The sequence below is a fragment of the Leptosomus discolor genome, chromosome 3 (genome assembly GCF_034619465.1).
Source record: "Leptosomus discolor isolate bLepDis1 chromosome 3, bLepDis1.hap2, whole genome shotgun sequence".
Taxonomy (NCBI): Eukaryota; Metazoa; Chordata; class Aves; order Leptosomiformes; family Leptosomidae; genus Leptosomus; species Leptosomus discolor.
The window spans coordinates 63,719,742-64,008,099 of NC_141393.1; the positions used below are offsets into that span (position 1 = coordinate 63,719,742).

General features: G+C 38.0%; 1 protein-coding gene across 2 annotated transcripts; it reads left to right on the forward strand.

Moving 5' to 3' along the window:
• The first annotated feature begins 2,645 nt into the window (after nt 1-2,645).
• Nucleotides 2,646-212,901, forward strand: BRINP3 (BMP/retinoic acid inducible neural specific 3). Of its 2 annotated transcripts, XM_086462715.1 has the most exons (7): nt 2,646-2,881; nt 116,333-116,523; nt 125,853-126,043; nt 145,574-145,679; nt 148,577-148,813; nt 175,916-176,138; nt 211,785-212,901. In XM_086462715.1, exons 1-7 carry the CDS (start codon nt 2,646-2,648, stop codon nt 212,899-212,901), a joined length of 2,301 nt encoding a protein of 766 aa, XP_086318841.1. The 2 variants fall into 2 exon arrangements, with proteins under 2 accessions (XP_086318841.1, XP_086318842.1); XM_086462716.1 differs by lacking the exon at nt 116,333-116,523 and having other exon boundaries at nt 2,761-2,881.
• Nucleotides 212,902-288,358: the final 75,457 nt, after the last annotated feature.

Sequence of the window (288,358 nt, forward strand, 5' to 3'; positions counted from 1 at the left end):
TATTTTCTTCTGTAACTACACAAGTTCTCGAAAGGTGTTTTGTGAGTGGGTAATTTATGACATGCCGTGAGGCGTAGCCTTAAGGCAAGCATAGAGCAGATCTTTTCACTATTCCTTTTCAAGTACTCATTTGATCTAGTTTTAGAAAGATGCTACATATAAAAAATAATTCATTTTCCAATCCTAATATTGCCATTTTGAATTCAAAAGGGACTCAATTAATCATTACATTTTAATGGCATGAAACTCTTTAGTGTTAGTAAATACCCAGAAAAGTAAACTCCTGCCTCTTGTAATTTAAAACATTACATGATTTTTTCAATAGAAAAGATAATTTAGGAAAAATAGAACCTTATGTCTTAGCTAGCAATTTCATAATAGGTATGAAAATTAAAATTCTCATTATGCTTTCTGTAGCTTCATGTAATGTCAAGAAGTTATGCCGAGGGTCTTCCTATTCTATGAAAAGGATGATGGAGAGGAATGAGTACACTGTACAATATTTTTCCCCCTGATTGGTAAGAAGAAGAGAGACAGAAGTATATGTGGATTTTCACTCTACTGTGATGCAAAAGCTGGTCTGGCCTGTCTGAAAATGACTGACATATCTTCTTCATTTACACTAAGACAATTTTAAAACAAAAATGGCAATCAAAAAATCATCATGGCTTTTATGGGCCAGGAGAGCAATCTATTGCTTTTCAGTTTTGCTTCAGGTCTGTGCATGCTTTTTCGAGGATGTGATGAAGGTTAGACAATAGTCTAACCTCGAATACATGAACTTCAACCTGTGAAGGAAAGAAAGCACCAATCCATGGAGAAAATACTGAAACTTTATACAGTATATACAGATCTACAGACTTTTTGCATGTAAGTGATTGCTTGGTAGTATAAATAGAAGTTACAGAGCTCTTTGTTGTAAATTCCTGGAATCTCATTTCAAAAGGATTTATAAAATTAATGCAACCTGTGTCTTACGGTCATAAACTATTGCACAGTTGTAACCTTTTACGGTTACAGCTCAGTGTTTTGGCATATGTTCAGCATGAAATATATGAATAGGGCCTTTTTTTCCAGTGAGGTAAACATGTAAATACTTATATATTTATTGTTTGCAGGATCAGGTCCAAATCATGGCACAAATAATTAAATTTGTGCCTAAGAAGACAATAAACCTTGACTATTTCTCTGGTTGTATAGATAGATTATTATATTCCTAGACTGTAAATTCCTGTTGGTTCATATGAACTTCGTGCTCTTCTGGAGGCAGTTAACTTCCTGCAGCTGATATGTTTACAATCTATACAAAAGCCTCTTCAGAATATTAATGTCTCGAATATATGCACAGAGCATATTTATTCAGCTACACCATTTCCATTATAATGGATAAGTAGTATTGAGTGTGCAGTTGCAGAACTGTTCTACTGCAAGTATCCTTCATTCAGGGTACACTTACAAATTAAATTACTGATGGCAAAGAAAAATTTCCCACCAAGTAAAAAAAATCACAGCAAGGGGCACTGTAAAAATGTCATAATTAGTGCTGTTTTGAGTGAATGTGAATTTGAAAATGTTCCTCCCCTGTAAATTCATCAGCTAGAAAAATGGAAGCTCTCACATTAATATATTTTAATTAATTCTGTGCTGTTTCACCTTACACTGAAAGCTACAACTGATTGTTTCCATATATTTAGGAATCTACACGACCTTGTCATTTCAGTATTTCTGTGAACTTCATGTCCTTGCATAGAAGTTTTCACAAAGACTGAGCAGGATATAGAATCATTATCCCATTTCACAGGTAGGGGACTGAGGTAGAGAGAAAAACTATGGCTTGTCTTCACTGAATTCCTACATGTGGCTAAGTTTAATACTTGATTAGTTTAACAATTGTTTAGACTCCATTTAAATGATGGTTTTTGGCTGATCCATTGGGTTGGAGTGAACGGGACTGAAAGTCAAGTACTACTGTTAGGGATACTCAAAATTTCACTGTCTGGAGCTTGAATAACTCATTGAACTCATGAGTGTGGGTAGCTATGATGCTACTGAGTAATGCAGTCACTCTTTGTCCAGCTACACCAGTTTGGACAGAATGACACGAGTCTGTCAACTACATTTGTAGTGAAGACAAGCCATTGAGTGACTTTTCTAAGTACATAAAAAAAGAAAGCAATCTGGGTCTTTTGAATCTATCTGTTTTCTGTCCGATATCTGAACTGCAAACTTATGCACATTGCTGAATGATTTTGTACTGATGTACTGATGTTAACAGGCAATAATTTGTGTTGCATATTTTTCATTAATGACTAGCATTATTGGAAAAAAACCCCAACAATCCCTCCCCTGACAATTTGTGAAGGTTTCCCTTCAACAGTAAATATTATCACTGATGATGTTAATGAAGACATTAGTTTCACAGCATTTGAAGTACTGAAACACTCAACTGTTAACTAGCCTAGTGGGGTTTATGCTAATGTAAAATGTAATAAAGTAGAGGCCACTATCTCTTTAAGCTGAAAGAAAGGAATCTTGTTTCTACTTCCAAGGGATGCCTAGTGTGTGCTTATCTAATTGACTGTGTATTTTGTCTAGGTGTTGAGGGAAAGCTAAGAGAATGAAGGCTCTAAGTCCCCAGTGGAAGCATGATATGGCGATGCAGTGCTGGTGCTGAATTGTTCTCTCTGATGGCTCTATGGGAGTGGATAGCACTGAGTCTTCATTGCTGGGTTTTAGCAGTTGCTGCTGTTTCGGATCAGCATGCCACAAGCCCCTTCGACTGGCTCCTCTCTGATAAGGGACCCTTCCATCGCTCACAGGAATACACAGATTTTGTGGACAGAAGTCGACAGGGATTTAGCACAAGATACAAGATTTACAGGTATGAAGCAAAGGGAAAGCAATCACAGAGATATCATACTTAGAAGCTGTAAATTATCAACAAGGGTTTCCTTAAGGGAAAGATTCAGATGTGGGAACAAATCCATAGTTGCAAAATTCATTGCTGAAATATGTGCAAGGCCATATATGCACTGTGTACTATGGAAATGCCTGTTTGTGTTGTTTCTATTTTGTTTAAAGAACTTTCGATAATTGGTTATATTGCTTTGGAAAACATTGTTGTTTATTGCCTACTTTTACTCTGCCTTAGTGACATACTCAAAAATGTCCTACGGTATTCAAACACCAGCTTTGATTTCAGAGGGCTAACATGGAACACCTTTGATCATGCAGCAAGATCCAGTTCAACTGTTTTCAGTGTGGCTCATCAAGACATGAGCTGAGGCTTTAAGAATGAAATTGTGGCTTCACAGATACTGCTGGCAATTTCAATGTACAAATCAGGGCATTTCAAAAGTGACTCAAAAAGTTTAATATTAGTTTATACCAGTGTTTTGAGAAGAAGTTTTCTCACCCCTGAGGGACTGAGCGATAAAAGCCATTGTGAATTTTAACAGAAGTTGCGGGTGTTTGGCTCATCACAAAATTCAGCTTTAGGCTGACCCAATTCAGACTGAGAAAAGAAAAAACAGGGGAAGACTTCAAAAGTATAGGTCTGCTTGAGAATTTGTGACTTGCTGTAGAATTGTTTTCATGACACATTTGTAATCTGTTTCTAGTCTTTTGAGGTAGCACTGATGAATCATCTTCTTAATCATTTGCAAGAGGTATAACTCAGTAGCATCGAATAGGTTTGTCAAGGACATGGGAATGAAAAGGAGAGTTCAGTTTAATAATAGTGACCTAATAGCAAATAGACAGAAGGGAAGAAGTGAGGGAGCACGAGAGATTAAGGACTGAGAAAACAAATCTATAAGCAGAGAGACTTTTTCACTTCGTATTGTTATATATCCCTCCTCGCAGCAAAGAGAAAGGGGTGGCAACAGGGCAATACAGGACAGATTTTTAGCACTAATAACTCTCCAACCTATAAACACAGACTGTTTTGGTATGGAAAGACACACACTGATTTAATTTAAAACCATGAAACAGTTTGTACGAATTTCACACCTATTTTAAACTATTATTCCCTAGTGGTATCCAGCTCTTTAGAAGAAGGTAGGAGTGATGCATGCCTACATGTATATTATATTTAGTTCAATGTCCAGTGGCCTGTGACAAAACTTTTGGACTCTGCAAAGATTTAATTTTCAAGGAACTTGCTGTGTTTTCCTTTCCTAAATACAATCAGTAGAGGGCACTCTGCTGCAGGTCAATTTTGCAGAGGGCTCCTTTGCCATATATAGAGAAATTAAACACTTTTTAAAGTGAAAGTAAGGTGGGATTTTGAAATATGCTTGATGAAGTGGCTTGTCTTAACAGAACAGCGTTGCCTAATATTTACTGCATTTTAAAAGCCAGCTGTCAGGACTGATAATGTAAAGCCAATAATGCAGACACTGAGGCAGCATATTTTATTTCTATTATTCTGTATTAGACAACACTAAACCAAAATTATCCTGCTAAAAACATGACAGGTGGAATTGTATTTAATTTCAGCTCTTTCAACGAGGTCTTTGAGAATTTTTCTCCTCTCAGCCATCATTACAGAAACATTGTTAAGTTTTATAGACCTATAATCATATCACGATTTTTTTGTTCGGGTTTGTGCATAGGTTTCAATTGACTTTAATTTGCACAATCCCACAGGAAGTGTTTCTTGTGTTTATTTCTATCCTCTACATATTGCCATCAAGAAATGAGCTGGGAAGTCAAAAGAGCACAAGCTACCTTAATCAAAAGAAAAGCTGCATTTTTTAATTTAGTCCTCCAAATACAAACCTTACTGCAAAGTTTCCTTGTAGAATATGGTCCCATTAGCAAGTAGCACAGAACATGGTGACCTTGTTATGAACACACACTGTAAATTTAATCACTGTTGCTTTTCTATGAACTTTCCCAGGCTCAAGGATCCGGACTCTAATTGGTCTGTTCATTCTCTCGCCTCTATTTTATCTAGTGAAAACCATCCCTCAGGGACACAGTCCTGATTTGAATGGAGAGGTAAGGAAGGGGAAAACACAGGCCTGCATTGACTCAGTGGACTCATGCTAACAAGAAAGAAAGGTGCCATTCCAAACAATGCTAACAGGAAGGCCTTCTTTCCCTTTGCTCTTTACTTCAGCCCTTAAAGCCTACATCTGAGACAAGACATTTTAAGAGTGAAGGAGAAAGAAAGTAATCTCCTTTCATTTTAGCATCTGTGCCAGCTCAAAATCCATGGGGCTGAAGAAGAGTGAAATGTATGGGGTGAGAAACTCCAGCAGAGTCTGTCCCTTTTTGAATCCTTTCTGGTAGGATGTTGGTAGCACAGTGAGGTCAGACAGAAAAAGACTGAAGAATTATTATTATTATTATTATTTTTTTTTTAATATCACAAATGTGGCAAGTAGCTGCAGACTGCCTAAAGGGGTGCCTCTCTTTTGGGGAAGGAGTTGGCTCCTAAAGAACTGATGAGACTGTCACAAGTACCAGCTTGCTTTCCATGTCTCTAGACAAATGGCATCCGAACCATACAAAGAAAATGACCCATTGTATCTCTCTGTCAAAACCTAACAAGTACTGCTGCGCATGTGAGCTAACCTAGGATGACCAGCCTAACAGTGGGATTAGTTGTTTACAATTAACAGCAATTAAATAGCCTCAATAAAACCAGCATAAAACCAGCAGCGAGTTAGTTGTACATACTGCATGTAGTATTTTAAAATGTATTGGAGGAGATTTCAGCAGGAGGCTGCTGTATGATTTTTGTTTTCCAACAGTGGAACAATTACACAGTGACTAGAATGATATTTTGATTCCCATTAATTTTTTCCCCTCCTTTGGCAGTGTCAGTAGAGGAGTAATGATGTAGAAAAAAATAAAATCTCAATTAAATCACTAGCTTCCATTTTTTTTTTTAAATTTCAAAATAGCATTCCCTATTATAATCAAGATCATAATAAAAAGCAGAGAATACATGTTATTCTGCTTTTGGTTATATCAGGTAATGCATATTTCTGTAAATACTGAAGTGCCAGAGATGAGGCCTTTATCCTGTATAATTGTTTGATGCTGATTTGAATAGGATCAAGGTCACGTAGTGCAGGGCTGTGAAAGATACAGAATGATTAAAATCAAGATGATAGGACAGAGAACTGGAAAAGCACATATTAAAGAGAACAATGAAGAATATTAAAATGAAGATGACTTGAAAGTTGATGGAAACACTGTCATTATTTCTCAGCTATTGAGTAAAACAATGTTGTGCTACTTGTTTCATTCCTGTCATTTGCATGGCAGGAGACAGACTGATTTTAAAGTTTAGTTTCACCTATACATACATGGCAATTGCTGTCCTTAATATCCAGTAGCCTTTTTTTTTTTCAGTTCTTAAATTACATAACTTGTTTGTATTTAAAATAGACGGAGTCCAACTTTTAGACTAAAGCAGTAAAATTTTATCAGTGTATGGGTTCTGTGCTAGCATCTCTATTTTCCCTCTAACTGTATGCCAATGAGGCAAAAAGCAACTGCTTTTTATCCACACCCCCTGGATTCTATAAAAAAGCATTCATCTTGCATGAATCTGTTACAAATTGTAGAGATGAAGCCAAAGATTGGAACTGAGGAGGACATTTATTAACCTAGCCAAATTTCTTATGAGCAGTCTTAAGCATAATACGTTTTTTAAAGATAAAAGGTACAATTTACCTTATCTCCGTATCTAGCCTTCAAAGCATAAAATAACTAAGTGATAAAAACAACTGATGCATAAATTATGGTAAGGTAGCAGTAGAAAAATCTACTGTCACCCATATTTTAGTCTATTAACATTAAAGATCAGTTATGTCCATAGGCAAACAAGCTGATTCAGTAGTGTGCTTACTTCCCCAAGCAGAGGACCTTTCAGGAGCATACAGGACAGAGCTTAAAGAGACAAATATATATGTAGCAATGTTTCAGTCGGGTGTTACAGAACACTAAATAATTGCAACTGATGTTACCAACACTGTTCCAAGTCAGGAATGTTGGGCTGGTTATGTTGATTATGTGGCAGTGTGGTATTCCCTATAATTCTTTGAAGGAAATATCCTGCAGGAAATATAATAATTGTCACAGTTTTTGGTGGAATTTATTGCCACTGATCTATGAAAAGAAATGCCAGGAAAGCACCTGGATGGCTGTTGAAAACCTCTAAATTAGTGGGAATGCTGTGTCAATATTTTATGGAAGGTGGCTCCTGTAGTTAATATCAGTAAATATGTTGGCAAGGAAAGGCAAGTTTATAATCTGTTATTGAATGCACAATGGAAGTACTGTGTCTCTTATGTGAATCAGCTACCAGACAAAGGAATTTAAATCCAAACAGAATGAAATGAGACGTTACCAGGATGGAAAGAGTGATTGTGAAATTATGCAAAGAACCTACATTGTATAGAGGTAATTTCTACAGAGACAGGGAAGTATTCATGCTATCAAATAAGGTCGTGAGGAAATCTCAGGGATACTGTGTAGTTTTGTTCAAGTAAAATAATTTTAAATCTGAAACAGATGGGTAAAATCAGGGGAAAGAATAGCCTAGCTTCTTGTAAGGTGGGAATGTTTGGTGTGTTTAGGGGAAAAATAAAAAGAGGATACAATTCCCGTCAATATACATATCACAAAGTGAAACGAACTATTTAAACCAAAAGTCATCACTGTCATAAAACTAGATTGGTATAAACTGGCTATGAATAAATTTAGGCAGGCTATTTGAAAAACGTTTCTGATCATTAGAGTATAATAGTTCTGGGACATATTAAGTTGCAAAATCTTACCAGTCCTATGAACAGGGGGAAAGGGTTATGAGATGTGGTGCTTATGGCAGTGGACTAGGTTTTAGTAATCACTGAAATCCCTTTGAGGCACGTATCCCTAACAAATGTAGAATACTAGTCTGCAAAAGAAAAAAAGACTCTCCTAAAGAACTGGGTAGCTCTGTGCAGCACAGAAGTGTGGGTTAAGAAGTGTTCCTTTAGAGGTTGTTTTAAAAGGGATTGTGGCTGTTCATGAACAACTAAAAAAATAAAAGTATTAGAAAATAATGCGAATTAAAGATTATTTCTCATCAGAACATATTGGGCTCCTCTCATATGTTCTGAATCTTCTGATAACTGAACCTATTGAGTAAAGTGAGCACGACTGAAGACTCTAGAACACTCACTAATGTGCTTTAACACTTGTGTGTGAAGTTAAGTAGAGCTAACATTAAAGTCGGTTGTGTTTTTTATTCTGTATCAACATATTATAGCCTACAGGTATCACTAGACTTCTTGATACGTGTATATTCCTGATAGATGGTGTTAATAAAAAAACTAGGAGGTTCAATTGTCGAGGTACACATCATCACTCTCCAATTTGCAGTTTTCACCCCACTGTACAGTCTGGAACAACATTTCCTTGTGTTCTTCCCAAGGGTGCTTTGAATTGATAATTTGGGAGTTTTAAGGCATTGAGAAGAACTAATAAAATATCCTCAATAATTTCTTCCAATGCAAATATTTAGTAAAATGGAGGGCTGAAAAGAGGTGTCTGTCATCATACCTTTCAAAAATCTAAGGAAACAGTGGCATGGCATTTTTAGATGGTGCTATTTCTTCCTAGACATTTGATCACACTCTAGAAACTATCATCACTGACAACCTTTTTGAAGGGCTCATTTGGTACTGGAAGCATCAGATCTGTTGTGTTTTTGAAATAAGACTGCTTCTTTGGAAACTAAGGCAGGATCTCATTTGTCGGACATGGACCTCAGTTTCCTTAACACAAACATCACATACATCACAAAACATAACAAAAGGTGAGGGGGCTAGTAACAGAGGAGTGGAACAGGATATATCAAAGAAAGGAATGAGACAAACTCTTCGATTAGAACGTATGGTACAGGAGAAGTTGAGGAAAGAAATGGGCTGTAGTCATCAAACTGTAACTCTAATGGGTGGTGATGAGGTAGCTTTCAACACGTAGCTTAGCAAACTGGTCAGTCATTGTCTTCAACTCTTCAGAGCTTTTGCTTCCTTGGGCATTGAATTACATGCAGAATGTCACTTCTGGGCAACTGAGAACTGGGATTATAAATGCACTGAAGAGCAAACAAGTTTATCTTCCACAATTGCCATATGAATAGGGAATAAATAGCAGGAACAGTTCTGTCTGCCTTTTCCAGAAATTCTCTGTATCAGTAAATTGTTTCTGGCCTGCATTGCAATTGGTCAACTTGCTTTAGGGAATTTTCCATTCAACCTCTTGAATAAAAGGTAGAGTAATTGGATGGATCATCATTCCCAGAATGTTTGCAAAAGGTTGGACTACTGAATGCACAAAGTCCTCATTTTAAATCCAGTGGCTCATAGGCTGGAAACAGAGAAGAGTAGCTCAGAGAGAGTTTCTGGGATTGTGAGTTGGTAGATTTCCACTGGAAAAATAATATTTGTAAACGAGTACAGTGGCTTCATTATTACAGTCAGTATAGGTACACAGAATAAAGAGATACTGACTTTGGTCCTGAGGAATCAAACAGCAGTCATTTCCTACAGTGGAAGAATAGTTTAATTACAGTAAAAAAACACCAAACAAGTAGGACATTTTTTAAGAATGTCTGGATCTAAAAAATATCAATGATTTTCATTTCTGATTGTGATATACTTAACAGCCTCTCTTAGTCTAGTTAGCCGGGCCTAACAAAGGTACGATGCAAGTTAAATAACTGGCTTTGGTGAAATTGCTTTCATAAGTACATACCTGAGCAAAATAAAAGCTTTAAATGACCATATTTCCAGGTCTAGCAATACTTGGACAATGTTCTCCAAAATCATCTAATTTCCAGCTCTCTGTTTCAAATGCAAATCTCCTTTGTAGGAAAGCATTTTTGTTTTGTGTTTAGGGCCTAAACACATATCAGATAGGGAGGCTTTACAATTAGCAATTCATATTATCAAAATTTTATTAGATTCTTGATCTATTTATCCAGGGGATTCTCTGGAAGATACATGCTTGAGAAATGATGGAAATAAAGGAACAGTTAATTTAAACTTAGAAGCTACTTACATATAACAGAACACTTAAAAAAAATGTTTTCAGATTAATTATAACCAGAGCCTAATTTAGTTTACCAGTAATCTCAAGCAATTGACAAGTGCATAGAATGGATGTTCACAAAAGCAAAAGAGTCTTTCACTGATGTTCCTGTGGCTACTTATGTACAGGCTACCTCCAACGGCACTGGAATACTAAGGGACCAGAGGTGCAAGAGATAAGGATTCAACATCTACTTAGGTTTGTTCCCACAATCCCAGTTATGCGAGAGGTCTGCCAGAGGTAGGCATACCTCCACAGGCAATGATAAAAGAGTCTGAGCTCTTGTGGATACTTGTGGCCCAGGAAGAAGTGCAGACAGACATGAGTGGCTCAGAGGCGGGCAGGAAGGACCAAAGAGAGTTAGGGAGTTCTGAATTCCAAAATGTCTCTCTCTTTCCAGCTCTGTTACTTACGTGAGGCAGCACAGCAGAGAAGTTATCTGCCCTAAGTAAAGGGTTAGCACTTATCATCAAGATCACAGGAGAAATCAAGCTCAGTTCTGACACTGATCTACAACATCAACCCTCAGTCCACATTTGAAGGTCTTGCGAAAAGCATGATCAGACCTTGATGAAACACTGTATTTTTAAAAGATGCTGGCTTCCTACAGAATCTTGCAGAAATCTCAGTGAACAACATGTTTATTAGTGAGACTAATCCTCCGGAATTCAAAAGCCTCTGAGTTGTCTTACCACTGACCAGGGTCAGACCTACGCCATATCCCCTCACTCCATTTTATTGGCTCAGCATTAAACTACTGGGTTTCAAAACAAGGGTAGGGTTTCTCTTGGTGAGATAAACAAGTGCTAGGGCTGGGAAGGATACTAGGGAACAGTGCTGACTAGGCCAGCAGGATTAGAAGTGTTCTCAGGAGTCAGTTTGACAAGAACACAAGCATGTTTCAGCTTGGCAACAAAGGAGAATATTGATGCCAAGATTGCCATCTGTATTTTTTTTTTGATAATATACTGCAGGACTCTGTGTATTGACAATTTCTCTTTGTGTTTCTTCTTATTTATTTGCTGTATTTAATCAAACATCCTGAGGAAACTTACATGGCAAGGAGGGGAATGAATCTCTTTTTTTTTGGTAAACATTACTATAATCTGTTTCCAGAATATATGCACTTTCCAAATCCAGTATTTTAAGGATAATTATTAGACCAAACCTCCTATTGATTAGTTTCCCTAAAACAAAAAACAGTTATTTAGAGAATATGGTGTGTCATCATTTCAGTTAGTAAATCATTTAAGTTGCCCTAAAAAAATTAGAATAATAGATGCTGTAACTTAATGGTTTCATGCAATTACTGAAGTAGTAGAAAAGCTGTTTAACACTAATAATAGATTCATTTTTCAGTCAGCAGGATAGTCTGCCAGGATCTTGGGCATGGAATAAGGTAATTTTCATTAATCCTTTGAAGATTTTTTGTTGGTTGGGTCTTTGTTCTTTCATTTGCCCTTGCTTTTCATTTTTATTTAAATATCCCTGCTAGTACTTACAACTGATATTCAAGATGTAAAAGATTTCAAATGGTGATGACTTTCACAAAGAGGAAAACAATTACCAAGATTCTTTTGGCTACTGAAAAAAAAAAAAAAGGTTTTCTATTACTTGTATCCAGGTCTCTGTGCTTTCGTTTTAACCCCTATGTTGTTATTCTTCCTTACTGCTGCTAGGTTAGTAGTCCTCTCCAAACAGAAAGGCTTTCAGGTTTTTCTTTTTGTCCATACGCTAAGTCTATATGGGTGGCATGCTATACCTTACATAGAGAAAAGAACTGAATAGTGCAGAAAGTTTTTCTGTATAGAAAGACAGTAGCATTGATTGGAATATATGATTCTTTGTACAGAAGGGTATTTGTGCCTTTTCTATACGGAAAAAAAACAACTGACACCAAATGTGCTCACTCAAGAATTTTTGTCATTTTCTTCTTTAAGGTCGTGGACAATACCTCAGAATTCAAATCTTAGCTGTTTTCTAGCTCTAATTGATTGATTTTACAGGTTTTCCTAGTCATTAAGCTGGTTGTGAATTTTTATTGTGTAGCTACAGACACATTCCAAGAGAGACCCTTGTGAAGAAAAGCAATACTTGAAAATAATGTCTTGTTGCTTGATTCTCCCTAGAATCTCAATATGATTGTTATGGATAATAGTGTTCTTGAGGTCATTAATGGCTCCATATCTCAATTCATCTTCTGATACTCTCAATTTCTACTTCATTTATGCAGCGTGAGAAGAGAATATATTTTTACTGACCAGAAAATTTGATGTCTATAGAGCTCTGAAAATGGCACACACAAAGCCCATTAGCAATTTAGAAGTTGTGTATGCAGGTCTCACACACATAGAAGAGGTAGCATCTGGCTTTAAGTAATGAATGTTAATTTCTCAAAAGAAAAACATATATGAAGGTTTTGACTTATATGAGTGACACAATGTAAAATCAAAAGCATGTCATATTCTACCAAATAGTCTAAAAGATCAGCAGACCTGAGGAAATATAATTGATTAATTTAAAATAAATATTTGTATTTTAACTAAATCTAAACTATATTCTTACATTTCTTGAAATTTAACAAACAGGGATTTTTATACCCTGACTGCTAGTAGTAGAATTGGATGTTTTACTAGGAACTCAAATACAGTATCAGCTTTGCCTACTGAAAAATATGCTTTATTAATAGAAAGTAAACAGAAACAGCACATTTTTACCAAGTTACATTTAAATGTATTTTATTTAAAACATGTCTTTAGTCATTTATATAAAATACTGGCTATAAGTTACAATAATAAAACTAAATTCTAAACATTACACAGCATAAGCAGTTCAACTGATTTAAAATTAAGGACCTGTGGTGAGATGTCTTGTTACAAAGAATTGTTTGTTGTAATTTTTCTTTTGTAAAATATGTAATGATGATTTTGGTAGTAAACCACAAGACTGAAAAAATTAGAATAAGTGTAAAACATGTAGTCTCTGGTGCTTGTTCATTTACTGATTTCTAGAACGCAAATATTTGTGATTACTGTCAGAGTGAATTGGTGTGAATATGAATGCGTGTGTGTTTGTATACATTTATATGTGTATGTATGTACACATGTATATGTGTGTATGTGTACACATACAGAGAGATGGATGAGTGAAAATAAATGAATTTGTTTTTTCATATTTTTGCAGTCAGAAGAATACCATTTATTAGAAAGAAAAACTTATATCTTCTACAGTCAGGTGTCTGAATACGACCCTTTGACCAATACACTGGTGAAGTTTACTCTGGACACTTCCTGATGAATCAGATGTCCAGAAATTCTCTGTAACACCGGAGATGCCGAAACATCTTTCCTCATTAGATTCTTGTATTAAAATGCCTCTGTCAGAAGCATTGTGTCAGATCTTGATGAATTTTCCCATGCTTTTGGTCAACTCTATATTATCCCACTTATATTAAAATTTAGCTGTTACTACAATAAAAGACATCTGAGAATCTGTAACTGAAACAGATTAACATGAACATTCTGTTTCATACAGGGGCTATTATGACTTTGCTCCAGTTTTTTTCTCTATCTTTTTGTGTGATTCTGGATATAGTTAATGAAATTAGCTTTGACAGGATATATTTTTTCTATGTGTGTACAGAAAAAATACGTATGCATGTATGTGGCTACAGAAGCTCAATATTTAACTCCCAGTTTTCCACAGATTCCTTGTGCGATAATGCCATGTGAAGTCCATATGTCATAGATTTTTCCACGTGTATCTTCACATCTTCACTTGTGGATCTAATATGTGCTCATGCTTGGACAGTGAACTCTCTGATAAGACCTGTCAATATATCTGTTTGAAAAACATTACAAGTTGTGTGTAACTCCTAACTTTCAAGGAATCTGAAAGAATTTTGTGCTGAGTTCAATGCCCAAACTGTGTCTCCAAGTTATGACTAAGCATGTGAGTGCAACACAAAAACTGGACCCTGATCACTTCTTTCATATGCCTCTTAAAAGGCTCACTAGCTTCTGTTCCACTGCTAATTTCCTCAAGGACTGCTTTCCTGCTTAGACACCTTTGTCTTTTCACTTTTTTTGGTTCAAGGTATTGAATAGTATCTAAAAGATATTTTTATTTGAGTGGCTTCTGAAATTTGCCTTTCGTTTTAGTAAAACTGTTTCTCATATGGTTGACTTTGAAGGTCCGTCTGTTTACTTAGAATTTTGCCTAAAGAAGAAATGCTTGCATCTATTTTTACTGCTGTCTTCTTGGCCTGGATGGGCACAAATAACTATGTGCTTGTTTCCTGGTTCTGACATTGAAGTTCTGTGTGACTTGGATATGCACACCTTTGGTACAAAAAGCATCAAGGAGTGTTAGATATCAGTACAATATGTTAAAACCCCCGACACTCAACCTTTCTGTTATGAGAGACAAAACAAACAAACAAACAATATAAACAGTCCAAAGAAAATTTTGAGTGTGATGGTCGTTTTCCCAGACAACGAGATTGAGAGAATATGAATAATTTAAAAAGGAATTTTAACTGTAATAACTTATTGGAATTTAAAGACAAATAAAATTAATGTTTAAACATAAAAGGTTTGTGAACTAGGATATTAAACTGAAACAAAAATAAGTGTACTTCTACTTTTAAAAAATTTGTCCGTGTACCTATTATATACTTATTGGGAGACAAAATTTTATATACAACACACATTTCATTCTATTTCTCTTTTCTTCACAGTTAAAACATGAGAATTCCAAACCATGAGTGCGTTTGGAAGACTATATCATTGCTGACAGCAATAAAAAGATGCATTCTAAGCTGAGTAAAAAAACTGTCTGGACGGCCGAGCAAAGAGAGTTGTGGTGAATGGAGTGAAAGCCAGCTAGCAGCTGGTCACAAGTGGTGTTCCCCAAGGCTCAATATTTGGGCCAGTCTTGTTTAATACCTTTTTCAGTGATCTGGATGAGGGGATCGAGTGCTCCCTCGATAAGTTTGCAGATGACACTAAATTGGGTGGGAGTGTTGATCTGCTCGAGGGTAGGAATGCTCTGCAGAGGGATCTGGACAGGCTGGATCAATGGGCTGAGGCCAGTGCTATGAGGTTCAACAAGGCCAAGTGCTGAGTTATGCTCTTCAGTCACAACAACCCCACGCAATGCCACAGGCTTGGGGATTAGTGGCTTGAAAGCTGTCCAGCAGAAAAGGATCTGCAGTGCTGTCGACAGCTGGCTGAACATGAGCTGGCAGTGTGCCCAATGGTCAAGAAGGCCAACAGCATCCTGGCCTGCATCAGAAATAGTGTGGCCAGCAGGAGTAGGGAGGTGAGCGTGCCCTGGTTCTCGGCACTGGTGAGGCCACATCTCAAATGCTGTGTGCAGTTTTGGGCTTCTCTCTGCAAGAAAGACATTGAGGTGCTAAAGCATGTCCAGAGAAGGGCAACAAAGCTGGTGAAGAGCCTGGAGAACAGATCTTATAAGGAGCAGCTGAGGGAACAGGGATTGTTTAGTCAGGAGAAGAGCAGGATGAGGGGAGACCTTATCACTCTCTACAGCTACCTGAAAGGAAGTTGTAGTGAGGTGGGTGTCATTCTCTTCTCCCAAGTAACTAGTGATAGGACAAGAGCAAATGGCCTCAGGTTGTGCCAGGGGAGGTTTAGATTGGACATTAGGAAAAATTTTTTCATTGAAAGGTTTGTCAAACACTGGAACAGGCTGCCCAGGGAAGTGGTGGAGTCATCATCCCTGGAGGTGTTCAAAAACTGTGTTGATGTAGTGCTTCTGGACATGGTTTAGTGTGGTATTAGGTTGATGGTTGGACTTGATGATCTTAGAGGTCTATTCCAGCCTAATGATTCTATGGTTCTATGATTCTATTAAAAAAGTCTACATTTGGTATTTATTTTATTGTATTAACAAAGTGAGATTTGGCAAGTTTCTACACGACAAAAATTGAGGTCACATGACTCCAGTTTCTAAATCAGTTTGTGTCTTTGGAAATTCCAATGTATGGTTAATATGCATCAGTCAATGTTCATATCTCCCTGAGAAGTACTGATTCTGCAACAGTAATTGGAATAAAACTGTAGGAAAAAGTCAATTTTAGTTAAATAATCTTGGTAGGTATATCTCAGAATTTAGTCACTGAACAGAAATTTTGAGAGAGAGGGTGGAGTGGACCGGAGAGAGGTCCAATTACATATTATTGAATAGATTTGTGGATGATAGCTGTGTCTGAAGACAGTGTGTACCTGATATGAGGTGGTTTTATCCTTGTGAAATCTGCATTTCCGATTTGTGGTGAAAAAAAGCTTGTGCTTTTCTTCTCTGTTTCCATGTGAGATCATCCTGAAATACGCTAACAAAACAGTAATCTCAGAAGGTGCTAGTCTGGCAAATAACATCTCTCAAAGCCAGAAAACAGGAAAATGATGGTAACAATCTCATGTGTGGAAAGACCACTGGAGTGATTGCCTGCTAGCACTCTGCTGAGTGCAGGGCAAGAGGAAAGCAGCTTGAGCTTAATACCCACAGGGTAAGTGCAGGGAACCAGCTGTTCTTTGAGTGCCATAATGAATACAGATTTTTTTCTTAGAGCTTGGTGTCTTCTGGTTGATGGATAGGTCTGACTGGAGCTTATCTTTCAGTCAAGACATTTATAAGAAGGTCGCTCTTTTGCCCTTGCATTCACCTCTCTGTGATCAGCTTCAGTCGTGCCTTTGCGGTCACATTATTTTGTGCATTATGACTTAAAACTAAAAAGTTTTGAAGTGATTTAGGGTTTAACATGTCTAGAAATTGGTGAAATTTATTTGAAGTTGGACAGTAAGTTCAAAAATTATTTGGAAGAGATATAGCCACATGCCTGTAACACCCACCTATATCTACTACCACAGTGCAGCTGCATAGCCTCTGGCTTCAAAAAAACCAGGCTAAATCAAATCTAGAATCAGCCTAAATGAGAAAGGTTGCATTCTTGACTGATAAGGATCACTAATGTCACTGACTTGAAAATTCACTAGTTTACTGAGGCGAGATTTTGAGCTAGGAGGACAGGAGCTTAGGGCTCAACTGACACCTAGAAGGTGATGCAGTCTGGTTCTTCATGTCCAGGTTTGTAACAGGAAACTCAGGACCGTGTCCGATGTCCAGAGTCCCATTGTACTCCCTACTCTTCTGAAGGACACCTAGATAACAGGGCCGAGAGCAGGGCACACTGTAAAGTATATTTGCTCCACAGGCTATATGTGGCCTTGTTCTGTAGTAGGGAAGGATTAACTCCATGGCAGGTGGTAAGTGTCTAATTTTTCAGGAGCTAGGGCATTTGTTTTCTTGACAAGTAATGTCTTAGCAACATAGTCTGAACTGAATTTTTTTTGAAAACACAGTTCCAAATTTTCCCCCACCCCCAGATACATTCGTTTCTGGTTAGAGAAACGGAACATGTATTTAATGCTTGCTCATTATTTTTGCTCTAGGGAATGTCTAATGACCTATGGTGCATGGAGATTTCTAACAGCACTATAAACAGTTCATAGAAGTAAACCACAAAGTACACAGAAAGTAGATGATTGAGACCATATAACAAGAAGAGCTTTATGTTTGGTAAAATAATTTTTTTTTTAAGTTTTAGGCATTGGATATTACATCCAAAAGCTGTATTATATTTTATTATTTTCTTACAGAAGGATGTCACTATTACACCTAGTGTTGCTGCTGGGACACATTACATTAATTCAATTATTTGTTCTTACCAGATCAAAGCAACAAGGTGATTCTCCCCCTCTACTCTGCTCTTGTAAGACCCCATGCAGCTCTGGAGCCCTCAGCACAAGAAAGACATGGACCTGATAGAGCTGGTCCAGAGAAGGGCCATGAAAATATTCAGAGGGCTGGAACACCTCTCCTAGGCAGAAAGGCTGAGAAAGTTGGGGTTGTTCAGTCTGGAGAAGAAAAGGCTCCAGGGAGACCCTATTGTGGCTTTTCAGTATATTAAAGGGGGTTTATAAGAAAGATGGCGAGAGACTTTTTACCAAGGCCTGCAGTGACAGGAGAAGGATCAATGGTTTTAAAGTAAAAGAGGGTAGATTTATGTTAGATATAAGAACTTTTTTATGATGAGGGTGGTGAGACACTGGAACAGATTGCCCAGAGAAGTTGTGAATGCCCCCTCCCTGAAAGTATTCAAGGTCAGGTTGGAAGGGGCTTTGGGCAATCTGCTCTAGCAGAAGACGTTCCTGCCCATGGCAGGTGGTTTGGAACTAGATGATTTTTCAGGTCCTTTACAATCCAAACTATTCCGTGATTCTACAATTCTAAGAATGAATGTGAGAAGTTGTGTGGCTTTCACAATTCAGGCAATCAGACAGCATGAACAGTTTTCCTCTGCACCTTAATGCTATTAATCAATGTAGTTCTCATCAGTTTATAATTTCATGAGATATGTCACTGAATGTCTCACCTGTTGGGTCTTAGAAAATGTTCAGTGGAAGGCGATTCACAGTATATAACTCAGAATCAAATACATTTGCTATTTTCTCTGTTTCGCTGGAAAAAAAAAAAATCATTATTCTCCTGCCACAAGGCTAGGTAATACCTTTTAACGAATGTTGAAATGCAATAATGGAGTAAAATGAAAGACTTCACATTACAGATACCTTGGGCAAAGCCCCTCCAGTTGTTTACCCTTTGGCTGTTATCAGGTCCTGAAAATCACAGACCACACTATTTCTGTAACAACAATGTTATGCAAAAATGACATGGAGTTACCTGTAAATTAGTCTTCTGGGATAGTAAACTCACTATCTCAGATGAAGTAATGCAGTTGTAGTTAACACAAAGGATCTGAACTGAAAGACTACAGAAATTTCTGGGTTTAGACTAGCATGAAATGGTATGTTGATCTTCATTGTAAACAGACAGGCATACACAGAACATATATAAAAGTATAAATGTGTCCACTGTGGACTTGATGCTGAGACTAATCCGGCAAAAGGATTAGGATTTTGAATTTAACTCCTTTCAGACATAAAGAAAGATGTTTTTATCACTGATGACAAATGGAATTTAGAACAGTAGTATGGAGATTTAATTCTCAGGTTGTGAAACGAGAAATGGTCACACTCCTATAGGCAGAAGCAGAAGGTGGCCTTCACAATTGACGTGTTCTAGGACTACACATTTACTTTTTATGACATCTTCATCTACTAATGAATGCAGTACATAAATGTGATTGCTATCCCATTAGTTACTGAGCCATCAATAATTTTCCACCAAAAACTTTCTTAATGGCAGGCCAATGGCCAATTAAATGAAAATTTCATGGTTTTAAGGATTCTTTGAAAACTGAAACTCAAACTTGAAAGCAAATAAGAATTTATTTCTACATCCAAGATATCAACAACTGTTAAGAATTTGCTTCTCACACCCAACTACCACCCCAAATGCCTCTGACATCTGATTTTCTTAGATTATTTTTTCCTAGGAACAATTCTAAACACCAATAACTAGGAGTCCTAAAGTCACTCCCGAATTAAACCTGAATATAGAGGAAAAAACTACCCAATGCTGTTTAATTTTTGTTGCCTTTCTTATACTGTTTTTCTGTGGACTATCCGTAGCGTGCTGGAAACTGAAATATTCTGAATAGGAAACTGAAACGTTGGAAGGTGAAATGCATATCAGAGGGCAAGTTTAGTCTCAGTTATGTTGGTCCAAACATAGTGTAAAATAATAACAATATGTTAAGGAGCAGATACAAATGATAATGCATAATGCAGCACTCTTTAATACCTACCACTGAATAGTTAAATTCTTCTGGATTGTTATATTTCTCTAAGGTCTTTCCAGGTTGTTTGAACATATTTTTCATATCAAATAATATTTTAAACCATCAGATTCACTGCAGTCAATGATGTAATGACTTTTACTCAAAAGAAATAAAACTTTGAGAATATGTGTGAATACATATGTGCAGTTTTTGGAATGCATTTTGAGGCAGATAGGATGTTAGACATACACAATGTAATTCCTCTGAAGTAGTTTGTAGTGATTTCAGTTTTCAACCATTTTATTAATGTCGAAAAGCTTAAATTTACAAATTCAGGAAAGAACAGAGCTATTACAAACACCCCTATTTCTTGGTCTTCTGTAACGTCGTCATGTAATTTCCACTGTGTAAATCTTGTCAAGTTGGTGGTATTTATTCTGTATCTCTCTCCACTCTATTGCCAGGGGTATTAGATTTTTTTACAAGATTTTTTAACTCAAAATCTGGCAAAGCATAGAGTAACACAGTCCTCCTTGCTATCCAATAATACCCTGAAAAGCAAATGGAGTTCACCTTTACCATTTTACTGCAATGCTTGTTTCTATTTGTTTCTTTTTTTTTTTTTTCTTCCCTGAGATGAGACAACCCATAGCTGCAGCACACAATGGACTGCAGAAGTAGGTTCCCTCCACCAGCTATAACTAGCATTGCCTTCTCTGTTCAAAGATACACAGTCTTGATGCCATGCTAACTATAGCTGCAACACTTTCAGTTGATGACGGGGCTTTTTTTCATGCATTGGTTCGTTGGGAAAAATGATTGAATGTTACGTGATGGTAACTATCCTACTCTGGTTTTACTAAACTGGAAAAGTTAGCCAGACATGTCAGATGTATAGCAGATAAAATTGTAAGCATAAATTCTAATTTTCCAGTTGTGTATTTAACCGATTTTGTAAGATAGGTGCTACTCAAGTATGAAATATTCTTGTGTCTCACTCTTTAAGCATAAGGTGTTTCGCATTTTCACATCTTTTGCTCTGCTTTGATTTCATGACTAGACACTAATAAAGGTAGGGGAACAAAGCTGACTTGTAAGTTTCACATTAATCACTAATAAAAAGTGGACCATGTAAATTCTTTTAAATACTAAGCCATCTCCAGCTGTCAATATAGACACAATTCACTGATCAGTAGCAATTAGAGGCTAAAAGCGTACTTTTGTTATACATAATTCAAGTAAGCATCTCCAAAGTATAGAAAGCACAATTAAAATCTATAATTCAACTATCTGGGTCCACTGGTAGAAATATTAGCCACATTTTAAATGAGCTTTAACAGTTTAACAGCTCTTTCCTTCAAAGAAAAGTAGATTAATACAAACAGCCTGCAGAGAAAGATAAAGGTTCAGATCTCAACAATCTGAAAAACTTTCCGTTTCTATGGAATCCAATTTCAGGCTACACAAATAAAGTTAAGAGGATGAATAAACTTGCTGCACAGAATATTTTGTCATCCTAACTATTGTTGCTCATTGAATTAAATTTGATCATTCTGCTGAAGTTCCAATTTTGCTCCATCCCTTATGATACAGATATGTTCTGTCTTTGATGTTCTCTAAATACCATTGAAGCTAATGCTGTATCAATTAAATATGCTGTTTAAGTACTATTTTTTTCTCAGTAGTCAATTGTTGTTGAAATTTTCTGTACAGCTTAGCATTAGCATTCAGAACCAGATTCTCAAAAAAGCCTCGTATTTTCGAAATACTTTAGTCCTTGGTGTGACATTTGCTTATTTAGGTACCTAAGAAGGGTAAGGGCTGTACTGAAGAAAATAGCTCACTGGTTTTCAAATTAATAACTAGGATGGTTCCACTGTCATTAGTGGTCTAATGTTTACCTTAAATTCATGTAAACAGATTATGTTTAACAAGATTATGTCCGGTAGTTTGGATTAGTTGGTTCAGATCCTGATTGCAAAATCTTTGGGATAGAGAATGATAGAAGAATAAAATAAATAATGATGTGAGGCTACAAAAATTAAAGAATAATGTTCAGTCTATCAGGAGAAAACTTTGATGGTTTTGTGAGGTAGAGGAGTTTTATACATGGATATGAATTACTTACTTAGGAGATGACCCAGTACTATGGATTTGAAGATCCATGAAAGCAGCATGAAAGGCATTTGCAGAACAGCAGCAAATATATAGAATAATGAAATTAAGAAGCTTTCAGACAGAACTGGGGTAAAATTTACAGGTAACATGTAAAGCTCAAAACTCCCATGGAACTAAAAATCATTTTTACTGTATATTTTTGCATAATATGAAGTGTATTGGTGCATCATCATTTTATATAGTTTATTTCATCCTGCCTTGAGTAATTTTGCCACCTATTGTGGCAGAGAATAACATTATATTGTTAAGCTAAACCAAAAAAATTTTCTTTTATAAATTTCTAACTTGTTACATTGTGTTGCCATTAAACACCTTTTGTTAAGGAATTAGGAAATAACATTTCCCTTCACATTTTCTAGGCCTCTGAAACATTGGCGTTGGCTTCTGACAATGGCACTGACAGTGACCTACTTGGTTTACTTTCAAAGAGGTGTCTTGACCCAATGTCAGATGTGGATTTAAAAAGGAGGTTCCTAATGGCATACCTCATGTTTGAACAGCTAGAATTATAAATTAATTGCTCTTGAAAGATGGGAACTCATACTTTATGATGGTGTACCTGAGTAACTAGGAAACAAATTTTGATAACATAACAGGAGTAAAAAAAGAAGCTTGGTGCTGTAAAGTATTTATACACGCCAGCTGACACCACTGCATTAGCCAAGATGTTATGTGGCTGTGAGGATGGTATTTTCATTGCCTGTTTATTTTTCCTGTTGACCTTTCTTGCAGAAGTTAATGCTATTGTGAATCCATGAGTGAGCAGGTCTCTGTCGGTAAAGCAATCTGTTGAAAACTTTTCTCCAAGACAAAGGAAAAATTGCTAAATGCTTGTAAACAGTTCAGTCAACTTATCTGTTTTGTTTATTATGATTTTCCCTTATTTTATTTTTAAAAAAAAGATAAAACACTGAACAAGCTGTGTGATGACGTTTGTTTGCTTACTTTCTTTTCCTACTAGTTTATTTCTCAAGTGTTCTGAACATATCAAGAAGTATTTCTGAGAAGACAGAAACATTTTGGCTGAAATTTACTGTTATCTACTTACTAAATCTGTGTGCTCTTTATTTCCATGTTATATATATTAGAGGTAGTGATCTTGTAATGCACCCTGTATCAAAGGTGATAGGGAGAATTCTGCATTAACAGTGCAGGAGCACAGAACCAGGAAAAAGTCATGCCTATCTTGTTCTGTTCCCTAGAAGAAATTGCCACATGGGAAACAAGGATTAAAAAACCAAGAATAATCACAGTTAAAAGACAGTGTAACAATTTTTTCTTTATATGTTGGCGAATATGTGTTCAGATGGGGATTGTTTAAGCTTTTAGTTTCTGGCAAATAGCGACCAGAGCTGGATTCAGCTGAGTTAGTAATAGATGGGACTATGGATGGTGATGTCTCTCTTCCTCCTTGATTGGAGGTCCCACAGTAAAATGTCCTCGTATGGTACATTTTTCTTCTGCTGAAACCACTGATTAGCTGTAATTGTCATTAAAAAGTGTATCTCCATTCCTTTACTAAGTGAAAGTGAATTTGGACATTCCTTGCATAGATATTAATTTGTAAATTAGATTAGAGCTGAATCCATAACATACCTAAATAACTGAATTCGTTAATGGCAATTTTTTTGATTGCCTGGCACTGGAGCATAAGCAGATACAAAGAAACTTGTACTCCTCTGCACAGGACATGTCTCATAAGTCCAATGTGGGTAATGAAAAAAGTGGTTTGTCAATCTGCTACACCTCATTAACTGAGACAAATCAATAGAGAAGCCTTAGTTGGCAGGGAGTGAGTGACACTGACCCTGTGCTGTTTGTACACACCAACCCATTCTTATTCTGCTCTATCCACGAATGTAACAGTGGGTGGCCTGAACTGCTGTAGGTCGGGAAAATGGCCTGTGACAAGAGATGGGTGGGTGCAGATAACCTCAGCCCTGGAGAAAGGCAGGAACCCCAGCACCAATACAAGTCACAGTATGAGGGATGAGGGAAAAGCAGTGGATGATTTCTGCCTCGACTTCAGCAAGGCTTTTGACACTGTCTCCCATCACAACCTTGTAGGTAAGCTTAGGAAGTGTGGGATAGATGAGGGGACAGTGAGGTGGATTGAGAACTGGTTGAAGACAGAGCTCAGAGAGTTGTGATCAGGGGTGCTAAGTCTAGTTGGAGGCCTGTAACTAGCAGTGTTCCCCAGGGGTCAGTACTAGGTCCAGTCTTATTCAATATATTCATGAATGACCTGGATGAAGGAACAGAGTGTACCCTCAGCAAGTTTGCTGACGATACTAAAATGGGAGGAGTGGCTGATACACTAGAAGGTTGTGCTGCCATTCACCAAGATGTGGACAGGCTAGAAAGTTGGTCAGAGAGGAAATTAGTGAAGTTCAATAAGGGCAAGTGTAGGGTCCTGCACCTGGGGAGGAATAACCCCATGCACCAATACAGGTTAGGGGTCGTCCTGCTGGAGAGCAGCACTGTGGAGAAGGACCTGGGAGTTCTGGTTGACAACAAGTTGAGCATGAGCCAGCAACATGCCCTTGTGGCCAAGAAGGCAAATGGTATCTTGGGATGCATTAAGAAGAGTACAGCTTGCAGGTGGAGGGAGGTCATCCTCCCTCTCTACTCTGTCCTGGTGAGTCCACATCTGGAGTACTGTGCCCAGTTCCGGGTCCCCAGTTCAAGAGGGACAGGGTACTACTGGAGAGAGTCCAGTGGAGGGCTATGAAGATGATTAGGGGACTGGAGCATCTGTCCTACGAGGAAAGGCTGAGAGACCTTGCTCTGTTTAGCCTGGAGAAGAGAAGACTGAGAGGGGACCTTATCAATGCTTATAAATATCTAAAGGGTGGGCGTCAAGAGGATGGGGCCAGGCTCTTTTCAGTGATGCCCAGTGACAGGACAAGGAGCAATGGGCATAAACTGGAGCACACAAAGTTCTACCTGAACATGAGGAAAAACTTCTTTACTCTGAGGGTGACAGAACACTGGAATAGGCTGCCCAGGCAGATTGTGGAGTCTCCTTCTCTGAGATATTCAAAACCCGCCTGGATGCAGGTCCCTACGCATCTGTGATTCTGTAATTCTGTTTGCACCTTCAGCTCTCTTAAAACACCAAGATAAGGGAAGAACAACTAATGTAATCTACCTGGACTTGTGCAAAGCATTCAACACTGTCCTGCATGACATCCTTGTCTCTAAATTGGAGAGATATGGATTTGGTGGATGGACCAGCCAGTGGATAAGGAATTGGCTGGATAGTCACAGTAAAAGAGTTATGGTCAAGGGCTCGATGTCTGAGTGGAGACCAGTGACGAGTGGCATTCCTCAGGGTTGGTATTGGGACCAGTCCTGTTTAACACCTTCGTCAGCAACATGGACATTGGGATTGAGTGCACCTTCAGCAAGTTAGCCAATGACACCAAGCTGTGTGGTGTGGTTGACATACTGAAGGGAAGGGATGCCATCCAGAGGGACCTTGACAGGCTTAAGAGGCGGGCCTGTGCAAACCTCATGAAGTTCAACGAGTTCAAGTGCGAGGTCCTACACCTGGGTCAGAGCAATCCCAAGCACAGAAACAGGCTGGGCAATGAGTGGATCAAGAAAGACGTGGTGGTGTTGGTAGATGAAAGACTGAATATGAGCAGGCAGTATATGCTCGCAGCCCAGAAAGCTGATTATATCCTGGGCTGCATCAGAAGAAGTGTGGCCAGCAGGTTGAGAGAGGTGATTCTCCCCCTCTATTGGGCTCTTATGAGAGCCCACCTGGAGTACTGCATTCACCTCTGAGGCCCCCAACTTAAGAAGAACATGGACGTGCTTGAGGGAGTGCAGAGGAGGGCTACAAAGATGATCACGGGGCTGGAGCACCTCCCCTAAGAAGACAAGCTGAGAGAGTTAGGGTTATTCAGCCTGGAGAGGAGAAGGCTCCAGGGAGACATAGCATCCTTCCAGTACTTCAATGTGGCCTACAGGAAAGATGGGGAAGGACTCTCCATCTGGACACTCTCCATCTGGGTAATGGTTTCAAACTGAAAGAGGTTAGATTTAGATTAGATCTTAGGAAGAAATTCTTCACTGTGAGGGTGGTGAGACAGTGGAACAAGTTGCCCAGAGAAATTGTGGATGCCCCCTCCTTGCAAGTGTCCAAGGATGGGGGTTTGAGCTATCTGATCTAGGGGAAGGTGTCCCTGGCCATGGCAGAGGGGTTGGAACTAGATAATCTTTAAGGTCCTTTCCAACCCAAGCCATTCTATGATTCTATGATAATCAGCTTCCTGACCACAATCTCTGTTGTGACAGAACAGACTCTAATGCTAGAAATGATCTAATTCAGAATGTCAAATATTCAATGCGGATAATTCCAACAGTTATAGATCTTTCCCCTAGTGTCTTTCTGCCATTTAAAAGTAAAGTTATACTGACTAAATGCTGAAATAATTGTATTAACATTTCTCTTCATTTCATCAGGTTAATTTCAAATAAGTAGTTGAGATTGATAATATGTAGGCAGAAATAGTTACAGAAAATCCCAAAGAAACCAAGTTTATTAAAAATTTGTTTCTGCTACGATAGTCAAGATTATGTATGTCAAACACTGCATTATGCAATATTTTTACTTCTACCTGAAAGGAAGATGTCCAGCAGAAAAGGACTTGGGGGTACTGATTGACAAGTGTCTGAATATGAGTCAGCAGTGTGTCCAGGTGGCCAAAAAAGCCAATGGCATCCTGGCTTGTATTAGGAATAGCATGGCCAGCACGAGTAGGGAGATGATTGTCCCCCGTACTCGGCATTGATGATGCCACACCTCGAGTATGTGCTCAGTTTGGGCACCTCAATACAAGAAAAACATTGAGGTGCTGGAGAGACGTGAAAGAGAAAGATCAAAGCTGGTGAAGGGCCTAGAGAGTAAGTCTTAAGAAAAGGAGGCTGTGGAGAGACCTTACTGCTCTCTACAACTACCTGAGAGAACATTGTAGGGAGGTAGGTGCTGGTCTTTTCTCCCAGGTAATTAATGATAGAACAAGAGGGAACGGACTCAAGCTGCACCAGGGTAGGTATAGGCTTAACATTAGGAAAACCTTTTTCACTGAAAGTGTTGTCAGACATTGGAATAGGCTGCCCAGGGAGGTGATTGAGTTACCATGCCTTAACGTGTTTAAAGGTCGTTTAGATGGGATGCTTGGAGATATAGTTTCGGGGTGTACTTGGTAGAGTAGGGTTGATGGTTGGACTCGATGATCTCAAAGGTCTTTTCCAACCTGAATGATTCTATGATTCTATGAAAGGGAATAGCCATCAGATAACCCCAAATTCAGAAGTGACGCTGCTGCGACCTGTTTTCCTCCCCAAAATCACTATATATAGATTCTTCTCTGTAACCATCTGGATTCAGCTTCCTGGAGTCTTTATAAAACATACTTTCACCTAACAGTTCAATTTAAATATAGCATCTCTGTTGCAGACTTGTAGGATAAGTGGCATTTCACTGTAACAGTTAGCATACGGTACTTGGTGTTGGGAAAAAGAAAATTGAGGTTGAAGCCAAGTTGTCAGGAAGCTACTAGCACATCCATAAGATAAACTGCAGAATTCCTTCAGTGCTTTGGGGTGCCTTTCTCACTTACTAGTATTCTGGTATTTATATCTATATTTGACAGTTTTGGAGCTGTCACAGGCTATCCTTGGAAGGGAAAGAAAAAAATGTTCAAAACTTCTAGTGTTTTGGTGTATATAATTAAGAAGTTGTTGAGACTATTACTCCAATTATTGCATGTCTCTTTCAAACTGAAAACCTTGGATGCAAATAGAGTGTGTTGAGCAGAAGGATCCCTTTGGATATGATTCATAGATTTTCTTGCCCATCTGGCCTTTCCCAGTCACACATGCTACAGATCTCACAAACCTCTTCACAACAACAGGTGAAAGGTTAGACCCTAGACAGCCTTTGGTTTTCCATCTATCTTCTCTGCTAGAACAAATCTTCTTTTTCTGTCTGCTTATTATCACTTTAGTTTCCTTACCAAAACTGGCTTTTAGCAGAGAGAGCTAAATCAACACTCTTTTTCAGAACAGAAACTGCTCTTGTGAGGACTTTGCCTAGCATTACTAAACCATTACATTATTCAACATCTGTTTTGCTGGGTGAAAAAAAGAAAATAACCACATTCAGATGCAGCCACTCACCTTCCTGTCGTGCATGATAAAGTTCACTGAAAGCCTCTTGCAGTTTTAAAACCTGCTTTGAGTGAGGAAAGCTGCACTCATAGATGAGATTTAAACATCTCCTACAGTGTGCCTCTTAGGATCTCATCGGACAAAACATGCTGCTTCCTAACTCCACAACTTGTCCTATCTGCAGCTACATAATATTTACTTGTGCTTTTAATTTCAATATGTTTATGTCCCCTGAATGTTAGATTAGTGCTTGTAGAATGTGTCAGATGAACAGCCTGTAGAAATGCTGGTTTTTGAAATTTTTTGTATATTCTTCAAAACAGTTATAGCTCTGGCAATGGCAATCAATTTTATCTGGTCTTATGCCATGTCAAAAAGCAGCAGTTCTGATTCAGCGCTAACCACAAACAAAGGTTATAAACTGTGGTTTTTAAGTACTTTTATTAATGATGTAGATTCTGCAGCTGAATAATTGTTTACCATCTGAAACCTAGAAACTCAGTATCATTTAATGTTCACAAAATTTAACTTTGAAAGCACTTTAAAATTATCTCAAAATTACTTTTGGCATTTGAATTTCATTTAGGCACCCATTCAAGTCAGTGACAGGTCAAGGACTAATTCTGCTTGATCTAAACATAAACCTCTCCTAAATATTTTTTCCACAGCTCTTAACTGTAGTTTCTGGAATTATGTACTTCATCATAAAAATGTCAAAATGTGTGAACTTAATATGGTGTAATGACTTGTGAAAGTGAATAGGTATACAAAAGATGTTTACTGATTCTGTAGAGATTTAGATTGTGGGAAGTAGGCACAATTCTGACCAAAAAGTGATTAAAATCCTAATTTCAGCTACCCTCTGGAGAGAAAGATAATCCACCTGTTTGTTTTACTTCAGATTTTAATTTTGTACAGTTTGATTTATTTAAGAATAAAAAAATCACATCAACCAAATAACCCCTTATATTTATATCTACATAGAAAGGGAAAAAATAACATTCAAACTCTTCCCTTTTCTTTCTAAAGTTCTATATCAATGAAATATGAAAGTGATCTGCGTTCTTAAATGCTGAAATTTTCCTTCATTTTAAGAAAGCACTTTGCAATTAATTAACAGTAGTAGTTAACTGAAGAGCACAGGTCTTTTATCACATTATTGTTAAAAATAAAGCAAACAAAAACCATTAAAAAAACCCTGTAAAACCCACAAAACCTCTCAAACACAAAAATGAAAATCCCCGAACAGGTGAAGCAGTATATATATATATATATATATATATATATATATATATATAAACAAAACCAAAGTTCTTGCAGACAGCAAAAAAGATGTTGCTGTTTTTAAGATTTCTTGTCTCTTCAAGAATGCAAAGTATAGAGGCCATCCACTAAAATGAACACCATTACAGATGAACGCTTTATTGCAGCTATTTCAATTTCAAACATTTACCTCTCAGTAAAGGTAAAAAATAAAGTCATAATAAATAAAGCCACAAATTGGCAATGTTTGTGCCCGGAAGTCACTGTTTGTGAAATGATTCTTAACTAGTGCAATTTCTTAAGGTCATAGAAAAGTTTCTTCAACTTGGGTAAACTTGGCAACTTGGGTTGCGAAATTATTTTCTTTTGTGTACATGTTCTTAGGGTAGCAGTCTTGCGGACACTACTGTTAAATTATCCTGTGTAACACCTGCTATAAAATACATTTTTACTTTATTATAGCACTACATTTTAGATGTGTCTGCAGTCAAATGAATCTTAAAGAAACCGTGGCATTTCCTAAAATAAGATTTCATGCTATCGCTTTGGCTAACACATGCAATCAAAGACTTGGCAGAAACATACATATTTCTAATTATTTTGTCTCCTATTGAAACCTGAGTATTACGTTGAACAACCTGGAAAAGGAATAAGTTAATCTTTGTATCAGGGAGGTCTTTGTTTTTTTTTTCTCCTTAGAAGAAGTCAAGAGCGCAGAGATGTTGCAAAGGTACCAAATTATGACTAAGGAATACTTCTGGTCAGAGCACTCTTTCGATACTCCCATCGATTAGCAAAGGATCCAAAATAATGCTTGTGTATGTGGGCTCCTCTATGGGATAACTACTGCTATTGAGAATGGAGCATTTTGTTACGTGTTATTTTTCCATAACATGCTACTATGACTTCCATAATTTATTTGTCCTCAGTCCTTATGTCTATAGTACATCATATCGTTATTTCAACGTTCCTAGCATCTCCCTCCATGGGCACTGAGGCACCTATCTGCCGATCTGACTTGCTACCTAGAGAGTTTTGCTACTGGCTTGGGTCTCAGATATGAATGTTGTGGAGAGACTGCTGAGGCCTGTCTGGCCGTTGGACTATTGATTCCTGCTGCTCATGCACATAGGCACCAATGTTACTGCCAGAGGAGACTTTTGTTGTACCAGCAGTGAGTGAAGGTCTCTGGGGGCTCAAGGGCATAGAGGCCTAGATGGTGTTTTCCTCAGTTCTCCCAATGAAGGGGAAAGGCTGGTGAATGATTGTGGGATCCTGCAGGTCAACACCTGTACTGACAACAGAGGTTTGTTGTTGACTATGGGACCTTCTTTGTGGATCAAGGAGTGCTAGAGAGAGATGGGATCCACTTGACAAAGTAGGATGAGAAAATGTTTTTCAACAGACTGAACAAAGCAGTGAGGAGTTTAAAACTGTGAAATTCAGGGGAGGGATATAATGAATGAAAATCAAATGAGGAAGTGAAGGACTGGGTTGGAAAAAGAAGAGTACAATATGGTAGGCACAAGCACAAAGAGGAACTTGCCTCAAGGCTGTGTACACAAAAACATGTGGCCTGGCAAATGAATAGGATAAACTGGACCTCAAAGAGAAGTCACAGAGCTACATCATTATTGGAATAAAGGAGACAGGGTGGGATAGCTCATACTACTGCAGTGCTGTGATGGATAGATTCAACCTATGGTGGGTTAACCTTGACTAAGGACCAGATGTCCAGACAGCTGTTCTCTCTCTCTCCCACCTTAAAAAGACAGAGGGAGAAAAGAGGATGAAATAAGCCTGTGGTTGAGATAAAGACAGGGAGATCACTTACCAGTTACTGCCATGGGCAAAACAGACTTAACTGGGGGAAAATGAATTTAATTTATTACCAATTAAAGTACATTTGGGTACTGAGAAACAAAACCCCAAAATTTAAATCAATACCTTTCCCTACAACACGCCCCCCCGCCCTTCCCCTCCTTTTCGCAGGCTCACATTCACTCCTTCATTCCCAACTTTTCTACCTCCTTCCCCCCAAGCAGTGCAGGGGGATGGAGAATGGGTGGTTGTGGTCAGAACAGTTCCTCTCTGCCACTCCTTCATTCTCATAATTTTTCCCTTCTCCAGCATGGGATCTCTATAGACTATAGCTTCCTTCAGGGCACATCCTGCTCCAGCATAGGGTCCTCCAAGGTCTGCAGTGTGGATACCTGCTCCAGCATGGTCCTCCATGTGCTGCAGTGGAGCCAACTTCATTGTCATAGTCTTCACCACAGGCTGCAGGGGAATCTCTGGTCTGTCACCTGGAGCCCATCCTCCTTCTTCCTCTCCTTCTCTGACCTTGGTGTTCACAGTCTTTTTTCTCCCATTTTCCCCTTACTTCCATAGCTGTCCAGGTTTTTTTCCCTTTTTCTTACATATATTTTCACCCGCTTGGTTGATGGGCTTAACTGTGTCCTTTAGTGGGTTTGTTGGAGGCAGATAGAACTAGCTGGAACCAGCTGTGTTTGGTATGGGTCAGTCCCAGACTCCTCCCACAGAGGCCACCCTGCAGTTCCCCAGTGTCAACACCTTGCCGCCACACCCCACAGAAGCTTGTCAGGAAAGATAGGCAAGGGAAAACAAGGTCATTTGCCTCTATGTTAAGGAGTAGCTCTGATATTGGAGCTTTGCTATGGGTTGGACAACAGCTGGGTAACAACTTGTGGGTCAGGATCAGAGGAGAGGTGAGCAAGTGTGACATTGCAGTGGCAGTACATTGCAGACCTTCTGGTCAGGGTGAGTAAGTGGGTGAAGCCTTCCTTAAACAACTCTAGGATGTCTCTAGATCACAGACTCTGGTTCTCATGGTCTACTTTAAAATTCCTGACATCCACCAACACTGTGGGACACAAGGAGTCAAGGAGGTTTTCGGAGGTTGTCAGGGATAACTTTTTGATACAGGTACTGGATGGATCAATGGATGTTAACTAATAAGAAAGTGCTGTATGGCAATGTGATGTAGTGATGATGAAATAGTGATATTCAGGATCTGGAGGGGAGTGAGGACAGAGAATAACAGAGTACAGACCTTGTGCTTTAGGAGAACAGACTTTGGGTTATTCAGGGAACGGAAAGATCTTTTGAAGGCAAAAGAGCTCTGGAAAGTTGGCAACGCTGCAAGGAGAGCATCCTCTAAGCATCTTCCAAGCATATTCAGGAAAGTAAGTTGATGTATCAGGGGAGCAGCTTGGCTAATCAGGGAACTCATGACAGCTTCAAAGCAAACAGGAATTACACAGGAGGTGGGGACAGGGACAGGTTACCAGGAAGAAACTTTCTTGAACATGCAGTGATGGTGTTAGGAAAACTAAAGCTTAAGTAGAATTGAGACTTGCAAGGGACAACATGGGCAACAAAAAGAGCTCGTACAATTACGTAAGCAACAAAATGCTGAACAAGGAAAATTTGGGCCCGTTACTGAATGGGACAGGTGATTTAGAGACAGAGGCACAGTAAGGCAGAGATGATCAATGTTTTCTTTGCCTTTGTTGTTATCAGCAAGGTTTCCTGTGCCCCTAAACTGAGTGAAGAATTTCAAGCAAGAGAAGAGCTACCAGCAGAGAATGAGGCTTGAGTCGGGGATTACATGAGAGAACTTGACCCGTACAAGCCCATGGGACATAACACACATCCAGGGGTGCTGAGAGAACTAGATGATATGCTTGTAAGGCCCCCTTCTGCTCTTCTTGAAAGATTATGGAGTCTGGGGAAGGTCCATGATGACCAGGGAAGCAAATGTTGCACTTCAAAAAAGGCCAAAAGAATCAACTGAGAAAATGATCAGCTTTATTATGATCCATAGGAAAATTATGGAATGACACCTCTAGAAGCACATTTCTGGGGACAAGAAGGAGAAGAAAGCGGCTGGGAGCAGCATGGATTGGCCAAGAATAAATCATGTCTGACCCACCTGGTTACCTTGTAGGGAACTGACTGGATTAGTGAATGAGGGGAGAGCACTGGATGTAATTTACGTCAGTAAATTACTTCTAGTAAAGCTTTTCTCATAATCTCTCATAATATGCTTGAATAAAACTTTTAATAACACCGTCTAGCTGGGAGTACAATCAGATGGATGACAAATATAGGATGAATGATTGGTCTCAGAATATCATGGGTAATGAGTCCTACTCCACCTGGAGCCCGTTGACAAGCAGACTGTGACAGGGGTCTACCATGGGATCTGCCCTGTTTAACATCCTTATCAATGACAAGGAGAATGAGACATAGACAGTCTTGTCAGATTTGCAGATGACACCAAACTGGGAGGAAGTGGAACCATTTGACACTTTGAAGGCAGGGCTGCCATCCAGAGGGACCTGGACAGCCTGGAGGAGCAGGCATAGAGGAACTCAATGAAGTTCAACAGGAACAAATGCAGAATAGGAGTGAAAAAGACAATAGACATAAATTGAAATAAGGGTGGTGCAAGTTGAATGTAAGGAGAAGCTTTTTCTCCATGAGGAGTTAAGAACTGGAGTATACACAGAGAGATTGTGCAGTCTCCATCCTTGCCTGACTTCAGTGTTGACCCTGCTTTGAGCAGGAGGTTGGACTAGACACCTTCTGAGATTCCTTACAGCCCTTGAGCCTATGATTCTATGACCCTTATAATATTGGTGAAGTATTGAGGATGTACTTAATACCATTAGAAGTGTTCAGAGAGTATTTCTGTGCAAATGTCAACCTTTCAGTAAGAATGAAACAAAACAAAAGCAACAAGAGAACAAAATGGTGTTTTGGGATGGCAATAGGTATGGTGTCTTTTCCCCCTTTTCCCTCTTTGGATCGAGTTTGCTTATTGGCTGTGCTGCCCATAAAATGTTGCAGAGACATATTTGATGATTAGTTCAGTACGGTCCTATGACTGCAGCTGCATCATGGGAGAGGTAATGTATTAATCCCCAGAGTAAACAGAGTATGAGGTGAGTGGACTGAATTCTTCATGAAGTTCCCTGATACCGTTTTCAATTGAGAGCACTTTTAAGTTTTGGCTGGACATGCACGAACTTCTCCCCACCTCCACTCCTCCTAAAACCCAACAAACACCACTCCTCCCTTTTTGAAGACACAGATTTTCATGAAAAAAGGAAAAATTAAACTTTGTGAGGAAGTCACGTACTCTGTCTATACTTCTAGTTGATCAAAAGCATCTTCCATTGAGAAGTGTTCAAATGCAGAAAAATAGTTACCCAGCTTCATCATTTGTTTCTTGCAGAGAAATGATATTTCACTGTTTTTCCTTACTTATGGCTCAAATATATTTGCTTTATGGGCTGAAAAAAACAGATAGTGGTATGTGCACACATTCTGAGAGATTTAACTGGGTTTAAAAGAGTAAGATCTGGTCTTTCCTCATTAAGATCTAGAAAATTGCTGATTTATACATCTCGTTAAGGGACTCAGAACTGACCTCTACCTGAGAAAACATGGATGACTAATCTTACATGTTTTTGTTGAAATAGATTAAGAGCCTAGTGCTTAGAATGCTTTTTGCAACTTAAAACTTATGCCCAAATCCCTTTTTCCTTATGGATTCACTGTGTGACCGTGCACAAATCCTTTAGTCCCCTTTTCCAACAGATAAAACCAATTTCTTGCCTCAACAGGAATCTGTCAGAAGGAATACCTTTAAACATGTTCAGGTACTATGGCAAGGGTAGCGGGCCTGGAGATTAAATGAATAACACTTTTGCTGATTCTGAACTTGCTTGACCTTTTCCATTTAGACCACAACATGTCATTCTAAGCTGAGCTCTCTGGGTAATAATATATAATTGTAACCAAAATAATTCTTATTATTAATTATCTGTATAATGATAATGTCCATAATATTTTCTCAAATATTAAGCACATGTTCATTAAGCTAAAAAGGGGCAAGCCATCTTATTTAATCTTTATATAGGTGTAAGCGTTTTTTTTCCTTTATGTGTTTATGTGTATCCCCACAGCTGAATCCTCTAGAAATGAAAGACATAGTAGGAGGCAGTAATAGTGACTATAAATTGAGTTTATGATTATCAAGTTTCAGTTCTTTTAGCACAGAGGGAGGAATTTAACTTTTTCAATCATAACAACTTGTTGCATGGTTTAGTTATTGGTAATACAACACTATTCCGATCGTCAATGTACTGTAGGTATGTTATAAAGTGTATTACAGGTTCAATTTCTACTTCAAGGTGTTGTTTGCTCTTTATAGAAGGAAAAACAAAGTGTTGGGTGGAAGATTTTGGAGCAATTTTTTCAATCCTTTTATCCATGAAGAAGTAGGATCTGGCTTCCATGTGATGATTTTATGAAGGAGTGACGGTGAGATGTGGGCTCAGATGACTTGTGGTTCAAACACAGCTCCATGCAGATCTCTTGATAAATTTCTTGCAGCTGGAGATGATAAAGTACAGGGTCACAGAGGAAACACAAATATCAGAAAAGGCTGATTAGAGTTTTCCCTGGAAATAGGGAGAAGAAGGGAGGTTTATCCCAGAAGTTGAAAACTGAAAGGATTACTGTGGATTATCCAATAAGCATTAGTTTCCAATATATAACCTGGTCACATAATATATTTAAGAATTTGTAGGCATTTGCAGGACTTTGCCACTGACTTCCATAGCTGTTACCACTGCAAGTAAGAATTAGAATCAAGGTGCTTAATTCATGTTTGGATGTACTTAAGAGAGAGACTGCTGATCAGCCACAGTTCCTGGGTTAATATAATTCACTTATACAGGAAGGAGGAATCTTTCTCTCTGCTGGACGAATTATGAGGCACAATTCACTGCCCTACACTGTAGTAGGTCAGATCATATGAACACAACAATCCCTTCCGGCCTTAAAACACATGAATATATGAATCTCTGAAATAAAGATGCGTCTTGCCCATAGCTCATCACCTGTCACTAGAAATGAGGGGACAGTCCACACAAGGAGAGCATCTGCTGCACTTTCCATCTCTTTTTATACAGTACATTGGACTTACACTGCATTTGTCACTAGAAGTACTTGAGCACCATGTAAGGATTGTCTGCTCACTTTATCCCTCTGCATCATTGGAGACATTTTGAAACAACTGGGACCCGTTGTCATGTGTTTTTATTTTGGTGCGTTAAAATATGGGAATAAAAAAATATGTATAAAGCACTATAGCCAAAACAAATTTTAACAATTCACATCCAATGCTTTCACTGTGTTCACCTTTCGAGTATCTGTTTGTATACCCAGCCAAGGTGATGACAACAGTACTAAAGTCATTCTAGGATTCAGATACTTTTCTTTGCAAATGCTGGAATCTCAAGCTAAACTTTGTAGTGTGTTCAGAGGTTTAAAAGAGATCACAAAAGAACAGGTGCAAAACCAATATTGATTTTGTACATTATTCACCAGACAGAGATGCACCAAGCATAGCTTTGGGGTATTACCAAAGTTTTATTACCAAAGTATTACCAATGAGAGCATTGATTTACCTGGAAAACAAGGATCAAGATTTTGCAGCATAGGGACTTAACAACTTTGGAGACAGGAAGTGAATCACAGAATCACAGAATCACAGAATGTCAGGGGCTGGAAGGGACCTCCAAAGATCATCTAGTCCAACCCCCTTGCCAGAGCAGGACCACATAGAGTATATCATACAGGAACGCAACCAGGCAGGTTTTGAATGTCTCCAGAGAAGGAGAATCCACAACCTCCCTGGGCAGCCTGTTCCAGTGCTCTGTCACCCCCATAGTGAAAAACTTTTTCCTATGTTAGTGTGGAACCTCCTATGCTCCAGCTTGCACCCGTTGCCCCTTGTCCTATCATTGAACATCACCAAGAAGAGCCTGACTCCATCCTGCTGACACTCGCCCTTTACGTATTTATAAACATTAATGAGGTCACCCCTCAGTCTCCTCCAAGCTAAAGAGACCCAGCTCCCTCAGCCTTTTATCATAAGGGAGATGTTGCACCCCTTTCATCATCTTTGTGGCTCTGCGCTGGACTCTTTCCAGCAGTTCCCTGTCCTTGAACTGAGGGGGCCAGAACTGCACACAATATTACAGATGCAGTCTCACCAGGGCAGAAGAGAGGGGGAGGAGAACCTCTCTTGACCTACTAATCACACCCCTTCTGATACACCTCAGGATGCCATTGGCCCTCTCTTGCAAGGTTTAACTCCAAGGACGCCTTAGCTTTCCTAGTTGCCTCCCTACACCCTCTGACAACTGTCTTATATGCATCCCAAGTGGCCATCCCCTCCTTCCAAGATCTATAGACTCTCTTCTTCCACTTGAGTTTGCCCATCAATTCCCTGTTTAACCATACGGGTCTCCTGTCTCCCTTTCTTCATTTTCTACCCACTAGGATGCTCTGATCTTGAGCTTGGAAAAAGTGGTCTTTGAATACACACCAACTATCTTAGGACCTTTTACCCTCTAGTACCCTGTCCCATGGGATTTCCCCTAGTAATTACTTGAAAAGGACAAAGTTGGACCTGCTGATGTCCAGGGTTGTGATCCTGCTTGGTATTCTGTTCCTACCACACAAGATCCTACACTCCGCCATCTCATGGTTGCTGCAGCCAAGGCTGCCCTCAACCTTCACCGCTTCAACCAGACCCTGCTTGTTAGTGAGTATAAGGTCCAGCAGTGTTCCTCTCCTAGTTGGCTCATTCACTATTTGCATCAAGCAGTTATCACTGATGCACTGGGGAACCTCCTGGACTGTGAATGGCTAGCTGTGTAGGCCTTCCAGCAAATATCTTGGTAGTTAAAACCAGTGCCTGTGATTGCCTGGCTGCTGTCAGCTGCCTGTAGAAGGCCTCATCAACTTCCTCATCCAGATCAGGTGGCCTGCAATAGACACATACAACAGTATCTCCCATGCTAGCCTACCCCTTAATTCTCACCCGCAAACTCTCAACCTGCTCCTCATCCACCCCTGGACAGAACTCAACACATTCTAGTTGCTTTCTCACGTAAAGAGCAACTCCACCTCCTCGTCTTGTTGGCCTGTCTTTCCTGAAAAGGGCATAGCCATCCATGGTCACATTCCAGTCACGTGAGCTGTCCCACCATGTCTTTTGTAATTACCACCAGATCATAACTCCTTGACCACACACAGATTTCTAATGTCTGTTTATTCCCCATGCTGTGTGCATTGGTGTACAGGCATTTCAGGGAGTGACCTGAGCAAGCTGACTTCACCCTAGGGGAATGGGAGGCCTTCTGGTCTTCGTTAATACTAGAACACTGCCCCACCAGTGCAAACCCAGCTACAACCCCATCCCCCTTCGAATTTAGTTTAAAGCTGCCTGTATGAGCTCTTCTAATTGTTGCCCTAGAACCCTTTTCCCTCTATAAGATAAGCCATTCCCATGTGGGAAAAAGCCATTCCTACAAAATGGAAAAAATCCTTTGTTTATTTGTTTCATTGATTCAGATTACTTGCAATATAGATTTGAGAGAAGGTGTTGCTTTTTTGAAAAAAGAATTGCAAGCGTGAAGAGTTACTGTGACTCTGATTTAGGATGTGCATGAGATGTAAGATAGTAAAGTAGTACCTTAGGAAGGTGGAAAGGACTGGCAAGTGAGTTTTGTATTTACATTCATATTTTCTTCAGCAAACCTAGTAGACCTGCAGAAACGGAGCTGGGTAAGAAAATATTCTCCCATGTTAAAAATAGGTTTCAAATACTGAACTGAATAGTTTAAATATAAAAAAAGTGTTTATGAAACAACAATCTAAAAAAAAATTATTCAGTTCAGCTGAAGACCATTATTATGTTTTTTAAATGTTGAATTTTGACTTTTTCACCTCATTACTAACTGCATTTTTCAGATGGCTTAAGAATATACTGAACAAGACAGATTAATGGGGGGCACAATGATAATCTTCTCCCTTGTGCAGAACCCATCTTTTTTTCCCTATTTTTGTTTCCTGTCTTTTAGCAAGTTGTTAATCCACTGGAGGATCTTCTTTCTTGTCCCATTGCACCATGGCTTCTTTATGAGATTTTGGCTACGAAACATCTCTAATGCCTTTGGAAAGCTGAATGCTCTAAGATTAAAGTGAAACTGCTCTTGTTTGGATGGGGGAAAGAACACTCTCCCTCTAGTAATCCCCTCCAGAAACCTCTTGTAATGGGACCACGCACATCTAGTGTAATTACTACTGCAAAATCATCAAAGCCTGCCCATTTTTATTTCCATACTGCAGTGGTGCCCTGGGACAAATCCTGCCACAAACATAGCAAATATTTGTGCCTCACCAGAGACATTCTACCTTGTATCCACATAATTCTCCCTGCTGCTGTTGATCAGACCCTATTCTTATTTTTCCCAGCACCTTACATCATGGCTCACATTCTAAGCAGTAACAAACTTTTATCAGTTGAACCAGCACTATTCAAATTCCTGTATTTAGATCCTGAACCAAATCAAGGAGTCAGTGCTGAGTAAACACGTGTCTTCGCAGCCCCCTGTGATCACATCCTTCTGATGTAATTTGTAGCTGTACAAGATTTAAGTTGTAAATGAAGAGCAAAAATTGAATTTCTAGTCTTTCCTTGGTAGGCAAGCCAGATTGTCTGTGGGCTTAGTAGCAGATATATAGTAAAGCAGGTCTCGATACCTTTCCAGTCTCATTTATTGTGCTGAGAAATCCACTTGACTCTTGCAATACCACCAACAGTGGTACCAACAGCGAATAGAGAAAGAAATCAAAAACCTTACATAGAAGGTATATCTTTCTTCAGGAATTTTCCTGCAAATAATCTTATATAATATGAAAAAACTACACTGAACAATTACAAGAAGGTATAGTTAAAAACACTAGTATATTTTAATGTGCCCTTTGATTCTAGTTAAAACCTAGTATATGGGATTCACACAACAATGTGAAAAAACTGCACTGTGACAGTTTATACAGATCGTTTATAAAGATTGAATTATTCCCATATTCCTTGCCATAGAGTTTGAAACCTTCTTTTAAAAATGAGTCAACTAAACCTCAATTTTGATGCCAAATTTATCTTTGGAAAATCATGTGTTTTCTCCAAAGCAAACCACTTGCTTGAGTTGTTATAGAAATGTCAGTTGGTTACTATTTTGCATGTTGGCATCAGTCAGATTATTATTCATATGCAATGATCTCACTGAATATAAACATATTCCATCTCCTGGATTTGTAAGTGAAAGCTGTAGTTTTGCACAAGCTGAGACCTCATGCCCTTTGCTGTCTCCAAGGGAATACTTGTAGCATCGAGTTAGTCACATCTGTAAGATTTCTTAGCATCAGGAGATGAGAAAAGGGAAACGAAAATATGGCCCAGCAATTTCTTGGGAAATTAATAGTTCATCTGAAAAACAACAGTGTTCCCCCAAATTGAGGAATGTAATGTATCCACCAGGGAGTGGCCTTGTGATATTCTCTATTCTCTATTTTCTCTGCTTACCAAAACTGATTAAATCATTCTGTACAATAACATGTCTGCATAGCTCTGAGGCATAGAATCAAAGCCAAAAATCAGAAGGAAGACAGGAAGTACTGGGTGGCTTACTGAGCATGGAAAATGCTGCATGTGCTTCCCATGGACATAAAGGTGCAGCTCCATCAGTCAATCAGCCATTCTGCCCCTCTTGCTTCAATGGGGATATGTTGCTAAATTCACTGGGCCAATCCACATGTTTATACAGTGGAAGCATAAACATATAAATTTATTTACACATATAAAACATATAAATATATATACAGTCCTTCAACGAAACAAAGAAGGCAAGATATTTAAAAAGTGCAAGTGATAACATACAACTAAATTTGTGGAATATGCCATCACAGTATAGTAGAAGGAGAAATATTTTGTCTAGATTGCAAAAAGTTGTGGATATTTCTATGAATAGCATTGACACCTGTAGATTTCTAACATAAAATTGACAAGGCTGCTAGTGTTCATATTTTGGTTTTTAAATGGTAACCAGCTGAGCAATGAAGAAATTTTCTTCCATGCTAAAGTATTGCACAATTAAAGCTTATTGGTTGAGTGCTCAATGTCTTCAACTTCCAGTGAAGCTGAATACCTTACAGGCTTGCATCCCTTGCCAGATGCTTTGCGGATGTTAATCCACCCACCTGTGAAACATCCACTGTACCACAGGTGGAGGCGAGATACAGAAAACGCTGGAACAATAGCCTATTAAACCATGATCATTTCCGTATACTTGCACTGAAATGTGTAACAGGAGACAAAGAGGATACAAAGAGGAAAGTGTAAATAAAGTGGGAGAAGAATTATAAATTCATGATAGAGACAGCCTCAAAATCATATGTAACTAAGATATGAACCCATTTCTCCAAATGAAGCTTCTGGACCGTTTTCCCAATATTTAAGGGATTTCTAACACCTGTATTTTTTTTCTATTATTTTTTTTCTCCTAATATTAATGTGATACATTTACTGCCCATTTATTTATTTATCTCATTTGGAACTTCTGATAGTAACAGACTCAACTTACAGAATCCCTCTATTTATTAAAAAAAAAAAAGTTCAGGCACACATGTAGACTTCCTGTTCTGGGTCCTGTTGCTATGCTTCAATGGCACTGACAAGGCAGGCACTTTGGAGGACAAGAGAAGAGAGTACAAGGGTAGAGTATGAAATCATCCTCAATTCAGAAAAGGCTTTCTGTCCCTGTAGGAATCTCAGCCAGACAATTCGAGGCTGTTACTGAAAAACTGAAATTGAAGAGTCCTAAACCAGAAATTATTTTATTTCTTAGTCAACTACTGTTTGTTTAAAAATTGCAGTCTATGTGAGGTCTAGCTCACCTTACAGTTTTAGCTCTGCCAGAAAAAAAAGAAATAGTGACTATCAGTCACCAGTTTTCAGGAGGGTATTACACAGATAAAATATTTTGATTTTGAATCATTGTCAGCTGCCAACCTCTTAAGAGAAGTGAATTTCATTCAGACTGTCTTATGACACAGTGACAGGAATGTTAAAAAAGCCTCTTGACCTTGGAGAAATTAATATATGAGTAAAGCATATGACTTCCACTATTCAACTGGTAACTTTTTTATTCTGCAGAATTTTTTTCCATGTGGTAATCACGCCTTTCACCCTCTCTTTTCCTCTGATGCTTTAGAATTTGATATCTGTCTAGCCCAGTTTAATATTTTATCTGGGTGGTAAGAGGAAAATATATGGATTTTAAATGAGAAGCAAAGCTTTACAGGCTTTATAGTTTCCAAGGTGTGCTGCATAAAGCAATGAAGCTTGCTGAAAATATAAAACACCATTTACCTTGGGTATCTCACCTCCATTTAAAGTAGTTTTTCACCTGGCAATGAGGTCATGATTAAGAGCATATTCAAATTGACTTTTACAGAATACTGTCACAGCTCAGTAATAATTGTCCCCAGTCAAGCAAAGAAATTCATATGATGTTTCCCTTTTTTTTTTTCAGTAGAAATTGAGAAACAGTGTAATAGGTTACGTTCTTTGATCTAAGACTCGCAGCTTATCACCAACCTAAATAACTTAATTGTTTTCCCATCACTTTTCCATTCTATTAATTGGGCCTTTTGAAAATTATGCGATATGTCCCTCTAAAAGTTTGTTTAATGTTTGTCAGCTATCAGGTAAAGTTACTCCTTTACCCTTTCTGTCTGAGAGTTCTGATCCAGGCCATTTGGAAGATAGTAGACTGAAAACATACCTCGAAGTTTTACAGGTGGGACATGGTAGAGAAAGGTGAAAAGAGGACCCTTAGCACTCTGACAAGACACTCTGAGCATAGCCAAAACTAAACAGTCTCATATATTTGGTATACTTAAATGTATTGTTGGACTAGAGCAAAGATCTCTCATCCTGCAGAACTGCCCCCACATTGTGAAAGAAAGAAAAATGGCGTATCACCTCATTTCAGAAAGAATTGGTCTCATAAGTGAAAAAACCAAGCATCTCTGTCTTTTTAACAGGCTGGAGAGCTTTTGGTAATTATCAGTATCCTCCCATAAAAAAATTAAATAAACAAACTGATGAATAAGGATGTTTGCAATAGGGGACTTTGAACAGGCTTTCTATTTCTTATTTTAGTATCAGATGATTTGTTTTCTTTACCCCAAACATACATACATAATTTCTTATCTGACCAGTGCATTTTCCATTTTCTATCCTCTGGCAAACATAATTGTGAGCCTATAAAATCCCTCTCCCTTTATCTTTTATGGGGATGCAGCAGTAGTTTGCAGCAGCTCCACACATTATCAAGTCAGTAAAAATGGCACTTATTGTAATGTAACAATCTTAGAAGCTGCATTTATTTAAGCAGTTAATGATGCTTGCTACAGTAAGTTTTCATTAGCTTGTTTTTTATTTTCACTTTATTTTCAAGTCCCCTCTATTGTACGAAGAACATTGAAGCTTGGTATCGTGGCACAAGTTTTTTCTTCACTTGCAAGCAGCAGCAGCTCTCTGAATCTCCAAATCTCTGAATCTTCTGCACCATACTACCTTTCCATAATATCGTGAATACCTCTCAAGTTAGCTGGGCACAACCCACATAAATAACTCAGTGGGCTCACATAAAATCACTCGTTTTGCAGTTCTCTGGGAGATGATTGCAGTCTACAATGTTCAAAACTTCTCCCATTGAAGCATGCCCCTTCCCTTCATCCCAAAGTTATTACACTGCAAATAAAATTTGTCATTTTTGCTCTTTGTTACACAAATTGCTTTAGCTGGAGTACTTACAGATTTCAAGTGTCTTACGCAAAGGCCCTCATTTTCCATCTTCTTACACTTGACCGTGGCGGGCTGTAAATCAGTCATATGAAAGTCAGCTATATCACATTTGTGATGTGATATCACAAATTTCACATGACCTTAGTGTCATCGGTTTGAAGGCACGTTTATCACCAATAGGTAAAGCAAGGAAATGAAATGCTGCAAATATATAACTAAATAGATGTATAACCACAGTAACAGCTTTTTTCTATGAGATGTACAATTCTGCTGACTGTGACCCTTCTGCATCTAGATCATCCTGCCATTCCTTGGAAAAGGATTTCAAGCAGCCTTTTTCTACATGAACTGCTCAAATCTCAACAACTTTATAATGTCACTTTACACTTTCTAGGCAGGTATAGCTTTGGTTGCGGCTTTTTTGTATAGAACCTTGTATACTTCAGGACATTTTGACAGTTCAAAATAGGATGTTTTTCATTAAATACTCTCTGCTTTGGAAGTATCTTCTAAGCCACATGGATTTTGTGTCTTTCAGAAATGTTTCTGCATTTCTCTGTGCCTCTGTAAGGCTATGAAGGCTAGCTGGGTATACTGCAGGTTATAAACATGCAACATTAGACTTTTAAAACACTTCTTTAGTTTCCAGATGTAAAAGTAGGTGTTTGTTTATTAAATAGGTAATGAGCAGCGTACATAATAAGAAATCAAAGCCTGTTTTCTGCAACTATAGACAGGAACAATATAAATATATTGTTGGAAAATGTAGCGTGAGATGCAGTACAAGGTCTCACTTCTAGTTTAAGCTATACTGTGTTTTCTCATTAAAACAAGGAGGAAGAAGTAGGTTGTGAATCAGAGTGTTTCCTGAACTGACCTCGCCTTTGGTGCCGGTAATAAAACTGGGTCTTTATTAAACTGCTGAGTGTCAATCCTCTTAATGCCCAGCTGGGCCATGCCTTTTTAGGGACTTACACTGTTTGCTTCACAGTGGCAGGACATATGAAAAAAGTCCTGAGGCCATACAGCTGCCACTTCTTTAAATTTCTGCCACTCAAGCACACTTGGGTTAAACAAAATGTGTTTTAATCACTTCCCTCTGTGTTCAGACCAAAGAATATAAGCTGACACATTGGACTCAAGCGCAAAAGGCCTCTGTGCATTTACTGAGGCGGAAGCATCTGAAATGGAAGAAATGAAGGAAGCCTCTGATTACCTGGGCAAAAAGCTTGTCACAGTTGCCACTCCTGGGAAGAGTATACAGCCTGTAAAAACTACTTCTTCCATGTGCAAACAGGAAGACCATCTGGCTGCAAGGCAGAGGAAGCCCCCAACACAAGAAAGACATGGAGCTGTTGGAGTGAGTCCGCAGGAGGGCTATCGAGATGGTCAGAGGTTTGGAACACCTTTGCTATGAGGACAGGCTGAGAGAGTTGGGCTTGTTCAGCCTGGAAAAGAGAAGGCTCCAGGGAGACCTTATAGCAGCCTTTCAGTACCTGAAGGGGGCCTGCAAGAAGACTGGGGAGGGACTTGTTACAAGTGCCTGCAGTGATAGGACAAGGGTTAATGGTTGAAAGCTGGGAGAGGGCAGATTTAGATTATACAAGGAAGAAGTTCTTCACCCTGAGGGTAATGAGACACTGGAACAGGTGGCCTAAGGAAGTTCTGGATGCTCCATCCCTGGAAGTGTTCAAGACCAGGTTGGATGGAGCCTTGAGCAACCTGGTCTAGTGGGAGGTGTCCTTGCCCATGACAGGGAGGTTGGAACGAGACAATCTTTGAGGTCCCTTCCCTGTGATTCTATGATTCTTAATGAGAAAATGTAGTTCTCTCATGGGCTAGATGTTCTGAAGAGAACTGGTATCTGAGACACCAGAAATTTATAAAAATAAATATATTTATAACAATGAATATATAATAATATATTCAGCATCTCACTCAATGTGGGCTGATGAATAAAGTTACCAATAAGCCAAATTACAGCAGCATATTTGATACAAATCAGTAGTATTGAATTATTGCTCTAAGAGCTGTGAACACTTCAGTTGTTTCTTCTAACAGCTAGAGAAAAAAACTATTTATATAGTTGGAAAAAATCAATCTGTAGAAATAATCACACAACTGGGAGACATATGACCCATAATCTGTCTGAATGTCTTGGCCAAAGGGCCAAGAAGTGTTAAATGAAAGGGATGTGAACCCCAAAGCCTGGATCACTGAAGTGATTCATGAAGTTTGTTTTCCCTTCAGCTTTAGATGGAGAAGCTATTCTTCAGTTCCTTTCCTGTGCCTGACTATGCTTCCATGAACGCTTAAATGCCTCTCATATTTTTCATTAGCAGTAGTTCCACTCCAGTAGTGGATGGAATGATTCATAGGTGGAGCCTGTATATACGCTAAAGTTTGTCTAAGAGCTTAATGCTATTTTGTACTTTAAAAGGCACAACATAAATCAAAATTGTTATTCAATGTTAATCAAATTCGAAATGTTTACTTACTTCAGTTGCTTTATTTTCAGCGAAGGAAAACAAAAGTCAAACAGTGAAATCTTTTAATAGTGTCCTTTCTGAGCCAAAAATAAGTTTGCTGTGTCAAGGTGTTCTCTTTTTTTCTCTTTTTTCTCTTTTCTTCACGTTTCAACGTACTATCCCATAAATAACATCATCACTGACTGTATTGTTAAATTAGCTTGAGTCAAAACCATGCAACAGTAAAGCATGGTTCCCCCCTCTTCCTAGTAACTAGAACATTAGAAAAAAATAAAGAATTGCTGCTTGTGAAAATCATTTGAGTTTCTAGTATAGTTTAAATAAAATAGTAGCACATAAGAGGGTTATAAGCTTAAATCGTCCCTAGTACAGAAGGGAAAAAAGAATCTTTCAGTTTTTCAAAGTAACAAAGCAGAGAAAGATGAGTTTCTGCTTTTTTTTTTTTTTTTTTTTTTTTTTTTTTTTTAGTCACTAGACTGGAGACTTTTTCTCCTTTTCCTTTCCCTTTTCCTTTTAATGTTGACACAGGAGAAAATGTTCTATCTTGGGTAATATTGTATTTGCAGTATATCTTCTAGTATATATAGAATATCTTGTTACTGAGATTAAAGAAGACCACATAGAACAAGAAGTGAATGCACGGCAACCAGCAATCTGCTCTGAAACATAACCCATATCAGTTCATATCAAATGAGTGTGACAGAAGATGGAAGACATTAGCTGTCTCTAACTTAATCTTGGTATCTCAGTAGCAGTCAAATGAGGCTAATGATGCTCCTGTGGATCTCCTCACACCCCTGGCTAAGCCCACCTTGGAGATCAAAACATTCATTAACAGCAAAGTATAAAACACTTTCATTATTAGTCAAACATATATTATTCCATCAGAAAAGAGATTTGATTTATTATTTAGCCAAGCTAATAAAAGAAAATTAGTCCTAGAGGAAGAATAGTGAAAGAGAAATAGGTGAAATAGGTGAGCGCTCTGACTCTTGGTGCCTTGGTAAATGACATGCTGAGCTGCAAAAGCGAGACACTGGGCTCTACCCTGGCTGTGCCAAAAATGTTAATGAAGGATGCTGCTTAACCTGCTGAAAGAAATGTTTTCGCCCTACCTTTCTGCTTTGCAGTTGCATTTCTGCTACTTGCTCGTTACAATCTGAACACTTCTGCTATGACATAGTCAGTCCAACCAGGCAGAAGATAAGGCATCCCTTCCTTCCTTTCTAGTAGTAACCTGAGCTTAAGCAACCTAAGCCACTGCAACATTTCACTCAGTCTTAGTGATTTCTAGATATTCCTTCAATGAAAACAAATAAAATGTTTACATTTATCAAATGGGAAAGAGAGTCTATGAACGTTTGGTCTGACTTCCTGGGTAATATGATCATTCAATAATTTCTGAACTGAGCCGTTATTTACTTCAGGTATTTTCAGTGATGCCACATGGCAGCATATGTTCAGCCAGCTGTGGATACCAGTTTCAATGCCTGGAATTAGGGAATTTAAAAGAATATTTTGGAATATCTGGTTTTCAGTCACCTACCTGAGGATATTCTCAGGAGTATTTTGTGTGATCCTACAGTATTTCAGATAACTTGGGATTTATCTTTAGGCAAATGAGTAACTTTGGCTTATGGGCTATACTCTCAATCAGTTGGTTATTTTCCTTTTCCTAAAAGGAAAATCAATCCGGTGTTTCCAAAATTCTTTATTAGCATATTTTATGTTGACATCAATACAGCAATATTTTCAACACTTGCTAGCATTGATAGGTTTCTTTCTCCTGGTATCATCTTTCTATAACAAACACTACCAGCACAGTGCAACTATAGGTAGGAGTAACATGCACTACTTACTTATAATAAAACATTAGAAGACTGAACTTACAAAAACTGTACACAATTTTATTAAAATAAAAGACACTGTTGTGCATGTTCGTTCAACACTTAGACTCATTCAATCGCTTCAAAATAAGAGCTCTGTGGCTGTGTCAAACTGATATGTACCACACACACATGATTGTAAAAAGTTTCCTGTTTGTTCAGTTCAGAGAAAAATTAATTTAGTGGCAAAGTATTAAACGTATTGTTATTTATCCGCAGATGAATTTTCCTTCCTGGTTTTGATTTAGAGTCTAGTTTTGATTTAGAAACATTTAAAAAAGTAGAAAACAAATCTTTTTCTTCTCTATGGTTACAGCAAAATCACCATACATTTTGTATGACATAGTATTCTGCTGTAGGAAACGTTGTAGCCGTGGCAAAATCATACGATTGCAGATACAGCTCTCTGTAAGAATGGAACTTTTTTAGATAAAAGGAGGTAAAAGAAAAGGTATAATATACAGCTATAATACACTATACAAAAATGTATTCCTGCTAGTATAAAGCAAAGAGTAGAAATTACTGAACAGTGGACAACAGGGAGGTAAAATACAAAAACTGGAAGGACTGTTTCACATTTTTTGATTTAATTGCATTATATTTTTATTTTTTTTCATCCTGTGTTAGACTTCAGTTATTTTTATGGTTTAATCTTTCTCCCTGTAGTAACTAATAGGTGATATTATAGAACTAAAGTATTTAACAAAAAATCCCCTTAGGTTTATTATTTAAAATGTGCTGATAAAAGAAAAAACTTTGTTTCATGACAATGCAAATTCAAAAGCTTCTGGTTTGGTGTTTGTGGGTACACAGATATTCTCACTTGGGAAGAGAATGAGCAGTTAGAAAAATTATGTAAAAAAACTATTATCAGCTGAAGTAAATATTGTTGAAAACAATTATATTTTAATTGTACTGTCCTTAATGAAGTAATTTTTATTTTCAGAGAAGAAATTACATTCTTTGAAGAATAATCCTTAATATCAAATATTGGTAGTAGTGCAAACCAAGTTTTTGATATGTTGTGAAAGTCTTCAGGGCTACATCTTTACATACAAATGTCTTTCCACAGTTTGTGTGACCTAAAAATAAACTCACAGAGCTTAAAGATATTCTGAAATAATAACAGATACCTTTCTATACATCACGTACTGTAGCCTGTCTTTTGCACAGGATGAAAGATAACTCCTTCTTTTGGTACTGAAGACCTTAGAAAATTAGCTGGATTATACCTTTGGAAGTGAAGAGCCTGTGTGGGTATTTTTGGAATAATACAGCAACATATTTCTATTCATGGGAGTTAAGGTACAGTAGATACAGTAAAAATGGAAATAGATTTCAAAATGCGTTGGGGCTTCAGGGAAAGAAGGGCTGGAAGTGGTGACACATCAGCTCCTCTGCTCCCAGAAGTCTGAAACCTACTTTGTCTTTGCTAAATAAATTGCGGAGTCACCCTTGGTTCTCTGTGGTAGAAAGGTGTGAAAAACACATAGTAATTCTCTGTAGCAGCAAACCTCTCCAGTCACATGCTGTTGTGTAGTGTCATAAGACTATGCATTTAAGCAATATTTGAAGAACTCACAACTGAATTCAACTTGTGGAACCTGTACTGCATGCTGAATGCATCAGAGTATGAGCATTTTGCTTGAGTGAATTTTACAGGATTTTGCAGGGAACAGAATGAAGTCAGAAATGCTTTAATCAGTAAAACCTTCAGTAACAAATGTTCTCTTCTGAAATATTAGAACTTGGTTAGGGAGAAGTGATTAATTTTGAAGGTTTTTCTTTCCTTCTGCTTTTGGACTGCTGTCTAAACCTTCAGCATGGTAATCAGAGGCTAGTTCTGGTGTTGAGATTTCTTCCGATGTAGCTCATGACCACCAGTTCCATTTTTGTGCACTCAGGTGACGACACGAACTTTAGTGGTGTTCTCATTAATACAGAAGTCCTTCTTGAATGCGTATTAAATTTTCCATGAGCCAAACATACCATCTCATCTAATAGACAAGACTTTATTTCTATACTTCATGGCTGAACTAATTAAACTCCAATGTTTCTTGGATAGTATTTTTATATCTGGAAAGAGAGCGCTTCTGTGTTTTAATGGTTGATTACAAATCTATTTGGTCTGCCTTTGGATTTCCAGTAATTTGTTAAACACATTTTGTATGTTTTATTGTGAAGATTAATTCTAAAGATTTTTTATTTATTATTTTTGAGGTAGATTTCAATGTTTGCTTTTATTAGAGTTTATCATGTTTGATTTTTAAAGTTCAGTGTCCTTAAAGTCGTAACAGTGATTCTGGTCAAGAAAAACTAGAACTGCTATTATTTCTATAAAGAATATTATTAAGTTTCCTACTTACTTTTTTTTTTTCTTTAAATTAAGAAAGTTTCTTCTATATATGAATACTGTGTTTTATTGTACTGCACCTGTAAGTAGAATGACGTTTGGTCTCTTTGTAAAAGATAGCCAAGTCCAAACTCTGCTTAATGGATTAATTTTCTTTTTTTTTATTCCTCACCCCACCTCACCCCCTCTTTATCTTATGCTGTTATAAAAGAAAAAGATTAGCTGAATCCTTAGGGGTGAGGAAGAGATTGAGAAAGCTAAGGCAGAGTTGCTTTCAGTGGGAGCAAACAAGTGAGTTATAGTGGGAAACTAGGAGCATGAAGGAGGCAGACTGTGGAGGTGATGAAAATCCTTTGAAGGTCTTGGGAAATTTCTGAAGCAATAGGGCACAGCACTTCAAAGTACACCTGTTGAGTTGCTAAAATTGAAGCCAGGAGCAGACAGACAGAAAGCAATGCATAAATTATTTTTTAATTTCTACCTTACGTTTTCCAGTTACTTTGAGTTATGCGTATTGTAAAAGTTGTAGGGGTTTATTTTATTTATTAATTTCTTAAATCTTTATCTGGCTATTAGGAGCAGGACTTTCAGTCTTTTGAGGTAGCTCTTGTGAAGGAGAGGTCAACACAGATCAACCTCAAAGCTCTTTTCAGTTTGAGGTTTCATGACACTCAGCTAATGCCCACTCTTAAGGGCTGGCTTGCCTCTGAAGGCAGGTTTGGACTCAAACAACTGCTTAGTCTCCTGCTGAAAGATATCATTATGTTCCAAGATGAATTAAAACATTGCAGGGATTCTGTTTTGTTGGCAAGTGTAGCTAACATCTCTTTTTTAATTTGAACAATATCACAGTGTGTACTTGTGTAGGCTGGACTGACGTGGCATTCTTAATGTCAAAATAATAATCAGTGCAAAGTTGTCCTGTAGGAAATGCAATTGGAAGAAGCGCAATTTAACTACTTCCAAGGTTTTAAAGTAGCACCCAATCTACTTGTGTCGTAATGCAATAAAAAGGAGGATTTTCGATGAGCTGATATTAGTCTTATGTTATTTAAATTCATTATCTTTTTCTATATATACTTCTGGTCTCCAGACAACAAACTAGTTTTTCACAAGAAACTTGGATAGCAGTAAGCTTTTCTTTCAACATCAGGCCCTGTACTAGCTCCTCAATGCTTTTTGAGCTCATTTCTGTTTTGATAAATTAATAAACACTAGTCCCTCAGTAGCTAATTTTCAAGTGTTTGAGGGAGGTATTGCTGATAACTGTAGCTTAGAAGGCAGATTCACTGAGCCTCTCCCCTTTTTTGTCTCTGTAATTACACAGTGATACTTTCTATCATGAAAAGTTTTAATTATTTCTAGCACTACAAGATCTGTGGGCATTTATGGCCATTAAATAATATTTAAAGGAGATTTCTATCCCTTTGCTTTCTGCCTGCATGAACTGTAAATATCCTTAGCAGAGTTGAAGCTCTCTAGATTCCTTGTTTCCCTTAAGCACTTAATTTTTTACAGCAGCTGGTCTGCTTTTACAACATACTTTTCATTTTTATAACTTCAGCTTATAGGTATCTGGTTTCACAAACACTTCCAAGGGTTTTGTTGACCACTCTTTATTGCAAATGATTCTTTTTCATTGACTCATTTGGAAATAATTTCTTACTTTCTATATATTTTTCAATGGATATAATTTCAATTATTAAGATAATGACTCTGGCTCTCCTTGAGAGCTAGATTCAGTACTCTGAAACACAGTGAGTAGGACCCTGCTTCAGGCATGGAATTCTTTTGATTCATCCTGTGACTGGAAATTTGTCTGGAAAAAAGGCATTTCTTCACAGCCTTGCAATAATTCAGAAAACTAAAGCAGATAAAACTGTTACCTCCACCCTTGACAATTTTCACCATTCAGCTGGATAAAGCTCTGAGTAGCCTGGTATGACCTCAGAGCTGCCCTGCTTTGGGCAGGATTTTCGACTAGAGATGTCCTGATGTCCCTTCCAGCCTGTGATGCTATGATCCTACTGACACAATCAGTATCTGTTCATAAAAAAATATTGTGAGTTGTTGGGTTTTTTTTTTAAAATACATTATCCACTAAGAAATCATAAATGCTTAGCAGTTTAACACTTTATGTTAGTTTTCAGCAGTGAAGTCTCTGAATATTTTCACTTATTTACTATTACTAATCTTTTATGTATTTTGTAGGAATATACTTATTTTTTTCCAATTTTTGTAGACTATACATCAAGGCCTTAATTTTTCTCAGGTCTTTTCTTCAGTCTTCCATTCATGGATTATCCACAGCGCCAGTCACACCTGTGTAGAAGGAAGGAAGCCTCTCTGATTCACCCATCAGTAATGAATTTTGTATTAAGCTTTCCTGACAAATATGTTAGCAGATGCATAATTTGTTGCTGACTTCCCTTTAGGTCTTCATAGTCAAAATTGTGCCCATGTCTAACAATATCCTCCCAATGGAAAAATTTACATTACACAGAGAAATAAAAACTGACTTGATTGGAAAAATAAAAAATTGATTGCAAGTATCACTGCAAAGGCAGTGTTGCCACACTGAACTTATATTTGTTTAGAGGTTTTGTCATCAGAGTATGCCTTGAAGTGTCCCAGTCTCTTGGACAGGGTAGTCTCAGGTAGATTAGGAAGCTAGTCAGAATTTCTTCTTTCATATACTGTCCACTTACAACTGATCATTTAGAGGTAGGGTTCAGAATTAAAGTATAAAATAAAAGCTTTTGTTTTACAAGATTCAGAAGGTTTGTACTGTGGTTATCAATTATATGTTGGTTTGTTGATTTTGGTTGGTTTTTTTTTTTTGCATTAATAGAATTGCTTTTTAAATTTACTTTGTTTATTTTATGGTTAATATTTTGGACATATCCTTTTCCATCTGGAGTTCTGAGTGTCTGGTTTCTCAGTCTCTCTCGATTCCCGCCTCATGAATAGGTGTGAAGGGTTTGAGCGCCTGGCACCCATGTGGTGCCCTGCTGTTAGAATTGCTTTTGTGTCTTGTTTTGAAATGTGTATCTTTCAGTATCATTAAGCATACATGCCATTTATCCACATGTAATTTTAAAGAAACCTACCTTTTGAGAAACACATTCTCATCTCCATTTGCAACTCTGACACTGCCATTTCAGGATTTTCATCAGAAGGGGACATACATCTGGGAAAAATTGCTTTTTCTCAGCTGCCTCTACCATCTTCAATGCTCAAAGCATGGCCAGTGAGTAGTTTAGAGTCAGAATGCGAGTTCTACCAGATGATGATTTGCTTCCCAGAACCTAGCTTAGTTAGACTGCTTTGGTCTTGTGTTTGAACATGTCTATTTTTCACAGCTGGAATATGGAGGAAAACTACAACTTATTTACACTAGTTAAAGAAAGTGGGAGTCAAAATGAAGGTATGAAAGGCTAAACTTGGGAAAAGTCACATACTAAGTTCCTCAGTTTTGGATGTGACTTAAACAGAATTATGTTCTCAAGCTTCTGATGTTTGCCTTTTGTTATGGAAGAAAGACTTCAGCAAATAGGCAAGCTTTAGAATACCATAAAGAAATACCTTACAATACAATACAATAAAATACTTACAAGGGAGAATGCATATTCTGATTACATTTTCACAGTTAATATTTAAACCACTTGTAACTAAGTGCAATAGCATAAAAAGTACTAAAGAACACTTACTAATGGATGAACTTGCAATGATGATGTCCTAACTGTCCTAAAAATCCACTATAGTCTAGTGTGTAGTTATAAACACTGCAAACATATCTTGTGGCTTCACTTTCAAAGGTACAAATATACCATCCAACACTTTGTTCAAAATCAGGCATCTAAAAAATATTAGAAAGACTCCAAGTCCTAAGTCATCTCTTAGAATTGTTTAAAAACACCTGTGCATAGTTTTGAAGTGTTTCATTAAGGTATTCATTCTAGTGTACATTTCCATTTGAATGGTTTCGGAATTCACTATTTACAATATTTTTATTTTTTAAACAAAATTAAGTATTTTTAAAAATTCTTTTTAAGCCCTAATGGAATTAGGTTACCAATGTTAAAATAATAAATTTACAAAAAATCCAAACTTTATAGTGTAATATATAACATAATTCAAGTTATTAGACAGATTAAATAAAAGACAATATGACACAAATAAAACACAGATAAATCCAATAGAATGGTGCAGCAGGGTCTGGATGACTGCCTTCAATGTAGCTGTCTGAAGAAGTTCATGCCACGATGAAAGACCGAAAAATGACTAGTCCACTTTTATGAAACAGCTAATGAGGCTGTTAGTGAGAAGCTGTTTTCCTTGTTTCCCGTATGTCAAAGTGGAGATATTCTACCTATTAATAGTCCTTTAGACTTGAATGTCCATACAATTAATATTACTCTCTTTTTGCTTTTGATGATGAGCTGAGAAATCAGTCTTGTCTATCACCTGCTTTAGAAATACTGGTCACAAAACTGAATGTATGGTTTAAGTGATCAAGGCTAGCTAGAGACTTGCCAGCTAGACTTGCAAGAACAACCTTTTCAAAACATGAAACACAACATTATGTATAATATATCTAAATTGCTGTTAGTAAAGCTGACTAGATTTTCACATAATAAAAAGATGCCAAACAGAACTAATGTGTTTAAGTTAACAAAATCTGAAACAACAACCACTGGAACTGGGCTTGTAGTTTTTAGCTGATCTCTGCTTCTTAATATGCTTCTAGCTGTCATGACAGATGCTTTAACCATCATTCTTTCTGATGCAGCAGGTAAATACTGGGTTTTTTTGCCTCTGAAATTAAAAAATTATAACTTTGGATCTGTATTTTACCAAAGCAGTGGATTGCATATTCAGGATTTTTTTTTTTACCTTCAATTTTATGTTCTTTCCAGAATCTGAGGATTTAATATAATGAGTTTGAGAATTTGTTATTGTAAACATATCCACAGGATAATGGATAGAAAGTGATGAATTACCAGAATATAAATCTACAACTTTCACTCATAGTTAGCAATAACAGAAGAATGGCAAGGCTGATTTATTACTTCCTAGTGTATCTATTTTTGTTTGTGATTTTTTAAATTATGGCACATAGAAAAATTTAATTCAAGTTATTAAAATGGGAAAAGTGTTTTCTGTTTTCTATTCTGTAATTACAAAGGTTTTTCATTTTCTTGTAAATTTAGGAAGAAGCATAACATTCATCAAAGTGTAAAGAAGAATGTTAGACATACTGCTTATTTTAAATCTTGTATTTCATCAGCAGAAATGTGTCAGAGGGTGCAAGAAGTTTGAGCTTTAGAAAGACTACCATGAAAAGAAATGATCTTTCATAAATACATTAAATCCTCATACAGACAAAACAGATTAAATCTACTTAAATGTTAAAATAATACCTATAATATTGGCATAATGATTTTATTTCCTGTTTGAGCCGTATCTCTTCAGTACATTAAAGAAGTCTCCTTGTGATACATTTCAGAACCTCTGTCACTACTGTGCTCTAAACTCTCCCAAAAGCATGAAAACCAGCAGTGTTTACCTCTGGTCACAGACCCATAAGTAACTATACCTGAAAGGGAACAAGATATCACAGAAAAAATGGTTGACTTTTATTCTTATTGTCCTGCTGTTGATAGATTTTCTGGTTATGGAAACATATTGTTTGCTAGCCAGAATCTAGAAACCAGTAGTCTGCAGCATAAAAGGCCAAACATCCTTAGAAAATTGGTAAGACTTGGGATATTCCCTCCTGTGTGGTTAGAAATTACTGGGGGACTCTCACTTCTTTTCCTGGGTATATCTGAGTCCTGACTTACCCTTCTGTTATTGGCTTTCACAAGGTATATATACAAGTGCAGTAACTATAGTATATACAGTACACTTTCAAATGGAAGTGGAAAAGCCACAGGATGAGGAGACACAGCTACCTCAAGTTCCCAGCTCTTACACTGATAACTGAATACATTACCTGTAGTTATAGAGAAGATAGTGCCAAGCTGAGGCGAGTCAAAATACCGCAAGGAAATGTTCAGAAGTTGCATCAAGAGAAATTTCAATTGGGCATAGAAGAAAAAAATCACAGTGAGAGTGGTTAAGAGAGAATGTTTTGTCTACAAAGAAAAAATATTAATTTCTCCCTTCTTGATGATATTCAAAATTTGACAAAGTGTTCGAAACTTAGCTGAAAAAGACCTGAGCAGTCTGAGTTAATTGGACCTGCTTTCAGCAGGGGGTTGGACTAAATGTCGCCAGAGGTTCCTCTCGATCTGAATTGCTCTGTGAGTCTATGAAATAACATAGGCATTTGAGACTCTTCTTTCAAAAAGCACACATGGTATTATAAAGATTCTTTCTTTGATGCTCAAACATGGTCTAGATCTAGACAAGGAAAGAAACATGCAACAAAACATTTCTAAGTCTACTACAATCACTCTTCTATCAGACTATCCCAAAAGATTTTAGAAAAGAAAAGGTGTAGATATTGATTTCCCCTTCCTTAATGGGGTTTTATTCACTGGCACTTTATTTTATTGATTTCTAGATTTCCAGTAATTTGGATGATTTTTGCAATGGACCAATATGAAATCTCAGTCCAAACAGCAATTTTATTTTACTCAGGGAAGAGAAATCTAATTGGCAGTTAGATCACCTTTCAAAGCCTAAAGTAAAAGACAGACCAGTTAAGGTTTAGGTTCTCAGACAGTGCCTACCTGTGATTTATTATCCAGAGTTAAACTTCATCCCAGGCTTAGGTAATATTTTACCACTTCAAGAATTTGAAGCTCTACTTAGGTGTCAGAGCTTTTACAGAAAAAAGGTATTTTCTGCTGAGCCAAAGACGTAAATCAGACACAAATTCAGAGCATTCTCAGGGCTGCCTGTCCTCCTGAAAAGATTTATTAGCTTTTAGTACTACCATATAGTTAGCCAAACTTCATTGGCAGAGTTACTTGAGGAAATGCGACAGTAATGGACAGCCTACAAAGAAGAAAAATAATGGAAAGTTTGATAAATCCAGGTAAGATAAATGACCTTAACACATGAAGCAAGATCTTAATGAGTGATCAAAAGGGTGTGTTAGCTCATACCTAAAGGAATGCACTTTAATAATTTGCTGTATTTCCTGGAAATGAGTGTTCCCATGGCGTCTATCCCTTTACAGCTAATAGGAGGAGATCAGAGTGGTTTCCTTAAAGATACCGTTTTAGCATAGCAGAAGAAGAGAATTTGAATCCTGCAGGTAATTTCCCTTGAATCAATTTCTGCTTTTTTTTCTTATTATTTGCTGTTAGACATTTCCTATAGTTTAACCTTCTAAAAAAGCCTTTTGTCCTACATTAAAAAATGCTGATGATAAGGCTATTAAGGCATCTTCTACATTCAGAGAAAAAATATTCTTCAGAGAGAGGTAAGGAGAAGTAGTTCATATAGGCAGGCAAGAAGAAAAGGGGAAGAACCTCTTGTGAGTGGACAGCAGTAGAATAAGTGCAGAAACATGGAAAACAGCTTGACTGATCCATAACATTTCTTATCTGATAACGTTAAGCTTTTGTCCAGTGAACAGAGGGCACAACTCTGAAAGCTGCATAAAAATGTCACATATTTTGAGAAGGAACATTTACCTACATATATAAAATATGGGTATTTTTTTATACATTTTTAAATCTATATATTTAAGTAATTACTGTAGTGTGCTAGTATGTACAAAAGATCGATTCTAAAGGTTAACCATGTTTTTATGAAAACACTGGCATCTTCTGTAACACACTTACATGAGAGTTTAGTATAAGCCTGTATTCAAGGACATTCCAAAGGCTTTATAAGCATTTAAGGACACACTGAAGAGCTAACATCAGAGATGGAAATCTATGGAACTTGAAGAGCATGCTGAGTACTGTGACTACCTGTAAGCAGTAAACATATGAATATTGCTTCGTTGCAAACAATTCTTAAAATGCAAGTTCCAGCCAGATTATTAAAAGATCCTTTCCTGGACTAAGGTCTTCAGCTGAGCTTGAACCTGGCATTTCCTCAGTTTTTGGCTTCGTATTGTATGCACTTCATTGAACGTGATCCTTTGTTCCATACATTGTCAGTGTCCAGCAATAAGAGTAACAATTACTCTAAAAAAAGATCTTCTAGAATATGCTGGACAAACAGGTTAGACAGCTTGTTACTATTGAACTACTGTTCTCAAAGCAAGAAAACAGATTACAGATTTTTACCAATCATACCTGTTGTCATTTCTAAATTGTGAAATTCCTCATTTCTTAAGACAAAGCTCTTGCATCTCAGTAAGAAGAAAATTTTTTGACCTGAAGCAAGACATTAATAATAAAATTGGACTCACTGTATGGTTTTGCAAACATGTTGCATTACTTAAGTCGTATTTTTTTTCGGTTGCAACTTTTGCATGACATAACTACCAGCATTTGCATCACTGTAGAACCTAATATCCCCTCTTTTGTGCATGACCAGCAGAACACAGTCTGAAAGCACTTAGTACCTGAATGGGTAACAGCAAAAAAAGAGTTGGAAAAAACCATGTTTATCACCACTGTTTCTTAGATAAAGCACAGAGGTATTTATCGAAGGTCATATAAAAGCTCCCTGGGATACTAAACAACTGAACACACATAGGCTGAATCTAGTGTTTTGCCAACAAAATACCTTTTCCTCAATTCAATAAGGAAAATTATAACCCTTAAACCAGTGACATGAATATGTGCTGGACAGGGAACCATATGAACTTCTCTAAGCATGATGTATATTTCTGCTAGAAATGGTGCACTGTGGCTTGCATGCAATCATCTGTTTTAAGTATGTTTGTTCAAAGAGTATGTAAATAACCTGTTTATATTTAGCAAATGCTCTATACTCTTGCAATCCATAAAAGCAGTTTTATTTGAAGGACAGGTTTGCATCATTGCTTGCTAGGAATAATTCTTACTTGAATATTTGGGCACTCTTTTGTGTCATCAGATGTCTCGGGAAAATGGTTAATTTGGAGCAATAGGATAACAGCAAATGGATGTAAATTTGTATATGTAGGAATGCTGACCAAGCTTTAGCTCAGTAAGAATAGCTAAATAAAACTCGGATACTGGAAGTTGTGTGCAACTGGTTCACTACCAACACAGAGAATAAGAAAATACTATTTTGCCACAAAAAGAAGTCAAAAAGTATGAGATAAAATGACAATAAAATCAGCAACTCAAGCCTTCAGGTAACCTACAGGCAAGTGTCACGACTTCATGTACTGTAATTACAGTAAAGATAAAAGAGAGAAAACATTCTTTTTGGTGTCATTTCATCAGATTTGTAAGTTTCCAAGGATAATGAGGAATAGACGTGCTCTTCTAATAGTCTTGCACGATACACTTGAAAAGACAAGCAGAAAATAAGTCACAAAGCTTTATCAGATAGCTGAAGCTTAAACCATGAATCCACAAGGTCATAAAGTAATCTGGGAAAAATGCTCATAAACAACACTTGAGGATATAACTTACCTTTACAACAAAATCATTGATGCAACTAAATTTCCAAAACACTGATAATACCCTTAAAATTGACAGAGAAAGTCTGTAATTTTCACAGAAACTTTCCTGAAATTAATAAATATTGTTATTTTAGTTTCAGTAACTCTTTTATTTTAATGTTGGACCATAAAAAAATTGCAAAACAGAACAGTTTTAAGAACATCAGGGTTTCATTTAGCTTTCTGTTAAAGACTGTGATCAGGGACAAAGCAGTGCAGGAGTAAATCAAGAGCTTGGAGAGGGTATGATGACTTGGAAGTTACCTGTGATATAACATAACTATATATTCATCTCCTATAAATAAAAATACTTGGGAATCTTTGGCAGCAGGCTAGCCAAATTAGTGAGGCGGGCTTTAAAGGTCCTGCACCTGGATTGGGGCAATCCCCCATATCAATACAAGGTGGAGGATTAAGGGATTGAGAGCAGCCCTGCCGACTTGGGGGTACTGGTGGTCAAAAAGCTGGACATTAGCCAGCGATGTGCACTCGCAACCCAGAAGGCTAATCATATCCTGGGCAGTATGAAAATAAGTGTGTGCAGCAGGTCAAGGGAGGTGATTCTCCCCTTCTACTCTGCTCTGGCGAGACCCCACCTGGAGTACTGTGTCCAGCTCTGCAGTCCTCAGTACAAGAAAGATGTGGACCTCTTGGAGAGTCCAGAGGAGGGCTGTGAAGATGATCAGGGGGCTGGAACACCTCTCTTACGAGTAAAGGCTGAGAGAGTTGCAGTTGTTTAGCCTGGAGAAGACATGGCTCCAAGGAGATCTTACTGTGGCCTTTCAGTACTTAAAGGAGGTCTATAAGAAAGATGGGGGCAATCATTTTAGCAGGGCCTGTTGTGATACGACAAGGAGTATTAGTTTTAAACCAAAAGAGGGCAGATTTAGACTAGATATAAGGAAGAAATCTTTTACAATGAGGGTGGTGAAACACTGGAACATGTTGCCCAGAGAGGTGGTTGAAGACCCATCTGTGGAAACATTCAAGGTCAGGTTGGATGGGGCTCTGAGCAACCTGATCTAGCTAAAGATGTCCTTGCTTACTGCAGAGGGGTTGGACTAGATGACCTTTAAAGGTCCCTTCCAACCCAAACTAATCTATGATTCTATGATGCTACACTGAAGGAATTGGGGGTGAGGTCCAATGTGGCAATGCTTATTCCATTACAGCCAACTGGGAAATAAGCCAGGCCATCCAGAGCAGCAACAAATGTTCCTTAGCTGCCTCCCAAGATGAGAAACAGAAGACCAACCACCTCAAGTGTATGTATACCACTGCACACAACCTGGGGAAAAAATAGCAGGAACTGGAGCTCCACGCCCAGTCAGAAATTTGTGATATCATGGGAATAACTGAAATATGGTGGGACAACTCAGGTGACTGGAGGATCACGATGGGTGGCTATACGCTATTTTGTAAAGACAGGCAGGGAAGAAGAGGAGGAGTCGTTGCACTCTATGTTAAGGAGAACATCGAAGGTATAGAATTCAGCTACAGTGATTGTGGAAGCCCTACTGAATGCTTCTGGGTCAGGATCAGAGGTGTCATCTCCAAAGGGGATCTTACAGTAGGCACCTGCTACTGACCTCCAAACCAAGATGATAAGGCCAACAAAGTAATATTTGGGTCGCATAAGCAAGCTGTGGGTCAACAGAACCTGCTTATGGGTGACTTCAACTACCTAGACATTTGTTGGAAGAACAATACAGCAGCTCACATGTCATCCATCAAGTTCCTGGAATGCATAGAGGAAAGTTTCCTCATACAAATATTAGATGTGCCAACCAGAAATGAGGCACTGCTGGACTTGCTATTTGCAAAGCAGGAAAATCTGCTTTGTAATATCTTGGTTAGTTATAGCCTTGTCTGCAGTGCTCACAATATTGTGGAGTCTGGGATCCCTCTGAGCATGCTGGAGGTTGGTACTAAGAAAAAGATTTTAGATTTTAGAAGAGTAAACTTCAGCTTGCTCAGAGCTCAGGTGGGAGGGATTCTGTGGGGCGCTTCCATGGAGGATAAAGGAGCTAGTGAGTGCTGGGAGTTTTTCAAGAATGCTCTTCTGGAAGCATAAAACCAGTTCATCCTATTTAAAGGTAAAGGAAGTAGGCAGAGCCCTTATCTTCTGAGTCTGCCCAAAACTGAAAGAGAAGCATACCAGAGATGGCAAAGCGGACAAATACCCATTGAGAACTACAAGGACATTGCCAGGGTGTGCAGAGATGCAGTTAGAAAAGGAAAAGCTCATCTTGAATTGAAATTGGCCGGAGATGTCACAAGCTACAAGATAGGGTTCTTCAGATACGTAAACAAGCAGAAACAGAAGGAAAATATGGGCCCACTGTTAAACAGGAGAGGTGAATTAGTCACCAACAATGCTGAAAAGGCAGAGGTTCTCAACACATTCTTCACTTCTGTCTTTACAAGCACTGTTGGGCCCCAGCCCTTGGGAACAAAAAAACAGGTCAATGCAAACACAGAACAACAGTCAGCGGAGTATGCATAGAGATAGTACGGAAGTATACAGAGAGAGAATGGAAATATTACAGGAGCTTGACCTGTACAAATCAATGGGCCGTAACAGTATCCACCCAAGAGTGTTAAGGGAGCAGGCTGACATAATTGCAAGGCCGCTCTCCATAATCTTTGAGAAGTCATGGAGAATGGGGGACATTGCAGAAGTCTGGAAGAAAGCAGATGTCACCCCCATCTACAAGAAAGGCTTAAAGGAGGATCTAGGAAGTTGTAGGCCCATCAGTCCCAGGCCCCGGGAAAGTCATGGAATGAATCCTCCTGGGGGCTATCACAAGTCAAATGAAGCACGTGGCTGGGAAAACCCAGCATGGATTCCCCAGGGGAAAATCGTACTTGACAAACCTGATCACATTCTACAACAAAGCAACCTTGTTGGTTGATGTGGGGCAAGCGGTGGACATTGTTTATTTGGATTTCTCCAAGGCTTTCGAGACGGTTCCCTACATCTTCCTCCTAAGGAACCTGATGCTTTACAGTCTAGACAAGTGGTCTGTGGGTGAGTGGCTAAGTGGCTGACAGGCAGCACCCAGATGGTGGTGATAAACAGCTTGTTTTCAAACTGGCAACAAGGAATTCATTCACTACTTGCCATCAGCAGGCAGATGTTCATCCATCTCCTGGAAAGCAGGGCTCCATCACACGTAATGATTACCTGGGAGGACAAATGCCATAACTCTGAATGTCCCCCACTTTCTTCTTCCCCACAGCTTCTATTGCTGAACATGATGTCATATAGTGTGGAATATCCCTTCGCTCAATTTGGGTCACCTGTCATGGCTGAGTCCCCTCCCAACTTCTTGTACACCTTCAGCCTACTTGCTGGTGACGAGGTGTGAGAAGAAGAAAAGGCCTTGATGCTGTGTAAACACTGCAATAACTTAACATAACATAACATGCCTGTGTTATCAACACTGTTTTCACCACATATCTGAAACATAGCATCATACCAGCTACTATGAAGAAAATTAACACTGTCTCGTCCAAACCCAGCACAAAAATGATACATATATTTTACACTGGTGAAAGAGATATGGAAAACTTGCCCTTTCTCTTTGAAATGCATATTCCCTGGTTGAATGCTTTATGAAGACCATCTAATTCAGACTTAGGTTTGAAATATCTATAGTAGCATCTGTTTCTGCAGTAAACATAGACAAATATTAAGTAGGCTCAATAAGACTTCAGCAGAAGTGAGGAAGGTCTGTACATGTAACTGTGTGGGAAAACTATTCCAGTTTTTATTAAAAGCAAGCTGAAGTTCTTGACAAACTATAAAAAGTAAATAAGTTATAGACTGGACACCGCTTTTTTTTTTTTTTTTTTTCCCAAGAGCAAACTTACTAGAATCTACATGGATTCCAGACTTGCTCTAATTACTTTAAATTGGAATTATTTTCATAGAATCATAGAAACGTTTGGGTTGGAAGGGTCCTTTTAAGCTCATCTATTTCCAATCCCCTGCCATGGGCAGAGACACCTTCCACTAAACCAGGTTGCTCAAAGCCCCCTCCAACCTGGCCTTGAACGCTTGCACGGAGGTAGAATTCTCAACTTCTCTAGGCAATGTGTTCCACTGTCTCACACCCTCACAGTAAAGAATTTCTTCTTAAGGTCTAATCTAAAGCTACCACCTTTCAGTTTGAAACTGTTACCCCTTGTTCTATCACTGCACTCCCTAACAAAGAATCCCTCCCCATCTTTGCTATAGGTCCCCTTTAAGTACTGGAAGGATGCTATAAGGTCTCCCTGGAGCCTTGTCTTCTCCAGGATGAATGACCCTGACTCTCTAAGCCTGTCCTGATAGTGGAGGTGCTCCAGCCCACTAATTCTCTTTGCAGCCCTTCTCTGGACTGGCTTGAGTAGGTCCATGTCCTTCTTATGTTGGGGGCCTCAGAGGTGAATGCAGTACTCCAGGTGGAGTCTCTCTCACAAGAGTGGAGTAGAGGGGGAGAATCACCTCCCTCGATCTGCTGGCCACACTTCTTTTGATGCAGCCCAGGATGCGATTGTCTTTCTGGGCTGTGAGTGCACATTGCTGGCTCATATTTAGTTTTTCATCCACCAGCACCCTCAAGTCCTTCTCCACAGGGCTACTCCAAATCCACTCATTGCCCAGCTTGTGCTTGGGATTGCTCAGACCCAGGTGCAGGACCTTGCACCTGGACTTGTTGAACCTCATGAGGTTTGCACGGGCCCACCTCTCAAGCCTGTCAAGGTCCCGCTGGATGGCATCCCTTCCCTCCAGTGTGTCAACCACACCATACCTTGGTGTCATTGGCAAACTTGCTGAGGGTGCACTCATTCCCATGCTGCTGACAAAGGTGTTAAACAGCACCGATCCCAATACCAAACCCTGAGGAACACCACTCATCACTGGTCTCCACTCAGACATCGAGCTCCTGAACGTGACTCTTTGAGTGCAACCATCCAGCCAATTCCTTATCCACTGGTTGGTCCATCCATCCATCCGTGTCTAATTTAGAGACAACAATGTTATGCAGGACAGTGTCAAATGTTTTACATAAGTCCATGTAGATGACGTCAGTTGCTCTTCCCTTATCCACCAATGCTGCAACCCTGTCGCAGAAGGCCACGAATTTCGTCAGACATGATTTGCCCTTAGTAAAGCCAGTTTTCTCTCTGGATATGATACATTTGCTTTAGGATACATTCCTCAGTATATTAGGACTAGCTTTTAAGAGCCCGTGCATCCTAGTAGATCACTGCCCTCTAATAAGGTTTAATTTAGTCTGTGATTACATGGCTTTAGTGTACTGGGTCACTGAGGTTGGCCAGCTGTAGTTATGACCTTAGATTGCTTAAGCTAGTGGGGTCAACTGATGAAGAAATATTGTCAGTTTTGATTGCTATTGTCATCTCCCTGACTGGGAAGGAAACTGCTGAAATACTCCGCTGAAATACTTGGAGTCTGCTTGGTTCTCAGAAGTGATTCACACTGCGGTGTTTGTAATCTGTTTGTAAATTGTACTTGTGGGAGGAAAGTATTTGAGAGCAGCTCTTTAGTTCAAGGATGCTTGTAAATGGCCTCCGAGATAGGTTTATCCCATTCTCCAACTTTGCTTTCCAGCCATACACCTGATTCCTGCAGAACTATGCTCCAATTTAAGACTGGGTATATTAAAGCTTGGTTATGTTATGTTGTACTTTTTGGTGGCTTTTTGGTACAATCAAGTATGTTCTGCTGCCTCAGGGACTAACAGATATTGCTGAAACATCTGAAGCATTTAGTCCTTCTTTGAAAAACCATTGGCAATGAGTTCCTGATTAGTGACTGACCAAGCTGTAACTTAGACAATAAACATTTCATGGATGAAATTTGACATACTTTCAAAGCTGCTGAGGATGTGATAAGGTTGGGTACATCAGTATGTTTGGTACCATCAGCACTTACATAGTTTGTGCCAGATGGACCTTTCCAGATTGGAGAATGTCCAAATGATAATGCATTGAAGGCAGCAGATTTCATTCACTCCAAAAAGACAAAGGCATATCTGATGGGTTGAACAAGGATTATTTTAATTAAATAATTCTTTCTTGCCTTCTCTGCTAGAGGGAACTTGTCTGAAAGCTTGGGAAGCAGATTAAGTAAAAGTTAAAGGCTCCCCTCAGTTTTTGATTGTGCTTAATTACTGAATGCTTTTTTTGTAGGTTTTGGAACTATGTTCAGACATACCGTTAACTGCTGACAATCCAGTAAAAATTTACACTGCTGCAAGCTCAGAACTCGATTACTGTAATCATTTCATGCTCGATTATTGAGCTGGTCCATTGGGTTAGAGTTAGATCCAAAGATAACAACATCGTTACATACTTTTATGTTATTTCAGTTAAATTCAGCCTAGTTCTTGTACTTCACATTTGCATCTATTGAGTTTAAATTGCTATTTTTGATTGTAAGAACTATGGAATGTTTCGTCTGGACCCTTTTTGTGTCTCCACCTGATGCTCCTCTATCAACAGCTGAATATCCGTGATATAAAGTCCATGCTTGGTGAATTCACTGTTTTGGAAATACATGTCCCTTGAAATAATAAAAAAAAAATTAATCTTGCCATGCTTCTAAAGAATATCCAGTATGATTTTTCCAATCTACCACCTCATTGATTTTATAATCTGTTTGTTTTTTTTCTTAATTCTTTACACTTTTGATGACTTTAGAGAGTGATATTTTGCGTTTAGCTTTTGTTATTTAGCATCTCAAACACAATTACACTATTAAGAGGAAGATATATTAGTTCAAGTCTGTATATAGGTGTGTCTATTTTATATTAATGTTCAGACTCTGAAGGTGAGACTTTATTAAAAAATTCTTCTGAAAGCAAAAAAAATAATCTTGTAAAAGCAAGAGTAGCTACTAGATACTATACCAACTGACTTAAGGAATGACTATCTAAATCTCTTAATAATTTAAAACAAAAAGTTCTATTTACGATAGAAATTCAAAATGTGCACATTCCTGTGTAATCTCTCACTCTTTAATCCTGTCATCCTCGAATCACTTTGGCAAATAAGGTACTATTAGGAAGGCCTTATAAATGGATAGGCAATGGTTGACTGGCAGTAATATACTTGATAGAAATGAATTTTTTTATTGCTAATATTAGCTAAAAAACATAAAAGTAAGAGAGTAAAAAACTCCATCTCATAGGGTAACTTAGGGAATATAGAGGGCTTAGTTCTCAAGACAGTTTGAGCAGACAGAGATCAGTCGCTTTTTTGGTTTTTATTTCTGTTTGAAGTTTGGATCGTCAGTAACTCTCTGCCAGAACTGGCAGATTTGTACTTGCGTCAGTTTGATTTCTATCACATTTTTATTCCTATTTCCCTTCCATCCTGTAATAGGAACTTTGACATGAACTGTAACTGGAGAATTTAGCATGAGGTAACTACAAGAACAGAACGTCATCACTCAGTGTCACAAAATCTAAAATTATCTGCTTAGTGGGATTGGAATAGCATGTGGATAGCGATTTCTGCTCTCAGATTTCTGTCCTTAGACACTCACGCATTTCACACTCATGCCTGCCAAGGCCACAGATCTTCTAGTCCAGTTCAAATGGTCACCTTGGACTCAAGGGGACAGGACACTTGCTCCTGCCACCTGACATGCCTAAGTCCTGGCTGGTGGTCCACCTTGGGCTTCGACTTCAACACAGTGTAGGATGTTCCTGTACAGAGGTCCCCACAGGTAGACTATTGTTTTCACTATTTATTGCTTCTAAATTAGATTGTCAGCATAAGCCAGCAATGGCCTTGCTAATTACGTAGTCCTGGGAAAATTTCTTCCTTTTCCTCCTTGTCTCAAAGTCAGAGAGTAACCTGTCACTATTAAAATGCAAAGGTTTTGTGCAGAAAGAAAGAAGCATGCACCAACAAATTCAGAGGGACTTAGGGTAACATTAGATAAGCTTTGTTAAAACAAAGCATTCTTTATAGCGCTTATCACATGTTCTGCCACCAAATTGTGCTGTAAACACAGAAGTTGCTGCCTATGATGGTGTAATTTTTCAGTAACATGGCATATGCTATCAATCTTGTGCTACTAATGTTATTAATGGCATTAATCCTAATGGCTTGTGCAACAATGTAGTGTCATGATGCGCATTCTTATGAAATCAGAAGGCTGTTTCACTCTACAATTACATGTACCATTACGTAAAACTTCAGCATTGTGTTAGTATTTCAGACCACTAACTAGCATATGAACGGATGATATTGCTGACATGCCTGTCTGAGATCAGTCCACTTTGGTTTAGCATCTCATTGATTATACTTCCATCCTTTACTTTCTCATGGATTTTTATTTCATAGACATAGATGAAAGATTACATTATTTAACCTATTAGCACATTGTCTAGTGTCACCTGTGCTTGTAACAACATGAGCAGTGCCTTGAAGTCTGCATACCATTTGTTCTTTCTGAAAACAGGTATTGTGTTTTATGTGTCATGAATCTAATTTCAAAGCAATGCTGTGAAAAATGTCTGCAGTTGCCCAAAATGGTAGATAACTTTTTCATGAGATTATATAGTTCAAGGCTGGAATAATTGTCTGGGAAACAGAAAATGAGGAAATTCTAGACATTTTTCATCTTGGCATTTCCAGCTAATATGAGTCTCATTTTAGGTCACTAAATCAGAAAACTAGGCAGTTATTCTAAAGCTGTATTAGTAGTCTGTTTCAAATATGGGGCTATATGTTATCATATGCTTATTCAGAGGAGAGGAAAAACAGGAGAGGAACTCTGGCAGGAGAGACAATATTCATGGCAGGAACCATGTGCATGGAAGGTTATACATAAGCAAATAATTTTAAAATTCTGCCATTTCTTTTAATGTTTGCTTCATAGCTTTTTCTGAAACACCATAGATTTTGAAAGCTGATGCACAGACAGTGAAATAAAGAAAAATTTATGTAATACATGTTTATAAATTGCCAGCTAAAAAATAAATTTCTTCCTATTTGAAAAGGGGACATACAATTAATGACTTAATTGAAGTACCATCATTCACAGCAGACATACTCAAGGGTAGTAAAGGCAGAAGTTTAGAACAAGCTCTCTTTAAAAGGACTTTTCAATGCACAAGTTTGCTACACTATGACTGGATATTGGCAGTGTAGTGTTAAAAGACTATCAAAAGGTCTCAGAAATACTGTCACGTCTCCTGGTGAATACATGTCTTTCAATTTGTAGTGATAGGATGAGGGATAATGGTTGGAAGTTGGGAGAGGGTAGGTTTAGACTAGATATAAGGAAGATGTTCTTCACCCTGAGGGTGGTGAGACACTGGAACAGGTTGCCTAAGGAAGTTGCAGATGCTCCATCCCTGGAAGTGTTCAAGACCAGGTTGGATGGAGCCTTGAGCAACCTGGTCTAGTGGGAGGTGTCCCTGCTCCCTGCCATGGCAGGGGGATTGGAACTAGATGATCTTTGAGGTCCCTTCCAAAAAAAACCATTTTATGATTCTATCAATTTTGAAGCTCCTTCAAACAGCTATCTAGCAAACTGACGACAGTATTGACTGCTATGGCTAAGGCAAAAGTTTGTAGAACTCTGAATCAGAAAGGAAGGATTATGGGTTTTCTTGCCCTGTGATATGCACAGGAGATGACACACAGAGCAACAACAGCCTTTTTCCCTGCATTTTGTCATTCCTGAATTCCTGTAGTAAGTCATCAGCATTTGTCATATCTTTTTCTTGAGCTGGGTACTTTCATTCCAGTATTTGATCCATTCCCAAAAACACACAACTCATGCCTTAAAGCTGAAGGTTACATTTGTAAAAAAATGAATTTATACATTGAGATCTTGAGTTCACAGTAAAGGCTGGTCACAAGAAAAAGAAGAATCCAATTTTATACTCAAGTTGGCTGAAGTATGATCCACTTTCCTGAGACACTGTATCATTGACTATTGAATTGCAGTCCAAAGAAAAATCTATAACACTGTAATAGGGAAAGGCCTGTACTCAGCTTTATGCATACTATAGAAATATGGCATGACAGCCCCAAGCTGCAGCTGATCCTGAGGTGAGGGCTTGAAGCAGGGCCAAACCACGGTATCTTCCATAGTTCATTTTTCAATACCCCTAGTCCCAGGGTCTGCAGTCAACTGGAGCTACAAGCAGTGGCTTCTTGCCAGGTTATGCTGTTTAAGGAAACAATTTTGCAACTTGCATTCCTCTGCTTCCAGCTGAAATAGTGTAAAGGAATTGAAACAGAATGTAAAAGAAGCTGATCCCAAATATTCTACTTTATTTTAATACTATGGCTCACTGAAAGAGAGAGAAAACTTCAGTTTAGTCTAATCCTTCCTACTGCACATTTCTGTCAACAGCACTTCCCAAAATCCAAACTATTTTTTCATTGTTTACGAGTGTGATGGAATGCACATTGTAATTATCAATTTATTTGTTACGGAGTTGGTGTAGTTGAGTTGAAAAGCTGTTTTCACTTACACAGACTGGAGCAGAACTAGCCAGTAATGTCTGTGGAACAATCTGGTGTACAGAAATGTTACCACTATAAACATTCTGCTACACGAAACACACACATCGAAAATGGGCTTCCAAAAGGTAATAAAGGCCCTTAACTGTTTCAAGGTAGTTGTCACAAATCTCTGTGTTCACTTTTTGATACAGGACTAAAACCAGCATTGAAATGAAATACAGTAATTATATGCATTAGTTTCTTAGAATCAGAAATTAAAAGCATTCCTGCAACTGAAAAAGAAAAGTTTCGTATTCAAAACAACTTTCAATGACAAAATTTTAATTAAATTCTAGCATATTAAAAAACCCATATTATTTGTTTCTTTATAACTTTACAATTCTGGACAAGATACTTCATTGCAAAAGGCTAGGAACAAGATTATTCATAAGCAATGTTTCTTTTGACATGTTTAAATGGTCTTCAGTTATAAGATACGTAATTCTGCTTTAACACTGTATGTGAATTAATTTCCAGGAATGTGTGCATTCAAGCAAGCCATATATGACACTAATGTAGCATAGCAGGAACAAGCATTTACCTAAGATCCCTTTGCAGAAAAGCAGATCTTCTCACAAACATTGTCCTGTCTCAAGGGCAGTAGAAGATGACAGCTTGGAAATAAAATCAGAATCTTACAATAGCTGAGCAGGTTTTGAGTGATAGAGTGGTTGTTCTTCTGCTGAATTAGACATGCAAAATAAATCACACATAAGAGAATTTAAGAGCTGTAGTAATTTGCCATTGAGGGCTATATTGTCGTGTTGTCCTATTGTCACAGTCCACTCGGTGGACTCGTGATGGTTCGTTTGCTGGGATCTCAAAGTGCAAAATTAAGGCGACCACACCAAAGAGTTTGCTAAAATCGAACAGTGAAACTTTACTGTTTGCCCGTAAAGCAGCGTGCAATAGGTAAAGAGGGTGAAAGGACAGGAGAAAGTAAAGTGAAAAGAGGGAAGAGGTCAATAGCTACTACTGCGGGTCCAAGGCGTCCCTATTGTCCCAGGTCCAGGCAGCGTCCAGCCGGTTCTAACTATGGTCGTGATCCTTGGTGGGGAAAGCTTCCAAAGTTCGGGTGCTGAGGAGCCCTTTTATATGCCAAGTAGCACCCCTTGCTCCTCCTCTGTATCTCCACCTCTTCTTGGCTCCATTGATGCTCATCAATCCTTCTTGATAATAGTTCTTAGGCTTGTCCCTGGCACTGGAGAATGGCACAGCACTCTTTAGCCAAAACAGAGCCGTCTTGCCTCCACAAGGCTCCCTCCTTCGGCTGTTATCTCCCTCCACAAGGTTTCTAGAAGGGAGAAGCAGACAGCAACATCTCTTATCCTTTTGCTGTTTTCTGCCAGATGAACAAGTTGCTCAGTTCTCGTCCTTACTCTGTTCAGGGCATAATGATCTTACAAGGCTGGCATTCCATTCCCAGGATCAGCAACTGCTTCTCAGGCAGGCTGCTGCAAACTCATGTCAAGATGTTACCCTAACTTTCAGAATCCATATTCCTGGTGACGAGGTTGAGACAATGCTGTTTTCGGACTGACTCTTACACCTATGGGAAGTTGTCGAATGTGGGAGGCGGGTACAAGAGATTAAGAGACATAACTCTGAATACAAGTTTCCAATTAATCCAATCAAAGTTTGTCTGGGAGCTAGGTGTATTCCCTGTACTGTCTTTGTGGATTAAAAAATTATTTAGTTCTGATTTTACAGAACATTTATCTGACTGGAGTCTTGTCCTACAAGTGAAGTTTGCAGATATTATTCCAACAACGGCACTACTGAATTTAGTAGCACTATGGTAATAGCAAAGCTTGATCCATATATAAGAAAGCTGAAGCCTTACCTTCATCTGCATCCACTTTCTGCACTTTTGGGAAAATAATACTAGCAGTTTTGCAAGGAGAGAACCTGACTTTAATCCTCAGTCACTCTAGAGCTTTCTTTTCATGGTTCAAGAAAAAAGCCCCTCCACTCTCATACATTTATGCTCAAATTTCAACCACAATCTGGCTTTGCTTAGTATAAGAATGGGGATTTTTCATGGTTGATTTTTATCTAAACCCAGGGGCTTTCCGCTGAGTGCCTCCCTACAGTTAAATTCTAGAAGATATTGTGCAAAGGAAACAGTGTCAGTAACCAATCCAAATGATTTATAATATGTTTGAATCCAACATGTGTCTCATTCACATTATGCCTTATGCTTTGATGCAGATTTGTTTAACTAGAATGTGTGCAAGCAAATTCACACACACACTGTAATAAGGCTTCCTATCCCTTCAGGAGCTTTGAAGAGTTGCAGGCTGCTTATCCAGTTTTTATTCATTGATCCATCCACCCTTGAATTGAAAGTCATATTATATTTCATAGTTTCAAGTCACAAGGACCTCCAGCCTCACTGAGAATTTTGTGAACTACTGACTCTAATTTCCAAATTCTGGGGAGAACAGTAGAATGCATTAGATTAATAACTGAACCTAGTAAAGCATTTGATATCATAGCTCACAAGAATTACTCATGAAAATAATCTATCTTGGCTTGGCTATGGCCCTTTGGAGAAATTTCTACTTAAAAATGCTTAAATGTAAATGTCTATGAGGATGTAGCTGATATAGGGAGCAATTGTTTCAGCCCCAGATGTCAAAATGAAAATAAAATTAATGTCTCTTATGTGTCCCCTTATCCTGCACAAGGGATGAAGCATGTAAGTTTAAAGTCAGTATAGTGTTTGAAAAGTGCTTTGCTATGAGTAACTAGGATATTTTGGCTGACAATCTGTTTTTTAACAGTAACAGCTTTAGGCTTGCTTGCACATAAATACAAGCTTGGTTATTCTCCCTAGGAGGCCTCTGGGTGCATTTCGTCAATTAAAAGAAAATTTTATAAACCATTAACTATACTCTGCCAACAATCGGCAACATTCACTCAACATGAGAATAAAATTAAAGCTGCTGTGGTGCCGCTAGGAAAATCAAATGCCACCCACACCATTTTATAAGACACTTTCCTTCATTATCATCTCAGAAAAAAAAAGACCAGCAGATGCCATAGTGACGGGCATTGATGAAGTGCTTATGGGAAATACAAATGGCATGGAACTGTAAAAGGGAGGAGCAGCGACCATGAGATGGTGGAGTTCAGGATCTTGTGTGGCAGGAACAGAATACCAAGCAGGATCACAACCCTGGACTTCAGTAGGGCCAACTTTAGCCTTTTCAAGCAATTGCTAGGGGAAATCCCATGGCACAGGGTACTAGAGGGTAAAAGGGCCCAAGATGGTTGGTTTATATTCAAGGACCACTTTTTCCAAGCTCAAGATCAGAGCATCCCAGTGGGTAGGAAATCAAGAAAAGGAGCCAGGAGACCCATATGGTTAAACAGAGAATTGATGGGCAAACTCAAGTGGAAGAAGAGAGTCTATAGATCTTGGAAGGAGTGGGTGGCCACTTGGGAGGAATATAAGACAGTTGTCAGAGGATGTAGGGAGGCAACTAGGAAAGCTAAGGCGTCCTTGGAGTTAAACCTTGCAAGAGAGGTCAAGGACAACAGAAAGAGCTCCCTCAAATACATTGCAGACAAAACTAACACTAGAGGAAATGTAGGTCCACTGTTGAATGAAGTGGGTGCCCTGATGACAGAGGATACAAAGAAGGCAGAACTACTGAATGCCTTCTTTGCCTCTGTCTATACTGCTGGAGACTGTCCTCAGGAGCCTCAGACTCCTGAGGCCCCAGAGGAAGTTAGGACAAAGGAGGAGTTTGCCTTGGTTGATGAGGACTGGGTTAGGGATCAATTAAGCAATCTGGACGTACATAAATCCATGGCCCTGATGGGATGCACCCACGGGTGCTGAGAGCTCTGGTGGAAGTCATTGCTAGACCACTCTCCATCACCTTTGGTAAGTCCTGGGGAACAGGACAGGTGCCTGAGGACTGGAGGAAAGCAAGTGTTACTTCAGTCTTTAAAAAGGGCAAGAAGGAGGACCTGAGTAACTACAGACTGGTCAGCCTCACCTCCATCCCTGGGAAAGGTGATGGAACAACTTATCCTTTGTGCTGTCTCTAGGCGTATCGAGGATAAGAGGGTCATTAGGAGCAGTCAACATGGTTTTACCAAGGGGAAATCATGTTTGACCAACCTGATAGCCTTTTATGAAGGCATAACCATCTTGATGTCAGTAAAGTATTTGACACGGTCTCCCACAGCATCCTCTCAGCTAAACTGAGGAAGTGTGTTCTGAATGATCGGGTAGGGAGGTGGATTGTGAATTGGTTGAAGGCAAGAAGTCGGAGAGTTGTGGTGAATGGGACAGAGTCTAGTTGGAGGCCTGTGTCTAGTGGAATCCCTTGGGGGTCAGTACTGGGACCAGTACTATTCAATATATTTATCAATGACTGGGATGAGAAGTTTGCTGATGACACAAAACTGGGAGGAGTGATTGACACACCAGAAGGCTGTACTGCCATTCAGAGAGACCTAGACAGGCTGGAGAGCTGGGCAGGGAGAAATTTAATGAAATACAGCAAGGGCAATTGCAGAGTCTTGCATCTGGGAAAGAAGAACTCCATGCAAGCTGGAGCATAGGAGTTTCCACATTAACATAAGCAAAAAGTTTTTCACTGTGAGGGTGACAGAGCACTGGAACAGGCTGCCCAGAGAGGTTGTGGAGTCTCCTTCTCTGGAGACATTCAAAACCTGCCTGGATGCATTCCTGTGTGACTTGCTCTGGGTGGTCCTGCTCTGGCAGGGGGGTTGGACTAGATGATCTTTTGAGGTCCCTTCCAACCCCTAACATTCTGTGATTCTGTGTGATTCTGTGAGACAATTTGCTATAATCTGTTCTGGGAAAGAAGCTTCTGTCATCTTCTGAGGTGATGTGGAAGAAGAGTGGCAGGTCTTTTGATACAGGGAGGTCATTTGGGAAATATTGTGTGTCACACAGTAAGAGCAGTCTTGGAGGATGTCTGGCTGCTGACACGTGCTGTGATACTCAGTTATAACTGGAAACCAGTAACACTTTCAGAACCAGTCACCCAGTGATCAAGGGAATTGTTGTAAACCAGGAAATCATGTCAGAAATTAGTTCATTTTTGTCACCAGTGCGGAAAGAAACAAGAACAAACCTAGATATCAGATTTGTTCCAACTCTCAACTAAAAAGCTGAAATGATGATTGTTCAGAATGGTTGCATTTACTTAATTTATATCTAGTTCCTTGCTTTTAATTTACATGCAACAATAGAATAGAAAGGCGAATGCCCATTAGTTTGACTGTATTCAGGAGTTTCTGATTTCCAAGAATTTCCTATTCCAGGAATCTCCTATTCCCAAAATCCCTTGTAGCACAACTAATGCTAACATAAGCTGGGGAATTCTGAGCTTGAAGCTTCTTAAAAAGAAGTTTGAACATGAATTTACCTTTTCTTCGGACAGGCAAGTTTGATGCTTTCTAGCCTCTGTATATGTTTTAGTGAGTGAGATAAATTTTTTGTATCTTATACCTTGAAAATGGTAGGACCTATCAATTTAATAAGTAGTTCAACTTGCAGCAGCTAAAGTATTTTGCTCAATTTTTTGTTTGTGCCATGATCAAGTACATCGTCGGGGTCACCAAACTATATCTTTATACTTTAATTACATGTCCACATATGTGATTGACTGAAAAACTGGTAATTGTGACCTCATAGAAAACAAATAGCTTTAAAAAAATGATACATACCAGATTTTGTTAGTTGCCTTATTTCAACTGCAGGAAAACTATATGCAACCCTAACAGAGAAGATACAAGGTTAATGGAGATGCTGACATTTGATGCTAGAGGTAAACATTCCAGCATACAGAAAGCTAATTATTTATAGCTTAAGCAGTGAGAAACTACAAAGCTTGTCTTTGGACTTTGTGGCTTCTTGGATGGTATTTGTATAGGTGATGTATACACAAAAGGATTTCTTTACTGCTGTATTTTCTTTACTGTATTCTCTGTAGACATTATTGTGCTGAACTTTCTGAAGGCTGATATCTCGCAGAACGCATTATATAGTGGTTATTTAGAAACACTTCCACAGTTACAATACTTCTTTATTTTTACCTTCTAATGCACCTTTTTAATAACTTTAAGCTGAAAATACTGCCTTTATTTCCTAGGAGTTCCTCATGTTTTCTAAATCACCTGTAGGTATTGTCCTTTTTACAAACCTCTCCACAAAACCAGCTTGTAAAGTCATAAGTAAAAGATTATTACTTCAAGTAGCAATTCATGGGAACAGAGCAGTCCCTTGCACTTATCAGGAGTGATGTAACATAATGCAAGCTGCTTCTTCTTTTAAATAGTAAGTCTTTTCAGAAGCTTCCATAGGTTTTTTTTTCTATGAATGGTGTGTGCTATGATAATATTTTAAAAGGCCTGTTGTGTTATGTCATTTCACAAATAGGAAACCACACATTTAGCAATTAGGTTGCATTTAAGTAATACATTCTTTATAAAATTTGGATTTAAATAACTTTTTTTAATACCACAAATAAATTATTTTTATGGGTTATTATTATTATTATTTATTATTATCAATTGTTATTATTGATTTTTTTAATCCATAATGTCATGATAAGTACCAAAGATGCGTGAACTAAGAATTTAGAAAATTAAATGTGTTAGGTGTTTTCTTAGAACTTATGAGAAACTAATCAGAGATTTCTGATGTTAAAACATTGTTTTCCATATTGCTAGAACTAAAGGAAGCATATAATCTCCCACTGTGCTTCCATCTCCCAGGCCTATGTAACTGAGGTCATGAATTAGAAAAAAAAAATCTCCTTCTTGAGCCTCTCAGGCTTGACTTTGAGACACTTTTTCATTTGGTGCTGCAACTCGAAGAAGACAAATCTACCTGAATTTTTGCATTGCAATGAGTACTGGTAGGAAAAAAAGAGGAATTGAAAATAAAATTTTTCTCAAGTTAAAGATGAAAAAACCCACTTACCCTATCTTAAATTTTTTTTATTCTCTGTTGTAGATTTTTGTAGGAAAAACATTACTTGTGTTAATGCAGAACCCTTACTTTGAAGATGAGCTTTCTCCACTCTTCATTGTGCTGATGGGAAGTTCCAACACTGAGAGTTTTGTGAGCTTGGGTTTTTCTATTTTTTGCTTTTTTCCCCCTCCATCTCTATAGCAGTCTGTACAAGAAAAAGGACACAAAGCATAAATGACAAAAGAAGATGTCAATAAAAAAGTTGGAAGAGTAAAGCAAGGATGTTGTATGGTTACAATGTTTGAGAACTAGGCAACTCAATAAATGTCAGTGAAATATAATGCAAGAAAACATGAGTTAGGGGCACTAAAACATGTTCTAGGTAAGAAAGGGGTGTATAAAAAAGCAGGAACGATTAGGAATGCCAGGAAATTTGTTGTGCTCTTAAACATTCAATGTTAAACTCTCACTATAAAATTCTGGAGTTTTTTGTGCTGTAGTAGGTTGACCTTAGCCAGCTTCCAGCTGCCCACCCAGCTGTTCTTGCACTCCCCTTCCTCAACAGGACAGAGGGTGAGAATAAGATGAAAAAGCTGGTGGGTTGTGAGAAAGACAGAGAGACCACTTACCTATTATCATCATGGGCAAAATAGGAAAAATTAATTTAATTTATTGCCAATTAAAATAGAGTAGGAAAGTGAAAAACAAAGACAAAAACTCTGAGACAGGCATCTGAGAATATTTTATTGTTTCATTCAAAAACCTGCAATTCAACCACGTCTGTGGTCTGTTACATTCCCTTTTTTCTCCTCTCTCTCACTGTCAAACCCTTCCCCCAGAAAAAAACCCCAAACACAGCAAACAGTCCCTTTATTTCCAGCCCTCAAAAATTCTTGAGCTGATAACAGAACATGGATACAGATGGCCTTTGCCTTTGGGGTGTCGTGAGTTGAGGCAGGGCCGGACACTAACAAATGATAGATGCTCTCTATAAACCCCTCTCCCCTCCCAGAAGGGAAAGAGAGAGACAGTGAGAGAGACTTACAGGTTTGGAAAAGAAAACTAAACCAGCTTTAATGAAACAATAACAATAAAAGTAAAGATAATAATAAGTCTAGAAAAAAGCTGTACTGCCCTTGGTAGCTGTACTGGGATTCAGTTTCATCTTCCCAACAGTAGGTGCCCCAAATGGCCAACTCCAGCTTTGAGTTAGCATTTTGGAGGCACAAGACAGATAATTCAGATGAGGAGATAATGTAGACAAGACTGACGCTTGAGCTCATGTAAAGACATTGTGAACAAATTTTAGTCCATGTGGCTGGCTTTGTGATAATCTTGTAGTTTGCGGTAGGTTCTCCTACTCCTCAAAGAGTTATGTGTTCTTCTTCCTATTTATTTGTATGTGGACTTATAAATTTCCAATCTTATTTCTTGCTTGTAGGATAAATTTTCTTCCTGTCCATTATTATACATGCAGGCTCCCATTTGATTCTGCTATAAGATTCTCTCCTCCTTTTCATGTGCTCAAACTTTGTGGCTAAAGCCATTTCCATAGGTGTGCAATTATGCATCTGCTTAATGCTCCTGTCTTTCTTATTGTACTACTTCTCCTTCCTACTGTAATCTCAGTGACAGGAGTTATGATACTGGAGTCTATTAAATCACCAGTCTTAATGCAAACCACACAGCCTTCTTCTGTTTTGAAACCTTCAGTCACAGTTCACACTATCTGCAGTCTGAACTACATGCAAAGTGTGCCTTCCTACAGCTGTTTTCTCATTAGGCTACTCAGTGTGCAGTGTGCCTGTAGCTACGTAGCTGATGGATAGCAACCATGTTTTGTGCTGCATCTTGGGCCTCCGTGTGACCATAGTATTTTCAACTGCCACATAAAAAAGCACTTAACAAACTGAAAAAATTATTTGCACTGCCTTTGAGGTATGCCATATGCACCCCTGGAAAGTCATCTTAAAACACACCCAGTATGACCTACAGATTGCTTTTAATTTTCTTGCTGTCACAGACACTTCATTCTGCCATTCTCCATTCAGTTGGCTGAAAAAATGGAAATATGCTTTCAGATAAATAAAGATGCAATGTTACACTTCGCACCCTTCTTCCTCCCCTTGTTTTTTTTTTGTTTTGAGAAGCAGCTGATGTCTGATCTATCAAGGTCACACACTGGAAAGTATGTAATGCAGATGCTGGAAGTTGTCTAGCAGTCTGGAATTGTTCATTTAGTCCTTAGATTGTTTAGATCTCTGGCTCCTGATATTTGCAAATGACAGTAGCAAAAATGAGTGTAGTAAGTGGAGTTGTGGCTGCTGTTTCAGGTATTGCTTGAAAAAAATGCTAATGAATCTCTTTTCTACAGCGTGAGGTTATGAAGTAAAGCACAGAAAAGGCTTGAGGGGGTGGAAAAACGCTGAAAAACATAAAAATTATAAATCGGTTCCTGAAATATGATTGGTTTGAAGTGTTTTGGCAAGAAATCCTATCTTCTGAGCTAAATTTGATAGTACAGTACACTTTTTCCAGTGTTAAGAGAAGGCTGAGGCATATCCAAAAGGAACAACGTATTTTAAAGGACACAAAGAAATACCAGAAGTTGAGGAGGACTGACTTCAACTCTGCTGTAGAAAATGTGAAAGAAAAAATCTTTTATTATAAAAGATACCTATCACACATCCAGCTTTACCCCATGTAACCAAACCTATGGGCTTCATAGCAGCTGCTTCTGTGCATCAGTGGCGTAGATAAGTGTTGCAAAGAAAAAGTGGTTTCATGAGATTTAAATAAATTCAGAATGCAAACAGTTTATTGATGCTAAACAATTAACTATAAAGATACATTCAGGATCAATATTGGTAATACAATGGGTAAAGCACAGTGCTAGATGCCTACAAGCAGTAAATATACATCTTTACTTTCCAGGTATACTTCTGCAACTGATCCCAAGAGGTCTAATCTGGCAGAAACACACACAAATGTGTCCCTGTTTCCCAGGAGTCACAGCTGCACATCCAAGGAGTGTCTTTGGGTGCTGTCCCTGTAGTGTCACTCAATAATCTGGGTGCTGGCTGAGAGCCAGCGGAGGTGGTAGTTATGATGCTTGTGGGGCAATGTCTTGTTACGGCTTAACTCAACTGGCAGCTGTCTTCCTCTTGAATGTTATCTGTTTTGGGGCAAACGTCCTCTCAGATGGTCCATTTACACTGTTTACGCACATATTTCTCTCTGTCTGTTTTGCCTGGAGTAGTTTTATCCTCATGCTGGGAACGGAAAAGTTCATACCAGTGGAGAGATAGATGAAAGAAGAAAGGGAGCAAAATGTGAAATAGCATACATAGAAGAGAATGAGTGCTTGGAAGGAAAGTGCAGCCAAAATAATCAATAGTAACATTGCTATTGCCAGACCAGGAGAATAAGAGTAAGCCCATGCAATAAAAAAACATAATCAAGAGACCAAACCAAGAAACAGATATCTTAGCAGATTTTCCTTAATTTTTATATAAAATTGAAGTAATCCTGTAATAGAAAATATCTAAAACTTTGGGAAAAATTGAACAAATGTTGGGGGGAACCGTGTGTGATTTATATGTATGAAGGGTCAGAGAAATAACATTATTTAAATCATCATGTAATACCAGATTTAATCAGGTGGGGAGGGTTGTTTCTTTTTAAAATCAGTGTTAAAATAACGCATTTGTAGCAAAATTTGGTATTGTTGATACAGTAAACAAAGCTTGCATATCCTGTTCTGTATACATATAAAAGAAAAAATGCCCCTACCACTGCAAAAAAAGCTCAAAATAAAAAGTTCTTTCTATCTATTTCTGTTTGATGCTTGCTTTTAATCTCCCTAGATTTTTTTTTAGATTGTAAAACCTGTAGCACCTTTTGCACAGGTAACTGAGTAATTATTTGTACAACTAAGCACTTAAAAGGCTTGTAAAAGGATTGAAAAATAATTATATACGCACCTAGGGAAACAGAGTAGTAATCAGAGAAAAACTGACCTTATGCTCAATCTGCTCAGATTATAAAGGGACTTCAGTGTTTTACTTTCAAAAGCAGAGAGAGCTTAAATTAGGATCTTTTCTAAATGTGATAAAATATATATTTTAAGTTTAGTTTCTTTACAAAAATCACCAGAAAAAAATACCAGAAGTTACCATTTTCCTAGCATTGTTATTCATGTTGTAAATGTTACAAGTGGTTTCTTAAGGATAATTTTGAAACTTTTTCAATGTCTATTGGAATTCTGTGTAGCCAAAGCTGGTGGGCTTCAGGATGCAGGGGAGGTCCCCTCCCTGCTTTCTGGCTCACCTGCTGGCTAAGCACTTGCACAGCACGGACACAGCTGGTCACACAGACCCCCAGGCCCCACACAGGCTTCTTTTTTAGCCCCTTCCCATTAGGTCCCCATGCTGGTTCTTCCCCCAACTACTGTAATCTCTCCTTCTCTGCCATGGGCTCCTCCTGAATAAAAGACTTGCCCCCAGTTACTCTTTCCCCTTGGAATTTATTTTTTTCTACATCAGTACACAAATTTGGTATTTCTTATAACATTTCCTAGGCAGTTTGATGTTACTGATAAGGTTCTCTAGGTGCTGCTAGCCTTTCAAACTGTCTCCTCAAAAGGTTTCCAGTGCTCCCCTCCAAATACTTATAAAGTGTGGCTTTCCCTCACATAAACCCTGCTAAACCCGTGTAAAATCTGGTCATTCCTAACAGCACTATCTGTAACTTCTGTCCTCTTCTCACTGTGTTATTTGTTACATCCAGCAATTTCTCGTGTCATGCCTAGTAGTTTCCCAGGGTCTGTTCACTTACCCAAATCTCAGGTCAGGGCTTAGTCTTCTGCCTGTGCACCTTAACACTTTATACCTAATTCTCTGGACAATTTGAATATCTCAAGTTAAAAGACCCATAGAATAAAAATGGAGAAATAAAATAATTATTAAATTTTAATACATTTTTTCCTTTATTGCATACTGCTACACTTACCAGAAAACATCTTGATAGGTCTAATTTTATTTTCATACCTGTTGCAGTGAGTTTAAATCTTCCTGACTGCACATAAGAAATTTTAATGCCACTTTTTGCCTATTAGCAAGAAGACATTATGAGCAATATTACAGGAACAATATACTGAAAGCAAAGGACAGCATTTCATTCAGACTCTAAATATAAATATATTTTCTGTTAAAAAATGTTTCCAAAGTCTCTCTTCTTTTACATGTTTGTCATGTTTTTTCTGTAATCCACAGCTAAACTAGCTCTTTATAGCTCTGACTATGCAGGACAACCCACGTGATTCATTTTCCCTCACCCCATGCTCAGCCTTGCACTATACCAAACTTCAGTACAGATTGCTATGTCTGGAGGTTGACAAAAATGTGTCTCCAAACGATATAGCCCAAAAGTTACTGTCTTTTGCTCAAGAAAAATTCATGAAGCCGGTAAAATACTGATCATAATGTATCGAATTTGCATCAGTAGCCATATACAATAAATATAGGACAAATTGATTTAAACCTGGGGGAAAAAATCCCTCCATTTGTCCTATATATCTCAATTTACATGACAATAATACCGAAGCACATTATTAGACTGTGCAGATGAATGTGATATCCCAGTGATTCCACAAAACCCATGTACTTTGGCAACAGCAGAAAAAGCTAGATGCACTGGCTCCCTGAACCTTGTTCTGTCATATCAATGCTGAAAACTTAATGACCTCAAAATGCCTAAATATCTAATCAAAAAGACTCAAATGTACAATTAGTAATCTCACAGAGATTGTACTATTAACAGTTTGAAAACCAGAAATCTAACCTTCAAGATCACCCCAGAAAGGCAAAGACTTTGAGCTTTTGACAAGGACAGCCTTGGATTAATGAGTTTACTAGGGCTTGTGGTTTGTTACGTTTCAACTGCATTTGCTGAGCCATTAGCTTTCAAAAAGTTCCCTGTCATCCCAGCAATCTATAGATACTGTTCCTTTGACCTCATAAAAACTTGTGTAAACTTATCATCCGATCAAGAATAGGTGCTGAGCCAGGAGTTTAATGCAGTCCTGTGCTGTCACCTCAATCCAGCATGCAGAGAACCTGAGCTGGAGATATCCAAGAGACCTTCACCTTGATGTTGGTACAGACTTCTAGGGATACACATTAGTCTCACTTGGTATTAAAATATACCTGACATGCCATAGATATTGATCATAGGAGGTTTTGCAATGATCTGGATCTTATAACCAGTAACTTCACAAATGCCTAGTACTGTCATATGTGTACATCAGAAATATTCAACTACCACAGAAACTTTCGCCTTGAATTTTGCCCAGCAAGCTAATGAAACTGGAATACTAGTATCCTGGCAGCCTGTTTCCTTAAGTTGTCAGATCAACAAGCATGAACTGACAAGACCTTAGCTTTGGCTAAAGCATTAAAGCAATGCTGATCCCCTTGTGGAGACGTGTATGTTGATGCAAAAATAGTAAGCCAAGTCTCACAAAGGCTGGTTTTGGCAATATTTCAACAAGTAAATATGTTGAACTTGAGGCCATATAAAAGACATATGGACCTTTGAAAAACTCCAAATGTGAGCTCTGCTCAGGTACCTTATGGCTGGCTGTAAACTCAGAAAAAATGAAATGCCAAATGCCTAACCTGAGGAACATGTAGTTAACACACGAAAGCTGTCCAGATGGCTACTATCTTCCCACCTGTGCTTTGGCCAATTTGTGTATTTGTATACAGCTTTGATAGCTATTAAATTCTCTTAGTTTTAACACTAGTTTTGGAACACATTTAATTTTCGTGTTAAAGAGATCCAAATTGCTGATGTGGGATGGAATCCAAAGCTCACTGAACTCAGCAGAAAAAAAACCCCACAGACTGACTATATCTTGGAACTAGTAACTAGTGCCTCAAATTACCCTGTAACTGATATCATACTCTTTAATAAATGTGTTATAGCACTGAAAGGAAAGACATGCATATAACTGCCTTGTCACATGCATTTTTCTCCATTTATTGTCTTGGCTTACTGTGACTAAACATGATTGAATGTGAGGTGGAACGTACTCTGGTAGGATAGCCTGGTTCAGTCAACTCATAATACCATGCAGTTTCACATCAATACACTGTGTAAATAAACACCTTTTTATATGGAGAACAACCACATTTCTAGTCTTTAGTCAGTCAGCATTCTGGCTTATTCAATGTGGAGTAATTTGTGCTGTGCAGCTATACTGCTTCTCATAATAATGATAGTTTTTTAGAAAGTGCCCACTACTGCAAAACCTTTGTTTTCACAGACCCAAGAGCTGATAAATGCTGCTAACAGTAAATTACACCATTTTCTGTGTTATCGTGTGGAAATCAATTAAACTATTTTATTTTTAATGCTCATGTACAGCATTTGCTTGTTCAAAGTATTTCATGTTGCAGGCTAACAGGCAAAGCTTCCATGCTTTCTTCGCCAAGTGATGTAAATCAGTTCTCCAAGTCACTAGGTGACGTGGAACTTGGAGGTCTCTGGGTATCTCAGGCCACGCCAGGCTTGGTTTAGTTTTCTGTCTTAAATCCATTTCAATCAAAAGCCCTGCTGACAGTAGCACCATTATTCAAGCTGGGAAAAGTCATTCTGTGTTGATAAAATTTGATTCCTGTGTCACAGTCTTTCAGACTGTGTCCCCACAATGCATTGCAATTTCGCACAAAAAACCCTGGATGATTTAATCCACTGTTATTGCAATTACAAATAGTGTTCACAAAACTGAACAGAATTCATAATTGGGCAGACACTTTCTCCAGTGTCACACTGTCATTCAGCCACAGTACAGCTGGGAAAAAGAGCAGTGAAGAAGCTCAGTATAATAACTGATTTGGGTCATTACAATGGAAATGGTTTATCATTGCCACACAGCAGAAATTACTCACTTCGTCCTCACCCCCCCCCCCCCCCCCCCGCCCTTTTTTTTTTCCTGTGAAGTATAACACAAAATACTTATTCTTACTAAGGAGGCATAGCAGTTTCAAATTGAGACACTCTGTAAGGAGATGTCTTTGCTGGTGTGCCCTCTGTATTGTGGAAGTCTAAAAATGGCAGCAAAGCCTGTGCTGAAGCTTAAAGGAATAGACACGAAAGACTGATGGATTTGGACCTTTGACTAAATCTTGTGGATGTTTATAACCATTCCTGGAGTATTAATCTCATTACTGTAACTAAATGTTTTGGAGGATCATTTCACAATCATTGATGCCCTTGCTAGTCAGGTTATTTTTTTGTATGTACGTGAAACATCCACCTTTCCTTCAGAAAATCAGAATCAAAATGTGCTTGGAAGTACAAAGTGAGTACTCAGTTAGATTTCTCTTATCTAGTTGGTGCTTAGGACAGTAAAGTGGGACTAAACAGGCTCTAATAATGCTTCTCCCAGCAAATGGACCCTACCACTCCAGTTGAGTGAATTTATAAGGGGCTCCTGCCATAGTCTTCAGAGTGCCGTGGGATGAGCTACCTTGCAAAGTAACTTTACTTTTGGTGAACTTTTCACTTCTTCAGTACCTGAGGCAGTAGCAGGGACAGTGAGAAAATGTATATAACATCTGAGAAATACCAATTATATTCTACTTTCTAGAGCAAGCCATTGAAACACCATGAGGCTTAATGTGCAATGTTCAGAGGATTTTGAAGAGGAAAATATCTGTTATTAATTAGTATCATTATATTAATAACTGTTCTAGGAAAGTATTTACCTCTATATCAGTGAATATTTTTATTTAAGAACATTTTTTCTATTTCTACCATAACCTAATCTGGAAGTGCAAACTGCCAGCGCAGAAAAGTCAAACACTTTGACAAAAGTCAAAAAATAATACGAATTGCAGTCCAAGCACTGAGTTCTTGGAGTTCTTGTCATCATTTAGTCTTTGTTCATGCAGCTTCTCTTCTTGGTTTGCATCTTCCCCTTCTCCTTCTCACCAGTTCAGAGTTTAAGCTTTTTCAGAGTAGCAGAAGCTATTTAAGCTCTAATCAGTCAAAACCAAACATAAAAATAAGTTACAACCTAGAACATCTCTGAAACATACACTTCACATAACAATAATAATGATGCTAAAAATACTAATTTTAAGAATCATGTAAGATATCTAAAAGCTTTCGATTTCTCTGGAGAGTTACAGAGACTCAGCTCTTACTCCAAACATTTCAAAGTTCTGAAGGACTATGAAAGTAGACATTCTTCTATAAAATTAAAACTTCTGTGGAAACTATTCTGGGATGATCTTTACTCCTTCTTACAGCTATGCAGTTGTAATGGCGGAACATAAGCTGTGCGTACATGTGCACACACATGCATCCTAGCTACATTGCACTACTGACATAATCCAAGGATCCTAAGCAAATAGCAGTCATGTTTTACCATTTATCTACCCTTTGTCAGACATAGTACAGGTATTTAAGCAGTGAAAAAAAATAAAGCCAAAAGCAACTATTACAGCTGTTTTTGTGTTTTCTCATTGCTAGTTTTGCTTCCCTGTCATTCATTATAGATAGATCAGCAACTGGGCTAGCTTGCATTATCCCTTCTTTGAATTAAGTGATTATAGGGCCAGTCAGGGAAAGAGGTGTCTTGATAGCCAGCTGGATGATTTTGAACATTTTAACTATGGGTGGCACCTTTAAAATGGGGATAGTGCTTCTCAGGACCTTTGTAAATTGCTCCAAGATAAACTGACAAGGAAGAGTGAGGAGATAGACACACTTTAGATTCAGATACACTTAATCTCTGAATATAATTTCTTTAATGTGTTCTTTTGCTTTTTTTTTGTATTACTTTGAGTATTTCTAAACTAACTGCAGATCGTGTTAGAGTTACTATCGAATTTTATGAGGCTAGAAACCATCTCCTGACTCCCATGGATGCATGTGGGATTGGGATCTGATGGATTTGGCTGTCTAGCTTGATCAGGGTTTCCACAGTGAAGCCATGCCACTTACGTTCAATGTCACAAAAACACCAATCCAGCTTTTCCCTGGTAGGCATTGCAGAAACGATGACAGTTAAAAGCAAAAAAACCCCAGCTCTTTAAACGCACAGTGCATATTTGTGTTCTCTAATGTTGGAACACATTTTACATATATTCTGTTTTCATTTTTAATTGTTGAATCAGCATTAGCAATGGTGGAATTATCAGATGCTTTTTCCCGGATATAGTGTTTTAAGAAGAAGGAAAAAAAGGAGGAGAGAAAATTCACTTTTTGGAAAACAATAATTGACTGTGATCTCCAAGAATATATAAGAATATATATGTATAACATACCAAGAATATGTGTGCATACACATACATGTATATATACCAGCAGTGAAAGTCAGATTAAAGTCTATTGATATTAGCACTTTTATCATCTTAACTTTTATAAGTTAAAAGAAAAACTAAGTCCTAAGCTAGGAGAGCATTACAAACAGGTATGGAACATTGGAGACCATTTATGTGTTTGCCAGTTGTCTCCTGAATAGCCTTGGTCACTTTGCTTATTTGTAGCTCCCTTTTTATAAAGGCAATCCTTTCTTGAAACATCTTCCAGTCTACTCCTGAAAGCATGAGGTATTGCTGCTATAAATATCAAACTGATTCACCAGTTTAAAAAAAAAAAAAGTTGAAGATATGAGAGGAAGGTCAGGATTGAGTCTCGCAGTTATGCTGAAGAAGAGTATGGTTGTCTACTTTAATACTCACAGATTTGCTAAGTAACGGAACTTGGAAACAAGCTTTCTGGTATCTGGTATAATATTTCCAAAAACCAAGCTAAACCATCAGCATCTTATCACTGCAAAAGGAGAGAGTCACAATTATGAGGACAAAATTTGTATGAAACAATATTTCCCACCTGAATATCTTGAGTTTTTCAGTTCTTGCTTACTTTTCTGGTTATTAAATCCTGCATAATTTCAACAGCACTAGCTTTTCTGCTGCACTATGTCAGCATTTCCATTGAAAAATTCATTTTAAAGGGAATGCTGTTCATCTGCAAAAAGCTTGCTCTAAGCAGAAAACTGGAACCTCCAGGATCAAATTCAAGCACACCACCAGTTAAAGGAATATTAGTAATTTTAAAAAGTCATTTGCCTCTTTTTGGAAACACAAGCGTCAAGAGTTTCAAGTCTAATTTTTGAAGATTTGTTAAGTTCTGGCTGCAAATCCAAATGGTCCACAGAGAAATATCTGCTACCAGGGTAAGGAAAGGACCTAGGGGAAAGATCTATTAAACCTGTTTGATGCTGTTAACACAAATCAGGAAATAAGTGACAGTTTGAAAAAGCAGGACACTGGGACAAAAATTCTAGTAAAAAGAATGAATATAATTTGCTTTGATCATAAGATGCCACTGGGAATTTCCAAGTGGGCCCCGGGGGGATGTATGAAAAGGAAGTGCACACAGGACTCTTACAAACTACGTAAAGTTTGATAAAGTGAGTAACAAGGTCTGATAAAGCAATTACCTGGCAAAACCACCATCCTTACATCCAAAGTAATTCAAAAAAAGACAATAGTAAAAAGCATTGGCAGTGTGTTTTGGCTCGTCTCCATCTACTCCTGAGCAGGATGGGAGGAGGAGAGGGGGCCTAACTTTGATTCTGGCATACAGGATTGTCATAGGCATTACAGCTTAGTTCATTGTACTGTCATCTAGTGATTTCCAGAGCTGTGACCACCCTAGAAAGAGAGAATATTACAGTTTTACATGATGGGCTTAACTCTAAACTTATACAGATTTGAGTGTTGGAGATGTCATGATGGTTTGGAAGGCCAAATGTTTTTAAAGCTGAGGCAGCATCTTCAACTGCACCTTGCTGTCACTGGATCTGCATGATGCTGACTTGTGCGGACTCCATCTCTGGTCATGAAGCCAAGAATCACCTCATACACAGAATGTAAATGCTTCAGATCACATCTCAACAGAAGCTTGTTCATACATTAGTTACAACACTTTCAAAATATTTTTTCCCTAAGTACAGCCATAAGAATACTGCTACCCAAAGAACAAGTGTTATGATTGCAAATTTAGTGTTTTCTTCAGCATGAACTTTTCTCTAAAATGTATCCGTTAAGCCTCTTTCCTGTGATTTGTAGCAGCTGTTGTGTCACCATGCCAACTGACTGGTAAAACGGGGGAAGGGCATACTCAAAGTCATTTCTGAGCTGTGCAATATCTTAGGAAGAAAAGCTAGTGATTATAATGAGAAAAGTAATTCCTCACCATGAAAGCTGACTGAGAGCAAATGGAGAAAAGACAGTCTTTCAGCTAAAGAAAACCTGAGTAAGATTATCACCCTACATGAAAAAGGTTGAATTGCTTTGGAGATGAGACCTTCTTCCTGCCCCTTGGGAGCAGCTCCTGGGAAGGACTGAGAATTGGCTATTGTGAGTACTCTTTGTGCCCGTGCTTGTGTGATGACAAAAGGTACAAAGATTTAAAGTGAATTTCCTTGCTTGATAAATCCAAGCCTTTTAACTGAGGAGAACAGTTAATTTTGTCAGAGGTGTGTGTGTAATTGCCTCAATGCAGATGGTAAGTGGGGACTGAAGAGATAACACACAAGTAATAAAGGTAAGAGAGAACAAGAATCTCTTCAATGATACTCATCAAGATACAAATATTTCAGAAATGCAATAATTAAAAGAGAAGTTCTTTGCCAAACTAGAACTATGGTGACAAGATCCACTAAAAGAGCAAAACAAATCCAGGGGAGGACAAGCTAACTTTGAAGCAATGACACAGTTACTGCATATGCAGCAATCTCAGCACATTCTGAGTTGCGTAGTCATTGCTATCCCAGACAATACACTTAAGTATTTGCTGCAATTCTATTTAGCAGATGACAATGAAATAGCAGGAAAATATACATGAAAGAAGTTGGAAATATCTTGAGCCTCCTCACAGGGAAGCTATCAAGCATAGTAACAGGGAAATGATAAACAGAGCACTTGGAGGAAGACGATTGTTGTTAGCTACTTCTCCAGTATAAATTGGTCTCTGGGGTAAAAAGACAGAAGTTCCACTGAAGTGTAACAGAGAGTAATATTTGCCACCATGTGTCAACTGTGCACTCAGGGAGTGCAGAGGAATGAACTGCAAGAGATACTAGTTTTAGAAAGCCATCTGTAATTACTTTCTAATGCAGAGGAAAATCTTACAAATAGAAAATGGTAATGAAGGTAAAGGGCAATGCCCCTATCATTTAATCTTCAAACAACCCTAGTTATGTGTACAATTTGTTTCTTCACTCTTCTGTATAGTCTGTCCTGTGTCTGAAATATTGTGTTATTTTAAAATGTTTTTTTATGGACAGACATAGCACATTGCATCTACGGTCCTCACGCGGGTATCACTTCAGCATCAGCATTTAGATTACAATGCAATCTCCTATGATACATGTGTTGTCCCACAAGCAGGGTCTGGTACTGTTGCAAATCTGCAGTGATAAGAAAAACTTATCTACACAAAGTTAGATAAGTAGAGACGTCCTTTATTAACAATGCGCACCATGCTCACCGGGGACATGGGATCCTTCCCAAAGATGTCCGCCTGCACATTACAATCAACAAATATTTATATATTAAATTCATACATATTCAGTCTATACAATGCAAATTCAATTTCATCCAGTTGATGATTGGTTCTTCTTTTCTCGCTTCTCACGCAAATTAGCGCACAGCCTCTGTCATAGTCTTCTATTGTTCTCTTTTGAGTAGGTGGTATAATTTGGGTAGGTGGTCCGTGAGTTGAAGGTCTCGACCACTCCTCGAATTGACCATGTTTGGTCAAGGAACATGTCCTTGGCTTGCAGGCTCTTGGCTCGTACCTACTTTCGTCTTGATTCGAAGATTATACAAAATGGGTACCATAATAAATCCTGTTTTGCCGACATCCTGGACTACAACATACTGTCCTTGTTTCTAACCACTAACAGATTATTGGTTAATGAATACCTTAGGTCTGGAATTTTACAGGAGTATGCTAGCAGCATTGACAATACAGATTTTATTTTATATTTGATCATTTATTCCATTTGAGACTTATTTTCCCAATATAATCATTAGTTTCTCCTATTAATATTCACTAATTAGAATTCTTAATATTCAAATCAAAATGGGAAAAGTAAGGGGATTTCTAAGCAGTATCCTAAAATCCTAAATCTGGTGATTTCTGCAACAGTACCTGGTGTGCAAAATGCCAATATACGCACAGAGTAGAGGTTTTTTGTTGCATTGATCCGCATTAATGGGTGCCTGTCCCAAGACAGCGCACCTGGCCTCAGACTTTTCCTTGCTTTTAGTGCAGATTAGTGCACAGTCTCTGTCTTCTTCTATTGTCCTTTTTGAATAGGTGGTATCATTTGGGTAGGTGGTCAACGAGTTAGTAGTCGCAATCTCCCTTGCCAGAATTACCTTTTACCTCCCTCTTCTCTAATCTTGGCAGTCCCAAGCAGTTCATGGTTTTCTGGCCAAGCCACAATCCATCACCCTTTCTGACAGAGCTACATTGTCTAATAGCTAGGTCCTAAAACTAGTCTTTAATCACATCTAGTTAGTGTTTCAGCAAAATTGGATCAGGACCGTACAAATGACTCTTAGCAGCTTCAATCACATTTCACATTTCATTAGTATCAGCAACAACATATGCAGTGTATGGTTTGAATTTCTAACATAAATAATAGATGCGAAGGTAATTGCTCATATCAGATTGTAATACCTGTTGGAAGATTTTTGCTACATTAAGCTCTTCCTGAATTTTGTATTAACCTCGAATTTACATAATGATAAAACAGATTTATGCACAGAACATGCAGGTAATATAAATGTGGTGTGAGGTGGACATAATTGAGTAGACTTCACTATTGCCTAGAAGTTACTTCAACTTTGCAATTTAAGCTTAATATATATATTTGTGACTAATGCATGATCCTTTAATGACCATTTGAAGGGTTTTCTTTTTGCCCTTTTTAATGTCAAAACTGGTAGCATTTTGTCCATTTGCATCAAGCTTTGAACTGGCTCTCCTTTACTGTTCAGAAGTTGTTGGACAACTTTAACTCAGAAATTACAAGTCAACAACTTTGTAAGTCCTTCCCTCAAAACAAAACTTGCGAACGCTCTGTTACGGTATACAAAAATTCATTGTTTCATGCAAAAATAAATTAGGCAAAGACTAGACATTCTTGCTTTTCCTTGCTAGCAGTCTTGGTGATTGTCAGGGAGTTCCAGGGGACATTCTGACAAAACTCTCCTCACTTTTATCTGCTTATGATACTGCTTAAATGAGTAATATTGAGAAATACTTCTAACAAACCACAGTTCAGATTGCAATACAGAAACCTGTATATTAACTGACAATGACCTTTCTGAGTCAATATACCTGCACTTCGAACTTCAAGCATTTTTAGTTCTGCCTTTTTGCCTTTGATTCTGACCTAGTACAGCTGGAAATAAATATAAATCTGTAAGTTAAAACCCATTATTACTGTACTTCAAATGTATTTTTCGGCTCAGCTCGTGGCCTTAAAAACATCATCATACACTGGTAATCAATGGGCAATATTAACAATCACATCTCCTCAGATTAATTTAGGATATGGGCACTTTCATTTGAGAATGTATTTTGTCTGACATCAGTAAGCCTTTTTTTTTTTTTTTTTTTGAGACCATTTCCTGTCATTCACATATATTGTAGATGCATACTGGATCATCACATGGTAGTGGCATGCTATTTGTAAAATAAGAGAGCAAAATATTTTACTAGTCTATTTATTTAGTTTATTTATTAGTCTGTTAATAGAAGACTGGGTGAATTTTAGTTGCAACTTGATGTGGCATGTAATTTATATAACAGACCTTGTTGATAATGTAACTTAGGATACTAGGACACTGCTAAAATATAAATAACAAGGGCAAATTAATCATATCTGAAACCTTCAAGGCTGATATGTTCAGATGGGAACTAAAAGTTTATTAGTTATTCTGTTAAAGTCATCTGAGATTTTGATTGATAAAGTAAAAATGTAATATTTCTGTTTTGAAAATTGATTAACCAGCAGATACACTATTTTCATTACAGAAAATCAGACTTTTGGCTAAAATCTAATTTCTTATACACTTTGGATAAAAAAAGACCTTCTATTATAATACCCTTTAATTGGAAAAAAATGGAGTCACATATGTAATGAAGAGGGTACAACTTTTGCTGTTGTCCAATTCTCCATGAATTTGCAGAGATCAACAGGAATAGATAAGCAAACCAAAACCAATGAAGCTGATTTTAGTTGGCTGAAATGAATACCATCTGGATTTCTGTCCTTGGTAACTTTATATTGATCCAATTATTTTAGAACCTTTTGATACCAAATATGTAAGCTAGTTTTTCAGATTCATGATTTGTAATGGAATGGCTTTTTCAGATTTCCTCTCCTTTGAGTGTTTTACATGCTGTAATTTTCTTTTTTTTTGATTGGAATAACCTTGTATTTGTGTGTATACCACGTAAACATCAGTATCCATGTCTTTGAACAATTTTGGAAAAGAAATATTTCATTAAGTTGTTCTCTCCCCAAAGTCATAAAACCAATTTGAAATAGACAGATTGGCATGTTCTCATGAGGTTCAATTCAGCTACACATCTACTTGTTTAGCACTTATGTTAATCCAAACAAAGAAGGTTCATGTAGTGACCACAGTTAGCTGTCACTCTGGGTATGGTGCCAAGTAGATGCAATGAATTACCACCTGTACAAAATACGAGGAAAATACTGTCAATACATTCAAATATAAAATAAACTACGAAAAATAATCTGCTAACCTATATGCTGTGAACAAAAAGAATTCAAATTGATCAGACATTGATTATTAATAATTCACTCAAATATAGTTTTAAATCAAGTTTAAAACCAGAAGAATAGAAATATAATTAAAAATCTTTTTAGCTTGTGAATTTATTTTCTGACTGTCTCTTCATTTATTTCAGTGGGCTTTGTACTGAGATCTCATAGAGTAGACTTATAGTAGACATCCTGAAACTTAGGGTCCATTTTGCTGTTTACTTCTATAATTTTTAGGACTTGGTATGAAAAATAATTTGCATCTACTAACTTTTTTCCTCTGTTAAGATCTCTAAATGAAGTAAATCAGATGTTTTAACCTCATGGGTTTGTCAACTTTTCTGACAGATTTTAATTTTATATTTAATTACAGAGACAGTAAGATTATCCACAGCACTTACTAATGGCATTTTTTGTGCGTAATATAGGTGTTTTAGTGTATGATTAGTGCACATATCTTAAATATCCAATATAAAACCTAAATATAGATACACATTTATACCTACCACAGTTTAATAAATAGGCAATTACAGATTGTCTTTTCTTTAGTGACGGATGTTCATTCAGTACCAAAACATTTCAGCTGCTGACATTTAATCAGTGTTGGATAACTTTGCCTTTGCATATCATTATGTAGTATCACAACCACATGTTAATGATATTAGAGGGGCTTGAATGCTAAGGCTCAAAAGAATCTTATACAATATCAATGTCCTGAAATATATTTATTAGACACTGGATAAGCCCAGAAAGTTACCTTTCTTTGATGTTGGTATAAACACCAGCTTCTGTCTCATTGAGGACACCTCCCGGTGCTAGGCCTCCAGTGGTTCATGGGAAATTTGCATACCTACAGCAGGTACAGAACAAACATTATTAACTTCTCATTCCCTAGCCATTTCTGAACTGCTCACAGTAATCTTTATTTACTTCATTAGTTGTGTTTCCAAACTTGTATTTAGAAGATTACTGTTTACTCGAGCTATTGAAAGTATTTTGATAGCTCATCCTTGTAAAAATGCCCCAGGGAGAAGTTTGATATTCAAATGTCTAGGTATAGATAAAAAGGAAGATGAGCACTTGCAATTTTGGATCATCTTTAATCAATTAAGCCAAAGGCCACGTGGGAGATGGAAAGGAGAAAGAGAATTACAGACATTTAGCACATTTACTCCTTACTAAAGCAAATGCTGAATTTAGAAGATCAGATTCTACCTTAAATTAAAATTATTCTATCTTTAATAATAAAATTTGTTTTCACGCTAGCAAAGTTATTCTAGATTTTTGCAAAATCCACTATTTCCATCTTTCTTTTTTGTATTTTTTGTAAATACTTGGGATTTCCAAATGGGGCAACTTCCATAGAATGCCTCTATTCTTTAATTACCTTGATTAGATAAAATATGGGCAAATTAAATCCCCTCAGGTAAAAGTGAGTTTGTTATTTTATGATCTTCGTGCAGCTCTGCAGTATGTTTCTGTTTTTTACAATTAACGTGTTTGTATGTGTGTTATATAGAAAGAGGCGCTAAAGTTATCACAGAAGCCCCTAAAATAGCAAACTTTTTTTTTTCTTATCTTACCAATAAACTTGCCCCAGAAGTGTTCCAGGTTTCGGTATAAATGTTTGGCCAACAAGCACAAAGTGCCACATAGTTGTGTTTGCTTTGACACGTGTTGAGGTAAAAGACCTGCTGCAGTAAAGAGTAGGTAGAAACCAAAAGGGTTTCAGCAGGCAAAGGGTTGTACTGCTGTCTCTTTATTTTGTCTGTCTTGCACCATCTGTTTGAAGGATTCATTTTTGTTCGGGATGATTTAGCTATGACACATGTAGCTGCAGTTTAAAATGATGGTGTATACAATTGTAAAAATATAACAAAATCAAGCATGCCCTCTAATCTCAGCTCTGACGCTGTAAATGATATGCCTTTGCTGCTGGCAGCAATTTGACTGACAGCTTGATGCAAAGATGTTAAAACTGACTGATCCATCCACCTATATTCATTTTCACCTTCCAAATAATGTTGAAGGCTTCTGTGAGTGATACAGCCTATTTGCCCATGAAACTAAATATAATTGAATCTTGTCAATTTTGACTATTGGCATATTTTTGAATAGTTGTATGATGCGACTTAGATCATTCTATGATGCCAAGGTTATTACCTTGGTAGAAAAAATGTTGCTAGCAGGTTTATATTCTTGTCTCATTATCTGAGTGCAGCTCATAGGTCTGTGTACATCTGAACAGAAATGTGGATAATTGCAACTTGAGCATCTCGAGGAGAACATACAAGCTAAGGGTGTTAGGGGCAGCAATGGTTGCCTAGAGCTAGTGAAGCTCCACTGCCACAAGGAAGTGCAATGAGGCCCCTTAAAAATACGAGGGAAAACACAAACCTTCCCACTAACTGTTCCACAAATTTCAGAGTATCTATCCCCATCCTCATTTAGAATTAGTTTTTTTAGAAAGAATATGATGATGGAAGAGGCATTTAAAATCCCTTCCTAAGCATACTTTTTCTTTCTTCACCCTGTATGTCATTCCCCTCACCTCAAAACACATGGTCATTTAAAGCCAGCCCTTCCCGAAGCATAACTCTGTTTAAGTGCCCAGACAATATTTCTCTTTTCAGCTGGTTCCAGCCACTTTCCCTTAACAGCTTTGCTCTATATGCAGCTATGGTTGTCTTCTAATCAGAGCAAAAGTATTAACTCTATTTTTGCTGGTCCCTAGACAGAGGCTTTGCATCACTCTGTACTTTGTCATCCTCATAACAAGAATGTGCATTTTACAGTATAATTGAGGTGAAGGGTACAGAATTTCTACCTGTGCACTATTTGTCAAGATAATAAAGAATGATCATGACTGGCTGAAAAGAGAAGAAAAATACTGACAATCGCAAGTTTGCCTTCAAGGTAGTGAGATGTAAAATCTCACTATCTTCAATTCTAGAGAACAAAAAGAGGAAAAAAAGATTGGGTGAACAGGTTCATCTGCAAGTATTCCTAGTTTTCATTTACTAGGTTATATCCTTCCTGAGCAGCTTCATATACAATCCTACCCTTCTTGTATTGAAGAGAGGCATTAATTATATTCCCCATGTAGACTTTTCTGATTACAGTGGCATGGAATTGTGCTTTGAATAATATTGCACAAATAGAACTATTATAACTTCCATGTGTAAGGAATAAATATCTCTATACCTATCATCTTCCATATGGGAAAACCGGGGCTCAAAGAGATCATTCTTTGTGTTTAAAGAAGTGCAATTTGCAACGGCTGTATGACCGAATTAAAACACATTTTGCTCTTAAAATCCTTAAAGCCCCTTCCCAAACATCATAATGTCAGGTACATACTGATTAGTCATGTATTTTGTATCCCAGAATACTCGCTAGAAAAACGAAAATATTTATTCTGCTCCTGTGTAAAGGTACAAGGATATAAAAAGCATATGAAGAGTATTCTTAGTCATCCATGAGGAAGATAAGTTGTCTCACAGATCTGGTTTTCAATGCCAGGTCTTGTCCACCACATAAAACCATTTACAACCCAGTTGTTTGCTGAACAAATTCAGTAGAAAAATATTTTGATAAAAAATCTGAAGATTATTAAAGATAAGTAGAATCTTAAAATAGCATTTCAGCTACACTTTCTCAAGACATTGTCATAAAAGATCTAAAGCAGGATGTTCCTGTACACTTTAGCACATCTATGATGTTTTCACGTTTCATCTTCTACAGCTAGCTTGTAAGCTTTGTAAATGTTTAATGAAAAATAGATCCACTCTTTTTCCACTGTGACAGGAATCCCATTAGGGAATCACAATTATTACAGTCAACCTGAACAGTCTAAAACCGGTGTGCTAGTAAAAGCAGAGCAGTGGAAGGACTGTACCCTTCACATGGGTTTTGCTGCTGCTTATCCATGCTTTCTTGTTTGTTCTCCCCTGGCAGCACATTTCAATTATGTCAATGTCTCAACTGGAAGAGCTATCTATCACCCTATCTCCAGCTGTCAGGGTAGCTATCATCTCTGAGTTACAAGTGCATTTGAATTACTGACTGTGGGATTGAAAGGGCAGGATATCATGACAACTGTAGTTTTATTAAAGACCCACAGCTGTTCTGCAGAAAGTCTGGAAATACAGTTTCTTAATAAATAATTCTCCAGTTTGAAAGAAACAACTTTCTGTTTTCCTTCCCACTGAGGACATCAGCTTCTAAAGAATCACCTGTTTTCAGAGCATTCACCTGAAATAATCCTTAGAGATTTTTATAATAATTTATTTTTTTTTCTAGGAATTTTAATGACTTGTATAATCACTATTAGTTGTCAAGACAGCACTGGGGTTTGTAGCAGTGATGTAAACAAAATTAGTACTTTACATGGCCATGTTTCAAGCAGTTACTGAAAAATGTACTAGAAGAATGAAACAACATGACTCAAGTAAGAGTCAAAGGAAAAAAACACTTCCTGCAAATTAAGTTTTCTATTGTGAGGTTTCCCTCAAATCACTCAGGAATAACTGATTACTTTGTAAGGGCAAGGCCATGTGTGAAGGTCAACATGTATACCTGCTGTCATAGACAGGACAAACTTTTTCTGTGACTTCGAAGTCATGGCTTCAGAGATGAATGGCAATTTTTCTTTCTGACTATTGCTATTTGTAGGAATATACTTTCTTTCCTCTTCCTGGGTGTGAGATGAAATGATAACTCAGTTATTGAAAAGTAGGCTTAGAATCTTAATGAAAATTATGTATATGTATGCTTTTTCTTATTTTTAACCCCATGAGGATAAAAATTATACTAGACTACCTTTAATTACACAACTTCTATATAATTAAAAGGACATCTTATTGGTGTCTCTGAGTCAAAATGTATCAGGTTTGGAAAAATATTCATCTCAAAATATATTAGTCAAGAAACAATCTTGAAATATTTTTAATATCACTGAAACAAAGAATTTTATTTAAGTATGGTAAATCTAAAATATGGAAACAGTTAGTAAATACTCCGTATTTTACATTTTCAGTGAAAACAACGTTCTTGACTGCATAGCTCCAGACTACAGCTCCACTCTGGCACTCCAGAATAATACTCCCTGCATAATGCAACATCTGTTACATGATCAGTACTTTATGAAATACAGCAATTATAATTAGCACTTTAAATTTCTTTTATTTCACATCAACTTGGAGCAAATCCTTACCCTGCATAAAATGTAATTAAACCGAATTCTTTTGCTGACAGTTCCTTATTTTCCTTCAGTGATAATATTTCTATGCTCTTTTCAGGAACTATTTGCTAGGAATAACACAGTAACTGCTACTATTATTAATTTGTGTACTGGGAATCACCAACAGACCAAGACTCCCCTATACCAGAGTATGTACAGACACTAAAGGTGCCCACAAAATGCTTGCAGTGCTGGAAAATGTTTGCAATCTACGTAGGAAATTAAAGATAGTAGATGAATATTAGCAGAATGGGAATATAGCAAGTTGTATGACAGTACGATAGTTTTACTCATATTTACAGTGCTGGATTCACAGAAATGTAGGGCTGAGACAAATCTCTTGTTTGTCCTTCTTTGACCCAAATAAAGCTTATATTCCTTAGTTGAGCAACTGTTCACCTCCTGTTTCTGAATAATATTTCATATTGGAAGCCTGTTGGCATGTCCTCCAAAGCTTATATTCTCTTAAAAGAAAACAAAAATTCAAACCTTTCATATAAGAAGTTTCTTTTACTTTTTTATCTTGTTGTTTTCAAAAGGACTTAGATGATTGCTTGTTTGTTCGTTTTTTTTGTTTGTTTGTTTGTTTTTTATATTTCTTTGGGGGCACTCATTGATATCTTAGCAGAACTCCGGAAAGTGACATAACTATTTTGTTGTAATACATAAAGTGTTCTTGTGTGCAAGAATTTGCTATGTTTGCAGTGAAATTCCAATTAGATTTAGTTGGGTTTTTTTAAAAAAAGAAATAATCTATTTTACCATGTTTATACTTGCTTAATTATTTATTTTGTATGTATTTTCCTTTTTTGATGCATGTTACATTGCTTTTAATCACATTCCATCTTTTTGACTTTTAACCATTCCTCTGGTTTCTGTAAATCTTCAAAAGCACTTGCCATAGCCCACAGCTTAGTATCGTCTGCATATTTTGTGAATATACTTTCTATTATCCTACTCAATAACATGAATTTTAAAAAGGACCAGGTTCAGGATAATTTCTATAGGATTCCACATACAAAAGCCTTCTAACTTGATAGTGTACCACTAAGAACTTACTCTTTGAAAAGGATCTAGGTCCTACTCCTACATTCAGACAAATGACTATAATTACTCTTCCTGTGGAAAGATACACAAAAATTTCATAATTCATTGGGGCTGTAGATGGTTACTAATAGATCAAATTGTGGCATGAAAGACTCCTAGCTGATCTATAGCACACAGTTTTTTCATTTCATGATGATTACTGGGGCTACAGTGCTTCTGTGGCAAAAGAGAAGATTATGGAAGCCTGCAGTTAGGTCTTAAATTATCCTATGCAAAAATATTTTCTCTTTATTTATGTTGTAAAAGTGCCATTTATATATACAGAATGCTACAAAAGTTCCACTACAAAACCAAAATTTGCATGTTTCCTAAGTTTTATGATATATATTTTTCTCACAGAAGCCAAAGTATACTAAACTATTAACCAGAGAGAGAACAAACAGATTGAAAATTACTATGTATGTGAAAAGTGTTTGATTCACAACCACTTTAAGTACTTTCAACTTTTATACTTTTAACTTTTCATTGTTTCAGTAAATTAACTTTAGTATGACAAGGATGTAAAGATGTGGAGGATATTTTTTCCTGTAACTTCCTTCAATTTCAGTAATTGCAATAATTTTCACATGATGCAGCAATACTGCATAGGAACAACAGTTACAACAAAATCAAGCATTTTATTAAAAAAAAAAAAGGCTTGGATTTCTGCAACTCTTTTTATTTCTGTTTCAAGGAGAAATCAGAGAGGAAATTAAATCACCTAGTGTCCCAATTAGCATTAAAATAGTTTCCATTTGGCAGTGAATTTTGTGGTTTTATTTAGGTTGAAGAGGTAAAGAAAGTGTTTGTTCCTATCTGTGCAGCTGCTGCTGGGTCAAGTTCCTCCTGGAAAGATGCAAGGATTCATAAGTATGTCAGAGTTGCTGGATACAAGAGTGCTTCGTAATACTTCGTATCAAGGGTGTTTTATGGTCTCATCCAATTCAGGCCCTGGAAAAAAAAGACCCATGAATGCAGGCTGGAATCTCACCAGATTTCTGGATTGCTGTGTACTTACCTGCAGCTCAGTCATGGCAAGGGAGCTGACATCTCAGTGAGGATGCAAGGATTCATGATTATGTCAGAATCTTTCATGAAGACAAGATTGTCTCCAAAGAGGCAATAGTATACGGGCTCTACATAACACATCCCTTTTAACTTTCAGGTTTATACTTGAGGAAACACAGTGCTCTTGTGGGAGCTATGCATTTCTTTTTCAAACCTGCTTTTCTAACCCTTTCTACCTTGGTTTCAATGGAGTGAAGCCACTTTTGCTAAAGACAACCCCTGGATGTTGGTGTCTGTGACCCCTGCAGGACAGAAAGAGTTATTCACCACTCCAAGGTGACCCTGTGGCAGGGGAAACTAAATCTCAACCACACAGAACTCTCAGGTTTAAGATGGGAAAAGGCAGGAGTAATCAAGAGGATAATTCTATTCTATCTGTCTAAGCATTTGTTTTAATCTCATGACACAGTGCTTGAACTCTTGCCAGAAAGTCAAAAGAGAAATGTCTACCTCTGTCTCTTCGTACCTGGTACAGAAGTAACTGACGTGTAAGGGAGATAAGGAGGTTGTGTTTTTGTAGCTTTATTTGTGTGTGAACCACTTCTTACAAGAAAAGTAAGGCAAGGACTCTCATAGAACGGAGATTTCTGTTTCTGTGCTGTTTGGCTATTTACTCATTTTCTACTCCTAAATTGTTGTCATCTTTGACACACTTTCAGCTGGTCCCAGGTTCAATGACGAAGCAAATTTTTCCACACATATGGTACAGTAACTTGCTCTGACCTCGTCCAAGACACATCAAGAATCACTGCTGTCTGCACCATCGTAGGTCTAACTTGGGGAAGATGAATGTATCTACAGATGTTGACGGCTGTGTAAGCTTCATGCTAGAGCAGCAGTATGTATTACAGAACAGACTTGTACTAAACCAACTCAATGCACAACATAAAGGTAGCATTTAGCTTGGTGAAAGAAGATTTGTGACCATTCTTTTTTTTTCCACTGCTTACATTTTCTGAGACAGGAAGAGCAATCTCTAGTATCGTCTATTTGCTGCATTGTTTTCAGAATATGCTGATTAACTACCTCCTGTAATATATTTGTGAGATATATAGATTTACTCTAAGAACTGGAGTTGGAATTACCTTCCCACTAACTACTAGGCAACCATCAGATGGTAAAAATGCTTGCTTTGTTACCACATTCAGCTATACTCAAGATGGTTATCCAGAGGGGCAAGATTTTGTGACTCATCATAGGCCCCAACTTGAACAGTTGTATAGTAATGCACTGCCATTGTTAATAACAACAGTATAGATTACTTCATTTATCCTCACACCTCTTTAATTTTGTGTAATATATTCTTATTATATATAAAATACTGGAGTATATTTAACATATAATCTTGATTTATGAGAAACAGCACACACTGTGGAGGTGCACTGGGATTTTTTTCATTGCAGCATTTCAAAGCTGGCTGCATGGAAATCATTCTGGCCAAGACATTAACAGCTAAAGGTTAAGTTTACTATGACCAAAGCAGAATTCCTAGTAATTGCCCATCATTGCTCCTTACACAAAGAAGTTGGACAAAAATGCTATCATGTCTTCTGGCCTATGGCTTGGAAAGCCTGTTAATCTTGTCTCTGTTTCTAGGTCTGTAGATTTCTAGGTCTGCATTGTATTTCTTCTTAAGCAACATTTCTAGGAAAATACTGTAACATTCATGTAGACCTTCATTATCTTAAACTTGGTGCAAAACAGCAGACAGAACAGCGGGGTCCTAAGCACAGCTGCTATACTGTGACAAATAATCTGAAATTACTGGCTAATCAGCCTCAAACTGAAATATAACTAGAAGAGAAATAATCATCTGACCAACTTAGTGGCCTTCTATGAAGGAGTGACTACATCAGGACAAGGGAAAATGATGTTTTCTATCTGGAATTCTGTAAGGCCTTTGACATGGTCCCCCACAACATCCTTCTCTTTAAATTGGAGAGATGTGGATTTGATGCGTAGACTACTGGTGGATAAGGAATTGGTTGGATGGTCACATCCAGAGGGTAGTGGTCAATGGCATGATGTCCAGATGGAGACTGGTGACAAGTGGTGTCTCTCAGAGGTCCGTACTGGGACCAGTGCTGTTTGACATCTTCATCAACCACATAGGTGTTGGAATCGGCTGCATCCTCAGCAAGTTCGCAGATGACACCAAGCTGAGTAGTGCCATTGAACTGGCTGAGGGATGGGATACCCTCCAGAGGGAGTTGGACAAGCTTGAGAAGTGGGTCTGTGTGAACCTCATGGGGTTCAACAAGGCCAAGTGCAAGGTCCTGCACCTGGGTCAGGGCAATCCCCACTATCAATACAGGCTGGAGAACGAAGGAATTGAAAGTAGGCCTGCGGAGAAGGACTTGCAGGTACTGATGGAGAAAAGGCTGGACATGAGCCAGCAATGTGCGCTTGCAGCCCAGAAGGCCAACCATGTCCTGGGCTGCAACAAAAGAAGTGTACACAGCAGGTCAAGGGAGGTGATTCTGCCCCTCTACTCCACTCTGAATGAGATCCCATCTGGAGTACTGTGTTCAGCTCTGAAGTCCTCAGCACAAGAAAGATGTGGACCTCTTGGAGCGAGTCCAGAGGAGGGCTGTGAAGATGATCAGGGGAGCTGGAGCACCTCTCCTATGAGAAAAGGCTGAGAGAGTTGGGGTTGTTCAACCTGGAGGAAAGAAGGCTCCAGGGAGACCTTGTTGCGGCCTTTCCAGTACTCAAAGGAGGTCTATAAGAAAGATGGGGGCAATCATTTTAGCAGGGACTGTTGTGATAGGACAAGGAGTAATGATTTTAAACTAAAAGAGGGCAGATTTAGACTAGATATAAGGGAGAAATTTTTTAAAATGCAGGTAGTGAAACCCTGGAACAGGCTGCCCAGAGAGGAGGTTTAAGACCCGTCTGTGGAAACATTCAAGGTCAGGTTGGACAGGGCTCTGAGCAGCCTAAAGATGTCCTTGCTCACTGCAGGGGTGGTTGGACTAGAAGACCTTTAAAGGTCCCTTCCAACCCAAACCAATCTATGATTCTAAGATTCTAGGATTCTAGGATCTTTTTGCTAATTTTAATTAAATAATTACGTGTCTTCTTTTTTTGCAACTGGCCTGCATAGTATACACTGCCTCCCAAATATGTTAAAACTCCTGTTTGATGAATAAAATGGAAGAAAAGAGAAAGGAAGACTTCTGACCCTGGCAAGCTGACCAGACATGAATGAACAGTAGAGTTATACTTGCATGGCACTTCACTCGCACTAGTAAGTCGCCATTTCTGATGGTGGTGCTGTTAGCTCAAGTACATTGATGACACTGTTAATACAAATACCAGTGATATGGAACAGGCTTTTGCTCATACATGTTAGTACAAATGCAGAGTAACTCTGAGCATAGTTAAATTTTTATGAGGATATACCACGTATCACTCCTTTTCATTGTAAAATATGTTCCTCTTCTGCAGTTCTTGTTCCAGCCTCTGTCAGGTGCATAAAGTCTCACTCTTTCCCAATCTGTGTCAGTATTCATGGTATTATAAATAATATTTATGATGTATATGATAATTATATGACATTATAAGTAATATTTTGTCTTCCACTGGTGATTATATCCCACTTTAAATTTTTTCACAATCATTTTATTTTCTCTCTCAGTTGCCTTCTACAAAGGTGCTGTAAGGGATAATGAAATGGATGCAGACACACAGAAATTTTATAATAATGCATTCTCAATACATATATCTTACAGCAGTAAAATTCAAAACAGACCTTCATTCTATCTGAAGCTTCTTTAAAAAGCTCATATTTGGGCTCTGTAGAGGGATTAAGTATCTTATTCAGCATTTTTAATGTACCCTGAGCTTCAGAATAGATGTAGTTGTGTACAAAGCCTCCAACATATGTATTATAAGGTGCATTACAAGCTGACCTACCCAGTTTTCTACCAGTGAAAGATTCTGAAAGTTTTTACAAGTTTGTTTCCCCAACTTTCATAATCTCTACATCCATGTCATTCAAGAAGGACTGAAAGTAAAATGAAATAACAGGTATATAGATTTTGTTCTTTCAGAGAATACATTTAACACTTAACTGTTTCTGTTGCAGAAACTAGTAACTCAACTCCCATTCAACACTTTTATTTAGTTAAGAGCATCAGAAAGCTCTGTGTTTGTAATATGGAACTATATTGACAAGTTTATCTCCCTGATTCTCTGTTCAGCCCACCATTGCAATTCCACTGGTTCTTTAGACATTTGCAATTTACACCACTGCAAAAAAGAATGACACCAGGACTATTTTTAATAAACCAAAGCTCCAAATTTATTTTGGAATTAATACAAATAGTTGTATTTGTAAATATTGTAAACAACAAACGAAGAGCATCTTTTGTGTTGGAGAAAATAAAATTGAAACATTTTTATATGCTGAATAAGAATCCCTGGCATTATTTATTGTGCGCAAATAGAGATCTGAGCATTTCCTGTTACCAGTGAAACAACATTTAGATGGGAGGATAACATTTGGATACAAAAAAGATCAGCAACACATTCCCCCAAGACCTAAAAAATAGAAAACCAAATAAAACACCAAATATTTTCAGAAAATATTTTGGTTTACATTCTACTGTTTTCAACAATTTGAATTGCTACAAACACCAATAGTGTAGTTGTTATATTTCACAATATCAAAACAACGTTTAGGTATATGTCTATGATGCTTACACTTGTGTTTGTGAGCTTTACACTGGTAAAAACAACTGCCTTTATAAATTCAAGCTCAGGTTTAGTAACTTTCACCCATCAGTGCTGTAAATAGTACTTCTGGCATGAACTCAAAGTGGTGTAGAAGTAAACAGGAGACAAGTCGTCTCTTATTTAGAAGGAGAAACTTAAAAATTGTATAGAAAATGAGCCAAATAATTATATTATTTAGGTTTATACAATATTCTTACTGGGAAAGGAACAATTCTAGATATCATGTATAGCTTCATAGATAACGCTTTAAATCAGTATTTGTTTGAAAATATATTTGAGAATATATTGAGAACACATTTTTTTTTTGAGGCCAGTCATTTAAGGTACCTTTTCCCAGTTCTAGGCAGGCAGGAATAACATTATCAGCCTTTGTAGATGGGAATTTGATGTCTCTGTGGCACCGAGCCAAAGCCAATACTGAGTACCAGTAACATCCCAGACATAGTTTTCAAAGCGTTTAAGAGCTCACATTCTCTGCCATACTAGCCAGGTCATAAAGCTCTTTGATCTGTCCTGAGTATGGGACAGAGGGAGGTCATGCCTGCTCACAGTACTTCGTATCCTTAGCCCTATTATGCCTCAGTTTCCCAAATGAGAAACAGGGTGAATAAGAAGGACTACCTTTAAATTTAAATTATTCATCATAGTTTGCTCTTGTTTGCATGCCTCTCTATTGCCCAGTACAACAGATTAATTTGTAGTTCTGAAACTGAAATTATAAAAATATTAATAAAACACATTTCAAAGACTTTAAGACTATGAACTGTAACATATAATGATGAAGAATTTTAGCAGTTTGTGTTTCCCCAGTGATCCTCTATTGTTTTAGTTCCTCCAACAGATCTTTATTCTGATTCAGTCTTCACAAATTGTATTTTCATATGTTGATTCATGTGTTAAAACACTTCCACAATTCAACTTTCTTTCTTATCTCTACAAGAAATCTGGTTCCATTCTTTTTAGTTTAGTCAGGACAAGAAGAGAAGGAAGAAGAATCTGATCTTCTTGTTGATTGTGTAGCAGTAATAGCTACAGTCAAATCTGTTTCATTTTCTCATAGAATTCCGGGGTCATTAGGTTTTGTTCATGTACAATCAAATACAGGAACAGGAACATGATATCAACTGGCTTTTAAGGTTAGACAAAAAAAATTGTAAATATACCCTTTTGCTTCTCTTTCTCATAGCTCTTTTCCTTAATGTATCAAAAAAATCTTCTCCAAGGCAGCCTTCTCCATTTTAAAGGTTAACTACAGCTTTAGCTATAGGTAAGATACCTGCTTCTCCAAAAATGTTATGGGAAAGAATGATGATAATCAGTGCATTGTGGAAAACATAGAAAACAGTTTTTATACCATATTTACAAAATTTAAATTCATATCTTTTCATCACATTGAATTTTAGACAACCTCGGCTTTCACAACGGTTGAAAATAAATTGAAAGCAATGCAAGGTTATCCAAGTCAGAGGAATTTCTTTTTATTTCATTAGTCTTCTGCTAGTCTAAACAAATGAACCATTTAATAAAAGCTGTTGCCTAGGTAACAAATGATTCCTATGGGCAGATGTGAACTAGAAAAAAAGGGTGTTTTGAGCTTACCAAGAATGTAGAAGGGCTGAATTAGTCTGAGCAATGTGGGTACAAACCAATGATAATGAATAGTGATCTGGACTTTTCGTAATCCACTGGGTGGACAGCTACTTGTGACTCCAAAAATGCCACCATCTTACCTAGCAGGCTGTAAATCCATATTGTTATTGTCATTAACACAGGAAAGAATACCTACTGGCCAGAGTACATCCAAATAATCAAACCCCAGAAATATAAAAAACCTGCAAAATCTATCTTCTGCTCACTCAGAGTATAAGGAACACCTCCCAGGTATCCCAGTCGCTCTCCATTTCAGATGTACTAGAGGCAAGGGTAGATTTTACTAGGAATTCTCCTTTCCTTTCTGCCATCCGTGTCTGATTATTTTCATATTTGAATGACAGAATGTAATCCTTGTCTTAAAAGCCTGTGCAAACTGGTGCAATTTTACAAGATAATTCACCAGTTCCTCACTATCAGATGAACAGTTCGTACAAATGTGTTTCAGTTCAGAGGTGTCTGTACTCTGACTGTTCTTGCTCTTTATATTTTCTGTAATTTGCAACATATTCTAGTAAGTACATTTCTTCATGATACTACTATATACTGCTTGGGTGATTTGGATTCTTCTGAGGCAGAACATAAATAAGATTAAGTCATAAAGAGTTATTAGTTTTGTGCAAATATCTTTGCATGAGTATAGATACAGCTAAATATGTGAACAGTGAGACTTTGAATGTTCATAAGTGCGTTTGGAAGAATATCACAAACTATAGGTAAAAGGCAAACACAAAGCCACAAGACAAGATACAGAAATAATTCCCTCTCAGATTTCGTTAAAGGATGACTTTTTTTGGTTTCATATGTTACAGAGGCTAAATGTCTATGAGACATGGACAAAAGTAAAGCCACCTTTCTTCCTCTTTTGTAGTAAACTCTTTGATGTTGATGACAGGTGAGATGATTCAAATCATTTACTTTACAGTAGCTGGGAAAACAACCTGACTATGAGTAGTCACAAAAAAGAAATACATCTGAGTACATTCTAGGTATATAATGTATATACTTTTTATTAAAATTTGTTCATAGGTTTCTACATATTTCATATGCATAATGCAAGATCATAGTGAAGCTGATACTAATGAATTCTAGTTCTGGAAGTAGAATTGCAAGTGCTAGGAAATTGATAAGATGAAAAAGTCATAGAAAGGCAAAAATATTACTAGGATATTTGAAAGGAATGGTATATTAATATAAAAAGAAACCCTAATTATAGTGTTTATTCATTATAAGGTGACAAACAGAATAAATATAAGCAATAATATTGAAAATATATCTATGTTCAGCAAACATTTCTGTTTTGACTTCGAGAAAATGCCAGATAATTATGAGGATATGGTTAATGAAGAAATACTTGCTGTTTCAGCCATGGGAAATATGTTTAAAAAGAGCTTATTATATCTTGATTTTTTTTCTCTTTAATCGCCATATCTAGATAATTGACAATTTTAGGAGACATAGATAAGAAGTATTCTATACTATCAGGCCTTGCTTCTTCTTCCTGTCAAGGGAAGCTGTTATGTTTACTTTGCCAATATTGCAGTGTTTGTCCCTATTATCATGCTTCTATACAAAGGCAGATATTTCCAGAAGGCTGCTCAGTCAAGATATAACTAATTCCCTTCTTCTTCATCTTGAATGGTAAAAGTCAACTGTAACAAGCAGTTACAGGTTATGGCGGATTCTCCATCACATAACTGATTTTAATAAACATTGACAATTCTACAACCTGTGCTGGTGAGGAGAATTTTTTCACCAGACAATCTGTGAATAATACAGCCTTGGTTATTACCTGATTATGGTTCTGTTCACAACTGGATGAATCTTCTCTTTAAAAGCTGATTTTATAATTTTTTCAGCTAGCAAATATTTTCCATATTTACCTCTTACTCTTGCAGAACTGCAAGTAGGTAGCTGCAAGGTAATGGGATATTGCTGCTATGGGATACTCTTTTACAAAATCTGTAGGAACATGGTGTAGTTGGGGCTAAGTGGTGTATGTATGATCTACTTTCAGCCTGTTCTCCTATAGAGGAATTAGCTTGTGTACTATTTCCATCAACAGCTACAGGTATACATAGATCTTCCATTGAATAGGACAGAGGAAATATGATTGATAGTGCTATGAAGCCTATCTGAACCAGGCAGTTCAGCTTGTCTTTGGTTTTTGACTGCAGCTGGCAGCCTAGATGAGCCCCAGTCACAGATCAGTGCATGGTGCAAATCATGAGCATTATAACATTTCGTTGAACTTTTTCTTCTAAAGTTTAATATGGTAGTAGTTTCATTTCATATCTTCTTGGCCTTATTCAAGCTATGGCCTCAGACATTAAGAAATATGTAGGTTTTTAAAGAAGGTAGTGGAGAAAAACACCATATATTCTTCCATTGAGCTGTTCTGCCAGCAGATTAACTTGCAGGTGCATCGGAAATATTGGCTTCAGCATCCCACTGTTATTCCAGCCCATTTGGTGCAATCACCTTCTCACCATCCAAGAGTAGAGCTGTCTCATTTAGAAGACATTAAAAGAAAGAAACACAGAAGAGTTCTTTAGTATTAAAAACGATGTGAAGTTCGTTTTCCAAGAGTGCTTTCCGAACTATGCCACAATAGTATTCATTAGTGTTTATGCTTGGCAGTACTAATACTGTTTTATGAAACACATAAGCTAATTTTGTGTGGGCTCTGTTTTGTGTGTGGTTGACCTCAGTAGAGACTGTTGTGGTTAAGATGAATCCATCAGACTCTCTGTAAATCTCTTTGTAGGCTCTGATTTAATCATCTGCAGTAGCAGAGATTATATTCCCACTTCAAATCTTCTACACACTACAATTTTAGAGTACAATGGCATTTTTTAAGATTTTCTTCAACTAGAGTTTTATATAGAACTTTCTCTATATCTTCCCATACCATATGATTTAAAATGTATTTAAATGAATGCAGTGGTAGAAGAAAATGTATAATTTATATAGACATTTTAAAAAAAAAAGCTACTGCTTGAAATTCAGAAGAGCCCTTGTTGTCCTGCTGCTGAAATTACTTTCAGATTGACTTGCAATTTAAGCTTTTTTCAAGATGAAAACATATCCACAACTTGTAAAATACTCTACTAAGAGGTGTTTCATGTCAGAACATTATTCTTAGTGTAAACATCACTCTGAATGTCATAGCATAACAACACAAATAAGAAATAATAGGAACTAATAAAAGAAAGAGCGTTGACATAAAAATGGTATTTTAAATTGTGATTGTTTTTACTACACACTGACTTCCTAACTGATCATTTTTAACATAACTTTTTCTAGGTAGAACAAACTGCAGGAAACACCGTTCAGCAGACAGAGGCTGTGGCATGCGTGCAGTACAGCTGGTCAGAATTGGGACTACTGGGCTTCAGGGCTCTTGTGCGTGTGTTAGTTAGCCAGCCAGGAAAGAGATTTTTGGTAGGACATTCGAATATGCTATTCTGAATCATAGGAAGACGGAGAGAACGCTGACTATGGCCTCTAGCACTACTTATGATAATAACACAGTTCTATTACAGTCTTCATCCTAGGAGCCAGACTGATTTATTTCTTTTGTACATGCCCAGGAACTCAAAGCCATGATCCTTCTCAACAGGCTTTGCCATGAGCATTGAAGAACTCTATCCAATGATTAACATATTGTTTGGAGTTGAAAATAGATGGGCAGCAGAAGGGGTACCACCTGCTATTAAACCTTAGCTTCTTGATAGCACCATGACAGCTGCTAGTCTCGGCTCTTACACAGTAGAAGAGGAAGAGGAGGAAAGAATAAGCTTCTAATACATTTAGTGTTTGTATTCAGTGCATAATCTGTTTTCTTGACCAACAGCAGCACTGATGTTACACTATTCTGTGGGAGGTGTTCTTCTGATGAATGGTACTCCAGTGACTTTGTTAGGCAATTTTTTCTCTACTAAGAAGAAGAACCTTAACTCTGTCAGGCCTGCTAGTCTGACTGCTTTTGGCAGTGGACAGGAACATGATTTCCAAGGGAAAATTATGCACATTTGGTACAAAAGTCATTTGAGGGCTGAAGAGTTTGTGTTAGAGAGAAGGGCTGCAAGACAAACAGGTAAATAGAGATTGAGCTTTACTGTGTGATGAGACAGGAGAGAAGGAAATCAGAGAGAATATACCACTGCTTGCAAGGTGAAATCAAGAGAAGAAAGGGAACTTACATGTACAGGTGTATAAATATACATACTTATAGAAGTGATATAAATGGAAGATAAGGATATGACTTTACTTACAGTGAAATTTCTGAAAAGAGAAATTAACTTTAGTTTAGGATAGCAGTTATTAGTGACTTTCACATACCCAGAAAGTGTTTGGAAAAGCTTCTTCACTCAATATGCTAGAAATAATGTGGTGCAGACCCACCCCCCTGAACTCCAGCCCAGGTTTCCCTGCTCCTTCTCTTTGTTCTCATAAACTCAGTTACTACTGAAGTTTGAAAACTTCCCTCAGTTTTCCTGTTGAAGAAGCTGCTAGTCTTCTAGTTTTACTCTTCCAAGAAACGATTTGCTACTTTTGGACAAGAGCTGTAAGATGTATCATCTAAAACCACAGTTCACAAAGAAATACAAAAGAAGGCAATCAATTTAGCCAGATGTTAAGAGGAGATTCAGACAAGAGCTGTCATTAGCTGCTGTACTGGGTTCATGTTGCAAGGTTCTGGCAGCAGTGGGGCTACAGTGGTGCCTTCTGTGAGAAGTTGCTAGAAGCTTTCCCTATGTCTGATACAGCCAACGCCAGATGGCTCCAACATGGACCTGCCGCTGACCAAGGCCGAGCCAGTCAGTAATGGTGGTAGCACCTCTGTGATAACAAAGGGAAAAAGTAACTGCACAAGAGCAATTGCAGCCAGAGAGAAGAGTGAGAATATGTAAGAGAAACCGCTCTGCAGACACCAAAGTCAGTGAAGAGGGAGGGGGAGGAGATGTTCCAGGCGCCAAGGCAGCAGCAATTTCCCTGCAACTTGTGATGAAGACCATGGTGAGGCAGGCTGTCCCCCTGTAGCCCATGGAAGTTCATGGTGGAGTAGATGTCTGCCTGCAACCTATGGAGGACCCCACACCAGAGCAGGTGGATGCCTGTAGGGGCCTGTAACACCATGGGAAGCCCGTGATGGGGCAGAACATACCTAATATTTAAAAAAATCTTTTTTTCTGCCTGACATGCATTAAAAGCTCCAAAAATTGGAAGCTGAAATTGGCAATGTTCAAACTGAAAATAAAATACACCCTCTGTAGTTAAATACTACAACAGATTGCTGAGAAATACTGAGAAATCTTCAGTATCAGCTTTTAAGTCAGGATGAAATGCATTTTTTTGAGACAGTTTCTTCTTCAGTCACAAACTTGTGACATAGGCAGCAAGAGTTGTTTGGTGATATTCTTTCACCGCATTAAATAGCGGGCAGGTGAGGGGATTATGGTGGTCTGCTCTGTCCTCAAAAACCATGACAAAGAAAATCAAACGAGTAGCAGCAACCTAGCTTTTATAAGAAATGCAACTTTTCTTTTATTCTTGTGTTTGAACCTCAGCTTTGGACAATTAGTCAGACAGAGAGTTTAGAAGAAGAGTTTTAATCAAGGAATAAAATGAATATTTTACGTTATAAAGCTTGTATTATTTTCTTGCTGTCAAAGCAGTTCTGTCTTGGTCTGTTCAGCAGCTACAATTGACCTATATTTTCTGATATATTCAAATGAAAAAAATCACCCAAATATGCCCAGAAAGCACAGAATTTAAATAAACCCATGTTTTTCTTATTCGTTTTTTTTTTTTTTTCTTTCACTTGAAAGGTACATTTACAGTGCAAGGTAATTCATTGTTTTTATTACCTGCATTAATGTGTTCAATATGCCCAATGAATATTTTTTCATTTTAGAGCCAAAAAAAGTTTGTGTGTATTTTTTCTCATCTTTCTACTAACATGCAGTAGTTCTATAAAGGCTGAAAAAAGAGGTTATTGGTTTTAAAGCGTCTTAAAAAGAAAGTAAATTTGTGAGAGAAAACCTTAAACCTGACAACTAAGTTGAAAAAAACCCCACATCTATCAAATAGTGATTTCCAAATACTAGTTTAGGCATATTGGTGATGTGCAGAGTCTTTAAGAAACCATGGGGATCTGTTTAATCTCATACTCCTGACTGGTAAATCACATTAAATTTCAGGTAAGTTACATAAAAATCTTTCTACTATAATTCTTCATGATAAAAAATGGTATCTACAAGAATGTGTCTGAGAGGAAAGCCAGTTCATAGGAGGTGCACCAAATCGTCACCTATTACGTGTGTAAATTTAAGCTAGATTTGGGATAAGACAGTTTGATCTGCAAGAGAAACAGTAGGATGCTGGAAAGTAGAAGGGCTGTACAAGAATGTATTTATCTGGATTCTACTAATAGTTGTGGACTCAAAAGTACTAAAAAATATTAGTGTTGATTATGCATTACATAGCCCATCCTAGTCATTCAGCCCCAGGCAACTGCTTTGTTTCAGATATCCCTCAAACACTTGTTTGCTGCATCCTTGATTTTTGCATTCTATATTAATTTTGTAAATGGATGTTGTACTATATTTAGCTGGGACCTTCAGTAGGCTTTTTCAAGCTCTCTAATTTTTTTGCTTTTCTACAATCTTACCTAAGGGAAATCTTAACTGACATGGCTATACGAATGACTCAGCAAAGTGGTAGCTAAATCACAGTCCACAGGTTATCTTGGACTCAGTACTTGAGTCTGTAGCCTATTGGTGTACCTTGCAAAAGCAAAGTTACTACAAATGCTGTGTATCTTGGCTAGATTTTGAGGACAATGAGTCCTTCCACTGTTAACTCTATCTGGTATCTTAATTGCTAAGTAAATTAATAAAAGATGTATGTTGCTGTATAGTTGACCAGTTTGTTTTCCCTGTTAATGCTGATTTATTTTGGAGAAAGGAAGGGGACAAGTCTTTGAATTAATTTATAACCCTCCTACAACTGAAAAGTCATCTGTTTTTAGGAATCAGACCTACTTTCTGCTATTTCCTCAAAATAGAGGCCGAAAGTACAGAAAACAGGAAATATCATAGTAAGGTCAAATTTGGTGTGATAATGTTTCTCTAAATTATTCAAATCAGCCAGCTATGTGACATCATCAAAAAGCAAAGAACATGGCCTGTTTCTTGAAACGTTTTTAAAATTTGCCTTGCACTAATGAAAACACTTGTTGCATTTGGTCCAAATTTGGGGAAATTATTTAATTTAGTTTCAGTTTTCAGCAAATCTAGGGCTGTATTCAGATTAGAGGACAAACTTAAACAATAGGAACAACAGCATCCTAAGTGGCTTATTTTTTCTTATTTTTTTCCAAACAATGGTTTTGTTACGGACTACTGCCTCTGCTTCTGATAAATAATACTTGTTGCTTGTCCCATGCCTATAACACATGACAGAGTATCACTGTCAAGGCCTGTTGTAATATTCAGCTAGTTGCCCCCAGCTAGTCAACAGATCAAAGTAGTTTGCAAATGAAGAACATTTGTCTGAATGATATATTTCTGAATGAGAATTGCTTTGTTTTGCAGAGAGTTTGGCCGCTGGAAAGTAAACAATCTTGCTGTTGAAAGAAGAAATTTCCTTGGCTCCCCATTGCCACTTGCCCCTGAATTCTTCCGTAACATAAGGCTACTTGGACGCCGACCAACACTTCAACAGATCACAGATAACCTTATCAAGAAATATGGGACACATTTCCTACTATCAGCTACCTTGGGAGGTAGGGTTAACACTTGGAAATACTCTGCAGGAGTCTGGTATGAGTGAACTAAAAGTGTTGGTCACAGCTGATTTCTCTGTAAAACTATGGTGCCACTCAGAGCAGCTGGGCTGAGCAATTCTCCCTGGTCTGGACTTTAAAATATGGGATCACATTTTGTCTACAAGCCTTATGGCTCCTTCTGCTGATGTTAATCTTTGCTTTATTCATGCTGAGTAAACAATTTTACAGAAAAAATGCTGAGAAATCCTAAGATCGAGGTACTTTACCCAAATTCCTGATGTGCATGCTCCTGGTCTTTTGGGGATGTTTCTCTGCAGTGAGATCTCTAAGGAGAGTGACATTTTTTCTGTAAGAGGCCCTTATAACAATTTACATAATAACAGATTACACAAATATCTAGGTCCATTATGATACTGCAGATATAAAACAAGAAAACCCATAACAATTATTTCCAACAAATCTAGGAGACTTTTAAACTACTTTGACTGTTAGAAATTCCCTATATTGTCACCCTACCCTTTTTAGAACTAGTCTCCATTTAACCAGTGAGACTAAATATTCAAAATGGAATGATGAGGCTTCCCATGTGATGCCTATTAACATAATGGAATCTGCATTTCTAAATCCCCACAGAATAATTTGGAAAGGGTAGCCTGATGTATAATTGGGATCCAGTCACCAAATGGATTGAAGAAATCCAGTGAAGCAGCCTAATATTCAAGACAGAGCATAAATTGTTCCAAATGGAAGATAATTAGTACCTGTGATTACCCATCTAGGCATTAAAAAACGAACTGACATTTTAGAAATGCGGTTATATCCCTTGGTGGGTGATTATATTAAAGATAATTCTGATGACTGAGTATCCTTCCAGCAGGACAATCTTGTCAAAATCCTTTATTCACCTAAGGAATGTTTCTCTTTAATACACTTCAAAACCAAATTCTAACCATATATTAAGGAAATTAACAGCCTTCCTATTCTCTTTTGGCTGATACCTGAGATCTGTAACAACTGACATGCCTCACAGCAGCTCCCTTTTGGAAAGGACCATTCTAGAAACAAGGTCAATTTCTGACTTGCTATAGTTATTCAAAATAATAAAGAGCTACTTCCTATCATGATTTTGGGAACTACTGTTCTACAGCAAATCCACTACCATTAGAAATTTAAGAACATATTACCTGTGTTGAACAGCAATTTGGAATAAAATTCCTAGAATTTCTTTAATTACTCAGTATTTTTCTTTCATGCAAAAAGTGAACTTTTTAAAAATGACTGTATATTTTATTGTGTATACAACACATAGCACATCCAAACAGAAAAATTAACTGCAGAAGAGAAAGAAAATGTTTCTTAAAATATAATGCATAATAATTAAAAAATTGGCTGCAACATGTATCCTAATGCAAGGATTATGAAATGGTAAAAATTATTTTTTTGTTTTATTAGCTATTTGCTAATTATTAACTAACATAACTTCCAGTACTAGCAGCCATATGATGAAATTGATTTTCAAGTTGAAATTGGACCTAACAACTCAGGGTAACAACTCCTCTTTAAAAGTACAAAGCACTAGTATAACACTGATCACAAAAGAGCTACAGACTTGATGCCTTCTAGGAAGCATGGCCCTAAGTAAAAACTAAAACTTAAGGGTAGTTCTTTTGAAGACATTTGAAAATTGTAGCTTAAACGTCCAATATTATCCCCATAGTCTCAGGATTTGCTACAGGGAAACTGGGGTAGGTTACCCTTTTCTCATCCCTCTTCAGACCACCTCAAAAAGGCCCTAAAATGCAGTAGCCGCCACATGCTTGCAAAAATTTTACACTCACAGTGACAGAGTGTTGACTTCTGGGCTTTGTCAATGTTTAATGAAATGTTTGTATTAACTTTGATGGGTCATGATTTAGGCTCCTAGCCTCAATTTTTAGACACTATTTCAGGCACATGTGCTGCCTTCCATTATTGTTGGATGGGTGCTGAATACTTCGAAAAATTGGTTCAATTAAAATAATTACAAGGATTTAGCAATTTCTAAGAATGCTTTCATGAGGTAGTTAATAACCCTATACTTTCCTGTACGTGTTGGTTCTCATTTTTGGGCTAGAATGAATGGGGATTCCCAGAGATGCTTGTTCACACTTTATTAATATATAATTAGATTTTTTCTTTCATTAATGTATTCATACTTTATCTTTAATTACAAGCTTTGTTGCTTATGTAGCTCCTTAAAAGCAGAAGACCAAACTGAGTGTGCGTATTACTTTTATTCAGTGAATCCCCAGTCATCTGTATTCATGGACAGAAAGGAAAGCTTGGTAAATGAACAATCCCGCTGAAAGATTTGTGTGCCTCTGTGACCATTTGGCTTTCATGAGTATACCTTTTTGACCATAAAGGGAACTCTTGCACACGGTTGTTTGTGATAGGTTCCCAAGTCTTTATTCACAAACACAGAAATATAGTCCTCAAGGGCATCCTGAAACGAGAACTTAGGGAAGTTCTATTTTTCTTGCTGTCAGAAGATAATGTGGAAAATGACATTTCTCACTGCTTCTGTTTCTTACGGAAATTTTAACTTCCTGTGACGTAAGGTGAATGTCCATAATCAGCAGCTTCAAGCTGCATGATATGGCATGATAGAAGGACTCTATGTAATCCAGAGTTCGCACAGTAAACATTGGATTGAGCAGTGGGTTCACAGGCAAGCTCACATGCCTGTGCACAGTATTAACTTCTTCTGCTTCTGCATTGATCGTCTGCAGTGTCAAATCTACAGAGAAAGGAGAGCTGTGGCTGCTCATTTTTGTTAAATTTTGTGCACAGATGGGGATGCTGTGCTGTGCTAGGCCATCACTAGGAGATAAGAAAATTTCCTGCTCCTCTAGGACAACACATTTCCTGTTTGCACTAGCAAAATTGCAAATTTACACAGCCCAGCCAACACTGACCAGAACAGCTTTAGGGAGAGGCAGGAGAGGACTCATACAAGGGAACTCCATCCTTGAAGGTAAGAGAAGTCTTTACTGGACAAGTCCCTGAGCATCTCATTTAACTAGACCTGCTTTGAGCAGGGAATTAATTGAACTGGATGACCACCAGAAGTCACTTCCAGCCTAAATTATTTTCTGACTTTACAAAATGTATTTCTAAATTCTGTATCAGCTTTCAACTAGCAGATCTAAAAGGCAAAGATTCTCCTCTGAATGAGAGACAACACACAGTACTACTTTTCCTCCTTTTGGTCTGCATTTATACTTTTCGCTTTTGCTTTCATGCAGCATGATGCAATGAATATCGAGCTTGCTGAACAATATACAAGAACATTAGCTGTTGTACACTTTAGTGGTTTACAAAAAACTGTGCAGCAATGAGCTTCAGAACTGGAAGTCATTGTGAAGCCTACGGCATCACTGTGGAACAAGTGTAGGAGGATGAAAATAGTAGTGGAACCCACTTTAAAGGCATTCACTTTAATGCTATTCCTACATACAAGTAAACCAAGAAACTTGGTGATGAAGAAATTACAGATAACTAACATACTATAATGAAATGACAGGCCCTTGTTCCAGGCATTTGGGTAACATGAGTCTGATTGGGGTGCTTTGCAAGATGAAGATAGCTGACTTCACAAATGAGTCCTCCCTACATCTGGAAACATGGTGACTGTTCTGAATAAATAAATTTGCAGGAGGTTGTCAAGGCTTCTTATGAAACTAAGAACCTTTTTAGGCAGTTGGCTAAATGGTAATCTTAAATGTTTGAAATTGATTTATTTTGGGTGTTATTGTCAGTCATAATTGCTCAAAGTGTTCATTGCTAGACCATCAATACATTCACCTCTCTGGGTCAGGAAATATTCCTTGATAATATTGAAGGCTTTGAGAATCAAAAGAAAAAAAGGTAGTGTTTTCTTTACAACAGAAAATCTTCACGGACATCAGCAGATCAGCTTAATCCCATTCTTCTCTCTGTTGATTACAGCTCCACAAGTGAGTTTGATAGCTACGCCTTTACTATTCTACACTCTGAATAAAGAGAGTCAGATTTTTCTGCCCCTGATTAGTACTCTTCTTGAGCAGTATATTATTCTGCATACAGAGATAGGAGAAATTGTCAGGTGGTGCAAAACAGTGAATCTCAATGAATTCTGAAGGATTTATGAACATTTACACTAACTGCTGATATGACCTTTGTTTTCTATAACACTTCTTTCAATGTAAGATACAAACTATTGGCTAATAAGGGAGGGAGAGTCCAGTCTCAAATGACTGATGTGAGAAAGAAATTTAAAAATTTAGCATCAGACTTGCAAACACCTCCCCCAACTCCAGGCATGTAAATTTTCCAGCATTTAAGATTATGGATGCTAAGGGGAAGAAAAAAATGCAAACCGATATTCTCTTTCTTTTCTTTCCCCATCTACTCAATGAAGAAAAATTTTAAATCTTAAACCAGATGATATGTGTGGAATTAATGTGTACTGTTATTCACTTGAACCACATAAATGATACCACGTCTGGCCTAGCATCAATTTACATACTTTTTGAACCTATGCACTTCCATCAGCATCTGCTTAAGTTTGGAAAACTGACCTGATAAAACCCTAATGGTATATTCTGTGATCCATACACAAATAGATTTTCCACTAGCGCTGAGCTATTTTGTATAACAAAGGCATAACAATTTTACTATAATACATTACAACTATTGTAGCTGAGGTATTCTATTTAATCAGAAACTTTTGAGGAGTTCATAGGCCAGAGACCTTTATGCCTTTGTAAGATACATATATATGTGTATGAAAATAGAACTCTAAGTAGATAACTGTGGATGATGCTCAGATAAATTTGCCTTTGACTGCTATCCTTTCATTACTGTTTCCTCACTTTCTAACATGAAGTGATGGGCACTGCTTGGGTCACTAATTTTTCCTACCACTACTCAGTCTACAGATGAAAATATGAAATATCAAGGCATATGATCATTTCATCATTACAAAGGTGTGGGTACAGGAAAACAATCTCTCAACAACTGAGGCAGAAAATAGCACTAAATATTTATATCATAGGAATATGTATTATTATATAAAAAACCCCAGATTTACTCCTTCAATAGATGGTTATATTTAGTTACAGCTGTTACAGCATTATTGCAATTCTACCGTGTCGATGGTGATTTGCGTCTTTTATTTAAATAATTCCTGAAGATATCCTTAAGATAAACATAAAATTAATTTCTAATTTCTGAATGCTGCTTATAAACTGCTGTTTAGGAGTCTTATATCTAAATGGCCATGGATGGGCTATGTGTCTAGGTAAATTTGTATACACCTATTTTTTTCCTATATACCTATTTCATTTCATGCTTTATTTTTTGAAAATCAGCACATATAGAATATTTTTCTCAACTCAGGAGTTTAACGTACCAATACAAATAATGGACAATATGTACATATAAACCTAGAAAGAATTAAATGCATAGGCTAAGTTATAAGCTTGCAAACTCCAGGGCTTGCGGGGACATTAGTATTATTATGCCAAGGTCAGTCTATAGCATGAATGTCAGTCTCCTGCCCCCCGGTGGGTATCTGTCAGTGACAGCAGCTACATAGTAATAAAGCAACAGTGTAGTGACTCTGCTAATTTCTTGAACAAATCATTGGATTATGTGGCGTTGTTTTGCGAATATGACCAAATTTTTTTTGCTACTTCTTTTAAACATGAGAAAGTGAAGTGACTTGTGAATTTTGTGAAGTAGAGAGAATACTGCTTTCAGGGCTTGCAGAAAGCACAGCTGTGTGGATCCAATGCGGAATAATCATGTTTTCTTAGTATTGACTGTCATTAATCCTTTTCAGTTCTTAAAATTCATAACCTTTAATAGTTTTATAAATTACACTTGATTTTTAGCTAATGCTTGGATGTCTTCTTAGCCTATTTCATGGCAGCAGACTGTAATCAGTAAAAAACAAGATTCATCCATGTTTCAAATGTGACAAAAAAGTCTCTTTTGGCATGTGTTTAATTTTCTCCAACTTAAAACTCGAATTGTCTTCCACAAATTAAATATGAGTTGGTGATGTTACTTTACAAACCCCTGAGTTCTGGATGCAAAAGGGAGCCGTTACAATGCTACAGTGACGTGCATGCCTGAGTACCAACATATCGGGGAGTTCTCTGGTTTTTAATCCACTTTCTCTAGCAAGTGCTAAATCAGCTCTGACAGATGAAAAACTTCCAACATGTAAGATGTCTTTTGAGCAGCAAATATATTTGAAACGTACTTGATTGCACCTGGTATTAGCATAGTGCCTGAGAATACCAGTGATGCCATACAAATGAAACGCAGAGATTTTCGAGGAAAAAGACTGTCCTTTACATTTATACTAAAGGCCCTGTCACTCCAGCTGCATGTCTTCACTCAGCCTTGGGAGATGTAATCTGATGTGATCTGAGTCAAAGTAAACATTCAAAATCATTTCAACCTGGTTACAAAGGATGAAAACCAAAATGTATCTGTGAGGGAGCAGGGACGGAGGCTGCAGGTCTGTGGATGCTAGAGGATCCTGCCTGCCAAAACACACCCACCAGCAACTGCCACGGCAACAATGGGATCAAGCAGGACTAGGAAAATAGGATGATGTGATAACTGTGAGGGGGTTCAAAGGTTATTTTCCTGACATTTTCTAATCAAAACAAAATGATGTAACACAACACTGTCCTTTTTCAAGTTATTTTTTTGAAATAGGATTTTTTATTGTAGTTCTGCACTCCACCCCCTGGACAGCAAACATTTTTGATGGGAGAAAAATAAACAAACTTTATTTTAATAGTAAAACTTACCAGAATTCTGTTGAAATAGAAGCAGTCCCACAATCTCTACTAATAACTGTACAGATCAATCAAAACAGTTTACACCAGAGCAAGATGGGGTGGCATACTGGCTAATGAAACGCAAAGAACCTAAAAAATTTTTTCTCTCTACTTTTCAGAGATTTTCTGCAACATCAAAGGATTGTTTTCGTTTACCTTACAATTCATCATAAGATATTTTCAGTGGAAAGGCATTTGAGCTTGCAAAAGTAACTTTAATCTAAATATACTAGCTAAGACCTCTGGAAAAGGGGAAAAAAATGGAGAGACTTCTCCTAGTGAAATATTGCCCTTTATTTGCACAGTTTGAACTGGTCACTGATACAATATTTACCCCTGTGAGTTCTCATGTTGTCTGCTTTGATATGACTGTGTCTTTATAGCTCCACAAACAGCTGCATAAAGCCTATGGCCCCTGGCTCAAATCTCAGTCCACTCCATTGCTTTGCATTTCAGAAATATCTTTCGTACTGGCTAGAGTAACAAGGCAGGCTGTGAAAATTGCATAAGCATTGTTGAATGTCAACAATGCTGGAACCTAGACCAGATTTTGATGGTGAATTTCTCTCCTCAAAGTACAAGTCATTAGGCTTTGCTGTGCTTTTCCAGTTCTCTGCTCACGGCAGTTGGCATGGGTGCAGCAAGGTGTGAATAATGGCCCACCTGGCTACAGGACTGACATCACCTCGCATCAGTGTAGCATAGCAAAATGCCATGCACAAGTCTGCACTAATGCAATGTGCTTGCACCTGCCCTGCCAAGCAACCCCAGCCTGCTTTGCAGGAGGTTTTGTCAGTAGTTAGATAAAATGCAAACCTATGTCTACTTATTACAGCAGAAAGATTAGGTAACTGGATGGGGAAATCCTGCTACTTATGGAGGTTACTTTAATTCCTGGTTCTTTGGAGTTCAAGCAATTAATCCCTGCTTTGATGACTGCATGAACAAAAAAATGACCCGTTATGAAACTGTAGAAGTAGTATAAATATAATGATGAAAACTGAGGTAGGTTCCAGCTGGAATAGCCAGCTGTCTTGGGGAGCAGATGTCCCTTCCAGGACAAAATGATCATCCTGGTCAAGCCTGGCAGGTCTAATTAGCTAAGAGGTTCCCGGATAGTGGCAGTTTTGCCTATGTAAGGTCTGAAGGGCCTGCCTGTCCTCTGAATTTGTGAGAGATTGGGAAACACTGTAAGGTACACTGATTAACATGAATGCATTCCTCTTTCTCCAAACACAAATTAATTTTGCAAGCTGAGGTACGTGTGTGTTAAATTTCTCAACAGATGTGCTTTCCTGCATGGAGACATGTATTCTACATTTAGTATTCCTTACGACCAAGGTTATTTTCCTTTAAAGATGATGTCATCCTACTTATTATCCCTCTAGAGCTATTACTTTTTGGCATGTAAGCCCATCCAAACCTGGCATCTCATCTTCTGAACAGGCAAAATGCCACTGTAGCAGATGGGTGAGCAGTGAAACTAGCACAAGTGACAAGTCAGACCCTATCAGGGTAGCTTCCTTTCCAGGAACAAGGAAATGGCATTCAGTGGAGTTGTTCAGCACCTGAAATACAGGTATAAGGATACTATTAAGTGATTCTTGAGATTAATATTGAAGAATGCACGTTACCAAACACAGGCACATAAAGTGAAAAAAGTGGTTTTGGAGTTACTTCAGGCATAAGTTGCACAAACTGAGTCAAGAAATTACTTTTCTAATTTATTATGTGAAGTAAAGAGTTTTGCCTAAACACATTACTAAATGAATGAATTCTTGCTTAGCCTGAAACACAGGGGAAAAAAAATCCATGTAATAAATAATAATTGTGAAAAATGCCTTTACAAATTGAACTGTGTCAGTTGGTCTGATCTGGAATGGTTCTTAAGAACTTGCTCAGTTAAACAAGTTAGATTTTGCTTTGCTTTTTTGTAACAAGGTATCTTTCTTCTGAAATCAGATATGATACATGTAAAAGAAGGCAAAAAAAAAAAGGAAAACTCTCAAGTATTACACTGGTTTCATTTTCTTTTACACTAACATTAAATACTAAATAACAAAGGTATTAAGTAAACTTGGAAATAAACACATTTTATACACAATTTAAATTTAATGTCTACAGAATATCTGTATTTTTGGTAAATAGAAGTTAGTATAGCAAACTTATCCCCAATATAATTACATTTTAGGCATAAATGTGTGCTGCTGTATAGCTGTTATTCATACGAGTCACCAAAAAAAAACCAACAACCAAAAAAACCTAGAATAGTATGTGTTGTCCATGTGCTTAGGCACTGAAGTATCTGCATCTGTCACCAGGGAGGGATATCTAAACATTAGATAACAGCTAGGGAAAACTTCGGCTTGTCACCTTATTTCTGGCAATATGAGACTCGCAGAAGATGTCACTGATGAATGCTGTGGTTTCTGTTTCCCTCCTCAGGTGAGGAGTCACTTACAATTTTTGTGGACAAACGGAAGCTGAGCAAGAGGTCAGAAGGAAGTGATCCCAGCACGAACAGCTCTGTGGTGACCCTGGAGACCCTGCACCAGCTCGCAGCCTCCTACTTCATTGACAGGGACAGCACACTGCGCAGACTCCACCACATACAGATTGCCTCCACTGCCATAAAGGTAGGGGAAGTCTTCTAGGACCAACCTGCAGATGTGTTTCCAGATTCACTACCTGTTTCTCAGGAGAAATGTATTTTGATTAGTAAAAAAGGATCTGTTAGTAGAACGATAATTTTTGTTCTAAACTTTTTTACCTGAATCAAAGCATTCAATTGATAATGAAGATTCTAGTTTAGAAGAGGATCTAACGCAGTAAAGGTATTACTTTTGATGAGTGATACATAACTTGAATGATACAGGTGGTCCTTATAGAGGTGTTTGGTCTTTGAGACAATCTCCTTTACATGTCTGTCAGCAACTGCATTTATAGACAGACTCATATTTGTGTACAAGCACATACACTTCCCTCATATTTCTTTTCTTCTTTCTTTTTCTTCCTTTTTTCCCAAACATGGTTATTGTACTCCTGTGACTGAAACATTAATTTTTTGTTTGTTTGGTTTTGGTTTTTTAAGTAAACTTTGGAACAATTTGGAGTTCTTTCTTCTGCAATTTTGTGGAGGCACATCCTATTTTCTGTTAGGAATTTCTTTTAGTATAGTTTATTAGTCAAAGCATCCTGCCTACTGACTGCTGTAGGTCACTCATAGCACTGGAGGATGCTTGGCTAAGATCAGAGCCCTGACAGGTATAATATAAAGCACAACTGTTCTTTTGAGCAGCTCTCTAGCCTAATGTTGCTTATTTGAAAAAAACCTCTCTCAGTCCATTTCCAGCATTGAAGAGCAAACAAAATTTTAACTTGCAGTTGAATATGCATTAATTATGAAGCTTTTAATGTAAGATGTGATTTAGAATCCATTCTGTTCATTGAATCTTTCCACTGGTAACTAAGGTCTTCATTAAAGACCATTGGAAACCAACTGCAGTTTCCAACTACCTTAGCTGTTACTCAAGTAAATGTAAATTTATCTCCTTGGGAGTGCCAGGGCCTTGATAGGGAGAAGAATACAGCAGGAATTTGTGGCTCAGCAGCACCTGTTCAGTTTGGCTGCTGGTATAGAAAGGATATTCCTCCTGTCCATCTATTGTGGGCTAGCAGCATGACAGCTAACTCCAGCTCAGAGCTGGTCATCTGCAGGTGCAGGATGGTGTTCGGCTGTTCAGGCAGCACATCTGACAATGCAGCAGAATCAACAGTCTGATCTCATCTGAGGGCTGCCCGTCAGATCACACAGTCTTGCTGCATCCCTCTGATCTGACCTAACTTTGCACTCTCACTGTTTATTATGTAGATGTACAGCAACCTTTAAAACTAGGGTCCTTCCATCAAACCACATGCAAAACTTTCCTTCTATGTTAAGATAATGCATGGCTGAAACCAGTAGTAACTGAAGTGACAGAACACAGAAATTTAGAACCAAACAGTGTCTGAAAGAAATTTCTCCTTTCTATTCGCTGTTTTTTTTTTAAAGCAAATTTGTGTCATAATGCAAAATTCAGTCCTGCTTGTTAACAATTTACGTAATGAACATTCTGCATGTCCGAAGCTTTTTATAAACACTACAAAATGGTGACATTTTCTCTCCACGCCTTCACTGAGATGGATATAAATGCAAGCTGTAGTTCATCAGCAGTTCTGATTTGGTTAATTAACTGCAGGAGTCTTTAGAAAATGGTTCTCATATCAGATGCAACAGTGCTGACATATGAAACTCTTGCTTTTTAGTTTGCTTTCATTAAGAGTCTGGGAGCATTTGCATTAAAATTTTGTATTGTCAAAACATTTAATTGAAGAAAAAAACCTGTTTCTGTTGAAAAGTAGGAACATTCATACTCTTACTAGGAAGAACTTAACTGTCCTTTTGAGAATGCGTATCTGAATAAAACAAAAAAATATACATTTTGTAACAGACAAGACTTAAAACACAAATCAAAAGATATGGTATTTGTGGTTAAATTAGAACACTTCAGTGTACAAACTAGCTCTGCCACAAAGTTGTTCTTGGAGTTTTGGACTTCAAAGTGAACAGGAGTCATTTGATAATATTTGTTTGTTAGCTTGTTTGTTTGTTTTTCATGTTTCCCACAACTATGGACACTGAACCCGCAGCAGCAGTTAGAAACAACTTTGCACAACTATCTGTGCAACATGTATTTGCTGTTTATAGTGTCTGAGAAGGCTATCTTGATGGCTGTGACATCCCCCAAAACATTATTTGAAAAGAGAGATTAAAAATACACTTTCTTTCAAAAACACACAAAAAAACCCAAAGCCAGACATTTTTCATTCCTTTTTTTTCCAAAATCAGCATAAGCCTCTTTTTTCAAGGTTAGAGTTGATGACTCCTCACATCTCTTTTTTTTTCCTATTTTTATGCAAAAAAAGTTGTGTTTTCTCTTAAAAATCAAAAGGATAATAAACACCATGATAAATCTCCTAAACAAGTTACTGTATTAATTCTGTGTCCTTTCTTGTGATTTTTTTTTTTTTTTTTTCTCCTGACCTATCTGTCTTTAGGCTATCTGGTTTGGGCAGTGTAAATCAGTAACACGTTAATGAGATTTAATGATCATTTAACAACAGACATGTAATAATAAGATTATGAGAAAAAAATAATATCTCATCCACAGGAGCATGAAATAGTAAGAAAAAATCTAATAATACAACAGTAGTAGGGGTCTTGAAGCCACCTTAACAGTACCAACAAGGATGGATTTACCTAGGATGGGAAAGAGGATGAGCATTTAACAGAGTTATAGCAGTGGTCAGTCACTTGCTAGGATAGCAGTGAGCAGTTTGCCCATTCACAAACTAGGGCTGTGTCTAGGTTTGGCCATTCAGATCCTAATGTTTCCAGCTTCTCCATCTAGTACTTCCTTAATAGATGAAAGTCTTTAAAGATGGGACATGGAGAGGGATCAATTAAGTCTTTCAGTTAGAGAGCCAAATCAACAATAGATCAAATATTATGTGAGAATGATCAAGCTCAATCAGTATTCTGGAAAAAAAAAAAAATCACCAGCAATAAATACCTGTTTCCAAATTCTAAGAATTTATCTTTGGAGAGCAACACATAATAAAACATTTTTCTCCCTTATGTAATTAAAACAATTAATACTTGAGCAATTCTCATATTCTTCATTCAAATTCATTGAGATATGTGATAACTGAATCTTTTTTCTTACAGATCTTGATACATTATTTTGTGGGACTGGTGCATGAAGATAATATTTTGATAAATTTTATAATTAAGCTTTTCTATCAAAAAACTAAGTTATATACCAGAGAGAGGAAAGTATTAAGAAGGGAGAAGCTAGAATTACATTAAAGTCTTCATGTTTAATTTTTATTTATCTAATGAAAAACAATGCCATTCAGAGCAAAATTTGTTAATGTGCAGCATGAGGAAAGGAGTGGGAGAGATTTATTTGATGAATCAAGTTTGTTAATCAAATTAGTTTGTAATCAATTTTGTTAGCTGTGACAATTATCCTTAAAAATAACATGAGTACAACTGATTGAGGCTTGCACTAATCACATAATCAATACATTTTTTATTCCACATAAAAAAGGTAAAGTTACCACACCACATTTTCTAACTGGAAAGCAGACATCCATTGGAGCTATCCAGAGCCTGTATCAATATTTAACTTATTTAAAAATCCCTGATACATTCAATATTATTTTAATGCATGCATTTTAGTGTAAGCAGTTAAACTCATATGCTAAATCAACGGTTTGCAACCTCAAGGGCCTCGTTGGAAACTCACAAAGTGCCTGAGGGCTGCATCTAATTTACATATACATTTACATGAATGTACATCCTGTTGTGCTTGAAATATTACAGATCCAACATTACTTCCTTTGCATGCTCATTTTAGAGGCTTTTTCCTATAGAAATTTATCTTCAGATGCACTGATAGCTCTCCCTGTTAACACCCTTATTAGGATGATGGGGCGTGGTGTCCTCTTGCAAAATCCTGTACAGTCGTGGAAGCAGAATAGAAATAAAATTAGCAACTGTTTTTCTTTCCCTGTCTAGTATCTTTAATGAGCAATAGTCTCAGCTCTTCCGAGTCATTGTTCTTGCTTCTTTACAACCATGGTAATTTGCACCTGAGCTGGAGGCTCAGGGGAAGGTGAAATGACCTGACACCTAGGACTATGCAATGACTCTTACCCATATGACTGACCTCTTTCCTTTGCTGATTGATGGATGGTGTGAACAAGACATGAATGTCACAAGTTACTGTAGCATCTACTGTGATTCTGGCAACGTGTTCCTGTAGCATTTACTGTGATTCTGGCAATGTGTCCTGTCATTGCCCACTGGCAGAATGACCTTGGTGTACAACCCTGAGATCATGCATCCATACTCCTAGTAACTAATTAGGAGACTTTTTCAATGGAGGGTAGATGGCAGAGGGCAGTATGTAGTGCATCTACATTTCATTCTTCTTTCTGTCTAATGCAATTGGGAGACAGCAGTATACCCCTGCTCAAATGACCCTGGCTTCTGTTTGATAGAAGCCATAATTCCACCAGGGAATGGGACAACTCTGCATGGCGACAACTCGGCAGTGTTGTGCTGGTCCTCCCCTCTGCAAAACAACACCCTCTAAAAAAAAGAGAAAAAAAAAACCAAGCTGAAGCCGACAAAATAGTAGGTCTTCCACCAGGCAGTACTCAGGCGACCGGCATCCCTCTGCATGCCTGGAGCTGTGCTCGGAGCTGCTTCCCCCACTGCTGCCCTCCCCCACTTCACTTGCTCACCGCCCCCCGCCTGCGTGCCTCCTCCTACTTCGCTTAATGTAGTGCATACTGGAGGCAAGGCAGGAATGAGCTCATGGGTGGTCCCCCCTCTGCCTCCCGTGACAGGCAGTTTGTTTCCAGGTGCTTGCGGCTCCCCACAGCACCGCACAGAGCCCCTGCAGATGTTCAAGGGCTTTGCAGACCTCACCGTTTAGCAGGGAGTTGGCTGCCCGGAGTTGGCTGTCCAAAGTTGGCTGTGCAGAGTTGTCCTAGACCCATTCCACCACTGTTGCTAATGAACTTCTGCACTAAGTCTAAACAATTGTGCAGAACACATAAGAAACACATTGGTTTCATGGTAAATTAAATGTTATTGAATATTCTCACTGCATGCTGCAAAACGATAAACAGTTATGTTAGGCAATATAACATTGCTGCTTAATAAAGCGAGGCTGTTACAGCAGTGGTCTTTTGGAAGATATCCTCTTCCATTCCCAAATACATTTTCTTTCAAGGGAGCTGGAACAAGTGAATACAGCATAGGTGTTATCTTAGGGTCCAAATTGCTGTGGGACAGCCACAGTGCAACAAAAGAACAGGAGGCAACAGAAGAACAGACGCATAAATTGAATTTTCCACCAGCTATTTACAGCCAGATTACAGCCCATTTATTCCATCTGAGTGAGAAAGAATAACCATCTTTGAGAATGTGCCCTCTAATTTCAATTAAATTTTATTGTGCAATTCACTTTTTTCTTCCCCAAAACCACTTTTTTTTTTTTTGCTATGAGAGATTTAAGCACTTTTGTTGCCTCTGAAAACTTTAGATTACAAACAGTTTATAAGAACAGGGCTGTATTGTGATAGTAACTATATCTGATTATCTACAATTAACCCATGAATGACTCATGGTGGGCTGTTAGAGAGGAAACTTAGGGGTAATGAAATTTGTTTCTCACTCAAAACTCAGGCTGAAATACAGACCATATTTTTTGTCTCTGCTTTTTTTTCACCAAAAGTTTGCTTGCTTCATTTTTTTTTTTCTTTCATACCTCATACTTAAATGTGTTTTTCTGTGGATTCAAGTAATTACTGTAATCAAAAGTAGAAATGTTGAAATACTATACAGCCTTGCTCTTTGGTCAGGTTTCTGGCAAATTCTAAATGTAGGTATTTTTCACAGTTTTGTATGAACATTCAAATTTTCAAAGCTTTTGAAATCCAGATCTTGAACCTTTCTTGCTCTCACTTTCCCCATTCAGTTTGTGGACAACATGTAAGACTGTATAGCTGAGAAACCTTGTAAATGACCAAAACTTACGAAGGTCGAAAAATCAGCAAGAGCTTTAAGTTGTAATATTAGAAATATTGGGACAGAAGGACCTGTAATATCAAGTATGATTGTCCCTTTTCAAAAATTTATGGCCTCCCCATTGTGTAGGTATGGTGACATTACTTAAGTATGTCAAGGAAAAGCCACAGTACAGGTTTTCAAGGACAAGTATTTTTCAGGTCCATGGTGAAATTCCAAGTTCTCCACTACCTTAGGAGATCAGACTGCCTTCATACAAGAACAAATCTTGATTTCTTTCAAAGGGAGAGTTAAAAATTAAGATTTTCAGGAAACACATAGAAGTTGTGCTCCCAATTGTCTTGATGTGGCAAACTCCCATGATGCTTTTGTGAGAATTAAGTACTTTTGGAGGTGACTTTGAAAATCTCACTCATTAATAAAAGCTTCAAAGAATCGGCTCATTATTTATATGGCTAGTTATAGATTTTTAAGTTTAAAGTTGGGTCATTATCTAATCTTACCAGAGAATCTGAGACCTGCAGTTGCATCTAGCTTCCATTACATTTTGGCCATCACCTAGCTCCTAAGGGTCTTTCAGTAATCTGAGTTTAACTGTGGATTTAGGTAGGCAAGTTTAGACATTTGGGATCAAAATGCTGACATTCTGGTCTTTGAGCCCAGCTAAATCATGCCACAAAGCATGTCACAGAGGCTATGTTGCTAACACCAATTAACTGTGAAACACAGGACATGACCTGAGAGCTTTAACACAATATTGTGCCCAGAAAAATACACTGTGTTTCTCAACAAGGTTTATTTGCTCAGGAGCAGCCCTGGATTTTCATAGTTATACCCCTTCTTTTCCTGAAGCTAGACCAATTTCAGGTAGCTGGGATGTCTCTGTACCATGTTCCTGCACAGCACAGGATTTGTGTTTGTCTCATGAAATACATGAGGCTTTGTATATTTATGTCTGGGAATTGTTGGAGACCTTTGGATCAAACTCACCATAGGTATAACAAAATCTTCTGACTGCTATTTGTGGACCATTAACTAATTCTAAGAATACACCAAGTGTAAATGTTAGGGATTTATTTCCATATCTTGTTCATGGATGTAAGGTGTTGATATTAAAAACAACTTTAATTCATTTGGACAGTTGAGTTTTAATTAAATTGAAACTCCAGGGCTGCTTTCTCTAAAAGGTAATGTAGAGGTCAGCTGGTGTGAAACAGCAAAATTCCTTTCAGAACCTGGCCCTCACTATTTCAAACAGTGAGAGAAAAGGGGGGAAAAAAAGAACCATCAAGTTAATGCAATAACATGTTTTGCTAAACACTCTCAGAATGCATACTCAGCAACATAATTGACACGATACATCACAGCAGCTGCAGCATGACACTCGTAAAAGGATGTGTTTTAGCAGCCACTAATACAAACACAGTGTCTCATTATATTTTCAGCAATGTGCATAGAGGAGTAATGAGTGCAAGAAGTTATAACATCACCAGCTAGCTGGTATCACAGCATGAAATGCTTTCAAAGCAACCAAATCGCACATAATACAGATGCTAGGATATGCATTTTGGAAAGACTTAGATAACTATTCTTCACTTTAAAAAGCAAATCAACACAAACCAACAAAAAAAAGATAGACCATACGACATGATAGACCATTACAAATTGAAGGACTTTGTTATATGATTTATGTAGTTTAGTCAAAAGACAAGGGTAAAAAAACCCCAAGAAAATAAAAGACTGCCAAACCGTAAGCAGGTTATAAATATACATATGCAAACAAGAGACCTTAACAGCACTCACACAACACTTGCCATCACACTTGTCAAAAACTTATAAACAATTCGTACTACAGTTCCTTAATTGTTTCATATTCTTTTTTTTTTCCCTTAAAAAGTGAAACTACAGTAAATAACCCCAGAAAATGGAGAAGGCTTTAATATTGGGAGATCCACAGTGAACTTAGTGAACAATGCAGTTAGAGCAGAGCATTCCAGCACTAATTGGAGGCACCAAGCTTTGTATGGATTTTAATTTGGTCTTTATGCTGGCTGTGCAGTGGTTTGTGTATGGGTTGAGAAACTTACTCCAGCACTCTCCATGTCCTCCACTCTCTAATTGAAAGCTGTTGCCTGTCAGCAGTTCAGAAAATGTCAAGCAAGGACTATAAAATTCATTTCCTTACATCTGAACCATAAGAAATACAAGATAGCGTGTATCGACAACATGTATGAACACAAAGGTCAGATTAGGAAGAATATCTCAGGGTAATAGAGACTCAGAGTCAGAAGAAATAAGCTTAGAGAATAATAAAAGGCTGTTGAGAGGCTTCAGTGTTCATATAATTATTCTTATAGATTTTATACCCATAATACAGTGTGAGTAAGAATCATATAATCTATAGCCATGCACTACGCATGATATACGTATTTACTGCAGCAATATTTGGAATCAGATTCCAGTCTCAGGTGTTCTTTCCATGTCTTTTCATAAGTTTGTGGGATTTAAAGAAAAAGATTTGCTTTCACCATAGATTAAACTACACAATAACAATGGAACCGCATAATCAAAGTTATAGAGCAATATACCTAAACTAGTCATCTAACACTAAAGAAGCATCCATATGAAATGAAGTTTAAATCTTCTGTATAAAGTTCTTTTCTTTTCTAAAATAAATTTATCCAAGCATTTCCCTTTAGTTGAACATCTGATAGGTATTTAATGATTAAATTTTAGATCAATTCTAATTGCTAACACTGTAAGTAGGCCTTCAAATATGCAGGAAAACATGTAAAATGTAAAAATAAGAGTTGGCAGTACCACCGAGACAGAAAGGGCAAATGTGTTACAATCATTTACAAAAAGGAATAAATGGGTGGGAAGTAATGAGGATACAACCTAAAAATAAATCCCTAAAAATGTATATGTGACCCAGGCAGAGAGCAAGCCAGCAGATGTGCACATTATGGATAGTAATGTGTTTTCTTTTGAGAAATTAGAATGACAACCACATAAGGGATAGTTTGACCGGAATATGGTAAAATAAGGTGGATGTGCAGAATGTCCTGCTGCAGATGTCACAGTAAGTGAGGTGCAGAATGTTAGGAATTGTAGTGATACGGACAGCAAAAATAAGTCAGGAGTTTACATGCACTCTAGGGGAGGAAATGTAAGACACGGGAATAGCTTAAATTAGTACATTTTTAGAGATATTGCTGAAAAGAATATTGCAACTAAGTTGTAGAATTGCACAGAAATATATGATCATAGGTAGAATCTCCATGGAAAATCTGGTTCTTAATTAACCTGCCCTTATCACTTTGACTTTTGAGCTTAAAAACTTTAAATAGTTTTTATGTGATGTTTAGGTTCTAATGTTAACCTTTAACACTTATTTGTTTCTTTAGCACAAGTTATTATAATTTTTTCTCTTAAAATACAATATATATGTAATTTTTAAAATGGACCACATTAAAGGTAAAATGTTTGCAAATTATTCAAAGACAATTTTTATATTCACCTAGATTTTCTTTTTCCTGTCACTTCACAAAGAAAAAGAACATTTTAACTTCTTACTCTGATTTAAGAAGTACTGTATTTTTTTATTTATATTTCCCCAACCTAAGAAAATTATTTTCCATTCAACTGCAGTATTATTATGACTAAGAGCATCTGTGAGTCTTATAAATAGCCAAATCATGCTGTCTTCTTGAAGCTAATGGGGACACAGTGAAAAATCCCAGCAGCCTCAGCATTGCATGTTGGAACTGAGCCATAACGATATAAATCCCATTCCAATACTCTTGGGAAGTCCTTGCGTGGGATTTTGCAGTTGAGCTAAGTGTAGACTGTCTCCCTTAACAGTATGTGCCCCCAGATTTCTTTGGAGCATTTTGTCCATTATATAGTAATGGGGTTATGTTTGGAAAAGGATGGAGGGTTAGGAATTGGGCTTTACTTCAGTAGGCTTCTTTGCTTTTGCTTTCTGCAGATACCTTGAGATTTTTATGAACATGAAGTATCATTTTAATTTGTATCTGTGCTGTCCTCTTTGTTTCTAATTTCATCTTTTAAACAAAATATATAGATTTCATTTAGTGTTTGTTGTTCCGCTGTCTCTTCAGGCAATAAAAGTTGTGAAAAATAATATTACTATTCATTTAAGTAAGATGTGGGCAAGCAAAAATATCTAAATGTAAACTGAAACAAAATACTCAGCTTTTATTGTGGTTTTTGCTAAGACTATTACTTCTCCATAAGAGAACTTCACTCTCATCTGTTCTTGAAGATTAATTGAAAGGGGTTTACGAGGGGATTGATGCATGGACTCAGGTCTGATGGATCGAAGACTCTTTATTATCAGAAAGCTGCATTTATATAGTTTTGCTAAAGTGTACACACACTGTCCACGCGCTCTTTTACACATCATAACTGGTTACTACTCTCTCTCCATGCGCCTATTCTCTACATTTCATTGGCTGCTATTTAGGAGGCTCACATTCCTCCCATATCTAACTGGCTGCACCTGTTTTCTTCCCTGTTATCTTTCTTTACTCCTGTTCAAGGTTCAGGGCAGAAACTGCCTGAATCTTATTAACTCTTTTCATCCCTTCTCTCCTCGTTCCTCCTCAATGCAACAGTGCCTGGCTGGCTTCCAAAGGCCTCTGACTTACTCCTACAAGGGGTAACTTGTTCTTTCTGAAAGAATGCCTGTCCTCATTCTCTGTATGAGGCTGATGCACCTTGATTTCTGAAAGTATGGGAAATAGAGGCTCTGGTACCACTGCCCTGACTTGTTTTCCAGCAGCCTCATTTCCTGCAAACTTCCCTGTTGCTTTACATAAGGACATATAAGAACATGACTTCTGACACTCAGTGGATTTAAAATGTCCTTGGAAAGGGAAAATTGCGGCTCTTATGCCAGAACCGTCAATGTTGCCTGTGATTTCTGATGAGGTAAATCCTCACTTTCAGTTTCCATAGCCCCAGGAGCATCTGCAGAGTCGGCATTACAGAACAGCATAAGGAGTAATCGTTTTCTCCTCCCTACCTGACCCCTCTCTCAAGTATCTTTAGAAGTTAGTTCAACCTATATATGTTTCCTGCTAGTTCAGAGCTGAGGCATTCCTGACAATCTTGATTTCTTGTCTAATTTTCCTGTGGCACTGCAGAGATTCAAAGACTTGTTTCAATGCTCTTGTGGATTCTCTTGAAATTTACAGATAATAAACGGCTCTTTGAGATAGTGGGGAATAGACTTGAGCAGACAGGTGATTGCTTCCTATCAGATGAACCTAAACAGTCTTAAAAAATCATGATATTCTCAAATGTAACAATGGAGCAGAATTAAAATAGTCTGAGTCCATTTCCAGTTCCTAGAATATTCTGATTTCTGAGGTATTTAATGCTTTATGTGCAGATAATACATCTCAATTTTACTGTTGTTGTAATGTAGTAGTCTCGTTCACATTAAGTTCCTGAGAGTGTAGAAATAAAGGAGAGGGAATGGAGGGATTAGACTGATTTCTTGGGAAGCTTTGTGGTTTCATTCGATGAAATTGAAAGTCATCTCCTTGCCCAAAAACTTGAAAGAAGTCATTATTCCACTTCTACTGAAGTTAATGGAAATTTTGCGATTTATTTCATTTGGAAAGATCAAGTTTACTGTTCCTATTCCATCTTAAAACAGCAAATGACAGAAAAATATGATGGGAGCAATTCCAGGTCTCCTGAGTATAAGGTTTTTTCTGTGGAATTAAAAATTCTGTCCTATGCTATCAACACTGCTGCTAGAAAATGTGTTGAAAATGTTACATCCGTATGAAGTACTGCTGGCAATTAAAAAAATGCTGGCAATTAAAAAAAAACAACAAACAAACTGAGAACATGAATCCAAATTCTTACATTGTGGGTGCTATTAGTTTGCCTGTACCTGCTTCAGAAATGTTCATCTAGCTGGTAACATGATAAGTGTCAGTGCTTGGAACATTCAGAAGAATTGATTTATTTTAATTACACACTAATTAGTGGGGGTCTTTTAGTATGCTCAATGACACAAGTAGGGCAGCAGAGCAGCAACTATTTTGTGATAAAGGAAAATGCTGAAAGAAAGGTGCTTTTGTGAAAAACTGGGAAGCCTGGGGGGACAAAAAGAAAGTTGGCAGGAGATTCACTTCTAAATAGAAAGTACATTTAGTTCCTATTCATTTGATCAACTTTTTTTTAGGTGAAATGAGCACTGACTGCAGAATGTGCAGGGATGACAATGTGTGGGAACATGGGCTGGAAGACAAGTCCTGAAGGTGAGGTTGGTAGGAGAGTCAACAGGAAAATCCTAAAGACTTCAGGTTTTTCCCTGCTCCATACTTTTGCCCTTTCTGCTGTCTGCACCAATTGTTCAGAAGAGACCTTCTTCCATGAGTAGTCATGTATATATGATGAGTTTGCTCTAAATCATTATTTTAATGTTTAAAATATTAAAGCGTTTTATACTAATATGAATGCAGCTGCCTATTTTGAAATGACTAGTGTTGTCTCGTTCTCCTTTGTGTTGGCTTAGTTATCTTCCTTAGGCGTCAAATACATTTTTAAAGAGTCTTGCTGAAGAGGATAGTCCTTTATGTAAGACAGCACACCACCTCTGCATGGGCATGTAGTTAGGAATATTAGCTTTGTGCATTTAAAAGGATGCACCAGGAACAAAATCTCTGCAGAAATATATTTCCCTTTTATTAGCAAAGCCTTCTATAGGCTTTATTATCATGGACAAAAAAATCACACTGTTTCCCAGGGAAATACTACCCACTGATATCACAAGAATCCAGCCCTGCTTAAGTGCTAGGAGGTATGTTCTCAGTGCATTTATAATCGGGTCATTATCACCATGGTTATGAGATTTAACTGACTGAAAACTGTAGGCATTTGTATCATTAATGCCAAATGTTATAGTTTATTTCTGGGAACTGAAAACCCTGCTGCCCAGGGAAACCTGTTTTGCGATAATCTTTGAAAACAAGGCACTTGAGAATAGCCTGCCTGGTTCATGTCAGATGGTTTCACACATATTTTGTTACTGGTTCTTAGGGGCTTTCGGTTATTAAATAACTGTTCTCTGGTATTTGTCTTTGTGAGTTAGTGTTCTTTATGGACTTCAGGTCTAGCCCTTACAAAACAAGCATGTGGTTATGATGCTTTTTTCTCATATGCAATCACTTCTGGACTATGCTAGCATCTTAGCATAATCTGAATTTACATTTTATTTTTCCCTCTCCTCTTTTTGGTTTATGTCTCATTGTAGGCTTTCAGACAAAACACTTTTCAGCTGTGATCTTGGGACTGAATATAGTCATATTTCTCTGCTTGTAAGATAATTAAAGAAGTACAATTATCCTTCCAATTTTTTTTCTATTTTTCCTGAAACAAAAAATCTAAAATCATCAACGATTTCAGTAACATTTCGATCAAACTAGAATGAACACATTTGGACCTTTTTTCCCCCTCTGTAGTCTGATTCATTATCACAATGAGCTACTCCAAAATGAAATCTTTGCATTTGATCAGAAAAATTTGCCAGAAATTTGAGGCTTTCATTTATGAACTACTCAAATTTTTCTTCTGATTTACAATCTTTGTTGAGAAGGATTTGTACAGAGTATGATAAAGCATATGTATCTACATTGCTTTGACCTCTGCCTTGAAGTGTCATCCATGGAAAGTTGAAGTTTGGATGATTTTTACCTACAAGTCTTTCCTTGTTGTATACTGGGACTGCACATTTTGATTTGATAAGGGGATAAAACCAGATCAGATGAAGACGTCCTTGGAAATGGCATAGCAACGTTGGGAGCGACACCACTAGCCCGGCCGGAATGCAACTGTACTTCATTGGGGGCTCCAGGTGCTTCACCAGGGGTCTAGCTCAAATGCGTCTATGCAAACGCCCGCAGCATGGGCAATAAACAAGAGGAGCTGGAGGTGCCTGCGTGCCTCCAGTGCTGCGATCTGATCCGCATCACAGAGACGTGGTGGAACGACTCCTGTGATTGGTTTGTTAGATTAGAAGGGTATTAGCTCTTCAGGAAGGACAGGCAGGGGAGGCAAGGAGGGGGTGTTGCCCTCTATGTCAATGAACAGCTAGAATGCATGGAGCTCCACCTGGCGAATGAAGACGACAAGACTGAGTGCCTTTGGGCCAGGGTGAAAGGAAGGAGACATTACAGTGGGAGTCTGCTACAGACAACCTGAACAGGAGGACCAAGTAGACGAGACCCTTCATAGACAGATAGGAATCACTTCTCATTCACAAACCCTGGTCCTCAGGGGGCCTTTAAACCACACTGATATCAGTAGAGAGACAACACAACAAGGCATAAGCAATCCAGGAGATTCCTGGAATGCATTGATGATAACTTTCTCCTCCAAGTGATAGAGGAACCAATGAAGAGAGGTGCCATGCTAGACCTCGTCCTCACCAACAGGGAGGGGCTGGTGGGCAATGTCAAGCTCATGGGCAGCCTTGGCTCCAGTGTCCACAAGATGGTGGAGTTTAAGATCCTAAGGGCATCAAAGAAGGGGACTCTCAGCAAGCTTGAAACCCTCGACTTCAGAAGAGCCAACTTTGCCCTCTTCAGGAACCTCCTTGGTTAGTTTGCCATGGGACAAAGTCCTGGAAGGATTGGGAGACCAGGAAAGCTGGTTGACTTTCAAGGATCATCTTCTCCAAGCTCAAAGGCACCGCAACCCTACAAAGAAGAAATCAGGCAAAAATGCCAGGAGACCTATATGGATGAACAAGGAACTCCCAGCCAAAATCAAATACAAAAGGGAAATACACAAAGGGTGGAAGCAAGGACAGGTAACCTGGGATGATTACAAAGTGACTGTTCATGAAACCAGAAACCAGGTTAGAAAAGCTAAAGCCCAGACAGAATCAAATCTGGCCAGGGACACTAAAAATAACAAAAATGCATTCTACAGGTATATTGGAGAAAAAATAAAAATTAGGGAGGCTGTGGGGCCTCTCCCAAGGGATACAGGTGAGCTGGTTACTGAGGATAAGGAGAAGGCTGAAGTACTCAAAGACTTTTTTGCTTCCATCTTCACTGGTAACCGTTTGAACCACACCACCCAAGTCACAGAGGACACTGGGCCTGAGAGAGTGAAGAAGCACCCAGGGTAGGAGCAGATCAGGTCCGGGAACACCTAGAGAACCTGAGGGTGCATAAGTCTATGGGACCTGGTGAGATACATCCACAGGACCTGAAGGAATTGATGGCTGAAGTTGCTAGGCCACTAGCCATCATATTTGAGAAGTCGTGGCAGTCTGGTGAAGTTCCCACAGACTGGAAAAGGAGAAACATAACCCTCATTTTTAAAAAGGGAAGCAAAGAAAACCCAGGGAACTACAGGTCAGTCAGCCTCACCTCTGTGCCAGGTAAAATCATGGAAGAGACCCTTCTGGCATCTGTACTAAGGCACATAAAAAATAATGAGGTGTTTGGTGACAACCTACATGGCTTCACTAAGGGCAAATCATGCCCGACTAATTTGGTGGCCTTCTCTGACAGAGTTACAGCTCTGGTAGATATGGGAAGGGCAACAGACGTTGTCTACCTAGACTTGTGCAAGGCATTTGACACGGTCCCACATGACACCCTTGTCTCTAAGATGGAGAGACATGGACTTGATGGGTGGACCATTCGGTGGATAAGTGACTGGGTAGAAGGGCGCACTCAAAGAGTTGTGATCAATGGCGGAGACCAGTGACAAGTGGAGTTCCTCAGGGGTCTGTTCTGGGCCCAGTGCTGTTTAACATCTTTGTCAGTGACACGGACAGTGGCATTGAGAGCACCCTCAGCAAGTTTGCCGATGACACTAAGCTGTGTGGCATGGTGGACTCGCTTGAGGGAAGGGAGGCCATCCAGAGGGACCTTGACAGGCTTGAGCAATGGGCCAATGCAAACTGCATGAGGTTCAACAAGTCAAAGCGCAAGGTCCTGCAACTGGGTCAGGCCAATCCCAGGCACAAGTAACTGGATAGAGAGTGGCTTGAGAGTGGCCCTGAAGAGAAGGACTTGAGAGTGTTGATTGATGAGAGACTCAACATGGAACAAGTCCAGAGGAGGTCCACAAAGACAATCCAGAGGCTGGAACATCTCTGCTATGAGGATAGGCTGAGGGCACTGGGATTGTTCAGCCTGGAGAAGAGAAGACTCCAGGGGACCTTATAGCTGCCTTCCCATACCTGAAGGGAACCTACAGGAAGGCTGGTGAGGGACTTTTTACAAGACTGTCCAGCGACACAACAAGAGGAAATGGTTTTAAACTGAAGGAGAGTAGGTTTAGACTAGATCTTAGGAAGTTCTTCAGTACGAGGGTGGTGAGACTCTGGAATAGATTGCTCAGAGAGGTTGTGGATGCCCCCTCCCTGGAGGTGTTCAAGGCCAGGTTAGATAAGGCCTTGAGCAGTCTAGTCTAGTTGAGAGGTGCCCCTGCCCATGGCAGGGAGGTTGGATTAGATGATCTCTAGGGTCCCTTCCAACCTAAGCCATTCTATGATATTCTTCTTGCAATGTATTCTCTATGTAGAAGCTAAGAGTACCAGAGCAAAGGAGCTGACAGAGGAAGGCAAGGGTTCTTGGAAAGGTAAAAGAATGAATAATACAAATGTATAGATTTGAGTGAAAACATAATGTTTGGAAAAAGTCCTTATTTATTGCTCTATTTAGAAAGCATTATTTATGATTGCTGTTATTAGAACAATATTTTATTGCTTACGTATAATAACCACAAATGTCTGTAATTCATCTCGAAGTCTAACCACACTCAGTTTTTTTCATGCATATAGAATCATATAATTTTCTTTTGATTCAGTGGATTTATATAACCAGTCTCTAAAAGTAAAAAAAAAACATTTAATGATTATTTTTACCCCTTCTGACTTTTGGCACACCTGAATACATCAATGTTATCACTCCCATAATCAAAACAGTGGTAATCTTTACCTATATCTTGCATAATCCAAATGAAGAATGAAGATACATGAACAAAAAGGGACACAATAATTAAAAAGCTACTTACTAATCTTCCTTATTTTGTGATTTCAGCAGGCATAAGAATAATAAGAATGGATAGGAATTGTAAAATGGGCTTTATAGTTTATACATTTCATATAACTTTATGAAACTGCATTGCCTTATAGATAAATGGTTGAAAAGAATAATAATAATATATAAAACCCCATAGCACTAAAATAAATGGATCCTTAAATAAAGAATTGCATAGATAAATGCTGAACATACATAGTCTTTCAGTACTAGAATAAAACTCATAAAAATATTCACCTCTCTTTTATCGCCTTCTGGCTGTTTATCTTATTTAGTGTAGGTGACTGCCTTTGTTATTGTGTAACAGATTAGGATTCTGTATATGAGCTGGGGGTACTACACAAAAAAGAGATTTTAGAATGGAATTTTAGACCACTTGTTGTGAGAGTGAGGGCACTGAAGGATCACAGATAAATCAAAAATATCATTCCATCCATGTCCAAGCCAAATTCGATGCCCATGCAAGAGTCTTTGTGCTGATTCAGGATGATTAAGGAAAAAACACGGTAAATCTGGCCCTGGCATAAATACTAAAGACTGCCAAATATGTGCAGAGACATCCTGGCTCCCTCTCATTTCCTTATGCAGCTGGCAGTCTGCTAACAAGTTTGGCTGAAGCCAGTTCTGTGTGTCCTCTCCATCGGCTGCTGGCATTGCAAAGGGTCTCCTTCTCCACTTGGGAACACTAGTTCAAAGGGATGGAAAGGTGTCAAGATCTTGGAATACCCTAAGATTTTGTATTTACTTTGCAAAAGTGCGAGATATCTTGGAAAATACTATATCTTCGTGGTTTCAAGAATAACATGATCCAGCTGCAGCCACCCACACATGCTGGTGGCAACACAGACTGTAAGAGAGCCAGGCAACCCTAAGCAACATGAAAATTCATGGATTATTTTAGCAAATCTTCATATTCTTTTTGAAACAAATTGTTAAAATAGCATGCTCCCTTCTGTTCATAAGAATTAAGGTTAGTTTTCTGTTTACATGTCAGACGTCTTCTCAGTGGAGCTGTGTACTTTGGAAATGAGCTCCTTGACCCTATAATTTAGGCTTATTCTCCAGGAGATCCAGAACTGAATATAACAACTGAAGTAACAGAAAATAGAAGTAGTTGTATGCAAAACTGAGGCATATCATCAAATAAGGGTAAATCTGGCCACAACCTCTGAGACAGCAAAAGGAAGAGAGATTAAGAAGTTCCAGGATGGGAGCAATTTGGGAGGGGGTATGATATAGGAATTGGTTGTACTTTGGCAGTAAAGGAGACTGGGATGATATCCCATGGCCAGCATTTCCTGTATGGCTCTGTTTGTACTATTTTTATTCCACTTTTGCTTTCTTCTTTCTGCCTGATCTCCATATAAAGGTGAAGGAACTACAAAACCATGAATTTTCCACAGCACCCAATCCAGTTTAAAAAATGTGAGATCACAGTATACCCCTTATCCTAAGGGTTTGGGTTTTTTCCCTTGACTCCCTATACAGGAAAAAAAAAAAAAAAAAAAAGGTGAGATACTGCCATATGTGCTGTGGAGCTGCCTGGGCATCACAGCATTGCTTCAAAAGCTGCAGTGCTTCATTTCTGAGAAACTGCATTAGACTCTGTTAAAAAAAAAAAAAAAAGATATTAGCCTTTATAATTATTTTGTTGGCACTTAAGAATTATTTATAATATTCCGTGAAGCATATAAATCACATATAGTCTTTTTTTTAAAAATGTATTTACTCATTTAAATAACTGCTCATTGCCAAGTACAATCCTCAACTGTCAAGCCAGAACTCTATTTGTGATGATTCTGTTTTGATAAATTTAGATATATTTTGATTCTGTGGTCATGGATTCAGTGATTACAATAGGCAGGATGTCTAGAATTCTATGTCTAAACCTCTCTTAGGCCTTCCCCTGATGAAAAATATTGCACCACTACCACCATTATAAATACATCTCATGAAAGGTTTTTATTTCTGAATCCTGATAATTTGCCATGTGAGCAAGTTTCATCAGTGAAAATCACAGTCCTCATTTTTACCAAACACATTTATTAAACCCATTCTAATTCCCATAGCTATGAAGAAATAAATGGTCTTTTTTTCTTGCTCTGGCAGGGGTGTTGGACTAGGTGATCTTTCAAGTTCCCTTCCAACCCCTAACATTCTGTGATTCTGTCTTTAGACTGTTGGTCAGGTAAAGTATTATGGATTCTCTGCAATAGAAATAGCATTCCTCAAAGTCTGTGGTACTAGTAAAACATTTGCAGTCATACTTTTTGTAATTAAATTGAGCTATTTGACCTTAATTAAGTCTGAAATGTACCGCCAGCAGAATTAAAGAGAAACTTTATGAAACTAGCTTCTGAACTCCTCAGTTTGTTTTCAATAATACAGTAAATACTTTTCCGTTCCCTTGCCACCAGGTAACAGAAACGCGGACTGGTCCTCTTGGCTGCAGTAACTATGACAACCTAGATTCTGTCAGCTCTGTTCTGGTTCAGAGTCCTGAGAATAAGATTCAGTTGCAAGGTATGTAGGTGCAATTTCATTAATTTGTTTTGGAACAGGATGACATTTATCAAAGTATTTGTTTTCTTTTCTTCCACCTCATAAAAGGTCATTTTTCTGATATTTTTTGTGTGTGCAATAAGTACATTCTAGACAAAGTGAGGGAAATGTCAGTAACATGTTGCCTTTGAAATAGAAACAATTTCTGTACACATCAGAAATAATGCTAACATTTTACAGCCCTGTTTAGCAACCACTTGCACACCTTTTAAACAACCTGAATTCCCATGGTTCTACCAAGCAGGGAGTGACATTTAGTGTGCTCAGCCTGCTTTGCATGTACTGAGTAGTAGCTTATACCTCACGCAGTTGTCCCACAGAAATCAATGGAGTCACGAGAGGAGCAGGATATAGATTTTCAAAGACTCTAAATAATGAAGAGTCCAAAGGCTCCTCTTGGGACTTCTAAGAAAACTTGGAAGGTTAGACATCTCACTCATTAGAATAGTAATAGTAATGTTATATTAAAAAAAAAAAAAAAAAGGCGAAAGGAAAATGTAAAGACAAAGGTAAGGGAGAAGGAAAAGGAAAGGAAAAGGAAAAGGAAAGGAAAAGGAAAAAGGAAAAGGAAAAGAGAAAGGAAACAGAGAAGCATCATTTCTAATTATTTTTTTGTTAATTCCAGTAGATGCATTTCTGAACCTGCATATTAGGTATATAACCATTTTTGAAAAGTCACCCTCTAGGGTATTAGGCATTAATTACAGCCTTTTTCAGTTACATGAATGTAGCATGAACAACTTATTATTATGAAGACAGACTCAATTCTCTTTAATTTATGTGCTAGTTTAATAAATAGTTTATATACTTGTATAGAGGTATATATGTGTATACCTCTGTGTATATACAACAAGCAAAGAATACAGTTCTTATTTGCAGTTACAGGTAGCTATACAATTATTTCCAGTTTTAAAAATTTTCAGTATTGGTTCATAAATCAGTTGGACATATAGTGTGAAGCTGTTGCTATCAAGAATGGCTGTTAGGGAAAGATTATCTTCCTGTTTAAAACAATCATGTGCGCTTCTTTCCCTTTCCTTTCTCTCTCCCTAGAATAGGTTAAAAGCCTTAAAATCATACAATGATTTCAGAGACAGTATGTATTTTTTAAAATAGTACTTGTAATTTCCACTGGGATGTAATGAAATGTTTCCAGAAACAGTTAGTGATTTTTAATGGTCTTCAGCATACGCATGATATTTGTCAGTTAAAATTTGGAAAACAATCTTTGCACCACTCAGACAGTGGTTTGACACACGGCATTGGATTATCATTATGAGAAATATATTATCAGAACTGCATAAAATATTTTGTACTTATCATGGAAGAATTGAACAGAACTCAAGTTTACTTATCTGGGCTTTCTTTTCCTTTCACAATTTCATGGCTTTTCACAAGTATACAAGTACATTGAAAAGTTTACTCAGGTAACAACCGAGTTTTACAAATTTTGACATGAGGTAGAAAACAGCACAGACAGACCCGGTTTTAGCAATTGTGGTGCAACTTTCAGCTTGGAAGGATTATGAAATTACTATTACAGCTATCATTTTTATGTACCTAAAAATAAGGGACAAATCTCTATGAAATTGTCCAAGCAAATGTGTGGAAGAAACCTACATCACAAATAACCAATCCATATGCTTAGAAATTACTTGTCCCACATATATGTTCCACTGGTTCCAGAGAGATTATTTTTGCCATAGAGAATAACAATAAATAATAAATAAAAATGTATAATGTACCTTGCAGTGGCTTTTTGATTGATGGATTACTATTGTAGCTACAGTAACTAGTTAGTTAAAATGCTTCTATATAATATACTCCTTCCCCTAATTAGGATGGTGTAAACAATGATCAAAACTTTCAGATGAGTAAGTCTAAATTTCTGGTCACAAACATTCTGAATGTTTGATTCACCTGCTCTGTGGTTCTGATACATCAATGTGACATGCTTTTGCCAGGCCTCTGCAAGCCATGGCAATGCAAAGCATGAAAACACTTTGAAAAGCGATTTGTGATGTAGCAGGAGTTTTTTGAAACACCATGGGAGCTAGACTTTGCACCCTTTCTCCATGCTAAACGTTTAGTAGGTTTAAGAATTAATTTTCTTTCTCAAGGTTTTATAGCCCTACCCATCACAATTGACTGTCCCTTAGTAATTAAATACTAATATTATGAGAAATGAAATATCAGCCAAATTTTATTTTTCTATTATTTCCTCCCACCCAATTTTTCCCATTCTTCTTTGTTTGTCTCTACAGAATCACGAAGAGATGAGTTATTTAGACAAGCTATATCTTGTGTCAAAGGCAAATGGTAAACAAGTCCAATACAGAATGGAAATGCTTACCTTCAAACCTCTTTTTCTGGTTATACTGTCTCTTTACTGTGTCTTTCAGGGCTGCTTTGCCTTCATCAGCACTCTCAAAATTTGCCTTAGCTGCTAGTACCAAGATTATAATTCAGCTGCATGTTTCCTTACTGCAAAGCTCTTACTCTGAGGCTGTTCATTCAGCAATTCTTTACAAGAAGTTGATGTAATCCTTTCTTTCTGTTTTGACAATCCCCCTAGAAAGAAATTACATCAGTAAATGCTCTGTCTGAGGAACACAGGTTAGCAGTTGGTGAAATGGATGTTCCATACTGAGAGGGAAATGTAAGGAATATATCTGAAATTAATTCTTAAGAAAAGAAAAGCATGACAGTGCAAATGCTAGACAGATGTGTAAATTGTCCTAAAAAGCTGTATAGTTTCCTTTTTCATAATTGTTTGTTTGTTATATACGCTGGGGAAGCTTCTTGGCTTGAGCATTCATTTGTGTTTCATACCATGATGCTTACTCTCTTTCCTTCAGGTCTTCAGGTCATCCTGCCTGAGTATCTGCAAGAACATTTTGTCCAAGCAGCTCTGAGTTATATTGCCTGTAATTCAGAGGGGGAGTTCATCTGCAAGGACAATGACTGCTGGTGTCAGTGTGGTCCCAAATTCCCAGAGTGCAACTGTCCCTACATGGACATTCAAGCCATGGAAGAAAATCTCCTCCGCATAAGTGAGACTTGGAATGCATATAACAGTGAATTTGAAGAATCTGGTGAGATGTTTTATACATTTTTTTTCTGTTTGGCTGTATCTCACAAAACACAACAGATGCCATCTGAAACCTCTAGAATGATTCATACGTCTAAAGCTAAATACACTTAAAAGCATCCTGGATCTGAGTCTTAATTATTATAACTTTCTGATAGGAAACGTTGTCCTCACCTTGTGATGACCAGCAGTCTGTGTAATTACACTAGGATTTAGGCAGCTGTGTTTGAGTATTCATCTGCTATACTTTGTGGAGTCCAGGGCTCGGAGGACTTGGTCCCTATTGGAGCAAGAAGTATACTGGAGGAGACAGAAAGCAAAACAAATGAGGAAAAAAGTCAGGTTCTACACTTTATATGAGTATTCTGCATTTTTGTTCTATAATGCAACTGAAACAGCTACTTCGTTTCACATCCATTTTTCAGTATTAGGTCAAAGTTTCTCCTGTACTTCCCCTTTCTCCTGTCCCTCCAGTGATACCATGAAGCTGACATGGAGAGCATAACCAGCTCTTGATTTATAAAGTAGTTAATAGTCCATCCCATTGTGGTTGGCAACTTGCTTCAACATATGATTTCTCTTTAAACTGGACCTATCCATGTTGTCTCTACAAAACATTTGTGCTGCATTAGTTTTCTTTAAAGCATCGAGTTTTATTTCATACGATATTTCACCTGTCCTGATCTTCATAACTTCCAGTCCCATAGAGAATGGGAAACGCAGGTAAAATCAGCTTCTGAACAACTGTTTTCACAACTCACTCAGTAATGTCAGTAACAGCTGTGTAGCCAGATGGTGGGAAAAGTAAGGAAAGCTCAGCAGACCTGGGACAAATCACTGAGGATAAAAAAAGAAGTAAGGGAGATAAGGAAGAAGAAGAAAAAAGAAAAAAATCACAGTTTTTAATGAGTTGTGTTGGAGAAAAAGAAAGAGTCAGTAGAAAGGAGAGGGAAGAAGACTATTCAGTGGTCATGGGAAGAGTGAGGGAGAGAAGGAGAAATATCAGTACAGTACTTTACTGTGAACAGTACATTGTATACACTCATTTTTTATATTTGTGGCTTTATAGTTAAAGACTGATTTCTCAATTCGAGGTTGAGAATTTCAAAAGACCCTCTATTAGTTAAAATTTCAGTTCTAACTTTTGGCAAGAACTGATGCCTAAATTTGAGTTTGGAAGATCTCTGGCCATTTTCCCAGCCCCAGTCTCACTCTTAGAATGAGGAGGCCAGAACTTACAATACTTCTTGAAAGATCACAGGATTCTCTGATTATAAAAGCATGAATTTATATTTTGGTTTTGTGTATGTAGAAATGCATTTTCCCAGTTATTATTTTGACACCTTTAAGCATTTGTGGAGTCATACTATCATTTACTACTTTGCAAACTAAGAAAGCATATTGACTCTACAGAGAGGCACAGTTTTTTTTACTACATACTGCCCTATTTGAATGGGATGTGGTACTGTTCAGTGTCAGAAGAATGTAATTTAACGGCACCTACTTAACAGCAATTTCAGTTAAGCTGAAAGGGCACACATACTTGAATCTGTGGAGGATTCCTATAGCAAGCTGTACAGGGGCATCAAATTACTTACGAGTTTCAATAGTTGTCAGTTACACGTACAGTCCTATGTTCAGGGCTGAACATGAATGCCAGGGGAAAAATGGGTAAAAGTTGAATTCTGCTCTTTTAAAAAAGGCTCTTTAGCTATGCTGTGTGAATCACTAAGATGGCAACTTCACAAACATCTGTCAGTTAGGTAATTGCTAGTAGAAGAGGTTACTAAAAGGTGTGAAATATAGGTTATTAACAACGTTAACACATACACCACAGCCACTCTCTAGCCCTTGAATTATTTAAATAATTTTTAATCTAATAAATGTACAAAGCATGACTTCCACATATCATAGGTAGCTTAGAAAATCTCTGCCTTTGATTTATAAACTGTTTTGCATAAGGACGTTCATGGAAAGATGAGATGGTAACCTTGTATGTGTATGGGTCTGTACTTTGTTGAAAAAAAGTCAGCATCTGAACTTTTGATAGATAGCTTAGTCATTGCCCATTCAACCTCCCTCTAGAAATCATATACTACCATCTGAACAGCTCTTCTAGTACTGTCACATATGGTCTGTAAGCATTTCTAGCCACAGTGATTACTGAGACATATTCTGAAAAATTTAGAGCTTGTACAACATTTAAACTATGAAAAAACCCCCAACTATTAACAGATATCAGCATGATCTGATTCATGTTAGTAACATGTTTGGAAAATAAAAGTGCCCTTTATTAAACAAAACTAGTATTTTATATAGGTATTTTATAACTTTGATGTGTTATATATATGTCCGTCAGCCTAAATCGGTGGAAGCCAGCTTTTGAGGTAGAAGTATGTTGCTTTATTCTAACCAATTTGTAATATAAATAAATTAGCTAGAAAAGAGTAAGGTGAAAGAAGGCCAGATAATGTAGTAATTTAGAGTCTGAGTGGACAAGGGACAAGATAATCCAGAACACTAACTATTGGCCTATATAGTCTACTACTAACTGCAGAGGAATGAACAGATGAATTCCATTCTCTGACACTATGAACTCGAGGTTCAAGTAATGTTAAATACAAGTGTATTAATTTTCTATTTTTCCTGCCTTCCAAACCCTTCATTACCTTACATAAAAAACAGAATTGTCCTCTGAACCCAGAAACAAATTTTGTCCCCTAATACAGTCTTGTAAAATTTACTGGGTTCACTTGAGGTCATGAAGATTGTGGATAGAATGTAGCCTAAAGAGGAAAAAGTAAATATTCTATTTAAGATGGTTTGTTTACTGTTGATGTTCTCTCTCCTGTCTGTTCAAGATAAAACTGAGGAATAGATTTTTTTAAAAGAAAAAATGGCTGTTTTTCAGTGCCTAAATCCCATCTAGGTAGCTAAATTTAGTTTGTGTCTGTGAAAGTCTCCATCTGCATTTCCAGAAATAAAGAAAATAAATAAAAATGCAACAGGACTATTTTCTCTACAGCCTACTGCTCTCTTCCAAATTAGACCATTTTACCTTTTAAAACATGAGATGGGAAAGAAAAATATGTGTACTTAGTTAAAAGTCAGAGATCCTGAACTGTACAACTGTACAACCGTAAAAACGTAATAGTTTAGTGTGACCACTCTGTGCATACATGTCCAACTGCATCAGATAATCATGTTAGATAAATGTAATGTTGGGTGAAATGAAAGCATGTACCACATCAGGAACTCCATGAAGTTCAACAAGAAGTCTAAAGTCCTGCACCTGGGGAGTCCTGCACCAGGCACCAGAACATGCTGGGGCCACCCAGCTGGAAAGCAGCTTGGCAGAAAAGGACTTGGAGGTCCTGGTGGACACCAAGTTGATCGTGAGCCAACAATGTGCCCTTGCAGGAGAGAAGGCTGACAGTATCCTGGCCTACATCAGGAGGAGCTTTGCCAGCAGGTTGAGTGAGAGGATCCATCCCCTCTTCTCAGCACTCGTGTTGTCACAAATCTGGATTATTTACCCGGTGTGCAAAGTGTACACACTGATCCACACACAAAGTTGACATATTTGATTTATGATGGTTCTGTGGAAGTGGGTGCTGGGTGACAAACTGCAAATCTATCACACTTTAAGTTCAAACAACAGTAGTTTATATACTTTACAATAACAAAGAAATAATACCTGATTGGTTACATGATTTTACATAATAATCTTTATATGCATGCCCCACAGATTACCAAATTCATTACGATAAGGCGGTCCTACATTTACATACTCATTATGCACAAGTGGGTGTAATATTTAGTATTAAAATTGCTATAGGTTATGTGGGGATATCTTTGATTTTGACCCTTGTCCAAATCTACCCTTGATTTATAGAAGCAGACCATAAAGAAACATTATCTACAAAGGTTGACAAGGTTGGTATTGTATTCAAGTCCTGTTCTTAATTACTATAACCTATGTCTTGGTTATTATTTAACCTTTTGAGTTAACCTTTGGGGTCATTCCATCTTTTGATGTTTGAGGCTTTCCAATTTCGTTACCATGGTTCTAATTTTTGTGCTTCTGACATCAGTGGTGAGGCCGTACATGGAGTACTGTGTCCAGGTCTGGGCTCCTCAGTGCGAGAGGCATGGATATATTGGAGAGAGTCCTTGACAATTATGAAGAGTCTGGAGCATCTCTCTTATGGGGAAAGGCCGAGAGAGCTGGGACTGTTCAGCCTGGAGTAGAGAAGGCTCAGGGGGATCTTAGGAATGTAGATAAACACCTGCAGGGAGGGTGTGAAAGAGGTGGAGCCAGGTTATTTTCATTGGGTTCCAGTGATTGGATCAGAAGCAGTGGGCATAAACTGAAACACAGGAGATTCCCTCTGAACATCGGTAAATGCTTTGTCACTGAGAGGTTGACTGAGGACTGACACAGATTGCCCAGAGGTTGTGGAGTCTTCCTCCTTGAAGATATTCAAAAGCTGACTGGCCATGGTCCTGGGCAGCTGGGTCTAGGTGGCCCTGCTTGAGCATGGGTTTGAACCAGAGGTCCTGTCCCACCTCAACTGTTCTGTTGTTCTACGATTAAAGAGTTTGCCCAGTTTTCACATAGGAGGACTCTGGTCTGCAATTTGAGTTCATTGATAGTGATAAGTCTCTTTCGAGCAACTGTGATTATTATAGGTTAGATAAATAAATATATTAATAGAATTATAGAATGGTTTGGGTTGGAAGGGACCTCAAAGATCATCTAGTTCCAACCCCCCTGCCATGGCAGGGGCATCTCCCACTAGACCAGGTTGCTCAAGTCTCCATCCAACCTGGTCTTGAACACTTCCAGGGATGGAGCATCCACAACTTCCTTAGGCAACCTGTTCCACTGTGTCACCACCCTCAGGGTGAAGAACTTCTTCCTTATATCTAGCCTAAACCTGCCCTCTTCCAGCTTCCGACCATCACCCCTCGTCCTATCACTGCAGGCCCTTGTAAAAAGTCCCTCCCCAGCTTTCCTGTAGTCCCCCTTCAGGTACTGGAAGGCTGCTATAAGGTCTCCCAGGAGCCTTCTCTTTTCCAGGCTGAAAAAGGCCAACTCTCTCAGGTGTTCCAACCCTCTGACTATCTTGGTAGCCCTCCTTTGGACTTACTCCAACATCTCCATGTCTTTCTTGTGCTGGGGGCTTCAGAGCTGGACGCGATATTCCAGGTGGGCTCTCATGAGGGCGGAGGACACATTCCAGTTCAGAATGTATCATTCATCATTATGTGCAGATTTCATTTCACTCAGGTACTTCTGACATCTTTTAACTACTCGAATCTCATTTTGGAGGACATGGAGCAATATGTTATTAATTTCTCAGTAAATTTGGCTATTTTTTCTTCTCTCTAGCTGTCTTGTGGCAATACATACTTGACCTCTTTGTATCAGTCTATGTACTAAGTTCTTCAAGAAATTACAAGAGCTACTTTAAATTATTTACTCTAAAACATCTGCTTATTCTTTATCATATCTTGTGGCTTCCAGACTCAGCTACTACCCTTGCAAATTAGCAGATGTTTCCTTATCATATATCCATACCAAAGCTTTTAAAAATTTATTAACAAATTTCATTAGTTTCTTGAGGCCTTTGGCTTAATTAATGTGTAAGCAAAATTCTCTCCAAGAACACCATTCCAAGAAACTGTGTTCTTATCATCTAACACGTGGCCTAAAAATATCACCTCTAATGGAATCAAGCAGTGCTTCCTTTACCCTTTCTTAAGGTACATAAAACTAGCCTTTCACCGGAATTTGTAGCCTAAAACGGACAACTAGATAATCTAGTTGATCTGCTGTTATCATAAGCCACTAAGTTTCTCTGAGATTCCAGAATACGTAGTCCACCTATGTTTGTTAGATTAAAACACTGCAATCTTCACTGGTATGCCTATAGCCCACCCCACCTCTTCAATGTGTTGTTCTTTTAGTATTGCTGATTTTCTTGTGCCCCTTCTGCCCGTAATAATAGGAGCACGTACTTGTTCAGCTCCTCCCACTACCTTATTCTCTCAGTAAACTTTATCTTTCCATTTCAGGAAAAAGCTTAGACCTAAGGACTCAAGTGCTAATTAGTTTCACACAGTAAAGAACATCAAAAGATTCCTTGAAAAATTTCCCGTATTTTTAAAGTATGTAGGACTTTCACAGCTTATGGTTACAGTGCTGTTGGAGATGGTGTTAGTGAATATGTTGTCTTGTTACACATCACTGATTTTGAAAGTTTTTGTGGCTGTCTTGGCAAGACAGTGTACAAAGAAGCAAATTGTAACATGCAGCTCTGTCAACGACTGACTGGCAATTTAGCATTTTAAACAGATTATGACCCACTGCTCTAAAGAACATGAAAGGCATGAAGACCAATAAAAAGATCTACAGTCTCCGGATTTTGACAGCAAGGATAAGAATATGATCATGCATTGTCTGCACCATAATCCTGATGTGGCTGGATGCTGAGTGTCTTTGGAAATCTGTCCACTTCATTTAAACAATTTAAATTACATCAATTTTCTTTTAAGGTGGTCTGCTCAGTGACATCTAAAAGAAATTTGTAGCAGTCCATGTTATAACTTAATTTCATTTTTCTAAATTGAAAAGGCTATTAAAATAAATAAGGACATGGTTGATAAGATTACTCAAACAATATAAGACAGCAAAAGTGCATTTTCATAATTTCTTTTTTATCACTAGCATTTATGAGACCTTCTGGAAACATGAAAGTAAAATCTTCCATCCAAGCATTTATTTTCACATAGCTCACATGCAATGACAGCTTACTGCCTTCTCTTTGCATATTTCCCAAGTGCTGAGCAGATGATTTTTTTTTTTTCTGTTGAAGGCAACAAAATCTCTTTTGGAATATTTCATTGAAAGGGATGAGGACGTGTGCAACAAATATTATGAGGTATATTTTCAAAGTAGCTTTTAAACAAAAACTTATTCTTTCAAACATTTTTTTTAATACTAATTACTATGGAAGGAAATAGCATGCCTACAACAAATTGGACAGAAATTTGACTGTCACAGTTGGGCTTAAAGGTGATTCAGTGAAGCGCTGAAAAACGTGCTTATTTTAATAATTTGTAGTCCATTAACTTCATAGATTCGACTTGTGTGCTTAAATTTTTAGCATCATCTTAAATAGATCAGAGTCACAGCCATCTAGGAACTTGAAGATTTTGGCCCACTGAACACAAAAACTCTATGCTACCAGACGTGATTTCACAGGCATAATTAAATATCAAAAGTCATCCTGTAAATATTTTTAAATGCATCCTTCTACAGCTTTAAAAGACAAATTTCTGTTCTCAAAATGTGGAGTTTGACTTTTTCAGTCACTTCGGTACCTGCTTTATAGAGATTAAAAGCTAAATTTCAGTGTCACAGAAAGTGCAAGTGGTATAAGTACAGCCGAAGTAAATTGATATTAACTTTCACATTAATATTTGCTGAAACTATTTTTCATTGTGCATCCACCCCCAATCATTTCTTTGATGATTGCAAAGTACTAGCTGAAGTGAATTGCTGTTGCGAGCAATTCTTCTTAAAACCCTGGATTCACTGGATTTGGATTTCATGTCTAATGTATTTCATAATTCCCTAATAACTCCAGGATTTCTTGCTATTGAGCATTACATTACATGTACTGACTTAAAATCATCTGAAAAAATCCAGTTTTGAAAGGTTCACCTAAAAATTAGATCTGAATCCTCAGTTAACATACAGCACTACATAGAAAGTTACCAAAGTTTTTTTTTTTTCGCATCAGCATAGATTGCTTTTGAGACTTTAGACTCCTGCTTCCTTAGTTCAATTATATTTTTCCATTTCTTTATAATGACTGAATTAATGATGTTCCCCAAATCCCTTGTACAAAGTAATTGGATTTAAAGGGTTGAAGAAAGCAGGTTTTAATAGAGGAGATTATAAGCTTATTACTGGACTAGTATGAGGGAGTTTAGGCATCCCATTCTTTTTTGGGGGGTTGCATTTGCATCTTATATAATAACTTTTATGTAAAATCTACAGAACGTAATAGGAGATATCATCTCCAGCATTCCACAAACTTCAGTAACATTTAGAGAATTATCCATTTAATAGTGTCATGAATTTATATCTCCGTCTTCAAAATCGCAAAATGAGGAAATCCACCATATTTTGATGATACATTTTCAGAATTGTCTTCCTTCTCCTTCAGTTCGTATTTTCCCCATATGAAATATGAGTATACTGTAAAATATCAATTTTGAAACATGAAAGGCTCTTTCTACTATGTACATATACTTCCCAGATCTGCAAATCTGTTTTATTAGAATGAAGCACAGTTGAAGTACAAAGTTCGTCTTGGAAAAAGTGAAAAATTAGTGTTCCCTCAGTTTTGAGATTAATTTAGACCTTAATCAACCGAAACTCATATGCAAACCTGGCCAATATTTTTACTATTGAATACTACTAAACAACAGAATATGTTTCAATTCACACTGCATTTTGGGACTGGTGGTGGTCTTACTGTATAGACATATGAGTTGTCTGAGTCATGACCTCTCAAAAGATTGACCAGTCATTTGTGGTAACACTATATGGTCGGTATTTAAATAGCAGTGTGGTGTCTCCAGGCTTCAAAACTGTTCTACTGTTTCTTGTGAAGGACGAAGATCCCTATTCTCACAGTGAAGGTAGTTTCCAATACCCAGGCTGCAAACCATGGTAAAATATATTAAAATCAAGACTGAAAATTACAAGTGGCACTGATGTAGAAGTGCCAATATTCATGGGAGAATTCTTTGCAGCCTCTGCTAGCCTCATGAGTTTGTTACAGATGGGCAGCATTACCTCCATGATTATTGAGGCTGTAAAGAAGCTGTAAAGGAGGAATTCTAAAATTGTCCAAAGTCAGAGTCTGGGTATGACAGTCACACAGTCAGTCAATACTTACATCCATAGCAAGTGATCATATTTGATCTCAAAATTTACACAAATTTCTTAGTATTTCTCAGCTAAGAGTATTTTACAGTTATTATTCTTGCTTGTAGACACTCTTAGATGCTGAGCACATAGTAAAACATCTGTTGAGTTTTCTTCTTTCAGTCAGTTTGAGTAAGAGATAAAAAATAGCAGAAGTAGCCAGAGTGTCAGACTTAATTAATTTCCTAAAAAAATTTTTTATGCTTAAAGAAGCAGACACAAAACCAGTCAGTTAAAGGAAATGTAAAGTTAAATTGTTGAGATTTAAAATAGATTAAATTTAAAATAACAAACAAAAAGTAAATAAATTTAAATAGACTGTCCAGTGATAAAGACAGAACTCTTAAGACATCTGGTTGACAGAATGTGTTATGATGAGAAACAATGACAAATTCAAATCTTCAAGTTAAAATATGAATCACAGCATAAAGACACAGATAATCTGGGGGAAAGATGTTTGCATCATGGGGTAAGTACTAGCTTTTTCATCATTTCATACACTGTTGTCAACTGAAGTTCTGGAATCATCTTAATTATTAATATATTAATTGTCTCCCAGCAGTGCATTAAGGAATGCAACCAGTGTTCCTTATGTGGTTCATTCTTTCTCTTCTTCCCCACCAGACAAGCATTTTTAAATATTGCTGTGATTACAGTGTGTCAGGTTCTTTCTGACGGATTACTCCAGCAAAACTACACCAAGTCTGTATGTAGTCTGTAATGTTTAACCTTAAGAATCCCTCTATTTGGTCAGAAAAATGTAATATAACTTTGTTTGCCATCCCAGTAAGTCAGAGATTTTTGCTATTCCTCTGGTGCTAATTCTTTCTAAAAACTGCTTTAGCAAAAGTGGGCACTATGGGATTCCTTTTTATTGCGTGTCACTATCTTCAAATAAAAATCACCTAGCTTACAAGTAAAAAGGTAATTTTTACCAGCTGCCAAGCCTGCAGATTGACTACATCATGTCTACATCAACCATCGAGAAGGTTCTAGCCTTCTCTTTTATTACTAGCAGTAACAACAGACAACACTAAGATCTAAACAATGCCCTAAATAACTTGTGTGTAAACTACAGTGATGTTGTTTTAAAAATTTTCAGACTGCCCTTTAATCACTAGGTTAAAATTACCTTGACATTTGTAGGGTTCCCTATGATCCTTCTAGCACAGGAGAAAAGGAAAAAAAATAAAAGAGCAAGAAACTGCATTCTAAGACAGATATTTTAAAATGGTGTCATAGTTTGAGCCCACCCAGCCAGCAACAAAGCACCATGCAGCAGCTGAGGGATGGGGAGGAGAAAATGCAACCAAAAGGGCTTGAGGAGCAAGACAAAGGACAAGGAGGGCTCACTCACCAGTTATGGCCACGGGTAAAAGACAGACTCAACTTGGGGATAACAACATCCATTTAGTGAACCACCACCACCGTCAAGGATAGAGAGAAATACAACCAGGTTTTAAAGGCATCTTCACTCCACCCCTGCAGTCTTCCCAGGCTCACCTCTGCTCCCTCTTCCCCCCCAGCAGCGCAGGGGGCAGGGAATGGGGGTTACAGTATGTCCGGCACAAGGTGTCTCCGCTGCTCCTTCCTCCTCGGGGAGAGGGGTCCCTGCAGCCCTCCCCTGCTCCAGCATGGGGTCCCTCTCACGGGAGACAGTCCTCCACGAACTTCTGCAATATGAGTCCTTTCTGCAGGGCTCCAGCTCCCCATTAACAGCTCCAGCGTGGGTCCTCCCATGGGCTGCTGCCCTCCCAGCATGAGCTGCTCCAGTGCAGGCTTCCTTGGAGTCACGACCTCCTTTGGGCCCGGTCTCCTGCTCCAGCCTGGGGTCCTCCACAGGCTTCAGGCCAACATCTGGGCCACCACTGATCTCCAGGGACTGCAGTGGGTCAGCCTGCCATCCCACCATGGATTGCAGGGGAATTTTTACTTTGGCACACCTCCCCCTCTCCTTCCTCACTGACCTGAGTGTCTGCATGGTCATGTCTCTCACATTCCCTCTCTTTCGCTCACAAACAAAAGCAGACAAACTAAGAACTCCTCAACAGGTTTTCCCCCTCTTACATTATTTGCAGAGGCACTAATTGGCATGGCGGCCAATGGACCAGAGGCAAGTCCAAAATTGGAGCCAGGGAGCTTCTGGAAGCCTCTTACAGGAGCCACCTTTGTAGCTCACTACCCCACTACCATAACCCCATCAGACACAAACCCACCACACATAGTTAATGTAACAAATGTCTCATTTACACTTGTTTTGAATTACTAAATGTGAGTAAAAAGGCAGAAGGTAACTGCAGGTTTAAATTGTATATGTCAGTTTAAACATAGATGTTGCTATATGTACACTCTGATCAGAAGAAATTTCTTGCAATTATAATGGAAGTGCCCAGATTGAATTTCAGACTCTGTGTTGAGATTCCAAGTCTTAAATAAAATTGCAAAATGACTAGGTTTGATTTGGTATTACAGTCAGACTGTAAATTTAAAGTCTCACACTTTATTTGCAGTGAAGACAGTCTGCACTGTAAGTTCTTTCCTACCATAGTCCAGTGACATATTACTGCCTTTCCAGTTACTCTATTTCAGTTCAAACACATGTAGCATAAGCTCAAAAATGAAACCTGAAACTAAAACTGAATACTGGAGGATTTCTTCAATTTACAAAATCAGCAAATTTAGCCTGACTTTCTAATAAGCTTTCTTTTCATTGATTCAGAAGAATGAGAGAATGTACCTGTGAAAGGCTTTTGCAAACTTGTTGTACTCGGTACATACAAAGCGTAACTGCACAGGTCATTCAGGTAGCACAGTCTGTCTCTCTGTTGACCGCAATAGACCGATTGTGATGCAAAGTGAGTCTCATTTGAAATTTTAATTGAAAGACTCCTTGTGAAAAGTCTGAACAGATTCACTGGAAGTTGAAGGTGCTTTATAATCACTAAGAATAAAGAGTTCAATCAATATGGTTCAAACTATTTGCCCCTGAGCAGTAGAGTGGTGGTTTTCTTTAAAACAGTGCTTATTACAGCTTCAGGCTCAAGGCCAAGAAAACTTAGCCCCCTGAGTTCTTAATATAATTATTGTTTTCTCTGTTATCTTGCAAGGGTTTTAATTTGCCTCTCAGTAATTAACTTCCCCGTGTGGTTGTCAGCAAGTTTAATCAATGACATGAACAGATATACCAAGCTGTCATTCCTTCTGTGACCAATACTCCCCTGCCCACCTCTCCCACCCCTGTGGAGGTATTTTAATAAAATGAACAGGTGGGATGTGCATAATTTCTTCAGAGAGACTGTGTCTAAATTGTTCATCTCCTACTTCAAAAATGAAGGTACAGCAAATCAGGTCCTGTCAATATAATTGCCCCTGTTCCGAAACTAAAAGCATTATATGACTTGCTAAAGCAGCACCTGGTAAATCAACTTATTAAAGTTTTACATGGCACTGCATTCTCAGCCACTTTAAACATTGTGATGACATTGTAATAAGAGGAGGAGCAGAAGGCTTGATCTAATATAATTCTACTTACATCCACCATGTACAGGACATAATGTAATTCCCTTCAAAGCTAGTGACAAAAAAACCCCTCATTCTTGGTGGAACTCCAATCTGCCTTGGCAGCTGTGGAAGAAGGATGTCACTCTGTGGCCTCCCTTTTCTTCTGTGGCACTGTTGTCTGTTCTGATTCATAGCTACTTAAATCTTCTCTTGCAACAGCTTAACACTGGTTATTTACTTCAATGTGTTTTCTAAGAACACTTTTCAGTTTCACTCATTCTCCTCCGTGAACTATCCTTCTGTGATTCATTACATACCTTATCCAGTTTTCAAAGTGCAGGAGCTACCACCATGACCAAGAACAGTAAAGTAACTTTTAGGGGGACAGAGGATACCCTTATGCGTTATGTGCATTTGTAGTGCTACGGAAAGACAATAACAGCTAGCACTAGATAGAAATTGGAACATCCATGCTGCAGGAATACTTGTAAACCATGTTGAAATGATCAAGATGTTTACCAAAAAATACAAAATAACCCATATATAAATTTTTGAGAATTTTTCTTGAAAGCTTACAATGAATTCCAAGGGACATCCATTTAAAGGGCAGTGATACGAACATTTTTAAAAGAGTAATGAATCAAAATCATACCCAAAAGAAAAACTGACAGGATGAAAGGCATGTCTTTCAAATGTTGGGATTTACAGAGACAGATGTTGGAGTCTTGCTTTTTGGTTTCTGAAAAGTGAACTTGCTGTCAAGGTCATATTTAAACTGAGAATAAGAAACAAGTCGCTTCTTGATTATAGGAATGTGGGTTCTTTCAGCTCACAGCAGAGTCTGGGGAAGGTTATTATCTTCTGCCTAGTAAAACTTCAGAATTAACCTATGATTTGCAGGATGGTATTCTATCTTTACTACTACTTTTTTTCCTCTTTATCTGAGACCAAGAGAGTCCCACGTCTTGTGAGGGAAGTATCTGTGGTTTCCTATTCCTGTAACAGGTTGACATTACTTGAATTAACTATATATGTAAAACATACATATATATATATATACACATACATGCCCATATATATATAAACATATGTAACATATATGTAAAATCAGTTGTATTGTAATATTTGCATAAGGTTCCTCAGAAGGTATATATTAATGAACGATCAGGGGATCTCTGTTTCCCACCAACTCCACCTTCACCTGCACTGATACTTAGCCCTGTTCTTTCCTCCTTGTGAAGCTTAGGGTTTAGAGGAGCTACCCCTGCAGCATTCCTCACTTGAAAAAAGAAAACCAACAGAAAAAAAAAGACAATCCACAAATCTACCCCACTAGAAGAATCATAAAAATTTGCTTCCCCTGAGGCTTACAAAGCAGATAGATTGTACCAGTTCAAATAGCCTGTCCAATATTAAGTGTTGAGCTTCTCTCCTCCTTCATATGCAGTCCATATCTTCCAAAGCACATAGATTTCCTGTCTCCTTTTTGTTCTTCAGAAAGTTTGAAGGATAGTTCATTTGCTTTGAAGAACCAAATGTTTTAGTTACAGGAACAGCTGAATGATGTAGCCTACATAAAGGGGGGGGGGGGGGGGGGGGGCACGGGGTGTGGGGCGGGGGGGGGGAGGACAAATGAGCTTTGCTATCATTTCTGTGAAGAAATAAGGTTGTTTCAAGCTACAGTCTTATGCTTCCTGGAATTGGATTATTTTCCATATATGTTCCAAATTGGAACATAGCTGCTACTTCATTGACAAATGAAATAAAGCATTGTGAACATTTGAAATTAACTGCAACATAAAAATAAATATATGATCATTTTAGTCATTTGTTTTCTCCAGTCTTTCAAACCATTGTGTGATATTTTATAGAACATGTATCTTTTACAAATCTCTTTAATAATATCTACACAATATTGAGGCAGCACTTTATTTGACAGCAACCATATCCAACCATGTAGGTCTTATTGTTTTTATTCTGTCAGACTACCAGCTTTGTGATTTCAGATTTTGATTTACAGCTGATGCTGGTATTTACTTTAGCTTGGAGAAGAGGAGACTGAGGGGTGACCTCATTAATGTTTGTAAATACATAAAGGGTGAGTGTCAGGAGGATGGAGCTGGGCTCTTCTTGGTGATGTCCAATAATAGGACAAGAGGCAATAAGTGCAAGCTGGAGCATAGGAGGTTCCACATTAACATAAGGAAAAGCTTTTTCACTGTGAGGGTGACAGAGCACTGGAACAGGCTGCCCAGAGAGGCTGTGGAGTCTCCTTCTCTGGAGACATTCAAAACCTGCCTGGACACGTTCCTGTGTGATCTAATTTAGGTGGTCCTCCTCTGGCAGGGGGGTTGGACTAGATGACCTTTCGAGGTCCCTTCCAACCCTTAACATTCTGTGATTCTGTGATTTGCCTTGCTGTCATATTTATTTCCCTGATTGCAATTAAAAACATTGTTATGGGAAAGGAACGGTGATACCATGGTCACATTGTTAGAGTAGATCGTTTTTCACATACAGTATAGTTATGTAAAAAACTGTTGGGGATTGTGAGATCTTTCCTAGCAGAACTCTTGCTCCTCACACTAATTGCAGCTACCATGGAGGGCTCCAAGGAGGATGCAGTTGCCTGGGGCCATAAGCAAATTTATTACTATTATTTGTAATACATGTCCACAATTAATTTTGGGGTCTATTGTGCTAACTGACCTATAAAGATATAATAAGAGACAGCTCTTCTCTGAAGAACTTGCAGTCTAAGCAGAAAAGACCATTGAAGTGTAGCAGAGATAAAGATTTGTCTATAGAATATTACAAAATATTGAGGCAGCTGTTTTGGAAAAAAACCCCAGGAATAATCTTTCAATAATTGCAAAATGATCCTTTTTTTGACAGAATACAGTAAAGTACTTTGACCTTCATTTTGAAATGTTTCTTTATTTTGTCATTTCTTACTTATTAACTTTTGTGTTATAATAAGAAATTAAAGGTTGACCTAAAAAAGTAAAATTTCTGTTCTGTGAAGGTGAAGTATTTTGACTGTTCAAAGCCAAGTAAAATAAGAAAACCTTGCAATGTTCCTTTTAAAGGATATCGGAGAACCTAGAAGCATTTGGAAAAGTTTGGAGAATTTCAGATTTTTAGGTTGCATTCTAATTTCTAGTCTTTTCACAAATTCAAATTTCTAATCCTTTCACAAAATGCATTTTCTATGCTCTGCACAGTTCTACTTTAGGGCCTTCTTTGTTGCAAAATGAATAACTTTAGCACCTTTCCTTAGCTTTTGTGTGAAATTAATCATTAGCCTTCCTTCCAGCTTCTAACATATAACAAAAATAAACCAGAATTTATATTAAATATTAGGCTTATTTACAGCCTCAGCAGATAAGGTCAGCACTGAAATGGGCACAGAGGTTAAGCAAATTGGCAGAGCAGGGTTGGATGGCTTGCTTTGCTGCTGTGTGTCATTTTTTCTGTAGGTAAATAGATTGCTGGAGTTACTAGAGATATTTCCTTAATGTTTTTCAGTGACAGCTTTTGATCTGAATATTTCTTGTTGGCTCTGACTGTTGCTAAATTTCCTTATGCAATAATATCTGTTTATTTTGTCTTGCTATTAGAATGAATTGTGCCAAAGGAAGGCTGGAATCATGTTAAGCCCAGGTGTAGACAAATGATTAGCATAGACAAGGAGACAGGTTATTTTGAAAAAAAACCTCACACCCCAACTGAACTAAAACCACAGCTGAAATTTCTCATTTAAAGTAAAGATTCAAGTTCCTTAGGTAGCTTTCCCTCTGACAGGCAGAAATCTGGAAAGACATTATTACAGGCACCTGCCTTTGGAACATCATCTCAAGAGTCACTCCTTAGAGAAGGAACAGTATTCCCTTTGCAAAGCACTGGGGAAGATGAAAAAAAGAGACCCTGCAGAGTCAAGCATCTGAACCCTCAGCTGCACATGATGGGCAGTCAGATTCAGTAGTCCATCAAGTGGCAAATGCAGACTGTCAAGTTGGGGGAATGGGAGGCTTGAGACTTCTGGCACCAGGAAGACTGCTCCTTTCCTACCTGTAGATCTGTGACTGCAGTTCAGTGTCCAGGGGAGCCATCAGAGACAGCCAAGCCTGACCCACAAGCAGGCCCTAAAAGGCAGTGGGTAACAGCATTTGAAGATGGAGGTCAACCTCTGCTGACCTGACCTGACTTTCATCTTGGAAGCTGAGCAGAGACTGCTGAGGCTTATTTGACTCATCTTAGACTATTATCCCTTGTTGCTCATCCATGTGAGCACCAACAATACTGCCAGAGGAAAACTGGAGTGTATCATAAGTGACAACATGGCTCAGGCCCATGTGGCGTCTTCCTGGTTCTACTAAGTAAAGTGAAAATCTTTCTTAAGAGTACATAGTGCAGGGTGAGAGTAACAAGAGTAATTATAAAATGGGGCAAATGGAAATCCACCTCAAGTATACCTACTCAAACGCATTCAACCTGTGAAATGAGTAGAATGAACCAGAACTCTGCATGAGGTCACAGAGGTATAACATTGTTAGGATAGCAGAGACAGGGTGGGACAGCTTGCCTAACTGAGATAGTGTGAAGCATGGATACAATTTCACCAGGAAAGACAGGCAGGGGCAATGAGGAGGGTAGTTGCCCACTGTGTTAAGGAGTAGATTGGATATATGGAGCTCTGCTATGGGATGGACAACAGAGAAGAGAGCTTGTGGGCCAGGGTCAGAGGAGAGGCCAGCAAGGGTGACATTGCAGTGGGAGTGTGTTACAAACCACCCGGTCAACGTGAGAAAGAGGATGAAACCTTGCTTAAGCAACTCAAGGATATGTCTGGATCATAGACCCTGCTTCTCAAGGGGAAGTTTAGCATGCCTGACATCTGCTGAAGAGCCAACACTGGTACAGAAGCAGTCAAGGAGGTTTTCAGAGGGTGCCAGGAATAACATAGAATCATAGAACAGTTTCAGTTATAAGAGACCTTTGAGATTGAGTCCAACCTTTGTCCTAGCTCTATCAACACCCCTAAACCATGTCCCTAAGTACAACATCTGCCTGTCTTTTAAACACCTCCAGGGACGGTGACTCCACCACATCCCTGGGCAGGCTGTTCCAGTGCCTGACAACCCTTTCAGTAAAGAAATTCTTCCTAATATCCAGCCTGAACCTCCCCCGGTGCAGCTTAACGCCATTTCCCCTTCTTCTATTGCTTGTTACTAGGGAGAACAGACTGACCCCTACCTTGCTACAACCTCCTTTCAGGTGGTTGTAGAGAGCGATAAGGTCTCCCCTCAGCCTTCTCTTCTCCAGGCTAAACAGCCCCACAGCCCTCATCCATTCCTCATATGAGACATGCTCCAAACCCTTTACTACCTTGGTAGCCTGCCTCTGCACCCTCTCCAGCACCTCAATGTCCTTCTTGTAGAGAGGGGCCCAAAACTGCACACAGTACTTGAGATGTGGCCTCACCAAAGCCAAGTACAGGGGAATGATCACCTCCCTGCTCCTGCTGACACCATTGTTCCTGATACAGGCCAGGATGCCACTGGCTGCCTTGGCCACCTGAGCACACTGCTGGCTCATGTTCAGCTGGCTGTCAGTCAACACTCCCAGGTCCCTCTCTGCCTGGCAGCTCTCCAGCCACTCCTCCCCAAGCCTGTAGCACTGCTGGGGGTTGTTGTGGCCAAAGTGCAGGACCTGGCACTTGGCCTTATTGAAACTCATGGAATTGGTCTTGGCCCAGCGATCCAGCCTATGTAGATCCCTCTGTAGGGCTTCCCTACCCTCAAGCACATCGACACTTCCACCCAGCTTGGCATCATCTTGATACATATACTGTATGGATCAACAGGAGTGACACAGAGCTGGACTGGCTATCCCTAACAATGAAGTGCTGTTTAGGGATGGGATAATCAGTGGTAATCTTGGCTGTAAACAACATGAAATAGTGGTGTACAGGATCTGGAAAGGAGTGCCTAAGGAGAGCAGCAGAATGTAGACTTGGACTTCATGAAAGCAGTTTTCACCCAATTCTGGGAACTGGTTAGGTGGTATTCCCTCTGAGGCAGCTCTGAACACTATTGTGATCTGAGCCCACCCAGCCAGCAACAAAGCACCACACCGTTGTTTGCTCACACCTACCCCATCTCCGGAGGGATGAGGAGGAGAAAATACAACCAAAAGGCTTGAGGAGCAAGACAAAGGACAGGGAGGGCTCACTCACCAGTTATGGCCACGGGTAAAAGACAGACTCAACTTGGGGATAACAACATCCATTTAGTGAACCACCACCACCGTCAAGGATAGAGAGAAATACAACCAGGTTTTAAAGGCATCTTCACTCCACCCCTGCAGTCTTCCCAGGCTCAGCTCTGCTCCCTCTTCCCTCCCAGCAGCGCAGGGGGCAGGGAATGGGGGTTACAGTATGTCTGGCACAAGGTGTCTCCGCTGCTCCTTCCTCCTTGGGGAGAGGGGTCCCTGCAGCCCTCCCCTGCTCCAGCATGGGGTCCCTCTCACGGGAGACAGTCCTCCACGAACTTCTGCAGTATGAGTCCTTTCTGCAGGGCTCCAGCTCCCCATTAACAGCTCCAGCGTGGGTCCTCCCATGGGCTGCCGCCCTCCCAGCATGAGCTGCTCCAGTGCAGGCTTCCTTGGAGTCACAACCTCCTTTGGGCCCAGTCTCCTGCTCCAGCCTGGGGTCCTCCACAGGCTTCAGGCCAACATCTGGGCCACCACTGATCTCCAGGGACTGCAGTGGGTCAGCCTGCCATCCCACCATGGACTGCAGGGGAATTTTTACTTTGGCACACCTCCCCCTCTCCTTCCTCACTGACCTGAGTGTCTGCATGGTTCTGTCTCTCATATCCCCTCTCTTTTGCTCACCAAAAAAAGCAGACAAACTAAGAACACCTCAACAGGTTCTTTTACTCTTAAATGGTTATTTGCAGAGGTGACAATTGGCCTGGCTTTGCCCAGATGCAGGTCTGAAATTGGAGCCAAAGGAAGCTTCTGGAAGCCTCTTACAGGAACCACCTCTGTAGCCCCCTCCCCCACTACCAAAATCCCTACCAAAAGCCCACCAGACACCAGACCACAACAAAAACAAAGGAGCTCTGGAAAGCTGGCCATGTTTTAAGGAAAGCATTCTCCAAGCTTAAGAACTGTCCATTGTCATGGTCAGGAAAATACGTATACTGGGGAACCAGCTCTGCTAAATAGGGAACTCATGACAGAGTTCCAAAGCAAAAAGGCAGCATACAACAGGTGCAAACAGGGACAGACTACCAAAGGAAAATTCAGAAACATTGACCAGATACTTAGAGATTGTGATAGTGAAACCTAGAACCAAGGTTGCAAGGGATGCCAAAAGAAACAAGAAAAGCTTCTTTAGTTGCCTTAGTGGTAAAAAATTGAACAAGGAAATGTGGGCCTGCTGCTGAACAGGTTGAGTGATTTCATGATGTATTTGTTTCAGCATAAACAGGTAAGGTAGAAGTACTCAATCTCTTCTTCACCCTCAGTCTTCACCAGCAAATAACCCAGGTCTTAGTAAGGGGATTCAAGGGGGAAAGGAGGTACCAGCAGTGAGTAATGGTGGAATCAAGGGTTATTTGAGAGAACTTGACCCATGACAATCCAGGGGATTCAAAAGACTGTATCTGTGGGTTTTGAAAGAGCTGGATAATAACCCTGTAAAGCTTCTCTCTCTGTCAGTTTTGAAAGATCATGGAGACTGGGGAAGATCCCTCATGACTGGGGAAAGGCAAATATTATGCAAATCATCAAAAAAGTCTGAAAGAATGATCCAGGGAACTACTAATTGATCAGCTTCACTTTGGTCCCTGGGAAAATCATGGATTGAGTCCTCTTGGATTATGTTTCTGGAGATGTATTGGCTTTATGTGGTAAGGTTTTGGTAGTGGTGGGCTGCAGGGATGGCCTGTTTTGAGAAGACACCAGGCACTGTCCCTTTGTTGGACAGACCTCGTACCAGCCAGCACCAAAACAGACCAACTGCTGCCCAAAGCTGAGCCTATCAATGGCACGGGTGGCACCTGACAGCATATTTAAGAAAGGCTAAAACCCACTGCAACTGTGAGAGAGACAAGGGAGAAAACATGAGAGAAACAGACCTGTGGCTGATTGGTGAAGAAAGAGGAGGAGGAGGTGCTCCCTGTGCCAGAGCAGAGATTCACCTGCAGCCTATCGAAATGATCATGGTGAAGCAGGTTATCCCATTGCAGCCCATGGAGGACCATAGCGGAGCAGAAATCGACACTGTGGCACATGGAGGACCCCACTCTGCAGCAAGTGGAGGTGCACTGAAGGAAACTGCAGCCTGTGGAGAGAAGCCCATGAAGGAGCAGGTTTTCTGGAAGGACTTGTGGCCTGTGGAGGACCCAAGTTGGAGCACTGTGTTCTTGAAGGACTGTACCCTGTGGAAAGGACCCATGCTGAAGAAGTTTGTGAAGGACTGTATCCCATGGGAGGGACCCCACACTGGAGTAGAGGAACAGCAAAAGGAGGAAAAAAAAGATTAAGTCCTACAAACTGAATGAAACCCCCACTCTCTATCCCCCTGCACTGTTTGTGGGGGAGAGGACTTAGAAGAGTTGGGAAAGTAAGGAGTGAAGTTGAGCCTTGTAAGAAGGAAAGGCTGGGGGTAAGGTTTTCTCCTCACTATCGTACTCTATTTTTAATTGGCAATAAATTATCTTCTCAAAGTTGAGTCAGTTTTGCCCATGTCAGTAGTTGGTGAGTGACCTTCCTGTCCTTATCTAAACCTATGAACCTTTTAATCTTATTTTCTCACCCTCTCCTGTTGAGAAGGGGGAGTGAGAAAGCTGGGTAGGCAACTGGCAGCCAGCCAAGGTTAAGCTAGCAGAAGGGACTTGAGGGAGAAGATCATGACTGGGTAACTCATGTCTGGCCTACCTCATTCTCTCTATGATAAAATGCTGATTTATGGATGAGAGGAGAGCAATGGATGTCATTTACTCCAGTTTTAGCAAGATTCTAGATACGGCATCTGGCCACACAACTGGATTTTTACTCATCTGTTTGTCCTTCCATCCAGATCACCGTATCTTAACTTGGATACCAGAATTTTGTGGGAGACAGTGTAGGATTAGTGGGTCACATATCCTACCTGAACACCAGTAGCAAGAGGAATAGGGCAAGGGTCTGTTCCAGGACTTGCTTGGTTTACCTCCTCTAGCAATTACCTGGAGGAGGCAATGAAGTGCACTCTCATCAAGTTTGCAGGTGATACCAACTTGCGGGAGGGGGATGGAAACCAGATGGTATGTTCAAGAAAAGGGCTGCCATCCAGGGGGACCGAGACATGCTAGTGGAATGGGATAACAGGAACCTGTTGAAGTTCTACAAGGACAAATGCAAAGCCCCGCCCTGGGCAGGCAAAGCCTCAGCAGCGATCCAGGCTGGATCTGCCTGGCCAGGAGCAGTTCTGCAGGAAAGTTCCTGGAGTCTGTCGTCAGTGAGTGGAGGGGAGCATGTAGTAGCCTGACGGCACCAAGGGCAGATCCTGGAGATATGGGGAAACTTGTTCTCCATGAGGGCAGTTGAGTCTTTGTGACCCAGAGAGGTTGTGCTGTTTCCATCTGCAGCAGTTTTCAAGACCTTACTGGACCAAACCCTGAGCAACGTGGTCTGATGTCAGAGGTGATGTACTTGGAGCAAAAGGTTGGACTAGGGACCACCCAAGATCACATCAAGCCTGAATTAACAACTGATCCTATCATTTTAGATTAGGTTTAAGAAGGGAGATGGCTTTCCAAAGTAGTAGAGGTCTATAAAGTGTAGTGTTCTTTTGCAAGTAATTCTCATTATACGAAAGAAAGAAGATGAAATGCAATGTAGAACATTAATTCACTTCAGCTAATTTTGAAATTGTATGAAATAGTCACATTTGGACTAGAGTGTCAGAGTACATGATTTTTTGTTCAGACTTACGTTATCATGTCCTTTCTCAAAGGACAAATACTAGTTGATTTTTATCAATTAAGCCCACTGTAACATTTTGCTAGAGCCAAAGCAGAACAGTTTTCACATGAGATATTACATGCTTCTAGTCTGAGATGGCAGAATTTTAATACCTTTAGAGCAAGTTAAGGAACTTGGCAGAAAAGGAAGATGTACGTACGAATGACAGATGCATAGATTTTACAGACAATGCTGAAGCATCACAAATGCTGTCAATCAAACTAACGAACATACACCATTTTATTCACTACAAAATCTGTCAAAGATTTTTTGTTGTTATTCTTGGATAAATAAGGGAGAAAAATGTTTCATTAAAGCATAATTTAAAGAAATGACAAAACAGCCCATTTCAATTGCTGTCTAATGGTAGATTTTGACATGATAATATGATGTAAAAAGGGATTTTCTCCTACAGACATACTTTTACTGAGCTTTGTTAAATGGTAAAACTGCTACAGTCCAAATTCTTATTCATTTTACAAAAAACATAGACTATATATAAGCCTATTGTCAATAGTGTAGTTTCAGTCAATAAAGGATTCTTAAACTGGCCAGGGAAAACACTTTTTTAGTTATTGTCTGGCTGTTTTGCTTAGAAAATATCGTTGTATTTCCATATTTGAATATTAGTTAAAAAAAAAATAAATTAAGTTTAGATTGGATTGTGTAATTCACAATTAGACAGTTATATATTTACTGAAAAATTATGTTGTTATTTCCAACACTGAAGATTTTGATGCCATGATATTAAATTATTTCTTTTTAAGTAAAATGTTCATCAGAATATGAGATTAAATTAAACAACAGTATAAAACTTGATGGAGAGTCAACTCCCTAGAAGCAGTCATTTCTAGAGACTGAGAGATGGCTGAAATTTCTTTTAGTTTACTTTGTTATGAAACAATTTCTTTCCTAACATATCACCAAATGCAGGTTATTTTCAAACAGTGTTTTTGCTTTACAGTCTCCTAAACTACATGGAGATTGTTCCCTCACTTAATTTCTTCACATGCACACATATGCTGTCATTCATTTCAGTCATAATACAGACCCAACAGAAAAAAAAGCCAACCTATGTGTATCTTTTTTCTCATTACAATTCCATGTCAAATTTGGATTTTCCTCTTTACCAAGGGACTCAGGAATTTTGATATTCCATAAAGTACATTACTGAGACCTTCCTAGACACAAGCTATGGCTTAAAGGAGCTATTGTTTTATCCTCCTGCTCATGTTATCCTGACTGCAGAAGCTGAGACGGTTCTCTGCCTTTACACAGAGTGTGTCTTGGGATGTGAGAGAGATATTGCTGTAATTCTAACACCCGTGGACTAGAAATGATCTCTGTCAGTTACATTGATAGGAGAAACAGTGGCTATATAATTTAAAATAAAATTTTAGGAACAACAGTTTGAAAGCTTAGTCATGGATTTGCGTTCTTTAATCTAAAGAAAATAGGAGAAGAAAGTGTAGTGATATTACGTGGCACGTTAATATTGTCAGCATTACATTACACAGTCAGATGTTAGCCTGCAGTACCATTATTGACCTGGTGTTCTGAATTCCCAAGCTGGTATAAATCTGTTGACTTCCAAGATGCTTTCAAAAATCCTCCAAAAGGGATCTTAGGGAAAAAACTACCACAAGACATTTTGATTAGCCTGGAAAAGTTCCAAAAAACACTCAACCTCAGCTGAAACAAACCCAGAAGTGTGCTGTGGTCTTGCAGGTGAGATAATCTTGTACAGATGCTGTAATTCAAAATATCAGGGATATGCAAAGTATTCATAACAAAGAAATCAGGGGTATAGTTCTCTTCCAACACTGAGCAGGCACCATTTTTCCTTGTAGCAGAGCATTCTCAAATCCTTTCATTGAGTCTTACTGCATTTTTCTGGTCTTTGCTAGCTCTGTATGCAGAATATTAATCATTGTATTCAGCATTGAGCCCTGCTCTGATACGGAATAACACTGAGAATCCAAGTTACAGGCTAATTAGCTCTAGGTATTTCTTACAGCCTATATATGTCTGATATTAATCTAATTTCAGCAAAAATGTTTGCTCCCATTGTGATATTTTTGATTCATTCTTTGACACTGAAATACGGTATGCCATTTCCATCTCTAGACAAAGTTAATGCAAGGAAGATTTACCTCACAGAAAAGGAATTGAAAACTAGACATGGCCAGCCATAAAATTAAAGTTAAATAAACTTGTTTGATCAACAACTGCATTTAATGTTTTACACTTTTCCCCATTATTTGCAATTAGTTAGGAATATGAAAAAATGGTGTTGTGAAATATGTGAACCCATGTGAAATATAAATGAGGAAGTGCTGAAATCATATCATATGTGGTATCAAGCATCATGTTTTAAAAGTATCAATTTCTATGCCCCCCAGCACTGTAATACTGGCTGTTAATCCTCAGGAATGGCTGGTACAATGTGTTGATTAGAGTGTAATAGTTTAATCGTCTCTCAGTGTTAGGAGTTCATGTTGTAGTTTAACAGATCATGAAATATGTCTGTTTAAGATATGAGCACATTATTTTTTCTTCTCTTTTTCTTTTTGCAGAAGGCACTATGTAAGCATGTTTATTTTATCTCCATCTCTCTTTTACCTGCATTGTGGTGCTCATTAGCATGACGATACAGGGCGTAGTCATGATGCTTATTACAGGGAGAAAAAGAAGCATTTTCTTATTGGAAATGCTTTTGCATTGCAAGTTAAGGAGTATAAATCCTCCTTATCTGTTCTAAACACTGCATCCTGTTAGTCGTAAGCAGTAGAGCTTCTTGCCATTGTGCAAAGGACAACAAATGGACAATGTTTCTTAAATAAGTTATTACAGCAATATGAAAACTGAAAAGGCATCTTCTGAGTATATTCTCTCCTCAGGGATTTGGGTTTATTTTTGGCTTAATGAAACAGAATTTAAGTAGATATACCAGTGTCTCAGAAGAACAGAAGGGAAATGAGAAGTTAGTGATTAAAACAGATAGTCAGGTATGTGGCTTTCAGATCTGGTCCTCCCTAGGTGTGTTAGTACACTGCTCTGAAGTCAGTAGAGCTTGATTGATTTAGACAAACTGCAGATTTGTGCTTTGCCAAAGGATGTACTTTGTAACTGTTCAGTTAACCTTATTTCCTATTATTTTTTTCTCTTTTTAATTTTTTTTTTTTTTTTACTACCAGTTTGTTAAATTTGAAAATGCGCTTTTCAGGCTTGGAATGGTTTATGAAGCTAACAGGGCTGTGCCTCCTTTAGACAAATTAGACATAACCCTCTCTCACAACATCTGTGCAAGCCTTGAATGGAAGCAAAGACTGGGAAGTGTAGTGTGAGGAGACAAAGGCATAATTGTCGCTTGGGAAGGGGAAAACAGGGAACTAGTTTGCCCAAAAGTATACTAAGACTCACAGAGATACTTATCTGATAATGCAGAATTTATTAACTACTCCTATTAATTTCGATTATTAAGCTACAAAGCCAGGAACATATAGTTACTCTTTTGGACAGAGGATAAAAAACAGCTTGGACAAAATCAGTGAAGGGAAAAACAAAAGATAAGAGGCTCTGAATACCTGATAAAATAAAGAAACAGTTCCTTTCCTCAGTCCCTTAATTTGTACCCAGGGACAGCAGAGGGGCAGTGGTGCTGTCCTTAAGGGAAGAATAGTGGACAACTTATACACAAAGAGGAAGGCATGAGGAGAATGTGAATAGCACATTGCCAAGGAGCTCCCAGATGAATCATTAAAACCACTTTATTAAATACAAAATCACCATCTTTGTCCCTTGTCTTTTATTTTTCACCGTCTAGAAGAGCTTTCAATGCCTTTTGTCTTCTAATGAATCTTCATCCATCACAGAAAATACTGTGCCAAAATAGGGCTGTTCTATTTCATCATGCCCTGTATCCCTCAGGATGTGAGCAAGGGTCATTCTAGCTCATTTAGAAAAGGTCTTCCTTCTCCGCTCGTAAAAGAGAAAATATTTTTGCTTTCTTTCTGTAGAAAGTGTCAAAGTATTATAAACTGCTTTCAAAGTTTCCATTTCAATTCTAAATACTTTTGAAAGTCTGGTCCTTAATGGCTTCTCTCAGGTGATACAACACGTCTAAAAGAGATCTGGCCTGTAAAATCACATTTACTTGCATTACCTAAGTATTGGAACATACTCCTTTTAAGACAGTTTCCTATCTTCTCCAAATAAGCCAATATACATTGATCTTTAAATGTGTATTTACTTTCAGATCCTAGATTTGAAGGTAAGAAAACCTGATTTTTATTTAATCTTGGTATTATCCAGGTTGAGAAATAATGACAGTGCTTATATTTGTTTTAACATCAATATAAAATTATATAAATGTTGACTTTTGCAGGTTTTATTCTAATATTATGACTAAAAATGTAGTTACCTGTCTACTTTGAAAGAGTTAAAATATTCAGTTCTAAAATTGCAAAAGTCCAAGTTTAAAAAAATTAGAAGCTCAAGAAAAAACAAATTAGAAGTGAGTTTTTGCTGCAACAATAGCCATAACTACATAATTAAAGGCTATTATTTTTTTTTTTCCAGATGAATTCAAATTATTTATGAAAAGGCTGCCCATTAATTATTTCCTGAACACATCTACTGTGATGCATTTGTGGACAATGGATTCTAATTTTCAGCGGCGCTACGAGCAACTAGAAAACAGCATGAAGCAACTCTTCCTCAAGGCACAGAGAACTGTTCACAAGCTCTTTGGCCTTAGTAAGAGATGCCATAAACAGCCACTCATCCGCATGCCAAGGCAGAGGTAAGAAAGACAATGAAAACTTGCAAAACTAAAATGGCTGACTTGACAGTAAAATCTCTTCAAGGGCATAGATGTGGGAATGTGTGCAGAATATGGTACACGCACAGTATACAATCTTTACACCTGTAGGAGTTGAACAACCCCAGCTTTCAATATTGCTCCGTTCATCTTTTCCTAAATACTATGAGAAAGGTAATTATAGAACCTGATTTGTATATGACTGTGTATTATGCAATTAAAAATAACCTAAGTGTACAGATTCACCCCATTTGGTCTGCCTCCGTTTTACAGAACCATATTTTCAGTGGAATTCGGCCAAGTGTAACATTGCCAAATATTTGGTTGGCAGCTGTAATGGCAATGATAGAGTATAGATGAACTGAGATATAAAAAGCAAAGATCAATTAAATGATTGATCAAAACACACCTTTCTTGTTATCTGAAGGATTTTTTTTTTTCAAATGCGGAACTTTTGAGTTCACAGTTTATTTGTTAATAAAAAGATGTGGCGCTATACAAAAAAGACGTGGACAGGCTGGAAAGCGTCCAGAGAAGGTCCCCAAAAGATGATCAGAGGACGAGAAAGCCTGCCATATAAGGAAAGGCTGAGAGAATTGCATTTGTTCAGCCTTGAGAAGAGCAGGCTTAGGGGAGACCTTATCAACATGTTCCCATATTCAAAGGGTGGCTACAAAGGAGATGGAGACTCCCTTTTCACAAGGGAAGTTTTACATGGAAAAGCTGACAGGTAATGGGTACAAGTTACTCCTCGGGAGATTCTGATTTGTCAAAACAGGAAGATTTTTCGGAATGAGAACAGTCAGGCATTGGAATAATCTCCCCAGGGAAGTGGTGGTTTTCCCAACACTGGTCGCTTCTAGGATTTGGCTGTTGAGGGTGCTGAGCCATCTTGTCTAGACCATGCTTTTGCCAAGAAACGTTGAACCAGGTGGACCTTGAGGTCACTTCCAACCTGGTATTCTATGATTCTATGACAATAAATTTTACTAGCAATGAGTTTGCCTGTTTTATAGTGAGTTGTACTAAACTTTCATAATAGTTTGATCTTGGAATACATCTCTAATTTAGGACTATCATAAATTACATTTAAGATAATTATGTCCCATTTAGTGACTGCCCTGAAAGTTTTTCTGGTTGTATAGAGGGAGTTTGGACGTATGATGACATACAATGATAATCAATAGACAGCTCAAAGATCAGTGTTAAAGGCAAGTTTGGGAATACTTAGCTAGTGGGATGCATTTGTTAAAAGAGAGCATTTTCAAAGACTGGATTCCATCTGACTACCTGGAAAAATTGCCTTCTGACATCAAGGCTTTTATGGCTGATAAGAAGAGCTTTAAACTGAGAATTGAGGGAAAAGGTCAAAAGAAACTAGTTTAATTTCCAAACCTGGTTAAAAACAATCTGAGAGACCAAGATACAGGAATAGATAAAGGAGTATCAGTGGTGAAAAGATGGATAGAGAGGAGAAAGAAAACACAGGTATTGATAGAATAGTGATCAGGTACTTCTCATGATGAGAATATACCTGATCCAAACAAGGTACTGAATTTTTCGGAACAAAGCTGCTAACAGGTAAGCACTCAAATGAATAGTGGGTAATGTAATGGAGAATGAATACCTGAGAATGCAATGGAGAAACATGAATTATTGTTCATGCTGTAAAAACAGACACTTCAGCAGAAAGTGAGTGGAAAAACAGAACCAAAACCAAGTACTAAAATTTCTTGTGTTTAAGGGAAGACAGAAATAAAAGCAAAAATCACAGCTTCATGTGTCAATGATATTCTAGACTCCAAAGAAACAAGATGGGAGAATTGGAACGATATGTAATCTTTTCCAAGGCTTTCCGAACAACTCCTTCAGATTAGTGTTTGGATTCTGCTATTGATAGCTAAGGGTAAATTTTGTTATGGAAAAACACATTAGGCAGAGTTAATGGAGTTATAAATAGTATTTTAAATTGTATTTTATGGGCACTTGTCTTTTCAGATACAGATTAAAGAGCCAATGCTTCAATTTTTAATAAAGGTGGCAGTGAGTGAAAACAAAGTAACCGTGCTAATGTTTAATTTTACACTGTATTTCACAAGTCATAGAAGATGCATACAAAGGATTTTTAAAGGAATATGTCAAAAGTGAGAGCTGGTTTCCTCTTTCATGAATCTGGGAGGTGTGTCCTAAAAGTTTAATATAATTAATGAAAACTTTCTAAGAGACCGATTTTATAGCGATTAATCTGTGTAGTCTGACAGAAATAATTTTGTCACACTTGAAGGACTTCCTACATACAGTAAAGGTTATAAGTAATTACTGAAAATACCTGCCTCTTTTTCTCTGGCCTCAAAATTTTGTTACTGAATGTGAAAGAAATTGTTGCTTGATTGTTTTTAAGTGGGATTAAATTAATCAGTTAGTCAGAAAGCTTGCAACTTTTTCCATATTTCCTGAAGAACCAAGCCACTTGATAATCATAAGGCTAAATTACATTTATATTTTAATTTTCTAATCCTTGAACCAAAATACCTTTTAATTCTCTTCTAACATCATGGTTCATAGTAGGAAAGAGTCAATCAACTTGCGAGTTAAAGACACTACATTCCTATGTCTCCTTTTTAAACACAGTTTATATTCTTCAGTTAGAATAATGAATAAACAGTTTTCCTTCAGTCTGTACTATTGATTAGAACAATGTCTTTTTTACTGCAGCACTTTTGTATATGCTGGAAATGGGAACAGGATTACTATTTTCAAGTTCCAGGTGTTCCTCCCAGATTTTAAGCTTTCTCTCATTAACATGAAACAGACCATTGTTCCTTTTCCTGGAAGTCAAATCATGCCAAGATACATTGAAAGTCCATAGATTTCCATTATAAACCACTATGGTACTACTGAGTGCAAATTTTAAAATTCACCTGAATTAATCAATACACTTCCTGTAATCAGTGACGTATTTACCGGTTGTCCGAGGTCAAAGGAAAATACCAAGTGAAAATACAAAACCAACAAGGAGCACAGAAATTGCTATATAGATAATCTGTTCTCATGTTCATATAGGGATGGAATGATAAAACATTTGATTTCAGGAGATAAAGAGAAAATCAAGATTAAAAAAGATGCACTCTGAAAAAGAAACTTGATGTTGTGTGTAATGCTAACAGGTGAGCTACCGCCTCCATGAATTTGAGGCTGTGCTGCTTCAAAAGGCTCAAGTGATTATTAGTAATGTGTCCTCATTGCATTGACACATCAGCCTTAAAAACTTGCAGTATCATATGGTCATTCATTGTGTCTGCTTGGACAGAGTTCACCACATGCAGCAATTGCTGTTCCACTAGATGGACAGCTCTAGATGCATTTTTTATACAGGAAGGTTGTTGAAATATGCTAGTGGCATTTTGCTTTGCAGGAATCAGTAGGTGTTGTAAAATATATATAGGAGGATTGTTGAAATACAGTACATTTCACTTTGTGGGAATTAAGATGAGTGTAAAACCATATGTCTGCCCTAAGCTCATCATGTACCAGGACTGTGAGGTGTAAGGAACAATTGCTAATCTTCAGAAGCAGTTTGCAGATTGTGTCTGTGGTCTAGTATACCTACTTGGAGAAAAGGACTGACATAATCATTAAATTAGTCCAAGTTCTCATCCCAGCAGCATCTTTCTGACGTGAGGTGAGAAAGTGATGCTCTATCACAAGCAGCAACGGGTAGGTTTCCTCACAGCCTAGGCTGAGAGTTGTGACTCACACCTGCGCTGAAAGATGTGTCTGTATAATGTCATGTTAACGTCACCTTCGAACTGTATCTTTTAATTTTTCAAAGACAAAATAAGTGGACAGAATAAATAAATATCAATTTTACTCAAAAGGGATGTCCATATAGGACACTAGCTCACGTATGGCAATGGGAAGAGGTAAAGTGGCGTGCAAAGTTATGGTTATACATTTGTCACTGTGTTATGGGAGGTTTTGCTTCTGTTTTGGTTAACATGGCAGTAAGTTCTTTTCAAATATAATGACTATATGCTGAGAAGCTGAAAATTGCAGGAACAGAAGACCTGATCCTATCCATGAATTGCTGTCAGTGAAACACCTGACATGAACTGAGGGTAAGGCAGGCACTTGCATCCACTCAAATTATGGAACCAGAATGAGAAAATTGGAAAATACACAAAGTTCAATACATGGAAGTTTCACAGTACTTCACACAGAGATTTTCCTTTTCAAAGCACATTTATGACATTGGATGACAAGGGAAAAAGTCTAATTATACATCTCTTAGCAAACTGCTAGAATGAATGTGAACAGTCAGTCTAGATGAAGATTTTGTTACAGAAAGACAGCATAAGACAGCAAAAGCTCAGCTGAATGGACTGGGTTTAATGTATATGATGTTTCTGAACAATAGGTGCTAAACAAGCAATGTTCTGTATGGTTTTAGAACATCTTCTCTTTTTAATAGAGTACAATGTATCATAGAGATGTTTCTAAACAAAAATCATTCCAAGAAAGAACAAAGAAAAATGTACTTATATTATACATCATTTTGTGTTATAAAAAACACTAGAAAATTTTTTGATCTACTTCAATTAAGATATTGCATATGGGAGTTAAAAAAGGATTTGCAAGTTTCAATGTAAAGGAATGCCTCTCCAGTGGAAACTTTGATATGATCTAACACACCAGGCGCACATCTGAAAGTTGCATGCCATAGAAAAGGAAGGTCATAAGATGACAGTATGTGAGATAAAACGAAGGTCAGCTCGGCAGTGGTTGCTTTACTAAACCGTATAACAAGTCTGCATCTTTTCTCAAAGGAAATAAAATGATCTGCTTTGAGGTGATACTTTTAATAGGATTGGGGATTAGAGTTATTTAAAACTAACGTGACAGACATAAAAATATGATATACAGGCCTGCAAATAATAGATCTGATAACAATGACAAGCTATGATAAGCTCTTGTGTGCATATGTGTTTTCACACATATTTTGATAGGTATATATACATAAGGGCAGACTGCTCTTAGCATCTGTCCTTTTAATACATTTTCCCTCAAGGAGATTTGGTTTTCAAATGTTGCAGCACTTTATTACATACTCATAGAGGCTGTTCTTGATGACATGTTACACATGAAATTTTTTCCATCCCCCCCACAACTCCACTTGTGGTTTTTTTCATTAATAGCAGCTTTAGAACAAAATAATTTCACCATGTAATAATACGCTCTGAAACTAGTAGACAGGTTATATTAAAGTCACAGAGCAGGAGTATGCCTGCTTCCATGCGCTGGAAATACCATACTTGCAATATGTAGAATAAAGTTACATTCTCACGCCAACGTTTTGTTCTTTTAAAGTATGGACTTTAAACTGTACCCTAATAGTAGTGCTTTAGCAACCATATTTTACATTTTGTTACATCATGCAAACTGTTAAAAAAAGAAAATTATCTTAGCAGGAGCCATCTGACATGAAATGAGATATACCAACATGGTACGATATGATACTAATTTAATATTGCCAGATGTTGTATTACACTTTATTCTAAGACTTGCAATACTGAAATATGATTACTGAATCACTAACCACTGTTCGAGTACTGTTGCAGTGGCAAACAGTCTATACCTTAAAAGGACAAAACATTGGCATGAGAGATGTGACTTCATTCCATGTATTGCCCATATATTGTATAATACTGCTGAATATTCAGACAACACCTGAAAGGAAACAGTACTCAGAAGTGTAACAGCAGAAAATGACTCAAGGAAATCATTTCACTCAAGAAAAATACTGCTTTAGTGTCCATTTCTTTCTTGTGGATTCTCTTCTAAGAGTAACAGGGTGATAGTAACAGAAATACCATATTCCTTTGGAAGACCTATTTCCTCTATACAGTCCAGTTCTGAGAAGGGAAAGTTGGGCTTAATTTCCCTTTCTCCCTCACTAACAAGTATCTAGAGTACCATTTTTTTTCAGATCTGCTAACACTCATTCCACTACTCATTGCCTCTGTCCCTTTCACCTAACAAAACCCCCTGTTGTTTCCAACCCAAATGTCCAAACTTCCTTTTTTTCCCCATGCAGATTTTGTAATGCAATTGGTGCTATCAGTAGTGGACCCTGAAAATTTGAAGACAATAAAACACAAGCAGCTTAAAATGCATTTTATTTTATAGAGTTGTAGTATTAAAAAAGAAAAGCGCAGATCAGTTATAAAGATACAGTATTTGGTACTTTAATCCCCAGTGTAGAACTACAATAATGACAGGCTCGCTTTTGGCTTTTTGGTTTTTACTGCGACCAAACTGCTGCAAAGGACCTTCCCTCAGGCCAAATCTGAAGATGTCTTAATCCCCTATCCCCGTGAATCACTTGTAGAAACAACATCAGAGCGAGTACTGTGGTGACTCACAAGGCTTGCAAGCCTACTCTTTAAAATAATTACTTGACATGTGGATAGATACTGGCACACATTTCTGGGCTTGGAAGTTTCTATTTGCTCCTAGGCTGATGAGCATCTGTCTTTGTAGTCATGACATGTGACATGAAGGCCATGATCCTCTCTAGATAGCTTCCCCCACCTTCAAGCATCATGATGATGTACCTCACAAATGCAATGGAGGTCAGGCAAGGGCACCAGTATGAGATATTGGATCTTGGAGCACCCTGGCATTCAGCCTATCCTCAAGTCCAGAAAGTTGCAGTATCTTCCAGATTTAATCTGCATAACACAAGTATATTTGAACATTGCTTTATCTGATCCAGAAGAGTATAAAATGTAACATAAGGGCATGTCTTTTATCATCTATTAGTTATTAAGACGGGAGAAAAATAAGAAAGAATGATCTTTGATACTCAGTCTCCAGCATCAGGCTTCATCTGTGGAGTCAGAGAAGTCCCTCTGTCTGTGCCCACCATAGTACAACAGGGCTGACAATAAGCTGACAATACAACATCTCCCTGTTCTCTTTTCTCTATTGTATTTCTTTAGAGTGATTTACAGACTGTCTCTCGCTATGTGTTTTTACAGCACGTGTCGCAGTGGGGCACCAGACTCAGCTCAGTCAGGTTTGAATTGCTGTTAACATAAATGCTTTTCTGGTCTGTGCTATTTCAAGTAAAAACGTGTGTCCTTTGTGGGAAGGTAGTATTAATGCAAAGCACAAGAAAGCTTTGACATAAGTGCAGGATAAAAGAACCATGAGATATGCATTGACATAGAAATGGTACGTACAAGGAAGTGTCTTATATTTCTCACCGGTGTTAAGTCATATGCAACTTACTTTGTTAGCTCACTCAGAAGGCAAGAAACTAGCTCTCCAAGGGGACATCAAATGCCAGAGTTTAACCTTCACAGTTATGCCACAGTCATCTTAGCTAAAGACATATAATAGCTTTGTCTTTGGATAAATTTGAAGATTGGATAGTTTCAGATGGTAGGTTTTCAAGCTTTTGATTTTTAAAATGCTTTGAAAAGTACCGTAAGCCTGCATCTGAGTTGTTCATATTGTCTCATGTCTACTCTTTTGTTCCTTTATTTCCAACATGCAGAATGCACCAGTCCCATTGTGTCTCAAGTGCTTCCAAATGACATAGTTCTGGGAACAAGTTTTCTCTCTGGCCAGTGTGTACAGACATGATCATGAAAAGACTTACTCAAATTTTGATATGGCTGTTTCATACTATGTCATTCTTCCATTTGCAATGCAAAGAAAGAAATAACTCTAATATATCAGCTTCCAGGTCATTTAAAGTTAGCCATTCTGGTTTATTTACAGTCTATTATGTCTTTTATAAACCAAAAATACATTAATTTTTGGTGCAATACGTGCTTTATATTTTCTTATGTGGTCTTGATCAAAGCAAAATAGAAAAAATAAGGTGCATATTTAAGAGTAAAAGGTAGGAAGATATTTAATTTTTCTGAAACTGAACTGGTAGAGAAGAATTCAGTTTGTGCATAATTCCTATGGATACTGTCAAGGGCAGAGTAACTTATGGGCAGAAACAGTAGGAAAAAAACTGTAGTTAATTTTTGGAAAAAAAAAAACTTCTGAAAAATTATAAATTTAAAGTTATGAATTCAATCCTAGTATCTTATGCACGTAGCTATATACAGATTTGTAAAGACATTGTACAATTCATTTACCCCAAAGAATATCAAGTAGCAAACTCAACATCTTTACTGATAGCAATGCTATGACATGAGCTAGAAACTGCCTTTGCTCCCTCCACTTGTCTTTCTCCCTTCCTGCCTTCCCCAGTTTCTCGATGAATTTAGCACTCCAGAGAGGTGCCAGGCAGACAGCTCAGAAGCATCCAGCCCTCTGATGTGCTCCCAGAGAGACAGGATCAGTAGCAGGCCTAGGCTTGCACTGTCTTGCCAACATGTCTCAGCTTTCACTGAGAGGGATCATAGCTGGAGGGTATGAAAGCAAGTCCATAATAAATAATGAACTCCGTAAGTGTTTTGTTCCTTGGCTTCTTGGCTGAGAGCATTGGCAAGGGTGCCAGTTGTGGTGGTGGCATGTGCTGTGTGGATGGATGTCACTCAGGAAAAAGCTTTATTGTTGAGGTATTCACCTTATATTTTGTGTTGTCAGAACATTTACATTCCTGACAGATTTGTTATAAACTTAATGTAGCTCAAGGCTGCACTAGAAGACCTCAGCTAACACAAACTAACTCTAGTTTTCAGTTCAGATTGTGTCTGGTAATGTGGCAATATCTAGCGAGGTCTAACCTTATTTCTGATATGACCGTATACAGCTTGGATATTTTTTGTATCTCAAAAGATATTCCAAGTATTTAATAAGCAGCAGATTATCTTACTCTTGGTAATATTAGAGCTAGAAAAATTTCAAGAATGCCTTCTGCTATCCTTATTCATGTTGACCATATTGCTTTTACCTGGAATAGGACTATTTGCTTTCAGGCTCCTTACCAAACAAGAGAGTAGAAAATATAGGAGGGACAGAAGTGGCTCATTACAAATGTTAATCTTCAATGCAATCGTTAACTGTCATGGATGCTTATAGTCTGTGAAGAATTCATTCTTTTATTGATGTGTAAACATTTTTGTATGGTTCTGGAAACAAACAAACAAAAATATTCTTTATTATTGAGACTTTCCATAAGTTGTTATTGTACAAAAGGCACAGACTTACATTTGTGAATTTTTTTCCCCAGGTATTTCCAAATATTTATATTCTTTTGGAAGAATACTGTGTTATCAGTAAAATTCCTTAAAAAAATCAATTTTAATTTTTTTTTTTTTAGGCAGGGAACAGAAAAGCTTCAGGCTGAGAGAATGTAAATGAAATTTTATTTCATCAAGTGAAGGAGAGCAGGGCCTTAAAGGAACACCTGAAATGAAAACAAGATTACCTTTCTATCAAGTTTCCTTCTTCCACATTTGCAGTTCAGCCAATATTTTGGAGTTAAACGGTTGTCTCTATATCCTAAAACTGGATAAAAACTAACGATAAAGTCAAATATCTAAGACATCTATGTACTATGGCTTCAATCCACACCTCACTGTAGAAAATGGAAGGAAGTTTTTTTTCCCACAGGAAGGTGTCAGAATTCATAAGTGGAAATAACATAGAAATCCTGGAATCCTATGTGATTTATCGCATGCGTCTGGAGGGCAAGTGCTGATTCGGAACATATAATCTGTTTACCCATCTAATGCATACTTTTTTGGACTCTAAGGCATATTAATAATATTAATAACAATCAATAGTATAGCCTAAAATTTGTGACCACAGATCATTAAAAAAATCCCTCAAGTAGCAGATGATAGAGCACAGCTGTAGAATGCATTAATTCCAATTAATTTGTCAGGAAATTATCCCAGTCATAGTATTATCTGTTTTCTATAAACCCATATATGGAACCACAGATTATAAAATAAAGGACTTATGTACTTTAAGGAGCAGAAGTAGTAAAAATTTTTTGGCATTCCAGACAGAAAGTGACACTTGTTAATTTTCTAATGTAGTTTTATTTTATTATCTTTAATGACTGAATTATCTCAATTGCTAAGAAGATGATCTAATCCAAACCAAATCAAACCAAACTAAAACCTTCCCTGAATTCTACTCAGAATCAGTCTTCTTTGCTTACTTTTCGATAATAAATTACTACATTTGTTCAAAATTCAAGAAATGCTAAAAATAAATGCTATGTCCACAGAAAGTCAAGCTTTTTTCTCCATTGTGAAGCTGCTGTCACATTTACCACAAAATTTATTTTCTCCAGCTTTTAGTTAAAAACCAAAAGAAACAAAGTTTTTTATTTTTTGTCTCACTTTGATTATCTGGCATTTTCGTCATTCAAATTCTTGGATAGATAGTTCCTGTTCTACCCATATTACAGGAATGACTTCAACATGCATTCAAACCTCTTCTCATTACATAAAAGTGCAGGATGTCAGGATTTGTTGCATCAATTAAATTTTATGTATAAGTCTTTGTATCAAAAAAGAAATTCTGAAAGAACTTAACTTTTCAAAATGCATAACCTTCTAAAAAGCAGCAATTAGAAATCTCCCTCAACATTGCTTAGACTGTGTTGATTATATTTCCTAAGACTCTCCTTCCTTATTTTAAACAGTGAGATTTCCAATAGAATCTGAAATCAGGATGATTATCTTAAACTTTCATTAGTATTTTTTTTTTTTTTTACATATCCAAATTTAAGGGACTTCTGGTTGATAAGAAGAAATTCTAAAAAGAAGAACCCAAAGGCATTGTGCCCTTGAAACTGTGCATATATTCCACACATTTTTGCACAAAGTTGCCTTAGTTTTGGAAAAAAATTGGGAACAATAACTGATGATTTTTTTAATGTAACTTGAAAGCTTACCATCTGTGTAGATTGCTTCATCAGTGTATTTTCTGCAGAAAGCACTACTGGTTTAGATAATTCCTGGAGTGATGGCTAAGATACAGTATAAATATAAAACAGATAGATGGCAAATATGTCCAAGACGTGAGCAAGGTACTGTGAAATGGATAGCTAAGCTGCTGATTGTGTTGTCCCAAATGTTTCTGTACAAAATTTCGGTTAAATAAATAGAGACCAACATAGCAAATCCCAAGAGAGCATGCAGACTTTCTGTTTCATCAATTTAGCCCTCAATACACTGCAAAACACTTGAGTAGCATTTTCTGTCTTGCTGAGTCCAGCCCACAGTTTAATGAATCTTGTCACTGGTATGAGGTCATTCAACATTAAGTGATTTTTTTATTTCTTCTGCTGACTATCTGCTATGTATGTAGACTACTTATCTATGTATATCCACATTTGGCTATAACATCAACTGTGTTGGAGAGGAAACATTTTACTTGTGGTTTAAGAGATGAGTGAAAGTTCATAAAAGCCGGAATCCTCAGCTTTGAATGACAGAAGTAGAGAAACAGGTTTCCATCCATGAATATTTAAAAGTAAGTCTATGTAGAATATCTGATCTGTGCTTCTAAGTGTTGCTGCAACTTGGGATTGAATTCACTTCAAAGATAAAAATAGACCCTCTGTCTATGAATGGCAAAATTTCTCTGCACTGAATAGAGATTAGTGTCCTGACACAGAGGAATGAAAGTTTATAAAGAGGTTTTCTGCAGGAGGCACCTGTGAATCTTGGCAAATAATGATTTCAGAGCTGTTTCTTCTTTTTGCTGAATAGCAGACAGTCATCTGAATGAATTCAGATGAATGGTGCCATGCAGTTGTGAAATCAATGACATTGCAAGTCTCACAGTCTATGGGATCACACAGCTCATCCAAGCTTGTTATTTTACAAAAAACCCTCTTTTAATCTATTTTGTCTTTGAAGTTTACAAAAGCATTCACTATATCCTTTCCACCCTTTGTGTGACAGTGATTAGTGAAATGGAACAATATTCTGTATGTGTGAAATTCACATAATTTTAATGTAATTCTTAGTTTAAACGTCTAGCCTTGATAGTAAACACAAGTAGAAATACCTTGCAATATTTGTAGATCATAATCTGTAATCATTGATACAAAATATACAACCTTGCACACAGAAAATCATATTCACACATTTATAGAAATTTAATGAACAACATTAAGTGCACATTTGTAGAACTCTCCCTTCAACAAAACTGTACAACTTTCCTTCAAAATTGTTAAGTAGAAATTTCTTGTTGCACACAAGTCAAAATGCACATAACTCTGCCTCTTAAAAAAAAATAAAGGAACAGTTTCTTAAATCCACTCCAGGAATTTTACAAAACTGTCCTGATTTGTGGATTCTGCTTTTGTACTCTGAGAAACTTTGTTTTAGGAAGGTACATCACAGATTAATCCTTTTGAGTTATAGCACTTTCAACGCTTTGAAAGAAAAGACTCTTTCACAACATTTCCTTTATTCTCATCTGAAGTATTGCCTTGATGATTAAGTAGAGAACTGGAGTTTCCAGCTATCAGATAGAAATTAGTAACCAGTTACACTAGTTTCCTCTCTTCCTGACCTTATTACGTATTCCTTTTTAGATCTGAACTCAATTGCTTTATCACAATTCAAATCCAAAATCACATCAATGCTTTCAGCTCCAGGAAAGAAGTGAGGAGTTCCAAGTACTTACTTTTTTGCACTCTTATGTCTGCAAGCTCCCCCAGACCTTAATAAGATTTTCATTTCTTTATTGACAACATCAGTCTAGCACGGATTCATTCTTTTGAACGACAAATAATCTAATCCCTTCTCCCCACAATGATGTAGGTTAACCAATAACTGTTATTTGCGCCCAGTATCCTCATGGAAAAATACAGATGCTAAATCAGTTCAGAAAATCTGTAAAGAAACAGAATCACTGATTTTTTTTTTTTTTTTTTTTTTTGTGGGTAACACTTTATATTCAAGTATGGAAGCTGGTAAATTTCTGAGGTTTCATTTGCTTTCATAAATTTCTAGGGTGTTCTGTGTATGTTGCTGACATCAGAAGGTGCTGAATTAACATTTCCACTAGAGGAAAGGAAAAGCTTGAGTGCTTAATTTCTTGAGAAGATAGCTTTTAAAATGCAGTTAAGGTGTGCAACTGCCAGTATTAAGGCACCTGAATGGCAGTACATACTTTTAAGCTCTAAAGTAAAACTGAGTATGATTAATGGGATGGCTTTACACATAACAGCACAGCTGGAGATTGTGTTATTTTATATTCATGTTCCAAACTCCCATAAAAGTAGATTATTGTAGCATAGCACTTGTAAATAGTTACATGATGATTGGAGTCTTAACAGCTCCCACGTTCTTACAAAAGGAAATATACTACATAGGAATTCAGTCTTCCTTTGTGGAATTCACCCTTCCAGGAACATGAGGAATATAAAACACTGGAAGGCTGTTGAGGGGACATTGGGGTCATTATACGAATACTGGAAGAAATGCAAATATTTTGTTGAGCATGAGAGTACATGAACAGAATATTTACTTAACTTCTGTGGCCCGGGTGGACTGAGGAGAGGTTAAGGGCATGCCTGGGGCTGGGGGCAGCTGATGGCTGAGCACTGATGCTCTGAGTACCAGCCCATAGTTGTTACTGCATTTCACATTGAAGGGATTAGTCACAAAGCCACGACTATAGTGTGAAGAAAGTACCTACACAATTTTAAGGATTAAGCAGGTATTCCTTCAATGTCATGTCTGAGCCTGAAGAGATGCCCCAGAGTGTCTATGATACCGGTAGAACCATGCATGGTGGGATCTGCACACAAGCACCTGAATAACCTGAACAGCAATAGAGAGGTGATTGTGTATTAACAAATCTGAATAAAAAGGGTGTTTGATTCACAGTTGTTACTGTCAACTAATTACAAGACAAAAATTTGCAAGCTTCTAAATTCTGTTGAAAGTCAGATGGAATTAGAATTGCTGCTGTATGTCATGTGAAATCTCGCTCACAAAGGAAGTTCATTTAATAGGCTGCTGGCATCAGCTGGAAGATACCCAATGATCTCACAACAAAAGAATAAGAGTTCTTCTTTATAATGACTATCCAAATTAAGATTTTTTTTATAATAAATGAAATTTCCTTGATTAATAGTCTTTTTTTTAAAGGTTTTATTATTTATGATCAGTGGAGTCACAGGAAGAAAAATTTCTTATTGCTTAGGTTCTCTTCCATTCCTTTTTTCTGTTATATATAAGACACTGTAAGTTTACCATTAATGAAATATTAACACTTTAATGTCATTAATCTTAACTGTATCCATAGTGAAAAGGATTCATGTTGATTTCTGCAGCAGCAATCATATCAATCTACATAACAACTTGCTCTCAGTCTGTCAGGTATCAAACAGATACAGGTACAACGAAAATTAACAACAAAGAAATGAAAATTTTCTGAAGTTTCTTTACACAAATAAAATTTCCTGAATAGGATTTTAATTTTTTTTTTTTTTTTTTTTTTTTTTTGCTTTTTAATAGAAGAATAATACCGATTAAATCCACATTTCTGAACTCTGTGTTCTTCGGTGTGTATGTTAAGGACCAAATAAGCTATTGACAGAGTTTCATATAATACTTTCCTGTAATAATTTTTAATTTGTCATGGATGTGTTAAGCTTTCAGTAAACAAATAAGAGAAAACATTAAATGTATTTTATACCCCATAATTTTCTATAAAATATTAACTTTATTGAGTTCTTTATTTGTAAGCACATGGTATTGTATATAGTTTCACAGAATAGTTTCAGTTGGAAGGAACCTTTAAAAGTCATCTAGTCCAAGCACCCCTGCAGTGAGCCCTGTCCAACCTGACCTTGATTGTTTCCAGGGATGGGGCTTCTACCACCTCTCTGAGCCACCTGTCCCAGTGTTTCACCACTGTATCTTTGTGAGGCAATGACTGTGTACTTAAACTAAAGCTAAACACTGAAGGCTGCTAGTATTTTTGATATATTACTGCAGTGTCATTTTTGTGTTCAAGTTCTTACAAGGACAGAGCCTGCTAGGAGAAACTTAAGTTTAATAAATACTTCAGTAGGTCAGAAGGAATTAACAATAATAAGTGACATATCACTTCACCTGACAACAAGTAGGAATAATGCAAATATACTAACTTTAGTAAAACTATCTTCATGATAAATAATATAAACACATATTAAAAAACTGCATCTTATGGTTAAAAAATACTCTTGTTCTTTATGCTTTAAAAAAATATACCTAAATAGTAGTTTTCACTCCAGTTGCTCAAGCCTTGGCACAATGTTTTAGAGAACCATCTTTACTGTGGTGGTTTGGTGTCTGGCGGGGTTTTGGCGTGGTTTTTGTAGTGTCGGAGGGAGCTACGGAGGTGGCTCCTGTAAGAGGCTTCAAGAAGATCCCCTGGCTCCAATTTCGAACCCGACTCTGGGCAAGGCCAGACCAATGGCGCCTCTGCGAATAACCTACTGAAGAGTGAAAGAAGCCGCTGATCGTGTCTCTCTGTTCTGTTTGTGTTGGTGAGTGAAGGGGGATGGGAGAGAGACAGCCCTGTGGACACCCCGGTCAGTGAGGCAGGAGAGGGGGAGCTGTGCCGGAGCAGAGGTTCCCCTGCGGCCCGCGGTGGGGTGGTGGCTGAGCCCCTGCAGCCCCTGGAGCCCAGCAGTGGCCCAGAGGTTGCCCTGCAGCCCGCGGAGAGCCCCGGGCCTTGTGGCTCCGAGGCAGGAGTAGGAAAACATGCAACACGAAAACAAAACAAACAACAGTGGTTCCTTTACAGTCCCAAGTGAGAAAATTTAAATGGCAATGAGGTTATAGGAAGTCCCAGCACAGAAATAAAATTATGAGGATATATCCTTAATGAGTATCTCATCTCCAATTAGATTTGTGCATACATATTTGAGAACTTCTCTATGTTTATGTATGACCATGCCTTTTTTTTCCTAAACTTCCCTCAGTTGTAAATTATTTGTGAAGCAGAATACCTATTCACTACTTCTTCCTTTTCCTTTGAGATCTCTGTTAATTATCAGTGCTACCCTCATGGACAGATTTTCATATGATCTTTTTCAGCATCCAAAGAACATCAAGGAGGTTTAAGTTTGACAAGCATTTATGTGTAGATTTAGTAATAAAAGAAAACAGAAGTGGCAAACATTCCTCCACATGGGTACATAGTAACTATAACTATGCTGCAGCAAAATTACTTTTGTCTCAAGAGATTCTTTAATATTTAAAGGAGTGATCCGTCAAAACCAGACACATGAGCACTTAATAGGGAATGTGGCTGTCCACTTTTAAGTGGAATAAAAACCGAAGCTTTAGCGATGATAACATCTCAAAGGAAATAGACTGTAAGTTTGAAGAGACAGATGAAATTGGGAAATCAGGGGATCCCCTCACAATGTAGACAGCAGGAGCAGAATCTTGGTTTGTTTTGGTTTTTATTTTTCTTCAACCAAACCATCAGGGTAGGGTTTGCTATGTCAAAAATGGAACAATCGCTTTGCCTATCTATAGTAAGTTCACTGAAGTAACAAACAGGGAAAAATATACTATATATACATAGTAATCTTGTGGAAAATTGCAAATTTAGTAATAGATTGCAGGAAATGGGATTTGCTGTCTTACCAGGACAATAAAGCAGAAAACAGTTAGGGTAAACTTGTTACAAAGGAAAAAAGTTGCAAAAGAACTCTAGTTCACATTTATAGATTCTATTAAGGACAATCTGATTTTAATTGGAGAGGGCTTCCTGAGCCTGTAATGTAGCATGCATGCTCACCTAAAAAAGTATTTGCAAGTTATTGTCATGCTGAACACAAATGCTGCTCATGCACTAAATTAGATTCACTGCTCATAGCCTATATGACTTCAGTAGTAAAACAGGAGAATCATGAGTAGTGTCTGAAACTTCTTCACAAATCTCTTACATTGTAGTGGATCCTGAGTAGAGAAGCTGCATATTTCTACAGCTGAGCTCAATCACTGTTTTATCAAAGGTTCTGAAAACTTATTATACTGATAACTAATATATTCAACATGGCTCAACACAGACACCAGCGGTCTGAAATTCTCTCTCACTAAAACAGAGTGAGACACGGGAAATTCTTGAGCCATTTTCAGTGCAAATGAGGGAAGAACTGGTTGTAAGAAAAGACAAATAAAAGATCCCCTGTGGATGCATACAATACAGGTAAACCCTAGGTTTAGGGACCACCCCAAATGTTTACACTTCTAAACTTTGGATGATTTATTTTCATGTTTGTTTCTTTTTTTGTTGTTGTTTCTGGTTTTGTTTTAAGGTTGGTATTTGATAAGGAAAGGAAAGGGGATGAAAGAAATAATGCAGTGAAAACTCACCGTGATGTGACCTCATGTGACTCTTAGAAGTAGCTTTGGGTCTTGTTGTCCTTAGTAGAGTATACTTTGGAGGCAGAAAGTCTTATCCATCAATCATTTCTAAGAAAGATCTCTTCTCAAGGAGAAAAAGAATTGCAGCTATGGCCAATGTCTGAAATAGTCATTAGTAAAAGAAGAAAAAAATAAACTTTTGTCCACCCTCTTCTATCTGATGTGAGGACAACATGCTGCTTCCACCCTCCCCCCACATAAGAAAGCTATCCCATAATTGCTCTGAGTCTACAATAAGAATAAGGTATTTCTCAGCACAATGTAAGTGATATATTTTCCTCAACATTTGCCAAGTTACCCTAGAAAAATGTTTGTAGACTATCTTTTGTTTATTAGTAATAAATGTCTCAGTGAAATTTAGAGGAAAACCTGGTCACTGGTATGTGTAAGGTGTTCATAATTAGTTTGTATAAGAAGTTGTAAATTTGTACTCCAAAGGAATCATACATAAATGAGAAACAAACAGAAATTAAAAAGTAGTCAAGAAGATAAAAAAATTACTTCCAGCATTACAAAGATGGTAATTTTCTGCAGAACAGTATGACAGCTGAGAAAATATTTTTTCTTTTTGCTGCAACACTCCTAAAGCTAGGCTTCTGCATAGGGGGTTTGCCTTTCTCTTCATCTGTTCTTCACCTTGATTCCATTTTGTCTGAAGTCCAGAGGATCTATTCCTAAACTTAAGTTCCCTGACTCTGAGTCATCATATGTGCTTTAGCAAAGGGCATGGGAATTAGCGACCTGAGGCATTCTGTCAGAATTCAGTCAGTCTTATTGCTTTCTGCCTCCTATACTTTAGAACTATACTTGACTTTAGGAATACTTGAAGGATAGTACCTTGATTTGGGGGTGGGAGATTATGTCTTGGCATCACAGACTTTTACATTTTACATGCTTAACAGCATTAGCTGAATACAAGTTGGCTAAAAAGCGTAGTCATTTTTTCATGGTGCACATTGTAAAAGACCAAAATATAAACTATATTAAACAGTTCAAAATTTAAAAGGTCTATAAAGCAACCTCCTTGACAACCCTGCTCAACTTCAGTAGGAAATTTAAGTAATGTTAGTAGAAAGAATCAATCAAATTGCAGATCAATATGTACCAAAAGCAATAACCCCCTTGGCAAGCAAACAAGGTTTTCTCCCACAGCAACCCTTTCCTCCTCTCTTTATAATGGTTACTTTTACCCTAATATCTTCTTCATGTAGAAGTTGGGAAATGGTTATGATCCTTAAAATGCAGGATATGGTAGGATAATTAGATATTACGCCAAGGCACTCCAGGTTTTCTCACCCATCTCAATTATTTGATCCTGGGACATGAAATGGTCTTAGAGTACCCAACAAATCCTTTATTTCTGGAGCTAAGGGTATAGATATTTCATTTGGGGGTTCAAGTATCCATATGTGGACAGGTAGTCTATGCAGCAATTCAGTCCTATGTGAAAAATAATAACTGAAATGGTTTCCATAGGAACTAAAAACAGCCAGTGGAAACTGCTATATAGTATTAAAATAGTTCAGCCAAGTTATGTTTGAGTAAATAGTTTGCAACTTGTTCCTGTTGGCAAGCACAGGTGGCATTCTTAAATATTTTTTAAATTACATCCTTGAGCTGCAGCTTCTAGTCAGGCATGTGTTTGCTCACAGGGCTGCAGGTTGTTTTTTGTGGTGGTTTGGTGTCTGTTGGTGTTTTGGTAGCAGGTGAAGGGGCTACAGAGGTGGTTGCTGTAAGAGACTTCCAGAAGCTCCCCCTGGTCCAATTTCAGATCCACCTCTGGCCAAGGCCAGGACAATTAGTGCCTCAGCGAATAATTCTATTTAAGGGTGAAAGAAGCTGTTGAGAGAGTTCTTTCTTCGTCTGCTTTTGTCAGTGGGCGAAAGAGAGAAGGGGGATGTGAAAGAGAAAGCTGACACCCAGGTCAGTGAGGAAGGAGAGGGGGAGGTGTGCCGGTGCAAAGGTTCCCCTGCGGCTCACGGAGATCAGCGGTGGCCCAGAGGTTGGCCTGCAGCCTGTGGAAGACCGCAGGCTGGAGCAGGGGACTGCGCTCGAAGGAGGCTGTGACCGAGGCAGCCAGGCTGCACCCCTCGGGAGGGACCCGCGCTGGGGAGGTTCTTGGGGAGCTGCGGCCCCGTTGGAAGGACTCACGTTGAAGAAGTTTGTGGAAGAGTGTCTCCCGTGAGAAGGACCCCACGGTGGGGTAGGGGAGGACTGTGAGGACCTCTGTCCCTGAGGAGGAAGGAGCAGCAGAGACATGTTGTGCCGGACGGACTGTAACCCCCATTCCCTGCCCCCTGCGCTGCTGGAGGGGGAAGAGGGAGCAGAGCTGAGCCCGGGGAGACCGGAGGGGTGGGGGGAAGCTGTTTTGGTTTTGAGACCTGGTTGTAATTCTTATTTTCCTTGGTGGTGGTGGTTGTTTTCCCCAAGTGGAGTCTGTCTTTTACCCGTGGCCATAACTGCTGCGTGAGCCCTCCCTGTCCTTTGTCTTGATCCTCAAGCCTTTAGGTTGTATTTTCTCCTCCTCATCCCTCAGGGGACATGGTAGGGGTGAGCGAGCAGCTGCGTGGTGCTTTTGGAGCCAGCTGGGTGGGCTCAATCCAATACAGTATTAAAAATATTACAACTATGTAAGTGGTTGATCATGAATGCTCTGAAGTTAAAGGGGTCCTTTCTCCTGATACCATATTTTTTTTTGGAGCAAGTCCATAATGAAGTAAACTAAATGAATTAAGATAGTAATAAGCATTCAGATAATAGTAATGTTTGGCAGAAACATATTGCAATAAACGGCACTGATCGTAAAACTCCTGCCAGATATAAAGTTGTCATTAATTTGCACTCCTGATATCACATACAGTTTGGCTTTCTGTGAACGAGTGTTTGACTGTTAAGAGTTAACTTCAAAATCAAACAAACAAGCAACATTTCAGCAGGGTAAATTTTTCTTTAACTTTCTGGTAATGTCAATTCTAGCTGTAAGCAGCCTTGTGAAAAACACTGGATTATGTGTGTATCTGGGCTTCTCAGTCCGTTTGCCAGCAGAGACTGATTGTGTTGCAGAGGCACAGTAATTACTTATCAAGGTGAGAGTGTTTGTGTTGGAGCCCTGTTTACTTCCCAGTAACAAGCCCACTTACCTTTGCTGTCAAACAAAAGCACCACAAAATGGTAGCAGCTAGAGACAAGGGAATAGGCGTTAATGCATTGAATGAAAGTGCCATAGTAAGCAGCCTGAAAATATCCCACCAAAATCTCGCTGCCCTTATAAATGCTCCTTTAATATAAATGCTGAGTCACCTTATCCACCAAACCCCCTGTAAAAGATACCTGCAAAACCCATGTAGATGGATTGTGTATTGGATAAACAGGAGAATTAATGGATGATGTTTGCCTGAGGACGTTAGGGGTATTTTTTTGTGGCTACTCCTTGTTATTCAGTGGTATTCACTGTGCACAGTAGGAAATCATCTGCAGGACAGAGGTAATATTAAAGATCCAGACTTGTACTTTAGCTAGTGGCTCTGCAGTTTTCCACCTCCAGTCCTCATTATCCTCTACATCGTCACTATATCTCTAAAACCTTTGTGAGCACATCCTATATCCTATTTCTATTCCTTTTGTCTGTTTTGCACTTAGATTGGAAAATCTTCAAGGCAAAGACTCTTAAGACAGATTTGCATTTTCCATATGGATGATGTCTTCAGACTCTTTCTGTTGTAATTTTTATTATAAATACAATAGGAAGTACAATAGCATTTGTAGAGTGTTGAGAAGAATGAATGGAATCCTGTTTGGGACATCTTGCTAGTGCTATAATAAATAGTGATTAACTATTTGAAAACTATCACTATGAAAGTTTTCATCTTTCATTACCTGATTCACAATCTTAAAGTTTAACCATCCTTTCTGAGCTTAACTAGTTAAAAGTGCAAAGATATTGACCTACAGGAGTTGTAAAATTTTGTACGAGGTAAAAAAAAATGAGCTACTTACTCTGTATATAGGTTCCAAGAAGAATATATGTGACACCCAAATACATCAAGCAAAGACAGCAAGTTGCTGTACATGGCATTTCATTCTGAATAACTGAAGACAACATTGCATATTTCTGCAGCTTGTGCATCAAGCTGCCTTCAGGTAACTCTCCAGAAATAAGCAAGCTGCTTGCATATCAACAAAAATTTCATATCAGAAACCTCATTTAAGAGAAGTACATTTTCACAGCTTGGCATAAGCATACAGTACACATGCTTTCTCAAGTTTTGGGTCATGACAAGCACGTTATATTGCAATGATTCAGCATAGCTTGTGGTTTTGTTGGGGTTTTTTGGGGTTAGTTAGTTTGTTTGTTTTTTTTTTAAATCAGTCCTGTGGGGCTTCTGGTATGTGGGAAACCTATTGTCATTTCTCTGTCCCCAGTAAAAAATTCAAATTTATCTCACATTAGCGTTCATTTCCATTCATTATAGTCATCAACATTCCCCTAATGCCATCCTGACCCTTGTTCAGTGGCAGCCCCTAAGACTGGCTTTGGGAAGAGGTTTTTTTTGGGATTTTTGTAGCTTCCTTGCTTGCTTGCTTGTTTGTTTTTTCAGGTGAGAGCATCTGGCCTTGGTGGAAGGGACAGAGAAGTCTTTCAGAGAGCACCTAGGATATTAAGGAGGACTCTGTGCTTATATATACATATCTACATATAGAAAGCATATTAGATATCTTGTTAATGATAGGGTCCCTCCAGAGTCTTTAGTATCCCTCAGTGCTTATAATCAAAAATATTTAAAATAATTATGTTAAGAATGCTAAAATATGTCTTAAATCGTATGCTGTTGTAGGCTCTGAAATGTTCTATGTCACTTGTCAGAAAAATATATTCTTTAACAGATTTTTTATTTTTTCCTATGAGGAAATATTGTTCGCTTCAATCCACTTTTGGTTATGAATGTGAACTTTCAGAAATTCTTTGTGAAAGACAAGCTCCTTAAATTGATTCCTTCCAGTAGCAGCATGTTAATTTCACTAAGAGGGAATTTTAAAGGGACTAAAATATTTGTGGTTTACTGTTGTGGTTTTTTGTTTGTTTTTAAACTATACTCCCTTAAATAAAAGCTGCAAGGTACTAAGGAAGCTGTTCTGCATGGGGAGACTTTCTACCCTTTAGCATTATGGTATAAAACCATAAAATCATAGAACAGTTTCAGTTGGAAGAGTCCTTTGAGATCGAGTCCAACCTTTGTCCTAGCTCTATCAACACCCCTAAACCATGTCCCTAAGTACAACATCTACCCATCTCTTAAACACCTCCAGGGACGGTGACTCCACCACCTCCCTGGGCAGGCTGTTCCAGTGCCTGACAACCCTTTCAGTAAAGAAATTCTTCCTAATATCCAGCCTGAACCTCCCCCGGTGCAGCTTAACGCCATTTCCCCTTCTTCTATTGCTTGTTACTAGGGAGAACAGACTGACCCCCACCTTGCTACAACCTCCTTTCAGGTGGTTGTAGAGAGCGATAAGGTCTCCCCTCAGCCTTCTCTTCTCCAGGCTAAACATCCCCACAACCCTCAATGGTTCCTCATACGAGACATGCTCCAAATCCTTTACTAGCTTGGTAGCCCGCCTCTGCACCTTCTCCAGCACCTCAATGTCCTTCATGTAGAGAGGGGCCCAAAACTGCACACAGTACTCGAGGTGCGGCCTCACCAAAGCAAGTACAGGGGAATGATCACCTCCCTGCTCCTGCTGACATCACTATTCCTGATACAGGCCAGGATGCCATTGGCTGCCTTGGCCACCTGAGCACACTGCTGGCTCATGTTCAGCTGGCTGTCAGTCAACACTCCCAGGTCCCTCTCTGCCTGGCAGCTCTCCAGCCGCTCCTCCCCAAGCCTGTAGCGCTGCTGGGGGTTGTTGTGGCCATGTAGTAACAAGGAGTGGATTAACTCAACAGAATGAGATTGGGTATCTAGATAAATAGCATATGAGAAGTAATATGTTCTTCGCAACAAGAGTTGTCACTTCTTCAGGGTATGATTTATAGTTAATTACTCTTCATGCACTCTTCTCAGGGGGAGGGGGGTTGCACACAGTCCCACTGCTACGTCCAGTATTGAGTATCAATTATATATCTGTAAGATATCCCTATAACTTTGAGTTTTTGACATCATTACAAAGTATTGGACAGGAGTTAGTGAAATCTAAAACAACTTCGGTGGTTGTACATGTCACAATTACATATTTTCATGTGGTTCTGCCAGAAGACATTTGGAGGGGTTACCAAGAGGCGTTACTTATCCTGTCTTCCAGCTCTGACATTGCAGCCACTTGTGGCTCCTGGGGGTTATTTGAACCAGAGTGAGCTAGTTATATTGACAAGTGGAAAGTAGAAAGGTTTCATCAATTTGCAAGAATTACTGTTCTGATTTGCATATGTAGGTAATTTTTTCTCAGCAATCATTCACAGTTGGTTGGGGTGTGAGAATAGTTCTATAAGGCCAGATTGGATGGGGCTTTGAGCAACCTGATCTAGTGAAAGGTGTCCCTGACCATGGTACGGGGTTTGGAACTAAATGGTCTTTAAGGTCCCTTCCAACCCAAAAAATTCTATGATTCTATAAGGTAAATCACTTTATCTTCATATAATTGTATTTCCAGAAGAAATGCACAGCTTCCTAAGGTGTTGCTCTGTTTCCTTACTCTGTTATCTGTACTAATTTTCCTTTTTTTGCAGACCAATGTGCAGAAAATTGTTCTTTTATTGACCCGGTGTCAACCTTTATATCAACATATACATTGCATTTCAGGCTATGGGTTGGTTTGTTACTTTAAGGAAGACAAAAATGTCAGAACAGGTGCAATTGCTTACTTAAAAGCACTATTACTATACTGTCTTCTAATTTATATTATACACATGCAAGACTTGTCATTTATGTTAATATTTTCCCTATTTATGACCTTTACACAAATGACATCTGTCGCGTTAAGAGTAAGGAGGTGACCTTTGCCTGTCAGAGCCCTCTCAGGGACTTTCACTGAAACAGTTTAGCAAAGTTGCAAATAAAGATAATTTATTAAGGCCACAAATACAACAGGTGCGGAATTGCCGTTGATAAATGCACTTACTGCAATAGTACTGATGTCCTATAATAATGCTGGTCAAGTTTTCTCGGGTATTCTTCACCAGGGGCGGAGGTGCAGTTCTTAGCAAGAAGGTGTTTCTATCTCGGATGGAGGAAGAGGAGCACAGCCTGTCGACCGTCTCTTCTAGATCTTCAGTCCCTTTATCCCGATTTTTACCCCTTATTCTCCTCTTTTTATTCTCTAATTCTCTGTTTCCCCTCCCAAGGATTATGTATAGTGTGATTTAGGTGGAGAGTTGAGTGACATAGTCATATATGTATAGAATTAAGCAGGGGTGTTAACTGTAATATTAATTTCCTAGATAATTAAGAAAAAGTATCACTCCAAGGCAGCGTAGCCTTCAGAGTTTTGTGCTGAAACAGTTTTCCTGCACTCTTTAGCCAAAACAAAGCGATCTGGCCTCCACAAGGCTCCCTCTTTCAGCTATTGTCTCCCCTCAAGGTTTCTAGAAGGGAGAAGCAGATTTTGCTGTTTTTTGCCAGATGAACAAGTTGCTCAGCTCTAGTCCATGCGCTGTCCAGGACACGATGACCTGAAAAGCCTGGCATTTCTCCATGATATCTTATTACAAGAATTGTACATTATTAAGTGAAATATATGCTGTTTTTAAAAATAGCGTGATACAACTTTTTTAGACAGCCTTTAATCTTCCTTCAGAAATTTAAGGGTGTCCTTACAATAAACTCAATATATCATGGCAGAAACCCAAACTTTCCTTCTGTAATGTATTTTTCCCTATATTAGAAAATCAAGGGTTTGCTCAAAGTTATAGTTATTTTAAGTTATTTTCAGTTATTATAACATGAGAGAAAAAAACTGATCTCAGGATCTTATTTTATTTTGTTTAATAACATCTAAGTGAGGTATGAATACAGAACGGAGTTTTGTATTCTTTAATTAAAACCATTACTCTTTACTGGGAGGTTTTTGCTTTGGTGTTATACTTCTGATTCTATACAGTGGAAGAAAATGAGATGTTGTTGCTGTTTATATTATTGTAGCATCTAGATGCAACTACATTTATAATCCAAATAGGCAAACAGTGAGAAAAAAATTGAAGTCATTATCAAAGGAAAAGAGAAAATGACTTGTCCATAATCATGGTCGTACAGAAAGATTGTGAAGGAACCAGGAATAGAATCCAGATTTTCTCTGCCACTGTAATTATAGCTGGAACAAATTTTACAGGAACAGAAACAGTTTGGTTTTGTTTTGTTTTGGTTTGGTTTTTTAATCTATTTCAGTTGGTTGTATCTGGGAAAAAGGATGCCTAAGATAGGAACAGAAATACTATCTCAAAACCAGTAGGGAAATAGGAAAATATAATAGTCTTATATCAGTTTCACAGATGTAATCATGGACTTCCCTTTCTGCTACTGCCTGTTAACAAGGCTATGATTTTACCTGTAATAATGAGGTTTAATTCCAGAAAATCATACAATTGATGGTTGATTTTCCTGGCACTAAATCTCTTTCCATATCAAACTTTACCACTCACCACTATTAAAACTTTGGATGCTTTTGTCAGCACAGGTTTTTTGCACGTTTAGTATGGTTAGAGCCACTCTACCAATTACCCTTTCAAATGATTTTTAGTTAGCCTAAAAATATTTGAAATCTCCCAGCTCAGAAATTTTCTCCAGTCTCTGAACTTTCTATTTTATTTTTGTTTTGAATAAAATACTCCAAGAACATGTATGCTGCTTCCTCCTATCCTAAGCACAAACATTAAAACATACAGTATTCTGTATGTGTTTTTCAACATCTTTTGTGATTTGCTGCATTACATATGAAGACCTTTCAGTCAAGGCTATTTTTTATATTAATTCTAGAATTTCCACTCCAAAATACAGCTGCTGGTACATTTTGTTATTGTTGCAAATGCAGGTCGTAGCTACATCTTAGACTGTCTTTGAACTTGTGCATTTGACATCAGAATGTATGTTGACAGGGGAATCTGGTTGGTCTTAGTAGCCCTTGCTGGCTCCCTTTCTTCTACAGACTAAGTATTCAAATTAGCGTATAGAAGTAACCTGATGAAGCCTTGTCCTCATAAATGTACTACAATTGCTTCACAGCTGTATGTATTTTATGAAAATCCAAAGACACCCCTAAATTAGCTACTTTTACACTTCCATCTTAAATTATTCAGTGGAAGACATATTAATTTCAAAATCCCATCTAAATTTTCTCATTTTTCTAAACCAGCTTGTTCCTTCCCTTCAGTTCATTCATTGTTACATCTACCTTATGGGCAGCTGAATACAAAGCAAAGAGCTTCAAGCTACTGTTCAAGCTACAGTAATATGAACCTCTTTCAAAGCTAGTAAATCCAGTTGGGAGGGAAATGCTACAACACAAAGAAACAATCAGGACAACACCGAATATCAGTACAGACTGGGAGATGAATGGATTGAGAGCAGCCCTGCAGAGGAGGACTTGGGGATACTGGTGGATGAAAAACTGGACATGAGCCAGCAATGTGCACCTGTAACCCAGAAAGCCAATCGTATCCTGGGCTGCATCAAAAGAAGCGTGGCCAGCAGGTCGAGGGAGGTGATTCTCCCCATTTACTCAACTCTTGTGAGACTCCACCTGCAGTGCTGTATCCAGTAGTGGGGCCCTCATCATAAGAAAGACATGGACTTATTAGAGTAAGTCTAGAGTAGGGCCATGCAAATGATCAGAGGTCTGGAACACCTCATCTATGAAGAAAGGATGAGAGCACTGCGGTTTGGCCTGAAGAAGAGAAGGCTCCAGGGAGAACTTATTGTGGCCTATCTAGGGGGCTTATAAGAAAGTTGGAGAGGGACTTTTTACCAAGGTCTGTAGTGACAGAACAAAGGACAATGGTTTTAAACTGAAAGAGGGCAGATCTAGACTTGTCATAGTGAATAATTTTTTTTGGGATGATGATGGTAAACACTGGAACAGGCTGCCCAGAAAAGTTGCGTATGCTCCATCATTGGAAGTGATCAAGGTCAGGTTGGACAGGTCTTTGAGCAACCTGATTGAGTTGAAGGTGTCTCTGCCCTTGCAGAGGGTTACAAGTCCCTTCCAACCTAAACCATTCTATGATTCTGTGATTGTGTATAGTTTTGTATCTGATATTAGCATGCCCTTATTGTAGCTATCTCTGTAAAAGTAGAGGGGGGGAAGGCGGTTGACTTTCAGTCTGTCCAATTTTATGACACTTCCTTGTTTTTCCTTCACACACACACACACAAAATGCTGATTATGTTACATTAATCTTGATTGTTATTTTTCTAATGTTAAAGTGGCATATTAATCTGACTGTCACTGAAGCATCTAGATAAGCTTTACACAACTGCATAATTTTTTTATAATTACACTTTAATATACATCTGGAAAAGTTACCTAAAATTCCACTGAATTAGTGGATAATCTGTGGCCCAAGATGAGTTTTTCACATGTCCAACACTACAAACATACATAGATACGTAAAAGACGAGTGGCTTCAAGAAGTCTGCATGGTTTTTTTTAGGGGTTTTTTTTGTTGGTTCTGTTTTGTGTGTGGCATCTTTCTTCCTCCTCTACATGAAAACCCTTATTTTTCCTAACACTTCTGATTCCTTTCATTCTGCTTTTGACACCGTTAATCGACTGGTATTTCCTTTGTCCCTGATGCACTATGTATCATTATTTAGTAAAGCTCTCAAAGCTTGTCTGTGATTTCAACCTTTTTAAATAAATAGCTGGCCTACAAAGCAGTTTGATTCCTATTTTAATATAGCACAATGGTCATTATGATTATAACCGTGTAAAAAATTGTACGTATGTTATCTTAAAATGGTTTTTCTACAGCCATTCTTTGGTGTGTGTAGTGGAAAAGTTTCATACTAGAAAAGCTTCTATATGAGAAAGGTTGCAACTTTAGTGTAGTTAAAGCTACAAGTCTTTGTAAATCAATTCATAATGGGCTAACTAGAAACATTCTCTGTAACATTAAATATTTTCATATCAAAATATTTCTTAATCTGGAATATCATGTAACTCATGGCAGTTTTGTTTTATGAGGTGCATCAGGTTTATATAATTTAATATAGGAGCTTAATTCCTCTACTTCTCATAATACAAAGACTACCTGGAACTTAAATGACACGCATTATTGGTTTTAAATGATAGATTACCAGCCTTAAGAAGGGGGAAGGAGGGGGGGAAGCAGGGAACAGCTGCAGAATGGTAGCATAAGGGCTGGAGTATCTGCAAATATTCTCCTTAAATGTGCTTATCAGGGGAGAACAAGGTATTTTACTTCCATAAATCAATGTAGATTCAGTTTAGACTGCTGTTAATCCCAGAATCAACCTCCTGGTTTATCCATTCCCTTTCCTGTAGTATAGCTACCATAGAGGAGTCTCACACTGAACTAAATTCCTTTAGTTAGCCCATCCACTTCTGTGCTGGAAGCAATTTTAGCATATGGAAATATTTCCATAAAAATTTCATAGCTAATTAATATCCTTTCTGTTTATGGTAAAAGGGGATTTTTAGCAAAGGCATCCCTCTAGGCAGAGGCTTTTCTTTCTTTTATGTATGTTTAGAAAAGCATCATATTCCTTCTTTACTTCACAGTATGCTTACCTTGTTTTCACTGTGGTCCGCATAGCTAGCTCAGACCTTTAGATCAGCTTGGGTGAAGCCAGCTGTGAAACTGGAAGATGTGAACTGAAAACAGCTGCACTGCTCCTATTTATCATCTTTTTGAGTAGGATTTGCAGTTGTCATTGAGAGTGTCACTGACATACCTGCAACATGACCCATAGTCAAATAATTTCAGGCATGTTTATTTGAGCAGTGGTTATAGTACTGCTTCAATTTTGTGAGGCTGAATAAACTAAAAACATTCATTCTTCTAATCACTCACTGGCCTCCTGTTGACTGTATAGTCGTTAGTTTTACTCTGATTCCCAGAAGAAAAATGCTTTCACATAGAGACCATTATCAAATTTAGTAGCAATTAATGCTTGTTATGAATCACAGCACAGAAACAAAGTATTTGGAGTCTTATTTGTCCTTCGCAAGAGGTGATCCCACAAGATCAAGAGCAGGACGTTTCCAGAGGTCCCTTCCAACCCCTATTATTCTGTTATTTTAGACATGCTTGTAAGTGCATTTGGTGTTGATGTTCCTGTCTTACAGATTTATACTGGACTCAGCCTCCAAAGGAGGGAAAAATAGGTAATGGGTATTTTGCTGCCTGTACACTTCTTGTTAAATTGTTTTCATTTTTGTACTTAGCATCTGCCTCACTGAGTACTCATCATCTGCTACTGAGCCATCTGATCTACAACAGATGTTAAGCACTTAGTGAGGCAGAGAAGGAGGTAAAAGTGTCATATAATGATTAAATACTTGCTACAGCTATTATATAGGGTGACCATACTGCTTTGTTCTTACGATTAATGTTACAGTGTATTGAACAAGAGTAAGCACATGTTTTGTATTAAACTACTATTCAAATAAATTAGAGTTTTTTTGAAAGTAAAGTTATTTCATAGCAAAAAAAAAATTACAAAATTTTTAAAATACACTTTAGAATTAAGACTTGGAGAGCATTTCATAAAGAGGTAATGCAGTGCAACTTCATGTAGATTTATTTCAGCTACCAAACCCACCAAGATTTGTATTTCTTATCAAGATGATTCTCATCAGAACCCTGGCTAGTGTTAGCTGATATGTTAACTTCCATAGGATTGTCCTATTTTTTTATCATGCTTGTCTGTTTATGCTTTGTGAGATTATACGGTAGGCTTTCTTTACCCTGTAAATATTCTAGCTGAAAGCATGGTAGCCAGCTGCTTAGTGCATCCTATGCAACCAAAGGTTCACCCACAGAAGAGTATCGTCATTCAGCAACAACAGCCTGATCTTCTTGTAGTATGGTAGGAAAAGGTTTGAATGTAAGAAGGTGGAGCTGGAGCTGTTACTAAACCATAATTAGTTACCTGTTTCCCAGTAAATGTCAAGAATTGAGAAAATTTATGGGATATTGTCACACACGATAGGTCACACACCAAAGTCAGACTGACAGGCCTGTAGTTCCTCTTGATGGATGGCATCAAGCAATAACTGACATTGACTGAATCTTATGTGAATAAAATAATTACCTGGAAGAAAAGTGAGATTTTGTTTGTCTCGTGCTAAGTGCACCGATCTCCAAAAAGTCTTTCAACACTCTACCATTGTCTGGAGGCAACAGCAAAATTGTCTAAGAGAAAAAACAAAACTTGATCCCTCAAAAGTCCAGAAAGATATTTAACCAATGTTTTGGTTTTCCTTGAACTATTTTCAAATTTAATGATGTTTTCAGAACTGCATGTCATAATATAGGAGTAATTACTGAGTTGGAATGTCAGTTGTTTGTGTGAAGTTTTCTGTCAACCTGTAGCTGAGGTCCTTGTGAAGGATGTTATACAGCTAAGTGGTCTTGATTGGTCTTGTGTAACGAGCGCAGGAAAAGTAGCAAACTCTTGTATGGCTTATACATTATCCAGGAGGAGAGGTTCTTTTTCTCCCTAGGTATTAGAGATCCACCCTACTTCTACTGGCAATAGGCTCTGAAGGAGGCCAGCGCCTTAAAATATGAAGTTGTAGAAGTACGCTGTTCTTATTTGAGCTAGAACGGAACCAAACTACAATAAATGCTTGACCTCGAAGCCATAAAGAACTTGCTTGTCCATACTAGCACAATGCCAGATCCAAGCTCCTAACCTCTGCTGAGAAACTAATGTAGTCATGTAGCTCTGACTTTGCAGCTCGGGCAACGTTAGATTTTTCTGACTAGAATATATAATGCAAACTTATCCTTAGATGCTACAAACTACATAGCACAGTTGAAGTTTTGTGAGTGAGCCATGCAGATTTTGGGTCTCTGTGGGTAACACTTTGTGATACATGGAAAATCTTTCTAGTAAGTCTTCAAGTATTTATCCTTTACTGAGATTAATTCAAAACCATAGCTTTAAGCTCAGAATTGGTCTATGCAAAATGAGGTTTTCTGGAAATGTACTCCTAATAAAATATTCCAAAGGCATGGACTTCTGTTCACAAGAGAAGTGGAAGAGGATGCTAAAATTCACATTTGCAAACCTGATCAATATCAGCTGCTGAATGCACTTAACCTTGACACATTAGTCACGTGATACCAACCGTTAGTAACAGCACAAGCAGAAAACTTGGAGATTAAAAAATAAATTACATGTTCTTGAAATCTGCCCAGGTAACAAATCAAAGTAAGGTAACAACTTTATGAAGGCTATTGTGAAGCAAATGTCATAACTCAAAGATCTAAAGGAGTTAAAAACCCAAGAATACTATATCTTATATCCAGCAGATTTTGCAACTCAGTATCAGTTCTTAAATAGATACAGAGAGCTATAAAGAGTTAGGAAAAATCTGTAATGAGAGATCTTCGAGTGGTTAGTTTCACTCCTTTGGACAAGGATCCTCTCTGTTTTGGTTGCTGTGATGCATCATAGGGCTGATAGCAATAAGGTAGACCATGTGACATAGCCTGGCTGCAAAGTTCATCCCATAATGTGAAAAAAGGTCATAACACACCTGAACTACAGTTCCTGTAAGCTGCCAGGGCAAGCTCAGCAGGTACACATTACTGTCAAAACAATCCAGACAAAGTACACAGAAGCTTCCCATTCCACTTGGGAGAGCAATAGCTTTAGTGTTCTATTCAGTTTTGGAGTATCTTTTATATTGTGACATTGACCTTGCTTGTAGAATGGACATTATGATTTTTAATCAGGAAATGGAAGAATAAACTCGCCAAGATATTTACGCCTAATGTTGACTTTCAAATCAGAACAAAGAAGGATGGTGTTAAGGCATTCGCATCATGGATGTTATTATATTTACTTATACTTCTAGAAAATACCAGCCCCAAACAACCAAGATTCCCATGCCCAACCAAAAAAAGAGAAAAAAACCCATCAGAGTCACCAGAGTATACTGGTGACAAAATAATGTAATTTTACTGATTATTTTCATGTTTCTAAAGAGTCAGAATTTGAGATGTCATAACGTTTTAGTTTTAGCATTTATTTTATTAAAAAACCAACCAAACAAAAGTTTTCTGACCTATTCAATGCGTGAGACATTCAAATGTGACTTAAAAAGTATGTCAGCCATAAATAAGGCTGCGGAGACGGGAGTTTGGAGAATCCACAAAAGACTCAATATGAGTTATATCAGGAAACTCATTTTATTGTGCAGATGCACTTTCTTATATAGCATAATTTTCCGAAGTCATCATGACTTGCAGTTTTTCATAAACTCCAATTGTGCTATACATACATCAGTCATCTGCTTCTAACTATCGCTTTACTATTAATACTAATGCATTCTGCCTCATACGGATGTTAGCTTCTAATTCTTCTATTCTGACCCTCAAGGTCGAAGCGTCCTTGAGGCCTACTATATTAGTTTAGACAAACTGTTCAACAGAGTTTTCCCTGTGCAGGCCCTCTAGCATTCCATGCCTGTTTTCAGCGAGCTACGCTCCCACATAAGACTCTTGCATTTTCTTTTTGAAACAATGCAACGGAAAGGGGAGAAATTGTACAACCATTGCCATTCATGTGGTAACAATGGATCTGACTCTGTGGCAGCCAAAACAAGTTATTTTAAATGTGCATTGCTAGGATTATTAAGAACTGAAAAATACAGACTATTGACTATTTCTGTGTAACTCCATTGTTCCCATTGTATTTCTTGATCTTGCGTGGTAGGAACAGAATACCAAGGATCACAACCCTGGACTTCAGTAGGGCCAACTTTAGCCTTTTCAAGTAATTGCTAGGGGAAATCCCATGGGACAGGGTACTAGAAGGTAAAGGGGCCCAAGGTAGATGGTTTATATTCAAGGACCACTTTTTCCAAGCTCAAGATCAGAGCATCCCAGTGGGTAGGAAATCAAGAAAGGGAGCCAGGAGACCCGTATGGTTAAACAGGGAACTAATGGGCAAACTCAAGTGGAAGAAGAGAGTCTACAGACTAGTCAGCCTCACCTCCATCCCTGGAAAGGTGATGGTATAACTTATCCTCGGTGCTGTTTCTAGGCATATCAAGGATAAGAGGGTCATTAGGAGTAGCCAACATGGTTTTACCAAGGGAAAGTCATGTCTGACCAACCTGATAGCCTTTTATGAAAACATAACCACGTGGATAGATGATGGTAGTGTAGTGGGTGTGGTTTATCTTTATTTCAGTAAAGCATTTGACATGGTCTCCCACAGCATCCTTGCAGCTAAACTGAGGAAGTGTGGTCTGGATGAACAGGTAGTGAGGTGAATTGTGAATTGGTTGAAGGAAAGAAGTCAGAGAGTTGTGGTCAATGGGACAGAAGCTAGTTGGAAGCCTGTATCTAGTGGAGTCCCTCAGGGGTCGGTACTGGGACAATGACCTGGATGAGGGAACAGAGTGCGCTGTCAGCAAGTTTGCTGATGACACAAAACTGGGAGGTGTGGCTGACGCACCAGAAGGCTGCGCTGCCATTCAGAGAGACCTGGACAGGCTGGAGAGTTGGGTGGGGAGAAATTCAATGAAATACAACGAGGGCAAGTGTAGAGTCTTGCATCTGGGAAAGAACAACCCCATGTACCAGTCTAGGTTGGGGACTGAGCTGTTAGAGGGTAGCGTAGGGGAAAGGGACCTGGGGGTCATGGTGGACAACAGGATGACCATGAGCCAGTGATGTGCCCTCATGGCCAAGAAGGCCAATGGCATCCTGGGGTGTATTAGAAGGGGTGTGGTCAGTAGGTTGAGAGAGGTTCTCTTCCCCCTCTACTCTGCCCTGGTGAGACCGCATCTGGAATATCATGTGCAGTTCTGGGCCCCTCAGTTCAAGAAGGACAGGGAACTGCTTGAAAGAGTCCAGCGCAGAGCCACAAAGATGATTAAGGGGGTGGAACATCTCCCTTATGATGAAAGGCTGAGGGAGCTGGGTCTCTTTAGCTTGGAGAAGAGGAGACTGAGAGGTGACCTCATTAATGTTTATAAATATGTAAAGAGTGAGTGTCAGGAGGATGGATCCAGGCTCTTCTTTGTCCAATGATAGGACAAAGGGTGCAAGCTGGAGCATAGGAGGTTCCACATAAACATAAGGAAAAACTTTTTCACTATGAGGGTGACAGAGCAGTGGAACAGGCTGCCCAGAGAGGCTGTGGAGTCTCCTTCTCTGGAGACATTCAGAACCCACCTGGACACATTCCTGGTGATCTACTCTATGTGGTCCTGCTCTGGCAGGGGGATTGGACTAGATGATCTTTGGAGATCCCTTCCAACCCCTAACATTCTGTGATTCTTCTAGTGACTGTGAGTCATCAGCCTAAACTATTGGTTTCAGTATCTATTTTCCCAGTGTGATGTAGGACATTAACTGTTGCTTCTAATGAAATCAAGGTGAGATGACAAGAAGAACATTAAAGTGATCTTTTAATTTAATCTCCAAAGGTGAAGAGTAAACATAGCATGCTCATGCATGACTTCCTGTAGGGATATTGTTGTGCTGGAAGTCACCTGAAGAATTAAGACAATCTATTTTAGTGGTGTGCAGGGTGCTATTTGCTGTTCCAGGAAAGCATTTTGGCTCACTGTTTATACCAAAGCAGATCCAGCCAGTAACAAGAAAGCTTGCAAACTTACAAAAACCTTCATAATTAAATAGAGAGATGGTACAGTTATACATGTTTAGATACATACGAAGCACCTCTCTAATCAAATAATATGAGGAAAAATAACATCAATTGCATAGGATTTCAAGATGCTAATCTGAAGACAGTTTCAGAAAAATTGCTGTTTATCAGGCTTCCTTGACAGAGATACAGATACAGCAAATACATGAAATAAATGTTCCCATTGTGCCTGTGAGTTTATAAGGAAACCTTTCTTTTATGATTTTGCATTGTTAAAAGGCAATATATACACGTATTTATCTGACAGAAGATGTTGTCATCTGACATTAGTGCCTTAATCTAATACTAAAAACAGCTTAATTTTTTCTCTTTCTGATAAAAAATAAAAAGGTTGTATTCATTATGTGCAGGTCTCTGTGTTAAAAGAAGTTATTTTAACATTGCAGATCTTCCAACTTTTGGCTCAACCGCATCCAGTCCTTTCTCTACTGCAATGAAAATGGCCTCCTGGGAAGCTTTTCTGAAGAGACTCACACATGCACCTGCCCTAATGACCAGGTTTCCTGCCATGGGTTCCTTCCCTGCACAGTTGGAGATGGCTCTGCTTGCTTGAGCTGTGCGCCTGACAATCGCACCCGCTGTGGGAGCTGCAATGCCGGCTATATGCTGAGCCAAGGGCTTTGCAAACCTGAAGTGGCAGAATCAACAGAGCACTACATTGGGTTCGAGACTGATCTTCAGGACCTGGAAATGAAGTATTTATTGCAGAAGACAGACAGGAGAATTGAGGTCCATGCCATTTTCATCAGCAATGACATGCGCCTCAACAGCTGGTTTGATCCTTCTTGGCGCAAACGGATGCTCCTTACTCTTAAGAGTAACAAGTACAAGTCTAGCCTGGTCCATATGATACTGGGCCTCTCTCTTCAAATTTGCCTAACTAAAAACAGCACCTTAGAGCCCGTTCTTGCTGTTTACGTCAACCCTTTTGGGGGCAGCCACTCTGAGAGCTGGTTTATGCCTGTGAATGAAAATAATTTCCCTGACTGGGAGCGGACTAAACTGGACTTACCCCTTCAGTGTTATAACTGGACGCTGACTCTGGGAAATAAGTGGAAGACATTTTTTGAAACTGTACACATCTATTTAAGGAGTCGAATAAAGTCAAATGGTCCAAATGGCAATGAAAGCATCTACTATGAACCCCTGGAATTTATTGATCCCTCAAGAAATCTGGGCTACATGAAAATCAATAACATACAAGTGTTTGGCTACAGCATGCATTTCGACCCAGAAGCAATTCGAGACTTGATTTTGCAGCTGGACTACCCCTATACTCAGGGATCACAGGACTCAGCACTCTTGCAGTTGTTAGAGATACGAGATCGTGTAAATAAACTCTCTCCACCTGGTCAACGTCGTCTAGACCTCTTCTCTTGCTTGCTCCGTCATAGACTCAAACTGTCTACCAGTGAAGTGGTGAGGATTCAATCTGCTTTGCAGGCCTTTAATGCCAAATTGCCAAACACAGTGGATTATGACACAACCAAATTATGTAGTTAACCATAAATGTGAAGCACAACACAAAACTTTGAAGGAGTTTTTACAGTGCTTTTGTGGAACAGTTAATGTTTGGAAGAGTAAATTTAAATTGTCTTTTCAATATCTGTCTTATATCAGTCAATACTGTTGGATGGCAATTTACACACATGAACTCGCTGACAATGAATATATTATACCTGCAGTTTTGGTTTATGAATGAAATAAATACTGACACCTGTCTAGAAGACATTCTACTTTTTACAATAAATTTCATTTGTAATTTTATATGTTCCGTGGCAATGCTTTTGTGCATTACATCCTCTAGAAGGAACATAGAAGGATACCAATAAAATTTTGTAGCTGAACAGTTATTAAAAAGAAATGCTGTGGGATTTTTTTTCTTACACAAAAGTAGTAACCTTGATGCACTTTTGTGTGTATTGAACACAGGAGACGTAGGTAAAGAGAAGATAATTACTCAAGATTTTAACAGAAACTTTAGAAGAGTCAAAGCCATAGAATATCTTATTCTTAGGATGTGGATCTAAATATTCATGCTGAGCTGAAGAGGTAACTGTAGTGGTGCTTTACTTGCTACACCTGAGACTTTCCTAAGGCATGCCCATTTCAAGGTGCTTAACATAACATACAGACTCCCAGAGTGGTAATATTTTTTTTTTTTAGGATGGACAGGAGGTTAGTATTGTGAGATGCACAGTAATGAAAGGTTGCATGAGCTCAACAGGGGACAGGTGAGAGGCTGTCTTTGCAACTGGTATTACTCATGTTACAAAAGAATTTTTTCCAGCCAAAGTGCTTTTTGACTCTGCCATCCTTCATATTTATAGAAATAAGCACAGATATACATTACCTCCTCCCAAATACACACACTATTATGTTTATCTAGAATTACCTGTTTGAACTATTTACCTAAATACCATCCATGCTGATAGATTCAAATTCATTTTAAAGAATTTCTCTGACAATGCAACTGTTTAGTATGTGGATACTTTTTTTCACTGGTACAATAAAAAAATACACCCTTTTACAGATAACTGGCAGCTATTGAAATCTAGTTATAAAGCTGAAAGTGCAAATAAATATGTCATTATCAATTAATGAAGTTAGTTAAATGTGCATGACTGTGGATCAGAATTACGTTCTTTGGTATTCTACACATTCCAGCAGAAGAAATACATCTAAGATGGCAGAATTTTGGACTCTCAAGAAGGTTTCGCTACCTCTTGAAAGAGAAGAGAACAAATGGCTGGGGTGTCAGAAGTCTCTGTTAGTAAACACAGGGTAAATTGAATGAAATTGATACAAAGTCTTTAGTAGCACCTCCTTACATTAAGTCTGAATCTGTGTCATTGATGTAAAAGCCAACTTGTTTTTTTTAAATGGGAATTACATATAAAACTGCCATTTTATGTGCAAGCACAGAAAGAAAAACCCCCATATTTAGTTCGTATACAATTTTAATTCAACTAGACTTCAATTAATTTCAGTTAAATTCAATTTTATTAATTTCCATTTAGTTATATCACAATTTGATTCTGAATTGTAGCCTAAATCTGAATTTAAGGTACACTCCTCACTTCATTTTCAGCTAGACCACAGCAGCAGCAGAAATGCAATGCTTCATAAATACAGTGAGCAAAATAATATGCGAGGCCAGAAACACTTCAGCCTACTGCCAAGGAAAATCTTCTTTTCTGTAGTGATTCTTGTCTTGTTTGATTTCACCAAATATTTGTAAGGATTACTATTTCACCACCACACTTTCAGGTACTTCCTCAGACCTTCTATACTAGGAAGCCTCCCAGAACTAAAATTAGCATTTTTCTCTTGTAATCAACCTCTAGATGAATTCCTGTTTGTTTTCTACTTACAGCTTTCTTTTGCTGATAAATAATGTATCTCAGCACCTCTTCTATGTGTCAAACTTTTGGCTTGCTCTTGCATCGGTAAGATGTTCTCAGTTAAGATTCTTACTATTCCTATTTTCATCTACAAGTCTTTCCTTTGTTATGTCCTTGGCAACTGTAATAAATTATAGGATTAGATAGTTTGATTTTACTACACAATACCTTATATAGTCTTTTTAAATAAGCAAAAAACTATTATGTTATAAAATGAACAAAAAGCAAAAAAAAATCCTCTTCATAGCAAGTTAAAGTTACAATAGAAATGTGGGGCAATGATAAATAAAGCATTTGCTTATGTTATCCCTTCACTAGGGAAAAATACTTATATGTCACAGTAAATGAGCTGAGGGGTTTTTTTCCACTCTTTCATGCTCCTTCCTAAAATAGTTCCTCATGACCTTTGTTGGTTTTGTTGCTTTTTTTTTTTTTAAAAATACCTTTCTCTGCCAAGATGGAAAGTTCTTCACTGTGTCCAAATATGTACACAATAGAATGTACAAATAAGAAGCCAAAAGAGGTTTCAGTAAGACATCATTTAATTATTATATAACACATAAAGTGATTTGACTGGACTGTCATAACTGCATCTTTGTGCCAAATTAAAAGTATAATACAACTTTCTTAGTCTACTAGCCATGGACTAGTTTTGGATTTTGGAACCTGCGGGATCTTGGAATAGTGAGGGTTTCTATTTTACCAAAATTAGATTCCATAAAAGATAAATATAAAAAGGAAAAAAAAGTGAGTAGTGAAAAAAAAAAACATTCACAGGATTTATCTAGTTCTCAACATACAAACAGGAGCCAACAATATTTTCCTTTTGATACTTTTCCAACTGAAATCTTTCTGTGTTCTTAAAAAGAACTTCAGGATATGTAAAAAAATTCAGAAGTCTGTATAAGTCAAAACAGCCAAGGACCTGCTCCATAAGAAAATTTTGTAATAAGACATGAACAAAATTGTGGGGAAGAAAGAACTGTGGCTCCACCTATGTACGCTCATTTCCACCTGGACATTGCAGATGATTTTTAGTGTATGCTGTACATCAGATTCTGACTGGTTTTTTTGCTGTCCATTTCCCTTTGTATTCACCAATGCTGTTATTACTTGCCATTATAAACTGAAAAAACCCCAAGTAAATTATAGCAATATATGGAAATGTACCATGACAACCTAAAACAATATTCGGAACAAACTTTACTGACTATAGTTATAATAACCAGGTAGATAGTAATTATAACGTAGTAACCTTCCTGCTTAAGCAAAGGCAACTATTATCTGATAAAAAGCTCTTATGACACTATTTTCCAAGCAAATAAAATACAGATCATGTCTGAAGTCTGGCAGCCAAACTAATGTCTAGAAGTTCTACTGCAGGAACAAACCGTAATAAGGATAGGCTACCTTATCACTGCCTAGAAAACAGAATTAGGTTTGCCAGAGTGATCTAAACCTCTGGGTGACACAACTCAGAATACAGAGGCTGAATTGAATCATATTAAAAATATCATGAAGATTAATAAACTTTAATTTCTCTATTTTCTTACTGAAAAAATGGAGGCAGAAAGAAAATGTGTTCAAATTTTAGTTACTGAATGTGGGGAGAGGTGTAGTTGCATTTCAGGTTGTTTCTTCCCTTTCCACAGAACAGTTATATCTGTACAAATATTTGAAGGAAGAGTCTTTGTTTCTGAAAGTATGCATATGCTGACTGCATTTATTGTGAAATTGCTTATTCAGCAGATACTTCAAGTTGGTAAAGAGGCAAAAGCCAAGAGAAGTAATTTTTTCCCAGGCTGAGTAAGCAGCCAGGTGCATCTTAAGCAGGAGAGGGGATAAAGACATGAAGAAGGCTACTACAATTTTTGAAAAGTCATTTGCTTGAAAATACAGCACATATTCCAGGTACAAAGCAAAACAGCAGAGCACCAAGGAAGAAAAGTGACCCAACACCCACATCACTGCTCTAATGAGCTACATCTAAAGTTTTGAGTCCAGGTTAGCAATAAATCTGCAACAGAAAATAGGTAAATGTGATATAGTGAAAGATCAGTCTTTAACAATTCAGCAGCTATTGCTTCTTTGACAGATGAGAGAATCTGAACTATAGCTTAAGCTACCACACTCACCCTTATGAAAGGGAGCACCCTCTAGATGGTGCAAAAGGGGTTCCTGTCAAGACAGCTGGAGTACAAGCAGGAAGCCAGGAAAAACTGGAGAGAGGGAAGGAACCAGGTTCTCATTTTACTAGGCTTTTCAACAAGTGAAAGCGAGCCCTTATGTCCCATTGTAGTTAAAATGGTAACTTCTTAGTAACAAGAAGTGTCATGTCTCCTTTTTCGTGAGAATCAATGACACGAAGAGACCGTGACACCACAGCTAGTATGGTGTTATTATTGCCATACACAGTTGATTGAGACTTACAGCACAGGCAGTTTATAGGGATGCATGACTGACATTCGGTCTGTTCACTCAGCTTCGTATTCTAAGCAAGAAATCTATTCTAGATGTGGCATAGTAATCTAATGTTCTTCTGCATACAGATAGCACTCCTGAAGCAAGCTATAACCCTGAGGCACAGTGTATATAATGTCAAAGTATCCATAGTTCAGAGTATATGGCTTTCTGAGACGTTCTGGGTTCACAGCATTTGGCAGAGTGGCCACACCACAGACTACACTGCTTTAGGAGTGAGTTCGTGTGGAGAAGCAGGAGTCATAATTTCTTTCTCTCTTTGTCAAGCCAACAACAATAAGGTGTGAATTATGATTAAGGAAGCAGTTTTACCTTTGAGGAATGGTGAAAATTTTTCCTTCTCCACAGATTATTTCTTAGATGGTAATGTGCATATAAAACTGTCAGTATCTCTTGTCAACACACATATTCCTCTTTATTTTACGGCACATTTTAGTCCAACATATGCATATATGACAGAGAAATACAGCTAAATGGCAATGGTAGTAACAAGAGCTGATGCAGGGTTATCTGTTCTCAGGACACAGCTGCACTAGTTATTGCGTATCTACCTATGATCTCCTCTTCAACATACAGCAAACAGAATAGAGGGTAAAACCACCTGTTTTTTACTCTGAAAACAATACACCCTTGAGAGGTTCTAATCCAGAGTGTGACCACCTTTCAAACACATTACAAGAGCTTTCTATTTTTTAAAAAAGGGTTTTTGGCATTTCTCAGCTGACATGAAAGGGGAAAGAGAAGAAGATGATTAAACCAAAGCTAAGTATGTGCATATCAAACTACGATTCTTCTGTGGGGAAGGGGGAAGAACAAAGAATCTTTGAAGTCCCTTTGGGACCTCATCACAGGTGTGTAACTCACTTTGAGAGCATTTAGATACAATAGGGATAAATGCAACAGAAGACCAGAAATGCAAAGATTAGGTGCAATTGTTTAGCACGAGTGTTGAAGAAGAAGATTGACCATAATTAGTTTTAAATACACAAAATTTTATCTTACGTCTTTTGCTCTCTGTCATAAGGGAAGAAAATTTAAGCATTTAACATACATAAGAGAACAACAAAAGGTGATATTAGGTCAATATTTTAATCTTCTTTTATGTGTACTTTTTATTGAGCTCCCCCCACCCCCTCCACTTCAGTTATTCAGTATATTAGTTATGTGTTAGGACACAACTCCTTTGCCTACAAAATTAAGGCACTGTAACATGAGAGAAAATTATTGTCATGTGAGTTAGATTTCCAAATAATTTTAAATAACTGTATGTCTTGCATATAATTATAAATTTTCAAAGGAAGTCCTTCCTCCCCATTAAACAAACAAAAAAACCACAACCCAAAACTAATAAAATGTAGTTAAGACAATTTCCAGAAGCCGATCAAAGGTGATACATGATGTGCATGTTTTGCTCAATGAATAAAATTTATTCAATCAATTCTGTTTGGAGAAGCTGACAGTAGTTCATATTCTATTCTAACAGCGTAAAAAATTTATCACATCATTTAGTAAGAACATAAATTTCTTTGATGCATATAAGTGTGTTTTTAAAAGACATGCCATAGACTAGACAGTAAATCTACAGTGTATCAGTGATCTGAAAATTACTTTTTTTTTAAGCTAGTTTTGTTCTACTGACATTCTATGAATTTAATTGCTCTATTGCTGTCCACTACCAAAATCAGTATTTCTCGAGGGGACTAATTTGACAGCATTAGATATGGAAATTCTTGTTCAACAGCAGGACATCAGATAGCATCACAGCTATTTTTTTATATATGGATCTATAAAGTTAGCTGTTAAGCATTTTGAAATGTTGACTTGTCAACATAGAAAATAGAATTTCTTAGTTAAAAGTTTTACCTGGACCACTGAAAACATTGAAGTCTCTAGCCAACCAGAACTTTGTTATAAACATGGAAAACTACCAAGCATTTATTTTCATGTAATATTTCTCAGCTTTAACAGTTTAAGAGAGCAAAATTAGAGAGCAGCCCTGCCAAGAAGGACTTGGGGGTATTAGTGGATGAAAAGCTGGATATGCGCCAACAATACGTGCTTGCAGCCCAGAAGGTCAATTGCATCCTGGGCTGTGTCAAGAGAAGTGTGTCCATCAGATCAAGAGAGTTGATTCTCTCCCTCTGCTCTGGTGAGACCGCACCTGCAGTACTGCATCTAGCTCTGGAGCCTCAATACAAGAAAGACGTGGACCTGTTGGAGTGGGTCCAGAGGAGGGTCACGAAGATGCTCAGGGGGCTGGAGCACCTCCCCTATGAGGACAGGCTGAGAGAGTTGGGGTTGTTCAGCCAGGAGGAGAGAAGACTCTGGGGAGAACTTATAGTGGCCTTCCAGTACTTAAAGGGGGACTACAGGAAAGATAGGGAGGAACTGTTACAAGGGCACATAGCGATACGATGAGGGACAATGGTTTTAAACTAGAAATGGGAAGATTTAGATTGGATATTAGGAAGAAGTTCTTTACCATAAGGGTGGTAAAGCACTGGAACAGTTTGCCCAGAGAGGTGGTGGAGGCCCCATCCCTGGAGACATTCAAGATCAGGCTTGATGGGGCTCTGGGCAGCCTGATCTAGCTAAAGATGTCCCTGCTCACTGCAGGGGGGTTGGACTAGATGACCTTTGGGGGTCCCTTCCAGCCCATTGCATTCTATGATTCTATGATTCTATGAAAATGAACAAATGCAACTCTCTTACATTGAAAATATCAATGTTATTTCTAATAAGTCATAGGTTAAATTGAACAGACTGGTGGCAAATTTTTTCCTTCATCAGGAAAAGCAGTGTAAAACCTGCCATACTCTCTTACACATTGGAGTAATTCTATCACTTCAGTTAATCCCAGATACAATTGAAAGTTTTAATGTGACTATTTACTAAAGTAGCTGGATTATACACACACACATACTTGCCTAGTTACTTTTTCTTTAAGAGGCAACTTTTAGTGTCTTTTAGGACAGATATTCTATAAAGAGCTCAGATACATTGAGCATTAATCCTCCTGCAAGTCCAGATACTTAACTTTAAGGTTAATAGATGCCATTTCCAGCTAAGCAGTCTAGGAACAAGCAATTATGAGAAGCTGAATTTGCTTTGTAAGCAAGCTCTTTGCTGCACTGATATAAGGTAATACCTGTTTCAGATTGCTGAAGCCATCCATACTTACATGCAGGCATTCATCTGGTAAAACTTAAGGTATCTAAGATTAGGGTTTTAAGATACGGGCGTAGGCTTCATCTATTTGCAATGAAGCTCTGAAGGGAAATTCAGACATCTTAATCAATAGCCTACCCCTGTCCATCAGCTATCCAAAGATCCCAGGCTCCTAACCTAGATTAGATGTATAATGTTGGACAGTGTGAATAAGCAAGCCATGCATAAAAATGGGCACAAGTCCTAAGACTTTTATTGCCAACACTGTTGAGCCTAGGACCCTTCCCTGCAAAAATCTGCAATATAAGTAAGAGACTAGGGGAAAAAAAGGAAAAAAAAAAAAAAAGGCAGTAAGAAGTCATTATGGGCCACATTTAGCCACCATGTAATCATGCATGAAGCTTCCTTACTCAATGCACTGAATTTAAGCAAGGTGTCTTGTAGCTTAATGTGAAGACTACTGCAGAATCAGGCCGTAAGGAAATATTTTTAAAACATTAGAAGAAAATGTAAAATCTTCTTATGAAATATGATGTTTTGATTTATAACTGGGTTTCCCCTGGTAAGTTCTGGGAAATATTCCTAAATCAAATTAAACTGAGGGAGCTCAGCCTGCCTCATAGATCACTAGTCTGAGCTAGGCATGCTTCAAGTGATGCACATGTAAGTCAGGAAGCATAAGGATGAATCTGATGACATGAAACAAGCCTGTTGGACCTGGATAAAACCATAAATAGGCCCTTTTTATACCTTGCCTAGACAACTGCAAATGAGATTTGTTTTTATAAAATATGGGATGAAGTATCTGCATTGCTACAGCCCCACTTAATCTTATTCAAGATCTTATTGCACATTCACAGTAATGAAAAACTTTTCTGCTAAAACAATTTTGGAAGTTAGTCCAAAATTTGAATCTAAATATGCTCAAATAAGTATCAGGTCTTGGATATCTGCTTCTCCAATATCTGTGCTAGCAGGCAGAAGGCAACTAGAAAACAGGCAAAAGGCTGTGAATGAAGCCCCTTCAGCTTAAGAAGTTTATTGCTGGGGTACGAATGAGATCTTTCTCCTTAAAAAATTATCACTAATTCACAATGTAAGGCTATACTGTGCAAGACATCATATACTATCAATTAGATACAGCAGAAGGCATCTGTGACCAGCTTCTACTTACTAGGAAACCAGCAATGGCACTTGCTAGGTAATTGCACTTCACTTGGGAGGTGTTTGGGGTCTTGCAAGAAATTACCTCCTGGTAGGGGAAAGCACCTGTGCCTGTGTCCTGGGTTGGCTGGGATAGAATCATCGGCCAGCTGTGGTAGGCAGGCCATTAGCAGTTTTGAGTCAGCCAGGGCAGCTGACCTGAGCTAGCTAACATGTATAGTCCGTACCATAGTGTTATGATCATTATAAAGGGGGGAGGTTTGCTGAGGAAGGGAGAGTTCTGGCTGGTGTTCCTTCTTGGGTTCCTTCTCCCTCCTCTTTCTTTGCTTCTCCCTCCTCTTTCTTTGCTTCTCCCTCCTCTTTCTTTGCTTCTCCCTCCTCTTTCTTTCCTTCTCCCTCCTCTTTCTTTCCTTCTCCCTCCTGCTCCTGAGGACTATGATGGCCAGACATTCTAGGCTGAGTATAGCATTGTATCCTTTATTTGTTCTGTTATTTCATTAAATCTGTATTTGTTTCAACCTTTGGATCTCCTTTCCATTTCCCAATTCCCCTTCTCAACTGGGGAAGGGTCATCAGGTGGTAGAATAACTGCTATAGTTTAGCTCCGGGTATGGGCTAAACAAAGACAGCCTGGATCCTAGTTAGTATTTAACTGGCACTTATGGAACACAGTGACCTGGTGTGCTGCAAATAGGGGCTGCCAAAGAGACAGCATAAGCTGCTTTGAGATAGTTAAGTCTGCGCTAATATTCTGTTAGGAAAATTGGTGATCATTTCTGACTGTGGTGACACCATACAGAATGTGCTCCTGCAGCAACCCTCTGAGCTGTTCTTTGTATATTAAGAGGCATCAACCCAGGTGAGCTGCTGAGGGAAGATGAGCATAGCCATTCAAGTGATGGGTGTCAGCCAGTGCCTGGTGCTTCCCCAGGAGCTGAGACGGGGGTGGACGTTGTCTGTGGGAGGTGTGCTTTCAGTCACTGAGCTGTGAGATAGAGGGATGCAGGAGGAAGTCACTGATTTATGCTATATATGGGAAGCTGAGCAGGAAATTAGTAGGGTGCTGGCAGTGATGCTGAAAGGACAAGGTCTGAGGCCTCAGGGTGCAGAATAAGATGGCCAAAAATAAGGCTCAGGCAGGGGGATGGCAGTAATTCTTAGGTCAAGACATCTTCAAATCTTGGCATCCATAGCACCAAGATAGCTTCTCTCCCCTCATATGGGGGGAAGAAAAAAAAAAAAAAACCCAAATGGAGAAGAGACATGGGGTCCTGGCAATGGATCGTGGAGAGAAATGAAATAGTTTCTCCTCTTCTGGAAGAGACAATTGGGCCAACAGCTCTTGCTCAACAGATCAAAGACAGTAGAGAGAAGGGACTACTAATATGTTAGGACTGGAATACTGTGTCCAATTCTTCCCAGTTCAAGAGACATTGAATAACTGAAGGTGGTCCAGTGGAGGGCCACCAAGACAATTAGAGGGTTGGAAAACTTAATGAAGTTGAAAGAATTGGAGTTCAGCCTCAGGAGGAAAAGGATTCTTCAACAGAAGATGCATAAGAGAAGATAAAGGAACTCTGTCTACCAGGATGCAAGATGAAAGGGAAAGAGGTGATGGGCATAAGTTGCTTTAGGGGAAAATCCATAGGAATATAAGGAAAAAAAATCTTGATTGTGACAACAATAAACATTGCAATGGATTGAGCAGAGAAGTGATGGAATCAAACCTTGCCTTGTCAGGGTCCTGGATAAGCTGGCCTTGGTCTCAAAAGAAGGTGGTATCGGGTAATTCCAGACATCCCTTCCAGAGATCCCAACCTAGGATTTTCTCTGTTTCTATAAGGCTAAAGGAGTTAAATCTTGCAGCCTCGGCCATATATGCCACTTCTGTTATGGCATTTCTGACCACACTACAAGATGAATTTGTCCAATATTATAAATGCTCAAAACCATTTTTAAAACTAATTTTAAAGTTGAAATATATTCATAGACTCTGTCTGACTTGTACTGTCAGTATTGGATTGATCTGTGATGCAACATTATGAATTATCACTTAGTGCATTCGTATTGTGAACACAAGAAACACAGAACAATAGCTTCTAATTCAAATTCTGTGATTAACTAGCTTCAGTTGCAAGATACATTTCACAAGGAACACTCAATTGCAAAACACAGTGAGAAAGTTAAGTTCTGTAGAGAAAATTCTGGAAGATTTTGTAGGAAGAACTCTGAAAAGGTCCTGTTGTGTGTAAAGCACTGCTGATATGAAGAAAACGTGAAGAAAAAGTATAGGTCAGTGATTTTTTTTTTTTTTCCTACTCTACAGTCATGTTTTCCTGGGAAATCACAAAATTCTACAGAAGAAATTCTCTTCTTCCCCTGTATGAGAAGGAACAGCTTCTAAAATCAGGACTTTGTCTTTGCTGTAGGTGGGCATCTTCCTCCAGACCGCAGTTTCATTAAGTCCGTGTATAGAGACCTTTCTGCTTCTGGAAAAAGCAAGTGTATGAACATTGCGGAAATACCGACATTCCAAGAAAATTTCAGAACTGAGGGAAAGAGTACAGTGGTTTGTTATCTGAGAAAATAATTGAAAAATTGCCAAATCATTACTGCACCCTTGACAAGCAACATGCGAGTCCTCGGATAATGCCTTTGCTCTCTAACACACAGCTTGCCTTAACTCTTGGTCAAAGTACACTGGCTGAAGAGAATGAGCTGAAAGCTTAAGTGTGGACAAAGACTGATACATTCTAAATCTTAACATAAGGACACAAAGATAAAGCTGAATCCTACTTGAAGTATTCACTTTGTGTACAAACCTTAAATACCAAAGACCTCAAAACCCAAACAAAAATCAAAGTTTTTTGTGTATCCCAATGAAATCCATGTCTTTATCTTTGGATTAAAAGAAAATAATTCAGATGTCTTTCTCAAAGAACACAAATCTGTTCTGCCTATCTGTTTACTAAAAAATCAGTCTGCAGTCCAGAAGTTGCATGTATTACTTTATGAAGAATTTAGGGCACAGAAGAAAGAGTCATGATCCACCATTTGTGAATATAAAGTATTGGTTTCAGTCCTGGGCTGCAGAAAAGTCAATGGAAGTATGTGCAGCAGTGGATCAAAACAGCTACAAATTCATTTGACAGTATCTGATATTTTAAGGTCTGTTCAATCTACACCTTGGATGAGAATATGGAGCTAAAATCTTTATAATACTGATGGGTGATTTCCCTCCCACCTATTCCTAGAAAGAGGGCAGACATTCAGCCTGATAATCAGAAGGAAATTTTGAACTTTTTTCTGCTTTTACAGACAGCCTGTTGCCTTGACTTTCAAAAACTTATGTTACAAAGCCTGTACTCTGTAAAGACTGTTCCTTTGGCCCAGTAAAGTAAGCTAGAGAACTTTTATATAGACTCATCTTGGTCAGTGAAGCCTTCCCACGGAATCCAAGATGGTAGAAAACCTTACTATTTTGTGCTCTAAACCACATCAGTTTGAATCTCTCTTCTGAAGAATCAGCACTCTATCTTTATACATGTATCTAAAAGGCCATGATGTTAAAAAGGTGCATATACTAACATGTACAAAAGGACAGAGATTTATTTTCTTCCTCCTCCCACCAGAAAAAAATTTTGTTAAAAAATTACTTTCCCAGACAAGGAAGTACTTCATTGCTCAGACAGCTCCAGAGGAAAGGGCAAGGGATAACCAGCACATAATAATTATTAGTTGCTTTTGATAACATTCAAAATCTTGTTATAGACAACAAACACACGTTACATGTAAAGCAAAGAATTTGTTATCAGCATATTTAAAACCTTAACAGAATGATCAGAGAATTAATATTAGTTCAGATCAAATTATTAGAACAAAAATAAAGAGTAAAATACTACTACACAGAAAATAATAACAATAATAATAGCTAAACTTAATATTTGGCTTCAGGCAAATGTATGTGGAGGGAGGTACAGCAAGTTATCAGCATCTCAATTCCTTTGCTGGAAGGAATAGGATGTGATTTTCCACCCCACCCCCCTGGGACATGTTTGGTATTTTCATGTTTTCTATCAAACTTATGCACCTTGCTCTTCCTTCACTGGTGTGAAAGTTCATGTGGATTCAATGCATGTAGACCATTTTGCATAGGTTAGATATTTGGATTTGTTCTCTCTAATCTAATTTTGTCCAACTCCAGGTCTTTGGTTTTTTAGTTCACTGTAGGTGAATTGTCCCGTGACAAGCCTGTGCCCCATCTCTAATTATCCTTTGCTGGCCTCCTTTACACTCTAGCCTGTGTCCCCATGTCTCAAGGCTTCCACTGTCATACTGAGTCTGTAATCCTCCACACTACATCGTTATGTTCAAGTTGTGTTCTGCTACACAAAATAACTACTTCTTAATACTATTTATATAAAAACTCTGGTTGTATCACAGAAAGATAAGTAAAAGAAAACCAAATTATCCATAACTACTTGGTTACTAGGAAAAAAAAATTGTTACAGCTAAACTGAGTAAAATCAAAGCTACTGCCAGCAAGTCAAGAAAAGTTCAGACAGAGAAAGCCTGATAAGGATTTGCCAACTCAACACAGTTTGTTGCCTGTTACTACAATCAACAATACCTTATTGCAGAGTTACACTTCCTACTTGTCTAGAAAATCACTAAGAATACACAATGCAATGTAAATACCTGTATCTGACTGAAGATTTCAGAAATGCTAATAAAAAAAAAATACTGGATCAGGATTTTCAATGATACTCCGGTCTACCCTATTAACCCCAAAGTACACATTAAAAACTTAGCACAATTTCAGATATTTCAGTGGTACTAGTATGATGGCCTAGTTTCCATTTAAAAAGGCATTGGCTTGCCTTTCTTTTCATTTCCAGAGTGCTTCATTAAGTTTACAAATGTTTCATTAAGTTTTATTAAATGCATTAAGCTGAGCGCAAGGAGCTGCACTTGGCACATTGGGTGAAATGGACTCCGTGGAAAAAGCCTATTATCAAGAGTGATCAAGAGTGATCTATGAATGCTTTGGCTAATTTGTGACTTGAGGGAGGGTGATTTTTACTTGCTGTTTATTTAAGGGAATGAATTAACATTTTGCAAAACAGATCATACAAATCAAATCACTATTTTGATTAGCTATTATTGTATCTTTGTTTATTTGTTTGATTTTGATTATTTTTTTTTTCCATTTCCCTATAGCAGATATATATTCTACCGGTTAGCAGGCAGGCTGAACCGACTTATTTAGGAAGCACAGATGTTTTGCCAGCTCATGGATTTTACTGTAAGTCTGATGATACCTGATTTATGTTTTAAATTCCAGGTCCTGGGAAGCTGTCATTCAGTTAGTCTTCATTATGCACCCACAAAAAGTTTCTAGTCCTCAAGCCTGGCTAGACATAGCTAATAATATAATGGGAATATAGTGGGGAATAGCCATTCAAATGGCATGTTCCATACAGGGCTCAAGCTAAAAAAAAATCTGAAATTTTCCAAGCTGCCAAAGCCATCAAAGTTTCTGATACATAATGTTTCCTGTTTCTGTGGCAGATAAAAATCTTCTTACTGTCCTTGCTCTGAATGCAGCTGATAGCTGTGGCTGAAAGTCCGTGGTGAAAAATCAAAACCAATAACTAAACTAGTCCAAGTCCTCAAATTTACAATGGAGTCTCATGTGTTTTAAAGCCTGATTCTGAGGTTCAGATCCTTGTTGGTTTTGTTATTATGCTAAGTATATGTAATTTATGCTAATATATGTCTGATTATTGTGTTGGGTTTTTTTTAACTTGGAAGCTCACAACTAATCAAAAATCTCTTTCTATCCTTGGATGAACTTTAATTTTTTTTTTTTTTTTTTTTTTTTTTTTTTTACATGCTACAATGTTCTTGGCTCCTTGAGAAGAAGATGTTGTTTTTGGAGAAGAGTAAACTCTTTATTCAACTTATCCAAAATTTTGTCTTAGTTCATATATACTTTGTGCTAATTAGGACAGAACCTTAAATAGAATTAATTATTGTATTAATGGACCATCTAATCTGCACCACAGAAAAACTATTTCATTTGTTAATGAAACTCTACCATATTACTGTTTTGAAAATAACCTGAGAGTGAGGAAGAAGTGTGAGAAGCAGCGCTGCGACACCCAGGTGACAGAAGGAGGGGAGGAGGTGCTCTAGGCACTGGTGCAAAAATTCCCCTGCAGCCCATGGAAAGATCACAGTGGGGCCTGTGCAGAGGACCCCACACCAGAACAGGTTTACTCTGAAGGACTGCAGCTGGTGAAGAGTAGGGAAAAATGGGAGTAGGAAAGAGCTGCGGAGAGGAGCTGTTACGGAGTGACTGCAACCCCCCATTCACCCTTTACCACTTTGGTAGGGAGGAGGTATAGGAGTTGGCAATGAAGGAGTGAAGTTGAGCCTGGGAAGAAGGGAGAGGTGGAGGGGGGTGGAAGTTGTTCTTTTAATTTGTCTTTGTTTTTGTCGTGGTTTTACCCCAGATAGCAACTAGGTGCCACACAGCCACTTGCTCACTCCCTCCACAACAGGATGGGGGAGAGAATGAGAAGGGTAGAAGTGAGAAAACTCGTGGGATGAGATAAAGGCAGTTTAATAGGGAAAGCAAAAGCCACACATGCAAGCAAAGCAAAACAAGGAACTAATTCACAACTTTGCAACGACAGGCAGGTGTTCAGCCGTCTCCAGGAAAGCAGGGCTCCATCATGAGTAACAGTTACTTCGGAAGAGGAACACCATCACTCTGACCATCCCCATTCCCACACCCTTCCTTCTTCTTCCCCCAGCTTTATATGGTGAGCATGACATCATATGTTATGGAATACCCATTTGGTCAGTTGGGGTCAGCTGTCCCAGTTGCATGTCCCTCCCAACTTTTTGTGCGCCCCCAGCCTACTCACTGGTGGTGTGGTGTGAGACAGAAAAGGCTTTGATTCTGTAACTAACTAAAACATCCCTATGTTATCAAAATTTTTTGCAGGATAAATCCAAAACATATCCCCATCCTAGCTATTATGAAGAAAATTAATTCTGTGTCTGAGCAAAGAAGGGTGAATCATGTAAAATAACTCCAAAGCCCATTCAGAACTTCCTCGTGTTTTTCATCTTCCAGATTTATAATAGTTCAAAGAATGTAAGAGGCAGGCCACGCCTGAGCACTTTGCAACTAGTTGAACTGTGTGGTGAAGCAGTGCATTTGCATTGGTTTTAATTGTTATGAGAATGGGTGAAGTTATGCTTGGAATAGCTGTAGCTTGATAAGAACTAAATAAGAATCTGGGCAGAGCTCAGCTGTTACCTCCCCTGACATCAGTGGGCCTGTCTTTTAACCACTTATGTGATACATACATTCGTGTACCAAGACTGTAAAGCCCATCTGAAATGTAAAACATATTTATTTTTTGGTTTCTAGGTTGTTATGAATTACAGTACCCATACATTGAAAGGATCAACACTATAACCAGTAATAAAGCTGTTTGTGGTCTTTGACATTGTGCTTACAAAGCTCATAAACATTTCTACAGCATGACAGGTTATTTGAACAGAGTAAGCCACAGCCTTACATGGTGTACCTCCACCTAAAATTCAAGAATTACATAATTTACAAATTACATAATATAGAAGGTATATGTTTCTCATAAATAAAATATCTATATTTATCGTATCCTGTATCTTACATTTTACACTTTACATCTTATTATTATTAAGATATATTTCTCCAGGTAGTTAGCACTTGAGCTAAATGGAAGGTATTAGATTAGTACTTTTCAATCACTGTCATCCATGTCAATTTTTTCTCATTCATTCTTAGACGAACATATTTTTAACTATAAAATCCTGCAGTGATCTTAATATGAGGACTATGAATACCAAGGAATGAGCCAGAGAACTGGAACTTTCCATCAGGTTCTAAATTACCCTCAGATCTGAAGGTACGTAAAAGAGTAAGAATATATTAGGTTCACCTCTAATTGTGAATGCTGTTGTATTTAAAACCTCCTTCCATTTGTGCAAACACCCAGAGTCACTTTGTTGCTGCTGAAGGCTGTGAGACCTGCACACCATCACTTTCAGGCTTTCACAGGGAGTAAATTCAAATTCAAAGTGAGTATCTCTCTCTCTTTCCTCTTCCTCTATGAATCACCAAGCATCATTGGAGGCTGCAAGTCTTGCTTGAAAGAATCCACATTAATTACTACTCATCAGCCTTAAAAATGGTGACAGCTCCTGTTAGCAGCACTTTTATTTTGTGAGCACCTTTTCAGCACTGCTGTCAAATGGAGATTTTTTTTTCTTATTCTTAAGAATACAACCCTGATGGTGGTGAGAACAAATCTCCTATCCCTCCTCTTTCCCATTGTGAATATGCCTCCTTATTTTCTTGCCCATGAAATTCTATCCTTATACATAGGGACCAGTCCAGAGTTATATATACGATTTAAGGCGGCTCAATGAAGAGGAGCTATACACTATTCTCAGCTGATAAAAAACCAAGTTTAATTCTGCTGAAATCAAAACTCCTTGATGATACATAAGACAGAAGCCAAACTCAGCTGGGCCTTCCAGGTCAATGGTGGGTTTTATTTACAATTATTCCTGTTAGATATATACAGTGCTTGCTAGAACAGAAACATTTTAACTGTCTTTTAAAAATACCTGTGTGTTTTAAGCCTTGCTTAATGAAAAGAGCTTGATTCTTCATTACATTGTTTACTTTCTGTCAATATCCTGTCTGATCTGTAGGTATCTCCATGCCTACAATAGTATCTACCTTCTCCTGTAGGCTGTCCAGGCAGTTGGAGAAGCAACGACACTGGGATTAGGCACTGTATTTCTAGCAAGCCTAAAGAAGTCTCAGGTAAAACCAGATTGCTATGCATATGTCACAGTAAAACTGCATCTCCACATGGGAAACCTGTATTAATTTAATTTTTGTAGATAAACAGAAATCTAAACAGAATCTCAGGGAATGGACTCCGTTTCTGCTTAACAACTGAATCGCAAGTTACTTGTTTAGTACCATCAGATTTGTAACAGGTTACTACCAAACACAGATATAGGAGAGCTTATAGCAGTCTACAGATCATCTGCCCCTGCTTCAAGGGAAGTTTTTGAAACATCTCACTGGTTCATCTCCTGCAGGGGACACTGTGCTTGATTTTCATGTTAGTGTTAAGCCATGACTCATATCATATATTACTGCTTAGATCCTCTGTAAGCTCTTGATAGATATTGTGATCCAATTGTCAAAAAGTTCTTAATTTTCTGTGATTGTTTGTGGTGTCACTCTCTACAGAAATTTTTCTAGTTATAAAGGTTTGTTTGGACCTCTCTCTACTAACCTAGTCCATGTGAAAATAATTTCTGATGAAGATGCTATTCGGTAATTGCTTGCTGTTTCTTGAGTAAACTAAGTCTGGAAAAAGTGTGCCTGAAAAGGTATAAACCAAAACATTATTTTACCATCCTTTTCTGCATATTTTTCATTAAAAAATCTTAACTCTTCCAATTTCAAATATTACTGTCCAAAAAATGATCAACTTTAACTGAAGAAGAACTGTAAATAACATTACAAATATTACCTAAGGCAGAATTCTATTTCTAGATTTCTGTAAGATAGAAAAGTTTTTGTATTAGAAATTTCTTAGCATTATTCTTTGCACAGGACCACTCTTAGCACTTAAAATATGGTTATGGATGACAGCAGTTCATAACACTTTCAGCTGGTCAAAGTTTGTCCAGGAAGAGCCAACTTGATTCATTGGGAAACCTGTTGTTTCTAGTGTGTAAGTTTTTCCTGGTCTGAGATCAGGGAGAGAGGGAGGGAGGGAGGGAGGGAGGGAGGAAGGAAAAATCAGAGAAAGTTCTTTTAAAGTAAAATAGGGCCATATTAATTCTGTATTCCTATATTCATTTGTGGTACAATGACAGATGATTCAAAACAACGTGATCATTTTTTCCATTTTGAAACTTTAAGCTTCTGTCTTAATAACACTGCACAATTAATGTAAACCTGGTAGAACTTCCATTGATTCAAACTGCTTTGGTCACTATATTACATTACTAAATAATGATGAAGAGTATCAGAGTTATAGGCCAATCACATTGTCAGAAGCAAATGTGGACAAAGAAGGATACTTATATGAGACCAATTACCTTCTCATATCAGTATATCAAATTTACGATATAGATTGCATTAAAACAGAAAAGAAAACACACAGGTTAAACAATTTCAACTGTAAGTGTAAAGGCTCTCAAGAACACAAAACTGAATAAACCTGTTGAAGGTTAGTATTTGTTAAACTGAAAATAAATGTCATATTATGTATTAAACAAAGACTTCATAACATATATAATCAAGATGAAAAAATAAGGTAATCATTGCTAGCTCTTTTTAATACTAGATACAGAGTGTTAGTCAACAGGACTCCAAGTCCTGAGATTACTAAGTAGCTGGTGGTTGGCAACCAGTATTTTTTATTTATCCTAATGAATATGAAAAGAATATTTTGTATTTGGTGTGATGGCTCTTATAAGAATTTAAAAGGCTCTTTTTTTTTTTTTTTTTTTTTCCAGTGGCAAGAAGTATAAATGAAGCTGTAGACAGCAAATTTTATTGAGCTGTTGCAGTGAGCAGGGAACAGCCTGGGCACAGACCACTAATGATTCTTAATGTATAGCACAAACTCAGTGACTGTACAGCACAATTGTTTCAGCTGAGGTTTTTCACAGCAGCAGTGAGTGTGGCACTAAACAAATTGTATCATCCTTATCTATGATTTTCATCATTATTTTATTCTACACAAAAATAAAGTATATCTATAGAATGATTAAGAGGTTATTATATCAAATGTAATCATGTAATAACTTTTAATGAGTATTTTGTTATAAAGATTTGTGTAGTATATTTATGCAAAGAATCTTATTAATCATTGTAAGATTTATTTCCTTCAAGTTTTCTCAAGTATATTTTGTACTTTATTTATTTATTCCAATTTTTCACTTTTGTTTTGGTTCCCTAGATCATACAAGACAGGTTTATTATTCTGTCCTCTGATTTGTTTGAGTTGGTACTATTGTCTTGAGACACCACTAAAGGACATGTGATGAAATACCTGAGATAGATAGAACAGTAAACTTGCTGTATTTTAGGATTAGGATATGTTGAGAGATTGGTGCTATAAAGATAGTGTTATTCAAATCAGTTGAAGTGTAATAAGACTTTATTTTAATATTTTTTTGGAAATTTTCATTTACCCGTGTACATTTCTTGCATGAAGGGAGAAATAAATTTAAATAATTAATGTTTGCAACATTCAATAAAAGAATATTAATGTTATTAGATGTAAACATCTCTTATGAAGAGACCACAATTCCTATCCTTAATGTACTTTCTGATCTGGATTTTGTGTGGAAAATTACAAAATTAGCTGCTTTCAGAAATGAATAAGCATGAATCTTTGGGTTTTCTAACTACCCTAAGTGGAACTCTAAATTAGATGTGTCAAAGTAAAGAAAGCATTTCTGCACAGAACTACAGCAATTAAATGGACTTCATAAAAATCATAATCTTGAAAGTTAAAGAGAATGTTGCAAAAACCAGGAGCTCGAGAAACTGTGGGTTATTTGATTTCTTGGTGGTGCGTTTTTGTTCTCAGGGTGGGGTGTTTTCGAGGGGGTTGTGTTTGTTTGGTTTTTTGGGGTTTTTGTAGTTGGTTTTTTTTTTCCCGTCCATGATTTCAAGGTGTTATAGCAAATAATTTGACACATCTTCTATATTCAAACTTCCTCACTGTTTGCATCAAAGTTCTACACTTGCTTCATATTTTTAGTCATTCATAACTCTTTTTCTTTGTCTTAGGAAAAAAATCAGTTAGCAGTATGAGCAAGAAAAAAACCCCAACATCTTGTAATAACTTGGCAGTGAAAAAAAAAAGAAAAAACACACAGAAGGAGTAATGCACCAAGCAGCATGAGACAGCCTTATCCTACAGTACTTTAGTTTTAATGTGTTTTTGCAATGAGAACTGAGAATTTAATTTGGGCTTTACTACAATGCTGCATCATTAACTTCCAAACACCTCTAGAGCTTTTCCATTTCCCTGGCTTCACTGTTAAATCTTGAATTAGACTGCATCAGCCTTTAGTTCAGGTGCAGTATCTACCTCAGTCTTATGCAGCTGTTCTACTTCTCTTCCTTTAGATAAAAGTCCTATTTCTCCTCCTCTCTTCTTCCTGACATTTTTTTCTTACTTGAATGTTTGATATAAAATCACCTGTAGTAATTCTTACTTTCACATCTGAAAACTTACAGTTAACAAAGGACTCCAGGAGGATCCTATTCAAGAGCTATGTGAATAACAGAGATGGTTAACAGACACCAGAAATACAATTTTCTGATGTTTTAATTTTTTTTTTTTTTTCATTCTACTTTGGTGAAAATGTTAAACCCTAAAAGGCTTTAAAAAAACCATAATTTTGCAAATATCTCTCTTTTGCTCATAGAGGTTTGGTTTTCATTTCATCTTCTCCTCAACCAGTGGATTTACCAGGATCTTGTAAAACTTTCCGTGAGAAAGGATGTCAAAATAGACACAACTCCATGCAATATTTAGCTTTCAATGAAATGGAATTTTCTGCTGAAGAATGTTCTGACCAGCCTTGGTGAATGATAACAATTCTGACAGACCTCTCTTACGTATGCATGTAGCCGGTTTTCTGTGGGAGTCTTCCATGCAAAACTGTGCCCCAAATTTGGCACAGTGTCCCCAGCTGAAGATTTAAGAGAGTGTGTGTCATATGTACATTCACCTCAGTAAATCCTTGTTCTTGTAGTAACAAGATCTTTCATATTCTCTCACTAGGCTCTACATCATCACCTGCAAGGAAAGCAGGTGTCAATGCTGAACTCAAATCAATAAAGAGCTGAAGTACCTGTAATGGTGCCAGAGGTAATGTTTCAATTAATCTTTCTGAATTAATGTCTGCATTATTTCCAGGAAGTCCAGAGGGATAGGTAATGGACCTTTTTTTGTACTATTAAAATACTATAAGAAAAATGTTGCTTCTCCATTTTGGATTACAGACAGGAGGAGTTAGGTAGGAGGAACACCATCATCAACCAGTTTGACCCTGGGAAAAAGCAGAGAAAAGCGCAGTCCTTCTTACTTTCTTTTGCAACCAGGCAGAAAATCAAAGAGGTATATTGTGAATGCCTTGTGCTAGCACCAGGAGCACACAAATTTGCTGCCAGTTCAGCCTAAAAGTAATCGCTGGCCTTGATGACTGCTGGATTTGTGATACTGCAGAAAGACCTCTGCAACTGAGCTCCTCTTGAGGTCTGGAATATTTGGAGTGGCCATCTAGCATCAAAATCAATTGGAGAGAGTGAATGTTGCTCAAAACTACTGGACACATCCAAGTTCATGAAGGTGACTGCAAGAGCCTGGTCCCCATGGGCTCTACAATCGCTTCAGGGAGAATGAGCAACAGGTGCCTGCTGCCTTTATCTCCTACAGCCACTTTTATAATAGTCAAACTATTATAATGTGGCTTTATATAATGGTGATGAAGCTTTATAATAGCACTGCTGATAATCCTGTTATTTCTTGATAATTTCTTCCATTGCGAACATGGGAATGCAATGATTTTTTGCCTGATGCTTGATTGCAATGTTGTGAATACGGAGCTCTCACCAACAACCAAGAAGGTGATTAACTCTTTTTTTCCTGTACCGTTAAATGTACTTGAGGCTCCTTGCTTTCCTGCTAGGCCAACTAGCAGGAGCGCTCCTCAGTATTTCATTCATTGTTTAGTAACAAAACAGCTGTAGGAGTTCAACTGAATAGCTGAGTGATAGAAACACTTCCATGTTGTTTCAGCACAGCACCTTTTGCACCTTGTCATAGCAAAATATACATATATGCTGTCTGTAAGCAGCACACTAAGATTACCACTATGTAAGTTATTTCCATCGGCTGTCAGTGTTCAGTAATTCTCTACAACTCACTGTAAAGTTGTCACAGAGGAGAGACAAACAAATCTGAAATGTAGGAACTTCTCTGTAATTTCTTATTGATTCATAATGAAAACTATACTTTAACATTAGAGAAGTCTGTATTTCTTAAAATATTTAGAGCTTCATTTTTTGAGGTCCTGTGTACTTCTGGAGCAGTCACGAAGAATTTATGTGGTACAGGCATCCCTTTTAGTCTTTCAGTATCTGCTTATTTGGGGCCTAAAAATAGTACAAACAGTGCAAAATTATTCCCTTCTTAGCTATTTGTATCTAAAAAAAAAAAAAAAAGCAGAGAAAATACTTGATATGATGTGAAAAATACATTCAGAATGTACCAGAATCCTACCATTTGAAGCTGTAAGAATATTTACATAGGCAGAATATTCTTACTTAAAATTAGTTTCCTGTATAAAGCTGTATGGAAAAGATGCTAAAGTCCGGCGTGCTAATAACTGATAGGAGAACTTGTAGAATACACACAGGCGTTTGTCAAGAGGATTATTTTGCATGAAGCATTTCCATGGGCACTGAAACCTTTATTAAGGACTAAATCTATACCAAGGTATTCCTTTCAAGACCATGTACTTCTAGAGGAACAACTCTAGGCCACCATATTTTCTGCCTGCCAGTCTCAGGGTCTCTGTCAGAAGTAACTGTATTCTAAGTGATGATATGCTTGTAGAGTAGAGAAAGTCTTGCAGAAATAACAGTTCGTGAAAGGTGGTTTGTTGTGGTTTTTTTGTTTTGTTTTGTTGGTGGTGGTGTTTAAAGATCTGTGGAACTTCAGTAGTTTTCTAAGGCTTTGTACAATTACTAACAACTTCTATTCAAGGCATTGACATTTATGAACACTCTGTAAATGAAGCGCTCTAGCTCAGACTCACTCTAACAGGAATCTGAGCAGAATTAGGAATAGGCTCAGATATTTGCTTATTCATAAAGAATATTATTTAAAATATAGAAAAATGTTCATTACTTATGGCCCAGATTGAGCATTATGTGTAGTTCTAAGATTGTCCTGTGTATTCTTCTTAATTTATCTTAATAAAATTTGGCAAATTATATATAAATAAGAAAAATTATTTTTGTAGTGTGTGGCGTTAAAGGGCAAAGGAATTTGACAGAAAATAAACCTGTTCTGTTCCAGCTTGTCCTCAGGTACCAGAGGGGCTGGGGGTGGCTGGGTTTAGATTCCGAGTGATGCCCAATCCGGCTCTGTGAGTACAGCCATATCCAATATCAGCCGAGTGGTGCTTGGCGAAACTAATATGACCACATGTAGGAGCGTGGCTGTGTTCGCAAGAGTTCACATAGCTAGACTAATAATTGAACAATCATGATTATGGAGTCACTGCACCTTCAGTCTAGCAGTGCTCAGCAAAACTAGCATGGCCACATGTAGGGGTGTGGTCATATTCAAAACAGCTCACAGAGCTAGATTAATAAAAGTGCAGTTTATTGGAGCAGCAATAGATAGAAAAGTTCTTTGGATTGATAGTAATAAATTCACTGTATGTAAACAATGTGCAAATTTCAAATAAGAATAATACAGACTCACTATCAAACACATTAAGTTATAAAAGCAACTCTATAAAGATTGCTGAGTTTCCTGGGGACCACTTGGTGTAACCAAGTCTTTGAGTATTACCCAAAGACATCCCTATGGGGGGTAAGAGAGGCTCAGCCCAGTGACTGATCCCAAAAGTCTAAGATGGGCTGTGACTTGTCATCAATCGTATTTTCCCTATCATCCTTCTCTCTTAAGATGTTTGTATACTATTTTTTACTTTCCAGGCGGAGCTTGAGTGACTAGTCATACATACCTTTGTTGCAATTATTGTAGAATTTCCTTACTTTTCCTTTAAAGGTATACACTAGAAAAATTCAGAGCACAGGCTCAGTGAGGGGTGGTCACACCTGGGCGACGGGTAGCTTTTAGGACAGAGGTGTGTTTTGGTATTATAATAAGATTATAATAAGCCAAGTTTGCTTCAGGACATGTGTTTTTCAAAAATATGATGGACTGTTGGCCTAGGGTAGCAACTATGCAGCTTACCAGTTCCATAGTATCATCAGGTTCCCAAGATGGTATCACAGAGCCTGGCCATGTTGTGTCCACTCTGCTCCACCCTCTGTGTTATTTCTCTTAGTGTCAGCACACCAAGCTCCACTGGTGTTGCCAGCATCTAAGGTTGCAGGATGTGTTGCCTAGGGAATCACCATGGAACAGATTTTTTTGCATATCAGTTGCGTTCCACTCTGAAAACTCCTTCATTGTTGTACAGGGGAAGTTATCTCAATAAGTCTCCGCTGGCAATTACTCCACAGAGTGCCAACATTACTGTATCTAGAAGACAGCTTCCTTTTGCTAGTCCCACTAATCAGGGTGGGACACAAACCCAATCTTACAAATGATTCATAGAAAAAAAAAAAATACAATGGAAGGCAGACATCATCTTTATTAGAGTGTGTTCAAAAACATATTTGGAACTTATCAGTATGTTAAATAGTCACTCAGCACCTATCCGTCTGTGTCTTCACAGGACACAGATTTTCTACATCTTTTTGTATATACAATTGACACAAATATCTAGTGAATAATTAATTGAAAGCACATGGAAGATTCAGAAATGAAATAAATCAATTGGCATCTGAAACTCATATTATTAAGTTTCAACATCTGTTGATGAGGGAGAAAATGGTCTATGTGTTCTTCACTCAATGACAACTGTATGTACAATGTCGGCTAGAATTCAGCTCAGTCCTAGAACAGCTTCACTCTCAGAATTAGCATAAGGCCAGTGACATTTTTCACGTTTATGATGTTGCCATTGATAGCAGAATCTGACTATAAACACTCATAGGAAACTCAGATATGATATAGCTCCACTGTAGTTTGCAGCCTATAAGGCCATAAATTTCTCCTCCAGAACAGCTTATAAATTCTAACTCTTACAAATAACAATGTTATTCGATGAGGGAAGGCTAATAAAATTTAACAATAACCAAGGCAAAAATAACTCCCTAAAACCCAAGTGAATGAGCTGTTTCAACAGAGCTGGGTGAAAACCAAGGAAACATTAAGAAGCATAAATACAGAAAGTACAGTATAGTAATTAAAAATCTGAGTTACTTCAAGAACCAATAAGCTTCCAAGTTGACTCCTCTCCCAGATTTCATCATACATATGCAGATGCATGAAAGATCAACAATTAAGTAACAAAGATACAAAATCATATTATCAGAAAGACAGATTTGGTGGTCTGAAAACTTTAAATACAATTTGGTCATTCAAAAGCTCTAAATATAAATATACACAGTTCCTGATACTACACTAAACCAAAACCAGTGTAACGTGTGTGTGTCCCAAAAAAATAAAAATAATGAGACTTACTTTTTGTGAGGGGTAAGGCTTATGCTAAAGCAGCAAGAGAACATGTGTTAACTCTTCCGTTGAGTCTGCAATTGCAAAGAGGACATACTGCTATTCTAATTAAATTATTTAAGGGGTGAACAACTTTTTTTTTTGGCTCCTTGTATCTTTTTTACAAAGATTTACCTCCTTGCTTGTACATTTTTGTGCATTACACAATATCATAATGACTAGCACATAGAGAATCGCAGAAAATGGGGCTGGCTGGAACACCATTCAGTCCATTTTCTTACAGCAAGGCAGCACTAACTATCCAAATGCAGTTGCTGGCAGATGGTGGTCTACTTTGTTGTCACAGAACTTCAGTAACTGAACCTCCAAAACCCTCCCATATAATTTATTCCAGCGTGTCACAACTCTTACATTAGCTAATATAACATGTTTTTAATATAAAATTGTAGCAAGAAAAGATTACAGTTTAAGCTGTATGTTTCTACTTTTTTTCACAATGGACAGGCAAAATGGATAATTTACTTTCGCTTTGAAGTTTGTTGTAAAGATCATTGTTTTCTTTCCAGAGTAAATATGCAAAAGAAAGTTAGAGAGAATTAATGATCTCATAGTCCTTCTAAGGACTTTGAAATAACCTAAGTAGCTCTCACTAAATTAATTATTGAACTTTCTCTAATTAGAAATTGTTCATAATAAATGCTTCCTAACAACACAAGAGAAGTCTGACATGCCTAGTGAAAAACTATGCTTGCACCTTCAGTGTTTGATTACCAAAGTTCGATGAACAAAAGCAAAACCAAAGTTTCTCTACAGATACAATACAGTGCTTTTGTATATTCATTGATTCCAGTGATTTCAAGATAGATTTCCTTACCTAGTGGTTAAAAAGCTGCTTTTTCTCCCCACTGCTAGTCCTGTAAATGATTTACATCTACTGTAGGCTAACATCCCTGCTTACTCACAGCCCCATTTCTATTTTGCTGTTCCTAGCAGTTTCTCTAGGAATACTTGATTTTTCATCAAGTATCAGTTGTGTCCTTTATCAGGGAAGGGTGGGAGGCAGAGTGGGAAAGGAGAGGCTAAATCTTATCTTTAGCTCAAGTTGCAGAAGAGGTGGTGTGACACAAGTCTGGATTTGTAACTACTACACACTGCTGTATTTTCCACATTATGAGCAGCTCCCACCGAAAATAGGAATCCACTCTCAAAATCGTTGTTCAACCATAAACAAGGCTAGAGTAGCATGGCACTGGAAATGGAAGGAACCACTTTTGTTAGGCACTATCGTGGTGCAAGCTGTAATTTTTTTTTTTTTTTTTTTTGGTCATTACTGCTACAAGAATAGCCAGAACCACACTGGTTGCACAGATTTGGAGAAGGGAAATATTGTCTAGTTCTAATTTTTTAAGAACTGATTTTACTATTAAGAAACATAGAGAATAACACAATGTACAGTTCCTATCCCCAGTAATAGAGGAATTCATAGGGATGACTGAGATTTAGACAATTTTAGTTTTTCCACTAGACTAATGCTATAGTACATTGACACCCTGGGAAATCAAGAGAATAAGTCTCCAGCTGAAAGACCATGATTGGGTATAAATGGTAAGTCAGTGCTTAGAAATGTTGCGAAGAGTGAGACTACTTGTATATTTAGAGTAGAAAGGTGGTTGACAATTCTTATTTAGGGAGGACTGATATGTACATTTGTTCTACCTTTGTACTTATTGGAGAGCAGGTTAAAAATACAAATAAAGATTAAACTGAATGGGGTCTAGTAGTTTCCTTGTAGTAGCCGCAATACAAACATTTATTCAGGTTGAATGGGCACACTGTCTTTTGAAGAAGACAAATCCCTAACACGTAAAAAATTCTAGTTAGGAACAATCTACATGAAGAACACTTTTAGTTATCCTATATTCACAGACAGTTTGGCTACTTGGTTTATAATTGTTGTATAACTGACAACTAACTGACAAAACTCATTTTACAGCTTTAGCTACACAATTCCTCTACACTACAAAATATGTCTAATAGGAGAGGAAATATCTATCAGGTTAAAGAATTGCATTTCTTTTTCCATTTCAGTAGAATTACAATTTTTCTGGATGTCTAAGACTGACAGCTTTTAGGCTAATATTAGTGATGGAATATATACCATTGGACGTTAGAAGGCAGTAAAGCAGCCAAAAATAAATGCAAAAAAAAATTAGTAAGCACCAGAATATTCATGTCTATTTTCTAAGTTGAATTTCTCTAATACTACCCTAAAATGTAATTTCTCCTGAAGGAGGGCTCTAAAAGTCCACAGTGATTTTATTCCTGAGCAACATAGCTAGCATTGTCTCGGCCATAATCCTTTCATAGTGGTACTCTAGTGTCTCTATATATACAATGAATGGAAACCTCAGGCAGCAATGTCTTCCATGTATTGTATAAATCATTCTTTTTGTTTATTATCCGTATCTTCAGGAGAAAAAGATTGAAACTATTCACATCAGAAGTCCCATCTTTTATGTTAGAAACCCTCTAGTCTACTTAGGGGAGAAGCTGTAGCTTGTGAACTCATTTGCCAAGTATTCTAAAGACATGAGGTAGAGTAACAATTTAGATACACATGAGCATTGTTCTGTCTGAATAAATCACAATTTAGGCCTATCATCCATATCAAGCAGAGAAAACCTTTGTGAATCAACACAGGTTTGTGAACGCATTATCAGCACAAAAGTAAGCCTGTCCTTCTATATCATTTAGCTGATTCCCATCTCCGCAAAGAAAATGTGTATTTTCTAAAATTCTCCTCTTCTAAGAAGAATATGATTAAAAGATATATGAGAACTATTAAGAGATTTTTTTCACAGAACTGAAAGGAAGATATTTTGTGCGCCATTGAATTTCCAAAAGTTGTCCTTGCAGGAAAATGTTGTTTTAACCATTGATATTTCATTTTCAATCGTTTAAGCAATGGGTTTAGAAAAATGTTTAGAAAAATATTGTGAACTTGAGTATATATTTTATATTCTTTCATGATTGTTCAGCAAGTAAGAAGATATTAAAAATGACATATCAGAATAATATAACAACAGTGCTGGAATGAATGTGTTAGAGTGTGATATATTGAATATATTATGTATTTCAGATAAGCCTTGACACAAAAAGATGTTCCTATCAATGCAGCAGCAGTTTTTTGCTATTTAAAAAATATATATTTTGACTCATTATATTATACTATGCCATTAAGTCATAGTATGCACCATTACTATTTTATCACATAATGGAAAAATATCATTAAATTACAGAATACTAAAAAAATACCCTATTTTAAACCACAATTTGTTCATAGCTACCTAACCATGGTAGTTTCATTTTGCAAAAAGCTATTCTAGCAAGATCTTTCATCCAATCTGAAATAATCTATTTTTCAGTGAGAATTTGAGGGAAACGCCATTCTGAGAAGTGTCTGTCATCCTTATGCACAAATGATCTACAGTAGCTGGTGAATTTTGTATGGCACCTTTCAATGTACCTCAGGGTATTGCCTTGCAGAGGTGCTGCTATATGTTTTGCTTTAGACATATCCTGAAGTATAGAAAAATGCATTCATAATTTTGGGGTTTCTTGATAAAGAGAGAACCTTTCAACTTTATTAGATCATACACTTCTATATTAACAAGACTAACAGGCATTATGCTTTAGGCCTGGTTGAAAATACTTTGAAGTCAATAGGAGTCATTTCATTGACTATAAGTGGGACTGGATCACACACTGGGCAAAATCAATGGACCTTGAATTCAATATGGTCATTTTTTTCTTACTTTTTTTTAAATATCTTTAGATTATTTTCACTTATTATATTTCAAGTTACGTGTGCTGAAAAGAGAAAGTCACAGTATTTTTTTATTCATTTCCCTGTGTTCCATGCTGCATCCTAACTGTTCTGTTCGGTTTCCATTCTTCAGGGTTTCACTGGGATTCGTACTGATGCGTACCAGAATGTTTTCGTTTTTTTTTTTTTTCATTTGGTTTGTTTTGTTTTTTCAGTCATAGGATTTTGTGATGGAAGGTTGTGAATAGTTTGAAAAAGTTTTATTTCCTTTTATAATTCATGTCCTATGATTTATGAGTAACTCAAGGGAAAGTATACAAATAAAGACAGTATTTTGTGGAAAATTCACACTCTGGCTTTCCTTTTTCAGAAGACTGATAAGGTTATAGAAAGAATGATAGATGCTGCATAATAAGTAACAGAAGTTTGTTGTGAATTGAAAAATGTGCATATTCATATCAGTAAGTGTCTTGGTTTGAAAAGACAGGTGTCTGTGGAGGAAGGCAGGAGCCTCCCTTGAAATGGAGAGTGCAACCCCCTTCCCTCCAAACTATTATAATTTTGAAATTAACGGGCCTTCAGGCAAAGACATGGGGAATAGGAATAACAGTTCTTTACTAATATATATATATATATATAACACAAGGCAGGGAAAAACAAACAACCCACTGGTTTACACTGACAGAGTCAGAAATACAACCTGACACCCTGTTAGGGTGGCAGTAGCAGTCCGACAAGATGCTGGCTGCAGTCCTCCTGAAGTGATGGGTGTAGTTCTGTGGAAGCAGCAATCAGGTAAAAGAGTCTGGTCTTCCTCCGAAGGTCCAGTGGTAGGTAGGTAGCTCTTGTCCTCTGGAACTCCAGTGGGGGGGAAAAAGCTCCTCTGGGAATCCAGTGGAAGAAAAGGCTGCTAGGGTGTTCAGAATCTCCGTTTTTATTTGGCATGGACTGCTTGGCTCCTTCCCCCCTCCCCTCCCCGGGCGGAGCATCTCACAATAGGATGGGGAGTCGTGAGGCAGTTCCTTGATGGGCCATTAACAGGAGATAGCCCAGGAGCGAGTTATCGATGTGTCAGGCGATAAGGCATTGTTGTGCCCATTGACAGGAGATAGTCCAGAGGGGGGAGACAGGGAGCACCGCCCCACCTGGTCTCAACAGCTCCTGAAGATGGTAATAGAATATTTTTCCTTTTGGCACATTTTACACTGTAACCCAGGACAGTAAGTTAGACTATAATATATAGTTATTTATTAACTGACTCAATGTAAAGTTATCTAGTTGAGAAAGGAAACAAAAAAAATAAAAAATGTTTAATTGTGGAAGAAAACATTATATTATATTAGTAAGAAATATGAAGGGGTTTTACTTTTTATTCTTTTTACTTTGCACCTTTATGTTGAATGGGACATTCAAATTGTAGCTGCTCAACAGTGGTAAATTGTGACCAAGGAACAATCTGACATGGAGGGAAAGAAGACCCAACTGCAGAAGATGTTAATCTGGCTGGAACCTGGGATGCCAGAGACAGAAGCACTCCCTGTAAGGGGGTGAAATTTCTCTTGGTGGTGAGATAAGAAACAGCCTAGGTATTGTCTTTTAGCAGTCCTGGAATATGTGCTCTCAGGAGCCACCTTTGGGCAGCAGAGCTGGCCTGGGGGATGAGCACAAGAACTGCCTAAAATGCCCTATACTCACAGTATTGGTGCTGCTGCAAGTGTATATAAGCTATTGACTCATGACACATCTTTGCAGTCTCCTTGTTGAGCCACTTATGGCAGTAGTACTCTGTTCAATTAATTGTTCTTTTTTTGTTTGTTTTTCTGTTTTGTTTTTTTTTTACTTTTCTACATTTAAACACATGTGTGCTTAATTTGCCTCAAGGGGTACAATAAACCGTATGCAGAGACTCTCATTACATTTAGAAGTGGTGAAATTAACAGTAAAGAAGACGGAATGTTTTCTTCTGCTTGTAGCTTAAAAATCTGTCCTCAGAAACAAGTAAAAAATAACTGAAAATACTCTGCTTTAACCTGAGACAGTCTCCTGCCTCCCAGTTAACTTTTCTGTCTCAGTTAATTAATGCTTCAAGTACTTTATCTCATTCTTCTCTTTCTAAAGAAACCAAAATATTCTCTTCAGAAAAATAAAGAAAACAGAAATCCATTCACTGGTATGACTCACTTGGGGTAGTGATTTTTCAAATATGAAGTGTACATATAATAACCATGGCTCATTGTAAAGGCTCAGAATTTAGGCGCAAATGATCAGATACATACCACATACTTGGGTTTTTCCTTGAGTATCAGATCTGCAGGGTGAAATACACTTAAGGTGAACGCAGGTCGATTTCATGAATATTTCAGTGTTTTTTCAAAATATATCAAATCCATTTAATGATATTATAGTGTGGTATACAAATTCCTATAAAACCAGAGAAATGAGAACAAAGCAACATGAATAAACAGTGAAAAGCAGCTATTTCTGGAGTTTAATGTGTGTACAGGATTTCAGGAGCATAATTCAGGATCAAAACTCAAAGTTGCAGTTACTGAGAACTGCTTATTCATTTCAATCAACGTGGAAACCTCTGTGAAAGCATTCTTGTCTGTTCTTAGGATCACTCTCAGTAATCTTTGTGGAGGTATTTTTTAGTAATTTTATTTTGACTATATGTATCTTCCTTAGCGCATGATTTCTTTAAGCAATCAATTCAGACTGTAAGGAACATAGGTTATTTAAAAAAAAATAGATTATTCAAACTAAACAAATGTTAGTCTGGTGGGGTTGTGGTTTAACCCCAGATGGCAACTAAGCACCACACAACCGTTTGCTTACCCCCGCCCTGAGTGGGATGGGGAAGAAAATAGGAAAAAAAAAAGGTAAAACTTGTGGATTGAGATAAAGACAGTTTAATAGGACAGAAAAGGAAGGGAAAATAATAATAACAACAACAACAATAATAATAATACAAAACAAGTGATGAACAATACAATTGTTACCACCCGCTGACCAATGCCCAGCCAATCCCTGACCCATGATGCCCCCCAGCCAACACCCCCAGTTATACACTGGGCATGACATCGTATGGTATGGAATACCCCTTTGGCTAGGGTGGGTCAGCTGTCCTTGCTGTGTCCCCTCCCGGCTCTTTGTGCACTGCCAGCCTTTGCTGTCAAGGCAGTATGAGAAATTGAGACTTCTTGACTTAGTATAAATACTGCTTAGAAACAACAAAAATATCAGTATGTTGGCAATATTATTCTTATCCTAAATCCAAAACACAACACTATATCAACTACTACGAGGAAAATTAACTGTATTCCAGGCAAAACCAGGACAAGTGTGTAATTTGGTTAGGTTCTTATGAATTTATATTGGTAAAGTTCTAACTTCAGCATATATTTGTTTAGTAGGATCCTTTTGACACATTTATAAAGAACAGTGTTTTTTATTTCAGATTTTTTATTAAAAGTAATTTTTTTAAAGTAAAACAAATATTCTCATTTCTGCTATAATGCAAGTGGTTCTTTCATTATTACAATACACAAAGTTATAGTTTCCTCTGGCTTTGTGTTTTATGATTAGATTTCTCAGTATCCATAGTAGGTGTAACCTCTGAGTAAAACTTACTCATTAGGATGAAAATTCTTGATAGAATTCTTTTATGTGGATTCTTTGGTGTCTAATACAGTGGTCTTCTTCAATAAGGTAGTACTTAATTTTCTGTCTTCTGTCTTGCCATCTATTTTAACAAGAATTCAATACTCTTTCTGACAAAAACTGCTTAAGGTTGGCCAACAGATTACAAAATTTTATGGACAAGGGAAGTAATAAACACCTACACACAAAGGGACAGCATAGTGAAATAGATAGATTTCCTGAGAGAATAAACAACACCACTAATTTTAAGATTTGAAAATGTTTTTCCATCTTCACTTCTTGATCCCTACTGGAAAGCATAATGAGGATTTAAATGAGTAGGAAAAAAAAAAAAAGACCAAAAAAATGAAGCTTTCTTTTAACTCTCATTTTTTTTAAAAAAAACAAACAACAACCTATCATTTTTCCCTCTAATAAGTAGAAGAAGGGTTTTCTTTCTTTATTTGACAGAATCACTATTAATGTGTTTGAATAAAATTCTAAAGAAAAAGCAAAAAAAAAAATTCCTACACTAATGCTTATACCATAGCATTAGGGTGACATCTAGGAATATACAAGGTCTTTGCAAAAATATGTATGAAAAGGTAGGCCTCTTAGCACTCAGAGGTTAAAGGCATAATGCACACACGTATTGCGTCTTAATTTCATATATACATTAGTTGATATTAGGTCATGAGAGGAACAATAGGTGCAGTGGTTATTATTTATAAACTGTGCAAATTCTTATGTTTTTCTCATTCAGCTATGCTTCCTGGGAAAGGTTTGTGCTATAGGAGCATAGAACCACCATGACACCCATTAGGATTGATTGCCTTTTGGTCTAAGTAGATGCCCCTTCAATATAACTTGAGTCAATCTGTGACCAGGTTACAGCAAGGAAAGTGGAAAGACCTACAGACCAAATTTTCCTGCTTGCTAGCAAGGAGGAAACAGTTGAGGTTAAGACACATTAGAATCCTGAATTTAGCCATTCCTATGCTGAAGTCTACCACTTGAGTCTCATTGGGTACATTAAAAATTAGTAGACATCACTTGTCCTAACACTGTCCAAATACTGGAAAAGTTGTAAGAGGTTCTAGATTCCCGTTGAGCACCCAGACAGTTACAGGTTTGGCTCAACGCTTTATTTCTGTTAGGGGACTCAGCTTTTTGCTTGATTTAGACTCTCCTGCTTATTTTCCATTTAACACAGAGCTTCTATCTAACGCCCTTTTCAGCTGAGTAATGATTTTTTAAATAGGAATAATGCTTTTGGTTCCTGTTACAATACATAATATTTGTATAAAAAAGCTAATACAGATTTTATTCAAAATGATCCACAAAGAAAGATGTTTAAAATCCTAGGAAGTTTTTGAAGTCAAGCATTTGAGTTCCGTATCGGATTTCATACTTTCGCAAAGGAGGAACTTGAAGTTACTTGGCTTTATAGTTTCTGTTTCTCAGTTTCTCTTGTTGTAGTATCAGTCTGGGAGATTTTTTCAGCATCTTTACCAAATCCATACTGAACAAATTCTAAATCAAATTTCTCTTACAGGAAAAAAGTAGCAAATATTTGCTTGCCTGGACCACTGTTTAACAGTGATAGCACTTTACTTAATATGTATGGACAACTGCATTTTCTAATGCAGTACCAGGCAAATATTGCTCTCTAACTGTAAAGAAAATTCAACGAAATTTTAATTGAAAAGAAGACGTATAAACTAAGATACTAGATTGCAGAAAGTCTCTGACTTTATTAGACTCCTTTTAAGAAAAAAGAGATCAAATAATCCATGATGGATGCAATAGGAGCTATTTTGAAGTTCCATCAATAGGGAACATTTTTCCTTTTGTATACTACATATACGTGTTTTAATCACTGATGCTGCCTTAATTTCTTCTCTCCTCCATTCAGGACCTTAAAGTATGCATGGACTCTACCACAGTATCTCAACATCTTACCATGTCCCAACACCAACACACTTGTACTTAGCCTTCATATCAGTTCTGTGAAGCAACATTTTTTTTTCCAATTCAGGTGTCTCTGTCCTTGAGTCAGAAAGTCATCCTGGTCTCATGGAGTATGCCCACACTTCCCATTAGCTCCAGTACTTGTATTTGAACTTGAATATAGGCTCCCAAGTCATAATGCTTGCTTTTGTCTGAGTATTGTCTGCATCATATATTATTCGACAGGTGTTTGGCAAGATGCTTCAGGCCCAGAGGAGACTGGAAATCCATACCTGATTTTCCAGGCAGCTGGAGTGTAACAAACCAAATCTACAGCTAATACCAGAAAAGATACAGGGAACTGGCCAGGACATCTAAGAGCATCCTTCACAAATGCCTACTTTCTCTTGTAAACCAAATCCTCTCACTTCACATTGAAATTAAAAACAAATATGAAGTTGAATTTATTACAACAAACAAAGCCAAAAATCCTCAAAATAACATGCAAGCAACTGGTCAGGAGATCTAAGAAGTACAGAACTTATACCCTACTTCTATTAGAAAGCGGTTGTTAACTACCATGCCAACAAATCTGATCATCAAAGAGATGTGTTTGTTAGCATAACTCATACCAGTTCCTCACATAAAACTGGTTAACTATTAAAAAAAACCACTCTTTTTTTCAGTCACATTCTTTACTCTCACTGTTATTTTCTAGCAAAGATGCACTTGACAGGGAAATGATTTTTCACACTCTTGTTTGACATACTTATGTTGTCAAAACCTTCAAGCATGGTTCAAGCCAGAAAAGCATAACTGAAAGAAAATTAATAACCCCTCTTTAAATAAATACGACAGAGTGTAAAATTAAATATTTTTTTCAGAACAGATAAAGGAGTGAGTCAATGTTCTTATACTATTCAAGGGCCTTTAAAATAGCTGATTTATTTATTGTTTAGTAAAAGCCAACGCAAGTAGCTCGCTGCCTTTAAAGAAAATCTTCACATGCTCTGACACAAACTTAAATTCCTTCACAGCCTAAGCCTATGGTTCCAGTTCAAAGTGACAATTGACTTAAAATGTGAACGAGAAATGTTTGCACTCTTATGTTTGGTATGAGGAGGAAAAATATTTTACAAGGTCCGTTAAAGCAGCTTCTAGATCCTTGTGCAATATTTTTGACATATGTTATTTCAATGTGATGTTTCCATTGGCATACTTAACACTTCAGCCAGTCACGAAAAACTGAAAAATTACTTTGTGCAATTGAAATGACAAACACATATCTACAGGATCAGCCTTGAACAAGATGATCATAAATTCCATGTTTCCACTGTCTCCTTGAAAAATTTATGATGTAATTTGGCTTACTTTTAAAATGAATGCTGAAAACACATCGTCAGCAGAAGAATTCCACAACTCTGTAAGCAATATCACTTCTTTTAGATCCTGAAGATTTGTCTCAGTGGGAAGGTTTGCAGCTTTACAACTGGTTAAAAAGCAATTTATTACTTTATTTAGGCTCTCTATTGCATTTTATTGTGTTTTAGTTATTTATGATTTATTCTATCTTCTATTCTAGAAGATGCTGCTAGACCAGAGCCGTGTCATGCAAAGCAATGTGGAAGTTTTAAATTGCACATATCCTAAGATCTTTACACTATAAAGATAAAATAAGCAGCAGGAAGGGAATACATATCAAAATAGGATAGGACTTTGCTTTGACAGGAAAAGGAAGAAAAAAAAAACAAAACCAGGAATACACTGAGATTTCACTTCCCATCTCTCCCGTGATCATATTCATAATCTAACTGAATCAAATCACCCCTTCATGCTTCAATTCTCTATGTATGAAAAGGGAATAATGGATTTTCCTCTGTCCCAGCTGCATATTTACTATAGAAAGGAAGGAAGCTCTAAGGATTTTCATCTTCTTTACTAACCCTCCATATCTTTTCCTTTCTAGTGACACAGGGAACTCATTCATTCTGACTCCTCTAATATCACATATGTGACAAAGGCAAGCTGGGAAGAATTTGCAAGATACTCAAAACCAGAGAGCATGTGTTTCTCCCCAACAGCAGTTCTGCAACATTGAGGCATATTGCCATCACCATAATCAAGTGGAAGATGAGGCTCTGCCTCTCACTAATTGTGGGCTGGCTGTAGGTCTTTGTCTTTTCTGATCTCACAAATTAACTCCTCTTCTGCCTCATAGGTTTTGTCTTGTAACTACTACCTTGACTGAGCCTACTAGGGACTACAAGTATAAAAGTATACAATTCTTTATATCTTCACCTTCATATATTCTTTGCCTTCATCATTACAGCTATTATCCGATTTCTTCCCTAGCCATTCATTTTCTTCTCTCCTTGTAATCGGGGGGGTACCATTTTTTTTTGTTCTGCAGTCCGCTAAAGTGAGGGATCCTGACCCAGACTTTTACTTTTGTTTAGCTACTTTCTGTTCACATGTAAACTTTAATTATTCCATTATGTCTTATTAAAGAATGTTTTATCCATTTTATACCTCTGCTTCTATGGTTATACATATTTCATTTCTATAGCTCTCTTAAAAAAACCTATACACATATATACATATAAATATTTACATATTTTTATAGAATAGTGTTTCTATGTATAAATAGATCAGTGCATATTATATATTTAATATTTATATTGAATATTAAATTTTAAGTATTATGTATTTATACATATTGATACACTCTATGTATATTTTTACATATGCATCTTGTATATAAATCTATGTGCATAAATAAATCTGTCTATGTATAAAAATCTATCTATGTACAGATCATATATAAATGTATATATTTTTATATCTTAGCCCTTCCTGGTCCAAAGGAAGTGGGCAGCCAATCACAGGGCTGCCTGGGAACACGTGGGTATGGCGATGTCAAGAAATGACCATCAGCCAATGATAGAGAAGTATCATGGTCAATGAAATCATAGAATCATTAAAGTTAGAAAAGACCTCGAAGGTCATCAAGTCCAACTATCAACCCAACACCATCATGCCCACTAAACCATGTCCCAAAGTGTCATATCTCTGTGGCTCCCTGCCATAGAATAGTGGACAAAAGAAAATGGTTTCCCCTGCGTATGTAGGACAAGGGCCTGATGTACTTCTGGGTAAACTGGTAGGGGTGGTGGATGCTGCCAGCCAATCACAACTGACCACATGACTGGAAGAGAGGACTGAGTTCCAGGGTAATTGGCCCCTGAGGCTGCTGGAAGGAGTGGTGTTTCTGCTGGCCTCTGAGGCTGCTGGGAGGGGGTGGGGTTTCTGCTGGAAGTTGGGGACAGAGCACCTTACAGTTCATGACTTGTATATTAGTGGTAACTGAGCTACTTACAGTCTTACAGTATTTTCCAGACTTGCCAAAGGTGATCAAACCAGTTATTTCTATATTGTGGTACTCCAGTTCATGCTTCTAATTTGTTCTTGATTCATAAAGTGAATTTTTAGAAGGGCTTCTTCTGTAATTATTTCCTTTGATTTAAAACAAAGCTGGTCATGACCTTCTCTTTATGTGTATGTGGTTTTATAATAAAAGCAACAGTTCGCTGCATAGTAATTTTAACAAATCAAAGAAACACATTTAAAATATGCATTTCATGGAGCTGTTTTCTGTGACAGTTACTCACATAAAATCCATTATTCAGGATGGAATAGATGAGATAGATAGATAAAGAAAAAATTTCAGGGCCATATCAAAAACCGTACAGCAATCTTGACCATTTAAGATGAGGACACATTTTTAATGTTAGCAGTGACAGCCCGTTTCTGTGAAAGGCATCTGTACTGCTCATGAGGGTTAAAGATCTGTCACTGAGTTGCACTGATCACAGCAGGGAAAAAACAGTAAAAAGGGTGAGGGGGAGAGAATAGTTAGGTTCACTAAGAAAAAAATAACTATATTGTAGGCAAGGGACAGTGATAAACTAGAAACGCATGGAGCCAATCAGCTAACCAGCCATACAGAAATACAGCTAGTTAGCAGCTAGCTCAGAAATAGTGATTCAGGACTTAAAGCATTTTGTGGAATGGATATCTATTTAGTGTAACTTTTATTACCTGTATTGCAATTTATGGGTTCAATTAGTTGGGAAGAGTCCAAGTATTTGTTCTCTATTGTTTGCTAACTACATCCTGCTTAACTTGGCATCTTATGCTGTCTTGTTTCTGATGAGCCATTCCCTCTTCCATAGCTTCTAAGTGACATCGGAAAATACATAGGAAACAGAATTTTGGTTGCTTAATGAGAAAGGCATAACTGTATGTAAAACTGACCAGCTTATAATGAAATTATGGAATAAAACCCATGCATTTTTCCTAGTGGGTTAGAAAAGAAATAATTCTACTTTTTCCATATATTCAAATACTGGAAATTTTCAAGTTTTTAGGCTCTACAAAGAATAGACATCCACGCGGATGGCAGTTTTTCTTCTACCCATGAAAACCCCAAAATCATAAGATCAAAAATACCACATAAATGGTAATAATAGTAAAATAAACTATTTTCCACTGTGAACTGGTAGGGCCCTTTATAGATTTTTTTTTAAAAACTTTCTAAAACCTTGAACAGATTCAAATTTGTCCTTCTCTCAAAAGCAATGAAAAAAAAAACCAAACCAAACTTTGCTTAAGCCTTGCTGGTGATATGTATGAATGAGGAAAATGCAGAAATATTGTTCAGAAACAGGCAGAAAAGTCATCATCCTGGTAGCTGGTGAGTGTTGGTTTTGCTGAGGGCTCTAATACCCTGTTAAGCTTATTTCTTCTGAAGAAAGAATATTTAAAAGAAAAGAATTATCAGAACCTATGCAGGAGAATATTATGGTCCTCAACAGCAGCAATAAAGCAAAGATCACAGGAATGAAGTACCGAAAAAAAATTACAAGTAGGAAAATACATCTAAGAGAAAGTCACTTTCAAAAAAGTTATACAGTAACTGCAGTACCTACAAAATGTTTTCAACCACGCTTGCTCTGAAAATATATTTTGTCAAGATCTGTCCTTGAAAAGAGTTGTCTGATCAAGGCTAGAAATCAAAAAATACTGGGACAGGCACACTAATGCTCATTTCACTTCAGGAACTAGTACCAGAGACACTTACTAGTTGATAACTTTAAGATCTGGCCTAAATGCTGTTATGTATGTTTTGGTTGACAGACAGCTGAATATGAGACAGCAGTGTGCCCAGGTGGCCAAGAAAGCCAACAGCATCCTAGCTTGTATCAGAAACAGTGTGGCCAGCAGCAGTAGGGAAGCGATTGTCCCCCTGTACTCCTGGTGAGGCAACATCTCAAATACCGTGCTCAGCTTTGGGCCCCTCACTACAAGAAAGACATTGAGGTGCTAAAGCATGTTCAAGGAAGAGCAAGGAAGCTGATGAAGGGTCTACAGAACAAATCATGATGAGTGGCTGAGGGAACTGGGGTTGTTTAGTCTGGAGAAAAGGAAGACCTTGTAGCTTTCTACAACTACCTGAAAGGAGGTTGTAGTGAGGTGGGTATCAGTCTCTTTTCCCAAGTAACAATTGATAGGATGAGAGGAGAGGGCCTCAAGGTGCACCAGGGGAGGTTTAGATTGGATATTAGGAAAAATTTCTTCACCAAAAGTGTTGTGAAGCATTGGAAAAGGCTGTCCAGGAAAGTGGTTGTGTCACCATTCCTAGAGGTATTTAAAAGATGTGTAGATGTGGTGCTTAGGCATGTGGTTTAGTGGTGGACTTGCTGGTGTTAGGTTTGTTGTTGGACTCAATGATCTTAAAGTTCTTTTCCAATCTAAATGGTTCTATGATTCTGTGATTCTATGTTCGTAGATGCTTTCCAGAATATTGACATTCTGCTTTAGTTCTTAAGATAGCACAGCCACATGTAAACACATCATTCTTCACTTTTGACATAGGGACATGATAATCAAAGAGACATATAGCTATATTTATAAAAACAAAAGAAAACAAAACAAAACAAAACAAACCCAAGAAAACAAAACAAAACCAAACCAGCTCCAGAAGACTTTTCTGGGCATAAGAACTCTACCCTTGGTGTGACACTGGTAGAACTGCTTGTTGCTGATGTGGTATGTGCCTCATAGCAGTAGCCCAAAGGAAGTCCTGACCACTGACTGTGACTTACCATAGACAAAGGATCATTACTGAGTTAGGACAAATTCAACTAATTTTACAGTGTAGAGTTCTACTACCCAGCAGGCAAACAAAGACAGAAAATTGCCCTGAACTTGTCTAATCTACTAGTGTAGGCTGTTTTTCAAATATTTACAAACATTTACATATATTTTTAATATTTATGTACTATATGAAAATTTCTGTTATATTAATTAAATTCATTTCATTCTATTTCTTCCTTTGTTAGTCCTCAAGCTGCCCTTGAGGTTATATGTGACATCTCATTTGACCCGATGGAGAAATGCTAGGCTTGTAAGGTTCAACTTAAGCAAAGTAAAGCACTGTGTTTATCATGCCCTGGACAGAGCAAGGATGAGAGCTGAGCAACTTGCTCATCTGGCAAAAAACAGCAAAAGGTTAAGAATGCTGATATCTGCTGCTCCCTTCTACAAACCTTGCGAGGGGAGATAACAGCTGAAAGAGGGAGCCTTGCCGGTGTTTTGGCTAAAGAGTGAGGAAGCAAGCAGAAAAACTGTTTCAGCACAAAACTTTGAAGGCTGTGATGCCCAGAGTGAAACTTTTGCTTAATTATCTAGAAAATTAGGATTACAGTTAACACCCTGGCTTATGTTAATGAGAATTATAGAGATCATGCTATACATACATGACTATGTTACTCAACTCCTTGCCTAACTTATGCTATACGTAATTAGGCATGTAATTATTACTTAATTTGGGAGGGGAAACAAAGAACTGGAAGGTAAAAAGAGTAAAATAAGGGGCAAAAATTGGGAGAAAGGTACTGAAGTCCTAGAAGAGGTGGTTGATGGCCTATGCTCCTCTTCCTCCACTCAAGGTAGGGATGCCTTCTTGGTAAGAATTGCACCTTTGCCCTGGTGAAGAATACCTGGGAAAACTTGGCCAGCATTATTATAGTAAGGGTATTTATCAACGGCAATTCCGTACTTGTTATATCTGTCGCCTTAATAAACTGCCTATATTTGCAACTTTGCGAAACTGTTTCACTGAAAGTCTCTGAGAGGATTCTGACAGGCAAAAGTAACAACACAACAAGATGTCCATCAGTATAATGAGATTCACTCACATCAACTTTTCCAAAAAGAAATCCGCAGTTCATTGAAAAATCCCACGTTATAAACTACAGAGATAAAGGTTAAAACTTTAGAAACTATCACAACCAACATTTCCAAGCATCCTCCTTTGCAGTATAGTAAGGGCTCCTGCAACTGCTGCTGTAGTGATCCTTATATTTAAATTCAGCAGGCATACACAGATGAGAAACTGAATTTACTGGCCATTTTCCAACAGATGGTCATGATCTTTAGTAGAAAAGACTTCTTTAATTTAAAAGAAGCTTTTATATATATGTGTGTGTGCATATGTATGATATTACTAAAAAAAAATCCACCAATGGAGTTATTCCTGTGAACTAGAATAATTCCACAAAATTGATGAGGATATTTTGGTATGTGATGTTCATACAAGGATCCTAGGAGTTGTTTCTGTAAGGTCCCTGACTAGGATCTGTCTTACTAATGCTACATCTTCAGGATCAATTCAGGAAGACAATCAAACTTGTCCAAAATTTAGCATTACTACTAGCACCACAGATGACTGTCTGTTGGTAGACCTTGCTCAGTCAGGTATTCTGGACAACAGAATGGAATTTTCTATAGGTGTTAGTCATATAAGCAGTTAAGGGTGACCCAAAATTTGGTTATTCTGACCAAAGAAACTGCAAGATGGTAAATTCCGTGTCAAGGGAAATGTATCAAGTCAGCTCCTCAAGGCCATAGAGAAGTTGAGGAAACCTGCAAAGTCATCACACATGAAAAAAGTAGAAAAGTGTAACAGGGGAATTTAGGCATTTGCTTCTTTGCTACTGCCTTTCTGCCCATCATCAACACAATTACTTTTTTCATGAAGTGTTGGTCTCACGAACTATGCAAAAGACTACAAATGCTGGAATAGCTTAGCAGGCTTGATCATTTTATCCTCTCCTTTTCACGGTACACTTCTGTACAACAGCAATTGAGATACCATAGGCTGCTTATAATTTTGAGGAGTGGGAGGATAGCAATATGTTGGTGTAATGCAACTAAGAAAAACTGATTATCTCATTCTCTTGTTTTAATTACAAAAGAAGGCAAAGAAAAACTGATATATGGCACATACTGCCCTTGCCATATGCTCACTTTTCACATGAGCATTGCCATTGTCAGTGCCTTTGCTTCTGTACTTGCTTCTGTGATAACAATATAGACAGAAAGAGGAGATACCAGTATTGCTGTAGCAATCCTTCTCTTGCTCTTTTTAGTTTATGAAGGAAAAGTGAAGTATTGGGAGCTTTTAATATTTTAATTCTTCCCTCGCTTGTAAGTTTGGGGGTTTTTTAGTTTGTTTAGTTGTTATTTTTCCTTACAAATTAAAAGTTTTTATCACTATTTTGATAGTTCTCATTTTTGTCTTATCTCATAAATGATAGTTCATAATGATAATAAATGATATTATTTTACCATGTTGTTACCTGTGTCTAAGGACATTCACGATGAACTCATCAGAGCAGTCTGTGAAGGGTATTATAAAGAAGCATGGTAAGGGTCTAGTAAAGTCCTCTGATATTTCTTGAAATGATTCTGTATTTGAAAAAAGAATGATAAAGCAGAAAGCACAGACCTCAAAACCAAGAATTATTTTTTTGTGTGACTTGGCACTACTTTTAAGCATATTATAGATCAAAACCCACTGATGTCTATGTGACATTAAAGGGCTGCTAATGTCTATCACTTCTGAATATGATACATTAACAGGACATTCATTTTTGCTGTTATGTGTTTTAAATCAAAAAAGCAAATGCTACATTTGAAAAAGCAAGTAACATACTAAATTTGGAAGGGATGAGTTCTCTTCTGGGGAAATTAATCCTGCATTATGCTGATGCATATATGGACCAACAAACTAGGAATCTGGAAACATAAAAAAGAACACATTAAGATTACTGGAACTATCACGCTCCCATGTCTCTCTGTGGACTGTGAATTCTAACACTAGAACACAGTTTCCAGCTGATTATCTCTTTAGGCTCTTAAAATGAAGTTTGATCCTTTTTACTCCATTTTGCCTTGCATCAGTTTCGTGGGAATGTGTGAAAGAGTGAAACTTAAGGAATTCTTCTACAGGGAGTCCTTCAGAAGTTTTCTCCATTATGAGACAGGATGATTAAATGCAGATTTTATCTTAATTTTTGGGGTTTTAAAAATAGTATTTAATAATATATAATATGTAATAAGCATATAATACTTTATATTATACAGTAATACTAATTTTTGACATGTCTATTCTCACAAATACAATTTAGAAATACATACATAAGTTTTCCTTATTTAATTCTGTGTAAATTAAAAATGCAAAGGATTATGCTAAACTAGAAGGCTTACAAATAATATAAATATTTATTTGAATTCTCAGTCAAAACTTTAACTAGCTGACGCATACTGCACATAGCATTTTACATGACAGTTTAGACCTTTCATTCCCCCACTGTTTCTGTAAACACATACCTAAACCAATCTATTTTCATATATTGAACAGATATTGCCTGTGTATGTGTGCAAATCAATTGTCCCAGTGAACAGAGGTGTACACATTTTAATCGCATTCACTGACACATAGCAGTAGATATGCTGAGATATTTCTGAGTTAAATACTGCTGAGCTGCATATTGCAGTTAGCGTGCAATAATCAAAGAAAGTGTATTACAGTCATGTCATTAGTGAGAGAATTCGCATAAGTACTTGCAAGGTTGTAACTCTATTTAAAAAATATACAACAAGCAACTAAAACATTTGGAAAAAGAGCAATCAGAGCAACACAGAGGAAAAGCTGGCTACCCAAAACAGTGATGGCTTTTGATATCAAACCCACTGAACATACTTTGATTAGATCCTGAGACTAAAATCTTTAATCTTTGAAGGGTTTGTATGTTGCATACTCACAGCTGTTTGGAGGAGTGCACAGATGGACATACAGACTGTTGTCCAGCTAGGCCATGGGAATAGCTGCAAATTAAGCATTTGGTTTACTGTTTTCAAATATGGAATATGCCTGTCAACTTTCAAAATAAATGGGTCTATGTCCAGACCTCATCGGTGCTTATGAACAGGGACAAGCTGAGGGTAGGCTGGGATGTCTACCTGCAGGTAGGGACCAGGATCTGACTCTGAGAGAGTGCCAGGGTCAGACACAGCCATGGGACAGCTGGCCAGGGCTGCAGCAGGACATCAGCCTGTGGCTGGGACTTGGCTCATAAGGGCCTGTGGCCAGGCAGGGCGAGACGGGGTTGAAGAAGAATGACATTGCTATAAAGCCCAGAGGGTTTGACCAGGGGTGGGTTTGGAGGGGCACAGGTAGGGCTGTTGAGGCCTATTAGTGCTCTCAGGTCCCTGAAATTGGTCTTTCAATGCAGCAATCTATTTCTTGCATTAATTGGAGGAAAGAGAAAAAAACCTCTGAATAGGGCAGTCATCAGAACAAAACATTCCTTCCTGACAGATTTGCCCTTCATTTCCAGCCTAATGGCCTTTTTCCTCTTCAAGGTCTTTGTCATTCTCAAGCCCTTACAAGCAAAATTGAAGCATCAGTTAGTTGCTGCTAATTGCACTACATCTCAGTAGTTTATGAAATTAACTTTCTCTTTTTCATTATAATACATGTCTTGCATGGACTATAACTTATATGGTCTCCCTAGAATATATCTGAAACATTTTTGTTGCTTCTTCATCTTACTATCTCACAATTTTTTTGCACAAAATTTTTTAAACAATACTGAGTGTTAAGACTAACTTACATTTGGAGATGAGTTCTGCAGTCTGACATAGGGACTACACAGTGCTCTGTGCAGCAGACAGCTGTCCAGAACATGTATTGAGTGATCACTGAAAGATTCATAGAAGAGAGATTCTTTTGAAGATTAAGATTTGGCAGAAGATGCCGTGGTAGGTATCTTTAGAATATCACTAGTTCTTACCTACTGGCACAGTCCATAACAGCATGGATTTAAATAGTCAGTTTTTCCTTACCAGTGCTGCAGAATGGGCCGGTTCCTGAACACATGCAGTGCTGGAATAAACTTAAAATGGCCATTATAATCTTCTCCTCAAGTTACAGAGAAGTTCCCATTTAAATACACAGCACATAAGATGAAGTCTGAAGTTCCACAGATGTAAAATAATTAAAGAGAGAAGAACAAAATTATGTCCAGTTTGAAATATTCAGGAACTCAATGTTCTTTTTGTAGTAACAGGAGAAAGATAGCTTTCCCCATAGTGTAAACCAGAGCAGGAAACTTGTGTATTGAAATATGGTAGCTTCTCTACTGAGGTAACTATGCTAGAAGCCTAAAACTTGTCAATACGAATGTCTACTCCATACCATCTTGCTGTAGACTATCAGATAAATGTTTAAAATTTACATTAAAAATCTTCCTTTGACTGACGATATGTATCAGTAACCCTCAGCTTTACACTACTTGCTTAAGCCAATGATGGCATTACAGAATTAAAAATATTGTAGTATTACAAGCAAGAGTCCCAGAACAATGTATCATTTTTCTTTGCTTTCCTTGAAGCCTTCTGGCATCTTATTTTTCCCCTGGACACAAGGTCAGTAACCTTAAGGAAATACCAGGAGGTATATTTTGTATACCATTCTAGCACTTCTAGTTTAAGTAAAAAATGTTGTGAACTTCTTACTGCAGACCACATTATTAGTTGTTTGTAAAGAATACCACTTGGGAGAGGAGCTGGTGCATCAGTGAACCCAGTGCCCTTGACCTTATGTATAACCTATTACTTTGGGATATTGTTCTGAGATACAAAAAAAGAAGATACTTTTTGGAATTACTACCAGGATTAATAATCACTAACTGAGTCTCAACTGTTATCCAAATATTTCACATGTGTTGCTCAAAATATTTCCCCCACCTACTGTAAATATACACATGAAATCACAAATAATTGTATGTGCTGTGTCAATACCAACTTTGGGTATGTGCAGCTTTCCTTGGGGAGCAGACCTTATTCCAGATACTCTGCCTGTTCTTCTGAAAAGCCAGCATGAGTGACACGGGATATGGGGTGAAGGCAGCTGCTGTAGGAAGAAGCTGGGGAGAACAGCTTTAGGTGCAGTAATCCTGGCTCCCTTAGTCTCCTACCAGGTCTTCAATCCATCTCTGGTCTCTTCCCCTATTCTTTGATGTTCTATGCTCAGTGCTTGATCCTCACATTTTCAAAGTGTTCCGAATGAATTATATTTCATTACAGCAGTGACTACAAATTAGCCAAGATCAGGTGTGGGAACAGTAAAAAGTTCAGGCCCTAAATAAGTTGAAAGCTAACAGATAGATAAATGAGAAGGGAAAATACAAGAACATGAAAAAATTTCACTGTCATACCATAGTCCACTGGAGCTATTGCTCATATTGCATAAAGAGATGTAATTCTTCATTTCTTTGTTCAGCAGTTTGTCTTAGAGGCTGTAATCAAGAAAAGCATCCCAATGACCTATGCAAACACATTGTAAAATGTGATCCCTACCCTTAAAGTGGCTGATATAGTAGAAGCTGTAGAAGTAGAAGTAGTAAAAGTGCTTCCATTGAGCTGCTTGTGAGTTATTACAATTTTGTAGCTGAACATTTCAAATAAGTAATTCTCTAACTTTGTGGGAAAAAAAAGCTCATATTTTTCAAATGAACTCTTCATTCATTATGAATGATTTACCAAGCTCTGCTCCTGATTACCAGTGCCTTGGACATCACAGCAAGCAAACTGATGAGACAGCTTCATTCTTTTGATGAAGTCTTTCAATAATCACCTTTGCCACTAGATTTCGCAGCCCCCCCCCCCCCCCAATACTCCATTTATTCATTATTTTCTGGATTAAGACAAGATCCTTTATCAGCCATTGTTTTCCAGGATCTCATCTATAATACTCTGAATTGGCTGACTTCTTTGAAACCAAATGAAGTCTTTGATACTATTATTCTCCTAAGAACGTTGCCATACCATTCTCTAACAAATTTCAATAGGCATTTTATGATACATTGTCCTTTGTTAGCTTGTTGCACAATGAAGTGAAACCCCACAGATTTTAACTTATATAGAGAAATTTTTATTGTGTCTTCCATTTTATAACCTTTAGAATGAGAAATGTTTTTTGTAAGGGAAATGAACATCTTCGGTTCTTGGCTCTCTATTAATTAATTAATTCTGTGATTCTGCTATTAAATAGATAGGTCCTGAATTTTGAAAGGCCCTGGAGAAGAAAAATGTACTCTTATAAAACTTGCAATCACCTTTTGGAAAATGAAAATCAACAATGGGTTTTTTGAATAATGAATTTCTGGGAAAGGCTAAGAAGCTGGTTTGTTATTCAGAATGACTGACCTGCTGCACTTATTCAAACTGAGCATGGAAAAAAATACAATTTGGCTTCCTAACAATGGCATTTAGCATCAATATACAGTTAGAGTCTTCATTACTTAAGCTATGGCTAGAAGTGACATTGTGACACTATATTACCATACTATCATCCTGCAGAACATTTTGAAATTTAACTGTAAAATAACAAAATAATTTGTTGTACAGAAAATCCATTAAGACTGTACAATCCTTGAATGAAGATGTGTTTACAAAGGCACTATTCAGAACATGGAAATACTTTCCTTTATTTGTAATTTAGAACCCAGAGTGTATTTCTGCACTGTCTCTTAGCCCCTAACCTTACAAACATCAAAAGAGATTTTCCTCTTACGTCCTTGACTCTGCAGTCTACTTATAACTGTGCCTTCAAACTGTACCAGTAAATTTCCCTGTTTAAAAGAATACGTAACTGCTGGTTTTAGCATTTAGCCTCATTCATAAAACACACAGTCTATAACCTATCCTGCAATTTAAATGCAAATAATATTTAAACAAGGCTAATCTAGAGGGCTTTTGTGTATAGAGTGATATATGAGAAGGAGCTGTTTAAAGTGCAATAGTTTACCACTATGGTTTCCTTTTCACATCAATCATCTCTCCACATGGTTCAACAATTAAAATGGTTCAAGGCTGCAGGGGCTATAACAAACTAACTTCATCATTTAAATAGCCATGATAGTACCTTTGAACATAAGAAGTTGATAGAAAATGATAAAATGTTAATTAAAAGTTGTAAGCAGAATGAAATGCCTGTATTCATCAGTGGCCTGCTGATTATAAATAGAGCTTGCTTATACACCCTACATCATAAAGCAAAATATTCTTGTCGTGGAAGTTCTTCTTATTTAATGCTTTTCAGTGTAAACCAAATACGGCCAGACCTGCTCATTGCTAGGGGAAATGCATTTTTACTTTCCTTTCTCATCTTAGTACAAGAATATGGTAGAGTAACTGTCCCTCCACCCAGAGAAGATATCAAAAAGTTAGTCATGAAAGCGGGATTTTTCATCCTTTCATAAAACAATATTACAACGGGTATGTCATGATCAGACATTTCTCTGAAATGCACCTCATGTTTTTGTCCGGTTCAAAAGTGACTGCTGACACTTATTTTCCCGTCTTCCAGACGCCTTTGTAGCTTTGCGGTATCATTTTGAATTGATGTTGACACAACCCAAAAAGGGTATTTTTTTCCCTGTCCAGCAATCAGGATAGTGATTCTGAATTGTGTTTAAAATGATTCTCCACTTCCATTTTCCTTGGCTGTAAACCAGTTCTCATTATTTTAGAATACACTGTGACCATGTTCTAAAAAATATCATGAGTCACTTGGATGGTCTAATTTATCTGAACTGTAGAAAAGAGCTGTAATATTATAACAGCAATTAGAGGTCCACAAAAATATTTTTGTTTGAATTTAGACTTAGAATGGGAATAATTTGTTTTAAGTAAAAGAGTAGACCTTATTGTAAACACATTTACAACTGTTTTCTGTAAATATGACCTCATTTGCTACAAGAATATTTTTCTGGTGCGTATTTCCAAGTGAGTTACATAAATTGATGTTTATATAACAAGGTAACCTTTGTTTTTTTTCTTCCAGGCAACACTTGTGAACTAATACTCTACAACTTTGCCTTATTATTTTCATTTGTCAGGAATTAATTAATGAATTGTTGTTCTCAGGAATGCTAACATCAAACAGGAGACACCTTTCTCAAAGGGGGAAGAGGGTCTTTGCCCAAGAGATTGCAGGGCTGATTGACAGGGCTTTAAACTTGATGCAAAGAGGGAGGGGGATAATAATATCAAGATTATCTGTGATAAATGGCAGGATGACACACCAGGGTTGGAAGGATGGGGTGACAGTAAGGGCCTTCAACCTGCTGCCTTGAGGCATGCTGTGAACACTGCAGCACAGGCAAAGTCTTACAGAGATGAGCCAGGGGCTCCTGAGGAAATAGTATCCAGCAGGGTAGCATCCATAAAACACCTTGGGGGAATGAAGGGGTGTCCCTCTAAGAAGGTGATACGGCTGGCAGCCCAGCTGAAGTGCCTCTACACCAATACATGCAGCATGGGCAACAAACAGGAGGAATTGGAAGCCACTGTGCTACAGGAAGGCTACGACATAGTGGTCATTACTGAAACTTGGTGGGATGAATCCTATGACTGGAGCATGACTATAAGCTGTTCAGAAGGGACAGGAGCAGAAGGAGGGGTGGAGGTGTTACGCTCTATGTTAAGAAAGTGATAGAGTGTGAAGGGTTGTCCCTAAAGAATAGCCATGAGAAGGTCAAAAGTTTATGGGCAAGAATTAAGGATCGAGACAACAAACGGAGCCTTGTGGTTGGTGTCTACTACAGGTTAGTGTCTACTACAGATCAAGTAGAACCTATTGATGAAGCCTTCTTACTCCAGCTCCAGGAGACATTGCACACACAGGCTCTCATCCTGCTGGGGGATTTCAACTACACCAACATCTGTTGGAAAAGTGCACAGAAAGCTGTAGGCAATCCAGGAGACTCCTGAAGTGCCTAGATGACAAGCTCTTAAGGCAAGAAATGGTCATCCCCACCCAAGGGGATGTGATATTGGACCTGATGGCTACAAATGCAAGTGAACTCATCAGAGATGTCAAGATTGGAGGCAGCCTGGGCTGCAGTGATCATGCACTAGTGCAGTTCACTGTCCTAAGGGGTATAAGGCAGATGAAAAGCATAGTCAGAACCTTAAATTTTAGGAAAGCAAACTTCCAGCTCTTCAAGGAGTTAGTCAATAGGATCCCCTGGGAAACAGCCCTCAGGGACAAGGACGCAGAGCAGAGCTGCAGATCTTTAAGTACACTTTCCATAGAGCACAAGAGCTCTCAATCCCCAGGTGTAAGAAAGTGGGCAAGGAGGACAAGAGACAAACACGGCTAAGTCAAGACCTGCTGGTCAAACTAAAAGGCAAGATGGAAAAGCACAGGCAGTGGAAGCAGGGACGGGTATCCTGGGAAGAGTACAGGGACATTGCCTGGTTGTGTAGGGACGAGATCAGGAAGGCCAAGGCACGGCTGGAGCTGAACTTGGCACAGGATGCAAAGAAAAACAAGGGCTTCTATAGGTATGTAAACCAGAAAAGGAAGGTCAAAGAAAGTGTAGTTCCCATGATGAGCAGCAATGGTGAACCAGTAACAACGAAAGAGGAGAAGGCTGAGGTTGTCAACAACATTTTTGCCTCAGTTTTCACTGTCAACCTCTCTCCTCATAGCTCTCAAGTTAATGGCCCACAAGACAGGGACCAGGGAGACAAAGTCCCTCCCACCATAAGTGAAGACAAGGTTTGTGACCATCTGAGGAACCTGAATTTACACAAGTCCATGGGACCTGATGAGATGCATCCCAGAGTCCCGAGGGAAATGGCTGACGCAGTTGCCAAGGCACTCTCCATGATATTTGAAATGTCATGGCAGTCAGGTGAAGTCCCTAGTGACTAGAAGAAAGGAAACATTAGGCCTATTTTTAAAAGGGGTAGAAAGGAGGACCCTGGGAACTGCTGACCTGTCAGCCTCACCTCTGTGCCAGGGAAGATCATGGAACAGATCCTCCAAGAAGCTATGCTAAGGCACATGGAGGACAGGAAGGTGATTTCAGACAGTCAGTATGGCTTTATTAGGGGCAAGTCCTGCCTGACCAACCTAGTGGCTTTCTACAATGGAGTGACTGCATCAGTGGACAAGAGAAAAGCTACGGATGTCATCTATCTGGACTTCTGGAAGGCCTTTAACACGGTCCCCCACAATATCCTTCTCTCTAAGTTGGAGAGATACGGGTTCAACGGGTGGACTGTTCAGTGGATAAGGAACTGGCTGAATGGTTGCATCCAGAGAGTAGTGGTCAATCGCTTGATGTCCAGATGGAAAACGGTGACAAATGGTGTCCCTCAGGAGTCTGTACTGGGACCAGTGTTGTTTAATGTCTTCATCAATGATATTGATAGTGGCATTGAGTGCACCCTCAGTAAGTTTGCTGATGACACCAAGCTTGGTGGTGCAGTTGATATACCAGAGGGATGGGATGCCATCCAGAAGGACCTGGACAAGCTGGAGAGATGGGCCCAAGTGAATCTCACGAGGTTCAACAAGGCCAAGTGCAAGGTCCTGCACTTGGGCCAGGGCAACTGCTGGTATCAATACAGGCTGGGAGAAGACATGCTAGAGAGCAGCCCTGTGGAAAAAGACTTGGGGATACTAGTGGATGAAAAGCTGGATGCGAGACACCAATGCGCAATTGCAGCCCAAAAGTCCAATTGCATCCTGGGCTGCATCAAAAGAAGTGTGGCCAGCAGATCGAGAGAGGCGATTCTTCCCCTCTACTCTGCCCTGGTGAGACCTCGCCTGGAGTACTGCGTCTAGCTCTGGAGCCCCCAACGCAAGGACATGGACCTATTGGAGCGTGTCCAGAGGAGGGTCATGAAAACGATCAGAGGGCTGGAGCACCTCTCTTATGAAGAAAGGCTGAGAGAGTTGGAGTTGTTCAGCCTGGAGAAGAGAAAGCTCTGGAGGGACCTTATAGCAACCTTCCAGTACTTGAAAGGGCCTATAAGGAGGAAGGGGAAGAACTGTTCACAAGGGTTTGTAGCAATAGGTTGAAGGGTAATAATGGTTTCAAGCTAGAAGATTGATCAAGAGTAGATTTAGGTTGGACATTAGGAGAAAGTTATTTAATATGAGGGTGGTGTATCACTGGAACAGGTTGCCTAGAGAGGTAGTTGAAGCCCCATCCCTGGAGACGTTCAAGGTCAGGCTTGATGGGGCTCTGAGCAACCTGACATAGTTAGAGATGTCTCTGTTTATTGTAGGGGGGTTGGACTAGATAGCCTTTAGAGTTCCCTTCCAACCCAATACATTCTGTGAGTCTATGATTATTACCTCTACTTTTAAAACCCTTTTTTCTCAGCTTTTTTTTCTTTTATATTAAACTGTCGGTTGCCTCATCATACTACTTTTCTAACAAAGGCACCTTTCTGCCTATGATCACTTTCATTTTACAATTTTTGCTTTTTCTTTCTCTAACTGCTTTCCCAGAAGCTGATCAATACCTGAAATATAGGCATTAACACTTCCATACTGCCAAATGCATGAACTGCGAGCTGCTTGTTAAACTTGGTTTCTTACAAGCAAAATGATGAACCAATATACTGCAGTAGGAGTTTTCAGGCATATACCCTTACATTTGAAACCAATGCAATAGCAGTGGGAGCTTATAGCAGAATAGTACAATGAATAAGCAAGATAAGTCAGTCTACAACAAAACACTATTTCAGGAGAATACAAAAAGGAAATGAGAGCTGGGAACAAAATGGAGAGCAAGTATTTCTTTCCTTTATTCTCAAAAACTTTTTTGTTCAAATGAAGAAAAATATGAGGAAACACAGCAAATCTGAAAATGAAATGTAGTTTGTTGACTATAGAGATTTATTTAGAATCATCCATCCTTTTTGAAGTTCATTACTTTTATTCAGGAGTACATTTCATATTAATGCTCCCAAAGTTTTCACCTTAAGTGTTTTGAGATGGCTGTTACAAGGCCTTGACACAGTTTGAGGCTGGGCCGGCCACTAACGAATGACAGACGCTCTCTACTAACCCCTCTCCCCTCCTAAAAAGGGAAAAGGAGAGAGAACAAGGGAGAGAAACTTTATGGTTTGGAAAAGAAAACTAAAACAGCTTTAATGGAACAATAACAATAAAAGAAAAGATAAATAATAAGAATAAGGAAAAAAATGAAATATATACAATATGTACAAATATATACAAAACCAATACCGAACCCAACTCCCCCCACCCTGATGACAATACGTCACCACCACACTGCAGGGCTGGCACTGGGGCAGTCCCAGGCTGGACTCGGCAGCAGACAGGGATGGGATACAGGAGCTGGACTCAGGCACTGGATTCAGGGATGCACGGATCAGTCCTCCTCAGATGTCAGCCATCGAAGAAGAGAGGAAGAGACGAAGAGGCAAAGAGAGAGAGACCCTCGTGATCTCTCAGCTTTATACTGAATATGACGTATATGGGATGGAATACTCTGTTGGTCAGGTTTGGGTCACCTGTCCAGTTCGCTCCTCCCTGTAGGTGTGACTCTTTTCACTCCTGGCACCCCAACATGGAGTACAAGACTTAGCAGTGACCTTGGTCGCCATAAGAACAAGTATAAGCAAGGGCCTCTCTGCATACCATTCCTTGGTACGAACTATAAACACCAGGCCTTATCACTGCTGGAAGCAGTCACTGTCTGGAAAAACAGGCTGCTGTTTCAGAAAATGCTGTTACTTAGAGGAGACTTAACTGAAAAGTTAAAAGCACTAAACCAGAATTAGTTCTGATTTAGCCCAAACCAGGACAGGCCTCTAAGTTGTTTGGCTGTTGGATTCTTTGGGGAAGGAAAAGAGATTGATATATCAGCTTCTTTTTCCTTCATTACTGCCTTTTATATGTTAGCCTGTGTTTACATTTTGCCTGTACCTGGGGCTAAACTATAACAGTCGCTCTGTCACCTGACAACCCCTCACCAGCCAGGGAGGAGAATCAGGAAAAATGAGAGCAGACCTGTGGGTGGAAATGAGAACAGATTTCAATGAGATAACACTAATACCAACAGCAATATACAGTTATACTCAGCCAAACAAATATCCAGTCCTGAGGAGCCAGAGGAACCCCACCAGAGTTCTCTCTCCTCATTAAACCTTCACCCTTTATAATGATCATGACATTATTGTATGGGTCTACACCTGTAGTTACCCAGATCAGCTGCCCTGGCTGACTTGAAACTGCTAATGGCCTGCCTACCATGGCTAGCCTGTGACTCTGTCCCAGACAAACCAGGACAGCCTGATATTGTTATAAACCTGGTAACAACAACTTGTTCAAAATATCTGTGGGATCCATTGACATCTCAGATGATCACAAACTTATTGTCCTAAAAAACAGAGAAAAAAGTAACTTCCACAAGTCATCATTCCTACCTGTAGCAGCAACTGAGAAAACAATTGAGTTTACTTATGTGAACTCAAATGTAGGAAATATGCATAAAAATAATAAGTTTTGCAAACAGGAGAAATTTGATCACAGAAAAATGTTGGAATGCATCCAGTGTCACGTAAATTGTTCAGTGTCCAGCTGATACAGCTGGAGATTAAGGCAAATGTCTAATACATGGAATTTGTTGTTACTTAGACCATTAAGACAAATGCATCCTTGAACAAAGACTACTCACAAAAAGTCCATAGCACTAAGTCACTAGTCTTCCTGAAGTAGAAAGGAAAAGCAGAAAAGGTGAGAGAATTTGGCTTTGTTTGGAGGTTAATACTAACCTATTTATGAACTAGCAACACTACTAAGATTTCAAGATCTGGTTTGGTCTGGACCCGGGCAGAGAAGTTATGATCCTCTCTGCTGCATGAAATGAATAGTGTCTGCAAAACATGTGTCTCTAGACAAAGATTACTGCTGCTTTAGACATGGAATCATGAATCTGACTTTGTGTCATTAGTAATTATTCTTGGAACATCCAGTTTGGGGAAGACTCTTTTGATTACATTAGGTGAACCACCTTGTCTTGTATTTGTACAGGATTAGATCTGTTGTTGTTACAGGTAAATTGAAAATTAAGAAATGGATAACTTAAACAACATTTTAATTAAAACACAGAAGCCTTTTTTTTTTTTTTTTTTTTAAATAGCTCTGAAATCGAGGAGGATCATGCAGATTCTGTTTGGATACGATTCCCTTGCAGAGCAGCAGCTTGTTCTCGCTTTGTTTCTTTTTAATATTCAAACAATAAAAGATGTACTTATGTTCCCATCTCATTCTGAACTTCTGCTACAGAGGATTAATAATTATGTCATTTAGCAGCGGATGCCCCTACCAGTAAATTAAAGGAAATTACTTATCTTTGAGGGTTATTGTATATCAGGCACAACAAAGATGAACTAACCTTGACTATTGTATCAGTGCAACGGGCACTTCAGACTATATCCTCAGAAATAAAATGTTTATTACCTTCACAGTTAGCATATTGATGAAACCAAGTTAATTGTAAATATGCTCTAAGAACTACCTTCTAGCATAGTAATTTTTAGTCAAGTAACTTTGCTAGTGTCACCTAAATAATCATAGAATCAAATCATACAGTTATATAGGTTGGAAAAGACCCTTAAGATAACCAAGTCCAACCATTAACCTAACACCACTAAACCATGTCCCTAAGCACCACCTCTACAGGTCTTTTAAATACCTCCAGGGATGGTGACTCAACCAATTCCCTGGGCAGCCTGTTCCAATGCTTGATAAGCCTTACTGCTGTCTACTCCAGACAGCTGTAAAATCTTGGGCATCAAGCAAAGGTATAACAAGCCTCCTGTAATCTACAATGTTAGTTTCTGAAAAGATTAGAAGATCTAATTTTCAAAAGGCAAGACAAAAATCCAGGTAATTATTTTCTGCAAGTATCATCTTTCATGTTTCATCTTCTAGTTTTAGTCTGTTACATAAAATACATTTTTAGTGCTTTTGCTGGCATCTGTTATGTTCAGAATCTGAAAATATCTACTTCACAAATATTAATTTCTTTTTGGATTTGTCAATCTAAGCATAAGTGTCTAAACATGCTTTGGATCTTGTACAGACTGAACAATGAAATCTAGTGTTTCAAGTTTTCCAGTGGGGCCACCTTGATAATGAAAGAAAATGAAGAATTAGGAAAAAGTAGTTCAGAAATAATGCACATCTCTGGTCTTACTATGATAAAAAATCCGGCCTGCTAAGTAACCAAGAACTCCATTACACATATAGAGAGTATGTGTCAAGAGCAAGTTGGAAGCCAAAGGAAAGCTCTCATCTGTCCTGAGCTTGCTTAAGTTAGCAAAAGTTGAGGATGCTTTGAATGAATGTAATCTTCAGGTGTATACAGTTACATGTGAAACCAATGGTTAAATACAAAATTTAATACGTTTTCTCTCTTTCACAGAACTACCTAATGGTTGAGGTTGCAAGTGACCTCTGGAGGTCATCTGGTTCATCATGTCCCGCTCATCACTTCAATGTAGCTTTTGAATGCTCCAAAGATGGAGACTCCTCAACCTCCCTGGGCAACCTGTGATAGTGTTTGGTCACTGTCACAGTAAAAAAGTGTTTTCTGATGTTCAGAGGAAACTTCCTGTGTTTCAGTTTGTGCCCATTGCCTCTTGTCCTGTCACTGGGCACCACTGAAAAGAGCCTGACTGTCCTCTTTGCATCCTCCCTTCACGTATTGACATAGATTTATAAGATCACCCTGAGCCTTCTCCAGGCTGAAGAGTCCCAGCTCTCTCAGTCTTTCCTCGTAGTGTTGTCCCACAAGCAGGGTCCAGCATCCAGTGTGCAAAACACCAATATACACACAGAGTCGAGGTATTTTATTTCACTGATGTGCATTGATAGGTGTCTGTCCCAAGACAGAATACCTGGCCTCAGAGTTTCCCATAATTATATACTTAATTAATACATATTTATCATTATTCCTTTTGATGACTGGTTCCTCTCCCTTGCTTCTGATGCAAATCAGTGCGCAGACTCTGTCTTCTTCTTCTATTGTCCTTTTTTTAAGTAGGTGGTAGCATTTGGGTAGGTGGTCAATGAGTTGGTGGTCGCGATCTCCCCTTGTCAGAATTACCTTTTGCCTACTTCTTCTCTAATCTTGGCAGTCTCAAGCAGTTCTTCATGGTTTGCTGGCCACACCACAACCCATCACCCCCTTTCTGACAGAGCCACATTGTCTAATAGTTAGTTCTTAAACCTAGTCTTAAATCATGCCTAGTTACTGTTTCACCAAAATTGGATCAGAATCATGCAAAGGACTCTTAGCAGCTTCCCAGCTGCTTCAACCACATTTTACATTATTTTTAATATCAGTGACAACAATTTGAGACATACTCCAAACCCTTAATCATCTTTGTGGCCCTTCATTGGATTCTCTCCAGTATGTCTGTGTCTCTCTTATACTGGAAAGCCCTGAACTGGACACTGTACTCCAGGTCTAGCCTCACCAGTGATGAGGAGAGGGGAAGTATCCCCTCCCCATGTAACCTACTGGCAACATTCCTCCTAATGCAGCCCAATAAAACATTAGTCTTCTTTGCTGCAAGGGCATATGGTTGGCTCAACTTGGTGTCCACCAGGACCACCAGATCCTTTTCTGCCAAGCTGTTTTCCAGCCGGGTGGCCTCCAGCATGTCCTGGTGACTGGGGTTGATCCTCTCCAGGTGCAAGACTTTGAATTTCTCCTTGTTGAACTTCATGAGGTTCCTGTCAGCCCATTTTTCCAGCCAGTCGAGGACCCTCTGGATGGCAGCACGACCCTCTGGGGTATTGGTATTAGCCACTCCTCCCAGTTTTGTGTCATCTGCAAACTTGCTGAGGGTACAACATCTGCTCCACCATCTAGATTGTTAATGAAGATGTTAAACAAGATCAGACCTAGTATTGATCCCTGGAGTACAGTGCTAGTTATTGGCCTCCAACTAGATTTCATGCCACTGATCACCACAAAACTTGTTTGGCTTTCAGTGCAAATTTCTCCATATGTACAAGGTGTGTTGGAGGGCAGGGAAGAGATTTAAGCAACATTTGCTTTTGTAAGAGGTACAAAAAAGGTAACACTTCTTGCCTATGTAAGCATACGTATCATGAGACATCTGAAAGGACTTGGGAGTAACCTTAACCTTTTATGATTGTCATCACATGCTGTTGCCACTGTTATGTTGTTAATAATAAAGTATACAAATTCAGAAAAACTTCTAAAACATGAAAGAAAATCAATAGGCATATAAATTAATTACACTCTAATGCAGAAAAAATCTCTTTAAGCTGAGAAGGATCTATGACATAAATATAGAAATTAATATGCTGCAGTCATAAGGGAGAGTCACTGTTTGCAGTATGCAGAATATTTATGAGCTCTCCAGAATGAATTAATTCTACAAACAGTGAATGAGTTCTATAGACATTGTCCATGATCCATGTGATTTGTTCTTGTAATAATAATGTTTGAACTTGAAAGGATGTGGTTCTTGTAACTCAATACTTATCAAATAATACAAAAAGCAGTAACTGAGGAAATTTTTTTTTCCAAAATACATTCTTCTTAAACTACCCTTTCCCAAATGGCTTTGTGCCCCAGTATTACTTATAAGCAAACCTGTTTTCTTCAAAATGAAAACATTTTCATATGACAAAGTTTGTTTCATTTGGGACAGAGGCCTCTTGATCTAGGGCACCTGCAAACACAGTTATTCCATATTTCATGTTCCAGCAAAACTGAAAAAATAACTCACTTGGGAACTCACTTGGGATACCGTCACTTAGGAGGGTAATTGTCGTAGGTGACTCCCTTCTGAGGGGAATGGAGGGCCCAATATGCTGACCAGACCCATCCCACAGGGAAGTCTGTTGCCTTCCTGGGGCCTGAGTTTGAGATGTTACTAGGAAACTCCCTAGTCTGGTACAGCCCTCTGATTACTACCCACTATTGGTTATGTAGGTTGGTAGCAATGAGGTTGCAAAGAGAAGTCCAAAGGCAATCAAAAGCGTCTTCGGGGCACTGGGGTGATTGCTTGAATGTTCAGGAGCATAGGTAGTGCTTTTCTGGATCCCTTCAGTGGCAGGGAAGAATACTGAAAGGAATATGAAAATGTACCTGATTAACATGTGGCTCAGAGGCTGGTATCATAGGTGGCATTTTGGTTTCTATGATCATGGGGAGGTTTACAAGGCACTGGGCCTGATGGCGACAGGTGTAGTTTGGCTTTCTAGAAAGAGGAAGTGGATTCTCGCATATGAATGGGCCGGGGTCATAAAAAAATGTTTAAACTAGGTTTGAAGTGGGAAGGGACAAAAGAAGGCCCATCAGTGATGAACCTAGGGGTGGCATGCTGATGTTGGGGTGAAATCGATAGCTCAGCTCAAGTGCATCTACACCAATGCACACAGCATGGGCAACTAACAGGAGGAGCTGGAAGCCACTGTGCAGCAGGATAGCTATGCCTTGGTCATAATCACAGAAACATGATGGGACGACTTTCATGACTGGAGTGCTGCAATGGATGTCCAGAAGCTCTTCGGAAGGGATAGGCAAGGAAGGAGAGGGAGTGGGGTGGCTTTGTGTGTTAGGGAGTGTTTCAATTGTGTAGAGCTTAATGATTGTGGGGACAAGGCTGAGTGCTTATGGGTAAGGATGACGAGGAAGGCCAACAAGGTGGATATCCTGCTGGGAGTCTGTTATAGACCACCCAAACAGGATGAAGAGGCAGATGAGGCATTCCACAAGCGTCTGGCAGAAGTCTCACAATCCCTAGCCCTTGTCCTCATGGGGGACTTCAATTTACCAGATGTCTACTGGATATATAACACAGCAGAGAGGACACAGTCCAGGAGGTTCCTGGACTGCGTGGAAGATAGCTTCCTGACACAGCTGGTAAGGGAACATACCAGGGGAGGTGACTCTCTTGACCTAGTGTTTGCAAAGAGAGAAGGACTGGCAAGAGACGTGGTGGCCAGAGGCCTTCTTGGGCTTAGTGACCATGAGATGGTAGAGGTCTCTATTCTTTGTGAAGTTAGGAGGAGAGTCACCCAAACCACAACCATGGACTTCCAGGGGGTTGACTTTGGCCTGTTCAGGACACTGGTCGAGAGAGTCCCTTGGGAGATGGACCTGAAGGGCAAGGCGGTCAGGAAGGCTGGACATTCTTCAAAGAGGAAGTCTTAAAGGCACAGGAGCAAGCTGTCCCCATGTACTGGAAGACAAACCAGTGGAGAAGATGACCAGCCTGTTTGAACAGGGAGTTTTTGCTAGAACAGTGATTCATAATCTGTTTTCCTGCACTAGAGAAATATCAATAAGCCTGTATAAAGTACTCCCCTCCCCAGCCATATAATTTCCACCATCCCTCCCCAGCCCCAAAACACATGTAAAATGGGAGATTACGTGCTTTTAAGAGCAGCATTATATGTCCTTATTTCTGTCGGCTTTTTTGCCCCCCTTTTTTTTTTTTTTTTTTAAAAAATTTCATCCACACTGTCTTCCAGAGGGCATGCATCTGTGGTTGGGAGGGATGAAAAAGAACTGCCTTTTTTCAGCCATTTCTCACAGGAGTTTTCAGTAACACTGAGAACTTAACAACAATTTCCTGAGCAGTGAAGAGAGTAAATGTTTCTCACATTCATCTACATTTTAAGTGTGCTAGATTAAAAAGAAAACCAAGAAAGAAACAGACAAATCAGCAATTTCATTTTTAACTCCCTAACTTTAGCAAAATAAGCTTTAAAAAGGTAGTTATAATGAAAAACATTTAACTAGCTCTAACCCTGTTGCTTTGTCTTCTACCCTCCCCACATTTTTCCCCTTTTTGTTTTAAACTACAAAATTCTCCATTAGTAAAATCTCACAACACTTTCAGTGAAAGACCAAATATAAAAATGGCAAATATGCATGTTTCAGAAATCAAATGTAATTGTTAGGTTATGCGATTGAAGGCTAATCACCATGAACATAAACCCCAGCAAGGATCAGAGTAACAAAGACAGGCAGAGGAACCCTAAGAACTTAATCATTGCAAATGGATCACTGCCTTTCTCCACTCCTCTGGGGCTACCTAGGGAGAAGGACTGGTCCCTTGTCTCTGCTGGGAAACACATCAAGAGAAACCAACCAAAGAAACTCCCAGAATGTGTTGCAGACACAGAGGGCTTATTGTCAACAGTCTTCAATATGGGATGCAGGTGAAGAGTATTTGGGGATTGTACTATGGGATATATTATGAGTTTTGTGGGAATGTGGAATACATTATGAGATATTCAGAAGGACAATGTAAGGAAATGGAAAATCAAATATGCCGAGGGATGGTTGGCTGGGGGACAACAAGCGTGGGAAAATAGCTGAGAAATTTCTGTTTCTACTTTCTGTGTGGGTGCTTTCTATTATGAATAGCTATGGGTATGCTAGTTAACGTCAAGCTGGAACAGCCAGAGAGTAGGACAGCAGGTCTGAGTGCAACCACAGTGTGGCAGCAAACACCGGAAGCTCATGTGCTTACATACTAGGAACCGGGGAGCTTACAGGATCAGCTGAGTGTCTGAAGACACTCCTACTGGAGTAATACAAGTTGTGTACACATACAAGTATATCCCACAAGTGGACTTCAGTGCTGATCAGTTAGAGGGGAGGAACAAGATCAGGCCGTCTATGCTGTTTGTGAGTGGGGTGCGTGTTTACATCAGTGCCAATTAGAGCAGTTTTCTGTCAGTGTTGATCAGTGTGGCTGGCCATTCATGCATGTGTGTATGCACCAGCAGGGAACTTGCTCAGCTTTGCGACAGTCTCCAGCTGGAGGCACTGAGCCACTGCAGCTTCACATCTATCCTGCTACTAGATTGAGCGACCCCTAACAATAGTCAGTATAGCCTTGTTTAGAGCTTGCTCTTGTTGCCAATGCTAGCCAGTAGAGATGTGGTAAAACAGGTTACCTAACCCCAAGGAAAGCGCAACAGCACATACTGCTAGAAAGTGTGTACAATGACCTATTGATCACATATGGAACACAGTACAATGATTTCTTTGTTTTATCTCTGTAGAAATTAAGAGTGACGATAATTCAACACATAGTGATCTGCTGGTGCCTGATTGAACATCAAACTGTCTCACCAGCACTCAGAAATTTCCTTTTAGCAGCTGTAAACCCCTTTTTTGTCTTAAAGGACCCTAATAGCAACATGAGGAAACCTCAGAAAGCTTCTTTTGTTCCTCTAGCCATTTGCTTACTCTTGAAACCAGTCTCTTCAAATTCTTACAATTATTGCCTTTTGTAACTATTGTCACAGGTCCTAGAGTCTACTATCAAAATTCTTCTATGGGTTACATTAAATCAGTTTCTGGTTTTGTACACCTGCTGGATGTCCTTCCCCTGTCACAGAACAGCTGTAAATTAAATAGATAACCAAGTATCTTTAACACATATATGCCAGACTGGTTTACAACTTCTATTGCACTCACTTCTTTTTATGAAGCAAGTCTATTAAATGACTCAGCTACTTTTATAATAATAATGACAAGCCTATTAAGTGATTAATGTGATAATTTAGTTAGAAAGTCAAAGTTTACCAGGTAAGGGTGTCAGCAAAACCAGGAATAAAACTTCTTAATACCAACGTAGTATCAAGAAGAAGGCATTCTTTATTGACGACCTTATGGGCAGGGGAGTTCCATCACCCACAACGCACACCTAACCTGTGACAGCGACTGATTATATTGGATACATGTTACATAATAAAAAGGTTCTAATGCATAAACATGTTAATTCCCGTAATTCATTATCATCTCTTCACCTTCACCCAGTTGTGCTCAGTAGGTTCTTGAATTGAGTCTAAGGGCTGCTCCGTGACCACCCACAGACCCAAGAATCAAAAGGTGTGACCCTCCAATGTCCTTGAGTCAAGGACTTTGGCTCAAACTATACTTTGGTCATTATTCAAAGACTGTTAGTAAAAAGTTAGAGTAATATATCCTATCTAGCAGACATCCTTAAAAAATAACCTATTATCTTTGCTCTTAACCATGAACAGACCATCGGTTAATGAACACCTCTGGTCTATGTAACTTGGTACTGTACAGGGTATCTTAACAGAATATATACGATTGATTTTCTGTACATACAATTGATTTTTAAATGTTTAATATCAAGGGGACATAGAATACTGTGTTGTAAGAGAAATTTCAAGTTTACAAAGTTGAATGTTTTTATACTGTCACTGTTTAGAAACGAGCAGTTTTGTATTTAGACAGAAATAAGGTAAAAAAGTATTTTCTAGAATGGTTAGTCCCAGCTGGGATGAATAGAGAATTTTCAATTAATAGATGTGAAAAGAATCTTATTTAGTGCCACGATTCCTTCCTGAAAAGATTAGAGCTATTTTCCAAATTACTTTATTTGCTATGCAGTAGATAAAGTTAAAAAAATTGCTTTCTTCACATAGAAGCACTTTTCCACCCAGTTCTTAGTAATATGACTTAGTGATATAATAAGGACATCTTTTGTAAGTTAGACTTTAGCAAGGAAGAAAAATAGGTAGTAATCACACTACATAAAATAATATGACAATTTTAGTAGAACTGGTGGTTTTTTCAGTTGTCTGTAGCAATCTCTAAATATGGCAGTCCATTGTAGTTTAAAAATCATGTTTCTGTTAAAGAAATACTATCATCAATGATCAGAGACACAAAAACAGCTTTGAGAAAGATGCTTCAGAAGATCATTTTCTTGTATCCCAGGCAGACTTCTGGCATATAGGCTTCAAATGAGGCTGCATTAGAAACTGATGTGCTCCTAAACAAGGGTCTCTAGTTGTTTATTCACCCTTCATAAACCCAGAGACATATTACTGTCTTTGCTGTTGAACCTTCCAGATTCTGTTCTGGCGAACATAGCCTTTGAGTTGCAGTGGCAGGAAATAAAGGCAAAATCTTTTCTTAAATGGTTTTAGGTGTGAAATCTCTGGTACTTCGTTAATGTTTTGACTTGAGGGTTCTAAAAACCACATCACTCAAGATTCCTTCTATAAAATCTCTTTGAAATTTTAACATAAAATGGATTATTTGAAACAATTGTGAAGTAGGTATAGACAGTTTCTCATGTATATTTGATAGGTACTTTCAAAAACTAAATCAGCTTTCTGTCATTCTGAGAGAACAGTTTTCATTTGTTTAAAAAAATTAGCTTTGGTAGTCGGTAAGTATAAAACTGTTCTTTTATAATCAGTTAAATTTATTTGCTATTAAATGCAAAGAGAGAGAAAAACACAGTACCCATTTGGCAGACAGTTTATAAACTTGTAGACTGGTAGACAACTACATAGTACTAGAATAAGATTAGTAGTAAAACCAACTATTTTGACCCTTGGCTCCTTTTGTTCTGTATACTCAGAAAACAGCTTAACCAGAAAGCCAAGTTCTAAATTTTTTCTTCAGAATTTTTAGTTTTTCCTCCACACATTTAAATTCCACAGATAGTTTCAAAAACTTTTTCAGTCAAATATTTTGCTGAGCTCTTTTTTCCTGTGTATTTATTAAAAAATGCCTAAAGCTGAGCTGTAAACCTCTACTTCTCAGGAAAAAAAGATCTATTGGCAAATGAAATTTAATTTAATATGGTATAACATGTTAAATCAGACAAAGATTCCAAACACCAATTTGCAGCAACTATCAGCTATAGCTGAGAGGGGTTGACTGTTGGTTTTTTTAAGATCTAGAGTTCTTTTGAATGTTTTCTATAGCTTCTGCAATAACTTAATTTCTCAGCAAGTCTTTTAAGCTTCAGATATGCACAGTCTTCATTAGACTCTTCATGTGAATTATCATGTTACTTAAAAATATGACTTGAAAAAGAAAGGCTGAACTTACACTTAGTCTAACAGAGAAAGTGAATTTTAAATACATGTGTTAACTTGTTCCTTTTTCTTCTCTAGTTCATTTCTGCCCATTTTCTTTCCTGCTAAAGGTCTGCTCTAAACCCTATTCCAGTCAATAATATACTTTCCACTGATTTCAGTTGACAGTGCTTCAGCAGTTAAGATGTTGACGCATTTACATTTTCTGACCTAAATTAGTTGCTTACAGCTAGTTTATTACAGTCATGAAAAACCAGCCACTTTCCAATTCTTGGCTTTCGTAAACCAGCTAGTATTTTGGATTGAGAAGACAAAAGCTGCTGAAGAATCAGTTGTCTGGTTCTTTAGAATGGAAAAAGCATTAATAATGCTCAATTATCTACTACATTAACATTAAACATCAATAAGAAGAGAGAAGCAAAGTACATGCAGTTTTCTCTTATGTATAAGCAAGAGGATAGATAGAACCCAGAAGTATCAGACCTGGTTTAAGCCCCTTTGAATCAAAGAAAACTCAGTAACAATTAAGTTTTATTAAGCAGGTATTCTTTATTACAGCGCCGGGCAGGACGGGGGATAGCTCCTTCCATATGTGCTCCAACGGGTTAGCAAAACACATCAGTTCATATACACAAAAATCATCCATATTCATCAGATTTCCTGAGAAGGGCAGTCTTATGGCGATAAGTACCCAGTGTTCATAGTTTTCCTCACTTGTCCACTAGTTGAATCCTTCTTCTTGAGCACAAGTCTGGGCCCCTTTTCTGATGAAACCTTTTGTAACAATCAGTTGTGTACTAGACATGCCTCCTTGATGTCTGGAGCTTTGTCTCCTTAATGTCTGGCAAGATGTTATCTATTTATCAGCTTTGCTCAGCAAATAGCTAAAACCATCCTTGCAGGGGAAGAAAAATTCAGGAAAAATGCAAGTAAAGTTTTTATGTGTCTTAGTCAGGGATCATAAGGGGTTTAACTCTTTCACCTTAACTCTGTAAACAAACAAGTAAGGAATATTTTACACACTTTCACTAACCTTCCCCTCCTCCCCTTGCTTGTGTAAGAAAAAAAAAAAAAAAAGTAAATTAAAAAGTCTCAGAGTTTCTTTGAAATATTGTTTCTAAATATTATTACTATATTTGTAATATAGCTAGCTACACATCCACCATCCTGCTCGTACTCATTACTTTCCATTTAGGGCAAGACGAGATTTTATACATTTCTTATTTACCCATAATGAGTTAATGGCAACAGCCATCTGCTCTGATTAAGTGAATCATTTACAAGAGCTACTTGTACTCACCTCACGTTTCCTCAGTGGTCTTAGGCGTTGCATTGTAAGAGCCCTCCTCAGAGAGGTATTTCCATCTCTCCTGCTTGAAAACATACAGTACGAAAGTTTTCCTCTAAGAAGTTTTGTGCTCTTGCACTTCCAGGTTGGGATTAAGATTAAACGAACAGGGGAGCTAGAATCATAGAATCATTAGGTTGGAGTAGACCTTGTAAGAGCTGACTTGTAACTCCCTGAAACAAAATCAGACTGATAGAAGAAGATAAGGAGAGGGAGAAGCAAAGACCCTGCCAAGCCTTCCTCTTAGGATATCTCAAACACCTGCAAAGTACCGAGAAAATAAAAACTGTAATCACATGGTGGATGATGTGGAATCCCATAATGCAGGCCTTGTACTCAACAACTGATAAGGCCAACATTTACTTGTCTCGTGCAAAGGATTTGGCTGGAGGAGGGAGCCCTGTGAAGATGGAGTGGTTCCTGTCTGGCCCAACTTGTTTTGTTCTCAGGACCATTGTACCTGATGAATGGCCCTTCACATATGTTGATGAAGATTAGCACTCGTCCACCCACCCAAATCATGCTACACATTACCTGGGGAAGGGGGAAACCTGAGACTCAGTAGTGGGCTGGGTCGCAATGATACAATAAATATAAAAGGGAAAGAGAAGGGACACAAACGGAGGATGAAGAAGAACAACAACACACATCTCCTCTCATCCTATCTCTGGTTACTTCGAGGAAGAGACCAACACCCAGCTCACTACAACCTACTTTCAGGCAGTTGTAGAGAGCAATAAGGTCTGCCCTCAGCCTCCTCTTCTCCAGACTAAACAACCCCAATTCCCTCAGCCACTACTCATAAGACCTATTCTCTAGACCCTTAACCAGCTTTATTGTCCTTCTCTGGATGCGGTCCAGCACCTCAATGTCTGTCTTGTAGTGAGAGGCCCAAAACTGCGCACAGGATTCGAGGTGTGGCCTCACCAGTGCTGAGTACAGGGGTACGATCTTTTCCCTACTCCTGCTGCCCATGCTATTTCTGATACAGGCCAGGATGCTATTGCCCTTCTTGGCCACCTGGGCACACTGCTGGCTCATGTTCAGCTGGCTGTCAACCAGTACCCCCAGGTCCTTTTCCATTGGGCAGCATTCTTATCCCCAAGCCTGTAGCGCTGTATAGAGTTGTTGTGACTGAAGTGGAGGACCCAGCACTTGGTCTTGTTAAACCTCATACAATTGGCCTCAGCCCATCAATCCAGCATGTCCAGATCCCTCTGCAGAGCCTTCCTACCCTTGAGGAGATCAACACTGCCACCCAATTTAGCGTCATCTGCAAACTTACTGAGGGAGCATTCAATACCCTCATCCAGATCACTGGAAAAGGTATTAAACAAGACTGGCCCAAATACTGAGCCCTGGGGAACACCACTTGTGACCAGCTGCCAGCTGGCTTTAACTCCATTCACCACCACTCTGCACTCAGCCATGCAGCCAGTTTTTAACCCAGCTTAGTGAGCACCTCTCTAGGCCATGAACTGCCAGTTTTCTTAAGAGAATGCTGTGAGAGACGGTGTCAAAGGCTTTAGTAAAGTCCAGGTAGATGACATCTACAGTATTCACCTCATCGATGAGAAGGGTCACCTGGTCATAGAAGGAGCAGGACCTGCACTTCATGAACCCGTGCTGTCTGGGCTCGAGTCCCTGCTTGTCCTGAAATGGCCATGTGAGCACCCTAAAGATGAACTGCTCCATAATCTTCCCCAGTACTGAGGTCAGGCTGACGGGTCTGTAGTTCCCTGGATCCTCCTTCCAGCTCTTCTTGTAGATGGGCGTCACACTGGCAAGCCTCCAGTCATCTGGGACCTCCCCTGTTGACCAGGATTCTGATAAATTATGGAGAGTGTTTTGGTCAGCTCCTTCGCCAGCTCCCTCAGTACTAGCTGCCTTAGGTTGCCTTTTCATAGCTATTTAAGAATGAAAACTCATAGCAGTTTCTTAAAAATCTTTGAAAACCAATACTTAAATTAGTTCTGTAAATAGACTTCACAGCCTAAGAATGTTTTCTTCTATACCAATGAGAAAAGATAGGACAACAGAGTTTCAAAAGTCTTTTTCAAATGTTTAACATGCCTTTTTCATTGTAGGCAGGTTATAACAGAATAAAACTGTTAATCTTTTCTTAACACACTTCGAGTGGTCAAATTTACACTTTAATTTCTTTTCAGTTGTTTCCATATATTGTATGCTTGATTTCATTGTGTAAAGATTACCATTTGTTTGTACATATTTATGCGCAAATCATATGTAAATTATACAAGTTTTGTTCTTAGTGGGAAAGAGACACCTGCCAGGTACAATTATGTAGGAAACAGAGGTAAAGTCTTAAAGGCTTCATTTTATTCCTGTCTCTGTTAACTGCCTACAAATTTTTGCATGGGTTGCTTTCTGTGCCTTAGTTTTCATTCTCTGGTAAACCAGAAAAATATTTAATTCCTCTGTAAAGCACTCTGCCATTTATAGAAGCTAATACTGCTTATCAAGAAACCATGAGGAAAATGTGTTAATTGCATTTCTTTTCTGTGAAGGCCTTGCATTTCTTCTATATTCACAATGCTGGAGAAACTGAAAGATTACTAGATCCCTGGAAAGTCAATGCAATATGTGAGTTAGTCTTGGATGTGTTTATTGTGGTGAAAAAGGTAGAAAAAACCCTCAATCGATTATTTCCATCAAAAACTATAATTTCTTCATAATTCTTGATTATTCTTGCACCAAGCTTAGGATGGTAACTACCAATTAATACGTCACCAGTGACAGTTTGGAGCTTTCTAGTCTGCTGTAACAATTTACAGAGTGTCAGATATTAAGTCTCAAAAACGGTATTTCTACCAAAAAATATTTTATTACAAAATCTATAATCAGTACAGAGAGGAATGCAATTTTTAATTCTTTTTATTTTGATGAACCTTGTCTAACAGGAAAAATAAGAGGTGACACTATCGACAGATTCTCATTACATTACTCAAAATATATTTCTCTGGACATTAGCTTCTGTAGTTTGGGTTGCTGTTAATGCATATAAATGATTAATTCATCTTTATTGAAAATGATCATTTAAGAATCTAAATTACACATGTATAATACATATGCAACAATACTCAAATGGCAGATTTATTGTCCACATTATATAAGAGAAATGAGGTTCATGGACTGTGTGCACTGAAATTGTAACAAGCAATGTTCTGCTTCAGGGCAGTTAATGTAAAGTCAGATCTCAATAGGGAGGAAATTCTTGGTTGCCTCAGTTCATCACCTGTAAAATATGAAATCAGAAAAGTTCCTCTTTAATATATTTTTTTTCATATTTGATGTTTTACAAAATAGTTTACAAATAATTAGGGACACCCTTTATCTGTAGTGTTCATAATACAACCGATTTCAGGTGGAATCAGTGGATGTTACCATGGAAAACATAATTCATAGAATGTTTTGTCTTGGAAGGGACCTTTAAAGACCATCCAGTTCAACCCCCCTGGCAACGTACAGGGAAATCTTCCACTAGATCACCTTGCTCAAAACCCTGTCCAACCTGACCTTGAACACTACCAATGTTGGGACATCCACCACTTCTCTGAGAAACCTGTTCTACTGTCTCACCACCCTCGTCGTAAAAAAAATTATTCCTTACATCCATTCTGAATCTACTTTCTTTTGATTTAAAACCATTTGCTCGGTCACTACAGGCTCTGATAAAAAGTCTCCATCTTTCCTAAAGCCTCCTTTATACATTGAAAAGCTGCAATAAGGTCTCCCTGGAGCCTTCTCTTCTCCAAGCTAAAGAACCTCAACTCTCTCAACCTTTTTGTGCAGAAAGGTGTTCTTTCCTTCTGATCAGTTTTGTGTCTCTCCTCTGGAATCACTCTAACAGGTCTATGTCTTTCTTTAATTAATGTTCATAATGAAAGTTTTATTTCCAGATTTGAAGGTAGAACATTGTGGAGAAATGTTAGGCTTGTAAGGTTTGTCTTAAGCAAAGTAAAGCAATGTGTTTATCATGCCCTGGACAGAGCAAGGATGAGAGCTGAGCAACTTGCTCATCTGGCAAAAAACAGCAAAAGGTTAAGAATGCTGATATCTGCTGCTCCCTTCTACAAACCTTGCGAGGGGAGATAACAGCTGAAAGAGGGAGCCTTGTGGTGACAAAACATCTCTGTTTTGGCTAGAGAGTGAGGAATCAAGCAGAAAAACATTTTCAGCACAAAACTTTGAAGGCTATGATGCCCGGAGTGAAACCTTTGCTTAATTATCTAGATAATTAGGATTACAGTTAACACCCTGGCTTAAGTTAATGAGAATTATAGAGATCATGCTATACGTACATCACTATGTTACTCAACTCCTTGCCTAACTTATGCTATACGTAATTAGGCATGTAATTATTACCTAATTTGGGAGGGGAAACAAAGAACTGGAAGGTAAAAAGAGTAAAATAAGGGGCAAAAATTGGGAGAAAGGTACTGAAGTCCTAAAAGAGGTGGTTGATGGCCTGTGCTCCTCTTCTTCCACTCAAGGTAAGGACGCCTTCTTGGTAAGAATTGCGCCTTTGCCCTGGTGAAGAATACCTGGGAAAACTTGGCCAGCATTATTATAGTAAAGGTATTTATCAACGGCAATTCCGTACTTGCTATGTCTGTCGCCTTAATAAACTGCCTATATTTGCAACTTCGCAAAACTGTTTCACTGAAAGTCTCTGAGAGGGCTCTGACAGGCAGATGTCACATCCTTACTCTTCATGTGACAAATGTACATAAATGAATTTCATAAAAGTATATTTCCTTCCTTAATCACAGACAACCTAAAACGAATACAGGATGCCTCTCATTTCTGGCTCCAAAAACACTGGAAATTTGGAGAAGCCTGCTAAAAAAAAAAGTGTTTATCCTCACTCTAATAACATGTAAAACTGTAGTAAACTTGTGGTTGATTCTGAGTTCTACTGTTTTTGAATTCTACTGTTTTGAAATTACTTTCAAAATAATATTACTCATGTAGTTTTGCAGAATCAACCGCCGAAATAGAGTTAAATATATAATGTGATAGTCTATACAGTTAATATTATTAGCAAACCAGTGAAAATGATGGACTTAATATTGACTTCTCCTTAGAAATATTTGATATTGAAAAGCTTCCAATGCAAATCACTGTAACATCAGGTAAATGTCTGGCTGAGCTTTTAACAAACTGCATAAAAATCTTGATATATAGCTAACTGTATAATGAAGCAAACATTAGATGTTGATTCAGGTCACAATTAAAAGTTACTTGATAAAATCTAATGCCAAAGGTGAATTATAAGGTGCTATTGGGATGATTAATACCTGGAGGAGTGTATGAGACTCTTCAGTGTTTTAGCTGACCCTTAAAAATAACATCAGTGTATGGAAACTAATTACATTTCTATATCTCCTCCTCCTTGTCTAATACAAATCAGCCAGTACATCTTTCTAGTTCTAACACCATGCGTTTTCTTAGCTGAGGTCTTGAAAACGTTCATTGCTGAAGAGTTTGCACTTGTCTTAGACGACAGAGACATTTTTCTATAGGAAGGCAGCTATGAAAAGCAGGGTCATATATTGTAAATAACTCAGAACAGAATGGTACAGTAGAAACTTTTCTGTTTTCATAACTATTCCAGCCAGCTTCTCTCCTCTGGCTCTAAAAAAAGAATGTGTACAAGTACAGAGAGAAATCCATTTGTGTTATTAAAAGGGATGTGTTTTGGAATTTATAATTAGGAACTCATTTGAAAAAAAACACCTGCATTCATACAATTACAAATGGACATTAAATCACAGACACATTGTCTTGTTGATAAATACTTATTTTTAAAATAGTAAACATTGAACCTATTATATGTACTAGAAGATGAAGATTGAATTATATCTCTCTGCCAACAACCAGTAACAACTGATTTTTACAGCCCTATTGAACAGTAAGCCAGTGAATAAATGAATATATTTGTGAGCAAGATTTGTGTAGGCAGGGTCAGGATTTGACCCTAGATCATTTACTATACTAAGACAGGAAGGAATTTGTTTATCATGTGATATTTCATTAGACCCACTGCAGAACTCTTACATTGCAAAGAACCATGTATTTTAGAGGTTACATATTTCAAGCAACAAAACAGTTAAATTAATTGTGTCATAAAAGCTTCTGCTAGTTACACAACTACAGAATCTATGAGATAGGATAATAATTGGAAATACTAAATGGAAAGATTTCTTAAGGAACATGCTTTCAGAAACAGGTCGATACATCAAGGTGGCCTTCATTTAAGGAAGCACCAGTCCTCCAGGATGACACCAAGAACTCAAACCTTCAACGCATTGCAGAAAGCAGCAAAACACAACAGAGATAACATATTTTTTTCCACACATTTTTTTCCACATATTTTTTTCCACAAATATGTGTTCAAAAAAGAAAAAGGGTTCCCTAATGGTTTATCATTAAGAACATGCCAGTTGCTAAATAATTCTTATCTTAGTACACTCTGAAATTCAGACAGAAATAACACTCCCTTGTGGAAATGGAGGAAGCAAACACAAAATCAAATAAACTCGAGTGACTGAGTAATTTAAGAGAAATAAGTTTCTGATTCCAGATGGCTAAAAGGCAAATGATAACCTCAGGAAAATTTCGGATAAATTAGTTAAATAAACATCTTAAATATCCTTTGAACAGTATTCTGCTGACTTTGCTGTAGTATTCTCTTGGCAAACAACCTGAGTAATTAAGACCAGCGCCAAATATCACTTCCTCCTTATTTTGACATATCGGTTGGGGCACTGTTGGATGTTCGATATGAAGTAGAAGCAGGAATAAGGTCATAGGGTGGAATCACTGTAGGTTTGAGATGGACTTAAACAAAATGCCTTTAAAACAGATCCAGAGTCTTCCCCTCCAACTGCAACAAAATCTACTGCATACCTAAACAAATTTGGCACCTACATTTTGTATCACAGGGCTCTCTGTGTACTTATATTCAGGTTTCTATGCATGTTAGCCCTGATATAAATTCCTTCACAAATCAGGCACCAGGAAGAGTTGTGCTTGGCACCAGGAAGAGTTGTGCTCATCATCTATTTGTATCCCCAAGAGCAATGTTCAAGGCATGGCCAACACAAAGTCACAAATATTATTGCCTGCAGTATGGTATCTCACATTAGCAATAATATTATTGAGATGCTTTAAGCTCTTGAAACAGAAATCTTAAATCTTTGGGAAAAAAACGTAAATTTAAGCTGTGGATGATGCTTTTTTCAGAGTTTGTCATAAATTATTTTGCTGTGCATACATGAAATTTATTTCAATTGGTAAGAAAAGGATTTCATAAGAAAATTTTTCCTTTTTAGTTTTTTTTTATAGAAAGGCACTTATTGTTCTACAGTATTCTGGAACTGGCTGCAGCATTAAAACACA

Coding starts and splice junctions, on each gene's coding strand:
- BRINP3 (XM_086462715.1), top strand. CDS start 2,646: ATGATATGGCGATGCAGTGCTGGTGCTGAATTGTTCTCTCTGATGGCT. Junction 2,882..116,332: donor ACAAGATACAAGATTTACAG/GTATGAAGCAAA, acceptor TTTGTTTTGCAG/AGAGTTTGGCCGCTGGAAAG. Junction 148,814..175,915: donor CAGTGAATTTGAAGAATCTG/GTGAGATGTTTT, acceptor TTTTTTTTCCAG/ATGAATTCAAATTATTTATG.